Raw genomic sequence first — 288358 nt, 5'->3', positions numbered from 1 at the left:
AGCATCGAGGGGAGCACATCTCCCAATGGGTGAAACTCTGGGAATTGCATGTGCCTTGGAGGACAAATAGCTAGATGTACAGAACCATACCATTTTAAGGCATGTGATAAGTAATTTGTTCAAATGTCAGAAACTTGGAATGAATAAACTTGAAGATTGGCAGAGAACAAAGGAAAATATTTATGAATTAATCTCTCAGGGTGAGCCCAGAGCATGAAAATATTTGTGTCCTTTGTAAAGGACATCTGCTTCAGTGACATAGTACCATTCTAAAAAATTATATGAACAAGATGATGCATTTTATGGCTATCACTTGAGATTTTCCCAGCCACTATGTTTAGGACATAAGCATCTGTGGCTATCGTGGTAGGAATAAAAGTTATATATGAGCTAAACAATGTAGCCTTCCTTTACCACGTCAGATTTGCTACCACCATTGCTGGGTGCCCAGTCTAGCCACAACAGAGGCCAGGCTGTGTCCCATTTCTTCCTATCCTGTATAGTACCATCCCTGGGGGACCCACCCATAGTAGGTTGATTATATTGAATTCCTTCCATCACAGAGAGGGCAGATATTTATTCTCAATAGAATAAACGTTTATTTTAAATATTGATTTGTCCTTTTTGTAATACCTCTGTCAGCACTCTGTTATCAGTGGACTTACTCCATGCTTATTTCTTGTCACAGTATTCACAAAATATTTCTTTGCACAAAGAAAAGTTTCACATTGTCCCAGAATTCACTAATCTTACCGTCTGTCTGTCCTTTTGCTCAAAAGCTGCTGACCTCATAGATTCTTGGGAAGATCTATTAAAGATTCCCTATGACACCTGTTAAGAGATAAACCCTTGGCATCAGTAGGGTGCTGTCTTGTGCATTGATACTGTAATGACCCTGACTGATCAGGATGTTATGTGTATTGACTTTCTAATGACCCTTACTGATTGAGAAGAGAGGACAATTAAGCTAGAGCAACATATCAATTAGAAAACCAACTACTTGTCCACAAAGACATTGATAAATAGACATGTGAAAGGCAAGGACATAAAAACCTAGCTGTGCTGAAAAGGTTCACCTATACTGAAATTATAGGTGGTCCCAATAACATGCCTCTGAAGAATGGTATAAAGGTGCCAAATTTAATCCAGTTTGAGATGCTTATGGATTCCATGCCCATGGTCCTAAGCCTTCTCCAGGTTTTGGTGAGAGGGTTGGGGACTTTAACTCTGAGAAGCAGCCATCCCCTCCCTGCAGACTGAAGGAACTTTGCTACTAGGAACTTTCCAGGCTGGGCCCTCACTAGTTTTGTGTGCTAGTCACCAGGCCTTGCCAAGAGGTCCATAACCTCCCCCTTTTGAATTGCATGCTTATGTTGTAATGTAGACTCCCCCCAGTAAATTCCCACTCTGTGGAAGAGTCATACCTGATAAAACAGGTGCTGTCACACAGGCACATATACTGAATGAATTCCCAATATTATAGTCTTTGTGTAGGTAGACTATCAGGTCTAAAAATATTTTGAAAGGGAAATGGCATCGCTTATTATTAAACCCATTAAGACAAATATTTTTTTTTCTCTGACCCTGCAATTTTCAGCTTTGTTTAGAGGTTGCAATAGCTAAGGTAGAAGCACTTTCACTGGGAGAACAGTACTGGTTTTATTGAATTGGAGATTGAGATTGCTGCGATACTCTCATGCCATTAAACCAAAGGCAGATAAAGAGATAACTCATTAGTGTTGTGGGAAATGACCCTAATTTCCAGAGAGAAACAGGGCTGCTGCTACAGCTTGTCACTAGCTGTGTGGGTGCTCAGAGGCAGTTCAACAGCAGCACAACGGACAGTCTCTCTCTCTTTGAAGGACACACAGAATGGCACTGTGCCCTTGAACACAGTGGTTCAGGTAGCATCCCCTTGATTTCTATTCTTTTTCTTGCTCTTCCATTAATTTTGTAAAATGCTAACTTTTTAAATTCTCTGCTTAAAATACTATTATGGATGGAATGTTTGTGTCCCCACAAAATTCATAATGTTGATAGCCCTAGCCTCCAATATGAATATATTTAGACAGAACCTGTGAGGTGATTGAGGTTAAATGAGGTCATAAAGATGGGGCTGTCATGCAGTAGGTTTGGTTCATGTTGATCCCTTTTTGATCCATTTTCAGTTGTGACAAGTTTTTCTCAGTCTGGATGGAGTTGGGTGCATTTGTGGGGCAGGTTTGTACCCCATATAACATAGGCCCCCTAAGTCTCAGCCATTTGCAAATAAGTGTACAGGGTTCAACTTTTCGTAAATCTAGAAAGTTCTTCAGCTCCAATGAAAATAATTATATTTCAGTGGACCCCTGGGGGACAATATTGTGCTTAACTTAACAATCTGGAAACCTAACCCCAGTTCCAGTACAGCCAGGACTCCTGTCTTGTTTTGATTCGTGAAACCTTGGAAACAACACATATCAAAAATAAGTAATATTTTTAAGTAAATGTAGTATAGTGGTATCCAAAATACTGTGTGAGCTTTTACCTTTTTCCCCCAAAGAATATTTACTAAAATAGTAAAATGCTGACAAAATTTTAAGCCAAAAGCCAGATAAAATCTGTTTGATCTGACATGTGTTTCAAAATGAGTATTGCGAATCTGTGTGTATATGTGTGAAAATAAAGACAAAAATGGAAGAGAGAAATATACAGGTAAACCAGTTATACCTGGCTGCTAGGTTTGTGGGTGGTTTTAATTTTTAGGGTTTTTTCATATTTTATATATACTTGCATTACCTACTTTAATAGTGACTACAAATGTATTTCAGTAGGTTACTTCAAATAAAAACAAGTCATAGCGATAATCCTGTCATTGCCATGGGTCAAAGCTAATATTTTTGTGGAGAATAAATCTTATTTTATTATTAAAGCAAAGCTTAAGTTAGATATTGAATACTTGAAAGAATCTGTAGATGTATACTTCCTAAAATTTTAATTCAAAAATAGTAATCTTTCTGAGAAGTATACATTTTTAAGGATAAAAATCAAGCTTATTTTCCATGAGGAAACAATAAAAGCAAATGTCCCAAATGTGTAACAATAACTGGAAAAGTTAAAAAGGAGAGAACTCCCTCCTGAGTTGTCAGGATCTTGGCAAGCTTGTTCTGTTTTTACAACAAGTTGAAAATCTCAAAGATTTTTCTATGAAGTTCAGTCAGGTTTGGAAAAATGGTTTGTGGTGCTTTAAAGCCAAAATTCTATGAAAATTATTTAATTATCTTTAACCTTTAGTAAGGATTTGAAATGCATATTCAGTGTTTGGGTAATAGAATGAGAAAATAGAATGCACATAATTCCTAAAACCTTATCATAATTCCCCCCTCCTCTTTTTTCTGCTTAGATGTAATAGCTAAATATTGGCAAAATGCATATGAAGATGGATATTTTAGCCAGGACAATTTGAGATTTTTAATAAACAGATGTAATAGTTGTTCTTGGGATACATAGTGTTTCCTGGGGAGAGAGTGAGTAATTTTGTATGCTTGCTCTGCAAGAAAATTCTTCCTTCTCTTCCTTGGCAGAGAGAATATTTTTGTAAACAAAAGCAGTGAACAAGATTTCTTCAAAATGTGAACTGACAATGATTTCATGTGGCTTTAACTTGCTGAAAGCCATCTATGTTTACATTTGGATTTCAGTCATAAAAGATGGTTTTGCCACTGCACAGATATAAAGAGCTTGAACACAGCACAAAATAGGAATCCCATTATTCACTGAAATTTTTATTGTTTTGTTCCTGATCATTCTACCATTTTGCAGGGAGTTTCCACGGATAATCACCAGTTTATGAATGAATTATATAGTTCGGAAGTCAAATTGTAAGCAGATTGTAAGCAGTTTATTCTCAGACTTCAGAAAAGATGAATAAATTTCTGAATCTTCCTTCCCAAGATTATGCAAACAATGGTACTAATCATGCTACTATTTCCACTGCGCTGAAATTTGTAATGTTACATCTACCTCGGAATGCATAAGGGCTGACTTATCCTTGCATTTTAGGATAGACCTCTTTCCTCCACCTTAGAAGCAGGAGGGGTACTTCCACAAGCCCCAGAGAAATAGGGGCCTGGGCAGCCTTAATTCATAGTGTGCCATCAGAGGTGACTTCCGCAGGCTACTATCTCAACTCTTCTTTAGGTTGTTAGGTTTAAGAGCACATGGAAGACGCAGAGTGCTTCAGAGTCCATGGTCCTTGCATCCTATGCAACAATGTTAAAATGTAGGGTTACAGATCTATAACAATATATGTGACTATCTTTATAGTGACATAAAATATATATCAACCACAATAATGCATCATTTAAAAAGATTTTTAAAAAATTTACAGAAGACATTTAAATAAAAATAATTCTTTGAACTTTTTCCTATTAAGAGTTACGATAACTTAATGTGTATGAGCATGGGACTCAGGAATCAGATTGTCTGATCTTGAACTCATGCTCTCTCACCTAGCAGCAGTATAAGCCTGGCAAGTGTATAACCTCTCTTTGCCTCAGTTTTTTTACTTGTAAAAATGGGAATTAATCACACAGTTGTTGTGAGGAATCAAGGAGGAGTGAACTTCAAGCAAGTGAATAATACCTGTCCCATGAGTCCTTACTAACTGTTCTCTCTGAGCCCAGCTCCTCCTCCATTTCATTTATTTTTTCTAGCTCAAACTAGGCAGAAATTAAAACACATCTGTTTCATTCATGGGTTCCATTCCATCTCTTTCTTATGAAAACCCCAGCTGAGGGATCCCTTCTCATTGCTGTTATTACTGGAGTAGTAAAAACCAGAGGTATTTGGGGTCAGATAATTAATTCATAGCACAACACTGATCCACAAAATTACAAGATATTTATTGTCCTTGATCTCAGAGCATTAAATGCCAGTGGGACTCCCCAGTCATTGTGACATTCCAAAACAGCCCACCTAACAACATTTACAAATGCCCCTAGTTCTAAATGTCCACCCAGGTTAAGAACCACAGTAGACATTTAATTCTTACTTTCATAGATAACAGCTAAAGTTTAAGGGGAGGGAGGGAGTGGAAATGGTAGTGGATAAAACAGACAATAGTACAATTAGCAGCTACTGTTTCTACTACTAAGTAGATATTAAAAGGTTTTATCACAAGAAACAAATATTGGTAACAATATGAGGTGATGGGTGTTATCTAGACTTACTGTGGTGGTTATTTCACAACCTATAAAATTATCTAATTGTATACTGATACTAATGTAATGTATATCAATTATATCTCAGTTTAAAAACCCTAGTATATATTGAGTCCTTACTATATGCCAGAATGCATAACAGACCAATAAGGAGAAGGAAAAAACCTGTCTTAAACATAAATAATTAAGTCATGAGAGAGTCAAATAGTAACACAATTTGAATTCATGTTTGTCTTACCCAATAGCTTGTGTTCTTGCTCATCAAACTAGATAGCTGAGTGTTTTGAGTTAATTAAGCTAAGTCAGCTGACCTTCAGACAGCTCCATTAATTTGACCAAAGACCAGATTTTGCACAAAGTTAGCACACTCATCTATACAGCTGTACAGAATACCTTAGCAGAGCTGCTTTTGCTCACCCTGGACACTTGAATTTCATAATTACAGAGTTAAGTATTTAGTTATAGAATTGTTACATAAGAATTACTATGGAGGGCCTCCCTGGTGCTGGGCTGCGAGCTGCCCAAAGCCTCTGCAGCGCCAGTTCCATTCCCAGCCATCGGTGGGGCTCCCACATGGCACCACAGACCTCTCCGGCCGCGCCCACTGCTCCCCTCAGCAGTGTATTTCGTCAGTCTGCCTGTTCTGTTCCCCGCTCTGGCTCCTGTGAATTTTCTCACCCTCCCGCGCCTCTCTGACTATACCCAGTGCTTGTATAAATAAATAAATATATCTTTTTTTAAAAAAAGAATTATTATGGAGCCACAAAAAAATATATAGTTATACTAATGAAATTCATGCTCTAGAAAGTAACAAAGAGTATTAACCAGAAACTTAGGTGCCTTTTAGCCTGTGGCTATGACTTCCATTGTTTCCACTTTTTAAGACAGGAATCCTGCCTCCAGATATGATTTCCTCAGGCATGTCTAGGCATTCCTGGAGACTTGCCTAGATATGCGCAGGAACACCTGCTCTCAAGTCCACTCCATCTCTTTCTTATGAAAACCCCAGCTGAGGGATCCCGCATCATTGCAGTTACTCCTGGAGTCCTCAGTTACCAGGCTGACATGCACACCAAAGAAGCTGTTTGCTAGGAGTCCCAGGCTGCTCATTTTGACAAGCCAGAGCCATTCTGTATTTCCCACAGAAGTGCAAAGGATGCCTTGGTTCCCAACTCTGACCACATTTTTCCAAGTCACGAAGCAATTCTGTTTGAGCCCAGAGTCCACAGGTGTTCTCATGACTCTCCTTTAGTTTGGGGCTCACACATCTTTCTGTTAGTGTTCTGAGTAACCAGGTAGTTTTGTTGTTTCATATTATGTGTCAGCTTGGCTAGGCTGGGGTAACTAGTTGCTAAGTCAAGCACCAGTTTAAATGTTTCTTCAGCTCCTCTGGAATTTACAGCCTGCCAGTCAGCTTTGCAGATTTTGGACTTGTCAGTTCCTACAATCACATGAGTCAGTTCTTTAAAATGAATCTAGCTAGATCTAGATCTAAATGTAGAGAATAAATATAGGATAGCTATATAAAATATGCACATGATAGGTATATAAAACATGCACATGCCTTACAACAGTTCAACTTAAGATTGTTTGAATTTACAATGGTATGAAAGCAGTACACATTCAGTGGAAACTGTGCTTCAGATTTTGAATTTTGATCTTTTTTTCCTGGGCTAGCAATATGAGTTGTAATACTCTCTTGCTATTCTGGGCAGCAGTAGTGATCTATAGCTCTCACTAGACAAGTGATCATGAAGGTGAACTATCCCTACTCTATAGGGTGTAGTATTTAATACATTATATGAGGTAGTCAACACTTTATTATAAAATAGCTTTGTGTTAGACAATTTTACCCAACCGTAGGCTAATCTAAGTGTTGTGACACACTTAAGCTAGGCTAGACTAAGCTCAGGAGTTGAGCTTGTATTAAATGCATTTTCCACTTATTTTCAACATACAATGGGTTTATCCAGTTATGATCCCATCATGCGTTGAGGGAGATGTATTAGGTTGAGGGAGATGTATTAGATGCTTCTGGAATGATGTATTAGGATACCCTGATAGGAAACACGATAATAGGATCATAGGAATATATAAATCTGTAATATATCATATATATATATATATCACATATTCTATTGGTTGTAGTTTTTTGAAGAACTCTAATACATGTATCCTATTCTCTTTCAGACAACCCAACAGTGCTCAACCATAGCAACTCAAATAATTAGATACCCCAAGACATCACCTGCTTGCAAGGTTCGTGAACCAGACATTGATCAATTACCATTTTGAGACATTGATCAATTACCTTTGTAGCACCATTTTATGGAGTATGTAATGACTTAGAAGAGATACAAGTTAGGTTAGCATATCAGTCTCACTTTCTCTCACCTAGGACTCTAAATAAGTGTTGTTAAGGGGATACCTACTGTGCTGTCCTTGGCTTATCTGGTTTTTTCCCCAGCCACTTGGCACTAATATCTGCTGCTTCAAAAAGACTCTTGCCACCACAAATTCTATTACTACTGCTATAATTAGCTAACACTTATTGACCATTTCCTCTTTAACCTAGATGTCATCTGGGATATCCTCACTCTCTGAGATAAAATTAACTTGAGCTTACAATCTATGCTGTATAAAAGTCTAAATTTTTGCATGTTTTTAGATGAGAAGGAAAGTCACACAGCCTCTAGGGTCCTTTTAGCTCTTTTCCATGCTATGTCATCATAGACTTACAACTCAGCTTTTTTTTCTATTTCTTCATAAAAGTACTCAAACTAAATATTTGAGAATATATGGATAATACTGGGAGGGATTATTAGGATTGCTTATGTCTCATCACCCAATACGGTACTACCATTCTGAAAACACCTGTTAGTGCAGCGAATGACACTTGAAATGTTCATTAAAGTTCACTTATCTTGCCTTTCCTTTTGTTACCAAACAATCAGGGCCCACATGTAAGAAGTGTAAAATGCCAATGATATATATCACCACGATTCAGGAAAAGAAAAGACTTTATTGCAGGGCTGGTTAAGTGGAGACAGAAGCACCCAGACTCAGTTCTGTCTCCCCAATGGCCAGGGGAATGAGCTTATATCACATTTTGGGGAGTGGGGTTCAGTGAGCAAAATAATTAAATTTCATTGGTTGGAGAAATGGCTGGGGGCATAGAAATGCAAGTTTGGTAGGAGATCATGGGAGAAGCAATGGGGAGACAGGAATGCAGAGTTGGCAGAAGATTATTGGTGGAGGTAGTCTCTTGTCTGTATATAGGCTGGTGGTCAGATCCTTCTGAGATGCGTGTGTGTGCCTTGTGTACAGGGGTGGACACTGGTTGCTAGGTTTTCTTTATCTGGAGAAGCAGAATTGCTTGGGAGGAACAAGTCAATCCTAGTATAATAACAAAAGAGGTCATAAGTTATCTGATTTAACTTGCCAGGCTGAAAAAAAAACAAGAAATGGTTAGAATTGTTAATAGCTAAGCCATGAGCAGAAAGAATGCAGGGCTAGTTTTCGGTTTTGGCTTTTGGGGACTGGTTTCACTTCTATCCTTATCCTTCCTTCCACTACTTAAGAAGCTCTAACATCTCTTGTCCACACTTAAGAAGTCACTGGAACCAAAAGTGACTAGCAGAAAGTTTAATGAAAAGCCACAGCACATAGGAAAGAAAATGTTTTCTGAATTCCAAAAACTTAGCTTTAATTTCCAAGAGCCAAAATTTACCCTCAAGCAATATATGGGAAGGAGAAGGATGAAAAGGCCATTTCCAGCTACACACGAAGGTAAAAGGTGTCTTAATGGGGGAAATATCTTCAAAGGGCAGAGGAAAGGAAGATAGTGAGTTTATGTTTCTGGACCCATTTGAGATGGGTTCAGGGGATCCAATGCAGGAAAGGTCTTGACCTTCCTTCTCAGAACAAGAGCTGGGAAGACTGCAAGTCTCTTAGAGACTAATGAGGCACCAGCAAAACCTGAAAGAGATGCCCAGGTATCTGGCTCAAGAGTAACCTCATGGACCCACAGGTTAATGTGGGGACAGCAGCAGAAAGTTTTTCTGGCTCATAAGAGGGGAATGTAGCTAGCACCCAGGCCAGAGGATGACATGGAAAGTAGGATTTGTCCCACCTTGTAAGTAGACCCGGAGTGACCCCCATTGAACAGATCATCAGGAGTCATTGGTAGGACAGTCATCATTTCAGTACACACAGCAGGGCATGAATACAGACACTAGTGGGTGGGGTAAGTTGCATCTCGGTGTTACCAGAGACAGATATAAAGTGATTGAGGACCAAGTTCCCTCTTTCCCTGACCCTAATATCAATTCCTTTCCTTCTGGAACTTACCTCACCTCCTGAGCGGAGAAGCAAAGACTTGAGGGGGAATAGGAAATGATTGAAAAGATTGCCATAATCTACAGTTTCAAACTCTTAAGTACCTGAGCTGACCTTGAATCAGAAGGTGACTTTTATACTCTGCAGTGAAAAGGGGGACTTAAAGTTTAATTATAGAAAAATAAGGTACAGGGGAAGGCGAAAGGGGTATTAGCAGAGGTGCTTTGGTGGAAGAACATGTGCACATATGGGAGAGCAAAAAGTAACACCTAAATTAAAAATTCTAGAAAAATGAAGAATGTTCCGACTTTGCATACCTATGCAATATATGGGGAAGGTCTATAAAATTTTCACGCAAACCACCAGTCATTTCTGCTGTTAAAGTGCTGTCTCACCTGTTCAAGTTTCCCAGTGGTCCCTTCACCTAACTTTCTTCTTTCTGTTTTTCTCTACTTACATTCACTTTTCCAACCCTTTTCCACCAAGAGTGACTTGAACTCTTTGCTTCTTTGCAGAGAGGAAGTCAACTCTCCCCATCTCCCACGCTCAGCACACACCAACCAGTTATGTCTTGAGCAACACAAAGCGCCTCTCCATTGAATCTGTTCTTAGAAATCACTTAAGGTTAGGAATGGCATCTTTGTCCTCTTGCAACTATGTTCCATAACAGGCAAGATGCTTCATGTACTTTTACCTCACTATAATAACACAAATGAGAAAAGTGAGAGACTCAGAATGAAAATTGAAGGAGATACGGGTCAGAAATTGTGCACTATTAGCCCCTGACAGTACAGCAGACATTCCTGGTCTTGGCTTATGTACTTGCTTAATGTCCTAGAGAATCCAGTCTTACCTATTCCGTTTCTCCCAATGGCTTGGATTCCTCCCAGTCTGCTTCACCTGATTAAGTAGTTAATGAAACAGCTGATTACTGACTGACTCTGCCGTTTCAACTTGAGAGCTCATTATTTGACGTCTTACTTCGGCAAAGTTCTCAATAATACAATCAGCCTCACTGCCTTTGGGACCTGTGGGAAACTTTAAAGTCCCCTTTGATGAGAATAGTCATTTCCTGCTGTGAATTTCAACTGAAACTCAATCAAGAACATTTCCTGTATATCTCTCTGGAAGGAATAGTTAATGGGTGATGTTGCTGACCTTTTACATTATGCCCCCCCACTCCCCACCCCTCCACATACATGCCACCACCACCACAAAGGTCACCCAAAGCAGTGTTGCTACAATCTTCTTTGGTGAAAATGCTCTCAAAATGGAGTTGATTTATACTAGTTCCCAGCCAGTGTTCTCACAGAACAGAATGAGGGGTTAGGGAGAGGGACAGAGTTGTGTCCGGTAAAACCACACAAATTCTTTATCTTATACTGAGATATATCTGCTATACCTGATGGGTCATAGAAAAGACCCATATATCTGCTAATACCTGATGGGTCATAGAAAAGACTTTAGATATTTTTTCAATTCTAAAAAGACAGAAAAGAGAATGTGTTGCCTTTAACTGTGGCAACCAATTATCATTATGAATTTTATCTATTTTAAGATTATTTCATTCTAAAAAATTAACAATTATTGAGATGTATTGAGAATAATAGCTAGAATAATAACTAACCTGTATGAACTAATAAACTATGCTACAATGACTCACAAAACTGGGAGTCACATAGATACTAAGAAAGGTAAAGAAATGTGTCTTTCTTTGTGACTACCTCAGTATTTGCTATTGCCTGGCTAAGTAAGTTCTCTTATATGAGATGTTTTTAAAAATGTGATCAGTGATAAAATGCTTTAGATCAGTGATCAGTGATAAAATGCTTTAGACTTTGCTGTGTAATATAATGTCTCAGCATGATAGAAATATTCATCTACTCGACCAATATGTCAGAAATATGTCTAATGCAACTGAATTACTGAATTTTTAATTGTATTTCATTTAACTAGTTTTAATTTGTATTTGAATAGGAGATGTGGCTAATGGCTATATTAATTAATTAATTAAAGAGGCATATATTAATTAATTTGTTTGTTTGTTTATTTATACATGCACTGGGTACAGTCAGAAGCACGGGAGGGTGAGAGAATTCACCAAAGCCAGAGCGGGGAGCAGAGCAGGCAGAAGGACCGAAGTACACTGCTGAGGGGAGCAGCGGGCGGCAGGAGAGGTCTGCATGCCATGGTGGCCGGGGAGCAGCCAGGGATCGAACCGGCGCTGCAGAGGCCATGGGCAGCTTTGCAACCACTGCGCCACCGGGGAGACCCTAAACTTGATGAGTTTTAATCTGTCCTGAAACAATTCACATTTTAGTTGGCAGTATAAATGTTGCTCTGAGCGAAGTAAATTACTCTTTAAAAAAAAAAAAGCACAAATATTTTTGTATTTTGCATTTGAGTACATCTCAAAACAAGTGCATTTTTTCTCATTCTTTTGTGTTTTTGGTGAATACTAAGAGAAAACTATAGTTAGTTTTAAAAAGCTTTTTAAAAAGAAAATCCATTAATTTCATTAAATTAAAGATTGCTTTCAATCAATCTTGCTATAGTTAACAAGAAAAACATTGCAGATATGTGTTATTTCACTCCTCAGCATTCACTCACAGTGTCTTGTTAACCTAGGAATTGGTTTGCTTGCTTTTCTGAATAACTGTCAATGCCATCCAAACCCACCCACCCCAATCCCCAATCCCATCACACAAACATGGGGGGACAAAGGGTGTTTGGTTTAGGAACTTTCTCATCATCCAATTAGAACCAGTGAAATGAAATGAGAATTTTGCAGGGAGTGGGGAGAAAGGACACTTGTGTTAACTAGGACTTCTGGGAAGTGAGTTAACATGAGTGTGGACGGTCCAAGAGACCCATCAACAAAAGGTAGAGGGAACCAAGAAATGGAGAAAAACTGAGTCTCATGGTGTTGTTTGAACCCACAACATCCAGTCACAGATGACGCCTGCTCTGGAGATTTAAAAGGTAGTAATATTAAGCTTTAATAAGATATTGTTCACATATCATGCAATTCACCTAATTAAAGTGTACAATTCAGTGGGTTTTAGTCTAGTCACAGAGTTGGGTAGTCATCACCACTATCGATTTTTTTTTTAAGGTTTATTTCTTTTTATACAAGAGCTGGAGTACAGGTCAGAGGCATGGGAGGGTGAGAGGATTCACCAGAGACAGAGCAGGGAGCAGAACAGGCAGACGACAGAAATACACTGCTGAGGGGAGCAGACCTCTTCTGTTGTACCATGTGGGATTCTCGCCAGCCGGCAGGCAGGGATCAAACCTGTGGTGCAGAGGCTGTGGACAGATTCACAGTGCGGTGCTCAACCGCATAATCAATTTTAGAACACCTTCATCACCCCTCCCCCTCGAAAAAACCTATAGCCATTTGCAGTTAGGCTATTACCACCACCCCCAAACCCCCAGGCCTAGATAATCACTAATCTACTTTCTATCACTATGAATTTGCTGGTTTTGGACATTTCATGGAGTCATAAACACCATACAGCCTTTTGTGAATGGCTTCTTTTCACTTAACAATGTTTCCCAGCTTCATCCAGATTGTAGCATATACAGGTATCTCACTCCTTTTATTGCCAAATATGAAAAGTTTTAAAATAAACTTTTCACTTCAGAATAATTTTAGATATACAGAAAAGTTACAAAGATAGTACAGTTACCCTTCACCCTCTTTATCCTAGTGTTGACATAATACATAACCACGGTACATTTTAAGAAATAAAACACTATTAATAAACTATAGACTATTTTTAACAACCTCTCTATTTTTACCCTGTTCCAGGATCCCACCTTCCAGTTAGTGGTCCTGTCTACTTTGTCTCTTCTCTGGTGTCTAACATTTTTTTCTTTTTCCCTCGACCTTCACATTTTTGATGTATATAGGTCAAATATTTTGTGGAATTTCTTTAAATTTGGGTTAGTGCCATGTTTTTATTCATGATCACACTGGGGTTATGTGTCTTGTAAGAGTACACAGAAGTAAGGTGCTGTTTTCTTCACATCATATCGGGGTGATATCCACAAGGTGATGATATTTTTCACCACTTGTTTAAGGAGTTTCCTACCAAGTTTCTTCTCTGTCAAGTTAATGCCGTTCACTTCCCATTCCCTATCTTTTGGAAATGAGTCACTGAATGCAGCCTACACTCAAGGGTAGGTGAATTAAGTTCTACCTTCTAGAGTGGGATATAGCTACATATTTTCTTTCTTTTTAAAGATTTATTTATTTATACAAGAACCAGAATACAGACCAGATGTGCAGGAGGGTGGGAGGATTCACCAGAGACAGAACAGGGAGCAGAACAGGCAGACAGACCGAAAGCACTGCTGAGGGGAGCAGCGGCCATGACAGGAGAGGTCTGCTGTGCCATGTGTGTATCTCCCTGGCTGGGGATCGAACCAGCACTGCAGAGGCTACGGACAGCTTCACAGCGCTGCGCTCAACCACCTGTGCCACCAGGGAGGCCCTAGCTACATATTTTCTTTGACATTCTTATGTAAGGAAGATTTGTCCGTTTTTTTCATTTATTTACTCAGTCATTCATCGTAGCAGTATTAACTTTCCATACATGTTATAATCCAATACTGTCACTATTTGGTTGCACAGATTATTCCAATTTTGTTCATAGGGAGTTCCTTCAAGTAGGCTTCTCTGTCCTTTAATATACCACCTCTTCTCCCTCTTCTTCTCTCTTCTCCTCCTGATTCTCTTCCTTGCCCTTCTTCCTTCTTGGCATTACAAGATACTGCTGATTCATCTTGAGTTTTCTCTTCCCCAACCCTGGAATCAACCATTTCTCCATGAGCAGTTCCCTTATTGGAGAATAATATTTAGAAATGAAATTCTGGGTATGGAGTACACTTATTTCTATTGGGGTGTTACTGTTGCTAAAGCAATATATGTATGTATACTAATTCATGTACGCACATATCCACAATTATTCCTGCATCTTTCTAATTGTGCATGTTTACATCATTAAACAAGAGTTTGTGCTGCTAGATCTGACTTTAATAAAGAACCACAGATCTCAATTCTGCTTGTTTTTATTTATTTGATAGTGTGAAATCTGGATCTCAATTTATTGACTTATTTGTCCATCCTCAGCACATGCATAGTTTCAGAAGTGCTCCTCTCCCACCCCTGTGAAAAATAAACTTCCCTGTGCAGGTATAGTGTTGACATGACTTTTGTTTCTATCCATTCATTACTAGATAAATTCCTGTTGTTGTTGTTTTTTATTGTTTATGTTTGAGCAGGCTGGTCTGATACTTCACTCTCTTATGGTATAACTGTAGCCTTTAAAAATCCTTATTTAAAAAAAAAATCATAAACGCCTTCTGTTCTAGAATGGCACATATTAAAAAAACTAGCAACAATAAATGTTGGCGAGGGTGTGGAGAAAAAGGAACTCTTCTGCACTGTTGGTGGGAGTGCAAACTGGTCCAACCACTGTGGAAAGCTGTGTGGAGATTTCTGGACCTACTAAACATAGAGCTTCCATATGACCCAGCAATTCCACTCCTAGGTATTTACCCAAAGGACACAGAAACATCAATTCCAAAGAACACCTGCACCCCTATGTTTATAGCAGCACTGTTTACAATAGCTAAGCTTTGGAAACAACCCAAATGCCCAAAAATAGATGACTGGATCAAGAAGATGTGGTACATATATACCATGGAATATTACTCAGCATTCAAAAAAAGATAAACACATGCAATTTGCTGCAACATGGATGGCGCTGGAAGGGATCATGCTCAGCGAAATAAGCCAAAAAGAAAAAGAAAAATACTGGATGGTCTCACTCATAGCAGGAATCTAGAAAACTTAAATAAGGGACCAGGAAAATGAATAACTATAAGAAAGTGAAAATCAAAATCAACAAAAAACTATGAACCAGAGACACTTTTAGGGGGGCGGGGGCGGGAGGGAAGGGATTGGGGTCAGAATGGGGGGCTGCAATTGTATGAGGAATATAACAGTAAAATTTATTAAAAAATAAAAAAAAAATTAAAAAAAAAAAAAGGTTTACTAAGAAAAATAAAAAGGTTCTGAACCTTGTAAAAAAAAAATAAAAAAAAATAAACGCCTTCTGTTCTATAGTGGAGTTTTTCGGGGTTTTATTTTTTTTGCAATATACCTTATTCTGACATTTGAAACAAAATATAAAGATCCTAAGTTCATGATTAAATCTTTCCAATCATACTTAAAATTTGAGGAAATGAGAGAGCTAAAGCTCCCTCCATGCAACTTAAAAAAAAACACTCATCTAAAAATAACAAAACAAAATGATGTGCTAAAGTTGTTATTTGATTGCCAGAATAAGTTGATTTTCATATTTCAAATATAAGGAATGTATGGTAATGGTCCATGATATAAATTAGTGTTTATTGACTGAATTGCAGAGGATAGATGGGCCATTATGATATCTGTGGTCATAACTTAAAGCACCTTTATTATTCATAAATACCTTTTCACTTATTAATGCATTTCTTTAGTTCTTAAACCAGCACTTTGAAGACAGAATTGTTATAATTATCCCGAGTTTTCCAAAGAGAACTAAAGCTAACAACTTGATTAATAAATATAGGTAGATTTATTAAATCAGATTATCTAATTCAAATTCTCATATCCTTTATACTAGGTTATTGGTAAGATCACTGTGTTATTGGGGATATTGATATCGTCTACATCACTAGGGCTTTTAGATAGAGGCTCACATCTGCTTCAAGAGAGCCATGGGAAATCCCTGAGTCCTGAGTTAAGAGTGATAGCATGTATCCCTTTTGTTATCACACTCCTATTCATAAATCTATGACATAAAAATAATGCTGTTACAGAGATGAAAAGGAATATAAACATTTAGATTTTTTAAAACTATGCAAATATTTCAATTCCTCCTCCTCTTCCTTTTAGCTAAATATTCTTAAATTGTTAATCTTATGCAAATAAGCACCTCATCTATAAGGGTTGAAATTTTTACATTTGACTTTGGGTTTGTTAGTGTTCATGGCAAACCTGAAGAAAGATACAGGATCTCTGTTAGTTTATTTCACATGGTAGCTGCCTGGTAAATATTTGTTGAATTAACCAATTATTCAAATCACCAAATATTTACTGAACTAAACTCTGTCAAGGTGCCAAGAAGAAAAGGTCTCTGTCCTCCAGCAGCAATGACCTTGCTGTGGAGACCAGGCACAAACACCTGTAACAGTGAGAGTCAACATGTGAATTCAGGATTAATAATGCAAGAGCTAGCATGGGATTAATTGTCGGATAAGTGATGAATAGTATGTAGTGAAAATCTGAACAAAAAGCAGTTATTCAAGCAGAGATGTTTTATAGGGCAGAGAGTTTGAATTCCATCTTAAAGTGTGGGTAAGCTTTGCATAGATGAAAGTATGGGGCAAGGCGATTATAAAAAGGCACGAGAACAGAGAAATGCAAAGATTTCCTGTCTGAGACCCTGTCTTATTTTTTTTCCTATTACGGATAATGTGTGAGGTAGTTGGGATGAAGGTGTTTATGTCAGAGACAGTGGTATTTTAATTATTGACTCTAGCAAAAATGTCTCACGTACACATTAGAACTTTAGAAACAGAAAATTACGTAAGATTCTAAGGTTTTAAAAATCAGATAATCATGTTGTTTTATTTTCCTTAAAGACTTTTAAAACTACTTTCTAAAAAAATCATTTGGAAAAGTAATTATCTTTTCCTAGAGCATAAATTTAAGGGTTAACTACAGATTCTGTGTTTAAGTTAAATTTTAATTATTTAAATATTCAACAGATTCATGTATTCTCCATAAATATGCAAGCCCAAAGTAGTTTCAATATAATGTTTTTTTTTTTCAATCCCAAGTGTTTTTTCTTTTATAAGTCACCTGATTTTTTCATTTTCTGTGGAGGCTTTTTCATTGAGACCATGTGCCACATGGGAGATAGTTATTTTGTTTTTCTTACTAGGTTATTTCTCTTTCATTCATTAGCCACATAATCAGTTATTCCAATAACTTTGATTCCAGTTTGGCTTCTGAAGTCTGCAAAGAATCTTGTTACAGGGCTATTCTGCCCAGAACTTCATCCTAACTTTCCGGCATAAATGCTTATCTATAAATGACAGCAAACTGGTTCTTAGAAGTACATTGCCTGTTTTTAAAATACATGCTTTCTGTCTAAGAACAATACCAGGACAAAAATTTCCATTTGTGAGAGAGTCTAATAAAAGAAAATAAAAAGAAACTTATCTATTATTGGAGGGAAAATTGCCATCTTCTTTCCAAATAGTACTAGAGGCACATGTCAGAGTATACTAAGAATAGAAAAATGTCTCTCTCCCTTTTTTTTCAGTTAATGTGGCTTGTGTGAAGCAGCTGCAAATCTTCATTTTCATGGAAACAATCCCACACCCTTGTTCACCCCAAAGAGTTCTTTGCTTCCAACTAAGAACAGACTTTTTTCCTCTCATCGGGTCATAGAATTTTAAAAGTTAAAGATCATTTTATAAATAAAATGAACAGACCAGGATAATGCAGAAAAATAATGGGAAAATTTACCCACATATCTTATTTCATCTACCCTTTTACTTACCATTTATATTCTAGGAAAATCAAGATTTTCTAAAAGATCTGATGCTTTTAGGGTTCCATATCTTGGCCCAGGCAGTTTCCCTTGCCTGAAATGACCAGCTCCTCCCTCGTCAGGAATAAGACTCAATTTGAAAGTCATCTCATCTAGGAGCCTTTCCCAGTTCTCTGAAGCAAGCACCATCTTCTGACCCCTGTGTTTTCCCAGCGTGTTGGGTTGATATGCTTCTTGTCATGGTCTATTACAATAATCTGTTCCATGTTCAGGTATTCACTGTACCTTGAGTGACTCCATTTCAATTTTTAATTTTCCATTTTCTGGCACAGCACTTGCCACATAAATAGAAAATTAGTGATGATTGAATGATTGGCCAGAACTTGGCCTACATCTCCAATAGCATGATTACATAGTCTCAGATCTGTTTCTTACCTAAATTAAAATCTTTACTTAAATCAATTTGCAGCAACATGGATGGCGCTGGAAGGGATCATGCTCAGCGAAATAAGCCAGAAAGAAAAAGAAAAATACCGGATGGTCTCACTCATAGCAGGAATCTAGAAAACTTAAATAAGGGACCAGGAAAAAGAATAGCTGTAAGAAAGAAAAAATCAAAATCAACAAACAACTATGAACCAGAGACACACTATGGGGGGTGCGGGGAAAGGAGGGGTTGGGGTCAAAATAAGGGGGTTGCAATTGTATGGGGAATATAAAAATAAAATTTAAAAAAATCTTAAATCATAATTCTGAATAATAAACTTTTGGATAATAAACTAAATTAGCATGGTTGCTTGTTTTCAAACTTCTTTGATATGTTTGTTGAATAAATTATTACCTACAATTTATTTTAAATTCAAGGAGTGTATGGTCACTCAGACTTTACCTTAGAAAAAAATTCATCACTGGACTCAGCAAACAAAATTAGGGTTTGATTATTTTGCCTTTTGGTAAAAAATGTCTTTGTCTTTAATTAAGTTTCATAATCCAGCTTTTAGTATTTTTATTTCCATAATCAAGTTTTTGTAATCTCTTATAGTCATGTTTGGCTCTGGGGAGTTTTCATGTACTTTTAAGATCTCTCCATACCCTGCCCAGTATTTTAGAGACTAGGAAGGTTAGAGTTTAAGATATATAGATATAAATATAGGTGTATATCTGTATTTATAGATGTATTAATATATGAAGATGTCTAATTTTTAAAACAATTTTTTAAAAGTCAGCTCTATCCTTATCTTCCAGGCCAGTGGTAAAATGGAAATTATTTGCTCTGGGAACTCTGCCTTACTGATGACTCATTCCTGCTATGACATGAGGCCCCAGCGCAGGGTTCCTGTGTATTCTCTCCATTGCCATCACTGGTTTTGTTTATTTAAATTGACCCAAACTGGTGCAAACATTTCAGCCCCTACAGAAAGACTACTAACCTGTGTGAAAGGAGAGCTCATGAAGAGTCTGGACAAAACTTTTGGACAAAAATCAAAACCTGCGTAAAGCTTGGTATAAGAAAACTCTGTAAGCACACATGGAGCCAAAAATAAATGTTATGTATTGGCAAAGGCTCAGGGCTCAGAAGTTAGTCTTTGAAACTTGTGGTATAAGTTTCAGACCTTCTCTATAAACTGAAAATTTTAATATTTGCAGTTCTTTATAGTACTAAGTAGCTGCTCCCTGGAGAAAAACGCAGAGATTCTGAATGTTATTCTTATCTATTTTTTCCTTCATTAAGCCATCTGGTGTATTTGTTTTTTAGATATACAGAAGTCTTTAAAATTTGCCATATAATTTCCTATAGTGAACTTTACCAAAGGCAAAATCGTATTTCCACACATGTAGTGCTACCTAACATTTTCCCCCTAAAACACAAACTGATTGTAACATTTATATAGACATTACCTGTGAACACCAAAATGATATTCCCTCTTTATTTTTCATAATATTGTGTAGATGTAAATGTGTGTGTTGTATGTGTGTATATATTCATATGTATATATGTAAAAACATGTACAAATAGAGAGAACTCTACTAAAATTGCATTTTAAACAATTTACCAGAAAAATCTCACTAACTACCAAAGGTCTGTGATGAAAGCTATGGAAATAATCATCTAATAATAATAATATATGATGTATTTTCACATTTTGCATCCCCAGTCACACCCGCATATCCCACCGCACCTGAAAACAAAGTAGAAACATAGTAGGAAAAGATAATTACACATGTATTTCCTGATTAGAGCAGGAAGTTGCTGAAAAATCTCCTGAGTCTTTCTTGTGACCAATTAAGGCCAGTTAGGTGGATTCTAGATGTTTATGAACTTATTATAAACTTTGAATTGTTATCTAAACCTTCACACTAAGCAGAATCCCATCCTTCCCAGTTTTAAAGCCCCTGCTAAGATTTGAAGTGATAATGTCTGTACCTTGAATTTAAACAGTGGAACCCACATTACCCTGGCGGAACCTTTAATGAAAACCTTCCCATAGGGCCTCCCCTGGTGGCTCAGCGGTTGCGCGCTGGGCTGCTAGGCTGCCCAGGCAGCCTCTGCAGCGCCGGTTCGTTCCCGCGCTGGCGAGGGGCCCACCAAAAAAAAAAAAAAAAAAAAAACCTTCCCATATATTGCCTCATCTTCTTTTTAAAGATATATTTATTAATTTACACAAGAACAACAAAGGTACCAGATCTCTTTCCAAGGCTTTTGAAATGTAAATTTTAGTTTTCAAATATATTGCTAAGGATACAGCAATTTGAGGAATTGCTTTGACAAATGGAGCACGGATTTACTTACTCTCCAGGACAGAACCCTAGGACAGAGTGAAAACAGCAGCCGCCTTGCTCTGTGTCATCCACATCTGTTCCCCAGCCTTCAGCTGCTCCCCCTCCCTTAACCCGAGCTTCCACAATGTGAGGGAGCAGTTCAGTGTTTTCCAAATTATCTGAATAAGAAGAGGATTTTAATTTTTTTTCTGCCTTTCAAATAAAACAAAATCTTTTTCAAAGTTTCTCTGGTAGCTTTAAATACAATGAAACCTTGTGTCAAACCTTGTCTAGTGTCGGCTATTGCTGGTCAGAGAGGAGATGCACTTTATTTTCCTACATCATTGTTCATTTCTGCACAATATTTGATTTCTCCCCTCAGGTGTAGTCCCCATAAATTCTCCCACCACCATATCACCTGTGACCATCACCACAGTCCCTTGTGCTCTTCCCTCCCTGTTTTGACCCTTCATCCCTCTCCCCTGCTGTATACCTCAGGGAGCAAAGGGTCAGGAATAGGAGATGCACCTTAAATCTAAGTTGGTTCTCATTCAGAGATTTCCATCCCTAAGGTCACTGAAAATGCTTCCATCACCCAACTTGTTAGGACATCTCTACCACAAAATGTTTGACGCCATTTAAGCTGAGTTGGTAAGAATGACTGAAGCCTAGGTAAGTTATGTGAGAAATCAGTCATCCATCTGTAACCCAGTTTTCTGGCGGCGTATTCTTGGGGGCAAAGAAGGGCTTTACAAGACTGAAACCACACTTTGTATTATAGAAGAAAACATTAATAACATCTAATAATTAAATGCATATCCTTCTGCTTTCAGAAATAACTTTCTAATAATCATGGACAATAACTCTGTAATAATCATGCACAATAACAATTAGTCTGTGACAGTAGCTTTTAGGAAGAGTCAGTGGATTACAACTGCTTTTTTTGACTTTTTAAAATTTTTATTGACATAACATTGCATTATAACATTATGCAAGCTTTGAGTATGCTGCTTTATTAGTCAACCTCTGCACATGCTATATTAAGTTCACCACTAAAAGTCCAGTTCTACCCTTCCCCATATGTATGTCTCCTTTTATCCCAGTTTACCCATCCTCTTTCCCTCTTCCCTTCTGATAAACACTAATTTGTCTTATTAGTGTTTGTCTGCAACACTGAAAGTTTATTTTCATTTTATTTATTCATTTGTTTATATACTATATGTGTGAAATCCTTCAATTTTTATCTTTATCCATCAGATTCCTTGTTCCCCAACCAATGAGTTCCCCAAAAATCAACACTCTTTACTCCTTGGTGATTTAAAATGTTAAGTATTAGTTTTGATCTTCTACATGTTATTTGACTCTTGTTAATTGAGGCTAAGTAAAACCACCTTAAAGAGCAGTCCTTTTAATAACTCAAATGTCTTCCTTTCCAGACATGTCTAATAGAATTTTCTGAATTCTGGAGTAGGCAGGGTCTACTTACCAGGAATAGAAGCAGCTGTGGTAACCGAGAATACAGAGCAGGAATCTGAGACTAGAAAAGTCAACCCTCATTGTGTCAAAGTGGGTAGACTTACAAACATTTATAGGCATTCACTGTTTTAGAAGGCAGGAATCAGGAGCAAATTTCAGATATAAATTCAAAAGGAAGTTCTAACAGTAAATAGTCTAAGAAAGAAGAAAGCAGTGTTTAAATCACTATGTCAGGTATACAGGCAGCTATAACGTGAAGTTGCTTAAGTTTTTCTTTTTCAGTTTTATTGAGATGTAATGGACATATACTGTAGCTTTGCATAAGTTTAAGGTGCATGGCATAAAGCTTTGACAGATATGTGTCATTAAATGATTACCACAATTAGTTAATATCCATACCAAAATTTCCCCCCTTTGTTATGGGAACTTTTAGGATCTACTCTCTTAACAACTTTCAAATGTACCATACAACGGCGTTGACTGTGGATGTACTTTGAAATATCATGCTAAGTGAATAAATCAAGCAGAAAAATTATAACTATATCATCTCACTTATATGTGGAGCTAAAAAAAAAAACTCATAGAAAGAAATCAGATTTGTTATTACCAGAACTGGAAGTGGGGTGGGTTGAGAGATTTGAATAAAGGTGGTCACCATGTGTAAACTTCCATTTATAAGATAAATAACTGCTGGGAAACTTGCTTACATTTTATGGTGATTCTCAATTTTGCCCTTTCTTCATGTTTCATTTCACTAGACTTTAAATCAGAGACCAACTTGTGAAATGTATTGGACTCAAATAAGTGCAACAACAACATCCAAGTCACAGAACTAAATAGGAGAGTAAATAAAAACCAATTCAATAAAATCTGTGCCCAGATAGCTGAACCCAAATAGCCCCTGCTCTGCCTAATTGGTTGTGGGTATCCAAAGGAGCTGTTTGTTCTGTCCCACAAGAAGGAAACCAGCATGTCCCTGGCACTGAGGTTACATGAGGCTGAGCACTGGGACAGGAGTAGGAAGGTGGATAAAGAGCAGCTAGGGAGGTGATAGGAAGAGAGCAGGATGAGGAGAAAGGGCTGCAGAGAGAATTACTGATTGGAAAGCAGTGCTGCTGAATAAGATAAAATATTAGGAGTTTGGGTTCAGGGGCCTTGCAAAATGTATAAAAAAGAGAGAGCAACTGAATGAATCAACATAAAGAATAGAATCCTGTAGAATGTGGAAACTAAGACACTGGTACTGGGTTAACACAGCAACACTGGTCTGATCAGGGTAGTAGTGGTTGAGTTCCAATAGTAAGAGTCATAGTTTGGGTGTGTAGTGTTTAATATAAATAGGTTCCAGAGTTGGAGTTTTTAAGAAATTATTAGAGTTCCTTTGGATCCAAAGAAATGAAGATCTATGAACTTTGGTTTTCCATGTTGCACTATTGGAGCACCAAGCCCCAGATCACTTTCTAATTTCTGTTCAGTGTCCTGGCAGTTTCTGATAATAGTCTTCAAAGATTGACGATGCAAAGAATAAAGGTCCACATCTATTAAAGAGATTGCTTTTTTTTTGTAATTTTTTATTTTATTTTAAGATTGATTTATTTATGCATACAAGAGCTGGGGTCAGAGATACGGGGGGTGACAGGCTTCACCAGAGACAGAGTGGGGAACAGAACAGGCAGACTGACTGAAATAACACTGTGGAGGGAGCAGTGGGCAAAACAGGAGAGGTCTGCTGCTGAGCCATGTGGCTTACTCCCCAGCCTGCTGGGGATCGAACTGGTGCTGCAGAGGCTGCGAATTGCTTCCTAGAGCGGTCCTTAACCCCTTGCGCCACCAGGGAGGTCCGAGATTACTATTTAAAGGATTTAGTAAAAGATATCAATGGTTCTCTAATTTTATATGTATTTGAGTCACAGCAATAGGGTGTGGTAGATTTTATTTACAATCCAAACCAGAGATCCTTTTTCAATAGATCAGGGCTAATAACCTAGGAATCTATATCTATAACCAGCATTCTAGACTGTTTTTATCAGGGCCAGAAACTAACACAGGGGCAATGTGGTGAAAGTTAATAAAGGCACCTTCTCTGGATAAACCAATTTTAAAAATTCTTCCTCAAATGAGCACCGCTTAGCCAGCAGGACTGTCAGAATTTCAACCCCAATTCCTGACTACTTGTCTTGGTTAGTCCTGATTCTTTAAACATGGTCCTTGAACCACAATATTAAAAAACCTATTTTAATTCAACGTCTTCTTCCAAGCTGCCCTGATGATAACGTTCTGGTAACTTACTAAAATGAGACATCCCTATATACTCTATACTGATTGAATTAGATTCTTCAAAGACACCAGTTGGGAATTAGTATTTTTTTTAATAATTTTTTTTAATTTTTAAAGATTTATTTTTATTTATTTATTTAAGTTATTTATACAAGCACTGGGTACAGTCAGAAACACGGAAGGGTGAGAGAATTCACCAGAGCCAGAGCAGGGAGCAGAGCAGGCAGAAGGACCGAAGTACACTGCTGAGGGGAGCAGCGGGCGGCAGGAGAGGTCTGCGCGCCATGTGGGACCCTCCTCCGGTGGCTGGGGAGCAGCCGGGGATCAAACCCGCGCTGCAGAGGCTGCGGGCAGCTTCGCAACCCAGGGCTCAACCGCTGTGCCACCGGGGAAGCCCGGGAATTAGTGTTTTTAACAAATGCTTCAGTCTTTCTTATCTTCAGAGAAATTTGAGAAGCACTGACTTAAGGGATGAAAAAACACTGACACAATGTTTGCTCTTGTTCTCTCACCTGGGAAAATCCTGTCACTTCAAATCTCATGCTTCTCAGAAGGGAATAGAAAGTCATAATAGTATGGATAGAAAATATTCAGGGGCCTCTGGTGGCACAAGGGGTTAAGATACAGCACTATGAAGCTATCCGCAGCTACTACAGCACAAGTTCTATTCCTGGCCAGGGAGGTGACCCACATGGTACAGCAGACCTCTCCTGACTTGCCCGCTGCTCCCCTCAGCAGTGTACTTCTGTCGATCTGCCTGTTCTGTTCCTCACTCTGTCTCTGGTGAATCCTCTCACCCCTACACCTCTGGCCCATACCCTAGTTCTTGTATGCATAAATAAATAAATATTTAAAAAAAAAAGAAAATATTCAGGAAGCTTAAGATGTAGAGAAGAACTATAACCTGAAACAAGCTACATGTTTTCAGGAAGAAGTTGGGAATGTTTCCTTGAAGTGTTTGACTTAAACAGCTGTAACTATGGGGTCTGCACCCACAGTGCTTCTTTCTACTCTATTAGACTAGAACTGGATAAGGTGAATTCTACTTTCATATCATCACCCTTTAATATTTTGAGTTCTTTAAGTTGTAAGGCACATATTAAAGGACTTTATTTCCCAATATTTATTTTATAAAACAATATAAATTATCTGTGTAAAAAAGAACAAAAGTTTGCCTGAATGACTATTAGAAGTGGATCTCTGATTTAAGTAATTCTAATTTTTTAAATACCACAGTAGCAGAAGTATGAAAAAAATATGTGCTTTAGGAATCTGTTAATTTTCATATGGTGATCAAATCCCTATCATGTACAACTTTACGGAATAAAATTACTATAATGTATATAGTTTGAATTATAATACTCATCAATACCTTATCCTTCCAAACAAACAAAATTCTCATTATGGTAACCTATGAAAATTAGATTCTATTTGTAAAGGTTTTATGACCAAGAACTAGTTATGACCAAGACTGGGTAGATGATTGCAATATGAGTCAGAGTAACTTCTGCAATGTGGCTGGTATTTGTGACCAACTAGTGTCCTAGATTATTTGATGGTCTAATGACCATTCATAACCAGGCCTGGGGGTTTAGTTGACATCCTCAGGTCTTTTGTTCTTCCAGCAGAGTTAAAATTGATTCCCCATGAATTTAGATGTTCAGATCTATTTCTGAAAGGAGGTACTCATCCTGCAAATATTTGCTAAAAAATGATCGACATGAAAATCCAACATAAAAAGAGCATTCTAAGTCAACAGGTGTACTTTTCAAAAAAGACAGAATTATTTGTGAGCAGCAAATAGCAATCCTGCCAACTATCTGATTAAAAAAACCAAGGTTTGCGTGAATAAAATCTGTTTATAGAATACAAGTGCCATAGAGACTGGAGACATTGGAAAAACCTCAACCATGATTCCAAGGGTGTGGTGCTAAGAAACTCTTGGCCATGATGGTCTGACATAGCTGAAAGAGGAAATGGAATGGGGACTTGCTCCTCTCAAAAATCAACAACAGTTTCATTAACATTTAGATCCATTTCTCTGGGGAATACATTTCAGCCTTTTTTTTCCTTATTCTCAGGTTAAAAAATAAAAGGTATATTCCCTAGAGTTGATTTCTAAGGCATTTATTTGTTTCTACATCAACTCTAGGAAAAAACCCAAATGTGTGTAAACAGACATGTAATGATGTGGTATAGACATACAATGGCATATGTTCAGCCTTAAAAATGAAAACAATCCTACCATTTCTGAAACTATTGATGATATTAAGCTAAGTGAAATAAGTTAATCAGAGAAGGACAAATACTACATGTTCTACTTCTATAGGGTATCCAAAGCTGTTGAGCTATTTTTCAGTGTCTTTTCTTAACATCGTAATCATTGTATTGAGAAGACACTCATATAGTTCAAGAATTGCTTACATTTGATAGCATATTTAAGCCTATGAATTTTAAACATACAAATGTTTATAGTTTTAAGCTATTAATTATAATTTTTTCTGTTATCAATATTAATTTGCAGTTACTTTGGAACATGAGTTAATTTAATTAAAATAAGCCTATAACAAACCTTAAAAATCCTTTCCTATTTTATACATGCAGATTTCTTCTGAATGTAAAGATCTCATCACTAACTTCTAAGTTTTACTCTTTAATATCTTGATTATAGTGATGGAATCCAGATGTGTGCATATGTCCAAACTCATTAGGATGTATACATTAAGTATGTGCATTTTTAATTATAAAATGTGTCTCAATAAAGTTAAAGGAAAAAAAAAAGAATACTGTCTTTCCTGGGTAGCAAAATATGATGACTTCTTTCTGATCTCTGTTGTCAATAAAATCTTGCCTACAGTCTACCCCTAGTGCAAGCAGACATAACATCTAGTCTTCTAGGTGCAAGTCTGTTAACAGTTTGACAGTTTATGATAAATAAGCAGTAAATAATTTAATTTAAACAATTTAATAAATAAACAGTAAATAATTTAATAAATAAGCAGTAATGATAATGTCAGTCTCTCTTTATACTAATGCTTTAATAAGGATCTACCATTCTTTTTTTATGTATCCTTATGTCTGATCATCACAAGCACTGATCCCTGTCCACTTCATAAAAATCAAATATGATTTGAAAGCATCACATATGACTGCAACTAGGACCATAAAACTCATTGTATGAATTATGATACTCATCTGGATATGAGCCAGTGGACCAGCAGATGGGTGTTTGGAAGTAACAGCTCTTACAGTATTTCAGTCTTCTTTTACAAAATGTTGTAATTCATAAATATATATTAGTATATGTTGTTTCATCTCTCTTCCATTTGATTCAAAATCTTAAAAGGATATGGTTATATTCTTTTTCTTCCCTCTAAGTGTCCAAGTTACCTAATAGATTGCCTAGGTGATAGCTGGTACCTGATGAGTATATGCCGAAATAATAAATGTGAGGGTAGAGGTAGATAGGATATTCTTCTTCGGCTGTCAGAGTAGAGAGGAAATAAATTATATATAACAATAAACTATGTGCAAAGTAATGTTTTCTTATTTAATCCTTACTTCAATGCTCAAACTAGTGATGATAATTGCATTTGAAATAACCAAGTTGAAATTCAGAGAGGTTGAGCCTTTTATTCAAGGTTACACAGTTATTTAGGCACCAAGGTCTAGCTAACTTAAATACTTTGTCTTTTCTATATTTCACTGTCATGTTAAGCCCAGCTGAGAGGAGAGCGTTCCATGACAAAATCTCAGAAGGGACTGGAAAATAATTGTGGGATCGTCTCTGGATTAAGCTCAATTAGAAAAGTGAGCAAACTACTAAATACATATTTTTATGAAGCCCTTGTCTAAAGTATCTAGCACAGCCAGAGGCCTGTGAGTGGGCAGGTGAAGAAGTGACAAAAAGATCTCTAGTGCTAGAAACACTGTTTTTGAGAGCAAGAGAGTCCTTTCTAGGGGGCGGTGTGGAATATTACTGATGCCTCAGTGAAAATGTCAGTGGGTCTTTCACTTGGTGAGCTCCTAAATCCCATTTTGATTATTATTTAGCAACTTTGAAAGACTGCCTGAAGAACTTTTGATGATATAATAACCTGAGTAGTTAAAATATTGTAATATTTAAATCTTTTGTAAAACCTATATGAAATTGACTATTATATCTCTATATTATTCCAAAGCATGTCTGCTTAAAATACATTGATTTTAAGACCACTTTTATTCTATTGAGGAACAAGGAACAAAGGGCAGGGTACTGGTTACCTCAACAAGACCATTCATATTCATTCCTTCACTTACTAGTCTTTCCTGTCAGGTGTTGTGCCAGATGTGGGGATGGGAGGCTGAGAACCAGCAGAATTTTAGCTCCTCCCTTCTGTAGCTAATAGTTGAAGTAGTTAAAAAAGATAATCAAACTTTAACTAAAATTCCCTGAATAAAAGTCATAACACAAACTCATAATGAGAACTACTTGATGCCGTTACTGAGAAGGATTATTTCTTACATGAAGAATTAAAGAGAAAAGCAATCGGATATAGTCAGTTCCTTAAGGAGAGGACACATTTCTCTATGCAGGACAAATTGCTTCTGGTTCCCTTGAAAAACAATGAAAGCCAAAAAAGCAGTGGGCAGAAGGGATAGTGAGCATTTATTTGGCTAAACATTTTGTACTTCTTGTTATTTCCAAGAGATAGTAAAATAAGATGTATTAAGTCACATGAATTCAGTGAAATTCTTCAGATAGTTTAAAAATAATTATATAATTAAATACAAGCTAGTTTGGGCTTTGAGTTCTATTTCATAAAGACAAATTATGGTTTAAAGCTGCTCAGACTTCAAGAAGCTCCTACAACTACGTTTTGATTAGTTGAGTGTCAGTGAATCAGAAACATATGGATTTCATTTTCTTTGTAATACATATGAGCTTAAAATTCAAGGGAAACAGTGGTTGTCAAAATATGCTCTGGGAAAAGCTTGGTACAGTTTCTCTCAACCAAATCGGGTGAAATTCTTTTCATTTGTATCCTAAAAGAATTCTAGTATAAACTTGGCACAGTGTTGAATTTTACTTTTCTCTGTTTTAATGTCTCATTTGAGAATATCCCTTATTTTAAACTTAGGCTGTATGGATGACCATTGCATACGAATTTTTACTGGATACATGAAACTAAAAAAAAAAAAAATCTTGTGTTTAAATTTACTAATTTAAGTGGAAGTGAAGTTGACTCTACCTCTTTCCTTCAGGTATAAGAAGTGGTAGAATAAAATTTTATTTCTATAAAATCAACTGTTGTTGATTACTGTTTTCAATTGAAAATCCTTGGAAAGTAGTCTTTTTCACTTTTATCTGTTTGTATGGTGTTTTAAACAGTCCCATATTTCACTGTGAACTAGATTATGCTCAATACCATTGCATCAGGAGAATTTTCAAATCATTATAAGGCTCCACACTCATTAAAAAAAAATCCTCAAAATCCCAAAAACTTGCTCCTTTATTACAAAGCTTAATTTTTATTAAATACCATATCAACTATACCAATCATATCTGATATTATATCAGAACTATATCAACTGTACTTCAGGATTAAGTAAAATTTTATTTACACTTGAAAGGAAAAAATGTTTCTATGTATATATTTTAATCTATCTGTTATTTAACGATTTAATATCTACTATTTTTAGAAACATCTCTTCAGAAATATCTAAAGTCACAATGTTCTTGAAATTATTTTTATAGCTAATTGTGGTCACAGCAGATTAAATATTTTTTTTTATAATCAAACCACTGGTATTATAGCTTTCCCTTTTGCACTCACAAAATCAGGTTTCCCATATTAAGATTCAATTTAAGGAAAATTCTTTAGTTCTTTATATATTTACCTAATGACATTATGTAGTATTAGCCTGACATTTATTGTCAGGATTACATCAAACTCTGGTTAATAGTATAAAGCAAAGAAGTTGTCATTGGTGGATCTGTGAATAAGAAAGCAAATGTCACTTTGCACCACCCCATCCTGACCATCTGCTGGAATGAAGTATTTACAGCATATGGAATAAAACCCACTCAGCCTCTGAGTGTCCCAGCTAGTGGTCATATGAGTCTGTTGTTCACTTAGGTATTTGCCTAAGAGCAAAAGCTTGAACTAAGTTATCACAAGAATTGCCCAACATATCCAACTTGTCAGATGGTTGTTGACACCTACGTCAACACCAGATAGAAAGCAGTGATTGCAGCTCTCTAGCTACACCCCTCCACACACCCCTTCCACACACCCCCTCCACACACCCCCTGATACCTCTAATCACAGGGCTGCCAGTTGAGACAATCTAATAATTTGGCCTTTATTCTTCCCTAAGTTTTGTTGAAAGCAATGTCCTTTGTATAAAACTCTCTTTCAGTTTCACCTAACCATAGAGACAACTTAACCTCTCCAATCCATTACCAAGACATCTTTTTAACTCCTTAGAAGAAAAATTAAGCAGTTGAATAAAACAATGTTAAAAAAAGTTGTGCCTTCTAAAAATGTATCTAGTGTATCTTATATTTTGTATTTGTACTGATTTGTGACACATTTCTTCCAGTTGATAAATGGTTTTGACAAATGCCTAATCATTGTCTTGCTATCTCTCCACCTACATTTCCTTTCGCATCTCCGTTTGAAATCACAAGGTTAAAGGACAAGTTGTCCTAAGCATTGAAATCCTGTATTTGCCTAGTGGTGAAGCATGTTTGAGGCAGGCACTACTCTCTTGCCAACTGCTTCAACCTTGACCCACAGGGCCAGCCACCTTCATTACGGGAGCAGTGATGCACCCGTGGTCTCTCCTGACTTTTACATTCTTTCTTGGAGTCAAGTCATTGAGGTCACTGGGAAAATTCCAGAGAACTTTTCTGTATTTTCATTAAATACAGGCAATGTTATGGGACTTGGTTTGAGAGGCAAAATGATACTTTGAGAAGCAAAATGATAGTGGAGATATTATGACATCTGTTTTTTTTTGTTGTTGTTGTTGTTTTTGCCTCCCTGGCTCTACCACTAACTAGTCTGATGGCTTTTGGGTAAGACATTTAAATGGCCAGGTCTCTATATCCTTTTGTGAAAGATGAAATAGCTGCATTGGGTCATGCCAGAGACCCACTTTAGCTCAGGCTTTCAATGGTTCTATGACAACAACATGGCTGTTACCATGAACAGCAGTACAACGTGGGGTTCTCCACTGTCCTGCAATGCTGTGCTTGCCGCCAGCCTCATTTCTTGAAGGCATTATAGAACCATTGCCTGATCCTAAGACATTATCTAAATCCAAGCTTAGAAATTACCTGGTCACAGAGGCTCATATCTATTAAACTTGTGGGTTTTGACAGTTCACAAATTTCACTTGTTTTATCACCAGTGAAGTTCAGTGGGAGAGCATGGGCCAGAGAAAACTTTGTGTAGAGTTTTTCCTTCTTTAATGATGATGTTTCTATAAAAATGGATTGACTATTCAAGAATGACTTATTAAAGAATAAAAATACTTAAACACCCTGATTCCCAACAACGACATATGTATAAATAAAACAGCCCAGCAGTGTGAATATAGACTGTCAACCAGTACGTATTGTGACAAATGAGCCTGAAATCTGATTTTGTCTAAGCAGCTACAAATGAGAAGCAAATAACAAAGAGAGTCTGAAAACTTTTTTACTGGACCAGCGATCCTGTGCCCCCTCATGCCTAGGACTCTGTTTATTATAAAACTTTGTCAGACAGTGGCGGGAAGCCATGGAAGCTCTCATATCATTAAAAGAAAAAAGTGCAATGAACTGTCTGGCCTGTCTGTGCCTGTTCTGAAAACAGGCACAGAATAGTACCTCCTAGTATAAAATTGATTGGTTTTGTTACTAAAGATGGAGAGGAGAACAAAATACAAAGGTATTCAAAATTGTACCCCTTAGGGGAAAAAGTAACTTAAAACTCACAGATAAATTAACAAGCTTGGCAAACCAGCTACAAAGTCAAAGGCAAATATGCTCAGAGAGAAAACACAATTAGCTCCTCCCAAAATCTGTTTACTAAATGACTCTGCTGGATAGCAAATATCACAGAGGCACAGTAACTTATCCAGGGGTTAGTTTGAATAGGTAGAATGGAAGGCAAAGGAAAGGCATTCCCCCTGAAAATCTCTTACAATGGTAGTATTGGGACAGAAACAGTCACCCATAAGAGACAAACTATCTTCTTATATTCCCACAAGGTCACTTTTTCCTCTAACATTGAAAGAGATCACCACTTTGGTTGGCACTGGATGAGTTAGATGGATTACTTTAGGAGCCATGTTGTACAAATATGTGTATCTTTAAATCACTTGTGGAATGAGAGACACACGGACTCTGAGAGCTGCTAAGGGATAGGTAACAGGCTCACAGCCCCTATCTCATGCTTAATTTGAGCCATAAACACACTGAATAAAAAAGTGGAACTGTACTATTTGAATTCATTTCTCTCTCTCTCTTTCTCTTTCCTCCCTCCTCTGAACAGAGTTGAATATACCTAAATTAAATGAGAGAAACTTTTGCATCCAAGTATTTCAAAATAAAAAGCAATTCCCATTCCTCTTCATATCTATCACATGCCACTTTTGAGTTAAAAAAACAGCTGATACGGACTTACTGACATATATGAGGGAATTCTGCTTGACAGCTTTGCTACGGGAGAAGATACAGGTCAGCTAAAGACAGTTTTGTGAACTAGAAACCAACCAGAGGGGAAAAAAAATACTGAAATTAGTGTTAATATCAGCAATGTGTGCAAGAAAAAAATTGTTCCTGAGTGCAAACCCTTTATTTATTTAAAGAGGACAGTTGGTGATTAAAAAATATGCCTCCTAACCTTGATCAGCTGGTGTTTATAATGCTAATAAACTCCTATAATCCAAACATTTTCTCAATGTTTTCTCATCCTAGTGAGAAAACATTCAGTACCTGAACAGAGAGAATCTGTCTCCCTCTGATCTGCTTCTTCATGTGAAGCTATTATAGCTGCCCCAGCCTTGGGATGGGGAGGGGTGGAAAGAAGAGCAGAAGGAGAAACTGCAGCTGTCCAGGTACTGGTAGGATAAGTTGAAATCAAAAGGGAAGGTGTGGGGCCTAAGTTCAAGCTGAATTTGCCTATCTAGTTACAATAAATTAAAGCTAGTATTTTGACCCTAAGTGCTGTGTCTCTTTCTCAGCGGCTCAGAACTCAGAGGACAGAGATTAATTTTCAAGCCCCAGCACATGATGCATTGTCCAAGAGACCTTGAGAATGCACTAGCAGAACTAACTGAGTAATCAAGTTCATGTCAGGCTATTGAGGCTCTTTGGATTGGCTGCAGCCATTGGTAACTGCAAGTGAATGGCTGACTTTGTGACTGATGTAAAGTCTTCACTCATTAGAAGGAGGGGGAAAGGGTAGATAAATAAAGCAAAAGTGTCATTTGTATAGTGAAGTATGGAAACTAGACTTCATGGTGAATATATTGCGGTAAATACAGCTATTGACTTATCACTCTGTACGCTTGAAACCTATATAATGTTATAAACCAATGTTACTTCAATAAAAAGCTAATAACAATCCACCTCCCCAAACTCACTTTGTCAACCTGCCCCATTTATGCCTGAGAAGTGACTCAACTCTCTCTCATTTCAATTCCATGACCTTTCAATAACTTTGATAATTCAATCAGTTTCATTTCAGTTCTTGCAACCGCAGTCCAGTTTTTTATTTTTGTCAGCTTCATTGAGGTGTAATTGCTAATGAACTACCCTTGTTTAAAGTGTACAATTTGATAAAATCTGACACATATAAACATCTTGAAACTATCACCACCAAAAAGGTAAAAACACATCATCACTCCCAATACCACCCCCTGTTGTCCCTCACTCCTACACCTTCCCTCTCTCCTTCCCTTATACAGCATGCAATTAATTTTTTTGTTCTGGTTTCTTTTACGCTGAGTAAATATTTTGATATTCATCCATGCTGTTGTATCAATAGATCATTTCATTTTCTTGCTGGGTTGTATTCAATTACATGGTTATATCACAATTTGCATATCCATTCACCTGTTGATGGACTTTTGAGCTGTTTGTTTCCAGTTTAGTTTTATTACAAATAGAGCCACTGTGAACATTTATATCAACATTTTTGTATGGACACGTGCTTTTGGTTTTTTTTGAATAAACACCTATGAGTGAAACAACTGGGTCATAATGTGTGTATATAGTTAATGTTTTAAGAAACTGCCTGTTTTTCCAAAGGGGTTGTACAATTCCATCATAAGTAAATGAGGGTTCTAGTTCCTCCAAATCTAGACCAACAAGTAATGTAGTCAGTTTTCTAAATTTTGGTCAGTCTAATAGGAGTATAGAAGTACTTAATTTTGGTTTTAACTTGTATTTTCCTTAATGATTAATGATATTGAGTATCTAGTCGTGCTGAATTTCATGTCTTGAAAAACATTGTGTATAATATTTTGTCTGGGTTATTTTGGGGTGAGATGATAAATCTGATCCCTGTGACTACATCAGAAATCTGAGTCCACTTCATTTTAAAACTTTTTTTCCCCTTTTATTTATTTATTTATTTATTTATTTATTTATTTATTTTTCATACCATCTTTCTTTTTTTTTTTTTTACAATTGCAATCCCCCCATTCTGACCTAGTTCAAAATCAGTTACCTCTCTTGACCCCATACAGCAGAAAGAGACATGAAATGCATCGAACTCTTCACTCTCTGGAGCAGCAGCAGGACAAACAGATGTCTTGTGTCTGTACAATGCAGGGCTGTAGTCCTTATCTCTGATGACCTTGACTGCTGCTCTTGCTCGTTGTCTTGGTGTGAATAGTTGAAGAAAGGTCACTTTGGAGCACCTGCTTAGCCCCTTCTAAGAACTTCCAGCCAGCTGGTGAATTCATATCACATTGCTCTGATGTGGCCACCTTTTTTTTTTTTTTTTTTGTCTTCAACAAACCCATGGTCCTGACAGTGCTCTCCAATTGACCTTATGAGGCCAATTCTCTGGTGAGTGGGTGCAAGTAGGGTCAAGTACTATAGTCCTTTCAAACTAAAAACACAGAAAAGGTTTAGATGTAATTTTGGCTCATGCATAACAGGACAAACCCACACCAACATCCCTCTTCTCTTCTTTTATGCCAGCAACTGGTCTCGTCACCAAATCAGTTGACCACATTTATGTCAAACAGCAAAAGTAATATTAGTCTCTCCTTCCAATCTTTAAAAATGATTTTCTAGGGGCACCTCCATCCTTGGGGTGATGGAGATAACTTCTTTATATGAATATCAGACTCTCCAAAAGTCCACATCCCTCTCCCAGACTTTTTCTCTCTGGCAGAGAGATGCAGGACCTAAATGCTGGTATCTCTGAACTTAGCATGTAAGACTCTCAGCTCCCTTCCCCCTGGGACTCGAACTTTAACTGCAACTCTGAGACAAGAAAAGTCTTATTTAACATCTTTACACTCGCATAGCTGTAGCCCCTGGAAATTTAGACAGATGGATATTTTTTAATAGTAAAAAGTGTTAATGAACTCTGACATGCAAACTGAATTTAACCTAAGCATCCTCAGTTGAAATTGCAGTTGTTGCTGCAATTTCAGAGGCAAGTATCAGATGTCTGAGTAAAATGTGACTTAGTCATATGGCACGTTTTATATATTGGAGAGTTGAAAAATTCTTGCTCTTTGCAGACTATCTGTGGTACAGACATTAGTATCTGAGGTCTGAGGTTGTAGTTCCCACCCAAAGGTACTTCTCCCTTTTTTTTTTTTTTGCTTTGTTGTTTTTTAATGGCTTAAAATAACACAGATTTGTTATCTTACAATTATGTAGACAATTTTTCCTCTCCCTTTGGGGAAGAGAAATCATTTTATAATGGGACTGTGTAAAGAGTCTAGGAAATTATACATTAACTTAAAGAATCTATTAAAATATTTATTTACAAATATAAAATATGGGCCTTTTAAATTTGGGTACATAAATGAACAAATCATAGCTTTGTGGAACAGTTTATTTATTTAGCCCTTGAATCCTCAGTGAGGCTGCTTTTCAGGCTGTGTAAATTTTACTCTGCATAATCCCTGGGGTGCTTTTTACAGTGTAGTTCACATGAATGGCAACTCCTGGGGTTATGCAGGGCACAGCCAGTCAGAACTTATGGGTCTGCAGCATAGTTATAGAATGAATGTCTATATCCTCAGATATTACTGCCAAATATTCAATGTAAATGATGTGAGAGAGCCTATGAAATTCTCTTTCTCTCTCTCTCTCTCTCTCACACACACACACAGAGAGCAACGTTAATGCTGCTTTGATTCAATGCAGTTTTCATTGTCCTCCGATGCTTTTTTTCTAATAGTGGAATGTACTCATTGAATCATATTTTACATCAGTATTCTCTGTGATTCTATATGCGCCTCAAAGTCGAATCACATTGGAACTAGATAAAGGGGCACTGTCAAGTTCAATTTACCCAATATTACCTCCTCAACAGTACTTCAAAGATTTTAGTCACGTAATTCATACAGGAGGATTAGAATATGCACTCAGTTCAAAAAGATTACTTTGCTAGTCTGATGATCATGCACAATCGCATTGCTAATAAACTCCTTTGTATAGTTTCCCACATGAACAAGTGATGTTTCCCATGGGAAATATACTTAGTAATTTCTGAAAGGAATTTGTATTAAATTTTGTATTCTTTTTAAAAGTCAACAAATTAAATAGTACCTAAAAGGGAACACCGTATTAAATATTACAGAAAATTAAATATCGACTAAGCCTGTAGTGAATGGGGTTTAAAAAACTAATTTGAATAGTTGATTTCACTTGACTACATGATTAGATGAATAGACTTTAGATGTTGAAAATTTGTAATCTTGTGACCTAATTCTACCTATATGTGTGCCTGGCTCAGTATTTTTAAATTTTTGTATTTGAGCACTTTCTCAATTCCATGGCCAGCCTGCACCCCACCTTGCTATTGTCTGATGCCAACTAGATTCATATTTTGGTGTTAGCTGTCTAGCCTTGCAGGGAGGCTGAGATCTGCAACATTAAACAGGCAGCCCAGTACATACTCTGAGAGCCATTCTTCAATGCATTTAATCATAAATGAGAATGGATTTTTGTACACATTTTATAAGTATCATATACTTACATAGGCTGGGATATAATTGGGCATTTCAAGTTAAAATGTTGTAATTTCAAGATTTTTCTTTCCTATGTTTTTCCTGCTAATTTTTTTTTCCACTAAGACTCTCTAAACTATAAGAATTCTAGAAAGAATGTAGACACAGGGCCAGCAGAAGTAGCATGACCTGCGCAGTGAAGTCCTTTGGTCAATTAATAGGTCACAGGTCACATTCAGGCATCACTGCTGCTGAGACATGGAAGGTGTCACTGAAGACAGAACCACCATCGAAGGACCACTTAGATCAATCTGGGTAAAAAAGTTCATTTTTAAAAATCTTTGTTCTTTTAATGTTATGTTAAAGATAATGCTACAACCACATGATTTACAGCTATCCATGTGCTAACAATGATTTAAAAAGATGATTTCAGTGATTCAAACTTTAACATTTCAGGACACAGGTAGTCTTTGTCCTGAGGATCCTGAGAATTGCTAAATGGCACAGAGGCAGGAGGCACTTCTGAACAGAGCCCAGGGTTAGCTGAGCGTCTGGGGACTGACTAACCATATATACCTCATTTCTAGTCAACTAGAGAATTTACAAGGACACGAATGATATCTAAGTTTTGACTTGCTGTCATGGCACCTGGGGCAGGAACAGCTCCATCTTGGCCTTGAAATTATTACAACATCTAATAATTAAGAGTTTGAAATTTAAATTGTATTTGGGACCAAATTTGAGAAAGATATGAGTAAACCCTTAGTGACTTAACTTGTTTACAATGTTTTTTTTTACCCATATCTTTTGCAGATACAAAATGTTATCTTCTAGAGAAATTTAAGTATCCTATTTTATAGACATAACCCCCTAAATGCAATTAAGAACTATTTGCTCAAAAGTATACATTTATTAAGTTAGCAACCAGTGTGGTTAATTATACCATTTTACTGCAAAACCGTATTGTTAGAATTGTTGAACAAGGAAAACATTAGACTGAGGTGGTTCCAAATACCCTCGGTTCCTACATAAGCAAACTGAAATCTAAGCCTATAAATGCCTTAAGGTCCTGAAATAAAAAAAAACTAAGGCCAACCAGTTACAATGGCCAACTCGGCTTTAAGCTATAACTGGTCAAACAATTTCCCTTTCTTGTTTTCCTTCTATTTTCTATACAGTAGAAGTTTTTGCCTGGCTCCTCAGGTCAGGGCAATCCTTACCACTTCCAGTTTGACAGTGGCCCATGCCAACAGATTTTTGTTCAAATAAACTCTGAAGTATTTAATATGCTTCAGTTTATCTTTTAACAATATGCAATCATCTTTTTTTATTTTATGATCTTTTCCTCAGAGTTAAATTCCAGAAAAATCAAAATGAAAACCTAAGAAAAACTGGTATCTCCCAGGTTAGTCCAGGATCCTACTCAAGTTTAACCTGGCTGTAAGAGCTGTCTCCAGTTCCATGTAAAAGCACAAAGGGCAAGTTTCCTTTAAAACATCTAGAGAAAATGCATATTTGCTCCACATGGAATTGTCTAATTTGAAAGCCAAGACTAGGAATTAACCATGTAAGAGCCAATAATTTCAACTCTTCTATATAAAATTGAGGAAGAACCCAGGGTGTTCTTCTCTGAGAGTGTAAACCAGCATTGACTTGTAATGTTCCATGGACAAGAATTTTCATCATTAAAAAGACTCTGCCTTTCAGTGTAGGATATACAGGGGCTTGAGGGGGTGGATTGCTTAATTAGCTGAGAGGCAACAATTCATGCCAATCCAACAAATAATATGTGGAAACTTTATTTTTTTAAAGATTTATTTATTTATACAAGAACTGGGGTACAGGTCAGAGGCGCTGTAGGGTGAGAGAATTCACCAGAGAGAGTGGGGAACAGAACAGGCAGACAGACCGAAGACACTGCTGAGGGGAGCAGCGGGTGGCAGGAGAGGTCTGTGCGCCATGTGGGAATCTCCCTGGCCCGCTGGGAATCAAACCTGTGCTGCAGAGGCTGTGGACAGCTTCATAGCACAGCACTCAACCCGCTGCGCCACCGGGGAGACCCAGGAAACTTTATTTTTAAAATAAATTATTTTTTATTAAGTTAGACTGGTTTACAGCACTGTAAGTTTTAGGGTTGTTATTGTTTTTCCCTTTAAGGTGAGAACTTTTAAAATATACTCTTTCAAACACTGTTCCCCTAAAAACTTCGTAACAACATACCAATTCATAAAGCTTCTTAAGGGGTGGATTTTGTGCACCTAAGCCAGACAGTGAAAGACATCAAAATCATGCTGAGCAAGGAACTTAAGTGTCTCTGCCAGAAGTTAATTTACTTTTTATTGTTTGATCTCAAAGAACTTAATTTTTTGATAAAGCTACAAAGAAATCCTGGAAGGTGCTAAACAGGAACATTTTCCGCAGGAGCATTTTGAGACTCAAGTTTCACAACTTGGAATTCACAGTACTATGCAAGAAGTTGTTACTAAGTGGAACTTGGAATTTAGATTTTTTTTTTCCAGACTGGTGCTAGAACTTTGGGATGAATGATTCTACTGTATAGCTAACTTTATGACCATGTGGCATTGAGGGTGTGATCTGAATGGTTTCATTTCAATATCTTAAAATTTTAACTCTACCACCTATCCTTTTACCAGTGTGGCTTCATTCCTTTGGGATTTGGAGGCATCTTGCATCTAACCTTTTTATTGATTTGGAATTAAACCTGATTCTCCAAATTTCTCATCTAGGGATTTTTCACTTCATTTTGATGCTGCTTTTAGCTAACAGCTCTTGAGAACAAGAATGAGATTTATAAGAGAAGCGTAGCATCGAAGGGGCCAGAAAGAGATCTTTGGAAGAAATGAAGAGGAACTGACAGAGATGATTAAGTTCCAATGAGGAGGGCCTCCCCGGTGGCGCAGCAGTTGAGCGCTGGGTTGCGAAGCTGCCCGCAGCCTCTGCAGCGCCGGTTCGATCCCTGGCTGCTCCTCGGCCACCGGAGGAGGATCCCACATGGCGCGCAGACCTCTCCTGCCGCCCGCTGCTCCCCTCAGCAGTGTACTTCGGTCCTTCTGCCTGCTCTGCTCCCTGCTCTGGCTCTGGTGAATTCTCTCACCCTCCTGTACTTCTGGCTGTACCCAGTGCTTGTATAAATAAATAAATAAATCTTTAAAAAAAAAAAAAACTGTATAAAAAAAAGTTCCAATGAGGAGATTGCAAGTAGGACTTCTTTTCAGAAGTAGGTCATCTTGTTTCATTGACTGAGTGTATTACACCATTCTCCTAACATTATCCAATGACATATTTTTACAATTGAAGATAAATGAATTTAATAGGAAAAATTATGGCATCCCCTAGGACATCCAAAACCAAGGCTAAGACAAAAATGTTGACAAGTTAGCAATTTGGTGGCATGAGAAAGCAACTACATTTCTTTGCAACATAATTACACTGTCTCTATCATTTTGTCATAGAAATAAAATTAATAGGAGGACAGTGGCTAGAAATTAAAATCACAGTCGGAGCCTGGAACATGGCAACATAAGCATGGTGGACCGAACATACTAGTGTTTCTGGAACTGAAAAGTGTTCTGGGGCAATGGACTTTTAGTGCTAACATTGGGATAGTACTGGGCTAATCAGGATAGCTAGTATACTTAGGTAAGTGACAATTTAAATAAGTACTGAGCTTTTTTTCCCTCTTCAGTTAAATACCAGAGAAATTTAAATTGCAAGTGAGCTGGTCTTTGAATTCAAAATGTACCTAGTGGAGGAGAATGCTTCTTTGGGAAAATACCACATCATACCATTTTCCAGGAATCCATATTTGGGACACACTTTCTGGATACTTAACCAGAAGCAGGCAAAGATCTGGCTGGCAACATGAATGTACCTTTATTTTCTAGCTTCAGGTCCTAAGTGAATATGGTAAATCCTGAAAGAAAGCAGTGGACAAAGAATGATGAAAAGGAGGCAAGACGTCTTTCTGGAGGTGATTAGATGCATAAAGACAGTGGGGATGTGTGAATCCAAGTCCATGGCATGGCATGGCATCCCCCTAGACATGGTGGTGCACATACCTCACCCCACAGCTACTCCATCTTTCCTACCCCTTTTAGAGCTTTTCCTTTTAGAGCTATAGAAAATAGATACTATATGTCTGTACATTTGCTCCACATGGAATTGTCTAATTTGAAAGTCAAGACTAGGAATTAACCACGTAAGAGCCAATAATTTCAACTCCTATATAAAATTGAGGAAGAACCCAGGGTGTTCTTCTCTGAGAGTGTAAACCAGCATTGACTTGTAATGTTCCATGGACAAGAATTTTCATCATTAAAACAGACTCTGCCTTTCAGTGTAGGATATACGGGGGTTGGGGGTGGGGTGGATTGCTTAATTCGCTGAGCAGCAGCAATTTATGCCAATTTCAATCTTTGAAATTCCACTTCTTTTGAAAAGACATCTCTGACTACCTCTTTCTTTTAGGTTCCCACAAGGCTAGTTTTCTTCTTTCATTTGGTGTTTGCCTCCTGGTTGTATCAGTACTTGATTTGCAATGTCTTATCTCCCCAGCTGGGTTTTGGGGGGTGGGCTGAGGCTGGATTATTCTCTCCTGTTTAAAAAAATTTCTCTAATGTGCTGCACAGTGCCTCCCCCAGAATAGATTTGTTGAATGTCTAAATGAGCACTAGCCAATAAAAAAAAAGATGACCACATTTGCAACTTAAAAATTTCTAGAATCTCATTGAAAAATAGGGATAAAGAGACAGGTGAAATAATTCTGATGATATAGGTCAGCTCAACATATCCCAACCATGATTTTAAAACATAATCAATGTGAAAAAAAAATCATCAAAACATTTTTACATGACTTTAATCATACTAAATCATACTAAATCTCTGAAATTCAGTGTGTAGTTACTCTTTGGCACATCTCAGTTCAGACTAGCCACCAATCAAGAACTGAAAAGCCACTGTGGCTAGAGGCTACCACACTGGACAGCACAAGTCTAAATGATAAGTTGGGAAAAGCTACTGAAGCTACTGATGGATATTAACTTCAGTGGATGGTATTGAAGTAGATGATGACGAGATTTAGTTTGATTCTGTGATGAGAGACCATGGGATTTTCAGAGTATTTTCTGAAATTTTTTTTATTTTCTGCAATAATGATGAGTATAGAGATTAGGAAGGTGGGGTCATAGGAAACATAGGAAATGATTGTTTCTGTGATGATGAATAAATGGAGGAATAGTAGCAGAATCATGGGATGATGGAACATAAGAAAGTAAAGGAGAGAAATAAATAGAGAGTAACTTAAGGTATTTAACTTAGAATCCTAGAAAAATAGTGAAAAGGAAGTTGGAGAGAAACAGCAGTTTAAGAAAGAATGAATATATTTTCAATCATATATTTTGGGATGGTGGCAAGTTTATCTCATGAGAGACACAGTTTGGAGCAAGGATGAAAAAATGAGGCCTGCAAGGTATCCTTTGGGATCAACTCCATTGGTTGAGCTTAGGAATGGATGGCTATAACTAAGATTGTGATCATGGTTAGAGCTAAGAAATGATCCACTAATTTAGTTCAGAGTTCCATGAGAATTTGAGATGGATGAGAATGTAGACAAGTCCATTGGATATGGTTAGGTAGAAATCACCAAAGCAAATTACTAATAGAACATTTGTCAAGATTGAAGGGGAATAAAGAAGGATGTACCTTAGCTGAGCTCTCTTCGAAACCCTTGACTTTCAGTCCTAAGAGGAACAGGTTAAGTGAAGATGTTTGGAGTAAGAAAACCGACTTTTTCAATCAGATACAGTCCCAGCAGGAATCCCAAGAGAAGGAAACAGCCCAGCACAGAGCGGGTGGAGCTCCGGGCAATTCTTGATTGGTGGCCAATGTAAAGAAAACACAGAAACAAGCCAAGTGACAGGATGCAGGAAAATTCATAGGGAGAGCAGTGCAGACCTGAAAACCATTGCAAAACCATTATTTGGTTTTTGCTAAAAGACAAACAGAAAAACATGGACTGAGAAGATAATTTGTCATTATAAAGATTTGTGTTTTTACTCCAACCATTTTTCAGTATTTCATTGCTTACCTTCAGGGATGGGCAAATGTGGAATACATCCAATGGCTAGTTCCCTTAAAATTTTTACACATTTTTGAAAAAGGAGTGGAGAACAGTGACTTGAAAGCCCTTGGAACTCTAGGGACTTAAACTCTGGTCTAATCCTTTTTCTCTTTCAAGCCTGTTCAATTATAACACAAGCATCAATATCTGGTCTCTCACCGTTTGCGGAAAAATCACTGGGGATTTTAGCTTGTCTTTGCTGAAACAGCTTGAGGATAATGGAGTCACAAATTAGAACTAATAAGAACCAATTCACTCCATCTTGATAAAATAAATCCCTTATTCATGGACATGAGATTCACTTTGGGTTATACTTGGCAAGTATAGAAGTACAGGGTGTGGAAAATATTCAGCTACAAAAGTCCCTTGAAATTCCCTGCAATTTCATAAAAGCTTAGGCATTCAGACCTGTACAAACTTTTGGAAGATGTCAACCTAGATTACTTCTTCTGGTGAAAATGACTAACTTGGGTTTTTCTGTTTCATTCCTGCCAAGGACGTTTTGACAGTTTAAAGTGAAAAGTGCAGTACTCCAGACAGGTGGAGATAGAAGAGGTAGGTGAAAGTAGTACTCAACTAGAAAGAGGAGGTTAATTCCATTCTGAGTAACAGGAGCAGACTAGTGTAAATGGAAATGCCAAGGAAGGTGAAATCAGATTTGATCCATTTCAAAGAATATATTTCTAAGAATTCTAATTTCTCTTGTCTCTCATAGCCCATTTTAGAGACTTATAGTGGACCTATACCCTGCACACGCTCATCTTTCTACATCTAAAGATGCTTTATTTTTTTAAAAGACATTTTAAAAGTTGGACAATAACTAAAGATGTGATGTGGGATTCGCAGTAATTTCAGACTAGAAAGAATACATAAGTCAAAGACTGTACACCAAGATATTCATGGGATATTGTGTTTATTCTAAAGGGCTTGCTCATTTTTGTTTAGCTGTGAAAGTGTGTGTTATTCACGCACATGGATACAATGTGTTCTTGTTTCAGGAAGTACCAGATCAGACAGACAGATTTATTCGATAAACTCAAATATTAGTATTTCTGACTAAATTGGCAGTTTCTAAATGTCAAATAGTTTATCCCAAAGTATTGTACTGTAGCCTAATCACAGATAATCCTGGCATGATGCCTACATAAAAGTATGTGGGGGAAATGATCTCTTAGATAGGAAAAAAAAAAAAAGCAATTTTCCATTTTTAAAAATCCAAGTGAAAAATTTTGATTCGGTGCTTCTTCACTCTTAGAAGTTAGACAAAGTCTTTAGTCTCAAGTCTTCATCTCATTGTGCAGTGCCTACTGGTCCTTGTGGGACTGAGTAGATTTGGTGTAATAGTCAACGTATATCATTTCGCTCCATTCCATTAATGATTATTTGCATAGGGGATCTGGCTTATGGTGTAAAAACCAGTTTACAGGGCCTCCCCGGTGGCACAGCGGTTGAGCGCTGGGTTGTGAAGCTGCCCACAGCCTCTGCAGCACCGGTTTGATCCCCGGCTGCTCCCCGGCCACCAGAGGAGGGTCCCACATGGCGCACAGACCTCTCCTGCCGCCCGCTGCTCCCCTCAGCAGTGTACTTCGGTCCTTCTGCCTGCTCTGCTCCCTGCTCTGGCTCTGGTGAATTCTCTCATCCTCCCGTGCTTCTGACTGTACCCAGTGCTTGTATAAATAAATAAAAATAAATCTTAAAAAAAATAAAGGCAACTAATGAGCAAATTTAATAAAAAAATCAGTTTACATTGACAGTCTATTATTTAGGACGTTTTTTGAAACAAATAATATTCTTATATTACAATGTGACTTAAGCTTCTAATACTTTGATGGGGTCCATGGATGCTCTCATGAGGTACAGGAACTTCATAAATAGACATTGAGATTTTGTGCATGTATCATTTTCTGTAGTGAAACCCCACACCTTTAATCAGATTCCCTTGGAATTATGTATCTTAAACTAGAATAATTCTTAGAGCATCACATTAAAAACATGCAATGCATCAATATGAATTAATATGGACCTGGCAGTTTCTCAGAGTTAATAGTATTACTATTAGCTGGATAAATAGATGTTTACAGTATTAAGCAAAATAAGCTAGATCATTCTGTCAAGCAAAAAAAAAAATACACTCATTGTTCAATTCAGGGCATGTGTTTTTGCCTCATTTTGGTTAAAAATGAACAGTTTCACATTGTGACTTGAATCTTATCAAAGACTCAAAGTAAACAATAGCACAGTATGAGAAACTTTGTGTAATATTTGCTCTTGCTTTCTGCAAAACCAGCAAGTGTTAGAGCCCACCCTAAATAGTCAGAAGACCTCGTCACTTTACTGGAGTTTTTCAAAACGGCAATTGCACATTTTTTGTACTTCTATGGTTTTCATTGGTGAAATGATACTATTTGACAAAGCCCAGCCATGTCGGCTTCTATTTATCATTATCATGACTATTTCATAGGCATTATTTTCTCATTTACAAATTCTCACAATGAAAAGTAAACGTGGGGCCAAAGCGCACTAGGAAGAGCGCTGCTTCGAAGAATCTTCAGAAGTACCCCTCTTTGGGTCTTCAAGGGAAAGCAAGGGCCCAGGGGGCGCCCACTGTCTCCCGGTGCAGAATCCAGCTCCCCAGGCGCGCCCTCCGGAGCCGCTCGCACCCCGGCTTCCTCCAGCGCGCACCGGCGGAGCCCCGGCCCAGCACACCCACATGTGCCCGAGCCCCGGGGCGCAGATCGACCTGGCGCAGCGGCCGGACGCCGCCCAGACCTAGCCCGAGCCTGCGCGGCCCGGTCCGGCGGGCGGGGGTCGGGTCGGCCGCGGGGGTTGCGGGGGCGGCCCCGCCTGGCCCCGCCCACCCCCCCCGCCGGGGCTACACAGGGCGCGCACATGCCCTGCCCGCCTTCTGCAGCGCGCCGGCCAGAGGCTCCTCTCCGCGCGATCCAGCGCCGCGGCGGCCGCTCCTCCAGCCTCCCCGAGCCGCGGGACCCGCCACCGCCGGTTCGGCCCCCGCCTCGCGCTGCCCCAGTAAGTTGCCAAGTGTCCGGCCGCGCGGAGAGGCCGCAGGCGAGGGGCGGCCTGGGCGCCGGACTGGAGGGGAAGGGCTGGGGCCGGGGCGCCGAGGGCCGCATCCCGCTGCACGCAGCTGCCCGGGAGGCTGCGCTGCAGAGACCCCAAGGCGGACGGTCCCCAGGCAGCCTGAGGGGACCCCCAGCGCCGCCGCGGGTTCGGGAACCGGGAGACGGCGAGGCGCGGCGACACCGCGGGTCCCTGCAGCCACTCTTGCCCGGAGGGACTCTGGGGACCCCTCTCTGCGAGCGTAGGCCGCCCCTCCCCGACCCTGTTTCTGCCCCCTGATGGGTCCCTGATGTCGCCTTGCGCCCGCTTGGTGTTCTCAGTTCAAATGCCTTGGAACTTGGGGAGCCTCATGACATCCTAGACCTGCTGGAGACCTGGCGGGGCCGGTGGGAGGGCATTGTGTTTGGGGATTTTAAAGTAAATGGGCGCAGTTTTAAACCGGTGTGAGGTGGGCTGAACTCTTCTGCCTGCTTCAAGCCGCCTTCAATCTTGCATTCAGAAATGCCTTCCTGACGCTTGGGGGATCACTAAGCGCATCACCCCAAATACCCCTTCCTCCAGAGAACTTTCCAACTCCCATGTACACGTGTATCCAGTGCAGGGAGTAACGTATTCAGAGATTGCATTTTGAAGATACTGAAAAGAAGCGTCTTAACAAAAGTCATAGGCCTTAAGGCTCCAATAGTAGAAACTGATTTCTGCAAGTTTCAAGATATTTACCCTATTCCAACCTTCAAGTATGTATGCAGAACAGTCTCAGAAGGCGTTTAGGTAACTCATTTAAGACTTATTAAGAAGACTTATCTAGTTTGTGCAAAAGACATCCTTTTCATAAGGGAAACCTTCAGATTGTATTCAAATAGCGCTGTCGGCATCCTGGCGGGGGGTGGCCTGGGGTATGAAATGAGAGGGTGACCTCTCACTTGATACTTTCCTCTTGCCTGAGGCACTCTTGAAAACTATGGCCTCTTTCCCTGCTCAGCATTAATAATTTTCTCCTTAGGAAATTGCAAACATTTGTGTTTGTTGTCTTCTAGGGATGTAAAATACAGTTTCTTACGACTGCTTTTTTCTTATGTAATGTTAAATCCTTTTTCCTTCCAATTGCATAAAATGATTTCTCAGTGCAGAAGAACGGAAACATTATGTTATTTCTTGCTTTACTAAAAATGTTAGTTGGCTACTCTGGATTGAGGAAGGCCATGTTATTTAGGAGGATTTTTTTCAAGTTTCCTCTGTTGGCCTCACTTGCTTTCCACTTGGTTAGGTACCTTGATTAGGGAATGCCATTTACCTTAAGGCATTTTAATCTTTTAGGGTTTGCCCCGGCCTTGGAGACCAGAGTGAAACACTGTTGGAGTTGCAGAGATTCAGTTTGCAGACTACTTGGCCTCTTTAGCTCTCAGGCAAGGACTTCCTGATCCCCAAAGAGCTAATTATTATTACTGAACTTAAAGAGTCAGGAATTTGTAAAGGAAATTAGTAGCAGGACATGGAAGGTAGCTTTTAGAGTTTAGAAAGTCAGAGTACTCTGGAATTTTTCATTTTGATTCCCATGTAGTGGCATTGCACATGTGTCTGGAGAATTTAAAAGTTCATGTTTCTTATTTTCTACCACAAACCCGCTCACCTTTGCAGTGGGAGCGCCTAGTCACCTCTCATTGACTTACCTTTGTTCCCTTCATGCTTCCTTGCTTGTTTGTCATTGTTTCTCTACACTATTTTAGCCAGACCTGGCCCCCTCCTTTGTGCCCACTTCTCTTTTCAGACTTAGTTTTTCAAGTGGTTTTTCCCTCCTACTTTTCCTTTGGTGACTTCTCTGTGTAGCTTAGTTTCTGCTCTGTGTGCTGGATGTTCCATAGATCCATACCCATGTCTTTATATGTATGTGGGTTTTTTTTTAAGTGTTCAGAGCCACCTGCTGGCTTTATTTCTGCCGTTGTGACCAACATTCAGAGCAGAATCTTGAAAGCCCCCTTTTGTTGCTTTTATTACCCCAAAATGGGATATGAACATCTTGCTTTTGCTTTTAAGGACTGGCTTCTTATAGACTACTTACTGGATGCCAAACATTGTTGAGCAAAACCAAAATTTTCAATTAAAAAGATTTCTAAATATTTGCCTATTTTAATAGTGTGCATCATTTGGAATTTTGTCATCTAGTTGATACTGGAAAACTCAAGTAACTGTAAGATTTCAATTATGCGCTAACACTTGTCTAAATGGTTTTGGAAATCTAAGTGCTTAACTTATTTCTAAACCTTTAATCTGAATATCCACAACCATAGAGCTGCAACCTGGATTTTTAAAAGATCTAATGAAGTTGTTCTTTTCATTGTCTTCTATTTTAATAACTTTTCATTCTACTGCCTAACACAATATCTGACACATAACCCATGCCCAGTACATCTTTGTTGGTGCATGAATACCTCTGATTTCAGTAATTTGAGAAAGGATGTTGTGTGTATCTGCAAATGCAGATTTCTTCATCGAAAGTTACTGAGTCCCTACAATGTATGAGGCCCTGGACAACCAAAAGTAATGTGTAGCTCTAATTTGGGAGGGATTCTCTAATTGTTTTTACCTTTGGAAAAGCCACTGTCCCTGGGTTTTAAGAATAGAATTTTGTTTTGTTGTAATTTTGAAAAGAAATTTTGTGAAGAAAATAGAAACATTACTTTAGAACTATCTACACCAGAAAGCAAATGAACACACTCTGTGAAGATGATGCCACTTTTTATTCCATCATCAAAAGCACGTGTTTGGCATTTTTGTTTTACTGGTAATAAAGTAATACATTTTCGTGACTCTTGTTTTGTATCCTCTTACTTGCCTTTCTTGCTGTTGATTTAGAGGTGGTGGTGATGGTTTGAAATGTTGTAGATGAAATTGACAAAACTAAACAAAAAGAACTGGGTATTCATTTCCACTGGGCTCTAGTTGATCAGGACCTAACTGAGTTAGTTAATCAGTATGACTGACTTATTAATTTTTCTTGCCCAACTTAGTAAACATAACTGATATAGATTATTCTGTGGAAGCAGGCAGTATACTGTTATTTTTCATGTGCTTGATGGACTTGTAAATATTTATGAAAATGGCCTGTGCTGCTGCTCATTAAGCTTCTCATTAGTAATTATAGTTAGTATTGATTTAAGACTTCAGTTAATGTGGTTTTTGTTTGAAAGGTTGGATTGACTATGTGGGTGACAACTCTTTGGTTTGTATTTAGACCTCTGCTTTGAATCTTTCTCAAAGAATACTGTGGTTTTGGCCATGATACATTGTTGAAAATTTTGAGACTCTTTACATCCAAGATTGAACCATGTGCCCTATGTGATGACTTAGTGCTACAAATATACTGTATTTAAATGTATGCCTTCTTCAAAATGATGTATAATAATTAAAAAATAAAAATAAGACCCATACCAACACACCAATTCAATACTGCATGTTAGCACCTCTCTTCAGAAGTTAAGAAGTATGAGAATTTAGTGATTAGGCATATGATGAAAGAACATTCCATAGCCTTTTTTACAGGAATTTAAAAAAAATGCTCTAACTCTGTTGTCTTCATTTTTGGAATATTTTGTGAACAATACACAAGAAAGAATTTTTATGTCCCTTGTTGATTCTTGCTAGTTTTTTCCACAGTTATGGGGAAAATTCTTTTCTTTCCTTAACCCACTCTGGCTACATCAAGGCTCCCTAATCTTCTTACAGTCATACCTAATACAACATGGTTTTTGGTTTACAGCATCAAAGCTCACTTCCTTCCAGCAGAAACATAGTGAATAAGGTGGGTAGAGCTTGGTGTCATCAGGGATGCTCAGTGATACTATAATTAACATGCTCTCATTTTGTGCTTCTACTTTTTTGGGTCACATTTGAAAATAAGTAGATCTGTTCCACTTAAAAACCTGATGCTTATTTCTTCACAAAGTCAAGATAAAAAGTAAACCATAAAGTTCACTTTTTATTCCTTTTGCTTCTGTGTAGGCAGGAAGATGTTAGGTGAGTTGGTACCTTGAGCATAACTAGAAGGTTAAACAGTAATTGACAGGGGGTCTTTTCTTCCCTTGGTTCTAGTATCTGTCATCTTGGGAAGTGATGATGATGACAACAGTCACTAGTGGAATTAAAAGTTATTGTTTATTGAACCATCATAGAAAAAAGTCTCTGCTTGTTCAGCCTTGTTTGTTTATTCCCTTAATATGCAGACAGGGTAAATTTTCAAAATGCTATCTAATTTCTACTTTGAACATTTACACAGAATTTCTAGAACTCGAAGTATATTTGAAAGTGTATTTGGTGGCAGGAAATCATCTCTGCTTCACAATGGAAGTGTTTTATTCACATCCTTTGAGTTATATTACCCCCTGCCAGATCTAGAGTCTGTAGAGAATGACTAACTTGGTTCCTGTTCTCTGGGCACTGACCACCCAGTGTGGGAGCTCCTAAGTATACACACAGTGGGAGAATAGTGATAAAGCTGCTGTGGGGGTGAATCGAAGAGCTGGAGGTTATCAGGAAGAGGGATAATGGTTTATTCTAAACTTTTCTTTTTTAAAGTATGCATGTGTTCCTGATATAGACTAAAGGCTTAGTCAGTTTTAGGTATTGTCATGATTAGGGTTACTATTATTATTAAAATCACTACCTTGCCTCCTCCTCCAGTTGCTCCTAATGAAACTTGGCTCACTAGGAATTGAGTTCAGGCTGAGCACTTACTTATTCTCCAAAGATTGCATTTAGGAGGGCAATAACAATGATGATTTGACAAAATTGTCCATTATTATTTCAGGCCTCTAGAAAATTGTGTTTAATGGAAAATTCAAACTATTCTGAAAGATCTTAAAGCACAGATAAAATGCATTAGGAGATTATTTTAGTTATAAAATTAAGAACATGATTAGCTTAACTTACTCACAGACAGTTGAATTGTTACATTAGGCAAGCTTGGTATATTTATGCAAACTTAGTTTAAATCCCATTAAGGGTGTTGTCAATAATGAAAAGATCACAAGAGGCTTTCAACCTTCCTTCCCATTACTGATTCTCCCACAGGCCACTCTGAAGACCGGAAAGCAGTCCCCAGCTAGGCTTAGTGTTGTCTGCAGATGTGGCTTTCAGCTTACTATGAACAAAGGACTAATAAAAAAATGTGATAGTTGAAGAGATGCTTCTCTGTTCCATGTTGGAGGGGAAGGAATTCTTTTGTTAGCAGGACACACGTTCAGTTTAGTGTCCTACTGAATGGCCTAGTAAAACAAAAATAATGTTTTAAAATATATTACATAATCAAAAATTTATCTCTTGTCAGACTTGACTCTTCTATTGTACAAGGAAGGTTTCCAATGCAGACATGGTGGATTTTGTTAGCGTGCAACCGAGAGGTCCCTAGGGATCTACAGACTATTAAGGGGCACGTGCCTTAAAGAAATCTGACCGTGAGTGCACACAAATGCAAAGCTGACTCTTAGAGAGGGTGATACTTAGTACAATTGTTGTGCAGAGAGAAAGAAGAGAAAATATTCTTAATATTTAAAACACCCCAAATTGCCTATCCCTTCTTGGGCAAATGCCCAGCTCAACAGGGTCAGCCTGAAACAGGGCCACTGAGGCCCAAAAATTTGCCACAAGTCTAAGGCACCTTCTAATGGAGAAACACAAAAAAGGAGCAAAAGGATTCAGGCAAGTCTGAGATAAAAGGAACAAAATATAACTAAAAATCAATATTTTTACCATTGTTTCTGCCAAGAAGATCTTTCCCATGTGCCTCTTCCAAGTGTCTCTGCCTGCGTCTGCTCTACATGGCTCCTCCAAGTCTTTTTCCCAGTACACCAGGGCACAAGTCAGGTTACAGAAGCAAGAGGGCTCTTTTTTAGCCCACCACCTCCCTTGTTACATAGCTTCACCTGGTCGCTCAGCTCCACCCAGGGTTCCCAGCAGCTAGTCCAAGGCTGCTGCGTGTGGGTGGTGGTGGGCAACACGGTGCCTCCCCTGCCAATACCGCTGCTTCCCCTGGGATTCAGGTTCATGTGAATACTTTAAATAACACAACTGATAATTATTCCTGAGAGGTGGTGGGGGCTTTGGCCACAGGAAATTAATTTCCATCTTTGGTCTATGGGGCAAATCTTTATTTAATGGAATCCTGGGGTGAGTTCATTACTACTAGGTAAAAATCACAAAATTTTTGTTTAATGAGCCTCAGAAGCTCAGAATCCCATTAGTCATAATATTTTGCTCCCAATACACTGTTGTCACACCATTATTGGTTCATGTATAACCAATAGATATTATTTATTTTGAAGTCTTGGGGTAGACTATGGGTAGATACTCATTGTATTGGTATTTTGAAATGTGTCCCCTAAATAAATTAGTAAATAAAATTTTTACAAATGTCTTTGTGTTTTTCCTTCAAATAGAGAACATCTATATTGAACAATATTTTCCCATTTTTTCCAGAAGGATGGATTCTTTAGATGGTGATATTTTTCTCCCAAAATTCACTCTATACTCACTTCATTATGTTCCTGGTTTCTTCAAACAGGTGCCTGGTGCTCATCCTCCACAAGAGTTTTGTAACTTGCTTAGGTGCTTGCCCTTGTAAAAATCCCAGTGAAAATGAAAACTCCACATGAAAAGATAGCTTGTATCCACCTTTCCTCTGGGAAAAGCCTGTATCCTGAAATTCAAAAAATTTTATCTGCTTTAATGATCATATCACAAACAACACAGTTTTATATTTATGTTTCAATCCAACAGCAAGTTTTAAGAGGTTTCTTTAGTTGTGCTGTAATGTGAGCAATTGTTTGGGAGACATTTTTGTGAAACCTAGAAGGAGCCTGGGGTGAAATCTGACACACTATCTTGAGGGATAATTAACACGCTGGCATGTTGGGGAATTTGCCTTTGTTCCAGGCAACCTGTGCAAAAAATGAAGTCCAATTGGCTTTGATTAACCAAGCAAAGTGAGATTGTTGTTCCAATTGTTGGGTTTGACATTTTCTATTCATCTGGACTTTTGAAAAGGAGTTGACAGAAGAATAACAAACTTCATCCAAGTCCACAGCCTACTGAGAGTTCATTTTGTTCATCACCTTCAAGCACCATGACTCTGCTGAGTTTTTTAAGTGAGTCTCAGTGTGGGGTAAATTTTGAGCCAGCTCTGTGCATGTGAGGGTATACCAAGCAGCGAGGAGGAGCTTCATGGTATTCAGAGTACTTTCCTGCTCAGGCTTCATCTCCTTGGCTTTTTAATCTATGTATGAATTTTTATTTAACATAGCTGGAGAAATTAAAGGTCATTATTTTTAGAAGAAGTAAAGTCAAAGGTCATATTCTTTTTAGTAGACGCACGCTAGTATTTACAACTTGGGGTTCATGCTGTTTAAGCATCTCTGAAATTTGTGCAATTCTTAAAGGATTGAATAAGTGCATCAAGAGGGAAAATAAAGGTATTCAGGTAGTAAAAGAAAAGATTGCAATCACTGCCTTCTAATGAAAATGGCTTCATGACAAGATTCACACCATTTTGTTTAGCTGTATTTGAACTAATGGTACTGACACTGACATTTAGAGGAGTTCCTCCTTAACTCTAATATTCTCTCCATTCTGATTATGTTTATACTTAGAACATATACTTAGAAGGAAGATCTGTACACATGCATACAAAAAGCTCAACAACCAATGATTTTGTGTTACATCTCTTGGAGTTCAGAACTCCCTGATTTATGACCAGTGGACACCTCGGGTTTCAGGATTCCAGGGTGAGAACTTTGCAGTTCTTTGCAGAAGACTTTTCTTCTTCTGGATAGAGTTCTTTGGGTAGGATGGGGCTTCTGGGTCAACCATTTCTTTTTGTCAATGTAAGACTACTGTGACCTCCACCGAGAAGCTGAGAACTGGTTCAGAGGTAGGTGTGGCTGGTAGGTGTGGCTACATGGGTAGGAGGGAGCTATGACAATCCAGTGATGACCATTTTCATCTGTGCCTTGGTGGAGCGATTCCTTGGTCTCAAAGAAACACTTTGGACTTTAGTTGTCTTCAGCATTGCTGTCTTCCCTCCAAGTTCACAGTTTCACAGACTTCTATGTCTACCTATGGACCGGGGAAGGGGGGCGTGGAGAAGATGGGGGGATTGATTCTAAATTTAGCTGAGACCATTTTAATTGGGTGTTTATAAATATATACATAAATAAGGCAAAAGGCCAAAAGAATGAATAAGAATAGTCAGCGCCATCTTACTTAAAATTGTAACATCTTTTGAGTGATATTCGAGATTCAACTTGCCTGGCTCGATTGTCAGTCTGATGTACAGTTTACTAGAACCTTTGGTTCTAGTAAACAAATAAACTAGACAAACAAACTAGACAAATAAACTTGTCATGTTTATTTATTGATGTGCCTAAGGGATAACAGTGAGACAAAGTGAGGAATGTTGAAGTTGATTTCTCGACTGAAGTTCTTATCTTTCACAAAAATTGCTTTTATATGTGGTTAAAACTTGTAATGTTGCAAATGCACTGTGGTTATGCATAGCGGTTGTGTAGGTGGAGTAAGGACTTGTGTGTGCAGAATTCAAGAAAGTAGCACAAAGCACATTTATGTGCCATGGAGAAACAATGGTGGGTGTTGGTAGAATTTGTAGTACTAGAGCCTTGAAAACATCCTGGACACTTGCCTGTTTTAAATTCTCCTAAAATTTAAAAATTTGCCTTTGAAACAAAATGACTTTTTCATTACATGGTAAATACATGCATAAGGCTCAGTCTCTCATTACTTGTAAAAATGGTGAGATGCTGTTGTGATAGTGGGTTTTGTATTCCAAACTCTAAACTTAACAGTACATTGAAAACTGGCTTGTGAGCAATCTCTGAAGCTTTGGAAGTATTCATTTCCAGCCTCCCTGCCAGTGGATAGTTCTGAGTTCCTGGCAATATGTCCAGTCCAGGCACAGTGCTAGACAGACTTGGAAGGAAAATAAGCTTCTGAGAATGACATTTTAGAGTTCTCTTTTTATAGGTTAAGAAGCATCGTAAGAGGTATAACTCTTCCAAAATCAGATAACAAGGGACACAGTGAACACTGGATTTCAAGCATTTTGACTAAGCAAAAGCCTTGATGTATGTCAGACCATTTTACTTTTGTGAAAGCAAATCACAAAGCATATTATAACTACTTATGTGGTTAGCATCTTATAAGTGAGGATTAAAATACAATTTTTATTAAAAGTTTTTAGATTTTTAAATTTCATGGATATTAATAAAGTTGAATAAGAGGTTTTAGCATAGTGATAGTTATAATGTGAACAATTTTTAAGTGGCATACTTTTACAAGAAAAAATGTAAAAATCTCAATCTAGAAATACAAAACCTTTAAACATGGATTGAAACACATCTAAGGCCATTAGGATTTGAATCTAGTCAGTGGTGCCTTTAAGTAAGTTCTATTAATATCTGGACGGCTGTTGTCTCTCTTTAAAAAAAAGCTCTTTAAATTTTTACTTTTTCTGATTATCATAGGTAACAGATGGTTTGCACTTAGTTCAGTGAACCAAACAAAAATAGAGCAGACTTTGCATAAAATTTCTGTTGATAGTGCATTTTAGCTCACTGAAATGGATTATTTGAACTTTTTGAATAATTAATAGCATATTTACATTATTCTGATCATTTCTGCTACACAGTACAAAAGAAATGTAAAGGATAAACAACCTAGCCTTGTTACTTTAAAAGTTATTTTTGTACATTACTGAAGTATTTTTCAATTCTTACTGCATCACAGACGCTAGGTGTATATATTCTAACAGTGATGTGTTGTTCCAGTGACTTTGAAAGCTGAAGCACTATTTTTCTCATGGTACTACTGCAAATAGTAGTAAGTTAATTTTATAAGGGTTTTAAACCTTAAACAAAGCCTGGAGAACCCACATCATTTCTGTAATTCCGATTTTGAAAATAGTACAGTTGTTTCTGTTGACCTTCCCCAGTCTTTCTGTATTTGTTGGTTAATTCATGTGTGGTAGTGAAAGGTGAAGTGTTGTTCCTTAAGGCAGGTAAAATGATAATACTGAAGTGGAGTAGCTTGACTAGTGATGTGTTCAGACACCGGCTATATTAGGTTCCAATACTAATTGAAAGTTTGATTTTCTACTGTTTTAAGAATAGACCTTTACTTCATCACATACAATTTTAATGCATTACATAGTAGACTGGAAGAATCAGTAAAACTGAGCACTAATTTACTGAGCACTAGCTTTGTATAAATCAGAATTCTGGCTATTTCCTAGAATTGGAAGAAAAGCACCCATTTTATTGAACCATGTATAATTTCAGTTGAGTAAGCTAAAAGGGAAAAGAAGAATGCAAGAAATCTTATTCTTGCCCCCTCCCCCGCCCAATAGTATGATGTATGTAGGATACAGTTTTACGGCAAAATCATTTTCCTAGTGTTCAATGGAACATCTGAAATTATTTCCTGAGTTGAATTTTCAGTATTTTTAAAAGCATAGTGCATAGTTTTGCTAGTCTTAATAAGTGAGATTCTAGATTCAGAGCAAACCTAAACATTTCAAGAAGGACCATACCTAAACATTCCTCTTAGTTGTGTGTTATGTACGAGTGAGCCAGAATTTGTCCAAGTGCAGACGTACCTGCAGAAAAGTCAAGATTTCCCAATTGGCACATAAATGGCAACATTTTTATTTTTAAAAACAGCATAATGTTGACAATACAATTGTAGAAAACAATTAGCATTTTCTCCTTAACTTCTTAATACTGAATGTTCTCTAAATCTTTATTTCAGTGCTTAGGAAAAGAGATGCTTAGTGCATCAGAGGATTAAGTTAAGTTCCTATCCTCCTCTAGATGATAAATAAGAAATAGGCTATTCTCATTTATTATGCCCTTGGTTTTCCCACCAAGAGCTTCTTGATGTCCCTTCTGACCACACCAGCTATGATGCCTCTCACTGATATAAGAGATGCTAATATGTAGCTGGGGTGTTCCTGGGGCTGGTGGCAGCTGGTGGCTGTTTAAGATAAGATAATGCAGCTTGCACTCATGTAGAATGTAAACCATCAAAACAAATGAATAAAACAAAACAAAAAACCTTTTAGATACTGAAAACAGATTCAAAGGGGGCAAGAGGTTGGGGAAGGTGGGTGAAATGTGTAAAGGGGTCCATTGCGTAATGTTAGACATAAACTAGACTTTAGGGGGCGATCACACTGTAAGTCTATACAGATGTCAAGTTATAATGCCATACACCTGAGACCTAATGTTACAAACTAATGTAATCTCAAAAACTTAATTTAAGAGATGATAATGCAGCTTATAATTGAGGAAGCACTTACAGCAGCTCCAAGTTTTGTTCTCTCCTTTTTTTTTTAAAGATAGATTTATTTATGCATACAAGAGCTGGGGTACATGCCAGAGGTACAGGGGGGTGAGAGGATTCACCAGAGACAGAGTGGGGAACAGAATAGGTGGATTGACTGAAATACACTGCTGAGTCAGGAGAGGTCTGCTGCGCCATGTGGGCCAGCTCCCTGGCTGGGGATCGAACTTGTGCTGCAGAGGCTGCAGACAGCAGCTTCATAGGTTGCATCTTAACCCCTGTGCCACCAGGGAGGCCCCTCACCTTCTTCCCTCTCTCCTACCCTCCCCCTCCCTCCCCACCCTTCTCTTCCTCAACTTTTTTTCTCCCCACTCCTCCCTCCTCTTCCCCTTTTTCATTTTCCTTCTTATACTTGGACATGTGAGTGGGTAAAGTTATCAATATTAAACCTGGGCCTAGTACTTAACAGAGACCCAGCTTTCAAGGCTGAACTCCTATAGACAGTGCTCCGTGTGTCTGCCTTCTGTTGTCCTCGCCTGTAGGTTATATTTGCTGCTTTGGGTGGGATCAGCCTTGAAGAATGTGGCCACATGCAGATGTGAAAGGCAACACGGAGGCTGCTGGTGTGTGTGTGTGGAAAGCACAGGTCAGCATCTACTCCAGGGCACAAGAACTGCATCCTTGCTTTCCTCTTTTTCTCTTCCTACACTCTCTCTTCCTCAATCCTGACTCCAAATGCTAACTTTAGGATAATTGGCAAACTTTCCAGAGTATAATAAAATCAAACAGTGACTATAGAGAGTGTAATTCTGTAGCTTTTTTTTCCCCTGGAGATTTTTTTTTTAGAAAAAAATCTGCATCCTTTTCTGTTTATAGCATCATGTTAACTTTTCATGAAAGAGTGCTTTGTAGTTGCTCTAAAAAAAGGGCCAATGCTGTATTTTCTCAAGATGGCAACTTATTAGTCATCACTTTCAGTCCCTACTTTTCTGGGTAACTTTTAAATGGAACTAGAAAGGGCTTAGTCCTGTAATACAGTTACTGCTTTTTGAAATCCCATTGCTACCAGTTATTACATTTGTTATTGTAAAAATTATTCACAGGATAGCAATCAGTGAATTAGGTTTGTCTTCAAGTAATTTTGGTCTCTAAAGCATCAATCATTATGTGCATGTAATATTACTACCCTTAAAAATATATTGGCAGAGCATATTCTTGACAAGCTTTTGTAAGGATAATAACCATTTTATAGGGACTTATTACTAAATTACAGCCTTTTTAAACCTTAACAACAGCACTTCCTGTTGAAAACATTTCCCTTTACAACTTAAACTCTCAGAGTCAGCAGTGGGAGCTGGAACCCATATTAGCTTGTTCTTTCTCAGGCCACCTCTTGACAGCCTGTGACACACAGAAACAATGATTTCACAGCATTTCTGTTTTGTTTTTTTTTTTTTAAGCAAATGAAATCTTTGACTCACTAGCTCAAAGATGACTTTTAAACTTTTTTTTTCCTTTCAAAACTTTCAGCAGTAATGGAATTCCTACTAACTACATAGTTATTTTTCTCTACTTAGATACTGACACAAATTTAAAAGGGATATATTCTTTGAGCTTTGGGAACTTACGCTGTGGGTGACATTTATTGGTGGTGTGTACCTGGAGCAGAGTAACAAAATAAGACTTTTTCCTAAGTCCCGGAGACATTAAGTCCAATAATCTATCAAAAATAATACAGCACTCTCTTTTTTTGCCTTTTTTTTTTAAAGATTTATTTATTTATACAAGCACTGGGTACAGTCAGAAGCACGGAAGGGTGAGAGAATTCACCAGAGCCAGAACAGGGAACAGAACAGGCAGACTGACAAAACACACTGCTGTTGGGAGCAGCGGGCAGCAGGAAAGGTCTGTCGTGCCATGTGGGACCCTTGCCTGTGGCCGGAGATCGAACCCACCTCTCAACCTCTGCACCACCAGTGGAGGCCCTCTTTTTTTGCCTTTTTTAGCAATAAAGTTGTCAGCTGTTTCCATGTCACTTTGGGGTTGCATTTTTACTGCTCCGTTTGTGCACATGCTTCATGCACCTTCCACCAAACCTCCCCTGCTACTGCCCCCCACCTCCCCTCCTGCCCCCTGCTCCCTCTGGTAACCATTATATTTTTCACTAATTCTAAGATTTGTTTTTGCTGTGATACAGATGTCAAATTTCCCAGTTTGTGTTTATTGTTTATATTCCCAAGATAAACGAAACATCCAATATCAGTCTTTCATATTCTGACTTAGTTCACTTAACATAATCATCACAGATTCATCCATTTTGTTCCAAAAGGCACTGTTTACCTTTAAAAAAAAAAATAGCTGAGTAGTATTCCATTCAGGGTATATTCCACAATTTCTTGATCTGATTGTCTTTCAGTGGCCACTTAGATTGAATTCATGACTTGGCAACTGTGGATAGTGCTGCTATTAGCATGGAAATATATAAGTCTTTTCATATTCTTTGAGTAAATACCTAGCAGAGATACTGGGATGTCCATCTTTATTTCTCAAAGGAATCGCCGTACTGTTTTCTATCGAGGCTGCACAAAATTGCGTTCCCACTGACAGAGGATGAGTATTTGAGTATTCTCTTTTTCCCACACCCTCACTAACATTTGATGTTTCCATTCTTCTTGATATAAATCATTTTCACAGGGGTGAGGTGATATCTTGTGGGTTTGATTTGCATTTCCCTATAATAAGTGATATTGAACAGTTTTTCATGTGCCTGAATGTTTCTTTAGAAAGGTGTCTATTTAGCTCTGTTGTCTTTTTGGATTGGGTTGTCTGTTTGTTGTTGGATTGTACAAATACTTGGTATATTTTGGAAATTATCCCCTTGTTAACCGTGTGATGTGCAGATACTTTGTCCAGTCTTAGGTTGCCTTGTTGTCTTTGTGATGGTTTCTTTGAGGTACAGAAGCCTTTTAGATAGACGTAGACCCACTAGTTTATTTTTGCTTGCTTCCCTTGCCTTTGGGGTTGAGTCCCCAAATACATCTTTGTGATTAATGTTCTATAGTGTGTCCCTTATAGTGTGTCCCTTATATATTTTTTAAAGTATTTCATGGCTTCACTTCTTACATTCTAACTCTTCCATTCATTTTAAATTAATTTTTGTGTATGGAGTTAAGTGTGGATTTAGTTTCTTTTTCTTTTTCTTCTCTTTTCCTTTTTTTTGCATGAGACTATCCATATTTCCCTACACTGTTTGTTAAAGAGGCTTTCCTTTTACTATTGTATGGTTGTGGCTCCCGTCAAAGATTAACTGTCCATATTGTGTGGGCTTATCTCTGGACTTTCTATTCTATTCCATTGGTCTGTTTTCTGCTTTTGTTCCAATACCATTCTCTTTTAACTACTGCTGCTGTGTAGTGTAGTTTGAAGTTAGGGAGTGTGATACCTCTGTTTTTCTTTATTTCTCTCAGGCTTGTTTGTTTATTCCAACACATTTTGTAATTGTTCTATTTCCTTCAAAAAGTCATTGGTATTTTAATAGCTATTGTGTTGCTTGTGTAAATTGCTTTCAGTAATAGACCATTATAATGATGTTTATTCTTCTAATCCGTGAGCGTTAGAAATCTTTCCATTTCTTTTTTTTTTTTTAAGATTTATTTATTTATTTATACAAGCACTGGGTACAGTCAGAAGCACGGGAGGGTGAGAGAATTCACCAGAGCCAGAGCGGGGAACAGAACAGGCAGACTGATGAAATACACTGCTGAGGGGAGCAGCGGGCGCAGCAGGAGAGGTCTGTCACACCATGTGGGACCCTTGCCAGTGGCCAGGGATCCAACCTGTGCTGCAGAGGCTGTGGGCAGCTTCGCAGCCCAGTGCTCAACTGCTGCGCCACCAGGGGAGGCTCGAAATCTTTCCATTTCTTTGCGTGTTCATTTATTTTCTTTAACAGAGTCTTATAGTTTTCATGGTGTAGGTCCTTCACCTCCTTCATTGAGTTTACTCCCAGGTATTTCTTTCTTTTTAGTGATTGTAAATGGAATTGTTATTTAAGTTTCCCTTTCTTCTGATTAATTGTTTGCATATGGAAATGCAGCTGTTTCTGTATAACACAAAACTTTTTTTCTTCCTCTTTCAACATTTTTAATTATGGTGAAATACACACCACCTAAAATTTACTCTTAAACATTTTAAAGTGTATCCTTAGTGTTAATTTACATTGCTATATAACCAAGCTCTAGAATTTTTCATCCTGTAAAACTTAAAACTCTATACCCATTAAATAGCTCCCCATTTTCTTCTCCTCTCAGCCATTCTATATATAAAATTGACTAATCTAGACACCTAATATAAATGAAACCATAAGTATATTTTGTAACTAGCTTATTTCACTTAACATAATGTCTTCAAGATTCATCCATATTGTAACATGTGCCTTCATTTTTCAAGGCTGAAGTATGTTCAACTGTATGTATGTACTACATTTTCTTTATTCATCTATTGAAAGACACTTTGCCTGCTTCCACCTTTTGGCTTTTGTGGATAATCTTGCTGTGAACATGGGCATGCAAATGAGTCCCAGCTTTCAGTTCTTTTGAATATATACCTAGAAGTAGAATTGCTGGATCATGTGGCAATTTTACTTTAAAGATTTTTAGGAACCACCCTACTGTCTTCCATAGCAGCTTCACCATTTTACATTCCCATTAACATTAATTGAAAAGGTTTCCAATTTCTGTACACCCTCACTAGCACTTATTATATTGTTTTTTTTTTCAGCTAATAGCCATCCTAGTAGGTATTAGAGCATTTTTTTTTCATTAGTAATTTAAACTGAAAAAATTCAAAATCACCTTAAGTAAAAAAATAAAGCTCTGGGCTTATCTCAATGCATAAAAAGCTGTAAATGTCAACGACATTTAATAGTTTTGCTTCTTCCCTGTTCTACCTTTACCGGATCTCATTCATGAGGCTTTCTACACCTCACAGTGTCTCCCACTGATTTGTTCCCAGTTCTCTGAGACCAGGCTTGTAGCATAAATCAATGAAGTAGGTTAATGCAAAATAATAAGAAATGGTGGGGACCTGTGGTGAGCCAGAGAGCAATCTTAAAAGGACTGTGTGCCCAAAACATACACTGGGGCTTGGGAACAGTGAACGATCAAACATTTTAAAGGTACAGCAAAGTCCTTGATTGTGAAAAGAGATGGGGAAATATGTAGGAGGAGTTGATGACTTGCATTTATCTAACTCTGGAATAACATAAAATTTTAATGTTTCCAGATTTTTCTTTTCTCTTAAAATTACTTTAAGTGGAAACAAAACCTAGTCTTAGTAGAATGTCCTTTCCCTGCTTCTGCGATTCCATGTTCATGTCTTAGACTAGTTAGACTATTGTTTCCTTCAGTCAACAATGTCTGCCCACTGCTCCCCTCAGCAGTGTATTTCAGTGCATCTGCCTGTTCTGTTCCCATTTAAAAAAAAAAAAATCATCTCCAAGAACATTCTCCTTTTTTCAAAGTCATAAATCACAACTACCTTAAATCTTGGAAGTATACCATAATGAGGATTAAGGCATTGGAGACCGAATACATTTTACCCAGATCAGAAAGATAAAATCTGTGCATTAGGATCTGAATATTACCTGTATTTAGTATTGTCATTTTTTGGCCAAGGTTAGTAAATGATAGAGCTTTTTTTTTTCTGGTTTTGTAGAAAATTGTTTTATGTGGGTAGATTGTTAAAACAATTATTAAAGGTATTACCTGCGATTCTGAATTAAATATTCCATTTTTCTATACTGGGGAAAAGGCAAATTACAGTTGTTAACAGCAAAATAAACTTGTTGCATCAGGTGAACCTTTAAACTTAAGGAAGGTTTACCAAATCAATATTTATTTGATCTGAATAGTGGTTATGCCATGTTGTAATACCCCTTGACATTTCTCCAAAGTCATCAATATTATGAGGACATACCATGTGGGGGATTTTATTTTCTGGCCACTCTGAACTTACATGACCGGGGTTTTGGGGAAGGTCAAGATGTTGGAGGTTTTTGGCAGCACAAACTTTGGTGTAAATTATCTACTGATGATCTTACTATGAGTTTGTACCTTATGCCAAGAACCATGAAAAGCTGTTTTTCAACCATACAAAAATGAAATTCTATCATTAGATCATAGAATCTGAATTGGCAGATAACCTTAGCTAATACCCGTCTAACTAAACCTGGTTCCTCAAATTTCTGAATTATTCTGAATCACCTGGCCTGTGTTTAATGACAAAAATCTGACACCTTTATTAGCGGGCAGCTTCTTATAGGTAGGACCGTTGTTAGGGAGGTCTGCATTTAATTGGGTCATTATCTTACTTTTTAATATTATATCCTTTATTTGGAGTCATGTAATAGGGTAGAATTGTTACCTTCTTGCACTTTGTCATATATATACTTGAATGTTTTCTCTAAGTCTTTTCCCAAAGGGTGAAAAGGAGCAAAATGTAGAATTAATACATACCAATTTATATTTCTAAAGCTCTTTGCTATTCACCAAACACTTATCTTGTTATTTAATACTTATAGCCGTTCTGTAACTTGTTTCAAAGATAAGACGAGGGAGACTGCAGTGACGCCCGGACATGTGACTGGTAATTATCAGAGATTATTGGCTGGACTTAAATCAGGGTCTGCAACCACATCCTTGTTTATTGTACCTGAATGCTTGCATTCAGGTATTAATGCAGCATTTCATTCAGCAATTAATATTAATTGCTCTTCAAGTGATGACATGGTTTCCATACCCCTTGTCCTATGCTGGTAACTCTTCACTGGACATACTTGGTCTGCATTTAAGAAAAAGATGGTGGCTATAGCCAAGTATCCATTTATTCAGAAAGTATTTGAGTCACTGCTTTGTGTCAGGCTCTCTAGGTATTTGAGCTATCCCAATCAACAAAGCAGTCAAATAAAATCCCTGCCGTCCTGAAACTTACATACTGAATATTCACATTGGGGGCTCAGACTCTGCCCCCAAAACCAACATCAAAGAGGAGTTTCAAAGACGGACCTAAGAATTGGAGTAACAGACTTTGTTAAGGTGAGGATTCTGTGTGAGAACCTAATGTCTCAATGTGTGTCTAATGTCTCTGTTCCTTCATTTTCATTCCTTCAGATTCTTTCTGTGGATTTTTAGCTGAATTATACCAATTTACTTCCAGGCACAAAATGAGACCACAGAAAAACTTTTGATAATAATAGGGAAAGGTCCTTGATACTATCAGAGGCCACTTGAAATGAAATCCAAGCAAAATTAAGACACACAAGATGTTATTTTCAGGGCCAAAGATTTCATTTGTTCTGAAATATGTTTTGAATTCAGAAATATGAGAATTGTGAATATTAGATTTTTGAGAACCAAAAAGATGGATAAGCAGTGAACTGAAATTGCAAAATGAATACATTTTTAGAAAATGTTATATGTTTCAGTAAAAGCAGTAAAAACCTCCACCTTTCAATAGAAGGAAGTGTTATGTTAAGTCATTGGATGTGTTTGTAGCTAGAAGAAATGTAAATTTTTATACCAACATAAGTTATGCTTATCTAGTAATTTTTGGTCTATTGCTTAGTTTTTTTCCTCTATTGCTTGTATTTTAATAACTATTATACTTTCAGTGTTAATTGAATTTGAATGATAAACTATTAGAAATGAGGTTTTAATACTCCAATTTTCCATATAAGTTTTCGGTAACATCTTGATGATGACCTTCAAATTGTCTTTAATCTGTTGTGTGTTAGTGGCTGCAGAGATCCTGAGGACAGTCAGAATTCTGCATCTCTCCATGATTCTAGGAGAAGCATGTGCCATAGAGGAAAGGGCATGGACTTTGGATCTATACAACCTTAGGTTCAAGGTCGGCTTTGTGATTTTGAGCAAGTTACTTAACATTTCCAAGCATTTAGTTTCATCATCTGAAGATGGGACATTTCTTCTGAAATGACTGTGGGGATTAAATAATGTCTGTCAAACTTCCAACATATGACAGAAAAGCAATAAGTGCTCCTAGTTACTATTTATTTTCAAATCCCAAAGCATGTAGTAAAATGACCTTGCTTAAAAGTAAAATCCTCTCTAAATCACTTTTTTCCCCCATATGATGGTTTCAAATATCTCCTTTTGTTCCATTTATATTAGTTTTATTTTATTTTTTATTTTTTTTGCATAATATCCCAAACTGTGGGCCATTGATTCTGAGTTCCACTTGAGTGTGCTATATTGAGCTGGATGATGTAATCATTAGCTAACATTGCCTTTTAACCAAGCTGTGGTGACAAGTTTCTGTCCTTAAGGCATACCCTGGATAGTATTTCATCTCAGTTTAGAATGTGTACTTCATAAGTGGACTATTTATTAGCAGAGAACTTCCTGTGCTTTGCTCTGAGATTGGTATTTAACCCTTTGCTCACTGTTTCTTCAATCAAGCATTCATCATGGGAAAACTGAGCTCTGAAAGAAATGTAAACTTCATGCTTGAGTTCTTAGATGATACAAACCAATCAAATACTTTAGTAGCTCTAATAAAATAGAACCAATAATCAAAAAAAATTCTTTTAAGGGCCTCCCCGGTGGCTCAGGCGGTTGAGTGCAGCGCTGTGAAGCTGTCAGCAGCCTCTGCAGCGCGGGTTCCATCCCAGCCAGTCAGGGAGAAACCCACATGGCGCAGCAGACCTCTCCTGTCTCACTGGCTGCTCCCCTCAGCAGTGTATTTCAGTCAGTCTGCCTGTTCTGTTTCCCACTCTGTCTCTGGTGAATCCTTTCACCTTCCTACACATCTGGCCTGTACCCCGGTTCTTGTATGCATGAATAAATAAATCTTTTTAAAAAATTCTTTTAAGTTAGAAGACTCCACTGCATTGCTTCTAAAAGGTGACTGCCCATATTTTATTATGGAGAGTCAGACAAATTTGATTTTGATATGTACTAGCTAGTACTTTACCTTTCTAAGTTTTGGTTTTCTCATCTATAAACTAAAGATAGGAATATCACCATCCCATAGGACAGTTTGGTAGGTTGGTTGAACTACTACAGTAATACTCTTGATAAATGTTAACTGTCAGTCGTAGCCACAGGAGTTAGTCAGTAGTGATAACAAATTTGTGCACACTTGACGAATCATTCCAGGAACTTAACATAGCTCTTTTTAACTTTTAATTGGTGATTGAATTCTCTTTAAACAATATCGGTGAGAGTTTCTCTCTTATATTCCCTCTGTCATTTTTCCCTCCCAGGATAATTGCAAGTTTTCTCTTTCTGAATCATATTCCTTTCAGCTCCATTCCTTGAAGGTGAGTTAGTACCTAGCAGGATGTGGGGTCACCGAGCACTTTTTTTGCCCTGACCCTGCCCTAAATGTTTGGGGGTTGTTTCTTGTTGTCTTGTTTCCTAGTGTTTGCTTCAGAATCTTCAGGCTATTTCTCTTACATTTCCCCTGCTTCCTCCATCTTGTCCCCCTCATTTACTTAAAGGTCTCATATAAAGAAGACATGTTTCTCCAGGACTTCTGAATAAGGTTCCTGAAACAAAAGTTCACATTTGGCTTGCCAAGTAAATTCTTTCAGATTGTTTAAAATACTGCTTACTGTCTCTTTGCAAAGTGTTCCAGACTGATCAGGAAGAGCATCCTGTTTCTGCTGTGAATATTGGTAATGGATCTGGCATCACTGTCTTCCACTGGAATATTTGATAAATTGAAGCACCTTATTCCTCTACAATGAATTAGGAAGATGATAACTTTTCTGTGGAATGAATTATTAAAGTGATTATCATACTGAAACATTAAAGCTACATTTAGTTTTGAATATTGATTGGTACTGATATTAGAATTAAGGGTATTTTGAGACTTTGATATGTGGAGAGTATATTTTCAATCTTAAAACAGGTTATGTATAACAAATTAATATGTTTTAGGAATGAGTCATCAATGGTAGAAAGTTTCTCATTGTGACATGTGTTCCAAAAGAAAAACAATATTTCAAAGTAGAGTCACATCAAGCTTAAGGATTCATAAGAATGTGTTTTTGGCTATAGTTGTATATACTGCATATGTAGATGTCCATTAATTTTTAAATTAAAAAGTATACTTTTTCAACAGAAGTCATTATTAAAATAAGCTTTAAATTGTTAAAATATATTTTAGAATATTAGTATTTTTTTAATTCAAGGCATTTGTGGTAAGTTCCAAAGGGGTTATATGAAGACACATAGAATACAGTTTCTACCCTCCAAGTTTATCAAATGCATCTGTCAGGGATGGTAATAAGCCAAATACATATGGTCTTGCAGTCCACGACATGTGTGATGAATATCACCTAAAGCAGTATCTATAGGATATTACAGGCTCTTGATAAAGGATGTCTTCCTCTTCAGGGGATGAAGATGTTTCATGGAAAAGGCAGGATTTGCAAAGAACCTAGAGAGAGGAGTAAAAGGTGTCTACATGCAGAAATGAGGTTAAGCAGACAGTCTTTTTTTTTTTTTTTTTTTTAGAGGCATGCTTTATTTGTTTGCTGGTTTGTTTGTTTGTTTTTGTTTATACATGCACTGGGTACAGTCAGAAGCGCGGGAGGGTGAGAGAATTCACCAGAGCCAGAGCGGGGAGCAGAGCAGGCAGAAGGACCGAAGTACACTGCTGAGGGGAGCAGCGGGCGGCAGGAGAGGTCTAAGCAGACAGTCTTAATAGGGAAATAGCGTGAGCAAAGGATTCGAAAAAATATGGGACCTATTGGCAAAATGGCACATGATTCTCTTTGTCCAAAGTAGAATTGGAGGGAAGGGAAAGAAGAAAAAAGAGGAATAGTAATGACTCACAATTATTGAGACCTACTTTGTGCCAGGAACTGTTTTAAGCACTTATATTAACTGATTTAATCCTGAGGAAGCTAAGGCTAGAACTGCAAATTGGATCATAGTTTGTGCTTTGAATGATGGGGTAGGAATTTGTATTTTGGTTGAAAATGAGATGTCTGAATTGCAACAAGGAATAACTGAACTCCTGTAAAGTGAGGACTGGGATGAACTGAAGTTACAGCAAGGAGGATGGTGTTCACAGAAACTTTAAGTTGAGGGAATTGGGCATAATAGAATTCCCTGTGAACTGTTGTGTTAGTGTTTTGATATTTGCAAATTTATAAGTCTTCAAGAAGGTTATAATTTTCAATAGAGTAGCATTAGTTTATCCTATACTCCAGTATTGGAGTATAGGACCACAGAAGTGCTGTATAATTTTTTGAGCATCTTTAAAGTAAATCAGTAGTACTGTTACCTACTTGAAAGTTACTTACATTTTTAACCTTAAGCTAAAATGTATGTTATGGAAATGGCTTTCTCTAAACCTATTGCAGACTTAACATTTTTTATATGTGATTTGATTTTGGAAGAAAACACATAGTATCATGATGATATTTACTCTCACTGGTTTATTGATGTTATTGATTAGGCTAATATATGTAAGATAACTAAATTTTTTCCCTATTTTTTTTATGATAGTCCTTGAGCCTATTTTTTTTTTTAAGATACTGGCCTTCTAGGTAAATAGATTTAAAATACAAACTTAGATATTTTGATAAAGGTTTAAAATATTTGTATTTCAGAAAGTGGAGGGAAACATCATAATATTTTTGTTTGGGTCAATTTATAACTGTGTTATTCCCATGCTCAATAAGCTTGTAAGTGGCCTGTGTTTGTTCTCTGTGATTGCTGCAAAGGGGAGACTGTAGGAGTAGAAGAATTAATATCAGATTAATTTAGGAGAATTATGGTGGTTCCTTCATATTTAATTCTAGGCACACTGTTGCTGTCTTGTTGGTTGGTGTAAACTTCTTGGTTAAGGAATTGGTCTGAGAGAGTTCTTTCTTAGTCACACTGCTACTCTTGAAGACCAAGGTGGGATCCAGACACAGTTGGTGGCCAGAGACCCAGAGAGGGACTCTTCACCAGAAGTGGCCTGGGTTATGGCCTTCACAGCTTTCTGGTAGTAAATCTCTCATTAGTGTTGGGTGTTGGGATATGCTTTGCTATGCAGGAAAACTCAAGGCAAAGCTTAACTCTTTATTTGCATCCATGCCCAGAATGATGCATTGCTAGCGACAGCCTCTTGTAAAAGAAAGAAATCAAACCCAATGTGAAGCAAGTTTCTTCATGTGCTGATTTTCCATTTTGAAGTTTTCTGACAAGCAACATCCTTAGGGAGAGAACATCTAGTGGCAGTGCACAGGAAATTTCTTACTCCATTTATTTTATCCACTTATTTGAATACTATGTACTCTATATCTATTTTTTCAGTTCGCACCTCTGAAATTTTACCATGCATCCTTTTTTTTAAGCTCTTCATGCCTCAGCTCTTGATAATAATGCTGAAAATGAACATGGAGTGGTTATATCCCTTCAAGATCCTGAGTTCAATTTTTTTGGCTCAATATCCAGTAATGAGATTGTTTGATCATGTGGTAGTTATATTTTTAACATTTTGAGGAACTCCATATTGTTTTCCATCATTTTGCATTCCCACCAACATGGCACAGGGGCCCAATTTCTCCACACCCTCTACTGACACTTCATATCTTTTGCTTTTTTTTTTTTTTTTTGGTAATAGCCTTCTTATCGGGTCTGATATGATACTTCACTATGGTTTTGATTTGCATTTCCTTCATGGTAAATGATGTGGAGTATCTTTCCATCTACCTGCTGACGTTATCTACAGTATTTCAAATATTTGAAGTTTTAGGGAGTTTAAATCTGTTGGTTGTCTTCATTAATAAAAAAAATAGTGGTTTTTTAATCACTTTTTTTTTTCAATTGCAAAGTTTAGGAATTTTGGATTGTGAACTCATACTATGTTGAATGTAATCAGTGGAACTCCTGATATCTAAAGCGGGTGACTTTAATCTGGAAAGGATTTGCATTTGTGTATACAAATAAGCAAGGAGACTATTACATGAAACTGCTAGTGACTGGAACACTTTAGCTCCCCTTGTCTCAGCCTAGCACAGTCTTGGTTTCAAATTTCTCATTTTGAGGAGAACCTCAGACTTTGCTCTCACATAGGCATTTATTCCCTTCACATTAACTCACCATCCACTGTACTGCTTTCATATCATGTTTATCTTCTCTCTCTTCCTCTTTGCCTTGAGAAATGTCCTTTATTTTCTGCTGAGCTCTACTATGTTACATTTTCATTCACTGAGGATTTAGTAATAGTTTTGTAGGAAAACTTTCAGGGTATGCAGCCCACTGTAATTCTGCAAACAGAAATCTCATGTATGTGCTTAGAATTAGTGTGTGTGTGTGTGTGTGTGTGTGTATGTGCAAGATTTAGCCTTTGATTTCTCAGGTGGCCTGATATTTAAAATACCATGTTGTAGATTCTTCAAGAGATTCTAATGTCAATATACTGATGTTTGAGCATAAGAAAATTTTATGTTAAAAAAAGAGAATTTTTGTTTCTCCAACACAAATGAAGGATTTTCCCCTCTCCTTTAAATGCCTCTGCTTTTACAATTAGAATAAAGAAGGAAAGATGTTCATACAAAATCTCTCATGGGAGAAGGATAGGATGGGGGTGACAAGGGAAGGGAGGGCCTGTCCCTTTGGTCTCACTGGGCTTCCCCTTAAATGCCTTCAGGATCCAGCTGGAGAACTACTGAGCAGAGGAGCAGCCGGTCACTTAGTTAGCAGTTGGGTCTTCTCTCAGAGTGTTCCTTGCAAGGACCCGTGTTGGTCATAAGTTCTGCCACTCAGTCTGCTTTTATTACTTAGCAATGGGATCAAATGAGTGTGGATGATGAAATTTAATTACAAAGTCCATACTCATTAAAATTTTTAAAAGATGTTTAATTTTGCGGGAGGGTCATCTCAGCTTTCTGTCTGATGTCTGGAAGGATGGGAATCATTGTTTTGTTGTGGCCATTATAAAGGAGCAAATGAAAAGCAGTTTTTCTCTCTGACTGCCTTCATCCCCACTACAGGAATGAGCACAATAATTAGCAGAAGTATTTATGCATTTATCTACATTGTGGTGACTTTCACCTCTAAACTCTATTTTCTTGTTTGTTTGTAGGGAAATGCAAATCCCCACAATATGCCATCAGGACAGCTCTTTGCACACATGATTCCTTTGCCTGCGCTTACTATCTGTGTGTAGTGGTAGCACTTTAACTTTTGCAGTGGAGAAATTACCAAAAATTGATTGGGGCAAGAGTCAAGGGTGATTCAGAGCTAGACTCTATCCCACATCTAGATAGAGTGTTCCTACATGGAACCATTTTCCCACATATTTTTGTTATCAAGGTTATTCTTCAAGGCTACCAGGGTTTTCTTTGACTTTTAAAGTTGAATATTAGCCTTTACTTGGTGTCTTAGATGTGTTAAACTCTTAATTTGCCCCATTAAAAAAGATATTTTAGTGATGAGTGTTGCTCTACTTAAAGAAAAAAGAAGTGTTGAAAGACTTAAACTCAACAAAAAAGCAGAAAAAAAACAAGAAAGTATTGTAATTACTAGTATTTGTTGCACTTCTGTTTGCACTCACATAAAGCTCTCCTAGAGAAAGGATACTACTCAGAGATGGGTTTGAATGTATGAACTGGAGGAGTGGTAATTAGTGAGGTAGGCACAAGTGAAAATCCAGAAGGATGTGTTTGCTGGAGTTTTAATTTGATAATGAGCTGTTTGCCTTCAAATTATCACAGTAGAATGCTGCTTGCTTTCATTAGTGATTGGGTATGTGAGCTCGCGTTCAGAGCACATTAAGCAACTCAATAGTGTTGGAGTTACAGATGATGAAATGTTGTTTTGCTGCTTGCAAACAAGGACATTCTCGCAAGTGGGGTTTGTTGAAACCTTCCTGTGAAAGATTTTTAAGCAAACTTGGTTTTTGTTGACATAAGATAAATGAAATTGGAAGGCTGAGTAATGAGAGATTTTAGAGGCTCAAAGAATTTGCACAAACTATGCTTTTGGGGTAATATTCATAAAATGTTTGTCTCTTGATATAAGGAGATTATTTGCTTATACTGTAGAACATTCCTTAATAACTAGCTGGCCAACTCAGTCTATGTATCTACCCTACATTTTTTAAAAGTAGATTTTTAAATACTCAGAGAAATTAAGGATTTCACTTCATGGGTTGTATGTAACCCTGAAAGTTAATGGATATTGTTTGGAAAGAAGAAAAGACAAATACAATTGAAATCCTAATAGATAATGAAGGCTCAGAGTGAGGGACAAGAAGGGCACATTCTAGAAAGGTTCCTGTGGCTGTCATGGGAATTTATTTGAAGGGCTCAGATTTTTAAAATGGAAGAATAAAGTGCATGGTATGAATTTATGAAACAGAGCACAGAAATGTTTGAGTTCAATCTTCATGAAATATTTAGTCAGGAAGGTGAACAAAAAAAAAAAGGAGACTCTAGTATGGTAGCAATAAATGACCAAGAGAAGGCAGAGCTCCTAAACCCCCCCCCTTTTTTTATTCAAGAAGGGCGGGTCTCTGACTAGAACGATAGAATAAATAACTGAAAATAAACCAAAAACCCAAATTGATGAGAGAGAATGAATCTGCTTTAAACCAGTTCACATTTTTCAGCCTAGGTAGATGACTCCTCTTGGTAGTCTGTAATTCTGAGTGTGGGGGGTTCATCTGTAATCTTGAAGGTACCCTGAAGTGGGAGAAAGGGAGCAGAAGAAAGATGCAGTTATCCTTTTTCAAAATGGAGGCCAGTGGAGATCCTGGAAACCATAGCTAAGGGAGTTGGACGCTGTTCATGAACAAAATTCTAGAATGTGTGGTATGTACTTGGAAAAGAAATGACTGATTCCCAAAGGGAATCTTGAGTTCACAAGGCACAAATTGTCTAACAAACTCCACATCATCTTTTTACATGGTTATTAGACTGGTGGATTTGGGAAGTTTAAACATAATATACTAGCATTTCAGAAAGCATTTAATATCATGTGTTGGGATAAGCTGGAAAGAAGTGTGGATTTCTAAGTGGTTGCATGATGTGCTGGTTTGGAGGGACATTCTTGATGGCATGCCAGTGCCACTCTGTTCCTGGCTCTATTAAGTTTAACAGTTCTTGTCATATACTCAGATTAAGATAGAAGACTTGGTTATATCATTTACAGCAACATAAAGGTAGGTAGAGTACTTAGTGTGCTGATTGATGAACTTGTATTACAATATAATCCCAAATAACATGGCACTTGAAATTCTGAAATATAGGCCTTTGGTGGCTCAAGGGGTTAAGATGCAACCTATGAGGCTGTCTGCACCCACTGTGGCATGAGTTCGATTCCTAGCCAGGGAGATACCCACATGGTGCAGCAGACCTCTCCTGTCTCACCAGCTGCTCCCCTCAGCAGTATGTTTCAGTCATTCTGCCTTTTCTGCTCCCCACTCTGTCTCTGGTGAATCCTCTCACCCTCCTGCACCTCTGGCCTCTACCCTAGTTCTTGTATGCATAAATAAATCTTAAAAAAAAATCTGAAATACACTCTAAAATAATGAAACAATATGGAATATATATCTGTGAAAAAATATGAGGGTTCTAGCTGACTACAAGCCAAGTATGAATCAGTCACTCTCTGAACTGTGCTTACTGCATTCTTATCTACATTCAATCACTCTTGCATTTGGTGTTTCTTGGCATGTAGCTCATCACTCCAATTTCTCCTCTGTCATCACACTCTGTGTCTGTCTTCACTGGGCATTTTTCTTTCCTATTTTTTAAATAGAATATAAAGTTCTTTAATTTTTTAAAAGATTTATATTTTATTTATACAAGTACCAGGGTACAGGCCAGATGTGCGGGAGGGTGAGAGGATTCACCAGAGACAGAGTGGGGAACAGAACAGGCAGACTGATGAAATACACTGCTGAGGGGAGCAGCAGGCAAGACAGGAGAGGTCTGCTGCGCCATGTGGGTAGCTCCCTGGCCGGCTGGGAATCAAACCCACGCTGCAGAGGCTGCGGACAGCTCCACAGCGCTGCGCTCAACCCACTGTGCCAACAGGGAGGCCTCATTTTCCTTTTCTTATAAGGACACTAGTATAGGATTAGGACTCACCCTGATGATCTCACTTTAATTTGATAACACCTGCAAGACTCTTTTTCCAAATAAGGTCACTATATAAAGTAGCAGAGTTTCGGATTTCAACCACAGTATGCAGTTCTCTCCTTAACAAAGAGTAAAATACATTCATACAAGTAGTTGCCCGTAGTTGTAATGAAAAAGTGCTGTGAAAACAAGTAGCAGGGTGACCTAGTTTAGCTTGGGGGAGGGTGTCAAGGATGGTTGGATGCTATCCAAGCAAAGAGAAGACAGAGTAGCTTTTCAGGAAGAAGAAATGACTATGCAGAAAGCCTGGAGATCATAAGAGGATGAAATTCTGAGGAAGGGAAAAGAAATCCAGCAAAGCCAAGGGTGTGCAGAGGAGACAGAAGATGGGCTATGGAGATAGAATGAAGCCAGTTCCAGCAGACTTTTGTGCACTTGTATGTTGAGGTGGTTCCAGATGGCATTAAAAACAAAGCAAAAAGAATTAGTAGACATATACAGAATGGAGGAAGATATAAACAAATTAGACTCTGTACTAGCTTAACCACATCTGGAATGCTTTGTCTTTTGGGGAGTTAGTATTTGTCAAAGTGTCACCCTACTTAGGGATTATTTGAATGAGAATACTTTTCTATGTTTCTTGTTAGGGTAAGATTTGGGGTACAAATCTAGGAGGATGCCATGAAGAAAAGGTCTTGCAATAAGACTCCACAAGGAGAGAACAGGATTCCTTGGAATTCGGTTTCTCCTTGCTCATGAAAGGCAGCCACCCGAATTTTTAAATCTTTGCAGAATTATTTAGATGCATTTGTCTTTCCTGACACTACCATCACTGCAGTAATTATCCTTAACCTTCAGTGCAACTGTGCAACTGTGTCCTTCTCCTACTGTTTTCTCAGCGGCCCTTACTTCACCTCTCTATCAGATTTTCTAAGGATCAGTTGCCAGTTACTTATGTTAAGGTAAATAAATCCTACTTAGAAGTGATAGAATGTAGAGCTGTATATTCTGTTTAACACCAAAAAAGCAATTTCACCTTCACTGTGGAGGAGGGAGCATCGCAGATAGGATAAGCAAAATATTAATCCTACCCATTGGCCTGGACTAGTCTCGTGGGATCACCCTCCACTAGTGTATTTAAAAGGAATTTCAACCTCCACTTGTATCTCTTGAAGGACATCCAATTCATATCGCTCAGCCCATTTGAAATTCCCCTTCCCACTTCGTCTACCAGGTGACTTCTTTAAGCTGCTGGCTTTTCCTGGCCCTATAGTGTATAAATCAACCTGGCTTGTTAGCTTTAATTCTTTGGAATGATTTGGCTGTTGTCATTGTTTTAATGAAAAGAGACACCCAGGAGCTGACAGAAAAGCAAAAAAGAACCTTTCTTCAGTCTCTGCTATAGTAGGAAGGTCTGGGAACCAGAACTTGCCACAGAAAGAGCACGAGGGGTCACGGGAAGCATGCAGGTCAGTCCATCTTGTCACCTGTATGTGGGTGAGAAGACGGATGGCCTAGGGGTAGACACAATGTTCATGTGGAGAACAGCAAACTATAAAGCCAGGAAGGTAGGCAGATGAGAGGGGTGTTTGGAACAATTAGCAGGAGACAAGTTAGACACAAGTGTAAATCAGTAGATTGGAAATACTAAAATTAAACTTGTGTATATGTCATATATCTTTGCTGTTTTTGAGTAGCTGATATAAACATTTCCAAGCATATTTTAAAATTACAGAAATTGAACTCTGTTTGGCCAAAATAGTTCATTTACAGATTTCTGCCTGTTTCCACTCCCAGGCGTCATTTGAAGTAAGAGTTGGGAAATAATAATGCTGGTTTCTTGGATGTAGATGGAATTCAGCATGAAAGATAGGATATCCTCTCTCTGCGGCTTGGTGCTGTATGCTTTGAAGGTCAGCTGATAAAAGTTTTTACAAAGAAGCCAGGAGTGTGAAGATGATGGAGTTTGTTTATCTTCCTTCCTGTTGCATTCTTCTCACTTTAATACTGCCAGTAAACCTTTGCCTTGTTTTATTTAAATAAAAATAAATACTGCCAGCAAACCTTTGTCTCGTTTTATTTAAAACACATTATTTAAATACTTTATTTGTTTCAGAAACTCTCATTGAGCAATGATTACCAAGTAGAATTTTTAAAAGATTATGAGATCATTTGAATTTCAAGTTGTATAATAATTTAAACTATTACTGTTAAAAATTAAAAGTATATATATATATATATATATATATATATATTTCCAGAAGCTTCTGGTTAAGATTTTACAGATCAATATGATTATTTTAAAGCTTGGTTGGTATTCATTAGTTGTTATTAAATATTTATACAAAATTCAAGATCTTTTTCCATGAAAGGAATTTTTTCAAATAGTAAGAAGAAAATTGGGGCCACCCTGGTGGCACAAGGGTTAAGATGCAACCTAGGAAGCTGTTCGCAGCCACTGCAGCACTAGTTAGATTCCCTGCCAGCCAGGGACCAACCCACATGGCGCAGCAGACCTCTCCTGACTCACCTGCTGCTCCCCTCAGCAGTGTACTTCGGTCAATCTGCCTGTTCTGTTCCCCACTCTGACTCCGGTGAATCCTCTCACCTCCCCACACCTCTGGCCTGTGCTCTTGTATGCATAAATAAATAAACCTTAAAAAAAAAGAAAGAAAATTGAAGTTTTAAATAATTGATTTTAAGAAGTGGCTAATTATACAAATTGTCAAAATTTCAAAATGTGTTTTATATATTATGGATATGACTCAATTATTAGAAAAATGGATGAGGAGTTAGATCACTGATGGCTCTTCTGAGGAAGACGTCCCTCATGAGCCCCACCCCAGCCTGAGTCACAAAAGGGCGCCCCCCTTGGGTACCTCATAGTGCTGTGGAAACACTGTGTGAGTCCTTACCCACTGACATACTATGTGGCATCTGCTGGTTAAGCGAGACAAGTGTCTTACCGCTGCCTGTATCTCCCTGCTCCCTAGAATTCTATTTGGACATTTCACCGAGACCATTTTCTTTTTCCTTTTGAAAATTTCTGAGACTTGATCTTTTAGAGAAATTGACAGTTCATACAACAATTGCTAGGTTGACTTTAGTTAATGCAATAATTTAAAAGTTTGGTGAAAAAATAAATTGGATAAATTATAGCTGTGACATATTAATAAGTAGAATATAATGTCAGACTTCAGTTTTAAGGACTTAATCTTTTCAAGTTATTTTAATTTTTTAAATTCTTCATTTGCATAATCTAAACTTAAATTTTAGCGTCTCTAAATGCAGTTTTAATTTCTCTGAGCATCACAATAGAAATGTTTAATTCAGATTTATTTGAAGCCAACATCCAAACTTCTCTCAGCTAATAACAGTGTTTTCACAATCTGCCAAGATGCTAATGATAGAAATCTCTGGTGAAACATTATTTCTGTATTTTAAGAAGTACCAAATCAGATCATTCTTTGCAAAGTTGAAAATACAGTTTCAAAAATGACCATTTTTAAAACAATGATTTTCCAACAAAACCATAAACCAGAAATATGCTTGGTATAATATCCAACCAGAATTCTTGAACTTGGACTAAAAATAAATGTGAATTCTGGTTGAATTCCTTTTCTGCCACAGTTTGATGGAAGGAATTTCTCCTACTAGCATTGAAACAAAAGTGGTGGAATTCTAACCATCAATTAAATTAGGTAGCTGTTTGGGGAGGGTGCAGGGTAGTAAGCTGAGAGGGCCCTTGCATTCTGTTTGGAAAGAACATTTAGAGGAAATCAGAGTGTTCTGAAGTACTTCTTAGTTCTTTGCCTTAAGACAAAAAGCACTTTCTTGTGCTTTAACATTTCTCCTAATCCATGAACATACTTTAACTTGAAATTCAGCTACTAATTCAAAAAAAAGTAAAACAAGCTTCTTGAGCAATGACTATTGGTCAACAGGAATGAATGCATCCATGTCACCTTAGCGTTCTTGAGTCAATTCTACTTTGTGTGGACAGTGGATTAAAATGGAAATTAATGTAATACTATTTGTTTTAAAAATAGCCCTATTTGTTTTTCAGACAGTTTATTGAGCAGGGATGCTGGGTGAATCTCCTTAAGATGAGCAGCTTGTGTACCTGTTATCACAGCAGACAGCCATCATCGAATTCAGGTGCACTTAGGAGAGGATCACTTTTCTAAACAAGATTTGATCAGCAATAGACAAAACTTTAGAGATTTAAGCTTCAGATATCTAGAATATCAAATAATTAAAATATTTTGTTCTGTGGAAGCATTATGCTGAGTATTAATTACTGTCTTCTGATAGTTCAATAAGCTTGACATGGAAATGTTGGCTATATTCTAGAGGACTATATTTTCAAATATTTAAAGTTAAACTATGTTTATTTTCTCATTTTTAGACTGGAAGTGTAAGTTTTTAATGGTAAAAACAAAACCTCCTTGTACAAAGTTACACCAAAGTCATTCTGACATTATCTGTTTGTTCCCTTTTATTGTTTTCTGTAAACTGTATGCTACATATGTTAGAATTTTAGGAGCTTCAGCGAAATAAGCCAAAAAGAAAAAGAAAAATACCGGATGGTCTCACTCATAGCAGGAATCTAGAAAACTTAAATAAGGGACCAGGAAAATGAATAACTATAAGAAAGTGAAAATCAAAATCAACAAAAAACTATGAACCAGAGACACTTTTAGGGGGGCGGGGGCGGGAGGGGAGGGATTGGGGTCAGAATGGGGGGCTGCAATTGTATGGGGAATATAACAATAAAATTTATAAAAAAAAAAAAAAAGAAAAAAAAAAAAAGAATTTTAGGAGCTTTCAAATAGAATAAGAGCTTAATATTCTACCATCCTAACCTACAAACTTGCTGCCCCCATTCCACCCTGTGCTCCTTCTTGACTTGTAGGGTAGAAATCCCATTTCTTTTTCCACCAAAATCTTAAATCTTCAGCCTTGTTGTGGCTCTTAGCCTTCCACAGCTCCACACCGTTAATTATCCATTCTCTCTTCTGTGCTTCGAACCTCTGTCTTTCTCCTGGCGCATTTCCGGAAGTATCTAAACACACGGAGATCCCTCTTTATAAAAATCCTCCCCTTGCCCATGGAACTTGAATGTCATTAGCTCAAAAAAGCCCCTGAACTTGTTGCTTTCATCTCCTAATCTCTCTTTTCTCCACTGGTTGCAGCCTGGCTCACACCAACCCCTGAAACCTCTGATCTTACCAAGATCACCTAAGACTCCCTTGTCACTAAATCCCAGGATCACAATTCCCCCTTGTTAAGGGGTGTCTCACTCGGAGGGCCTCTCCTTCCCTCTTGAAAACTCCACTCCCCCTTTGGGTCCCCACTTTCTCCGAGTTCCTTTCATCACTCTTACCATTGTTCCTTAGCTCCTCTATGGGTTCTTCCTTCAATCCGTGTATGGTGGTGTTTTGTTCTCTTCTCTGCATCATCTCTCCCTGGGTGAAAACACTTAATTATCATCTCTACACCAATAATTCTCCGATTTCCTTCTGTCTTTCTTGTTATTCTAAGCTATGTTGAGACTTCATGGCTGTGCCACATGTACCTTAAAATCAAGATGGTCAAAAAGAAACTCCTTGCCTATTCCTTATTTAAAGCACAGTTATCAATTTGCAGCTGTAGCTCCCAAAATCCAGTCACTGCCTTCTGTACCTTCCCCGCCCCAGAGCAGGTCACACAGCCTCCCACCTAGGTGGTCTCAGTAGCCAGTTTGGCTTTCTCTTTAACTACTGTCTTGATTTTTCCTCACCCCTTCCCTAGAATACAATCAGAAGGATAGTAGTATATCTCACTTAAAGTTCTTCATTGACTGACTCCCCACGGCCCTTACCGCTTCTTGTTCCTCTTCTTGTTCCTTTGCACTTGGCATCCCCTATCACTCCCTCCCAGCTTCCCCTTTACACATTCAGATGGCCCAGTCCAGCTCAGCCCTTAGGTCTCAGATGAGGCATAGCTTTATCCAAAAAAAAAAAAAAAAAAAAAAAACCCTGAGCACCGCAGTGCGTTAGAAGCCCCTTCTGTGGTTCCTCCTTCTTCCCTGTGTCCAAGCATTTGCTTTAGCTTAGGGATGCTGTGTGTGCCACCCGCTCTCATGTAGGCACCAGGAGGGAGGAGTGATTGTTTCAACAACCAGCCTCGTGTTCTGAAGTGTTTGTGGAACTAATAAAGTAGTGGAAGTAATTTTAAGAAATTTGTATTTTTAACAAGAAATAACCCACTAATATTAACGTCTTAAGGCAAAGGTTTTAGGAGACTTCTTTGACTCAGGAAACTGTTAAAAACCTTCCTTTGTATGAGAAAATATTCCCAGTGCTGCTTCTTTAGGTGAGTAATTCTACTATAATCCCATGAGGGAAAAAAGAGTTTTAAACACCCATAGAAAGTACTATTGACAAAAATGAAAAATGATGTAAGAATTATATAGAATAAAATATATTTTAAAAAAGAAAGCAAGTACTAGTGAGCTCTATCTAGCTAATCCTGGACTTTCACTCAATGTAGGATGCTCCTCATTCGTTGGGGAGAAATAATGTTATAGGAACCGTGGATTGTGTGTGTGTCTGGGAAGAAAAGATTTTTGCTGTCTTATACTCTTTCACTTAGAGCATATATTACATAATGTGCGGATATATGTAAAGGGCAGGAGTATTGCAGCCTAACATCTGAGTACTTGCAGAAAAATTATCTAGACAAATTCAAGTTATTCCATCAAGAAATCTTGGAAAGAAGAGGGGTTATCAGGAGACCTACCAGTAATGGCAGGAAGTCGCAGTTTAAATGGTTGAGGCTGGGAGTAGAGCTGGGCAGAACAGGCCCTCCTGGTATTCTCTTGGCCTTCAGACACAGAGACTGCTCAACATAGTTTCAATGAGCAGGAGACCTGTTGAAACCATGAAGGGGGATGTTGTACACTCAACATCAGCAAAGACAACAGGCCTTGGGGAAGAAAAATGACCTTTGCTGCTCTCCAGAGGGCTGCTGTCTGGGTGCTAGCCTATCAGTTTCCCCACGGTGTCCAGCTGGCCCTCAGTCCATGCAGTTTCACCTGAGCACTGAATCATCTGACCAATTCAATCATGTTATTCGGATTTTCAAGAAAATCAAATGAACCTACCAGCATTTGCATATTTAACCCTAAGTTTGGGGCTTGTCTTTGGTACAGTTACCTGTGACTTGGGGGTGGGAGGACCTCGCTGTGGGCAAAACACATTCTCTCCAAGGGTACTGTGGGCAGGTGGACAGTAACTGGACTTTCCAGCCAGGTGACAGGAAAGCCCAGAGCCATGAGTAAAGGCTCTAGAGTCGCACCTGCCAAGTTCATCCCTTGTTCCAGCTGTTCACTGTGATACCGATTAACCTTTCTGTGCCTCACTTTCTTCATCTATACTGTGAGAGTCACAGTAGTCCTGTTCATATGGGAATATTGTGAAGATTCCTGAAAGAACACATTAAAGGGAACAGAACCCAGAGCATGGAAGCACTCACCAAATGTCAGCCATTTTTATTAGTAACACTTGTAGCGTCGTGATGGTGTGAAATTACTTTGCAAAGGGTGTCTCCTGACATTCGAGATGGCACATAGAGAGGGTGACTAGTCCTAGTAGAGCACATTTCTTTCCGTAACTGCTTGGGGAGAGGGAACAGGTGGTACCCGCTGGCATTCAGAGTGATTTATTAGCCAGGGATTGCTAAATACCTAATGGGAATGGATGTCTGCCTGGTGCCATCAAGATCTTTGACCGTGAAAGTGGGTGCTGACTGGGCAGAAACTCTTGTTTACCTTGGTGCCGGGGACTCTGCTTTTCTTTCTTTTTAAACTTCTTTACTTCTTGTCTTTCCCAGCCCTAAAAACAGGACACTTAATTTTTTTTTTATCATTCTGCATATGTATGAGATAGCTAGGTATGTCCTTGTCTTTTGGCTTTTACAACTACTAATAAACTGAATGGATTCACTTGTTTTGAAGCACCAGTGTCCTTACAAACTTTCAGAATTCTGTTAGCTGTTTGTTGGAATCCCTTACGAAAGTTGCTTGTCTCTGCCTGGATTCTGTATCAGAAATTTGGGAATATTACATTTATAGTCTAATGCTTTGATGGTACTGATTTCATATAAAAGGGGGAAATATTATTATTGCTACAATGATTGTGACATTGTAGTGGCCTCAATTATGTCTTTAATTTTTACTTATTTCTACAGTTGCATTGTCACCTGTCTGGAGAAAAGTTGGAAGGAAGATACTGTATAGAAGTACTGATTTGGAAAAAAAGGTAAGTTTTGGACCAAATATATATGAAAAAATATTTTTGCTTTCCAGAAAAATTTAAGATTTTAGATTTGTATGAAGATGTAATTTTTGTTTTATTTTGTTGTTTTTACCTCATCAAGGCTAAATAGTTTCCATTTCTATTTTCTTATTATTCTACATTATACTTTTGATGCATTTATTTATTTATTTATTTAAAGATTTATTTATTTATACATGCACTGGGTACAGTCAGAAGCGCGGGAGGGTGACAGAATTCACCAGAGCCAGAGCAGGGAGCAGAACAGGCAGAAGGACTGAAGTACACTGCTGAGGGGAGCAGCGGGTGGCAGGAGAGGTCTGCGCGCCATGTGGGACCCTCCTCCAGTGGCCGGGGAGCAGCTGGGGATCGAACCGGCGCTGCAGAGGCTGCGGGCAGCTTCGCAACCCAGCGCTCAACCGCTGCGCCACCGGGGAGGCCCCTTGATGTATTTTTTTTAGAAATTGATTTTTCAAAATTAAACAAAAAGTCTGAAATTCTCTGGTTTTATGTTTATGTCTTTTTTTCCTTTTACTAAAATATTGAACCTGTGATATATTTATTTTGAAGTTGTAAAATGTTACTGATGTTGAGTTTCAAGACTGCAAAACCAAAAGATCTCATTCAGAGAGAAAAATACACTGGGATAAATATCCCAGGTCTGTATGGCTTAGTGCCTTTTCCCCATCTGTCCGAAAACAGAAAATATGATAGCTCACAATGAAACCTGCAACTCAGCCGAAGAAGGAAAATTTGGTTATAATTGGAAGGAGCTAATTTATTGAGGATTTGTTGAAAATTTTGCCCACCAGCTTGCCACAGCTACTTTCTCCTGATAATACTTATTTTCAGGGCTTTTGATACTGATATACAGTATTGATTTTGCAATTTCAACCTTTACTTAGGGGAGGAGGGTAAAGATTCATTTCTATGTGGCTAAATGGTCGGTACATTGAAAGGTTGAAGCAAAGTGAAAAATCCAGGGTCGACTTTTGACTGTAATGAATAGATTTGGAAAGATTTCTGTCGTCTGTTGAAAGGAAGTCAGCTGTATGATGGTGTCATATTCACTAGACCTAAAATTCTACACTGTCGAGCATATAGCCTGGATTGAGGAAATTTGAGAAAGAGGTCCATGTTGCTGAGGAAGGGATTTCACTTTTTAGCAAGAATTGATAGGGCCCCAACAAGGTAACTTGAAATTATTATACTTAGGGTTGTGTGTGGGTGGTGACTGAGGAAGATCTGATTGTATCAGCAGCTTGTTGGCTCATTCCAAGACTTTTCTGCAGCAGAGCATATAACAGATCCCTCTCAGGCCTCCCTTGGCTGACTACATTTTCAGATCTAAACTAATCTTGTGTCTAGTTTTCCCCTTCAATAGAAGCCACTCTCTTAGCAATTAGTAAAATACTTGTTTAGTGAGGAAGGATACTGATCTGTTTCTGGTATCAACTGGTATCACCAGAATCATTGGTGACCTCAAGGGAATGTTGGTTGGTGCCTTTATATTTATTCTAAGGTGAAGACATGAGTATGAATGTTGCATGGGCCCTTTCCAAAGTCTGAACCATTGTCTGTTGCTACACATATGTAGGTTTTGTATTAAATCTCAGTCTTTGGTCACAGTAGCAACACTGACAATAGGTATCATGGTATGGATCCATCATCTGCTCATGGGAAAATAAAGTCTGCCCTCCAGACCAATGAAACCAACTTCAGAATCCCTCCCTGCATATTGTTCTAGTCATAGATATTTGTTGGTGCGACAACACACCAGAGCTCAGGCATATTAGATGCAGACCTGAGTTAAAGAATAGTGTGAATGGATTGTTTTTTAACAATCAAACAGCCTTGTAGAAATGAGAATATGGTGACCATTTCGCATAAAGAGGATTTCTTTAAAAAATATTTTAAAGGAAAAATTATAAAACCTTAATAACATATAAACATTAAATTATATCACTCATATTAGACACAAATATCCAACTTGTTTCTCCTGTTGCCACTCTATTTCATATCAGTTTGTCTCCACAAAAATACATTTCACAAAAGCATGGGATTCTTTTTTCTTTATTGACTAAATACTGACAGATGTACCTACTAGGACTTATTGTTTGTTTAATAATCGTTCTTTAAATTGTCCCAGTATGTTTTTACTTCTCTCTGATGCCATTCTGTTTCCACAAAATTGGTTTTATATCATAGCTTTTGCAATCAGTGTTTTATCAGGTGTGCGTTGTTGAGACTATTTGCAGAGGACATTGCGTAACCTGTCTGTTCTGAGAAGTTTCTGACGTATGCTTTTCTGTTAAAGGTAAATGACTGCTGACAAATGGTAGTTTTGTCTTCTTTCCTTAGAGCAGCAAAGAAAAACTGAACATAAAATTCTTTCCATTTTTAGTAGGAAAGAAACAGTAGCAATCAGATTTTATCTGACAAAAGCCATATATTTCTGTAAACAATTCTGCTTCCTAAATAATCTAGAGTGAATTACATTGACCTTTATATAGACAAAAGGCTGGTCACTCTTATATTCATGATGGGTGCAAGTCTCAAAAATGTTTTTGCTATTTTCAAAGAAGGTTTTTGTTGCTTGGCTTGTTTATTCCTGTTCATTTTTATACTGTTTCTCTTTTAATTTCCCACTGTAACTGCAATACCAGAAAAAAAACAATTAAAAAAATAAAAACTCACCCACATTCCTTTCACTTTCTAAAATCTCTTCTTAGTTTTCCTTGCTTCTACACAGCTCCTTTCCCTAAAAATATGCACTAATTGTAGTTTTATGGCTTTTATTCATAAAAATCGAGGTTGATTACTTATTCAAGTATTTTATTTAAATGACAAACAGGTATCTGTAAACAAATTGTTTCCTAAAGTGTAACGCATCCCTTTTTCTTTTCTCTTTTTTTGTTTTTGCGTAGAAGTACTGGGTTATAGGCCAGCGGTGCAGGAGGGTGAGAGGATGAACCAGAGAATCCCATTTCTACCTGATTTTAAGTGATTACTGAAACGGTCTTCATTTCTGAGCATTTTTTTTTTTGAAGATTTATTTTTATTTATTTATACAAGCACTGGGTATAGTCAGAAGCGCGGGAGGGTGAGAAAATTCACCAGAGCCAGAGCCGGGAGCAGAGCAGGCAGAAGGACCGAAGTACACTGCTGAGGGGAGCAGCGGGCGGCAGGAGAGGTCTGCACACCATGTGGGACCCTCCTCTGGTGGCCGGGGAGCAGCCGGGGATCGAACCGGTGCTGCAGAGGCTGCGGGCAGCTTCGCAACCCAGCGCTCAACCGCTGCGCCACCCAGGAGGCCCATTTCTGAGCATTTTTAATGGACAATGATCCTCAGTCTTCCTCTTTGCACATCTTTGCGTAAATGTTACAGGTCAACATTTAGTAAATATCCTCAGTTCCCCTCCTCCCACCTCAGTTGGCCTTTATATCACTTCAGCTTTTTACTTGATTCTTTTTAAACAAAATACTGATCTTCTAGATTGTTTATATGAGAAAGAACTAGCTACTAGTTAGTTTGAACTTGATGCACACTTGATTTACAGACTTTGGAAACCAGAATATTGGCAAAATGGGAGATGCCATCTGCATTTGCAAATTTTTCAAAAAGTGCTTGTGAAATGCCATGCTTGGTGGCCTGGTGGTATGGAAGATAATGATGTAAACCCTGTCAAGGAACTTTTCACTTATTTCATTTTCTTGAGAATTTCTCTGTGTTCTTTGAATTAGCTGCTCTTAATATTGAGGTCTTGCATTTATCCTGATGTGTGAACAATGTTCAGTGAGTTGGCTTATCTGCTAGATTTAGTATGAAACTGGATTAATCATATCCCAGGAATGTCTTTTTCTCATGAGCAACTAGTCACTTAGACTTAGTATAAAAATTTTATCTTACTTCATTTTTTACCTGGAAATATTTTTTAATAATGGTTTACCTTTACAGAGATTGGTGTAGAGAAATGCTCAAGGGTTTGTTTTTGTTTTTTTTTTCTTTTTTCAAATGGACAGCTCTTAGTTTTTCAGAGAAGATACCAAACTGATCATATGAGTTTAGGTTTTTGATAAGGAATGTAGTGAGACTGAAATTGATAGCATTGAACCTAGGTAGATCCTTGGAGGAGAAATGGCAAACATGAATTTAAATTTAAATTTCTACAAGTCAAATACATTTAACTTTATTGACTGATAAGTTGCATATACCATTATATTTCCCATTCCTCAATTATTTCCTACTCTGCTGAACATAAATTACACTTGTTAATAGGAGATAAATTAGAAATTTTAAGAACAACTCATCATCATAGGCATGTATTAGTTTATTTAGAAATTTCAAGTTAATATAAATAAGCATGTGTGTCTTACTATAAATTTATACTTAATACATAGTTAGAAGATTCAAACATGTTTTGTAATGCTTTTTACAAAAGTTTCAAAGGGCTCCTCATTAAAATAAAGCAAGGAAATTAAAACAGACATGCATTATTTATTAAGCTGTGGAAAACATATTGATGGCATTTTTAACCTGCTTTTAGACAGTAGCAGAATTAAGTCTGATGGCTAGAGAGTACTATGCCAATTTGGACCTATTCTTACCACAATCTCAAGAATGTCAGGAGTTGAATGTATGATTGAAAAAGAAAGAGAGAAAGGAAAAGATAAGGCAACTCACATCCCCTTGCTTATAGCAAGTACAAATGATCCATCTCCTGGAATATATTTCCATGAGCACATCTTTAAAAACAGTAGTAACCATAAGCCAGAGACACTGGGGTAAGCGGGGGAGGGTAGGAGGGGTTATGGTCAAAATAAGGGGGGTGGGAATTGTATGGGGACTAACCAAGATGAAAAAGCATACATTGTGCAAAAATGAAAAATGAGGCCAAAAAAATATATAAAATAAAATTTTTAAAAAATTAATTAAAAAAAAAAAACAGTAGCAACCTAAATGGCAAATCTTTTCCTCCCTCTGGGCCCCAATAAACCATTTGTTCAGACCCTGAATAAAAAGGTCCATATGAGTGAACTCCAAGAAATTCACGGCTTGAGGCCCTCTGGGCTACACCTCTAGTAACAAGTAAAACGATACAGGTGCCCTAACTGTGGAGAAGGTGGGCCGATCTTGAGGGCTAATGATTCCACACAAGCTTCTCACCTCCTCCCTTTTCTCCCTCAGGTTTCCCTCTTCAAGATGATTCCCTGCAGAGCAGCTCTGTCTTTTGCCCGATGTCTGATCCGGAGAAAAATTGTCACTCTGGACAGTCTAGAAGATACCAAATTATGCCGTTGCCTGTCCACCATGGACCTCATAGCCCTGGGGGTCGGAAGCACTCTTGGAGCTGGGGTGTACGTGCTTGCTGGGGAAGTTGCCAAAGCCGACTCTGGGCCCAGTATCGTGGTTTCCTTCCTCATCGCCGCCCTTGCTTCGGTGATGGCAGGCCTTTGCTATGCTGAATTCGGGGCCCGAGTCCCCAAGACTGGCTCTGCATATTTGTACACTTATGTTACCGTTGGAGAATTGTGGGCCTTCATCACTGGCTGGAATCTCATTTTATCTTATGTGATAGGTATGTTTTGAAAATCAGTCCAAGCAAATAGAGTATTAGATCTAGCTCTTCTGAGTCAGAGGCCTTAGGATCCCATTGTAGGCTTGCATTAAGTTAGCAACTGTCACCTATGTGTCTCATTTATCTTGTCCCTAAAATATCTCCTTTTAATGGCAAAAACCCAAGGATTCTGCTTCATCTCTGAATACACCTCTTACTGTATTTGAAGACCTGCTTTTTAAATTTGTAGTTTGATAATGCAACTAGAGTTACTTAATTCCGCAGTTAGGGGCTTGAGTTAGGGACTTATATGTAATTATGTAATTATCAGTTCTCTGAACTAACACATGTTTGTTTTAGACTAGAGTAGCAACTGCTATGATGTGAATTTTCCGCCAATGACCTTGTATTGTCTGACTGTTCTTTGTTTTGGAAAGGTACCTCAAGTGTTGCAAGAGCGTGGAGTGGTACCTTTGATGAACTTCTCAACAAACAGATTGGTCAGTTTTTTGGGACATACTTCAAAATGAATTATACTGGTCTTGCAGAATATCCTGACTTTTTCGCTGTGTGCCTTATATTGCTTCTAGCAGGTAAGAAACCCAGCTATACTTCTTCCTATGCTGAGCCAGACCAAACTTGCTGGGAAAATAGGTCACTGTTGAATTGGGGACCTAAGTTCCCAAGACTTGGCACAAATTTGTGCATCTGAGTTACTGTTGGAGAGCTGTGGGCCTGCCGCTGCCTAGAGTCCCACCTTATCATATATAATGAGTATATTTCCAAAATGAATCTAAATTGTGTGGAATGGTAGAAGTCACACTTCTAAATAAAAGGCTTCTTTACTCAGGATGAGAAATATTATTTTATAATACTGATTAGAAGTTTGCAGGAATGACAATGAAGTTTCAGTAAGGAAGCATATATAATTTTGGCCTTATTTCACCTTGTTAGCTATTAGTAAGGGTATTTTCAGGCATGCTATTTCTTGAAGAGATTTTGTCTTTCTTATGCCTTTATATAGTGTGGGCACCTAGTTGAAAAGGAAGCATATCAAACTAAAACAGTGCTGAAAGAGTGCCAAAGACAATTCTTAGCAGTGCAAAGAGGAAAGACAGGTCACTGTGGATTCTCACTCAGGTGATAATGATTATAAGACCACTCAGGCTCAGGGAACAATATCAGTGAGTTTATTTTTAACAAACAGGAGATTAGAGAAGCTAAAGGTTTCCTTTATATCAAGTTAGTTGCCTTACTGTATAATATAACTGCTGGGATTATATAGGTAGAAGAATGAAATTCAACTTCCCTCATGTCTGGAAAATTTTGCTTATTTGATCATGGGTGGTTTGGACATGGGGATGAAAAAAGAAAATATGTGGCATAACACTTCCTCACAGTCATTTCTCCAGTAGTAAAACACTAAGCTGTCTTTGGTCTGTAATTCATATTTTGTATCACATAGATTAAAAATAGAAACATGGCAAATCTAATAATGAAAGCACTGGAAGGCTACTACAGTGAATGTTTTGGTTATAATAATAGGAAAATGTTTTGACAACTAGAAACTAAAAGGAAAAATTTATATAGTAAAACCTTATATATAATCAATACTAAGATTGACAGTAAATGGAAAATTGGAAAAAATGTGCTATGTATGAACAGCAGAGAGCTTATAACATCACTAGCCTTTCAAATCTTATAATTTGAATAAAATAACCAATAGGAAAAATAGGGTGAATATTTTAATAAAGGTCTTGTCTTAAAGTGCATACCCTTAACATACAGTATTACCTTATAGAAAAGTATTATAAAGAAATAATTAGAATGTATACAAAGATAATTATAAAAGGATGATTATGTCGATGCTGCTTTTAGTTGTAAGAAACCGAGAGTGGCCTGATTTTCTATGAATAAAGTTTTAAAATAGAGTATCTCCATATCGTGGAAGAGTCTTTGCTAAGAATGAGGTTATGTATTTGTTGACATGGAAATGTGTGTGTGTGAGTGTGTGTGTGTGTGTGTGTGTGTGTGTGCGCGCGCGCGCACACGTGTGCACAATTCTGGAGGGGAGGTCACAGCTGATCTCACTTCTTTCATACTTATGTATCTCCAAATTACCTACATAGGAAATGGAATGATTTTATAATCAGAATGTTTTTATAATCAGAATGATTTTATAATCAGAATGATTTTATAATCAGAAAGCTATTAAAATGAGAATCAATTTAACAAACTACATTTTGGGCCTGACAGTAGAATTAATGTTGTGTACATATTCAGTAAATATGAGGCAGACATATGATTGAGCTATTACTTTCAAATTTTGCAGCCATTAACCTTGAAATGGCTTGTTGGAACTGTGTTCCATTAAAATTAAGTTACTTTACCTCTGCCTACTGATTGGCTATCATTGCCAGAGTTACTAAATTATTTCTTAGAAACTGGAATCTGACTGTGAGCTCAGTCTGCCTTCTGAGTTGACTGTGTTTAGAAAATATTTCACATTTTGGTCACTGAGTTAGAACTCACAATAGAAAGGGATAAAATGAAAATTAAATACTGGAATGCTAGTGAAGTAATATCCTAAAGCCTATAACTGTGCAATGTCATTGCCTTTCCTAAAGCTTTAGGTAAAATTAAAATACCTTTTTTTTTTCCTTATAGGTCTCTTATCTTTTGGAGTAAAAGAGTCTGCTTGGGTGAATAAAATCTTTACAGCTATTAATATTCTGGTCCTTCTCTTTGTTATGGTTGCTGGATTTGTGAAAGGAAATGTGGCAAACTGGAAGATAAGTGAAGAGTTTCTCAAAAATATTTCAGCAAGTGCCTGGTAAAATACTTGGATTTTTTTCTGCTCTTATTTTGAGGTTGCTTGTTTTTTGCCTTGTGTTACATTTTCTTCTAGAACAATGTTTCTCAGACTTCTAAAACCTTTCCGAGGGCTGTTCTTCTTCCCAAGCTCCCCAAGCACAAATGCACAGGCATGCTCAGCTGTGGGCAACTCTTAGCCATGCAACTGCTGGCTCCCAACTCAGGCTCTGTTCTAGGTTTAGGGAAATTGAAAGAAGAGCGTAACCATTGGCAGAATAGTTTTTTCTCCCAAACTTTTGCCATCTTTAAATAGCAGTGAGTATTTTTAAAACTGCATCCTTTAGTTCTTCCTTTGGAACCATTATTTGGTTTCATTGTATTCTTAAAGTCTTGTAGTAATTTTCAGGTCTTGCTCTATAGAGAATATTATTGGTTGCCTAAAGTAGAATTGTCCATGCATTTCATTTTAAACCTGATTGTCTCAAACATTAAATTAATAATAATTACATGCAAAAGATGTTATCCTAAGATTTCTTTAAGCATCATGTCCCTTTGTGTCTATAAATAAGGTTACAAAAATATCTGTCACATGGAGTGAGGTAGAGCTATGTTTCCCTTTACAGATACTATTTGTAATCATTTTGATGAGGCAAAAAATTCATATTCTCTGGTGTCATCCATTTTTAAACATGTAGTGAGATATTAAACTTCAATAATATTAATCAGGCCTAGAGAATTTACTTCACTTTTTCAAGTGTCTTCATGGTAAATATTTAGAATGTGTAGTCTGCCCAGCTCTGCATGAGAAGGGAAGATTCTCATTTTTGTGTCAGATCATGGCCCATAATTGGAGTCTCTACTGTCAGAGTCCTGACTGAGTCCAGTCAGGGTGGACCTGAGCCTCCTTCTTTTTTTTTTTTTTCCCCTGGAATTCTTTTTTTTTTTTTTAAATAATAAATTTTATTTTTATATTCCCCATACAAATGCAACCCCCCCCATTCTGACCCCAATCCCTCCCCTCCCGCCCCCCACCCCCCAAAAAGTGTCTCTGGTTCATAGTTTTTTGTTGATTTTGATTTTCATTTTCTTATAGTTATTCATTTTCCTGGTCCCTTATTTAAGTTTTCTAGATTCCTGCTATGAGTGAGACCATCCGGTATTTTTCTTTTTCTTTCTGGCTTATTTCGCTGAGCATGATCCCTTCCAGCGCCATCCATGTTGCTGCAAATTGCATGTGTTTATCTTTTTTGAATGCTGAGTAATATTCCATGGTATATATGTAACACATCTTCTTGATCCAGTCATCTATTTTTGGGCATTTGGGCTGTTTCCAAAGCTTAGCTATTGTAAACAGTGCTGCTATAAACATAGGGGTGCAGGTGCTCTTTGGAATTGATGTTTCTGTGTCCTTTGGGTAAATACCTAGGAGTGGAATTGCTGGATCATATGGAAGCTCTATGTTTAGTAGGTCCAGAAATCTCCACACACTGAGCCTCCTTCTTATGCTATTGCTCAGCCTCCAATTGAGTGTTGGTGTCCAGAGAGGCTGCCGTTGTTGGGGACATCACCACAATTAGGGACAACATGAGAGCTGGGTTTACTTTTACTTTCACATATGTCAGCTTCAAAGAGCTGACGAATACAAGTCTTCAGATGCGTTTGAGATAAATCACCAAAAGAAAGAGTTTTTATGAAAATGATTCCACCTCATGCTTGTTCTGTTCCTTAGGGAGCCGCCTTCTGAAAATGGAACCAGTATCTATGGAGCTGGTGGCTTTATGCCTTATGGTCTGGCAGGAACATTGGCTGGGGCTGCAACCTGTTTTTATGCTTTTGTGGGATTTGACTGCATTGCAACAACTGGTAAGAGCAGTCTTGGCTCAATGTGGAAGAAAAAGATATCCCTTGTACCACATGAGCACCATTGGGTAGCAACAGAGGATCAAGAAAAAGAGAATGGGATTTGGGATAATAAAGGCTGGTTCCAGACCCAGCTGTGACAATTGCTTTCTATGATAAAAAAGAAACTTGGTGAAACTTTCAGAGTCTTAGTTTCAATATTGGTAAAATTAGAGAATAGTACCCACCCCTCAGATGTTGGTTATATATGAGTATGTGTAGAAATAATACATATATCTATATATCTATATATTTATGTACATTTTAGACATATATATTTCTCTAAGATGTATAATATGAAAAATATTTTCAAGTTGTTAAATATTTAATAAATATTGGTCATAATTACTATCTTCAACCTTCTATCTGGAAGTACTATCACAATGAGTAACAAATGATGATCAAGCTCTTAAATGCAGCCTTTTTCACAGGACAAAATATACTGTGGTAATTCTTTTTTCTTTATCCTGTACAACAAACCTATATCATTTTCTATGTCCTTCTATTTACATTATTCTATGACTTTATAATTGACTGTGTTTTGGGTGCTTCAAATGCTAGCACTTATTAGAAGGACCTAAAGTATGCTATTTTTTATGAAACTAGAGTTTAATATAAATATGAGTGGATTGGATTCATCTATAAATGGAAGTTTATCTGAAGACTTCATATTTAAGGATATACAGAATGCCATGTAGTCATTTAATCTTTGTGGAGGAAGCATTTTTGCAATGAATTAAGATTGCTATTCTATCCCTAAACACTTAATAGTGCTGGCATAGCATGTATTTTTATATCTGGGGTTGGATTTTTAGGTAACATTAAAGTACCCTTAAGAAGAGAGAAAAATTCTTGTAGAATAGATAGGTCACTTTATGGAAACAGATGAGACAAAAGCAGAGTAGAATTACCATGGAGGAGAAGAAAAATTAATGTTTTACCTATTACTGTTTTATTAAACATGCAAACCTTCTGTTTATCTTTCCTTAGGTGAAGAAGTTCGGAATCCTCAGAAAGCTATTCCTATTGGAATTGTGACCTCTTTACTTGTTTGCTTTATGGCCTATTTTGGGGTCTCTGCTGCTTTGACACTTATGATGCCATACTACCTCCTGGATGAAAAAAGCCCCCTTCCAGTAGCATTTGAGTATGTTGGATGGGGCCCTGCCAAATATGTCGTTGCTGCAGGCTCCCTCTGTGCTTTGTCAACAAGGTATGTTGCATTGCTGCTGGGGCAGGGACTGTGTGGATTACTACCAAGTGTGGGCAGTTTCTAAAGAATTGTTTTTGCATGTTTTTAAAATAATCCTAATTAAGGAAGATATTATGCAAGCACACAGTCTCTGAAAGTTTGCCCAGAATTGCTATATAAAAATCTTAAGTGATAAAATCACTTAAGCATCAGTTTGTCAAGATAATGATGGTATATGCTTCCATAGAAATATATACAGTTTTGGTACACAAATACTACACAACTTCAGGATGCTTACACCAGTGTTTCCTTGCTGCCTGTGCTGTGACTTGCAGTGTTGTGAACAATCCATGACCTTATGTGCAGGCTTGACATTTTCTATAGCCTTTTTTTTTTTAAAGATTAATTTATTTATTTTACACAAGAACCAGGGTACAGCCCAGATGCATGGGAGGGTGAGAGGATTCACCAGTGCCAGGGAACAGAACAGGCAGACTGACGAAATACACTGCTGAGGGGAGCAGCAGGTGAGACAGGAGAGGTCTGCCATGCCATGTGGGACCCTCGCTGGCTGGCCAGGATTGAACTGGTGCTGCAGAGGCTGCAGACAGCTTCACAGCACGGTGCTCAACCACCTGTGCCACCAGGGGTGACCTTCTATAGACTTTTAAAGTAATATCAGGTCTGTAGGAGTGGAAGCTGTATGCTATGGTATTGTTAAACATAATATACCTCTTTCTGTGAAACACTAACTTTTTCTCTAATCACAGGAGAGAGTGAAATTAATCTAAAAATAGAAATTACCATGTTAAAATTAATGGTGGAAAAACATATCTATGTGAAAAAAGAAGGATAATTGAATTTCAAGTGTTCAGATTTTCGTAGTTTCTTGTTTTCTGGATTCTGAGTTACTCATATTTCAAATTAACATTTTTCATTCATAAAGTATTTCATTCTAGTTTTATACTGTGCGATAGAGTACAGCATTCTTACAAAGAGAAATTACTCTTTTTGCCTGATTGCTAATTTTTTTTTAAAGATTTATTTATTCATGCATACAAGAACCATGGTACAGGCCAAATGTGTGGGAGGGTGAGAGGATTCACCAGAGACAGAGCGGGGAACAGAACAGGCAGACTGATGAAATACGCTGCTGAGGGGAGCAGCGGGTGGCAGGAGAGGTCTGCGTGCCATGTGGGGCCCTCGCCGGCAGCCAGGGATCGAACCCGCGCTACAGAGGCTGCGGGCAGCTTCGCAGCCCAGCGCTCAATCTCTGCACCACTGGGGAGGCCCACTAATTTTTTAAATGAAAATAATTTTCCCAAAACTGGAAATTGGAAAAAGAACTTTAACTTGTCAGCCTAGCTTTTCCCCTCTCAAAACCCTTCTTATTTTTCTTCTCAAGACAATATTAAGGAACAGTTAGAAATTACCCCCATTGGATTTTCAGCTATCTGCTGGTGTTAAGGTTTATTCTAAATAATTTCAAATAGTTTAAAAAACCTGGATTGTGAAGATATTGTAACACTGTGACCTTAGAAGAAATGGACAAAGATTCATCTGTGACAAAGCTCAACTCGGCTTCATTAAAAAACAAAGAAGTATAATTTTTTTAAATAAAATATTTTACTTATTTTATCTTAAATTGTTATAGCTCACAACTGAGTCATGTATGGAATGGTGCAGCCAGTAAATACACAAGTAATTCAAAACACCTGAAGTAAAAATTGTTTTCCTGAACTTTCCTGTTACTTACTTTTAATTACAACTCTTTCTGTCTACTAAATTTATCATGAGTTGGTTGATTTTTTCCCTTTCTCTACCTTGATTATCTTATACTGAAAATTATTAAATTGATCCAAGATCAGACTATATGAGAAAAAAATGGTACATTAAATATAAAAATTATATATAATTATCGAGTAAATTGACTGTACTTTGAAATAATACAGTTAATCTCTACTTTAAGTTAATCTATGCCAGCTTGGGGGTTTTATTTTCTGAGTTATTGCCACTAAAATATCTTAATGATATATTTTATTTGGGATTTTGGGAAATGTCTTAATTACTTTTAATTAACTAATAATTGTGGGCATGCACAAACAGTTGTAATATTGCTTTTAGTCTGATAATTTTGCTGGGTAGATATCTGTAACAGGATAATAAGTAGCCCAATGGTAAATATTGGCAAATATTTTAATACCCAATTTAAATTTAAAAAAATAATACAACTTCATAATCACAGCTATGACTCAGTTTTATACAATCATTTCATGTCAATTCTGGAATATAATTTTGCATGAATGTGTTTGCTATACTGCATGTGTTTGCTTTTTATTCAGTCTTCTTGGATCCATTTTTCCAATGCCTCGTGTAATCTATGCTATGGCGGAGGATGGGTTGCTTTTCAAATGTCTAGCTCAAATCAATTCCAAAACGAAGACACCAATAATTGCTACTTTATCATCGGGTGCAGTGGCAGGTGAGAGAGAACTGACTTCTATTAAGCAAAGGGGGATGGTTTTTCATCTAGAATTCTGGGGAAAGAATGACAAGTTTGTTGCTTTCTGATTTGACTTACATAAAGGCTAGTCACTTTTTTTGTGAATGTTTCCTATTTTGAAATATTTTGGCATAGGTTCTGTACATGGTGTGTCCAGTGTTTACCTGTATATACCTGTCTAGACAGTACTTGTAATAACTCACTTGTGAATTATGAATTTTTCTGTTCTAGTCTTCTGGGCTCTATGTTTCCTTTACCCCGAATTCTGTTTGCCATGGCCCGGGATGGCTTACTGTTTAGATTTCTTGCCAGAGTGAGTAAGAGGCAGTCACCAGTTGCTGCCACATTGACTGCAGGGGTCATTTCTGGTAAGCTTTATACACAAAGGTTTTTTCAACAATGGACTTGAACATTTTTATGCGCATGCATGGACTTACAAAGAGGGTCTGCTTGCTGTGCATGTAAGTTAAGAACAAAATCACTGATAAATTAGGGTATAAGCATTGGGATTACATCTGAAAATTGTGGTGGTGGTGGTCTACTGAAATTCATTCTTAACTGACCCTTTGGGGTATTTTTATTATTTTTAACCCTTTGAGCTTCTAACAAAGGTGCAAATGGTTGTAATTGTTCTTCACATATAATAGGTATTTAATGCTTTTCAGATGGATGAACTAGCTCATTGCATTATTGATGCATAAACTGTTAATTAAAGAGTAATTTTTAAAATATTAATTAAAAGTGATTTATCGTCTTCTTTTTTGTCTAAGATTTAAGTTGGATAGTGCTAAAACTATAGGACTTTTGAAAAGCTGAAGTTTGCCCATTCTCAATTAAGTATGAGAAATGTCAAAAGTACTTTATATTTGGCCATTGTAATCACTGATCTCAGGAGGGTGGATATCCCCATCATGGTGGGCCATGATGGTTTCCAAGAGCTGCTAACACCAAGTCTTCAGAAACCCCATTTCTGATAGATGTTTTCTTTTCAATGATTTTGGTATTTAAGTCACTTCAGAAACTCCAGATGCCTGCCTTTTGGCATGCTATGATTTCCATGTAAAATGTGTTTGGCCAGATACTTTTTCCATGTAGCAAATTTCAGAGAGATTCTGCAGATAGAATTGCCTCAAATAAGGTCCTGTTATGGGAAACAAGAGACTCTAGGAAGCTTTACAGATAAAATGATAAATGATATTGGTAGCAGAAATTCAAACCAAAATGGTAATTTTAGTGAGGCCCTGAATCACTGGGATATTAGGTTGGAGAATGCTAATGTGCTATTATGTATAATTTGGGATTTTTCCGAAGTCAGGAAGCATTTGTCTAAAGGTTACATTGGATGGTCTATTTTTATCATTAAACAGTGTATTAGATTAAAGATATTTTTAAAATCTTGACAAGGGATAGTGTATCTTATTTACCCCATAAAAATATTTTCCAGCAAAATCTTGCCTAGTAGTATTCTACATTGTAGTCATAATTTTAAAAAAAATGTATCCTTTCTTGCCTGGTGATGTGAGTTTAGGTGGAACTCCGTTTCTGCCTAGTAGTTACAACCTTGCTACGTAATTTTGTCAGTGAATGAGGCTTATAGTCCTTTAGGTCAAGTCACATGAAATTGCTGAGGTTTTAGTCAACAGTCAAATATTGGCCAATTTATTTAGCTGAACCTAAATAATTCCCTGTCTACTTAAATGAAAGATAAATTAAGCTCAGTAGCAAAAACACCATATAAGTTGGTAGCAAAAATTCAAACCAAAGTGATAATTTTGTTGAGACTCAGACTTTCATTGGTGTGCTACTGTGATAGGAACAACTTTGTCAGAAATTCAAGTTAATGTTACCAATTTTTAATGTTTTAATGAATTAGGAAATTGCTAAGTATAAGTTGTCTCTTCCACTACAGGAAGTATGTTTTGTCTCTTAACATTTTTGGGATTTGACTGCAGGATCATAGATTCATCTCTTAAATCTAATCAATCTTCTAAGAACTTATAGTTTTAATCAGAGTAGAATTTAGCCTCTATCAGAAATTATTTTAGTTTATATATGTCACAATGCTGATGAAAATTCAAATAATATGAAACATCTATAACAAAAGTTCTTTGAATTTTAAAATTCAAAATTTTTAAATTTTTAGAAAAGAGCTAGCCCAGTGCTTCTTAACAATGTTTTTTCTTGGAAAATATCAAAGGAGAGTTTTTTATGTAATATTTTTACTCTCTTGGTCAGGCTAGTATTTTATGTAATCAAAGTAGTTGTGTTTTGTACTATGGGTTTTGGAAGGTTTATTAGGCATTTGTATAACCTAAAATACGTCTTATTAACTGTCTTATTGTGAGAAATATATTTCCTATACCTTATTTGACTTCTCATTGGCACTAGTCAATAAACCAAGCAAAAAAAATTGCCAGCCATTCGTCTCTCACTTGAAGTTGTCAGCCGAGGGAGTTTCTTCATAGCTCTGTTCTTGACTGTTCTTGTCTCTCCCCTCCAGCTGTGATGGCCTTTCTTTTTGACCTTAAGGCTCTCGTGGACATGATGTCCATTGGCACACTGCTGGCCTACTCTCTGGTTGCAGCCTGTGTTCTCATTCTCAGGTGAGTTGTCCTTGTTACCAGATGATTCTGAAGGGTGTCATGTGGACAAAGAACAGGGCTCACCTTCCTTACTTTCAAGGAGCTTGCAGTCTCACTGAGGCAGGAATGGGGCTGTGAAAAGTCAGCAATGTAGACCATGAAGAGCATACTTGATCCCTAGCACAGATTCAAATACACTTGATGATTAGGGACAGGTTGGCCTAGTCTCAGTCTCAGAACAGCAAGTTCTAATAATGTCTAACGACACTTAAAAATACTGTACATAGAAAAGAAATAAAAATACTACAGTTTTTAATCCGAGGCACACACAGACATATGTAAAGGATGTTCATGGAAAAAGCCACTTAAATTAGTGGAAAACTTGAACTAGCCTGAATATCAAATAGGAGAATGGTTAAAATACTTGAGGGAACATTTATTTGGTAACCTCCTAGACAGCGAATAAAATGATTTTTAATTATATGGAGAAATATACCCGCTTCAGGAGGCAAAACTCTATGTAGCATCTGAATTTATATAAATAACAACAGATTTACATGAAAAAGAAATCCATTTTTTCATTTATATATACAGATATTCTTTTATGCCCAGCTGAAATTATACCAAAATGCTAACTGAGTAATACTGGGTAATAGTATTATGGGTGGTTTTGATTTTCTTTTGTATGCTTTTGTGTATATTTTCTTGAGCCTATTTCTCTTTATATGGAAGAAAATATTACTTTTAAATATAAATAATGGTGGCTTAGAGAAAAAGAGACCATACTGGGGAGACTGGACTGATACTGGAAGGTAAAGCAGGCTTATAGCTTGATGCAGGCTGGAGAGGAAAAGGATAAAATCAGAAAGGGAATGGCGTGCATGGGCTTGGGAGGTGGCAACAGGGCTGGCCTGAGCTAGTCTGGGTTAAACTAGAGAACTCAGGAAAGTGGGAGAAATAAAATCAGGGAGGAAGATTGTAATGAGGCCTTGAATGCCCACCAAAAAGACTATTGTTCTGGAGCTGATATTTAACTGGTTTCTATGCTATTTTTGTGCATCACTTTTCCAATGGATGTGGGTACTTTCAGAATGATTATCCTATAATCACAATTGCCTCACTTTAAAATGTAGCTCTCTTCTGCTCCTCATATATGACTAATTAAGTGCCTATCAGAATATTCAGAGTTGTTGCAGACATTTTGTTGAACAGGTTTGTGGACTGACTTGGCCTGCTCTGGGGCTGGTGTCAGGAGACATGTTGATTTACTGCATAATTGTGACTTGTAAGATGCCCACTTAGAGGTTAGGTGCTTATGTCATGCACCAAATATCTATTTAAGAATAACACAGACATTTATTTGGCCATAGGTACCAGCCTGGCTTATCTTATGAGCAGCCCAAGTTTTCTTCTGAGAAAGAAGCTCTGGGATCATGTGCCGGTGCAGCCTCAAAAAGCGAGTCCCAGGTCACAATGCTGCAAGGACAGGGCTTCAGCCTGTGGGCCCTCTTTAGCCACTCCACTCTACCTACAAAACAGTCAGCTTCTCTCGTGAGCTTTCTGGTAGGATTCCTTGGTAAGTCCTCACTGCGTCCATTGGAAAGAGCCAGCAGATGTGTGCAGGTCTGCTGTGAAAAAAGCACTAAAGAGGCTGCCTATCGCCCGAGACTATGTTAACAACTAGCTCAAGTCCTGAAATTCCACTCAACAGTCACTAGTCAATGGGATCATCTTTAAATTAGCAGGATAAATTGATCGTGTCTTGGTAGTTAGAGATGAAAGGAAGACTTCCCTAAGGTGAGATGGTACAGGCACAGAGCTGGTACATTTCATTAGTTTAGGGTGCTTCCTGCATGAAGCTTCAGATCAAGTCCACCAGCTGTGATGGGACTGGGAAGCAATATAGAAAATCCTTATTTGCTCACCCACAGTTAGGTGATCATTCAACAATTATTAAGCAACATCTTTGTGCCAGGAGCTCTACTGAGCACTTAGGAGAACAAGAGAGATGGCTTTGCTGCCTGTGGGCTTTTCAGAACAGGATTATTGGTGACAAGTTAAGGGAAGAGGTTTCTCTGAGAGAAAGGACACCTGATACAGATTTGACAGTCAGAGAAAGGGTGGGTGACGTCACGCTCCAAAATAGAAATGATGCAGCTCGTATATTATGTGTTTACATGAACAATCAGTATTTACAAGAGATAAAAATGGGTAGACTCACTCCCTCCGTTTTGAAAAGGGGAGATAGTCACCCCTGACAGAGTCCCCATCCACTCTTGTGACCTAACCTGAGACTGTAGCAGATGAGGACCTGCCTGGCACATGGGCAGAAAGTGTGACGGTCGTGTCAGGAGGGCTGACTTCTATGCAGGAGGCAGTCCTGATTGAGCAAGCACTGTTTTTTCGGTCAGCGAGAGCTGCCATTTCTTCCCAGGATGAAAATGAATAATCCCTGTATTTAGCAAAGTTGAAATGTAATTTTATGTCTTAACCGAATAGACATGTTTGAGCCGAGGATCCTCAGTGAAGCGTGTGTACTGATTCTCTTTTACATGCTCATTATCTTTGCAGCATTTCTTGTCCTGGGCCTGAGTATTTTGACCACTTACGGGGTGCGTGCGATTGCCAAACTGGAGGCCTGGAGCCTTGCTCTTCTCGTGCTGTTTCTTGTTCTCTGCATTGGTATTGTTCTCATCATTTGGAGACAACCCCAGAACCAGCAAAAAGTAGCTTTTATGGTATGTGTCATAAGGATGAGTCACCCTAAACATTAGGTACATTTTCTCATGAATGTTATGTGTGTGAGTTGTTTCTTTAAAAAAAGAAAGGAATAAAATACTTGTGATCAAGTTAACCATGCACACAGTGCCACAGTCTGAAATGTTCCTTTTTGTCATAAGCATTTTCCCTGCATTGGCTGTCTCACTCTCCTTTTCAAAAGCTTGAATTATGCTCCTGTCAAAGCATTATATAATAGCAAGTCAGTTTCTTGTCAAATAATGTATAGTATCTTAAGGATAACTAGAATATTTTATTTGTAGAAATGCAAGATGATTATTTCCACCAAAAGCCCTTCTACTGCAAATGAAATCATCCTGACCCATTCAAACAAAAAACAGGTTTCAGCTTAAAGAGGGTTTCCAGAGGATCCCTGGGACCATGTGTGTCCAGAGTTCTAGAGGCATGTCCTTGCTGGTGCCCCTCAGCTACACCAGTGAGCCCTAAGCTAAACTAAGCCCAAGGGTTAATTGTATCTTGCTGATGATGTGATGTTAGTGGGCTGGATAAATAGTATAAATTTTGATGCTCCTTTTACTATCATCTAGAGGATTTTATTTGACCTTTTTATAAGAATATAAATTTACTGACACTGTGTGAAAATGTCAAATTCGTTGTCACCATTTGGAGATAATTTGTGGAATATGCTTTCAAAATAGAAGTTTACTTAAGAAAATTTTCCCCCACCTAGGTTCCATTCTTACCATTTTTGCCAGCCTTCAGCATCCTGGTAAACATTTATTTGATGGTCCAGTTGAGTGCAGACACTTGGATCAGATTCAGCATTTGGATGGCGCTTGGTGAGTCTTTTAATGTTCTGGTTTCTGACATGTGGCTCCCTTTTCCTACTTTGTACACTGTGGTAAGAGAAGTGCAGTCTCTCCCCCTTCTTGGCAGTAAAGGCTTTTTTCAGTTTTTTCCTTTCCCAGTTCTTTGAACACCTGAGTACTTTTTTTCCAGGTGTCTTCAGGTACGTTTTCTTATTTGGTTTTTCCACTAACCCTGTAAAGTCCTGTGGACTCTGTTTTCTCCAACTTTTCATGGGTGAAAAAAATGAAACGTCAAAGAGTCAAAGGAATCTAACTTGTAAATGGCAGCCTGAAACCATTTCCTGATTTTCCAGTCATTTTCTGATTCCAAAGCGAGCTATTTCTGAGGTACCTTGAATTTCTGGAGACAATATTGAATGAGTTAATAGTAAGGAATTTCTTTTCTGATATCTGAATTTCTTCACAGTCTTGGGATAGAGTTTACCATTAAATAGCATTAAGCAAGCTTACTGTTTTCTGTATGCTGTGTTGCTTTTCATTGTAATGCCTTCAGTTTCCCATGTGAAAATTGAGGTAGAAATGAAGAGTTGATTAAATTAAATTATAGTCAAAGTAAACTAAAACACTTAAAAAAGTAAAGATAAAGCTAAAACACTGAGCACCAACTGCCTTGGAAAATGTAAGATGAAATGTCTAGGATGAAGCAGTGAAGATTGAGTTAAATCTACTGGTTTTGTTGGCCTGAAGAGTTTAAGAATTTATGCTTTTTGATAGTCCTTGCAGTGGCTTAATAAGAATGAGTCTAACTTACTTGTGTATAAGTAAGCATTTACTTTGACTATAAATTAATTTCAGTTCCAAGCTGCCAAACCACTTGAGTTGATGGGAGATTTAACCTCGGTTTTGCCTGCCGCCATCCACATTAGAATCTTCCCCATATTTCAGGGGAAGGAATCTTTCCCATAAAGTGGGGGAATTGATGTGGGGGGAGGGTGTGCCTTGGGTCAAAGGTTACTAGTCTATACAGGTAGGTTAGGTTGCTCCCTCTTGCTCTGTCACTGTGGCTACTTCTTGCCTGTGGCTCTGTTCCTTCAAGGCCAGGGTCCTGGTAAGAATCACCTGCTACTCCACCATGCCCTCGGCCTTTTTTCTGGGGTCCTGCCACCTCCCAGGTGCTGTCAAGGAGCTGAGTCAAATCCTCAGGGTACAAGGACAGTAGAACTCACTTCCCTACTCTGAAATCAAGAACTTTCTTTCCAGTCAGGTGGAGAGATTCTCTACATTCCTGCCTTTCCTCAAATCCCTGCTTCTTTCCTCAGACATTAGCTCACTGTGGTTTCAGTTTTTGTTCTTAGTAAAAGTTTGACCGGCAAAGCCAGACCTCTGTGTTTGAATCCCCCCTATCATATATTAGCCATATGGCCTAGGCCAAGTGACCTCCCTGTTTTTCTGCCTCAGTTTCTTGATAAGATGGCAGTGATAATAGTACCTATCTGAGGATAGGAAGGGTGAATCTTCAATTCTGAGGACATGAGAGAAAATAAAATTGTTCCTAAAAATTGGACATGCCAAAACACTAATTGGTAGTTTACTTTGCATTATTTAAAAGGGGAAAATTATAATTCATTTCACATCAGCCCAAAGCTTGCAACCAGTTTTCTGAAATAGAACTAAAAGAATAAAATGTCTTTATATAAGCTATAAACTCTCTCATGAGGGTACTTAAAATACTTCCTTCTAGAGAAAGATAAGTACTGGATGTTGTCACACATATGTGGACTATAGAGAAACCAAACAAAGGATCAAACAAAAACAAACTATAAAATCAATATTTGTAAAGTAACTGTAGATCTGAGGCATCCAGGAAAGGAAGGAAAAACTTAGGGAGAGGGGGAGGCATGAGACCAGAATACAAGGGCTCTGGTGGAGAACTAAATGGAGAAATACTGTGTTGTCAAAATAATCATAATGATGTTAAACAATGGTGCTTCATAAGTAAATAAATAACTCCCCACAAGCAAAATAAAATAAAATATGTCCTTCTATCCCCAAGCAGTTGACGTGGCCGTAAATAAACAGCTCCTCTGTACACAGTTATTTTGCCTCTCCTGGTGACAGTAATGTACGTAAATCACACCCATGTCCCCGTTGTTAACCCAGGACAGGCCTTCCAAAATATCTGACCCTGGGCCTCCCCCGTGGCGCAGTGGTTGAGTGCTGGGTTGCGAAGCTGCCCACAGCTCCTGCGGCGCCGGTTCGATCCCTGGCTGCTCCCCGGCCACCGGAGGAGGGTCCCACATGGCGCGCAGACCTCTCCTGCCGCCCGCTGCTCCCCTCAGCAGTGTCCTTCGGTCCTTCTGCCTGCTCTGCTCCCTGCTCTGGCTCTGGTGAATTCTCTCACCCTCCTGCGCTTCTGACTGTACCCAGTGCTTGTATAAACAAAACAAACAAATAAATAAATAAATAAAACATGCCTCTATTAAAAAAAAAAATCTGACCCTGATTTAGATAATCCACCTCTGTAGTTGGGTTGTGATTTGAGACTATAGCCCACATACCCTTTTGTTTAAAGGGCAAACAAACCCTTTTGTTTAAAGTGTAATGTGTTTTGAGAAGGTAAATATTTTTTCTACATCAATATTGTCTGAAAAATACTTATTGAGAGAAGCATGCAGCCTATAAAGGTTGAGTGTGAATAGCGAGGAAGTTCATTCTGCTGGGGAGACATCTCTCACGGAGACCCTCTGTGGAGTCGCCTGTATTGGCATGTCATTCTTCTAAAACCACACAGAAAGAGAAGAGGGAGGAAGCCCTGTGAAGTTCTGTATTACATTTTCCATATTCGGTCATCTTCTGATTCACCTAAAACATTGACTTCTTTTTTCTGCCAAAGGTTTCCTGATTTACTTTACTTACGGCATTAGACACAGCCTGGAGGGCAATCCAAGAGATGAAGACGACGATGAAGATACTTACGCGGACAACATCAATACAGCCACAGAGGAAAAATCTGCCATTCCAGCAGATGACCTTCACCCAAGAAACCTCAGTTTACCATTCATATTCCATGAAAAGACAAGCGAGTGCTAGTGCTTACTGGCCCAGTTCTTCATGAGCACATCCTCCACGGAGCAACCATGACAGGGTGTCGTCATCATGGCTTTCGTGGGTCCGCTGCAGACAGAGTTCACCCTAATTTATACTTCTTCACCTGGACAGCACTGCCTCCGATGGTGAATTATGTGCCTGGAGAAACCTCCTGAGCTCTCTCCTCAGTGAGGGTTATCTCCAAATGAGAGTGTATGTGTATGTGTGTGTGTATGTGTTGGGGAATGTGAATGTTAGAAGTTGTTGGTCGTTTACTCTCATTGCATTACATTTCCCTGGTGTTGTCATTAATTGGTGGCATCTACTGCACAAACTGAAATGGAGGTAATCACTGAAGGGAGAAGTGTTCTGTATGTGCCTGATGCAGCTGGGGATTTAAATACCTGTTGCTTTTCCTTATTAGGGTTCATTAATGTCCATTTAGGGCATATTCAAAATGTAAGTACCCATCATGGTATCATTCACTGGTCAGCAGTAAGAGGAGTGAGTTTAGTACAGATTTATTTTTTCTATGAGGTATGACAGTTTGCTGAAACTTTAACCAATCAATGTGTTTGTGGCTGTGGTGCCATGCAGGGCATGGAAGTGGAGTGACATTCTGCATCACCAGGTACCTGTCCTCCTGGAGAGCGGTGGTCCTTCACCTGCTGTGAATGCTGTACACCCTCAGCTCAATCCAAGGCTTGAGAGAGGTGGTATGAGCTACCTGAGACCCTTTGTGCTGGAAAGTAAAGGTGGTCCCCAGAGTTGGAAAGCATAAGTGAGTGGCAATGATAAGGATATGTTTGAAGATCAGAGTTAGACATATGCTTGGATAAGTAGAACCTCACATCCTTACTCTAAAGTCACTTACGTAAACCAATAGATTCTCTCTTGTTACACAATTGGCAGGCTGACTCAGACTTAACCTCAAATTTAATAACTAATCATAGTTCCATTTTTTTTTTAACTTCATCAGGCACAGAATTCACTCCTTTGTTTCTATTATTGTTTTGTCTTGTCCTAGCTATGAGGGGCTGTGGTAGCAAATGTTGTCTTTACTATATGCAAAAGAGAATAAATGGATACAGATGAGAAAATTCCCCTTTTCTGATTTTAAAGTGCCTATTCAGATATTACCGAGCACTTGGCCCAAGTTGAGGGGTTTAGATCTAATTTGCTTTTGATATTTCTTTTGGAGACATTTAGGGATTTTTAACCCCATTCCATAAATTTAGGAATGTTTTCCCATGTCCCATAAATTGTTCAGCACTTTTTATTTCATTTATTTTTTAAATAATCACACTTAAGCTATTAATACAAGCTCTAGTATTATATAACAGCCCATCAGTGGCTGGGGAATAAAATATTTAGCATAAATTTTTAAATGACCATTTAAAAATTCAAGTTACATATGAACCAAATTGTAATATAAATATAGAAACTTTTACATAAATAAATTTTTATATCTATGATTCTCTAATTAGTATATTTTACTTTATAGGGTTCTCTAATAGTCAACTATCTGCAGTATGTTTTGCGTCTCATGAATTATTTTTCTGACATAATTAAATAGTTCACTAGATGAGGTTAGTGTCTAAACATTTATATATGGGCTACATTCCCAGGATGAGCCTTATCATGCATATTAGTTGACCAGCTTAATCCAAAGGCAAAGAAAACACTAGTTTTCTGAGAACTCTTCCGAGTGATCAATTACTTTATTGATGCCATTAAAAAACAAGTTGCAATAGTTTGGTCTAATGAAAAATTGATTGTAATTAAATATAAAATAAACAGATCAAAGCCAGAGTTTCTGACCTATAGTGCTAGCATCCTGACACCAAGCCCATGACTGACATTCCAGTTCCCAGGGTGCACCTGGTAAAATCTGAATTCAGAATTGCCTTTCAAGCTGCATCATTTATCAGAGAGGATAAGCAAAGGACTATGGTCATAATCATAAGTCCTTGCTGTTGTAACAGTAGGCTGAGAACCTCTTTTTTTCTATAATCAATCTAGAAAAGGCCCTTCACACAGGGAACATGAAGAATTTCATCTGAGAATATTGGAATCTTTTACTGTAACAAAAGCAAGAACTTTGTTTAGAATGTGATAGGCAGCTAAAATTGTCATGCCCATTGTGTTCAATTAGGAGCAGAATTTTAGTTAAAAATTATTTTTCCACATTGAAACACTTTGCAAACACAAATAGCTCTAAAAAGATGCTTTGTTCAGTTGCTGTTTATTTTCCTGTGAAAACTCGCATTTGTACTCGTATGTACATGAGTGTATATATATATCTATAGATAGGTATGTGTGTTTCAGATGTCAGTGTATAAGCCAGTGGGTTTATAATGAGCTTTATATGGGTTAAAACCAACAGACGCAGAGAAAAATTAATGTTTTTTATTGATAGGTATGCTTATACAAAAAATTTAGGTTTTAAACTATTTTGAAATATATAGCAATTTTATATGTACAATATTTTCTATAGATAGATTCTTTAAGAGATATATTTATAATGTTTCTAATATGAAATCACTGAACTTTAGTACATTTGACAGGTGCTTTATAATCTGAAATGGAGTGCGGGTGGGGGATTTTAGGTTATTTCTGTTTACTTGTTTCTGTTGCACCTTTGCTGACATCTTGAAGTATGTGTTTTTTTAGTAAAAATCCATCAACCAGTTCTTACCACCTCTCTATACCTGCATTTTAATGTATAACTTTTGAACAAAATGTTATTTCTTAAGAGTACCAAAATGTTTTATAGATAATGTAATTTGACTAGTAATCAATGACACTCACACTTACATAACGTTCTCTTCAGAAATTAAAAAATCCATATACACATTCTTTTCATTGTGATTAAATAAAAACAGCTTAAATTACTTTTCTTTTTTATATCAGGAAATATACTATTACCATTTTCATTGAGAAACTTCTCATAACAGAACCTTTATTTTATACCCTTAAAAAAAGATTTGTGAGTGACCACATAAATGCCTACCTATCCTACATTTAAGAAGGTAGCTCTGCAAATTCAAGTCATTTATGAGAAAAATTTAGAAATTTTGATACATATACTAAAATACAGATTACCGCTTAATCACATATTCCCCAGAGAGAAACATTAAGAAAACTATCCATAACCTAATTTAGGACATGTAATAAAGAAAAGCTAATGTTGACATATATAAAACTTTACTATTACCAACCATAATTGATAGAAAATACCTGTTTCAGAATTATCTACCTTTCAAAGATAAGCATTCTTTTAATTTTTCTGAGTAAAGATTTCATTTTAATTTTCTTTCTTTAAATATTAGCCAAAAATGTTTTAGGTCCTGGATGTTTACAACTAGTTAAAATATTTTGAATTAGAATCTACATTTGCCAAATTATTTTCAAAATTTGTTTAAGTGCTTCGTGGGGAGAATAAGAAAAAGTAATGGCTCCCCAATACTGATAATGCCAGTGGGGGCAGGTTAATCTTCTTTGCTCTTGTCAGGACATATTTCATGATTACAAATCACACAATAAAGTGCCAGGATTCCATCCTCCCTGTGATGTTCTCCTGATGTGCTTCATCCTCTGCTAGTTAACACCAAAAATGAAATTTCCACAGGACCTCAAGGGACTGCGTTTAGCGTATACATCATGGAATATTAAGAGTCACATGATTATGGTGAATTTTTTGGAGGGCGGGGATTATCTGTTCTTTTTGCTAGTGCCAAAATAGTGCCTTCTCTGTACATTTCTCACACGTGTGCTAAACATGAAGGGAAAAAGTACCAAAGTTCACATAGTAACTAATGCCAGCACAGGCCATTTTTTAGTCATGTAGATGAGAAAATACGACTGTTTGATTTTGTTGTTTAGCTAAGATTTTTTTCCTCTTTGTGCATAGTTTTATTTAAACATTTATCAATGGCTTTTGGTTGCTAGGTTTTGAGAGGCCTCATCTGTTATTGTTGTGGTTGTTGGTTTTTGTAACATTCGTTATTGTTTTGATGTACACAAGTTAGTCTTAGTGATTTCAAATGCATTTTGTTATGGCTCAACCCAATTGGCGGCCCTGCTTGCTGGGAGCACTCTAAGCTCTTAATTCGCTATGGCTGGAGCCACTGTCACCATTTCTGGCCTTAAAGACTGTTATTCACCACTGACAGCTCTGTGGGGTTATAACCAGGACTCCAGGGTGGCTCCAGGGTCAGGCAGCCTGCAAATTGTGAACACCTATAGTTACCCCTGTTAGGTGCGGTCTTAGGATAATGGCATAGGATGCAAAGTGAAAGACTTCATATAAAAGTAAGATAGATTGCGATCCTTGATTTCAGTTGAGTATCCCATGTGTACATCAAGGAAATGATCAAGAACCTCTGTGAGTCATGGAAGGGCTAGCTGCTGCCTGGAACTGGTACCCCAGAGCCTGGCCCACTCACCTGACAGTCTTGGGGTGGAAAGTCCACGGGCTCAGGCTCAGTTGGTAAAGAGCCTGTATTGCCAACAAATTGCCATGCCCATGCCTGGCTGACAGCTCTTCATATCTGGTATCTACTAGGGGTGCCCAGTTGTTTTGCTTCTTTGTTACTTTATTGTATTATCATTGTACTTAATAGAAAGTGTTGATAGGGTCCAAAACCCTATAGAAATTCTGTCTGTCAAAACCAACAAATGCTTTGGATTTGTGCGAATATAAAGATATTTTGTTGGTAGGTAATTTTAAATTTAAATGTTTTTGATGATAATCGGTGTTTCTTTTTACTCATAAAGTTGGATTATTTTTTAGAATTTGTAATAAATAAAAACTATTGCTGCTTTACCACTGTAAAATATGCTTTCTAATGTGACCATGTATTTTTTAAATAAATTTTAAATATGACTTGTAATGTAGTATGCATATGTATTGCACATACCAAAAGCATACATTTCACACTTAACTAATTTAAACCGCCTTTTTATTTGGGAACCTCTAAAGCTCAACAGTGTCTTCATATATTCTCAAAATTCATGGCAAATTCCAAAAATATCAGTTTTTTCAAAAGCATGCCACCCCATCTGGGTCTTATCACTTTAACTGCCATTTAATGGATCAATACCTTTGACCTCAATATGTATGCAGGAAACTCCTCAGTGTTCTCCCAATCAACATAACCATTAATACTTGGTGAGTATTGTATATAACTTACAGAAATTTGTTAGAAGTACAGTGAATAAATATTTACCAGTTCCTCTTCTGACAGAGGAGGAATCAAAGAGCTTTCTGATATGGCTGGAAGTTATTTAAAATTACAGATCTCTTGAGTTACCTCATTTAATTTTGAAGTATCTTTGTGTATATACTTAATTCTTACTGATTCTTGTAAATTGGAGCGAACACTATGTGTTGAATTAAAAAAAAAATTTAGTGTCCACTTAGCAAACATGAAACCAAGCTAAGACAGCAATGTATTTGCCAAGTATAAGTGTAAAACTTAAATATCTGATTGTTGACTTGATTCAGATTGTTAATAAGTTGTGATCCCCCCTCTGCTCTGGAACTACACAGAAAGAAAGTGATCCCCCAGAAGCTGGGTCCAGCCAGGAACCCCTGGAGATAGGAATACCATCTTAGTGTTTGTAGGGCAAGTGAACTAATCAGGTTTTTTGCACCGTTAGCCTCTGTGGCTACCACCTGTGGCCTTGATCATGCTAATACAGGAGGTGCTTGGGAGTGTGGCCTGATTGTGGACACCTGGAGTATGGATGTGGGCATCTGCAAGTGTGCACATCTGAGCCTGGAGGCCAGGGCTGTAAGGTTGGCGTCACTCAGAGATGGAAGAAGATGGCTACCTGAGGAGTGACTACAGAGGGGTGAGTCCACGAGAGAACGCCAGAGAGCCCAGAGAAAAATCATAAAGATTTGTGGGGGGCTAAATTGCCTACCTAGTCTCTACTAGTCTCCCCTCCCATCCATGCCAGTGTTCTTTAAAGAAGGCCACTGTAGGGTAAGGTAAAAGGTATCAGGCTTTTCTACCCTCCCGCCATCAGGATAGATGAGGGAACCCTATGATCCTGAATGCATGCCTGATGGCGGGCACCTGAAGTGGGTCCACCTGCGCTAAGACTGTGCTTTTAAGGGCGGCATCACGGGGACGCCAAGATGAAGCTGAAAGAGAAGCCGAGAGAGAAGCAGAGCCATAGGAAGAAGCAGAGATCACCGGAGAGCCCAGATAGAGTGAGGATTTGCTGGGGACTGGGAGCACTGCCAGCCTCCCGGCTCCCCAGCACCCCTGCCTGCCACATACCCAATGAACCCCAATAAAAGGCCTGCAAAAAACCACCGAGGACTCTGACTCCTCCTTTACCTGATCTGCATGGGATCCTAGAAAACCTGCACTGTGTCCAGTCCTGCCACTACAGCCACAGATAGCTTTCCTTTGTAGTCAAGGGTCAAAATCTGGATTGAGAGATTAGGCTAAGTCCCCTTCCGTCTGGAAAGAATGATTATTTCACCCCACAAAGAATCTCCAAAAATGTCACAAAGACACAAAAATGACCCATTTTATATTATTGCAACTTTTAAGGTAGGTTAAAATATGGGTGAAACTAGAAAGAAACTCAGATCAATATTGATAAACTTCCTTGAACCTTTCTAGTAACAGATTTATAGTCAACTCCAATATTTTTTGGTAGCAGAGATTACCAATGTCGTAAACCGTGGGTAAAGAATCCTTATTACTCTCCACAGGGATAAACAGTTGCAGGGTAAGGAAAAATGTCAGGCTTTTCTGCCCTCCCGCCATCGGGATAGATGATGGATCCCTGCGGTCCTGAATGCATGCCTGATGGCAGGCACCTGGAGTAGGGTGTGGGCAGAGGTAGATGGGATTCACCTGGGCTGAGACTGGGCTTTTAAGGGCGGCATCACGGGGGATGCCAGCAGCAGTAGAAGCCAAAAGAGAAGCCGAGAGAGAAGCAGAGAAGGCTGGAGAGCCCAGATAGAGTGAAGACTTTCTGGGGGCTGGGAGGCCTGCCAGCCTCCTGGCCCCCCAGCACCCCTGCCTGCCATGTACCTGGTAATCCCAGTAAAAAAGCCTGCAAAAACCACTGAGGACTCTGACTCCTTCTTTACCCAGTCTGCTAGATCATAGAAAACATGCACTGTGGTCTTCCTGCCCTTTACAGCAGTCAATGTGAGGAGGAATACAAGACAGAGGCTACTGCCCAGGAGAATTACACAGCTGAGGGTTCCATGGTGGGAAGCAAGCTCACTTCTGGGCTCTGGGTCTATTTATCCATAGTAGTAGCACAGCATTGTCATGACTGAGGTTTTCTGGGGTCCCCGGTGGCTGAATTGCCACATGTCCTGAATCCTCCCACGCCTGCTCACTGATTCATGATACTTCTTCAGCAAGGCCCAAGGGTTTCACTGCCCTAGTAGAAATCAGACTTAAAATGCCCATGTTCTTAAAACCAAAATACTTAAGTGGCACTAAGGTGCAAATAATTGATAGCAGGGCCTTCCCGGTGGCGCAGCAGTTGAGCACTGAGTTGCGAAGCTGCCCGCAGCCTCTGCAGTGCCAGTTCGATTCCCCAGCCGCTGGAGAGGGTCCCACATGGCGCACAGACCTCCTGCTGCCCACTACTCCCTTCAGCAGTGTACTTCGTCAGTCTGCCTGTTCTGTTCCTCACTCTGGCTCTGGTGAATTCTCTCACCCTCATGCACTTCTGACTGTACCCCAGTGCTTGTATAAATAAATAAATCTTTTAAAAAATAATTGATAGCAGATGCTGTTTAATAAGAAGCACTTAGAGGGTGTAAACAAATAGGCATGGGCTGGTTGAAATGGGAGAGGAACAGCATTAAGAAAAAGCCATTTATTCACTTAGAACTGTGTTTCCCATACTCACCTAGGGGCTCTTGCCACTAATGGACAGTAGTACAATCTTATAACATGCTACATCCTGGAGCTAAAAACCTAATTTCTTTACCCCATCTATTTTAACGAGACCAAGGTTCTGGGATCCTTCCTTATACTCTGGTATCTCATAATTAGTGGTTCTGGGAGCATAAAAAAATGTCTGGTATTTCTATTAGAATAAGATTTTCAGTGTTATATTTGAAACTCCTAAAATTATCTTCTGCTAAGAACCTGAAACCATTTTTTTTAAACTTCATCTTAATTGTATTTCTAGTTAATGAAAATTAGTAAGTGCAGCCTACCCCCCACCCCCGGATCACACTTCTCTCACTTTTCTATCTCCTGGTTTTTGCTTCTTCCTTCTGCTACTGCTCTTTCCTCTCCAGCTCTCTATTTGTTCAGCCAGTGCAAGGGACTGCTGTCCTCACTCTGCAGAGAAAGGCACTAATGCTCAGTTGGTTGGTTAAAACAGTGCCCTACCATGTGTGACCGCCCTGGTCAATTTTTAAAAGCTGTTTCTATGTTTTCAGCATCTCACATCAGGAAGCAGCTGATGATTCAGGGGAGGCTTGAGTTCCCTAATTTGTTCCATCCCTGAGACATTCTGTCCTCCATGGAATGGAGAGTCAGTGAGTGAAGTGACAGAGGCAGACAAGCAACAGATAATAAAGAAGTGGGCGATGCAGGTAATATGATCATTTATCTAGAAACCTACGAGAGCTGTTGAAAACTACGTGGACAAATAAGAGGGTCCATTTAGGTGATGAGATATACACTGACCATACAAAAATTAATCATGACTCAGGAAGCCAGACTTCAAGTTGTATTTGGCTTAGAGCCGTAAGATAATATTTACTTTAATTGACCAATATCACAGCAATTATTGGAGAAAAATGGAAAAGTTTAGTGCAAACAGATCCTCATAATAAGATTCTTTTTTACCCTAGAGACCAAGAAAATGGCTTTTTGAGCAAAATACAACTCATAAAACAAAGCTTTAGCAGTTTTATTTTTCAAATTTGGAGTCATCCTGAGATTGCTTCTTTCAAGGACAACAGCCTTGTGATTAAGCAGCTACAGGTCTTGGGAAACCCCTGTGCTTGTTGTAACCCTTGCTTCCATGCTAACAGAGTGTATTTGTTCCCTAGGAGCACAAAATGAAGTAACCACAGACTGGGTGACTTAAACAATAGAAACATATTTTTTCACAGTTCTGAAAGTTCAAAATTCAAGACTGGTTTCTTCCAAAGCCTTTCTTTGGCCATCTTCTCCTTGTGTCTTCATATTTATTGTGTCTGTGTCGAAATTTCCTTTTATTATAAGGGTACCAGTTAGATTAGATTAAGGCCCACCCTCATGACCTCATTTTAATTTATTACCTTTTTTAAGATATCCTGTCTCCAAATATGGTCACACTCTGAAGTACTGAAGGGTAAGATTTCAATATTAAAAATATTGGGAGAGGGCCACAATTTAACCCCTAATAGACCCAGGATAAATTTGGGTGCCTAAATTTAGATAAAGTGTATATGACTACAAACAGGTTTAGGACATTTCCAAAAATATTCTAAGTTTTAGGAATTAATGATAATTCTAACAATAATCCCCAAATTACTTTCCATATAAGTTAACTAGTTTGAAAATATAATGAGGACATATTCATTCACAATAACCAAATAAGCAAGCAAAAATAGGAAATGTCTCTCATATTACAAGCAAATGAGTAACTACATAAGCATGTTTAACTATCTGACTGTGTACACACATGTGTATAAGTACATATATGCATATAAGTACACACACACACACACACACATTTAGGGATCCCAGACTTAGCTAAAGTATATTTGACATAAGGAGGCTTGGAAAAACAGAATGATAAAATTGTTGTCCTAATACCAGAATTAACCAACTAGAAAATATAATGGGGACATAAGGAAGACTTGAACAATTGGTAAGATATATAACATAATATTTCTGGGTAGGAAAACTCAATATTGTTAAATGTGTCCATTCTCCCCCAAATCAAAAATTCAGTGCAATCATAATCAAACACTACAAAATTTTATTGATTCTAAATTTCATCTGGAAGAAAAAATGTACAATAATAATAGAAGAATAATGAGAGGGTATAAGGTCAGGAATGATACGGAGCAGGTTTTCTATGATCCAGCAGACCGGGTAAAGGAGGAATCAGAGTCCTCAGTGGCTTTTGCAGGACTTTTATTTAGATTTACCAGGCATATGGCAGGCAGGGCTGCTGGGCAGCTGGGAGGCCAGCAAATCCTCACTCTATCTGGACTCTCTCTGGCGTTCTCTCTGCTTCTCTTCTCTAGGCTTCTGCTCGTTCTTGGCTTCTGCTGCTGTCCCCCTGACACCACCCTTATAAACTCACTCTCTCAGCCCAGGTGTACCCACTCCAGGTGCCCGCCATCAGGCATGCATTCAGGACCACAGGGTACCCTCAACTATCCTAATGACAGGAGGGCAGAAAAGCCTGATACTTTTTACCTTACCCCGCAGAGGGGCATCCCTTCTCCAAATAACAAAACATGCTATAAACCAGCACCAATTAATGCATTCTATAGGCATATGTAAAAATACCAGCAGAATAAAATAGAACAAAAATAGATTCATGTCTATGTGTCATTTAATGCACAAAAAAAGTCAATTCAGAAAGATGAAAAAAAGAAGAAATTGTTTATCAAATGATAGTGTGACAATGATCATCCAACTGGAAGCAAAATTAGATTTAAAATTTATGATATGTAGGGTATTGTAGATGGGATATGTAGATGGGATTCACCTGGGCTAATACTGGCCTTTTGAGGGCAGCATCACAGGGGCGCCAGCAGAAGCCGAGAAGCAGAAAAGCAGGAGAGCAAAGAAGCTGAGAGAATGCCTGAGAGCACAGAAAGAGTGAAGACTTGCTGGGGGCTGGGAGGCCTGCCAGCCTCCCGGCCCCCCAGCACCCCTGCCTGCCATGTGCTTGGTCAATCTAAATAAAAGTCTGCAAAAAGCCACTGAGGGCTCCAGGACTCTTTCCTCCTTTACCCCATCTGCTTGGGATCATAGAGAACTTGCACTGTGTCCATTCCTGCCTTTACATGATACCAGAACAAATTATAGATTTAAAGGCTAAACATGAACAACACAACACAATTAATAAAAGTTTTAGATGAATATACAAAATAATTTGAGGCAGAGAAATTCTACCTAAGGATATATAAAACCCAGAGTCATGAAGGAAGTTACTGGAAAATGTAATTGCTTAAACAACGGTGTTCTTGAGCCATCAGCAAAAAAAAAATGGGTACAAGGAATTAGAAGAAAATGTCTACAATGTGCAGAACATCCAAGAATTTACTAGTCAGAATATAAGATTCTACTATTGTGTGAAACAAACAATAAAATGTACTAAATTTTTAAATATAAGAAAATACAAATGTCTGATTAAAACATAAGAAACTCATTCCTGATAATAGGAAAAATAAGGGGAATTGCAGGAACACAGGGAGACAGCCTCCCACCCCAGCCCTGCCAGGTTGTAACAATGGAATCATCACATCCAGCATGGTGGGTGCATGCAGAAATGAGTAGTTTCATTCCTATGCTCCTGAAGACTGCAGAATTGGCTCTAAATAGGGACATCTTTGTTGAAAGGCAAATTGGCAATGTTTATAAAAAGTGTTAAATATCTTGGCCTTTGGCCAAATAATTTCACTTCTAGGAACTTATATTGTAGAAATATTTGTGGACATAAAGATATTGGATAAGGATAGTTTTGGCACTATTTTTTAATTAATTTTTTAAAAGAAAGCACAGATGGAGCTACTGAATACAACTCTTCATTAGCCCCAGATCTCTCCACATGTGGGGCCTTTAGGCTTGTGAAGAACTTGCAGACCTGCAGGAAGGAGCTGCTGAAGAGGGTGTCTGGGTCCCCATGGATCTGAGACGCCCAGGGATTTGACCCTTGCCTGCTACTCTGCATTGGCTTTTAAGAATTCACAAAAACTTGGAAAGTCAGACGTTTTCTTCTAAGGGCTGTTTTTATGGCAGCCACTCCTCCCTGGGCAGACTCGCAGCTCCCCAGGTCAGGTTGCCTGGCCAGGCCACAGTGAGGTAAGTCTGCAAGTTCTGTCTTCAGTCTCGGGTATTTAAGGTGGTGTTTGGGCCCTCTCCAGTTTATGGGTCAGGTGGGTGCCTCTGCAGAACTCTCCTTCGTAGTGATTTCAACAGCTTGTTTTAACCAGCAGAGTGAGGGTTATACCTCCCGGACTTTCAGGTTGGCTACAACCTGGATTAAGACTTAGGCTGAGTTTAAGCTCCCGCATCCTCATCTGTAAAACCAGGATGGTGTTAACAATACAGCTGGCCTCTTAGACGTCTCCATAGGAGCAGCAGCAAGAGATGCAATGTATGGTATAACACTGGTTGGAACAATGAGTTCCTGGTAAGTAATTATTACAGTCCAGAAACTGGTGGCAGACAAGTCATGCAGTAAGATACACCTGCCCTCTGATTTATAGCAGAGGGTGGAATTAGGAAGCAGACGCAGATCCCCACTTAGGTTCTACAGTTTGTTGTAAGTGTGGGAGAGAAGTACTCATGGTCGGCAGCGCTTAGCCCAGCCCAGAGAGGGTGAGTCTCCTCCATGAGTTTCACCAGGAGTTGGGCCCTCTAATGGCAGACCAGTCTTCCCACGTGGGACCCCCAGGGCTAAAGTGTCGACTGCAGTGGAGATTCACGTGTGCAGCAAGGCTGAATGCCAAATATAAAACAGTAGCAGCAAGAACAGCTGAAGACAATGATCTAGTAATTGAGAGACCTTCTAATAATGAGCAGAAAAACCACCCGGGCGCCTTTGACAGAGCATCAGTGTTCTACCTGAACGGGCGGAGAGCGTGCTGGTGACAATTGCAATTGTGGTTCAATGTGAACCCATTGGTATCCTCAGGATTATGCAGGGCTTTCTTGAAGTTAATCAATTTGGTAAGACCTCGTTTCGCCCTGACACCTCCTTTTACTCTCCTGGGAAGGCGCAGCGCCAAACTTCTCCGCCAGGGGGCAGGAGAGGTCACATTGCACAGAGAGATTAAAAAAAAAAAAAAAAAAACAACCACACGCAAAAACTTTTCCCCCAAAACTGTGTTCCTTCTCATGAAACCGAATCCTGCAGCTGTGGCGTCCCAGGCGCCCGCCCCGACCTGGAGCGGCTCCCGCCCCCAGGCGGCGCCCCGTGCCCGCGCCTCCCCGGCACCCTGCCCTGGCCCGGAGCTGCCGGCTCGCGCCTCCGCCCGCGCTCCCATCCCTGCGCTCGCTCCTCGCCCCGAAGATGAAGGTTTGGCTGCTTCTGGGTCTTCTGCTGGTGCACGAAGCGCTAGAGGAAGGTGAGTGACTCTGGGGAGGGGCTACTCCGCTTGCCCCTCAGCCTCCTCTGCGCTCCTCTACCTTTTGACCCCCCAGGAGCCACCTCCTGCCCCGTGCACCTGCCCCATCCTAGCAGAGCCCCTGTACCTCCGCTCCTTCTCCCCTGGGAGCCCCCGGGACCGTGGCAGCTACCCCGCTCCAGAAAAACCCTCGTCGGGCAACCCGAGCACCCCCAGGCAGCGCCTGTTCCAGCCCCCACTGTCAACGTGTCGGGGTGGGGTGGCGCCGGGCGGGGCATCACTTCCACCTCGGCGCTGGGGCCGCCCGGGGGATCTTGGCTGCTAAGGGCGGGTGCCACCTCAGCAAGGCAACTGCGTATTCTTTTGCAAAATTCGAATGCTTCTCCCATCTGCCATCCTGCATTTGTTTCCTATACCACCTTGGGCATGAATCCTGCAAGATCTTAGACCAGATATTTCTCCTTACTAATCTCAAAACCCACAATGTTACACTTACCCAAATGGATAGAAAAGGTGAAGAAAATGCTTTGTTGTGTAGTTGCAGCAGCCCTTGGGCGACTGCACGTTTTTGACCCACCCTGGACCCACCCTGTTGGGTCACCCACAGCTGCAGGGCCTGCACCTACGCATGCTCACCTGTATTGCTGGAGGTATGGCTGTAGGTCTATATGTTACTGTTAGTGTTTGTTGTGTTTGGCTGCCTTCTTGCCTTGGTGGTATTTGTGTAGTACATTTTGCATCTGAGTACACCCTAGGATCCTGAAACCTCCTTTGAAATTCCTCAGCTACAGCCACAATTTGTGCTTAGTTCTGGTTTTTACTGTTATGCAACCTCCAGCTGGAGCCAGCTCAGCCTGGCTCACATTTTACCCACTACTCCATCCCAACCAGTTCCTTTCTTTCCTGTGGAACTACAAGCGTTTGCCCAAAAAAAAAAAAAAAAAAACCCCACATTCTAGTTTACAAAGCCCAAGATGGTTTGGAACTTGAAGCTGGGGATGAAGATCCCTCAGCCTGAGTTTGCTGAATAAAATGGAGGCAATGCTGCTTTTCCAGGAGCAACAGCTACTCTGCGCGAGTTCATGTTATAAAATGAGTTAAGTACTCCTGGCAGATCCTGGCTTGTGACCTGCCGAAGTGTTGGAAATGTCTTATTTAGTATAATTATTTGAACAGGGCAGGAAATGGCCAGACAAAATAATTTCAAACAACCCATTCACTAGTCTATATCACTAATCCAAGATGCCTGCCTCCGGGGCTCAGGAGGCTGAAGCCAGCCTCTGCCTCCTGGATTATTCCTGGCCCCCGGTGGCCCATGAGGATGATGACAAACATCTCCCTGAGTCAATGGGTTGCTGTTTGAGTCAAATGTAATTCACACTACCAATAAACATGTGAGCTGATGGGAGAAAGTTTAACACAGACTGAGTACTTTGTAAGAAATGATAGATGAATTTTGGGTGTGATAATAGTACTGTGGTCATAATGTTGCAGAAATAAATTCTAGCCTTTTAGCAGGGCAGGGGAAGAACAAGTGGTACTTCAGGAATGGTGAGATCAGGAGAAGCTTTATTACTCATGCATGAGATCTCAGACCTGGACAGTCTTGTAAGGTCTGAGCATCCACCTAGAGACAATGGGTCTCTTTTACACACAATCATCTTACATTGATAACATTGGTCAGTGATCACAGAAGTTCTGGGAGATCAATCAGCCTGGCCAGTGGTCCAACCAAGTTAGAATGTCACCTCCTTTAGATATGCTTATTAGGGAAGCAAACTTGTTATTTACAATTGCATTGGATTATTTACTGCCCCCGGCCTAAGACCCTTCAGTAGGAAACAAGAAAGATTTATTTGCTTAGCAGTTCCTTTTCAAGAATGGATCCAAACCTACCCTAATTCCTCATTTTATTTTTTAAAGATTTATTTATGCATACAAGAACTGGGGTACAGGCCAGAGATGTGGCAGGTGAGAGGATTCACCAGAGACAAACTGGGGAACAAAACAGGCAGACTGAAATACACTGTTAAGGGGAACAGCGGGCAAATCAGGAGAGGTCTGCTGTGCCATGTGGGTAGCTTGCTGGCCGGGGATCGAACTCGTGCTGCAGTGGATGCTGATAGCTTCATAGGTTGCATCTTAACCACTTGAGCCACCAGGGAGGCCCCCAAATACCTCATTTTAATTTGATCACATTTACAAAGAACCCATTTCCAAATAATGTCACAATCACAAGTACCAGGACTTAGGGCTTCTGTGTATCTTTCGGTGGGAACAATTAAAACATAATACTGGGTAGCAAAATGGAGAGGCCTGAGGAGGGGAGTGAAGATGTGGTTTGGAAAGGAGGGTCTGAGGCCAGCTTGGCACCTTTGGGTGTCTGAAGGAGGAGTGACTGGGGCCAAAGGCATGGGAGCACATCAGCTTTGGGTGTCTCAGTGGTGAATGTGGCTGAACACCGAGGTGGGACAGAAAATGTCAAAGCCTTGTAAGGCCTGGGAAGACTTAGGGCTTTGTTGTAAATGGGAAGAGAGTCCCTGGAGGGGAGCAGAGAGCACACGATCTGTGTTTTTGCAGGTGAGTGGCTGTTTTAATAGTCCAGATGAAACATGGCTTGGCTCAAGGTGCACAGAGGACTAGGCTTCAGTTTATTTTGACAGTACAGCCAAGGAGTTTGCTGCTGGACATGGCTTGGGTGAGAAAGAAAAGAATCAAGTGTGACTCTGAAGTTTTTTTCTTGACCAGCTGGGTGAACCGAGTTTCCTTTTGCTGATAAAGAGATGCTAGGGAAGGAGCCAGTGTGATAGGCGTGGAGCTCAATGTGGACAAGAACGTTTGAGATACTTATGAGCCTTCCCTGGGGCAGTGCTGGGAAGGAAACAAGGTTTAAAGGCAAAAATCAGGGCCTCCCCGGTGGTGCAGCAGTTGAGCGCTGGGTTGCGAAGCTGCCCGCAGCCTCTGCAGCGCTGGTTCGATCCCCGGCTGCTCCCCGGCCACCAGAGGAGGGTCCCACGTGGCGCAGACCTCTCCTGCTGCCTCTGCTCCCCTCAGCAGTGCACTTTGGTCCTTCTGCCTGCTCTGCACCCGGCCCTGACTCTGGTGAATTCTCTCACCCTCCCGCGCTTCTGACTGTACCCAGTGCTTGTATATAAATAAATAAATAAATCTTAAAAAAAAAAAAAAGGCAAAATCAGAACAGGAGCAGGGCAACCCTGAGCATCTAACCCCGCTTTTATCCAGGGGATGGTGGAGGCCACGCAGACTGCCCTTAGTGATTGGGAGCAGTGACAAGGATTAAGTCCTTGGGACTCAGATCAGACAGAAAAAGATGAAGAGCAGCCAAATAGTCTGAGGAGTTTCACTGGCACAGGAGGAAAACCAAGATGGCGATGTGTCCTGGGCCGCAGCCAGCAGTGATTCCAGGCGAGCGTGATCGACCATGTACTATTGGATGACCTAGAAAATGTTTCAAATTAAGATCTTTATCCTGGAATATGAGTACTTAAGAAAATGATAGTTCAAGAAATGGAAGCAGGGTGCTTTGGAGTGAAGTGCCAGAAGGGAGCAGGGCAAGCCAAGGGTCCCCTCTTTCTACCTCTGCCTCTTCCTGGTCATTGCTTTTCTGCCTTAGCTTGTTGGAAAAGTGTAGGTGTTAACTTGTGGGGTGTTTTATGAAGAATGGGAAAATGAGAGGGGGGCTTGTCTCTATAGTGGGGACCCCTGAGCTATTCAAACTTGTAGTGCAGTTGTGTTGATGTGATCCTCACAACAGCCTTTCCCCCTTAACTGCCCACGGGGAGAGAAAAACCAACCAGCTACAGTTCTTAGATGTTAATGACTGCACACAGACCTCTTTGAAACAGCAGTCAGTGATTATTTTTCTCTAAAATAATTGCAGAGAGGTTCACAGTCAGATCACCTGTATTGTAAGGACTCATTGCAACCCTCAGTTAATGCTGAAGAATTAGTCTTTTATGTGGCCCGCTTTTTAACATTTTTTTGTTCATTTTGGAGATAAGTTTTTGACCAGCGGCTTCATGGGGATTCTAATGTATGCCTTGGAAAAGCACCTCCAGGCCTTCCAGGAAAGTGCTGCCTCTCATCCATGGCATCGAGTTTTGTTTGACTTGGAACTCCTTGTGCAGGTTGGGGGTGTAGCAAACAAAGAAACCACTCAGACATGAGGCTGTGGGTGAGATTGGTGCAAATAAAGTAAAACTGCTACAATATCTTTCTCTCCAAGGGACTCAAAAGGCAACAGCATGAGCCAGAGAAAACTCTAGGCCTGGAGTCAAAGGGTCTGGTTTCTTACTACCTTCTTAGTGACCCAGGATGAGTTTACTGATGTCTGTGATCTCAATTGTTTTCATCTGTTAACTGAAATAACAGCTGCTTTGCCTCCACTTAAGTTTATCACGCATCACCTCGAAACAAGATGAGAAGCACAGAACAACATGAAGAATTTAACTAGCACTGACTTATGGCTGGAAGCTTTACTCAGCACCTTAAGCATATTAGGTTATTTCATCTCCACAGCTGTCCATGAGAGAGTCATTATTGCCTTATAATTCTCTACTTACAGATGAGGAAACTGAGACAGAGGGTTATTTCCCATGGTCACACAGCTAGTCAGTGGCAGCCAGGGCCTGATGTCAGTAATATTTGATTGCAAATTTTACCAGCTATTTCTCAATAAAATCTATGTGATAGTCTCAAAAGTGCAATGGTAATAGACTTTCACTTTTATTTATGTACAATATAAATTTTTATGTTTCAGGCCTCTGAAAACAGTTTACACAGCTAGGCTGAAGAGTCATGCATATTCTTTCCAGAAGTTAGATGTGGGATTGGCAGTCATTTGATCCTAAGATTTTCTGAGGGTCTGCGGTACCTGTAGGCTGGCTCATTTAACTTGGCATCACTACCCTCAAACCATGAACTATTTCCTTGGTCAGGCAGCTGGACAAAGTATGTAGTTAGATCTGGGGGTGTGGGAGGAGGTATCTGGTCAAAGGGTCAAATTATTTTGCAAGGATAACAGCACACATTTGGATGTGTAATGACCTTAATCAGTTCATCAAGTGTTCCTGAGTAGCCCAGCCACACAGAATGTGATGGCTTAGAAATCAGTCAAGTTGGTCTAGCTGCTGAAATTCCATAGGATTTCCAGACCCCTGTCGCCATATTGGGGAGCTTGAATTCTTGGTACCTGATAAAGAAAACACACCAGGGCCTCCCTGGTGGTGCAAGGGGTTAAGACACAACCTATCTAGCTATCTGCAGCCACTGCAGCATGAGTTTGATCCCCAGCCTGCCAGGGAGCTACCCACATGTGCAGCAGACCTCTCCTGACTTACCCGCTGCTCCCCTCAGCAGTGTATTTCAGTCAGTCTGTCTGTTCTGTTCCCCGCTCTGTCTCTGGTGAATCCTTTCACTCCCCCCACCCCACACACACACCTCGGGCCTCTATCCCAGTTCTTGTATGCATAAATAAATAAATCTTAAAAAAAAAAACCCATTGGATTAGACATTAATCCAGAGGTCTGTGAATCTCCTAGGTATAGGGTTACAACTGCGTGCAGGACACAAGTGACTTGGACATCATAACGGTGGGCTTTTATTTTCTATATTACGAAAAACACCATGACCTTGTTCTTACAAAGCTGAGGTGTATACTTCACCGTGGACCTGGCTGGATTCGTGTGCTTGTGTAGGTCTGCAGTCTTCCCACTGGTGCTATTGCTTCTCCCTCTGGGAAGTTGAAGTTGTGTGTGTGTACATGTGTGTGCCATGGCCCCCATGTCTCAGAACCCCAGGGGTGAATAAACCAAACTCATGGGGTCAGGGGAACTCTTGACAAACAATCGGATCGGCAGCAGGTGTTGGGGACTTGCGGGGGAGTCTAGAGTTCAGAACATACCTCTGCTCCCAGGAAGGACTAGGACCCAGAGTAGAGGACGGTTGGGTAATAAGAACAGACTTACTTCTCAGGAAATAGGACACGCAGGAAAAAGAGGGGGTCACAGTGGATCTGAAGTCACGGGAAAGACAGCGGGGCACAGGGCGCAAGGTGCGCAGGGCCCATGACAGCAGCGGGCTGAGGAAGAGACGAGGCGCCAGAGTCTGGGCCTGGCTGAAAGCAGAGCAGAGGCGAAAGGGCAACATGCAGAGGATAGTTGAGTCCCATTTGATTGCGTTTTGGGCTATGACCAGACTTTCTCTTGATGGACCACATTTCCTCATTTTATACAAGTGCCCTGTAATTCCCTTGCTTGTTCCAGGTCTGTGTGGTTATCTTTTCAAAATGCAAACAGGGAAATGAGCTCTTGGGTGGGAGTCAGGAGACCTCAGTTCTACTCCCATGTTTGCCGCTAACAGCTTTCTGCAATAATTGAACTTTGGGGAGGGGGTCTCCTTAATTTTTTAATCAGTGACATGAGAACTTTATCTCAATGACCCCAGGATCCTATAAGATTAGATATTTTATAATTAGACATTTGTAATTCCAGGTCACCTTTGAGCTTCTGCAGACAGATGTGCACAGTAGTTCTGCGTGGTCTCCTTCTCATCCCCGCTGGTGGACACAGCCAAGTGGCTACCAGAGCTGGTGCACAGCCAAGATTTCTAGAACTCAGAGGCCCACCAAGGCGGGGGCAGTAGTAGCAAGATCTCTGGGTGCTGGCAATAAGGGAATGTTGTCTGTAGAGAAGGGAGAACAGTAGTAAAACAGATTGAAAGTAGGTCAGCTTGTTATTAGCACCATCTGTCTAATTCCCAGGAATGTTGGTGATAAAATACTCCTCCAATAGCAAAAGTGTCCTGTTAACTAAGTTCTAAGCCATTGCTACATTTACCATTAGGTTATAATGACTTGCCTGTAAGCTCCTACTTGTTCCTTACCCAGCCTTTATCTCCATGGATGCTGTCAGCTACAGACACCAAAGGCGCCACTCTACATGCTAATTTAGGAGAAAGTCTGCAATGGTTTGAAATCTAAATGTGCTTGGAGTGCAATTTTTGTCTCCACTCAAGATTTCATATCCCTGAATTAAAACAGTAGATTTAAAATAAACAAGGAACACTGAGATGGCAAAGACCAGAATCAGACCTCAAATAACTTTGGTCCTACCCTTCTGTGTGACCTGCTGGAGACTGTAAAAGAGTGTGAACGACAAGGAAACGTATTTGTGTTTGGCAAATGAGCATTTTAATTCATACATGAAATGTTTTGTTGAAGTTAATTAGCATCTTTGAGGCTGAATTAATTCCTTTGCAGTTACTCATTGATGTATTTTTTTAAATTTATTTTCTTACATCGTTGTTAACTATTTGATTTTTCCCCTCAAATGTTGTCCATGTAGCTCTCCTGCCACCACAGCTCCCACGACCCATCACCATAGTCCCTTGTTCTCTTCTGTCCCCTATTTCGTCCCTCTCCCTCCTGTCCCCCTGCTCTTTGCCTCAGATCTGTGGTCTGCTTGTGAGTTTTGTCTCTTCCCTAACCCTTTGTTCAGTTTCTCTATAGCCACATGTAAGTGAAACCATCTGATATTTATCTTTTCCTTCTGACTTACTTTGCCTAGCATAATCCCAGCTCCATCCATGTCGCTGCAAATGGCATGAGTTTATCTTTTTTGATTGCTGAGTTACTTGTTATTTTAAAACTAAAAAGTGAACCAGGAAAATCACAAGTCCTTACATACCCATGCTCAGAAGCATGGACTCCTGGGCCACTCAGTGTCCTGGCATGATGATCAGTAGAAGTGTATTTGCTTTTTAAAGATTTATTTATGCATACAAGAACTGGGGTCCAGGGCCTCCCCAGTGGCTCAGCGGGTTGAGCACAGTGTTATGAAGCTGTCCACAGCCTCTGCAATGCAGGTTCGATTCCCAGCCAGCCAGGGAGAACCCCACATGGCACAGCAGACCTCTCCTGTAGCACCCACTTCTCCCCTCAGCAGTGTATTTCGGTTGTCTGCCTGTTCTGCTCCCAGTTCTGTCTCTGGTGAATCCTCTCACCCTCCCATGCCTCTGACTGTACCCCAGTTCTTGTATAAAAATAAATAATTCCTTTAAAAAAGAACTGGGGTACAGGCCAGAGGTGTGGGGGGGTGAGAGGGTTCACCAGTGACAGAGTGGGGAGCAGAACAGGCGGATCAACTGAAATACACTGCTGAGGGGAGCAGTGGGTGAGACAGGCAAGGTCTACTGAGCCATGTGGGTTGCTCACTGTATGGGTTCAAACTCGTGCTGCAGTGGCTGTGGATAGCTTCATAAGTTGTGTCTTAACCCCTTGCGCCACCAAGGAGGCCCTGCTTTTTAAATTTTCTCTGGTTTTGGTTTAAGGGAGAGGGCTGACAGTAACTGCTTATTCTGGCAACTTGATGAGGTTATGATAATCATGATTACTACCAAAAATAATTTTGACAAATGAAAGGGGAGGTATTTAAAAAAATTACCAGTTTTAGGTGTTAAATTATAGGAGTATGTGATTACAATATCCCACTGCTATCTCCTGTCCTCTGCCCTAGTTACTGGCCAACAACCTCCCAAGAACAAACGTCCGAAGGAGCCAGGAGAAAATAGAATCAAGCCTACTAACAAGAAGGTGAAACCCAAAATTCCTAAAATAAAGGACAGGGACTCAGCTGATTCAATACCGAAGACACAGTCCATAATGATGCAAATGACAGATAAAGGTCGGTTCCAGAAACCTGCTGCTACCCTGAACCTCATGGCAGGACAAACACTTGATCTTCGATGCAAAGGGAATCAGGTTAGATGGAGCTACCCTGCCTATCTGGACACCTTTAAGGACTCCCGCCTCAGGTAAGCAATATAGTTTTTACTTCTTTTGGGTCAAGGATTTGGTTTTGTTCTCTCATTAAATATTGCTCCTCTGACATCAATCATTCTTATAGCTCAATGAAAGCTCAGTGAACAAAAGTCATATGTTTTATTTCTTCACCAGCTTAAAAAGTCATTAAAAATCCTATGAACATTGATTAAAAGAGCGAATTTTATAGGCAGTCATGACAAATCATTGAAACTGTGATGAATCAAGATAGACATTTAAGAATTCATATTGTAAAAAATAATAGATCCAATACCCTCTGCAATTTCTAAGTAATCAAAATAAAAAGTGAAATGACAGGAAATTCCTATGAGTAACTTGACCAGAGACCAACATAACTTGTTTTTGAAATTTTCATCTGCTCCTCATTATTTTTAGTTTCCCGAGTATTAGATTTTTATATTCAAAGATATCAGTTAGTATGAAAGTGAAGGATTTCTCATGTTATAAAGAGCACCTTCAGGTACTCTTGTTCAGATCAAGTGGGTAAGATGATGATGATGATGATGATGAAAGCTGAAATGCATGAAAACAAAACATACTTCAAAGAGGGGGGTCTTGGGGTTAAAGGACATAAGTCCTTTGTATTTTGGGCAAATTCCCCTTAACACCAGCTGGTCTCAGTGTCCTATGTAGAATGAACGAGGATTAGACTACAGGATTTCTATGAATCTTTCAAGCTTTCGTCATATGATTTAGGATAGAGAAAGACGGGATATTGTCTATTTGAGACGTCTAGAATGGGAGAAAGAATATGAATCTTGAATACCTCAAATCCTGCCTCTTCATATGTGGGGGCACAAAAGAAATCTCCCCAATCCCTCTGGGTTCTTTAGGCTGATAATCAAGCCATCAGACAGACTGATAAGAGAAAAAGCCAAAAGCCCTTGGTATATATGGGAGAGACCCAATATGACAAACTCCATCATGTGGCTTAATAGTTTAGGCAAGTCAAGAGATGCCAGGGGTCGGGGGTGAAAGAGGGGCAGTGGAGTGGGTAAAATGGAAGATCAGTTAGGGAGGTTATTGAAAAGGCACAGTAGACAAAACTATGCAGATTTAAACTATCTTCGCTAACAAAAAGAGGTAAAGATATTAGGCTTTCTTGGAAAACTTCCTCACAGAGAGATGTGTGTTTACATATAAACACCAAAACCAACCTCTACCCAGGCTAATTCCTATGAAATTAGCCCTTTGCCAAAAGACATATTTTGTGGTGTAAATTTTGCTCCCCTGCACATAACAGATCCATATTTCCACACAAATGCCACTTCCCCTGAGTTCCAGCTCCTCAAGGACCATCATCCACTTCGTTGCTCAGTCAGAAAACCTGGAAGCATCCTACCTCCTCCCTCTTCCTCACTCCCTCACTCCCACATCCAATCAATTGCCAAGTTCAGTCAGTTCAGCCATGAACCTGCCTGCTTTCCATCTCTGATGTGTTGCCCCAGTCACTGTTAGCCCTTATTAATGTTAATCCTGCAGGAAGCAACCCAGGTTTGTCCTCGTCCATCTTCCTCACTGCAGCTGGGGTGATTATGGGAAGTGCAGAGCGGGTCATGTCACTCCCTGCTTAACACTCAGGGTGTTTCCTCTGGACATAAAGTCCAACATCCCAATGTTCACTGAAATAAAATTCTCAGTAATAGACAAAGTGCTTATTAGATAGTCAAAGTCAAGAACGGAGTCTAGGAAGAAGTCTGTGGTTCCACAGGTGGTGCTTTGGGAGACCTGTTCCCCCAAATCACAAGTTTGAGTTTAGTTTACATAGATGGGAATAGTGAGTTATTCACATCAAAAACTAATTGTGTTCTTGGAAGGGGGTGTTTCTGGTTTTTTAATAGGCTTAGGTTTTTCAGTTTCCCACTTTGTCTTGACTTGGAGATGCACTGACGCTGGCTGCACAGATGGGAGGGCCGGGCTGGGAGTGAATCCCTTTCCTGATTGGCACTGTGGGCATGCGAGGCGGGTACCCATTTGTGTATATCTTCTTTCTCTGCCTCTGTGGTCTTTTGTGGGGGTTGAAAGACTGGTTTACACACAGGCAGCAGATTTAAAAAAAAAAACATTTTCTCAATTGTTTAAATGTCTGTATAACTTTGAGGTTACATTTTTACTTCTCCATATATACAAACTTTACTTACCTCCCACCAAACGTCCCTACTAATATCTGTCCCATTCTTTTCTCTGTCTCCTCCCTCCCAGCGTTCCCTCTCATAACTCGTATATTTTTCACTAAGTCTAAGATTTGCTTTATTTTTGCTCTTCTTTCCCAGTATACATTTTTTTATAATTTACTTTCAACAGATGAGTGAAAACATCTATCACTATTTTACTTAGCATAATCACTTTAAGGTCCATCCATTTTGTACCAAAAGGCACTATTTCATTTTTGTTGGGTTTTTTTTTATGATTTATTTATTTATGCATATAAGAATGGGGGTACAGGTCAGAGGTGTGGGGGGTGAGAGGATTCACCAGAGACAGAGCAGGGAGCAGAACAGGCAGATTGACCAAAATACACTGCTGAGGGGAGCGGCGGGCGAGTCAGGAGAGGACTGCTGCGCCATGTGGTTAGCTCCCTGGCTGGGAATCGAACTCGTGCTGCAGAGTCTGTGTTTAGCTTCATAGGTTGTGTCTTAACCCCTTGTGCCACCAGGGAGACCCCACTATTTCATTTTTGAGTAGTAGTCCATTGAGTATATATTTCAGTTTCTTAATCTTGTCATTGGACACTTAGGTTGATTCTAGGACTTGGCAATCGTGGACAGTGCTGCTGTGAACTGAGGTCTTTTCGTGTTAGTGTTTTCATATTCTCTGGGTAAATATCTAATAGAGCAATTGCTGGATCATATGGGATTTTCATTTTTACTTTTAAAGGTTTCTTCATACTGTCTTCCACAGAGGCTGTGCCAAATTGTATTTCCCTCAGCAGAGGATAAGTGTTCCTTTTTCTCCACATCCTCACTGACTTTTGTTGTCTCCATTCTTTTAGATATAAATCATCCTTACTGGGGTGAGGCGCTGTCTTGTGATTTTGATTTGCATTTCTGTGTAGTAAGCGATGCTGAATATTTTTTCATGTGCCTGACTGTCTCCTTTAGAAAAATGTCTAAGTCTTTTGCCTTTTTGGATTGGGTTGTCTGTTGTTGGATGCCATGTTGTGTAAATACTATATATATTTTGGAAATTAACCTCTTCTCAGACATATGATGTGCAAATATCTTCTCCCAGTCTGTGGGTTGCCTTTCTTGTTTTTGTGAGATTCTTTTGAGGCAAAAATCTTATTACTTTGATATAGTCCCAATTGTTTATTTTTGCTTTTCTTTCCCTTCCCATTGGGGTTGCATCCTGAAATATATTCAATATCTTTACAGTTGATTTTCTGTAGTGTACCCCTTGTGCTTTCTTTTAAGTACTTTATGGCCTCAGTTCTTACATCCAATTCTTTATTTGAACTAATTTTTGTGTCTGGAGTTAAGTAAGGATTTAATTTCAGTTTTTTGCTTGAGACTATCCATGTTTCCCAACACCATTTTTTTTTTAATTAGGATTTTTTTAATATTTGCATAGAAGAACTGGGGTGTAGGCCACAAGTATGGGGGGTGAGAGGATTCATGAGAGACAGAGTGGGGAGCAGAACAGAGAGATTAACTGAAATACACTGCTAAGGGAAGCAGCAGGTGAGAGAGGAGAGGTCTTCTGCGCCATGTGGGTCAGCTCCCTGGCTGGGGATCGAACTCAGGTCATAATCATGATAGAGCTGAGACTTAACCTCTAGGCCACCAGGGAGGCTCAACCAATACCGTTAAAGAGGTGTCCCTTCCTCCATTTTATGGACATGGCTCCTTTGTCAGAGAGTAACTGTCCATACATGTATGGCTTAATTTCTGGGCTTCCTGTTCTATTCCATTGATCTTGGTTATATTTTTGTCTCAATACCACATTTTTGGGTCTTTCTTTTTAAAAATGTTTTCATAAGCATGCATCATTCATTCATCAAAAAATTGTTTTCTTTATAAAAACACAAGCTGTAACTATCCTTTTTCTTCTGTTGTTATCAACACAATTAAATTCACCTCAATATTTTATTGTATTTTGTCTAAATTACTGCTACTGCTGCTTGACATCTTTGTGTACAGTCTGAACTGTACACAGTGCTCAGATATTAAGCACCTATAGGTTATGAAGGTTGTTCCAGATCCTCAACCATCTGTTCAGATTGACCTTTGTCCATGACCCTTTATTTTCTTATGTTGTTCATTTTTATACAGTATTTGATTTCTCCCCTCAAGTGTAGTACCCATAGTTCTCTCACCACCATAACCCCATGGCCACACCATAGTCCCCCATGCTCTTAGCTCCCATTTTGACTCCATCTTCCGTTGTGTCTTCCTTGCCCCTTTCTTGCCCTCCTCTCTCTTAACCTCAGAGCCCTCGGGATATTTGTTGATTTCTAGTAGTTTTTGAAAGTGTTTTGCATTGAATTGTCTGCAATACTGCTTTGATCATTATTGCTGTGTAGTTTAGTTGGAAGTCAGGGCATGTGATACCTCTGTTTTCTTTCCTCTCAGGATTGCTTTGGCTATGCAGAACCTTTTGTAATGCCATACAAATTTTATAATTTTTTTTCCTATTTTCTCAAAGAAAGTCATTGGGATTTGGATAGTGATTGTATTGAATCTGTAAATTGCTTTATGTAATATGACCATTTTAATGATGTTTAATCTTCTAATCCATGAATACAGGTTATCTTTCCATTTCTTCATGTCTTTTATTTCCTTTAGCAGAATTGTATAGTTTTTACCATATTTGTTAAATTTAACCCCAGATATTTCATTCCTTTTGGTATGCTTGTAAATGAGATTTTTTTTTAAAAAAAATTCTCTTCTAATTTATTGTTTGCATATATGCAACTGATTTTTGTGTATTTGTATCTTGCCATTTTATTCATGTTATCTTTAAATACTGATAGTATTGGGATGCCTCCCTGGTGGGTTAGGGGTAAACTTTCAATGCTATTATCACTGTGGCCCGAGATCAATCCCTAGCCAGGGAGTTAACCCACATGGCACAGCAGACCTCTCCTATCTCACCTGCTGCTCCCCTCAGCAGTGTATTTCAGTAGCTCTGCCTGTTCTGTTCCCCACTCTGTCTCTGGTGAATCCTCTCACCCTCCCCCCATCTCTGGTCTACACCACAGTTCTTCTGTGCATAAACACACATTTTTTAGAATAGTGATAGTATCCCTTCTTTTCCAATTTGGATTCCCTTTATATCTTTTTTTCTTGTCCAGTTGCAGTGGCTAGGACTTCTATCACTTGTTGGACGTCCTTGTCCCTGATCTTAGTGAAAATGCTTTCAGTTTTTCCCCATTGAGTATAATGTTGGCTATGGGTTTGTTGGTATATGGTTTTTATTATGTTTAGATAAGTCCTGTTTCTTCCTATTTTATTGGGACTTATCAATGGACGTTGAATCTTGTCTAGTACTTTTCTGTGTATTAAAATGATCATGTGATTTTTTTCCTTTTGTTGATCTGGTGAAACACATTGATTTGCAGATGTTGAACTAGGCTTGCATCCATGGGATGAATCCTATTTGACCATGGTGGATGATTTTCTTAATATATTGCTGTATTTGGTTTTGCTAAGATTTTGTTGAGGATTTTTGCATCAATGTTCAAGGATATTAGCCTATAGTTTTCTTTTTCTGTGCTGTTCTTGCTTGGTTTGGGGATTAGAGTAATGTTGACCTTATAAAATGTGTTAGGAAGACTTCTACCCTGAATGAGTAGTGGCGAGTGAGAAAATGAGACAATTTTCCCATTTCAACTCCACACTGGAAATTGTGTTTGTGTGTGTGTGTGTGTGTTCGTTCCTCACTTGGGACAAATCTAGAAAAATTTACTACCATGTACCTTTAACCTTTTAAATTACTTAATTTACGGGGCTCCCCTGGTGGTGCAGCGGTTGAATTCCTCTGCAGCGCCGGTTCGATCCCCGGCCACCAGTGAGGGTCCCACATGGCATGACAGACCTTTCCTGTCTTGCCCGCTGCTCCCCTCAGAAGTGTATTTTGTCAGTCTGCCTGTTCTGTTCCCTGCTCTGGCTCTGGTGAATTCTCTCACCCTCCCGTGCTTCTGACTGTACCCAGTGCTTATATGTATGTATGTATGTATGTATGTATGTATGTATGTATGTATAAATAAATAAATATTACTTAATTTACCCAAACCAGCAACTTTTTACTACACTTTCTTAAAAACTAGAATTTATCTAATTTAAATTATTCTAAACTCTTTGACTTTGTTAAAAAAACAAAATTCATCTGAATAAACTTAGCAATCTAATTGATTTATTAACTGATTCATGAATTAGGCAGTACCCCATATAGCAAATAGAAAGGCTCTGCTTGGAGGTGTATAAAATGGAAAGATTTTATATTCAGAAAGAGGGTGAGACAGAGTATTTAGCAAAAGAAAAGATTTCACAGTGGGGGTTTAGAGAGGCGTCATATCAGGCAGATAATCTTGCAAGTGCAGGACACTTTGCGCTAATTTTTTTCAAATTTTTGTTTTGGGAGAGGCTGAAACTATGATTAGCTTAGTTTAGGTATTAAGTCTACCTGGGTCTGGCATAAACTATCCATTTTTTATCCCTTGTTTCTTTTTAAAAACAATTTAGCAAAGCATCCTATACCTAGGTGACTTGGCCCTTGAAGATTTAGTATTTTCTAGGTGTATTTTCAAAGTCACATTAGCCACAATATGTTTGAAAATATCTTAGAAGCTCAAACTGAAGTGAATGTGTCTGAATTGAAGAGAAATATCCAGAAGCTCAAAAAACCAATTTTTAATGTTTAGTATTAAATAATATTCTTTCAAAATACAGTGAGGGCTTTATAAGAAAGTAAAGACAGATGTAGCCTTCTCCAAAAAAAAAAATGCCAAAAATGTGAAAAACATCTAGTCATAACTCTGTATCAAACATCAGCAAAATCATGCTTTGACACTAAAGACTCTACAAATCGACTCTTGACATTTTTCCCAGACCATGGTTGGATAGAGGAGGATTATTCGCCCTGTGTTTTCTTCCCCTGGAATGAGTTCTTTCCAACATTCTGTCAGCTTTGGGGTTAGAAACTCCCTAGGTGTGCTTTCAACAAAACCTTTCATTTTAGCTAATTTTGGTAGCTTTTTGGACTAAGTTCACATGTTAAAACTTTTGTCTAAATTTCATCTTCTGACCAGAAGAGGGAGCAGTATGCACAGAGAGGACAGGGTAAAACAGTTGGATTTGAATCCTGCCTTTACCACTCACCAGCAAAGTGGTCTTCAATGAGCAATTTCCTTTGAACCCAGTTTCTCCCCTGAAATATGGTGATAAGTGCTGCCTAGACCATGGTGAGTGTTTAATAAATGATAGTTGTCATTAAGAAACACATTTCTCAAACATTATAATCCACGTGGTTCGGGGGACAATTCTGATCCCAACTCGTGAAAGTCAGGGAATCATGCAAAACCAATTTGGCTTCTAACATAGAGACTCCAAGGACATTTGTGCACCTGTCTCCCAGCAGCATGCGCAGCTTCATTTAATTGGTCAATTATCTGTAATCCAGGGTCTGTCCACTTCCCCCATGAACACATAAACCCCTTGAAGGTAAATATCACGTCTGCTTGGCTCATCATCAGTTTCCTAGCATCTGGAACACATGCCAGTGACACATACCAGAATTCAGGAAATATTTTTGGTTTCCTCAGGAGTTTAATGGTCATACCAGAATTCAGTTCCTAGTCATGTGTTCATTCATTTGACATCTAAAGATCGTGTATCAGAAGGAGGGTAACAACAATGCCAGACTTTTTTTGTGTGCGCTGAGATTGCTATGCTGCCTGAATCCGTCTCCATTATTTTAGAGTCTGTTGTGTTGCTTAACTGCATGGCCCTACCCTCCCTCTTCACCCACCCTGTTCTGATGAGAGTGTGGAGGAAGTATGGAGAAATTTCAGTTTTAGATGATTACATGTGAAGATCTGAACAACCTAGCAGGCAGTTGGAGAGTTCCCTCTAGAGCTCAGAAGAAACGTTTAATTCTAATATATGGTAAACTGAGGGCACTTGGCAGCATGTAGAGAAAAGAGAAGGTGGCACAGAATCAACATTTTGTGCCATGTTGATGTTTCTAAAAAGCATGTTAATGTCTCATAAGTGTGTCTTCTTTTCCGTCACACTGTCAGGGTGCAAGGGAAATTCTCCCACCCCTCTTGGTTCTTCTTGGAGAACCCAATGGGATACTTCTTGGGTATTAAAAAAAAAAAAAGAGAGAGATGTGCTCTTGCCATTTGTGACAACATGGACAGAAGTGGAGAGGATCAAGCTAAGTGAAATGGAACAGTGTTTGAGCATTCCCAGACCTAAAAAGTCACCTAACAAGTCACACCAAACAGGAATGTTCTACTTTCAGTTGGTGGGGAGACCTGTGGTGAAGGAAAGTTCTCACCTCTTGACTAAGACCGAAGCTCCCTCTGTGTCCTGAACCTATTCCATACATGCTCTCCTGGGAACCCTTAAACAGTCGCCCTCTTGTCCTGAGGCTTCAACCTCCCTTACTCCACAGGATCCTTTCTGAGAGTCTTCTCCATATTAAGAGCTGCCTCTTGGCCCCTGGAACCATCCATCGTCCATCTTTCTTCCTCTCCTTACCTTCAGAGCCAGAACCTTTGGAGGAGTCTCTCTCTCCACTCCTTATCCCCAAATTTCCTCTCCCAATCACTCTTCAACTTCCCCACCTACCTCTTCCCTATTACTCCACATGCATTTTATCACCAAGGTCAACAGTGTTACCAAATCCATTGTTCACTTTTCTATCCACGCCCCCCCCCCCCCCCCCGCTGTGATTGCCCCACTAGCTCCATTCAGCAAATGGAAGTACTTTTGTCTTCCACAATGATAGTCTGTTTTCCCTTCCCTCCCTGCCTGCCTGCCTGCCTTTTCTTTCCTTCTATTTAATATGGATGTAGCACATTATGTAGGTTTCAGGTGTAGAGTCTTAATTCAGCACCTGGATGAACTACATTGTTTGCCACCAGACCTCTGGTTTCTGTCCATCACCATACAGCTGGCCCTTTTACCAAACTTACCAGACTCTTCAGCCCCTAGTGGTTCTGGTAACCACTATTTTGTTCTTTTAGTCCAAAGTTTGTTTTTGTTTTATTTATTTCATTTGCTTGGATTTTTGTTTAATGTAGCCTACAGGAGAGAAATCATACAATGTTTGTTTTTCTACATCTGACTTATTTCACTATGCCTAATACCTTCCAGTTCCATCCTTAGAATTATAAATGGGAGGATGTCATCTCTTCCTATAGCTGAGTTGTCTTCCTTTGTGTATAACACATCTTGCTTATCTGCTCATCTGATGAGCATTTAGTTTGTTTCCAATTCTAGACATTGTGAATAATGCCTCAGTAAATGATGGTGCATCTTTGCATTCAAATTGGTGTTTTTCGTATTCTTTGGATCAATACCTAGAAGTGCAATAGCTAGAGCATATATTTCTAGCCTTAATTTTTTGAGGAATTGCCATACTGTTTTCCATAACGATTGGGCCAGTTTGCATCCCCATCAACTGTGTACTCTGGAGTTCCGCTTCCTCCACACCTTTGCCAACACTAGTTTCTTTGTGACTACAGCCATTCTCCTGAGTTTCGGTGACACCTCATTATTGTTTCAATATGCATTTCCCTTGCAATAAGATTAACATCTTGTGCTTGTTAGTTGTCAGCTTTCTTACTACTTCACTGCCACCCCCCCTTGTGTTTTCCTTTTCCAGGTTTTCATTCCCTGGCTATATTAAATGTTGATTCTGTGCCACCTTCTCTTTTCTCTACATGCTGCCAAGTGCCCTCAGTTTACCATATATTTGAATTAAATGTTTCTTCTGAGCTCTAGAGAGAACTCTCCAACTGCCTGCTAGGTTGTTCAGATCTTCACATGTAATCATCTAAAACTGAAATTTCTCCATACTTCCTCCACACTCTCATCTTCCTGTGTCCTTCAGTTCCCTGAATGACACATATTCCATCCAGTCACCCTTGACCTGGAATATGGCTGTCTTTATCGCTTCCACATCCAATCGACTGTCATGTCGTAATGATGCTACTACAATTTTTTTCTTGATTCTTCCCACTTCTTTCCACCACAACAGCAATGGCCTTAGTCTCTTACACGGACCACAGCAATAGTCCCAAAAGTGACCTTTCACAGCCAGGCTTACACCTGACTTGCCAACTTAAGATAAATTTTTGGGTTTCCCCCTTGTTTAAAATGGGTGGTGTTGTCTGTGCCATTGTTGCAAGCGCACCCTGCTGCTCCTGTGAGATAAACAGAAATGGCAAATGACCATCATGACCCCCAGGGTTTCACTTTAGCTCCTCTTTTTAACAAATGAGGAAACAGACTCAGAAGTAGACAGCTAGTCCAGAGTGACACACTGGTGAGCGGCAGTGTGAGTCTTAAAGCTTGGCCTCCTGTTCCCAGGCCAGAGCTGCTGGCCTGCTCATGTGCCGAGGTGTGGAGAGTGGAACATATACATGGAATAAGACTCTTGGCTTAATGCAGGCTGTAGCTTCAGGGACAAAAGATTTGTTGTCATTGTCTTTCTTCTTTTTAGTTCCAAGGGTGCTAGATTAATCTTATTTCTAAAGTAAAGATTCAAGACAGAAATAACGAGAGAGAAGCTTTTGCAGAGAAGTGCATCGATTTCTTGTGGGGATAGTTTTGAATTAAAAGTGGTTGAAATTGCAGTGATTTAGGACAGCTCTTTGGACATCAGAACATTAGACCATTATACCGGGCTATTGAGAAAGGGGAGATCTGTTTGAAGACAAGATCCCTCGTGCCTTGACCACCCCGAGATGGGTTCTTCTGTGACTCTTACCTCCTTCCCACCAGTAAGCCCAGGTGACGAGAAAGTCCACTAGATGGCAGGTTTTAGCTGTGTTACAGTGGCTTCCTTTCATGGAAGAAACATTTCAAATGAGGACTGACTGGGTAAAATAATTACGCAATGGTTCTTTCATGTATCGAGGCTAGTCAGCTGGATCACATTTTCAAGTTATATTTGAAACAATTCAATTCCCCAACAAATTTAAAAAAAGGGTGTGTATTTGTGTACCCACATCATAAATTCATTGATAGGTCTGAATCCTGCTGTCTTTTCCTCTGGGCACTTTGAACAGCTAAGTTCTGTATTTTCAGATGCTAAAATGGACCCAAATTTTAATTCTGGAATCAGTCCATTCCATATCGCATAAGGCTCCACTGTTCCAAGATCAGGAACAGCAGAGATATTTTTTCTGACAGTCGTTGTTGGCATTTATCGAATGCTCTATTTCTTGACTCTGCCTGCCCCATCCTCTTCTGGACTCCCCCCCACACACCCTTTATACCCTTCTCTCTACTCTCCTCTTCCTTAATGTCCTTCCAATAGTTTTCTTTAGCATCTGCTACATTCAATGGTCTGAGTTTCCAGAAGATTAAAAATTCCTACATGTGCAGATGTCATGTCTATCTTGCTCACCATCATATCCCTAGTATCTGGCTGTGTGAGTGCCTTGTTAGCAGAAGTGCAGGATCAGGTAGAAGAAAACTCAATATGTGAAGACTGACAGTTAACCAGGCAAAGGAAGTGATAGGAGGACAATATAAGAAAATTCTAGGAGGGAACAGCATGAGGAACTGCCTAGGGCTGAGAAAGAAAACACCTGGAACATTGAAAGTGTGTGGGGAAGTGGTGGGGGATCACTTGAGGCAAGGGATAGAGGAAGAAGGAGACTAAAGAGAGACAATCTTGGAAGGTAAATGGGAGTGAGACATGGAGGATTTGTTAGCCACGTTGAAAAATTTAGAATGAAACCTAAGGGCAATTATGTGTTGGTACTTAAAGCCTTTATAAATGGATGTACAGAGAAAGTGCACAGAGATAGATACCACAGTGTGAGAGTTATTATTCCTCACTGTCTTCAGGAGAAAATAATTTCAATTCCCAGCCTCAGGTACAACCATCTCCCTCCATGTCGCTTGTTCCCATTTTCCTCAGAGTGGTGTCTGTAGACATATTCCTGGACCTGATGTTGCTTTGTGAGACTTTTTAAAATTTGGCTTTTATTTTGTTAACAATACAAATAATTGACATAAGAATATTCTGGACCAACTGATCTGCCTCTGCTGGGTGACCAACCTGCTCTATTTCCATCTTTTCATAACACATTTCCAGAGTTTAGAGCAGGTGAATTGCTGGTACAATGCTGAGCCACAAAGGAAAAGAAATTTAGAATAGGTGACCTGGAAAATGGCTTAAATATAAATCAACACTGGATAAGGACAGGGAGCCACTGAAGATTTAAGGGAAGTTTTTAGTGACCTCACAGCAGTAAAAACAAGCTGGGCTGATGGGGAAATGAACCCCCACACTTACAAAATCAGGCTCTAGGCATTGTCTTTCAGGATGTGTCTGTGGTGTCTGGCTGGTGGGATGTTCGCTTTTTTTCTGTCAAGAACTATACTTTGGGAGGAGCAGGTGGGGCAAGGGAGTCACTTTGATGCTTCCTCTGAAAACAATAACTGGAGTCTAGAGAGAAGGGAGGGCATCTGGGTTTTCTTTGAGCTGCTGTTGGCAGCAGCTTACCCCACCCACACACAACACAAAGGAGGGCGGGCCCAGGAAGCGGCTGGCTCCTGTGCTAACCCTGCCTTCCAGGCCCCCAGGGAGAATAGTTGGGGGACATTTTAAAAGAAAAAAAGAAATATGTTAAGAAGTGCTTGTCAGCAGAAGAATCCCACTGTTGCAGACTTCAGTAAATAGTGTCATCATTCTTTCTGGTGTTGTGCAGAGAAAGATGTCTTTTTCTTCATTTTATATTGTCAAATATACAGAACAAAAAATGTACCTTTTCAACATATATAGTTCAGTGGCACTAAGGGCATTTACATTGTTATGCAGGTGTCTTTTTAATGCGAACTCATTTTCCTTGAAAACTTGTTGAGCTTATTTTCTGATTAGAACAAATGAAGCTGATGAGGTCCCCCAGAAATCTTGGCCCCCAACTTGTGCCAGCCTGCATGCACATTTGGGTCCAATTTGCAGTGGGAAATGGAAAGCATATGCTAAAGTCAAATGGATACTTACCTTCCAGTGGATTTCTACCCCAGAAAACAATCAAATTAAAAATAAATAAGCATCCAGCTCTAAAGATAGAGATCTCTTACCAGACTCCAAGGCACCATTGCCAGAGCCTCCAACCTTGCCCCAGGGATGTGTTGGTGGGGGCGGAAGGATACCAGACTTCTCTGGGTGTACTAGATGTTCTGACAGTGCTCAGGTTGCAGAAAAACAGGGCCCTGTTCTGTTCAGGACATGGGTGGGGGAGAGCAATAATAGAACTGGTCTCATTGTGTTGTCAGGATGGAATGAGGTCATGCAAGAAAAGTGCTTGGCACACAGAGCAAGCCATCCCCGTACAGATGAGTTATTTTTACTCATAGTGCCATACCCAAAGGAGGTAAATCATAAGAAAGCAGCTAGTTTTTCAGGAATGCTGTTGTTTAAAATGTCTCACACATATGTCTCAATTTTGGACAAGCTCTGGATATCCAGAATGCTGTGGGTGCTGATGCTCAGACCCAGGACTGGGTTAGGCCAAGCTCCAGCTCGCCCCAGTCAGCTAGTCATTCAGGTGGAGAAATGGGTTGAAGCACATTATCTGTATGGGGGAAATGTTTTCTATTAACTCTTAACCTAAAAGAATGGTTCATTAGCAAAACATTTCATTTCTTGAACTTTCTGCTAAGTTCAGATTTTTGATGATCCCAGAGAAGTCAAGTTAATGCATCAAACCAAAGACACTGTAGGACTATCACAAAACCATTTTATATGTTGTGTTTTGTTTATTTTAGCAAAGAATCTGTTTTTTTAAGTTTAGGTTTGGAGACTTAAAAGAATGGACATAAATCACATGGCACAATTCACTATCTGTATAGTGGAGACAAAAGAATAACTATGTTCCTTTAGAAGGAAATAAAATTGAGGGCCTCCCTGGTGGCGCAAGGTGTTAAGACGCAACCTATGAAGCTATCCACAACCTCTGCAGCATGAGTTCCATCCCCAGCCAGGGAGCTACCCACATGGCACAGCAGACCTCTCCTGTCTCACCTGCTGCTCCCCTCAGCAGTGTATTTCAGTCAATCTGCCTGTTCTGTTCCCCACTCTGTCTCTGGTGAATCCTCTCACCAGCCCCCCAAACCTCTGGCCTGTATCCCAGTTCTTATATGCATAAAATAAGTTTAAAAAAATTTTTAGAAGGAATTAAAATTGAATCCAGCACCTTCCGCTTCTATCTCAGGGAGATGCAAGCCTCTTCCAGTGACGGCTCTTTCAGTAACTCTTTAGGATGAGCAGCGTTGACTGCTTCTCACAAACATGCCAATCCAGGCTCAGAGGGTAGGTAAAGCACTGAGCAGGAGGCTCTGAAGTTCAGCCTCCTGCCTCCAAAGCCCATATTTTCTCCAGTGTACAGCACAAGCCTGTAGGTCTAGGCATTTCTAATCTGGAGGTGCTCCCTGGAACATTGCTCAAGCTTCCTGCCTTATGAGACTGTAACTGGAGGCAACTTTAGTCACCATACCCCACGCAGGTGGCTCTGCTGAAGAAAATAACCTAAGGCAAGGCCACCATCCACCCATGCTTCATTCCCCAGGAGCCTTCAGTTTGTTGACCTTCCCTACCATCTTCCTGGCCTTCTCCTCAGTGGTTACTCCATTCTTTCAAATACCTGTCTGGCCTCTGCCCCATAAGCAGCCTCCTGCTTCACACTTACTGAACTTCTCTCAGTGCCTCCTCCATTGCGAGGCCTCAGCAGCATGGAGACCTAGTCCTGCCAGGCTTGGTGGCATCACTCTACACTTTCTCTAGACCTTGGCATCTGCTGTCACTTCTACATCTACAGTCCTCCATCTGAGTTCTTTTCCCTCAGCAGGTCAATTTCTGTTTTCTGCAAAAGGAAATCGACCTCTTCCAACTATCTCCATCACGTTGTGGCCAAGGTTCTCAGAAAAGCGAGCTGTGCCTCTGCTTTCTTCCTTCATTCTCTCCCTAACGTGCTTTCCCCGTGGCCTCTGAATTGCAAGGTCTCTCACTAAGGAAGGCCTCTTCAATGCCGAATTGATTGTGCCTGAACTATTTGCAGAATTTAGCACAAGACCTTCTACTTTCACCCTCTCTGATCTTTTCTCTTCTACTTCTCTGGCCACCCCTGAGTCCTCACACTCACTCCTCCCTAGCTGCTGTCTTTCATCCCAGCCTCTGACCTTTGCCTCTGGGCTCAAGACTTCCCAGTTGGTGTGTTTGGCCCACACCAGTTGGTGTGAGGGCGCTCCCTCCTGAGCAACAGGTGGGAGATTTATTCACTCACTTGGCAGCTCCCTCTGGAAGCCGTAGTGGTACCTTCATTTCCCATCTCATGGAACTTCATCCTCTGCACTCTCCTTCAAGATCAGCTCTTCTTATTTTGTCTCTGTCAATATTAATAGCCCTACAACCTACCGACTCTGTATTTGTACCTGAAACCTGAGATTTATTCAAGATGGCTTCATTCTCAGGTCTATATCCCATCTGTCACAAATAGGCCTGTCCCTGAGGCCTCAGGAATGCTTGTGACTCCTGTGGTGCCTCCATCCCTGCTGCCTGCACTTTGGGCTCTTGAGGTCTTCCTGCCTCTTATTGGACTCTAAGCTGTACTTTTAGCAGAATGATCTTTCTAATACAAAATTAATAATTTATCTTAAGTGCTTAAAACTCTTCACTGCTGGGCCTCGCTGGTGGCGCAGGTGGTTGAGCACCACACTGTGAAGCTGTCCACAGCCTCTGCAGTGCGGGTTCGATCCCAGCTAGCCGGCGAGAATCCCACATGGCACAGCAGACCTCTCCTGTCTCTCCCGCTGCTCCCCTCAGCAGTGTGTTTCATCAGTGTGCCTGTTCTGTTCCCCACTCTGTCTCTGGTGAATCCTCTCACCCTCCTGCACATCTGGCCTGTACCCTAGTTCTTGTATAAATAAATAAATCTTTAAAAAAAAAAACAAACAAACTCTTCACTGCCTTCCTATTTCTACAGATAAAAAGCTAACCTCTTCAACTGTATATCCCAGAACCCCTCCATTTTTTGTGGGACTCTGTTAGTGCCTTTAGGTATTTGTTTGCCTTGTTCAGCCTGGAATACTTCCTTTTCCTCTTGTTGGTCTGGCATGTTTCTCTTCATCCTTCAAGGGCCAGCTCTGACATCTCAGGGGACCCATTCTTCACCTCCAGAGGTGGTTAAAGGCTTCTCTCTCCGGTCTACCCCTGGACTTTGTGCACATTTCATGCCTTCATGCATCTGTGAACTTCACCTAGGGACTAATTCTTTCATCTGCCATCCTAGGATCTGCTCAGGAAGAATCTATTGACTCAAATTTGCCTTAAATTTGCACAGTTAATAGTAGGAAGGCTTCCTATTATGGTGACTGCTCAATGAATACAGTGTGGGCAACAAAAGGAGAGGGAGGTAAGGCCAGCTTTGGGGTAAAAAAGTCAGAGCTTGGCAGGAGGGAGAAGCTGGATAGTGCAGACTCCACAGAGAATCTGTGCAGAAAGTGACTGAGTGGGCTTGAACCCCAAGGTAGGGCTTGGTACAATCTTGGAGGCAGCTGGAGTCAGGATCAGGGGAATGAGGGATGTAGAAGACCCTGGGTACAATTTCATTGTTCTGTGTATGTATTTCTCCAGTTTTCCCAGCACCATTTATTGAAGTAATGATCCTTTTCCCACCAACATTCTTGGCTTCCTTGATAGTACATGATCATGTATACTGTAATTAAATTTTGGGCTCTCTATTCTGTTCTATTAGTTAATGTGTCTAGTTTGGTACCAATATCATATTGTTATTGCTATGATGGCTTTGTAATATAGTTTGATATCCAGAAGCATGATACCTCTGGATTTATTCTTTCAAACAAAATAATCAAACTATTTTTGATGATAATTTTAGAAACTGTTGCAAAGTGGAATAATTTTACAATATAATGTTGTGATTGCATGCATTTTAAATGATCTTGCTTAAAAAAATATGTATACATGTAGGTGAGGTTTGGAAATGGTGGGCAAAAGTAAAAATGGGCATGATAACACAAAATTATTTTTTGCCTGATATTTAAATATACAAAATGAAAATAAAACCATTTTGAAAAGTTATGTCAGAAGGGGAAACAAGAAAAGAGGAATAAATGATAAGATAAAACAGGAAATTTTATGCCCACTTGTATATAATATTGCATATTATAAAAAACAGTAAAACTAAGATGTCACATCTTAGCCTACAGTTTTGGGCTCTGCTCCCTTAAGAGAAAAACCCACCCGCACAGCTGGCTGCAGGTGGGCTGGTGAGAAGTCTCTGCCCTTGAGACTCTGCCCAGAACCTCTGCCATCTCACTTTCTATATTCCTAACCTGTTCACTTTTCCCTAGGTCTCAGGATCCTGCCATCTCCTCTTGCTTAGTGGTTCCCTGCTTAGACCCTCTATTCAGATTGCTATTTTTTGGACTTGATCCTAACTTTACTCTTGGACTTTGCCTTTCAGATCACATCTTACTGTGTGAAGCTTGACCTCCACCCTATCTCTTAGCACCCAGGTTTGATCTGGTGACTCATTGCCCCACAGAGGTCATGCAGTGTAGACTCACTCTTATCTTTATGAACTTGACTTAGTAGCTGGGACAAGACAGAGGCATGGGACTCTGTATACCAACCAAAACCCAGATAAGAGAATGTACCCTCAGACATTATTTACATAGGTGGCTAATGGAATAGTGAAAGATGTGGCATCAGCTGTAGACACCCTGGGGGACAAGGCAAGGGACAGCAGCTATCTATATAGAAACCAGACAGGTGACCTCAGTGATAGTGTCATGGCTTGAGATTAATCGATGTTTAACTGAGCAGAGTGCATTCCAGATAGTTAATGTTAAGTTTAATATTTTTTAAAAAAGATTATTTATACAAGCACCGGGTACAGTCAGAAGTGCGGGAGGGTAAGAGAATTCACCAGAGTCAGAGTGGAGAGCAGAGCAGGCAGACTGACAAGGGGAGCAGCGGGCGGCAGGAGAGGTCTGCGCACCATGTGGTACACTCGCTCGGTGGCCGGGTATCGAACCGGCGCTGCAGAGGCTGCGGGCAGCTTCGCAACCCAGGGCTCAACCGCTGCGCCACTGGGGAGGCCCAAGTTTAATTTATTTTTAAGACAGTTCACCAAGTCAAAAATGTATATGCAAAATAAAAAAAAATACTAAACCAAAAACCCAACCAGAAGTGGTTCCAGCCACAAGCAGCTTACAGGCTAGTGGAATAATGATACCAGATAGAATTACAGAGCCACAGTGGATAGCTTGAGGTCAAGTGTGAGGGGTAGGAGCTGACAGGAGAGAAGGCAGCTGTCAGCATAGGCTAGAGAGGTAGAGTGATTCATTGAGGGACTGGTTTTCTAGTTGCAGGGAATTGGGCCTTGGAAATAAGAGATGTAAGAGGTGTGGAAAGAACCAAGGAGAGGAGCATAGCCCTTCTTAAGAGGTCTCTATTCTCAGTAGTCAGCTGAGGCCACAACTGATCTAGCCTAGACTCTGTATTTTAAAAATGACCCCATCACTGTTAAAGGGTTTTTACAAGTTTGCACATTTTTTCATAAAAGCAAACTGAACTTAAACTTAATTCCCTATACACTCTGGTCTCTACACCAAGAAAACAGGTTGGTTTTTTTTGTTTTAAAAAAAAGAGATTTATTAATTTATGCATAGAAGAACTGGGATGTAGGTCAGAGGTAGGAGGGCATGAGAGGATTCACCAGAGACAGAGCAGGGAACAGAACAGGCAGACTGACTGAAATACACTGCTGAGGGGAGCAGTAGAGCGAGACAGGAAAGGTCTGCTGCACCATGTGGGTCATCTCCCTGGCCAGGGATCGAACTCAGGCCACAGCAATGATAATGCTGAGACTTAACCCCTAGGCCACCAGGGTGGCCCCCAGTTTCTTTAGGTTTCATAAGATTTACTGTCCAAACAGCATTAGTATGAGTAAATATTGAAAATATTGGCAAGATGAAAGATCTGGTGCATCTATCTCTTGCTGTGGATTCATTGTGCCAGGTGCAAATAGGTTCTGACTCCTTGGCCTCTGAATTCACTATTATAGCTTGGCCACAATACATTCGCTGTGGCTGTACAGTAACCCACAGCTTGTTTTCCTAGCAAGGGTGGTGGAGGCTTGCTCCATTGTCTTCTATCTGTCTTCCTCCAGGACATTTTCTTCCCTAGAAACATGACTATGAGCATCCAGCAAAGCAGAGTTGGGGGAACTCTTTCTCATGTTACCACAGAGAAGTGCTGATGGGCTCATGCTACATGGTAGTATAGAATTGCCAGAAATATAATAACATGAGCTGTTAACATACATAACCGCTGTACATCAGCATCATGTGGTTGCCAAGTTTGAAAGATGACCTCATTACTCTGATGTGACAACAGTGATTGACTTAGTTCTATGAGTTTCTCAGTGGTGTGTGCATGTCTACTAAGCTATCTTTAACTGTCATCCATAAACTTCCTCTCAGTCACTCACTTGGTCAGGATTTGGTGTCTTTGGAATCATGGATACAGCCTTCCTTTCCAAGGCTCAGTGGGAAGCATGCCAGGCTCTCTTTCCCAGGGCTCCCCAGGGAGTCCATTCCCAGCTCTGACTCTGGCTGTATGACCTTGAGTGAGTCACTTGATCTCTGTAAAATGAGGGATCCAATCAAATGATCTCTAACTTCTTCCTAGTTCCAAAATGATTCGTTGCACTTTTCTTAATTCACTTTAGATGATATGGGGAACCTTAAATACCTGCAAAGATGCCTTCTTTGCTGTGTACACTGGGAGTTGCTCATATATTTTTTTAAAGATTTATTTATGCATACAACAGCTGGGGCACAGGCCAGAGATGTGGGGGGTGAGAGGATTCACCAGAGACAGAGTGGGGAGCAGAACAGGCAGATTGAATTAAAGACACTGCTGAGGGGAGCAGCAGTCGAGGCAGGAGAGGTGTGCTGCGCCATGTGGGTTGCTCCCAGCCAGGGATTGAACTGGTGCTGCAAAGGCTACGGATTGCTTCACAGTGCAGTGCTTAACCCCTTGCACCACCAGGGAGGCCCCAGCTGCTCATATTTTAAAGCTGGGGATAAAAATAAAATGGATGTTAGGATAGTATATCTGACAGTTTTGCAGAACATATTTAGGGAATGGAGGAAACTTTTTTCCTAGAAGGCTCGGTTTGTCAGCTCTTTGAATTTAAGGAATAGAAGGGATGGAGGGTCAGTGTTGACAGTGAGATTCAGCCCAGGTGACAGGTAGAGTTGCAGCTCTCTTGGAAGAGATTGGAGAGTCAGGAGCCAGGGGAGAGGAGAGACTGAATAAGACTCAGGGAGGAGCTTGGGAAGTCAAGGTTAAGTTCCAGGGAGGCCACTTGGCCAAGGGGAAGAGGGCAATTTTGAGAACAAAGTCAAGTTGCAATCTTAATTATTTCTTACACTCTAACAATGTTTTCATTAATTAGAGCAAAATAATATGTTCAATTTTTTTGGCCTGCAAAAATTCCTGCTGGTCCTGCCTTTTGGAAGTTCACATGCTAAAAGACAAAGTGATAAAAAATTTACCTTGAGATTTTTAAAATAGAAGTGACCTATCTGTGAACATACATTTGTAGAGCATCTGTTTGGTAGTTTTATAATTGGATTAACATTTTGCTTTTATTATAGTTCTTTTTACTACAAAATAACGCATGCTCGTCTACTTTAGAAAGTTGAAACTTCTACATAAGAAAAGGTATTGGAACAGTCCCAAGTGTACCATCAACTCTATCATGTAGAATCTTCCAATCTCATTTCTATATGTAAAAAATTGTATCAAAATATACAAACTCATTTACAATTAATTTTTTCCATCAATATTTCTGTTATGACTATAATACCAAGTTGTGTTTAACTAAATGTCTATTGTTAGAATCTTTGATTAGTTCCCATTTTTTTACTCTAGTCTCTGCTGCAGTAACATTTAGTAGCAAGGATTTGTTCCTCTTAGTGGAATCACTGGACCAGGGGTTATGCACATTTTAAGGCCATAGGTAGGTAGATAGATAGATGTAGATGTTTCAGGTTGATTTCTAATTTTGAATTATAGTCTTGGAACTTGGAAGTTCCTCAGTTCATAGGTTTGGTTTGCCACTGGTTCCCATTCATATTTCATTGTGTTCTTTTTTTAAAAAAATCATAATCTGTGGTGTTTTGATACCCAGCTGTCTGTCTGCTGGGCTTGTACTCTGTTGAAAGTTTCCATTCCTCTCATAGCACCGAGGGTTTATTTTTTGACACATTCTTAAAAGGAGGTCTAGAGTCAATACAGGTGTCGTACTTGAATGACTGACCAACCCCGTGAGTCTTTATCTCCCTTGATGCTTGGGCACAGCTCCTTGCATTTGGTGAAAGCTGTATATTTAATTTTTTAAGTGAATGTTGGCTAAGAGGGCTACTTGCTTGAATCTTTCTTTTCCTTGTTCCTTGCATTTCTGTTTGATGCCAATGGAAACAACCCAGTCTATAAGGCAGGGTATCTGGGTTCATATAGTTGTATAGCCGTGAAAGTTATTGAAGCTGAATTTCGAATTTTCCTTTGGCTTCAATGCTTACTTGGGAAAGACCCTATCCTCTCTGGTGTCTGTATACTTACGACATGGGAACAACTATAGCATCTACCTCAAAGAGATTTAGGAGGATGAAATCAGCCAAAATGTGTAAAGGACTTAAAACACTGCTTGAAACAGATTAAGCTCTAGTTTATTATAACTACTTCTAACATTACTATTTCATGGGATTGAGAAAAGTAACCTGTATTTTTCAGCTATATAGTAGATGCTTATTAACTCGTCTTATTTTCTTCAATTACTTACTAAGAGATTTATTGCCCATTTAAAACTTTAAAATGAGCACTATGAATCATATTGAGATAATTTAATCAGCTCTTCCCTGTTTTACTTGGGGTGTGGTATTTGTCTGTATTTAATAGGATTTGCAGACTAGTTGAGGCACCACCCCCAGTGAAAATACCTTTGGTTCACTTTTGAGCCATGTGGCCCTGCTCTTTTCATTTGTAAACATTTGCAAACCAAGTCTGTTGTAGATGACATTAGATTAGAAGCTCTACTGCTCAGAGTGGGAAGACTTGGACAAGGTACTTCTCTCAGTTTCGGTGTCCTCATTAATAAAAGGGGGAGAAATTATACTTCCATGCTAGTGTGGTGGCGAGAACTAAAGAGGACCATCGTAACATCTGAAATGTACTGAGTACTTTGTGCCAGGCGCTATTCTAGGACTTGCACTTATTTGAAGAACAGAGTGTAATGGCCGGTGCTCTGTAAGCTCTAGTTACTATTGTTACTACAATGAAGTGGTAGGTATAGCCAGACTGTGAAGGTATGACCTCTAGCTAAGGAGTCTGAAAGTCATGGTAGAGGTCAGATTTGATTCCTTCAGTGTGGCTCCAAAGCGCATGCTCCGACACCTCACGAATGCTGCCTGCCACCGGGTCCTCAGCCCACTTGTGTTCCAGTCAAATGTCTCATCATTATGTCCCCTTCTTTGTGTGTTGAAATCTTTCTCCTCTTCCAAAGGACTCTCAGCCCTGAAGCTTGTGAGCCAGAAACCCTTTAGAAACAAACCACTGTGTGTCTCCTTCGCACCCTGAACCTCCCACTTAATTTGCATTCATTAAATTTTTATGGGACCTAAGACTCATCTTGTAGCCCAGGGCTCACCCCGCCTGTTGCTGGTGGCGTCTGGGGTAGGGCCTAGAGCATGGACACCTGGTTACTGCCCGAGGTGAGATGTGCAGTGCTCCCTAACTTTGGGAGTTGTCAGCCCCCCTCCTCTGTGCCATCCCCTAACAGGAACCCTCCATGAGAAGGAAGACTGGGCCTGATGCAGAAAACTGTGTTGGAAAAGGCAGTGGAAACCTACTGGAAAACACATACCCCTAAATATTTTTCAGTTTCTTCATAGAGCTTTTAATTTTTATCTTTTGTTTTTATATTTTATTAAGGTAACATTGATTTATAGCACTGTTTTTAGGGGTGTGGGTTCTATAAATGTATGTTAGCACAACACCAGAGCCCCCAAAATCTTCCACCATCGTCAACTGATCCTGCACCATCTCAGCCCCACTTGCCATCCTGCCCCACCTCACCTCCCCCTGGGAACCTCAGTTCTGTTGTCAGATTTCAAGGGCTTTGGGTTATTTTTGTTCCTTTGATTTGTTTTGTTTTATATACCACACGAGTAGAATAATCTGGTATTTTTCTTTCTCCTTCTGACTTATTTTCTTGCATAATCCTCTCCTGTCCCATCTTGTCACAAATGACAAGTTCACCTTTTTTTTTTTTTTCAGCTGAGTAGTATCCATTGTGTAGCTGTAACACATCTTCCAAATCCACTCATTATCTTTGGGCACTAAGATTTTTCTTATAATCTATGGTAGATAGTGCTGCCATGAATATAGGAATGCATATATCCTTTCCAATTAGTATTTTTGCATACTTTGGATAAATACCTAGGAGTAGGATTGCTGGATCATGTGATAGATCTCTTTTCAATTTTTTTTTTAAAGATTTATTTATTTATTTATACAAGCACTGGGTACAGTCAGAAGCGCGGGAGGGTGAGAGAATTCACCAGAGCCAAAGCAGGGAGCAGAACAGGCAGAAGGACCAATGTACACTGCTGAGGGGAGAAGCGGGCGGCAGGAGAGGTCTGCGCGCCATGTGGGACCCTCCTCTGGTGGCCGGGGAGCAGCTGGGGATCAAACCGGTGCTGCAGAGGCCGCGGGCAGCTTCGCAACCCAGCGCTCAACCGCTGCGCCACCGGGGAGGCCCACTTTTCAATCTTTTGAGAAACCTCCATACTCCTTTCAATAGGGCCTGGACCAGTCTACATTCTCAGAGTGGAGGAGGGCCCACTTTTCTCCATGTCCTCACCAGCACTTGTTCTTTCTGATCTTATAAGGGCTATGATTATAGGACAGGACAAACCTAAATTTTGAACAAACACTCTTTGCAGCCTGGACTTTTCTGTGACTAAGCCCACTGAGAATTCTGAAATTGCTGTTTTAGACAACAGACACCTGAGGTGAGCTGATGGCCTCTTTTATTACATGTTCATAGCTGTCTCCACTTAATGCAAATCCTCAGTTATTCCTTTTCTTTCTGAACTTTGTGGCAGCAGCTCTTTTTTGCTCCACTCAAGCTTCACATCCTTTGCTGCTTCTATTCCCAGGCATTTTGTCAAGTGGTTACAAGAGAAGGAAAGGGTCCTGGTGAAGCATCTCCAGACAGGTCTCTGCAGGGCTCCTTGAATTCTTGTCTCCATTCCAAAGTGAAGAATCTGCAGCCCCTCCCACAGCCCCACTGAAGCCTGAGGTCATATTCCAACCAGCTGGGTAACCTGCTGCCCTGACTATGCAAGACCATTAGTAGAAATGGACATTTTTAATCCAGGCATTTAAACTGTAATCCTGCTAAATCATTAGTTTCCTGTTTTACATTATTTGCTTGTGAGAGGGGGTGGAAAATCCAGAAATGTTTTCCAGCACATTTCCTTCCTTCCACCCCCAATCCTGCTAAAGATATAGCATGCAAATTTCCCGGTGGTGGCAGGGTTATTCCCAAGTGCTGAATTTCTCTGTGCCTGACTGGTAGGAATGGAATCTTGCACTTTCCATTGCTACAGTGCAAGTAAATGCTGGGTCCAGAGAAGGTTCTCAGTACATTTATCACTTATTGAGACCCCAGGTCCTGAGTTCTACAGGGAGGTGGCTGGATATTATGGTCATGTAGTGAGCCCTCCACCTCCATTTTCTCTCCAATTTTCTGTTTTGTTTGCTGAAATCCAAGGTCCTCGTCACAACTGAAAATTTTCTTTTGATGGTTGTGAAAGACTTATATTCTGCCAAAGGAAGTGTGTGTGGGGGGCTTGAGGAGGGGTAGGTGGGTCATGAATCTTACAGGCATCTGATGCTTTTGCGCCACAAGGCCTCAAATCTTTTTCCTTTATTCATCCCTTTCCTGCTTCTTCGCGCATCTACCTCTTCCTTCTGGCTCCCAAGTTTTGTTCTAGATCTGGTCTTTAATCTTCTCTTCTGTGCTTTTTGCTATTCATTCCTTTGGCTTCTAATTCCCTCAAATACAAATCTAGTGCTGTTTTATTTCTTCTGTACTATGTGTTTCCAGTTGCTCATAGGACATCTATAAATGACCCACATTTGATCCCAAATAGTGAATTATTTTGCTTACACCATCTCTTTTCTCAATCAACCCATTTCAGTCAGTTAAAACCCCATTCTTTCCAGCTCACAGAAATACCGATTGAATGGCCATTATTGATGTGTCTTTCATTGCTTATGCTCAGTCTGTCAATAATTTTCCTCAAGAAAACATTCCTTGAATTTGCCTTCATCTCATTGCCAGCGTCCAGTCCTGTTCAGCAGGGAGCAGCGGCTCAGTCTCTCCTGCTCCTGCTCTGGCTCAGGTGGGCTCATCACGTCCTACCTCTCAAACTCAGGGTGGTCCCTGCTGCTTGGTGAGTGCCATAGGTCTCCCTCTCACTGTTTCCTACCAGGCGCCGCTTGACTCCCACCCCGCTGCCTTTGTCTCCTGCAGTTGATGGATTAAATCCCTGGACCATTGAGCCTTCCGCCCACTGGCCCCAGCATTGATGGAATAGACCAAGTCCCCGCCAACCCCGTGGGGTTGATGCTTCCTGAGCAGGAGCGTGCACTGCCTTTCAGCCCCCTTGAGTCCCTGTCTCCACCCTCACCTTTCAAAGTCCAGCTTTTGTCACCTCCCCCTCAAAGCTGTCTCCAACCTCTTCAACCTACAATGCTAAATCCTTCTTCAGAATTCCTGTTTTTATGAGGACTCTTATGTTTACTCTGATCTTTACAAGTAGATTTAACTCCTTAAGCAGATTGTAATATCTTTGAGGTCCACTGTATTTTATTTGTTGTGCTATTCCCAATGCTGGGTGTGTATTACTCGTTGTAGTAGTGTTCACAGTCACTGTGACTCATCTTTTATTACATGTGATTAAGAGATAATTAGGATAATGCAATGCCCCAGGCATGGCATGAAATTCTCATCTAATGAGTGGCTATTCGGTACCTACTTGTCTTAAGGAAGACTTGCTCAGCTGTGCACCAGCTGTGGGTCTCGGGGATAATCACTTCTGTCCAAGACTTTATTTTTTAAATATTTTGTTTTATATAATTCTTACATCATTTTTCATTTTTTTCACAATGTATGCATTTTCATTTTGTTTATATTCCCCATACAATTGCACTCCCCCTTATTTTGACCCTAATCCTTCCTCTCCCCGCCTCCCACCCTGGTAGTGTGTCTCTAGTTTATAGTTGCTTGTTGATTTTGATCTTTACTTTGTATTAATTAGTTTTTTTCCTGGTCCCTGATTTAGGTTTTCTAAATTCCTGCTATGAGTGAGACCATCCGGTGTTTTTTTCTTTTTCTCACTTATTTCGCTGAGCATGATCCTTCTAGCTCCATCCATGTTGCTGCAAACTGCATGTGTTTATCTTTTTTGAATGCTGAGTAATATTCCATGGTGTATATGTACCACATCTTCTTGATCCATTCATCTATTTTTGGGCATTTGGGCTGTTTCCAAAGCTTAGCTATTGTAAACAGTGCTGCTATAAACATAGGGGTGCAGGTGTTCTTTGGAATTGATGTTTCTGTGTCCTTTGGGTAAATACCTAGGAGTGGAATTGCTGGATCATATGGAAGCTCTATCTTTAGCAGGCTGAGGAATCTCCACGCAGCTCTCCATAGTGGTTGGGCCAGTTTGCACTCCCACCAGCAGTGCAGGAGAGTTTCTTTATCTGCAATGCTGGGGGCTGGATGCCTGGTTTTGAGGCTCTTTCTAGTTTCAACAGTGTGGTGGAAAGTGCTTTCAATCCACATATTGGGAGAGAATCCTTACTATGAACTCTGCACAGATTTCTTGTTTAGGGAGTATAAGACAAATATGGCACAGTTCCTGCCCTCAAAGTTTTGACTATCATAAAATAACAGGAAGTTGGGGGAATCTGAGGGTTAGAGAACAAGGGAGTCAATTACATCACTAGGAGAAAGTGGGGGAGATTCCTGAGAGTTGATTCTAATTAGAAGCTTCCTGAAGGAGGAGAGATTTCCGTTGTTTAAAGGAGGCAGTTGATAGAGTGGGTGGACAGAGGCACCTCTTGGCAGGGCCGGTTGTCTAAGCAGCTCTTGAGGGCTGTGCCGGACAGGCTGTTTGGAGCCAACCAGCCAGACACTTTGCTGTGTGCTGGCCCCTCTGGTGTTTCTAGCACCCACAACAGCAGGACCTTCTCTACATCAGAAAAGTGTGCAAGCTCAGAGCTGAAACACTGAGATAACAAAGATGCATTCTCAGGTTAAAACCATTTATTTTGGAATCTGCACAGGGTGAGCCTCCTCAGCCACAGGGAAGCCTCTGACCCAAGCGTGATACATCTGGATTCCTATTGCAGTGGAACACAGTTACCATATGGGGCTAATACTAGTATTTAATAACAGATTTGTTTAAACTCATGAGATTAAAAAAAGAAAAACACCAAGAAAGTAAAAGTAGAAATCACTGGTACGGTCAGAGAAGCATGAATGCTCAACCCTTTCTTAGGTGTGAGCTGTGTACCTGGGGCTCAGCCTCTTAGCAATCAATGCATCCTTCCTCCACCGCCAAGCAACATTTTAAATTTAATAATGTAGAATCTTAAAGATTCCAAGCTCACATTCAGAGGCTTGTCCTTATTGGTCAGAGTTTGCACACTGGGTAACGCTGTATGCTTTCATTCACATCGACTGTGCTGATGTACAGATTTTACTTAAGGAAACCCTAGTGCTGAGGTTGAAGAGAATTTCCTCTCTCTGGAAAACATAATTGTCATTTATTATTTCCTTTTAGGAAAGGCTTTTCTTCCTGCTCCCCCTCCCCGCACACTTTCATTAGTTTGTGCCACATGAGAGAGGGTACTCTCAAGTGACCAGGGGGTTATATCTGAGAAGAATAGGGCAGACAATAATGGCTGTAAGGCCTCTGGCCCAGGAGACTGACTCTGCGCTCACTTCTTTCCCTGACAGTGTGAAGCAGCACGCACGCTACAGCCAGCTCACCCTGGTCAACTCCACGGCGGCCGACACTGGCGAATTCAGCTGCTGGGCACAGCTCTGTGACGGCTACATCTGCAGGAGGGATGAGGCCAGACAGGGCTCCACCTACATCTTGTTTACAGGTAAAATGCTTAGTGCAGTAGTGTCATCTGCAGGAAGTCTGTACTTAGCTCAGATTAAAGGTTTCCACCGACTGCTGAGTATCAAATAATTGTACTCACTGTTTAGCTCTCCCTCTCTCTGGGCTTAATGTGTTACATCAATTATGGTCCTAGTACAACTCCCAGCTACTCTTCAGGGTAAGTGCAAATGGATTTTCTTTTTTTCCAAGGGAAAAGTTGAGTTTGGAGAGATTTGATAAGATCCTAAGTTTATACTGCAAATAAGAGACTTGACTGGGATTTGAACCTGGACTTGTTTGCTTCTGGAGCCTGTACCTGAACGTCCAATATGCTAGCCTTTAGACATGTCAGACTCTTTAGGATTAAAATTTTAAAAACCGTTCCTCAGTGATACTGCCCATTTTCAAGTGCTCCTGCGGCCAGTGCAGATGGAGGCATGCCCACCACGGCAGAATGCTCTGCTGGGGACTTAGTCATCATACACAGAACCCATGCTGCTCTCCTTTTTGGAAGCTCCATAGTCATAGGGAGGCTCACTAAATGACACTCTCCATATGTTATGAGTACTGTGAGCTGAAATTTTTGAGGCAGATGCCTAAGTGATGTGCCTGACAAGTTGCAGGTCGCTTCCCCCCTGCAGGACTAGATGTGTTTGTCAGGTGCAACTTGTTCTTGGAGAAACAGGCATTGCAGAGTACTTTCCCAGGCTCCTCCACCTCAGAGCTCTCTAAAGTTGGGAGGATAATATTCTCCTACAAGGTTCAAAGGTCAGAAACAGCTTTCAAGAATCTTACCAATGCTGCCTCTGGCACAGCACAATTCAGGTGAAGCTAGAGTGCCTTAGTGTCGGGCAGGGGCGTTCTTGACTTATGTCTGTTCTTGATCCATTTCTCCTCAGACCTACAGTAACTTAGGTCTGTGATCCAGATGTTCTTAGGTCCTGGCCATTAATGAATCCTTAGCAAAATCTCATCTATCTGCCCCTTTCTGCCCAAAGAGTTCCTGTTTGACAAGCAGATGCATCAGCAGAGCATGCTGTAGTTCTGGAAGCAGATGCATGTCATGTCATAAGTACAAACTACCTTTTAAATGTCTGCATGAGAAGTAATGGTGTTGCTGTGAGATCAGACAGGGTAGGTAACTCGGTGTCCCATAACTTGTAGTGGCCAAGTGGTGAGTCAAACCGTTACTCTGAACCGGGATCCTGTGTTCTTACTGTCCTCATGCATTCATAGGACAAGGTAATGGATAGATTGGACAGTCGGGTAAATACTAGCTACATAGTCAACTTTTTCGGAAGCGTTAACTGTTGTTCATTGGTAACGCCACTGATTCTAGTTTTGGAATGTGGTATACACATGGTCCGGTGCCCCTAGGCTCCCCTCACACTTGGAGCAACAGTGGCCATGGCAGCTAATCAAGTCTAGTAAGAGTCTGTTACTCTGGACAAGGACTGATGGCAAAGAATCTTCATTCTCCAATTTGAAACATAGCAAGATTAGCACTGGTGTATCTTTCCAAGTATTTGTTTTTCAACTGACACATTGATCACAATGTCCTACCAGGGTTATGGCTTCTAATTAATGAAAGCCTTCTTGTGACTCAAAGGCAGACTAAAAAAAAATTCAGCTTTCAATATCCCTGGATCAAAAAAGGAATAGGACCTAATATGTTTTCTTATCTCTCAGCACCGTGAGTCCAGTTGGACTTCGGCATAGGGTTTAGTAGTTTGTCTTTTCAGGTATGAGTGGGTTTGGGAACCAAGATGGGGTGTTAAAGAAGCTGAGCCCCCACAGCTAGCTCGGTCTGTGGTGGGGCGGTCTCTGGAGCACATGCTCCCCCACCACCCTCACGGAGGAGGCTGGCGCCCGTGATGTCTGTCTGCTTTTAGGGGTTGGCTGAGAACACTATGGAGCTTCTTTTTGACTGTTAATTTGTATAGTTTATCTTTAATATTTATTCAGAAGGCGCTCAGACAAGGTTTGTTCTAGCTTTTTTAAAAAAAATCTCTCAATATATGGAACTTGCACATTCTTTTCAGCTCTTGTAATCAAACACTAGAATTAGGGAAAGGCCAGAAATTTCTATATTAACTGTCATTTTTGACAGTTAATTATTACAAAAACAGCATAGAGGAAAGACTTCCTTTGTTACTGAATGCCATCACATCAATTCCTAGGTATAAATAAAGGAAGCAAGTTCTCCCAAGCCCAGGGAAGTACTGAACAGTCAGTACTCACCAACATTAACCACAGATGCCCTTTTCCTAAAGTTGTGTTGGAGTAGGACATACACAAAGAAAAAGAAACCATAGATAGCTCAGTAAATTATCCTCAAGTGCACATACACATGTAACCACCACCCAGGTCAAGGAGAAGGTTCCCGCAAGAGGCCCCTTTATGTTGTAAACTGCAGGAAATTAATACTTTACTAACTATGGAGTTTGTTATAATTTGTATTTCAGTTTGCAGCCTATTAACTTTAATGTTTTGTAAACCTACATTTCCATGTGTTTAGTTTCTTAAAGTAGTATTTGGCATCCACAGGAATAGATAAAAACATTTGCAGGGAGCCCATGCCATCTGCAACTTGTAAAGTAAATGTCACACATTTTTTAGTAAATGGAATCTACTGATTACAGATAAACATTTTTTGTTTGTTCAAGAAATTGGTGGTCACTTCTTTAAAAGCATGTGTTGTAAGAAGTCCTACCACACTTCGATGTTCTGAAATGGAGACTGGACACTTATTCCACAGGCTTGGCCCACTGGTTCAGATTCCTCCACAAAACCTTAAGATTTAGAAGGCAATTTTGGTTGTAAGTTCCATAAATGTTTTTGTTAAAAAGTTACCTCCAGATTTTTCTCTTTACAAATGGGGCTGTTGAAGCACAGTAAGCCTCAGTGGTGTATCTACCCCAGGGCCCTATTAACTTACTCTGTGTGAAGCCTGGGGTGTCAGGTACAACACTGACGAAGGAGCCCCCAGCCTGAGCCTGAAAGTCAATTTATCATGAAGTGGCACAAATAACCTGACACGGACAGACTTGCTGATCTACGACCTGCTCTTCCTTGATCTCGGAGCCAGGGACAAACCTCCGCATGAGTGAGTGTGGCACTCGCTGCCAAAAACTCTTGGTCTATGAAGACAGTCGATGTATCCACGGATTTTGTCCCCAACTTAGCACATAAGACAGTGGCATAAAGAAGGTTAGTGAAGGAGAAAGTCAAGAACAGATTTGTTTCAGGAATGTTGCAGGAAAAAAACCATAGGGAAGTTTAACAAATGCTGGGGTGTGATTAATTTCGAAGACTTCTCTTAGCAGTTACTATAATATCCCTGTGCAGGATGATCTAGAAAACAAAGCACTAAATGTGCTATGCCAAAAAACAAAACCAAAAAACCCAGTTAGAGTTCTTTGTCCTGAGGGAAGTGTGGGCAAACCCATCCTCATTTCTGCAAGAGGAAAATGCCATCATCTTGAGCTTCAAGAATAGAATAGTTTCAGAGGAAATAGAGTAAGATTCAGACAGAAGGTCTCCTGCTCAGATCCTGAGCCTGGCAGTTCCTCATCTGTCCCTACTTGACCTTGGCAGGAGTGTGGCCCCCTGGGCTCAATGAGGAAGGGTGAAGCCACCAGCACCCACAGTGGGCTGGCCTCACAGACACTGCTGTGTTGGCAGATGTCTCTGCACAGAAGTTACTGAGCATAAACTATGGTGCTAATTTCTCTACATGGACACAGCAGATATTCACAGGTTTAAAAGTTGCTCTTAAAGAATGCAGTCTCCTTCCTCAAGTGGGGTAATCCCTGGGCCCCTGACTTGGTCTAAAGAAATACCTGCTTTGTTTTCCTTAAGGAAATGTGGAGTAAAATCCTTTTAAAAGAGGAAAAGCATTTAGAAACAGCTCTATTCTGTTCAGAGAGACTCAGTATTGTGAGTATATTGTTGGTTCCCTTTTCTTTGAGCCCTGACTGAGTCCTTAAAGTCCTCTTACCTTGTGTCTTTCCCTTTGCAGAGAAAGGAGAACTCTTTGTACCTTCTCCCAGTTACTTTGAAGTTGTCTACTTGAACCCAGACAGGCAGGCTGTGGTTCCTTGTAGAGTCACTGTCCTGTCAGCCAAAGTCACACTCCACAGGGAGTTCCCAGCCAAGGAAATCCCAGCCAATGGAACAGACATTGTTTATGACATGAAGAGAGGCTTTGTATACCTGCAACCTCATTCTGACCAACAGGGGGTGGTCTACTGCAAAGCGGAAGCTGAGGGCAAATCTCAGATTTCCATCAAGTACCATCTGCTCTATGTGGAAGGTAAGCCTGTTCCCTACCAGGCCTCAGACTGCAGTTAAGCCAGTTCAGGTACTGCTCTCCACTATTTAAGATGGAAATTAGGAAGCAAAGATTGCAGTTCTTACAGGACTGTCATTTCTAGAATGTTCTACTTCCTCACTTGTGATCCAAATCCTTCCACCTGTTACTTGAGCAATTCTCTAATTTCCCCAAACACTTAGCAGATTTTGGCTACAACAAAATCTCCTCAGAGGACCGTCCACTCCCACCCTCTGCTCTCCTAAGACTTGTGGCTCGAGGCTAGACCAGCTTAGTAACCACTTTCTAGTCACTCACCTCATTGATGGTCTTGTCACTCCATTCTCAGGATGATATCAGACTCACCTTGGAACCCACTGACCTGTTTCACTGACTGCCTTATCCATTCTGCCTCACACACCCCTTCCCTCAGTCAACCTGTCAACAGTACAACCCACTAACCTGGGAGCCACCAAGTCAGATCCCCAATCACAGTCTCGTACTTGAGACTGAGTGTCCAGGGTCCCTGACCCCTTCTCCACACTGATCCTCACCTCTACTTTCTACTCTCCACATTCCTGGTGGCCATTTCCTCCCCCCACCCCCACCTCTCCTTAGCATGCTTCCATCTGGCTTTCTCCCCTGCAGCCACCTAACAGCTTGGCTAGGGTCTCCAACACTATGAAATACAGCACACAGAGCTTGTCTTCATCCAGCTATATTGTGCCTCAGCTATATTCCACTCCCTTTAATTGCCTCTCACTAATACGTCTGAGATGAGTAAATGTGTCTCAGCTGCACCCACCAACTTGTAACAAATGCCTGTGCTTAGATGTGTCGCAGCTCCCCTGAGCATGGTTCTTCAGCTGTCCCTGCCTCAGCAGGGTTCTCCAGTTACCTGCGGGGAAGACCCAAGCCTGGAAATCAACTTGATGTTCCTGCCTCCATCTTTTTGACTTTTTCCATTAAATTGCTTCCAAATTCTCTCCATCCTCACTGCAAAGCCTTCAAGTTATCATTATCTCTTCCTTGGACTGATGTGGATTCCTTTCCAGTTGGCCTCCCCCTAAGTCCAACTTGTCTTTTTCCACTTCCCACACTGTAGCTCATTATGATTTGAGTTACAATCCTTCAGTGATTTTCCTAGAAACAAGGTCAAAAGCTTTCATGTGACCTGAAAAGTCTCACATGCCCTGCCCCTGCTCTCCTTCCCCTCTGCAGCCTGCCCTGGCCTCCCTCCACCTCCCCCTGGGGACTCTGCTCACTGCCATTCCCACCCCAGAGATAGCTCCCTCCATGCCTAGTAAGCTCACTCTTCAGATTTTAGTTTACACACTGCTTCCTCAAAGCAACCTTTCCTGTCTCTTAACTTCCGGAGCACTCTGGGCTTCTCCTTATAGCTCTAAACACAACTCAAGTCTAAAATTAACCATAGAATGACTGGCTTAGTGTCTGCCTCCTCCACTAGCAGAGGCTCCATGGGCTCAGCGACTGGGCTCGGTCTGGTTTGCTGCTATAGTTGCGGCCCCTCGCACATCACCTTGCTCAAGTTTGCCAAAAATTACTTGCGGGCGCTGACCACATTGAAATTTACTTCTGAAATGCTATGAAATAAAGACTCTGCAAACATCTTTCTAATCAGTATTTAGACTTCCCCTGGGGAGAGACAGTCCCAACCTACCTGCTCATCTCCACCCTCTCTCTAGCTGCCTTCTCCATGTTCCATTGCTATTCCCCAATACCACCTCCTGCCTCAGCTTTTTTATTTCCTTCACGGGGCACCCTGGTAGAATTTTTATCCTCTTCCCCCAATTCTATGCCTAGTTGCTGGCATTCTACCTGATCTAGACCACCAAGAAAGAGAGGAGAGGCTTCAAAGAAAACCCAGAAGGGTGGACAGAGTAGGTCAGGCACTAACGGGGAAGCTGGAAGACCAGCACATCTGCTACATGGCTGTCCAAGTAACAGAACAGCGCTGTAGGCTTTCGTCATGCGATACTCATGATGTCACCTCACTTTTCCTCTGCTCACTTCCAGTTCCCAGTGGCCCTCCATCCACAACCATCCTGGCATCCTCCAACAAAGTGAAAGGTGGGGGTGACATCCGTGTCCTCTGCACTGTCCTGGGGGAACCAGATGTGGAGGTGGAGTTCAGGTGGATCTACCCAGGGCAAAAGGTAAGCACTGCCCACCTAACAGCCAGCCGTTTCAATTCAGTTTTGTGATACAGACCATCACTTAAGTGCAAGAAAGGCGTGGCCTATGGTAGGGAGCCAGACCTTGCTTGTCTTTTTTAAAGATATCACAGGACACTTACAAATGACTTAAAAAAAGACAGGAAAAATAACGGTTCCATTACGCTCTTCATATGTGATTTTTCTTAATCATCAAATAAGGAGAGGGCCAAAAAGGGGAGTCAGGAGGCGTCCCTCTTCCTCAACCTCCCAATCTTAATTCTGGAGCAGTTGGAGGTCAGTTTCCAGTGGCCTTCCTCCTGGGTCCTTCACTTCCCTTCCATACAAGCTGTGCCCTCCACAGCTCCACACAGACACCTGGTGGCTCAGCCCTGTCAAAAAAGGTGCTGTGAGGCCAGAGATCATTTTGAAATAGACTTTCCATAAAAGCAGCTGTGGCATATCGAGCCTCTATTCATGTCCTGCTCACTAAAATAAACAGCTTTGCTACTAACATGGAATAATCCCTTTGTTGCCAGAGAGATTTGAGACGTACTCAGCAGCCAATACACTTCTGGCTTAAAGGTTGTGCTTAATGGAAAATAGCTCTCCCTAGAGAAAGGTAATTTCCAGCATCCTAGTTCTAGGTACTTGTTTTTTCAAAAGTGTTGTCACACGTAGCAGACAATGATCTTCTTTAGAATTTTTATGTTGCTGATATTTTATGAGCAGAAAGGACATAATTTAGTAATTCTATAAATATTACAATAATGCAGAACTAGTCCAGAAAAACAGAGCTTGATAAAACACCTTAAGTGACGCTCTCACTTTCTATAAATAGGGCAGTACGTCATCTAGAGCATCATATAATCCATCTTTGGTACAACTTTTCTTTCACTGGAGACCCGTGGCATGTTGACTAATCTGCCCCAATCTGAACAAGCTCTTATTCATTTACACAGGGAGCACTTCAGGCTCCTTTTTGTCATAAAGGCTGTTATTAAGAGGTACTTAGTGAGGGGTGAAAATCTATGTCTAATACAAGTTCTACATCTTGGAATTCCAAAAGTATTGATTTTATACTAAATAGAAACAACAAAAGGGCATAAAGAGAGCCAAACAGCTTAATGAAATCTAAAACACAGCTTGGGAAAACAGCAGCCTAAAATATCACACAGGGTAAAAGTTCCCATGAGCTAGGCCTAGCAAACAGACTTCTAGAAGGCTGTGTTTTGCACTCTGAAAGAAATACCACTGATGTCTTATTTGGTTCCCCTACATTCCTGTTATAAGTGAAACCATCCTATATTTTTCTTTTTCTTTCTGGCTTATTTCACTGAGCATAAGTCCTTCTAGCACCATCCAAATAAGACATGAGTGTTAAAAAAATAATAACAGTACAAAACACAACAAAGCAAAAACAGACAATTATAAACCAGAGACATCCTGCAGGGGAGGAGGCGGGAGAGGGATCAGAGGGAGGGAGGGAGGAGCACAGGGGGCTGAGGTGATGGCGCACGGGTGCACTGGGGAAGGAAACTCTATGGGAACTACACCTGAGGGGTGGGGGAAGCAAATATTGTTTAAAAAATTCAAAAAATAATAAATGTTAAAAATAAAAAAAAAAACACTCACCATTGCTGGGTAAATGGGAGCTGTTGACAGCAGCTGGTCATCTCCAATTCAGTCTGTGTGGGTGTCCCTCAACAGGAGGAAAGGCCCGTGACAATTCAAGACACCTGGAGGCTGATCCACAGAGGGCTCGGGCACACCACGAGAATCTCGCAGAGTGTCATCACCATTGAAGATGCCGAGACCATTGATGCAGGATATTACATTTGCACGGCTCAGAATCCCCAAGGACAGACTACGGTAGCTACCACTGTTGACTTTTCCTGACTTGGAAAATGAAGTATAATGAACTGATGGAAAGCCCATTAGTGTAAACATCCAACTTTGGGGTTCTTTTGACTAGGGCTTTGCCAGAGGCTGATCTGAAGGGCCAAACCCCAACCCCTGCCTTTGGAGTCAGACCCAGACACCCAACTAAAGGAAGTCATCCAGTCTAATAATAGAAGTGTTGACTCTTCTACCAAAGCATGTATTTTTGTTGCTTACCTACACATATGTGCGTCTAGTTTTTAAACTAAAAGCATATATGCCAACAATGCTAATCATTTCCAATAAAGGTGCAAGTTTTTGTAAAATATTAAATGGGCTAAGTTCTCTCTCTCGACTCAGCTGGATATACACCCAGGACTTCTTGCCAGCAATGTCTGTGTCAATACTTAATATCCTGTTTGATAGAACCGCAATGAGATGAGAATCTAAAATAGCAGTAACAGAGCTCAACTACTTATCCATGATCAGCAACTCAAGGCTTGAAAGCTTAGGCCTATCATTTTTGTCCTCAGTAGCAATCCTTAAATTGCAATTTTAAAGCTAATGTGATTTAAAAATCTAGTGATACAAAAAAAACTTTAAAAAAACTTTTTAAAACAAAGCTGCTACTCTCAGAAGTACTAAATTCTAGAATAGTCTATTCAGTAAGGACCAAAGCATGTGTCAAGTTTAACTTGCAATATAAAATAGATGCAAAGAAGATTCAACTTTGCTTAGACTTTTATACCATTGTCAAATTAGACCATGGCAGTTCTAGTTTTCTTACATAGCATGCAGAAAGTGAAAACCAGTCAAAATTTCTCAAGTACACAACATAGTTTTGAATTTAGAAATGAAAAACTTACCTCTATGTCTAGCTCCATGAGCCAAATCTCAGCCCATGACCGAGTTTGTGGCTACGTTGGAAATTTCTGAAAAGAAAAAAGTAACTTACCAGAAGACATTATGTCAACGCCTGTGCTGTAAGAAAGGCTATATACTGGACAAAACTTTGGAGGGAGAAGAATGCTAGAGATTACAATACTTATATTGAATATTCCAGCATTATTTATTTGATCAAAGTAAATAAAATACACATTTAATCACTACAAACTGAGCACAACTACAGCTGTTTACACATTCATATTTTTATGAAGTGCCAACATTTTGCATCCTACATGAAACATTTGGTTTGGAAAAAAAAAAATCAAAGATCTGTTTTGTTTCCTATCTTCTCTCTTATTTAAATTTTGTAAGATTGATTTCCCCAGACACCTAAATGGCATGGAGGACAGCAGGGAACAGCACAAGATTTACATGCATAAGGGATGAATGGCTAACCCAACTTAGGCTGATGACACTGAGAGTTACTTGGAAGGATGAGGAGGTGGCAGTGAACCTACATTTCCATTTATCAGAAGCAAACAAGGCTGGCTGTATCTGAAACAAACTATTGAAGGTTAAAGAATTCGCCAATAAACATGCATCATGAATATTAACTTGCACTGAGTGTACATGTAAATGATGGCCCAATATCCCCCTTCAGTATCTTACTATAGGGGGGTTATTTGTAGAGTCATCAAATGCCAGCAACGCAGGTTAGTAAATACTGACATCACAAAGTTGACACATGCAAGGAGAGAGAGACAAAGCCACAGAGTTCTTCCTTCCACCTCCCCCAAAGTATTAGAATTGGGAGAGGTACTAAATTTTTAAAAAAGATAATGCAGCTTGGAGGAGAGCTGTACAAGGTACATTTTCTACTTTGTTGCCAAGCCTTCAGCTACCTTCCCAAGGGCAGAATTCTTCAAGGGATATGTGGAAACTTAGTTATCTCACCAGACTCTTTTTCTATTAAATACTGCATCACTGGTTTAATCAAGGTGCTCCTATTCATCAATAAGCACTGAATCTCATCTCAGTTCTGTTAACCAATGACTTTCTCGTTCTTCATCCTCTCCAGGGTTTTTCCAAGCTTTGTACCATCAGATCCAGGCATTAGTTGATTTAGAAAGTGGTTTCAGCACCTTGAAGATGAGCTGGTTCTGGAAAAGCTTAGTTTTTATCCTCGTCCCAGAGAAATATAAGTATAGGAGGTAGAAGGTTTGCTTTTGTGGCTCTCGAGAGGAAGAGGGAGAGAAGATGAGGATAATGGGAGAGAAGACAGTTCAAACTCATGAAGACAACTGAGATCAAGGTGAAAAATAAGGCAGGAAAAAACCCCACTGTTACTGCCCTTTTTCTTTATACAGATTTGTAGAAAAATTTGGGTTCTATACTTGCTCATTGCCTGAGAAGATGGATCTTAGTATAATATTAGGTTTACGTGGACAAGTTAAAAATCTAAAAGAAAAAAAAAATGGAGCTACTTTCAACTGACAAGGCTAAACACAAACACTGCCAGGAAGTTACTCCAAAGGATACGGGGAATGTCCAGATGTGGACACGTCAAAGCTCTTCTGGTCATTCCCTCCCCTCCCAGGTCAGAGGGCTGAGCGGAGTTGGTGGTAAGGAATCATAATTAAAGCAACTATTGCTCTTCTATGGCTTTTGCTGAACTGCATACACTGACTATTATTTGATTAGTATATATCCAGATATAATCAGCTTTCCACTCTTACTATACAGCAAAGGAGGCAGCAGCAGACACAGGACACTGTTACATCCCTTTCATTCACACATCCCCAGCCAGACCAAAATAAAAATCACAAGAAGGTGTCTGTGGTCAAGAACATTATAAAGGTTATAAATCTTTATCTTAATAGGCCCCTGAGAGTTTTTCCCCTTATGCTTAGGTGAAAAAGGCAATGAACAAGAAGCTCTCGTTCCTTAAGTGCTTTGTGCAACAGCGTCCATGGAGATCAAATTCCGAGATCTTTTTGGGGAGGAGTCTCTTGGACCAAGTCAAAAGTCTCCCTCCAGAGTTCCAGTCTTACAAGGAGCCCATTCTGGGGGTGGTGACTTTCCAGTTCTATTGTTGTGACTACACGTCAGCTAATATAGCTCTTGCTCCGGTGCAGGTCAGCCCTGCGGACCTGTAAAAAGGCTTTCAGACAGTCTCCCAGCTTGGGAAAAGGTCATCTGGGTGAAATGCTGGGGCTGGGGAAGGAGCCAGAATTCCTTGGTGACTGGAAGGGGATGGCGGAGGACGTGGGGGACCTCTTGGGGCTGCACAAGTCCCCGTTGTGCAGCTTCCACAGCAGCTCCTCATTCTCCATGGAGAGTCGCTTGTTGACTTTCGACTCCTTCTCCAAGGACTCCTGCAGAACAGCCTGCTCGGTGGAGAGTTGCCTTAAAGAGGAGAAAGAGTCAAGTACCATGCGGATCTTAAGTTAAATAACAGGAAAGAAGTTTATCATTTTAAAGCATTGAGTCCAACAAAAACTATCCTTTTGGACTAAAAGGGAGTCCTGCACTGCACTACCTGGCACGGGTACTGGCTGGAAGTGGGAGCTTGAACCAAAAGAAAAGCTCACTTTGGGGGGCAATTTCATAGCAGGCTGGGTGACACTGCCACACACACTCAGCATGGCTATGACTGTCTTATGTTCGGGGCTGTTTCCTATGTGGTCCTGTGATGTTCTTTCTCTGAATGTATTCTAAGTGTCAGTAAGCCAGGGGGCCCAGGTGGGTCGGGGGAGGCTTGCCTGCTTAGGCTGATGTGGTGACAGCATAAAGCCCTACAGTCATGGTTTTTTGGATAGTAATTACAGTAATTTTTGGATAGTACCCTATAGCCAGCCCCGCCAAATGTGTTTCCAGGAGATATGTGAGTCAAGAGTGGCAAGAAAGTAATGTTCAGTGTTGGAAGAAGTCAGCAACTCCAGGAAAATGAGGGCTATTTAGGTTTTACCTTGAAATTGCCATGTGCTTGTCCATCCGAGCCTTTAATTCCTCATTCTCCTGTTGGAATCGCTTCAATTTGTCAACCAATGCTGTGTTGTTATCCACCTTGGCATAAACAAGAATGCCAACATTTATACATTAAACAAACAAAACCTTTCATTTCTTAAGGCATGGCAGGCACATTCCAGACAAAAGCACACTTTGGAGAGATTTAAGAAAAGTCTAGGGGGCCTCCCTGGTGGTGCAAGGGGGTAAGCACCACAATATGAAGCAATCTGCAGCCTCTGCAGCATGAGTTCGATCCCCGACCAGCCAGGGATCAACCCACATGGCGCAGCAGACCTCTCCTGTCCCGCCCACTGCTCCCCTCAGCAGTGTATTTCAGTCAGTCTGCCTGTTTTGCTCCCCATTCTGTCTCTGGTGAATCCTCTCACCCACCCACATCTCTGGCCTGTACCCCAGCTCTTGTATGCATAAATAAATAAATCTTAAAAAAAAAAAGGAAAGTCTAACAGAATGTTGAAATCGCTACACCCTGATATGTTGCAAATATAACCTGACATGACAGAAGGGAACACAGATTTCCTCATCATCATCATTGGTGCTGACACATGTGACTGAACTAGGGTAGGTATTATTTTTTCAAATGTATGCCCAGGGGCAAGGAGGGGTGAGGGGTGAAAACGAGGAGGGAGAGCACGATGGACTGTGGTGGGAGACTCTGGGTGCTGTGGTGGTGGGAGAGCTGTGGTCACCACACGTGAGGGGAGAAATCCCATACTATAAAAAAATATTTACAAGGATGTGTAAGATGATAGTTCTTCATTAAAAAATAAGTAAAAATGTATGCCAGTCACCTGGAGACTGGCACACCCATGGGGGTAACTGATTTGTTACAAGTCATACCAGCTAAAGAATTTTGCTGGCATTAGTGCCCTGCCCTGGGCAGCCCTGTAGGGCAGTGCTGCTTTCAGCTTCGAGGCAGTAAAACCAAACAGCAGTTAGACCTCCTGTGCTTATCCAGAGCATTACAGCTTCTTATGGAATATTTTGGAAGAAAAAAATTTCCCACATTTGATGAAAACTCATACGCCAGCAGTTCACAGTTCCTGTCAATATTTAATGTGGCCTTAAAGGCAGTGCCCTAGTTACTCTAGCATTTACCTCTGACCGATCACAGAAAGCAGCACTTCACAGAGATCTGAGAGCAACAACTGAGGGGAAGCAGGGCTACAGAAACCCTCTCGCTTCAGCTGGAGATACCTGTTTTTCTGCTAGCCTGGCCCAGGCTAAACTTCTAAGGAAAACACATTGACCAAGTGAGATATCGAAGAATAAAATCCTAGAAGACATTTAATCACTTAACATGAAGAATTGATTACATCCCATCTTACTTTCTAAAAGTAAGATTTTATGACTTACTTAGGAGGCAACATCATAACTGTCAGAATGAATTTTAAGACCTCGTCATTGTAGCCATCAACTAATCTGCTGTGATTATAGCTTTTAGTTTGGAGTCCTATTGTTCTTAACATATCCTGATAACCAAAAATATGCAGGACAAGGTAAGCAAGTGAAGTAACTTTCCCTAAAATGAGACTAGAATGTAAAGAAAAAGGGGAGGGGTACAGAGGGAGGTCCTTGGAATTTCTAGTAATCACAAAGGAATTCAAGATAAAATACAGAGTGGGAAAAATCTAGAATCAGGGAGTGGGTAGTGATCTTAAAACATTTTCTTGCTCAATTTGTGGAAGAGAAAACTAGCTTAGTGTTGCCATAGAGCTGATTACTGGCAAAAACTTTCATATTAAGAAAGCCTCCTTGCTTTTTTAAGTGTCTTATTTTCTGCAAAGGCCAGGAGCTGACAAACCCACCTATTAGTGAGTTTACCTATTATCATAACAAATCATTTGCATATATGAGGCAATGCTAATATACTATTTCTTAGGCATGGCAAGAAACAGGAATATCTATGGATTAACAAAAATTAAAGTGTTTTTTTAATTTTATATATATTTCACATCATTCTTCCTTTTTGTACATGCATGCTTTCTCTTCCCAGGTGTTGTCCCCATAAAATTCCCATTACCCATTCACCCGTGCACCATCACCATAGTCCCTTGTGCTCTACCCTCCCCAGTTTTGATCCATCTCCCTCTGCCCCTCCCCTGCAGATTGTCTCTGATTTACAATGAGATACCACCTTACACTAGTGAGAATGGCACATATCAAAAAAACAAACAAACCAAAAAAAACAACAACAACAGGCAACAACAAATGTTGACAAGGATGTGGAGAAAAAGGAACTCTCCTACACTGCTAGTGGGAATGAAAACTGGTCCAACCACTATGGAAAGCTGTGTGGTGGTTCCTCAAACTACTAAAAATGAAGCTGCCATATAATCCAGCAATTCCACTCCTAGAATCTACCCAAAGGACACAAAAACATTAATTCGAAAGAATGCCTGCATTCCTATGTTTATTGCAGCACTTTTTACAATAGGTAAGCTATGGAAACAACCCAAATGCCCAAAAATAGATGACTGGACCAAGAAGATGTAGTCTATACATATACAATGGAACGGTACTCAGCAGTAAAAAAAAAGGATAAACTCATGCCATTCGCAGCAACATGGATGGAGCTGGAAGGGGTTATGCTCAGTGAAATAAGCCAGAAGGATAAAGAAAAATATCAGATGGTTTCACTTATAGGAGGAATGTAGGGAAAAAATAATTACAAAATTATAATAAAAAATTAACAGGCAACTATAAATCAAAAAGTGCTTTTCAACAGAGCTGTTGTATTTTATTGTTTTATCGCAGTCTGCAAGTAATTTTATTTTTGTGTAGAAGAACTGGGGTGTAGGTCAGAGGTGTGGGGGGTGAGAGGATTCACCAGAGAGAGTGGGGAGCAGAACAGGCAGAGGTACTGAAATACACTGCTGAGGGGAGCAGCAGGTCAGACAGGAGAGGTCTGCTGCACCACAGGCGGGTTAGCTCCCTGGCTGGGGATCAAACTCAGGCTATGGTGGTGACAGCTCTGATTTAACACCTAGGCCACCAAGGAGGCCCCCTATAACAGTATGTTTTTACCACTCATGATTTTTTGAAGTTTTGATGCATGAATGGCAGATGGAGCAAAAGATCCTCAACAGGACTACTTGAGTCATGTTGCCTACCCAGACAGGATCGTGAGACCTGATACAATGGATGACCTTTGACAGGAACTAGTATATATACTAGGTTTGGCCAATTAACAAACCATGAGATTCTCCCTTCCCTTAAAAAACAACATGTTTCGTGACTTTTTTTTTAAAGATTTATTATTTGTTTATGCAAGCATTGGGTACAGTCAGAAGCGCAGGAGGGTGAGAGAATTCACCAGAGCGGGGAACAGAACAGGCACACTGATGAAGTACACTGCTGAGGGGAGCAGTGGGCGGCAGGAGAGGTCTGCGCGCCATGTGGGACCCTTGCCCAGCAGCTTCGCAACCCAGCACTCAACCACTGTGCTTCTGGGGAGGCCCTGTTTCCTGATAATTTTAAGTGCCCATATATCAACATGGGGGCTCAGTCCCATATCCCCCTCAGTAGAGGGGTAATAATCACTACAATAACAATGAACCAGACCAAACTGAACACCACAGCCCAAACAAACAAAAAAGCAAATGGTGACCTCCAGCTCCCTACTGTGGAGGGCTGGTTTGGGTTTGACTGAGGGGTTACTCAATGACGAGTCATCAGAATTGAAGGGAGAGGGGCTGCAGTGCCCGGCAGCTGGCGCAGATGAGCAAAGTACAACACAGGCTGCGGTCACTTAGGTGCCTCGCCAAACCCTGCCCTCTTGGTTTGACTCCTTGTCGTTGGCAGCTGTGTGGCCGGGCTGGGACAAGATTCACTGAATGTGCAGCCCAAATGCGTGGTTCTGGGTAGACTAGTTATACACCAGCACAGGTTGTTGGCCCCAGAGGCTGCAAACTAAACTTTACCCATATTTTTCATTGTATTATTTGTTCAACTGGAGTAATTTTTATAAGGCATGATTCTTTTATCCCATTCTCATTCACCACGAGCAAGATGAAGAATTTGGATCTTGAGACTGAACTGCTCCAATGAGATTAATTTACATATTCAACTGTTTGAGCAAAAGAAACCCACTAAGAGTTAGTGGTATTTTAAATACTGATGTGATGCATTATATTAAACTTTACGCAGGCAAAGAGTAACACATCACTGAAATGAGGCCCAATTTGTTTGTTGCAGTTTTCCCAAGGCCCAAATGCTGCTTGGAAAGCTTCATGAGACAAATGCTCTAGAAGGCAGCAATGAATAAGCCTTGAGCATAGAAAAGAAAATGTAGCAGTTAAAACAAGAAGCAGTTAAAATAACTAACTCCACAGTTCTAGCTCCTATTTCACATCCCACTAGGTAACGATCTGAAAGAAACATACCACTTTCTCCATTTTCATCAGCTTGATGTCCTGCTGATGCAGTTTTTCATTCTTGATCTCTAGCACAGCTTTCAGGCTTTCTAATTCTTGCTCCAGATACATGATCTGAGGATTTTTCTGTAAAAGACACAGCAGGATAGTGCTCTAACTGATCATTTCACACACTCATAATTCAAATTCTTAATATAAAGGATCTCTGGTTATATCTAGAAATTAGACAAGCAGCAAGTGACATTTACCTTCTTATAGTAGTTTTAATGACAGGTGAAAAGCAAAGGCTCTCTTTAATCTCAAAATGATTGTAAGAATGAAATAAAACATTTCACATTTGAAAGTATGTATGTGAATTATTTACCGGTAACAATATGGAAAAAGTATTGATAGTCTCAACTATCTTAATGGAAATAAGAGAAAAAAACACATTGCTTAGATTTCAAAAAGAACTCTGTAGAGATTAGGTGATTACACATCCTTTACCGGTGCTTGGAGGGAGAAAAGGCAACAACAGTTAATTCTAACCAAAGTCAGTAACTAATCGGGAGTGGAAATGTAGTACATTTAGAGGGTTTTCTGGAAAACAATGGAAATGACAATCATGTCCTGAGCCTTTATATTTCTATCAAGGTGGAACTATATAGGGCTGGCCATATTTCCAGGGTAGGCATGGCACGCCACCATTTATTTTTTATTTTTTTAACATAATTTTTATTTTTTTAAAAAAAAATACATATTTTTACATCATTAATTTTTGTACAAGTTTGAGTTCTCCTCTCAGGTCTATCACCACCAAGACATCCAGGAACTGTCACCACAGTCTCTTGTGCTCTTCCCTCCCCTGTTTTGATCTCTCTCCCCCAACGCTACCATTTTATTTGGTGACATTCTGACACCTACATAGAACATGCACTGCTGAAATTCTATCCAAAATAAGCACTGCATAAAGAGAGATATTCTCAGAGTCTCGATGACCCCCAACTCCTGGTTTTATTTATAGAAATTCAATGAAGCCATGCAAAATGTATGATACAAATGAACAGCACAAGGCTACTGATCAGATGTTCGATCCAATGAGGGCATTTCTTAGATAAGAATCAAAGGTACAGATCATCAATACGATCCTCCTGGGCAATGGTTAGTGTTCTGGACCAACCCATAGAGACAATGAGGGAAAGTGGCCCAGGGAGGTTAATTAATCAAACCCCTCATTTCACAGAAAGAGACAATGGATTCCACTGCTTAAGTGACCTGTCCAAAGAATGCTCTAGAACTCCAAAGTACCAGGGCAGGGATCAAAACCCAGCTCTTCCAAAAATTTCATTAGTTTCATATATTATTTTTTCACATTTTTTTTTTACCCTGAAGATAATAATATCCCAGTTTTGTTAAAAGAAACAGCATAAGTTACTCTGTTAATTTAAAAAAATCAGAATTTATAGCCCTGTTCCCAGTGTACCTTTTTCCGGTAACCCTGCTGCCTGTCCCTTCTCTGTCACTCTGTGAGTATGTGCTCTTGTTTCTACCCCTTCTGCATGCTCACAGGGGGAAGGCATTACACATGCCTGCTTTCCTCAATCTCTTTTTCCATTTTTCAAAGCTGCTACAGTACCAGAAAGCTGTTTAAAATCTATTCCCCCAGGGCCTCCTTGGTGGCACAAGGGGTTAAGACACAGGCTAAAGACACAACCTATGAAGCTGTCCATAACCTCTGCAGCATGAGTTCGATCCCTGGCCGGCCAGGAGCAACCCACGTGGCACAGCAGACCTCTCCTGTCTTGCCCGCTGCTCCCCTCAGCAGTGTACTTTCGTCAATCTGCATGTCCTGTTCCCCACTCTGTCTCTGGTGAATCTTTTCACCCCCACACCTCTGGCCTGTACCCCAGCTCTTGTATGCATAAATAAATAAATCCTAAAAAAGTAAGTCAAATTATTAAAATAAATAAATAAAATCAAATCAAATCTATTCTCCCAAATATCAGCAAAGTTTACACCCTGACCAGTGTATGGGTGATTTTTAAGTCTAAATTTTCTTTTTAAATCACTAACATTTTCCAAAAGGGATCACTAAGACCCACACAAGTACTTCAAGAGAGGACAACAGATTTTAAGTGACAAAATGGCTTTGCTTCTTCTGTAGTCTCAGGTCACGATATATGGAACAAACATGGGAATACTAAAGATCGAAGCAACAGCAAAAGCACATGCTTACACATATACACAGAGTAGGGAAGTAAGGATGTAAGTTGCAAGAGCAAATTAAGCTTACAAGAGGAATTTGTATTTTGCAAAAGTGAACATTTTCTACATAATAAAATGATTTCAGCCACAAAAGGAAATGAAGGACCTACATAGTACAGTATGCATGGACCTTGAGAACATGAGCTAAGTCAAAGAAGTTATATACAAAAGGTCACATGCAGCATGACTCCATTTTTAAGAAGTATGCAGAAGAGGCAAATCCATAGGGACAGAAAATACACTGGTAGTTCCCTGAGGCTGAGGAGTTTAGAGGGAAATGGAGAAAGGCTGACTGTTAATATGTACAGGGGCTCTTAGGGGGGGAGGTAGTAAAAATGTTCTGGAATTAGATACCAGAAAGCTTTATAAATATTCTTAAAACTGCTGAATTGTATTCATTTCAAGGGGTGTAAAGTATATTTGATTACAGCTGTTAATTAAACAGACCAAAAAGAAAAGTCTTTACATAAAACCTTTTCCCTAACCAACAGATTATCTGTCTTCCTGTATGTTTTAGCTCAAACCAATATGCAATATGTTGGGATTCATCTGTTTATTAGATTTTTGAATTAAAAAAATGACACCGTAAATAAAGAAGCCTCTTACAGTTTTAAAATGATGCTGCAAGATATGAAAAGGATTCCAAACACATACTATCTCTCTAGCTGTTAAATGCTTAGCAGAGGGCAAAAGGCAGCTGGGCAGGAAAAACCTCCAGTAGTAACAGAAGGGCACAACTTACTAAATTTGCCTTCTCTTTTGATATTCTTTTTTGTTCTTCTGCTTTCAACTTTTCATTTAAAGCATCATTTTCACTCTTCAGATCATTGATTTGTTTCTAAAACACAAGCAATGAAACACGGAACTTAAGTTAACAAGCAGACACCAGAATGCAGAAAATGTACAGACATACCAAAACCCACACATATCTCAAGAATGAATGATTTTTTTATTTTTTTATTTTTTTGCTACTGAGGTTTACCTACCTCGAGTGACTCCTGCTTCTCATAAAGTAAATCCTCAAGTGATTTTTTTTCCATTTCATGGCTTTTCTTGATTTCTGGAAAGAAGTAATATTTGTTAGGCAATCACAACCTATGAGATCACTGTCTTCTATAGTTGTCAAATCACACCCAGGTAAGAGTTGCTCATAAAGCAACAGGACTATTGTCTGTGTATGAGGCTTTTATGTACATTAAGCAGTCTGCTGTCAAATGAGCCCTGCAGGAGCACAGACATTCCATCTAATGTCTGACAGCAGAGGCCCACAGAACACAGGAAGCCCAGGGAACACACACAAGAGTCTTGGGGGAGGGTTCAAACACTGGCTTTTAGACTCCTGGTCCAGAACTTCTGTGCTCTTTGCCATTTGTTCTTCATGACCCAAACAGACGTCTAAAATTAAACTCATTTCCAGCAGGAAGGAAAAAATAAAGTCTACTGTGGGCCAGCTACTTTTACATGTTCTCATCTTTGACTTCACACAACGGCTCTCTTTTTCTGATGAGAAAGGCCAAAGGCCACGCACCCGTTCTTACCACGTGTCCACTCGTGTCTCTGTAGGGTGAAACGAGTGTAACGATTTCAGCTACATGGCCAATTATGTTCTGAAAGACATGGCTTGTTCTTTCCCATCTACTACAACCCTTCCAATCATGATGAAATAATTTAAAAAGACTCTATTCAGCAAATGCAGCTATATTTCGCAGCAGTGCTGGTGAGTGAGAGTGCCCAGCATGGATCCCCGGGAATGGCCAAGGATATAAACCGAGGCCTTCAGCTTCCTAAAACTGAAAGTGGTGAAGCACAACCACTGCTGAAAACAACATTAAGTTCTTCAAAAGTGCTAGTTCCTAAAATGCTGGCATTTATATCACACTATTATTTGTATCCTTGAGGATGCAGACATCCTAACATTGTCCTTAGCAAGCAATGAACAATGAAAAAAATAAAACACTCCAAACTGGACACCACAGGTGTTCTCTGGAGGGCATTCTCTGTTCTGTGAATCAGTTCTGTTTTCCAACATATCATGCTGTTCCATTAAATGTTCTGCAATTTAAATAGAAGAGAAAGCATTCTTGCCTGCAAGCGTGGCTTCATAGGCCTCCTTTAGCAATTCCACTTTCTCCGAGTGGCTAGCTTCAATTTCCAACTTTGAGGTTTCATGGGCAGCATTTAAGTTGTCAAACTGTAAGAGGGAAATCCAAAACAGTAGTTCACCATTAAAATCAAAGGTCATAAGTTGAAAAATAAGGCGCAACATGAGATGACTTTACACATAAGCTTGCATTCCAGCACAAGAGTTGCTTGACACATGTAAAGAGCAGCAGGACTTGGAGTTTTACACTTCCAGCTCCCCACGTAGGAACACAGACACACAAGCTCTCCACGGCTCACTGAAGGAAAACTTTCAAGGTGAAGACACATTTCTCAGCAACAGGATCAGGTAAGCTACTCCCATCATGCGGGCCTCTACTGCCTCAGTCTCCAGCCTGTGCCTGACACAGAACAGGCACTCTGGAAACACTGGCTAAGTGAAAAATTGACTTTAAAAGGGAGTAAGGAAATTAAAGGTTGGTTTATGACATACCATTAGGTGAAAACAGTTACTAAACAAGTACCATTTTAAAAAAGAAGAAATGCAAGACAGGAGATTAGCTGTACAACCCATGTTCACAAAGAGATTATTTCCAGGTAGTAGGGTTGAGGGTTATTTTAGTTTATCTTTTTCCTTCTGTTTGTTCACTCAACATTAAGTACATGGCACTGATCATTAGAGGAAAATGTAAGTCAAAATCCTTTTCACCAATTTCAATTAAAAAAAGTTAATCATCAAACAATTAGAATTCAAATAACTAGGCATTGTCCAAGAATATGTTCAGGTCCAAAGGCACCGACCTGTTCCTGCAGTTGAGTTTTATACTTCTCTGCCTCTTCAATGTAGATGTTCTGAAACTTCTCACATTCCCCAGTATAAAATTCTTTAAGCCGATTCTCTAGTTCTGTTAGATCAGTCTGGTGTTGCTGGTTTAGCTTCTGGACAAATCCTTCGTAAGCTGTTTGCAACTCATTTCTGGCCTTTTCCAATTTCTCACAGGTGGCTGAAGCGGTGACTGAAGTGAAAAAGGAAAGGAACAATGACATTTAACTTAGTCAATGTCCTGAATTTGTAATATCCACACACACTTGGGATGTCTCTGGAAGCAGAGAGAGAGAGAGAGCACAGTCTCAGTTCTGTAGGGACCAGGCTTTCAAATGCCATAGTATGAAGTGAAAAATAAAAAGGACAAAAGGCAATGATCTCTGGCAGAAAAAAACAACAAAAAGAAACAAGCCAACAGCTATGGAGCAAGCAGTGAGGGGGTACTGAAGAGCCTGATTCCCAAGTAAAGATGAGCCTTTTCTGTGGTGACCTAGGAGTGAGGGAGCATAAGGTTGAGAAGGCTCTGACTGGCTGAGGCATCTCTAAAGACAGCCAATCACTGTGGGAGAAGTGAAGACACAGAAGGATCTGGGAAGATCAGGGACAAAAAATTAGTAGATTTTAAGCTTGTCCTTAACTTGAGATGATTTCTTTTGAAAAATCAGCAATGAAAGTCAAAATATTAGAATTCATAGAGCACCAATCACCAGTGCATAAAAGAGAAAACTTTAGGGAAAACATCTTAAAAGCTACCAACGTGAACATATTGAAAGGTAAAATAACATGCTTTCAAAATGCAAAATAATGTGATAAACTCAGTTTAAAATCTGAGCATCCTACCTCTTCACCACTACCACCAAAAAGAGAATCACCTAAAATACACTGCAGAACTGGCACACAAATGCATCCATGCACACACTACAGGGAGTCCTGGAACGTCACGATCACTTCTCAGGAAGCTGTGAGCTCTTCCACCCTCTTCACTGATGTTAAAACACAGGTGAATGGAGACCTACTGCACACCCACCAGGACACATGTTCTCCATACTCTAGAACGCTATGTACTAATATAAAATGGGTATTGGTAAAGTTAATCTTTACTTCATTTCAGAATATTAAATTTCAGGCATTGTGGGAGGAAATAAAAGATTGTTTTAGGGCAGAGAAACTAATTAGGGCACCTAACTAATGTGGAATTGGCTGGGTTCTGGGATGAATTCCCGGCGCTGCTTGGACTTGTGTTCTTGGGAATATGCCATGTGGAGTAGAACTACCAAAGTGACCTTTAACGGTATCCTCTCAGAGGTAAGATGGACCATATGGAAAATGACAAGGACAGTGACTGCTAAAACAAAACTCTGAAAATTCAAATAAACATTTATCAGAGGGGAAAGGAATTAATGTTAAAAACAAAATTGCTGGGGCCTCCCCTGGTGGCTCAGGCAGTTGAGCGCAGCTCTATGAAGCTGTCCTCAGCCTCTGCAGTGCCAGTTGGATCCGGCTGGCCGGCGAGGGTCCCACATGGCACGGTAGACCTCTCCTGTCTCGCCCACTGCTCCTCTCAGCAATGTATTTCGTCAGTCTACCTGTTCTGTTCCCCACTCTGTCTCTGGTGAATCCTCTCACCCACCCATGCATCTGGCCTGTACCCCGGGTTCTTGTATAAATAAATAAATAAATCTTTAAAAAACACACACAAAAAAAACCAAAAAAACAAAATTGCTACTTGATGACTGGTGCACAGAGGGGCTCTGTACACATCACCTCACCGAATTCTCCCACAAGTCCTGGAGAACCATACTGCTAAATCAGGAAACCAGAAGAAGGGCGAATAGGTGGCCTGTGGCACAGAGCTAGAAGTGTGATTCTGATTCTGAGCCCCATGCCTGTGTTATTTCAACCCCAGTCAATTGACTATTGCACCAGGAACTGGTGAGAAAACCACCTCAATCGTTAATTTGAATATATAAATATGGCGCATCAAACTATAAAAAAGGATAATGAACATCCTCTCACATTAGCCACCAGACAGGGCTTTTACTGTTAAGGGGAAAAAAAATTTAAGTAGTGTTCAATTGTGTTGGCAACTGTGACTGAAGAGGTGAAGAGAGGACAGATGAGAGGGAAAGGGAAAAAAATGGGTCAGATGGGGGAGCAGGAGGTTTACTGCTGTTTATTACCACAGGCCGAGAGCAGGCCCAGCCCCAGACAGTGACATCAGCCTGCAGCTGCGCAAAGACCTTTGCTCTGTTTATTGCTGCTTGTGCTGTGTGGACAGCAGCTGGGCTGAAACCTTCGCTCACACATATGGCTTTAGTTTTAAATAACTGGCCTGGGCTCCCCAGGAAACATTTCTTTGGCATCAAGACTCAGACCATGTTTTTACAGGACACACATGTGTATGTATCATGAGCTCCCAGAGTGCTCCTGGGGGCTGGACACACTGCTGGGGGCGGGGGGCTGGGACGGGGAGAACATCAGCCCAGGGTTTTAGTTGTGGATGTCCCTGTAATATTACAGGGTAGGAGAGGTCTCTAATACCACCTGCACTTGCTCTTACTCCTGTTCTCAGTCCTGTCTCTTCTGTGCATTTTCTCCACAATTCCACTCACTTTCAGTCCATTACTCAAACACCTACTAAAGTCAAAAGCAAACATAAAATCTAACAGAATTTGGGCAACATGAGCAAGCAGTTTTCCCAGTGTTAGGTGAAACTCTTTCTGGGAGTTACTGCATGAATAGAAAATCCACATGGATTTTTGAAAGCATATCTGTGACTGAGAGCACCAAAAGATCACTGATGGGTTCTTTCTTTTGTGTACATACTGATAAACTACAAAATAGGTCCCTAACAATCTACTTTAAAATGAGAAATAGTCTTCAGAATTAACAATGAAGGAAAGAAACACAAAACAACTTTTACAAGATTAGCGCCAAAACAAAGAAGTGGACATTTTTACTGAGATGAACCAGGGCTGAGAAGACTTCTAGACCAGCAATGTAACAGCCACTGCCTGACAGTTTAAAACATGAACAAGTAAGTAAGGGAAAAATATTTAGAAGTGGGGAAATGCTTGAAATTTTCCCTTTCCAAATAATTATTTGGATGACATCTAGAAAAGGCCCATGTGACAGCCAAATATAATCTCTGAAAAATGGAAACTGGATTTATCCCAGATGCTCCAGCAGGTGCAGAAAGGGAGCCATTACCCAATTAGCCCATGTGGGCATTCATCAAAGGGGGAGGTCGGATTTTGAGCATTTCCATTTTGCAGAGACCGATTCCCCCTTGATGACTGATACATGCACTGTTCACAGGGAAAAGCATACAACCATGACCCTAAATTATCAACATTCTTTTGAAATATTACAGAGCTTTCTTCATTTTTATATGTGAGTGCCATGCTTTACCAGGAGGCACCCCCCAAAATATCTCAATTCTAGGAATATAAGTCTTAACAGAAGGGAGGCAAAAAACTTAGGCTTAAGTCTCAGTTATACCATTTACTGGCTGTGTGACTTGAGCACAGCATTTTAGTCTTCTAAGTCTGTATTTCCTCATTGCAGGATGGGGATAAGGTTAGTGCCTTCCTTATGGGAGATCATACATGAAGCTCCTGGCCCAGTTCCTGGCCAGAGTAAGCAAGCACAATACTCATAGCTGCTGTTAGGATTAGCCTTTAACAGTCCACTGACTCAAAATCTGCTTGAAGACTCCTCAAAGACAGCCTTGGGCTCTATGACGGAGTGTAGTAACGAAAAATAAGCATTGCATGTTCAGTATTCAGACAACACGCACACGTGGCAGGGTGTTACAGTGGAGAAGACATCAGCCTCAAATTTTCACCTTCTCACCTTTTTTGACATTTTCCTGATTTAGGTGACTATCAAGAAGGGATTAGTTTAATTATGTTAAATCTATATAATGGAATACTTTCCGAAGAAAGTAAAAATACTTTACAGCTGGTAGAAAAGACTGGAGAAGTTCTTTACGTACTGATCTTTAAGAAATGTTAAGTGGAGGGCCTGCCCTGGTGGCGCAGCGGTTGAGCGCTGGGTTGCGAAGCTGCCCGCAGCCTCTGCAGCGCCTGTTTGATCCCCGGCCACCTGGAAAAGCCAGGTATCAAGATCCAAAAGAGTCAGGAATAATCTTTGGCCTTCCCCTTAATTGCCTAAAAAAATTCAGGAACAATACCTGTTCCATGAAGGGAGTTACCATCGTTGATAACTAGCATATGAGTTAGCTGTGGAGGCAGGAAGGAACCTAGCGATATTTGACTTAAAATTCCTATGTCCCATGGCTTCTGAAGGACCCAGCAAACATTTGGTTACCAAACACTTGCCTTATCTCATGTTCCTGTGAGTTTTCTTCCTTTCGCCCTTTCCTCATGAGCTAAAGATGTCATATAAACCCCAACTGCCTATTGGGAAGCCCCCCTGTAAATGAAATTTTTCTCCTGTTAACCTGTCTTTTTTTAAAAAAAGATTTATTTATGCATACAGGAACTGCTGTAGAGGCCAGAGGTGTGGGGGGTGAGAGGATTCACCAGAGACCGAGTGGAGAATAGAACAGGCAGACTGACTGAAATACACTGTTGAGGAGAGCAGCAGGCGAAACAGGAGAGGTCTGCTGTGCCATGTGGGTAGGTCCCTGGCCGGCTGGGGATCGAACTCATGCTGGAGACTGTGGACAGCTTCACAGTGTTGTGCTTAACCCCTAGAGCCACCAGGGAGGCCCACCTGTTAATCCGTCTTGTGTCATTTTATTAGACCAGCCGAAGAAATTATAGCGTGGAGTAAAATTTTACCTCCCCAACAGTTTCTCTCTAAAAGTGGAGCCTAATTTACTTAAAATTGGAGATGATAAAAAACTGAATAAATGAACATTTTTCTAAAAGTAAATTGCTATGTTGTGGAGAGGAAGTAGCTGACAGAAGAACAACAAAAGCACAGGGACCCTATGATCAGACAATAGCTATTTCTAATTTTCTGCCTATCAGTTTCCTGATAAACAGGTAGGAATAAACATCACCTGAGCTGTTCATCTTATAGTTGATAAGGATAATGTGAAACAGTAAGAGTATTCTATTTCATAGAGCAAATCTTCATAGACTTTGGAATGATGATCTACACATATGCGACTCAGGCCTGCTTCTCAAAAGTACTACCCTTTGAAATTTCACATGACCAAGAAATTTGGCAAACAGGTGTAGACAAAGGTTTTTCCTACAAATGGATTTCTGATTGTTCTTGAGCATTAGAATCAACATGAACAGGTTTCAAAGCCTTCCATTAATCTAACTTATTAGGAACTAACTTTTACAAAATGCCAATATTATCAAATCAATTCTCCCATAAATATCATCTTACTTCTCAAACTCAGATCATACTTTCCAAAGTGCTATTACATTTATGATTCCATCTACTGTAGTACTGAGTTAATAGTCATATAGATATGAGGGGACTAGGGTGACAGAATTGGACCTAGAACACCCTCTTAGCCTCTTTCTATAGCACAGAACACAGAACCTGATCTACGCCATTTCTTCAACTTGAGATATGAAAGAGATAAGCTAATTCGTATATAGAAGAAATACCTCAGGGTATTAGGGCTCAATTCGCAAAACTCGGCTGAGAAAGACTGAAATAAGGCATATAAAAGATGATCTCTTTCCCCCTCTACACTGAGTAGTCCTGACAATATCTTCTTTGCAAATGATCTTTGTCCGTAGGTGCTAGCTGGGCCTGCATGGAGCCTCAGGTTCTCCCTGCCAAGACAAGTCTGAAAAGACTTGACTGGTTTTCCACTTAGTCACCAGCCAACAACATGCTGCAAAACAGATGCTCTCCTAATCACAACAGCAAACACTCATCTACCAATGGAAACATTCAAGAGTGAAAGCGGATCAGAGCTGCAAGCCTGGCTGAATAACGGATAGTGCTCTAAGTTTCAGGCCTGGGGAAAATGAGTTAAGACTTTTAAAAAAATCATGTCTCAATCAAAGAATAAATGCAGTGTTAAAAAAAAAATGGTGATTGAGAGTCAAGTACTGACTGCTTTTCCTCCCTGATGATTCATTTTTAGGACGCAAGGGTCAGAAGGACAGGTGAAAGTTGATGGCGTGCATAATATTTGGAAGCCTGTATATAAGAATGGACTCAATTCAGTTGGAGCTCTTTGGTATTATTTGCTTTCTTATTGTGCTTACTGATTCATATATGTTATTTTTACAGAAAAGAAACAATAATTGGGACTGCGAGATTGGTGTCAACCTGTAGTCTAGGCAGACAACTGAACAGAATCACCCAGAGGGTGGTTAAAAAGAGGATTTCTGGACTCCAACCCATGTCACCCAAGTCAAAATTAATGGGCATGAAAATGAGGAATCTACATTTCAACCAGGTCAATTTTTTTTTTTTACACAAGGGAGTTTGAGAACCACTAGTTAATATCACTTATCTAGTGACAAGCAACATTAGATAAACTGAGTTTATCAAAACTGGAGTTAGAACAAAGACACCAACTCAATGCACTTTCAAAACAGATACTCTTGGTAAAACTGTGCATCTGTACAGATGACAGAATATGGTCTTTACCTGTACAGTCAGCCAAAGTCTAAATTTAGGATAGATGGATATGGACAGGAAAATACTATCTCCATCTTTAACCAACTCAACAAGTGAAGAGCTCTGTTTTGGTATATGGTCACTTTTTTTTCCTTTCATTAAAACCCACTCCAAAAACCACTTGTGGAATTCTGCAATGCCAAAGTGACTTAACTGTGCAGAGTTTTAAAAATACTTTAAATACAGCCTTGTTAAATGACACTGTAGACAAAACTGGAACAGGAAAAGAATTAACACATTCCATAAGGTGTGAGGTAGCCTGAAGTTCATAGATACCAGTTAAGTGTTGATTAGACAATTTGTATACTGCCCTTGGCGGAGACAAGTCATTATTCCCTAGGAAATTGCGAGACATATTCTAATATAACAATACTTCTTGGACTCTTGACTTGAATGAAGCATTCTAAAAGTAGATACCAATGGAAGCTAGTGTTGTTTCAAATTATTTTCCAACCTTTCAAAGATTTTCATCAAACATTCCCTTCTGGAGTTAGGAGTTTGATAGTTTAGCCATTCTAGATTCTTTCCAAGAGCTTTGCTTGCTAGCTGTTTACCCTTAAGGAAGTTACTTAAATGTTAAACCTTTATAAAATGCAAACCAGTCAAATTTGAGCTGATTGTTATGGAAAAAAAGAGTAGATACTCAACATATGCTCACGGCCACACCCATCTCACAATTCTCACATAAGCATGACATGGAAAAATCAACTAGCTTTCTATATAATTATTATGGGAATTCCAGTAATTTAATTTCAGTGAATTGAAGGTTAAAATCCTGTGAAATGCCAATAATCAAAACAAAAATTATACAAAGATGTAGGTAAGCTGTTAATTCTGATGGCTAACAAATATATAATGTTGAAATACAAAATATCTTTTTCTTTATATACTTATATAAAAAAGTGATTTCAATGATTATGATTAATTTAAAAAATAGGAACCCCAGAAGATAATTACAGCCCTCTGTTACACCCGTTTTGGTCCACCAACTGTAAAAGATCAAAATAAGACATTTCTTCCCTACCTCAAAGACCAAACATTTGCTGTGAGTAAAATCATTAAAATTGAACTGCAATCTATTTCAAGGTTTGACACTTCCAGAAATGATCTACTGATAAAATGGACATGTCAGGCAACAGAAAATGTTTCTAAGATAACTAGTTCACCTTACTTTCTTATTATTTTTTCCTAAATTGACTATTTTATGACAGTTTATATAAAAACATTTGTGCACAATAGCTGAGTATTAATATAAAGATAAAACTAACTCTCCTTAACTACTGTCCTTGATTCACTCACTGAAATACTAAATGTTAGGCGTACGTAAGAGATTAGCTGTTGGATTACAAAGATAAAGATACTGGCATTGGCCTTGCCTTGAGGAACTCCAAGGTTTGTACTGAGAAGAGGTATATAAACAAATAATTGCAATGAAGTACCTTGGTATAGTCAAGATGCAACTAACTTGCTTGAAAGATTTGGGTGAAACTCAAACCAAGATAAAATATTTTAGCCATTTCTTAAAAAATGAGTAAATGAGAACAAGTTTGAGAGGCAAAAAACAAAAACGATAGTAAGAGGCATAAAATAGAAAAAGCAGCATATCAGGAAGAAAGGATAACATGTGCACAACAGGAATAAATGAGATAAGAATGAGCCGGTGGTTGGGATGGGGGGTGGGGGGAGCAGATGTGAAGACAAGTAAAGAGCACCCAGGACATTCAACCGGAAGGTTATGGTGACTTATCCTATGTTTGGGCATAGGAATCATTTGTTTGTATAAAAATGTCTAATGAAGGACACATAAGATCTGGTATAAACATAATCTGCTAGCCTGTGGAGAGAACAGAAGCAGGCCTGGAGGCAAAGTGACTTGTCGGGCAAACAGGGGCATATAGTCCAAGTGAGAAATTATGGGGCTTAAATGAGAACAGCAGCAGTTAAAATGCTGGCAAGGGACAGATCTGGTATTTAGAAAGCAGACTGGTTTGCATGTGGAGGATGGAAGAAAAGCACATGACTCCAGTTGTTAGTTTGGGTGGTGAGTGAATAGTAATGCCACAACAGGGGCTGATGGGTAGACTATGAGGAATAGATTTGAATGAGGAGACTGCAGTCTTCAGGGGCTGGAGGGTCAGGAAGCCTTGATTACAATGGACTAGCTCGCCTAAAGATAGCTCTTCACCAGGAAGAAATACATCTGCAGCTTGGAAAGGACAGGACTAGAAACATACACCTGTGAGTTTAAACCATGGGAATGGATGAAAACAACTGACAATAAAAACCTTGCCATATGACAACATTATTTTAGGAGTAAATGAACTTAGGCTACACCCACTTGATAAACTTGCAAGTCATTAAATAGTACCACAATGAAGACTATAGATAATATGGATATTTTCTTAATGTAAATTAAAAAGATAAGAGTACACATAAGCATGACATGGAAAATCTCAAAAACATGAAGAAGCCAGACACACACACACACACAGTTTCCATGCACATGAAAATCTAGAATAGACATAGAATAAAATAGAATAGCTTATGGTGATAAAAATCAGATCAGATCAATGTTGCTTCTAGAGGAAAGAGGCATGAAGGAATTTTCCTAGATAGAATTTTTCTATGCAGATGCACTTGTCAAAACTGATGGACCCAAAGCATTTCACTGTATGTAAATGACACCTTACAGAGTACAATGTTGTATATATTTATGTAAACAAAGACAAGGGGATATGGAAAAGTTAGTTATGTCAGGGCAGTGGAGCTATGGGTTATTTACCTGTCACTTCAGAATTTTCATACGTAAGTCTTTAAAAAAAAAAAGAAAGGGAACTTTAAAACCTCAAATGCCCATACTTAGCCAGCCACTATGAAAATGAAAGCACATTTTTCCCATAAGAAACAGGAAAAAATTGCTGCAATTGGGGTTTATACTCGGAAGACAACAGGAATGGCCAAACTCAACACAAGAATGAAAGCACCGAGGAATGTAAGATGCTGGGGGAGCCCACGGCATTGTTCTGAGTAGACCAAGGAGGGGTTTCCAAAGTGTGGTCACAATAGCACGTGGCAAGTCATTCCACAAAGGGGGTGTCCTCAGGCAGCAGAAACTTTCACTGGAGGGAAACTGGGCTGACTTGACAGCAGATGACACTTGCTAGAGTATGAATGGAAGGGACAACGAGAGGCAGTTAGATTTGGAAGGTCAGGAGCATAGGCTCTATTTGGGTGTTAGTGTTCCTGATGTGATGAGTTGTCCTTTATTCTTTGCTGTTCTTAGTAGTTTGGAAGCCTTGCCTCAATCTTCAGAGGTGGCAGAGAAACATTGCTCACTGGAAGAGTGACAACAACAATCCCCCATTATCTAGGGAAATTTGTGAACCCTTTAATGGTGGTGGTGTGGCACCTCAATTCTCTTGAGTTGCCTGTGATGAACAAGGCACAGACCAGTTGCTTCATACATATCACCATTTTGTTCAAGCTCCACAGTCGTCCAGCAGAACGCGAAATAACTTCCCACCACCAGTGGGGAAACTGCACTCAAAGTAGTCAGAAGTTACCTAGGAGGGAATGGCCAAACACCTAGACTATGGACGCCATACCCCAAGACTTCTATGTATTAGGAAGGGATAGATCATGTCTTACATTTGAGTCTGAAGAGGAAAAAACATCCTGTCCCGAGGGAGTTCTAATACTATTGAATCCAATTATTATTCCTTTCTTTGGTTTTGCTTATGTCCTCACAAAACAGCAAATGCTGCTGATTGCTACACAACTTAAACAGCATATATCTTAATAGCTATTATTTAATATCAGTTAACAGTTCTAGATGCTTTAAGATGCATTACTTCATAAGATCCTTACAGCCACCCTTTTTTTAATTGTCTTTTTTTTTTCTTTTTTTTCTTTTTCTTTTTCTTTTTATATTCCCCATACATTTGCACCCCCTTATTTTGGCCCCAATCTCTCCTTTCCCCACCTCCCCTCATAGTGTGTCTCTGGTTTATAGTTGCTTGTTGATTTTGATTTTTACTTTGTATTAATTAGTCTTTTTCCTGGTCCCTTATTTAGGTTTTCTAGATTCCTGCTATGAGTGAGACCATCCGGCATTTTTTTTTTTTTCCTTTCTGGCTTATTTCGCTGAGCATGATCCCTTCCAGCTCCATCCATGTTGCTGCAAATTGCATGAGTTTATCTTTTTGGATCGCTGAGTAATATTCCTGAGTAAAATTCCTGAGTAATATTCCTGAGTAATATTCCTCAGTAAAATCGCTGAGTTTATCTTTTTGGATCGCTGTGTATATGTACCACATCTTCTTGATCCAGTCATCTATTTTTGGGCATTTGGGCTGTTTCCAAAGCTTAGCTATTGTAAACAGTGCTGCTATAAACATAGGGGTGCAGATGCTCTTTGGAATTAATGTTTCTGTGTCCTTTGGGTAAATACCTAGGAATGGAATTGCTGGATCATATGGAAGCTCCATCTTTAGCAGGTTGAGGAATCTCCACACAGCTTTCCATAGTGGTTGGACCAGTTTGCACTCCCACCAACAGTGCAGGAGAGTTCCTTTTCCTCCACATCCTCGCCAACATTTGTTGCTGCTAGTTTTTTTAATATATGCCATTCTCACTACAGAAGCAATTATGACTTGAAGCAATTATGACTGCCATTTTACAGAGAACAAAACTGGGACAAAAGAAATATGACTTGCCTTTGGTTGCCCAGCTACCATAAACTTGAACCTAGATAGTATGACAACACAGTCTAACTACTTGCACTGCTCCTCAAATTTATACAACTGAATTTTAAACTTTGTTGTGTACAAACTAATTAACACCCCGCCCCTGCCCTCTCCCCCCACTACAAATTGGCAGAACCGAGAACATTCTTTCCGCACTATTTCATCAGAGTAACAGAATAACTACTTTTCTTCTTTCTCCTCACAAAACAAAACCTTCCCTAAATGCTTTTTGTTGCTACTCAAGCAGTCTGCTTAATCAAAAGCAGCACATTCCCTACCAGTCCAGCCTTGGGAGAGCAATCAATATAAATGAGTCAACTCTTGAGTCAACCCTTGTGCCTCCTGCCACTGCCACAGTGGCAGTAAAAGCACACTCCTTATCACAGATGGAAAGCTGAGAGTGGGTACAAAGTGTTGCAGCAATTTCCTGTCAGGCTATGTGACTAACAGGAGGTGCTGCATACCTGGGTCCCAATTTAAATTGCTTAATTGTGCTATCAACTAACAGGTAACAAGAGGATCCCCCATTCAAGCAGAGTGAATGAGGGCAGTGTTTGGTTGGTGTTTCTGCCTTGTTTTAGGATGAGGCTGAAATGTGAACCACCAACTAGGCTCATCTCTACCTCCACGGAGCTATAATAACTCCAAAACACACAACAAAGGTCTCTTTCCTACCTTCTAACTCTAGATTCATGACCTTATTTAAGGCTCAGACAAAAGCAAATTAAGTTGGTCATTTGGCTAATCAAAAGGAAAGTAGTCTAGTTAAGTAACCAGCCAGTGTCAAAAGTCTCAAAGAGGTGGGCTGTTGATTTTTCTTTGGACAACACCAGAGTTTAAGCATCGTCAGTTAAGTAGGCTTTATGTGAATACCCTTAAGTTTCCCCACTCAGGACAAAGATCTCAGTGTGCTTCCTTGAAACTCTTTCCTTAGATTCTTAAGTCTTTCCGTGCTGAACTTCCATGTCTTAAATTTACATTTCCAGAAAGAGCTCATCATTTTCACATCATAAAATAAGCTCCGGAGAAAATTATACTTCTGCTAGATATTGAGAATGGCTAGCCACGAGTTCACCCATCAGGAAGTGAACAGAGAGGAGATGGAAGCAGTGATGAAGTCTTGACCCTACTTTTACTGCTCTGTACTGGGGAAAAAACTCAAGAACACTCAAGCCCAGTAAATAGTATCGATGTTTAAACTCTAGTCCTGTCCAAAGAAAAATGGGCAGCTCCTCCTAGAACTAGATCAACACATCTTTCATGCGCGGCTATTGCCACGGCATAATTTGTACACCTACCTACCCACACTTTTTTTTTTTTTATAAATTTTATTGTTATATTCCCCATACAATTGCAGCCCCCCCATTCTGACCCCAGTCCCTCCCCTCCCGCCCCCGCCCCCCTAAAAGCGTCTCTGGTTCATAGTTTTTTGTTGATTTTGATTTTCACTTTCTTATATTCATTTTCCTGGTCCCTTATTTAAGTTTTCTAGATTCCTGCTATGAGTGAGACCATCCGGTATTTTTCTTTTTCTTTTTGGCTTATTTCGCTGAGCATGATCCCTTCCAGCGCCATCCATGTTGCTGCAAATTGCATGTGTTTATCTTTTTTGAATGCTGAGTAATATTCCATGGTATATATGTACCACATCTTCTTGATCCAGTCATCTATTTTTGGGCATTTGGGTTGTTTCCAAAGCTTAGCTATTGTAAACAGTGCTGCTATAAACATAGGGGTGCAGGTGTTCTTTGGAATTGATGTTTCTGTGTCCTTTGGGTAAATACCTAGGAGTGGAATTGCTGGGTCATATGGAAGCTCTATGTTTAGTAGGTCCAGAAATCTCCACACAGCTTTCCACAGTGGTTGGACCAGTTTGCACTCCCACCAACAGTGCAGAAGAGTTCCTTTTTCTCCACACCCTCGCCAACATTTGTTGTTGCTAGTTTTTTTAATATGTGCCATTCTCACTGGTGTAAGATGGTATCTCATGCCTACCCACACTTTTGATGGAGACTGTCGGCACAGGCTGAGAACTGCAAACAGCAAGGAATTCAGCCTTCAATAAACCATCCAAGACCTGCCTGACTCTCCAGGGCTGAGGTGCAGAAAGGGGGAACCCCAAGGCAGTCAATTCAACCCAACATGGCGGCTGAAGACAGAAAAGGCAGCATTGCCTTCTCTTTCACAGACCCTGAGGGCATTTTCCAGGAGAGACAAGAACTAAAACAGAATCCTGCCTGACACTGGCAGCATCATGTGCTGACTGCCACAGAGGACTATAGATATCAGAGGTGCCTGGCTTCCTAGGGTGCTGGGTCCTAATTCACCAACAGCCCCACCCAAATTCTATGATTGGCATAGAAAGTGCCTTCTTCAGACAGGCTACCCCTCCACATGGCATCCTTTTAACTACACTCTCCATTCATAACCCACCCTGCGGAAGTATAATTACTGTTATCTGAGAGGAAATTTTCCAACCATTCTTTAACATAAAAAATGGTTAAAAAAATATTTAACAGGAATGCACACAGTACGAAAATCATTCTGTCCTCTTAAGAGAAATGTTTCAGTCATCAGAAGCTCTGCTAGGCTTACTCAGATCAATGCCAGGAATTCAGTGAACTTGGGGTCGAGCTGCCAAGATTCAAAAGAAATGTTGATATAGTAAGTGTTTTCACAGACACCAGTGTGGGACAGCTAACAAATGCCAGCGTGCAACTCCGGTCATAACGCAGATAGGAAAACCAAATTTTCCAGTTTACCCCCTGCACCATAAAATCTAAGAACAACAGAGAAAAACAACAACAAAATTCTTACCTAGCTCTCCCCGGAGGTTAACAAGTTCTTGAGATAGGGTTTTGTGTTGTTTCAGTGCTTCCTCCTGCTGCGGAAAACACACATCAAGTTACTAAATGTTTTCAAGAGGGTCCCATTCATTAAGGCTTACATTTGTTATCACTAGGAAAATGAGACCAGAATCGAGAAGCCAAGATATGAATCATTTAGGCTAACAGTGTGTTTCATTAAAAAACACAGATGTCCCTCAGTTGTTCAGGAAATTCACGTTTCAAAATCGGTATTTTCTCAGGTCCTCGTGAAACTTTTATTTGAGGCACTGAATGGCCTATTTAAAAACATTTACTTTGAGCCATGCTTCACTGCTGTTCCATAGAACCTTTCAGCCAACGCATACTGTACTTAAGACGTAATGCACTCTCCTCCTCCAAGGGCAATAAAGGGCCAATCAGTGGAAGATAAATATTTAATGTTCTAAACACATGCACTTATATGCACTTTGTCCTATATTTGCAATTAAAAAAAGTTTTGTTTGAAGGCCAATACTTCTAAAAAGAAGACAAAAAGTTGGTTGTAAAGTTACGGCAAAAATTTAATCCTTTAAAGACAAAATTAAGCTAATTTTATTCAATTACACATTACTTTCTACAGATTATTATAGTTTGGATCAACTATAATTCTAAGTAGATTTTAAAGAAATAAATCAAAGGAAATCAGGCAGCTGTTTCAGCATGAAAAAGCAGTTCTCATTCTTGCAATAAAGTACAATTTCCAAGTTACCAGCAACTCATTAGCAAGCACACGTACACACATACTCATACAAATACAGTAATTAGATATGGTTTTGTAAGAGGTACAGTCAGCACCACAGGGGTGTAACTACGGAAAAGGCAGAACTCAAAGCTCTCTGAGTATACCCAGCCTAGGCTCACCCAAGGAGGAGCTCCCGCCGCATCTTGATCACAGTATTGCAGAGATCATGAGACCTGGCCTTTGCAGGCAAGAGTTGCTTGTCATTCAAAGCATTTTCCCCTAATTCCAGACAACCTCTGCCTTAGTCTCTGCATTCTTCCAGAAAAGCACTATAAACAAATACTAATTACCCTCGTTGCTGCACATGGAGAATAGAGGCACATTTTGCTGCCAGAGCAGCCCATTTTCCAGCTTCTGTCTCCAACTCCCTCCACCCACCACACTGCCCAAGAAGTGCACAGGTGGCCACGCCACCCACCAGTCTGGTCTGTCTACATTCAAAGCTTGACCAGGAGGCGCGCCTTTGGTCCTCGGTTAGCCTTACTTCACGTCCTGCAGGTTACCGTATGCCTCAGACGCCTCTCTCCTCACAGAAGCTGATGCTGCAGCTTCTGCCTTTGGCACAAGCAGCCTGTGATTACTTAAAGCCACAGCCCTTCATTTATGAAAAACGAGAGCCAGACATTAGACTGATCGATTGCCACTTACTTAAATATCAGCTGGTACAGTGGAAAGAAAAACTGACCTTTGGCTACGTGGATAATGGAGTTATTTTTAGATTTGTGAGCCTTTTTAGTCCCCTCTCTAATTGAGGTCATTAGATTATTACACTTACTAATAGAAAAAGGAAACTGTTCTCCAAAACCTGGATTCTAAGGGAGCTTACGAACCAGGAGAAGAACAAAGAAAGTGCCCGTTGTGACTTAGTGACTTAAAATTGAAATGACTTAAAATGAATGCTCTCTCCACAAAATTAAATTTGAGTGCTTAGAACATGGTCCATGCTGCGTTGAGAACTAGAGGGCACATACATTCTATAACTTTTACTTGGTGCTTTGTAGTTGTCTGTCACTGAAGACTAAGGAAGTTACCAACATACCGGTGTCTTAAAGATAGTTAACAATGTCCAGAATTTAAAAAGCGTTTCTCGTTGTGTATATTTTGGGCTTAATGCTTGATTTTTAAAGTATTAAGTTGTTCTGAAGCCACAGATCAGAGAGTTAGGGCTTTAACAATGAACAAGCAAATTGGTTCTTATGTAAAAAACAAAGTTTGAGGAAAATCAATCTGGCCAAAACCAGAAATCAAATAAAAACATACACTATACATTTCTCTTAACACTATAACTTTAAGCCTTAATTTCATTTACTTAGTGATCTAGTTTAAGTAACAATCAGCAAATTTTTTAACTGGATGTCAGGAAAACCAGGAGACAGCTTGACTAGATACTCAGCAGCAATGCTGTAACACATTCAGTGCACTTGCTTAAAATTCATTTTTTTTCCACTAGTAAGCAGTTCAATGGTTAATAGAAAAATCAGCAAGAAAGTTTACTCTTCTTCAAATTTATGGAAGCTAAAAGGACAACTGATTAACCTGCTATACAATTTTGAGAAAACTGTTATGTTCTATCATAATATATATATATATATATATACACACACACACACATACATATATATTAGCAAATATAAATATTAGCAAAAGTCAGATGTGAGAAATATATATGATCATATACATATATATTTCTCACATCCGATTTTTTGATAATATATATTTGCTAAATATTTTCAATTAGAAAAAATGAGATGTGAGAAATATATGTATGATATACATATGATCATATACATATATATATTTCTCACATCTGATTTTTTTTCTAATTGAAAATATTTGGAGGCAAAAATTTTGGTATCCATATGAACACATCCCTCAACTCCACTGCACTTAACTTTCCTGCTCTCAATGTCCAGAAGTCATCTATATCTTCCAACATCTGCCAGTACCAGGAATAGAAAGAGGGAAATCCGGAAGTCATCTTTGACTTTTCTTTACCTAAATGGGCTATGTATGCCAAGTCAGTTCTTGCTTCCTAATATTTCTTGCATCTGTCATCCTTTTTCTACTAGTGACAGCTCCAGCCTAGTCCTAATCCTCACCAGCCATTCTTGCACTATTGAAGCATCCTCCACACTCCCTTGAAGAAGGCTGCTAGATTATTATCCCATATTCTCTTTACCTAATGAATGCCCTTGATCAAAAAGAGCCTCCTGTTTAGTACTTACAAAAATAAATTTCACCCTAGCTTCATGAACCTAATCATCCAGTTACCATTTAGACTTCCATCTCCTCTTCTGTCCAAGTCACTCTCTCACCATGCCTGTCTCACCCTCCACAGTCTGGAATGCCTAGTCTTTACCTGAACCATTTTAAAACCCTTCAGGGAATACTGAATGATAGTCATATTCACTGTTCTCTTCCACCAAAGCCTAGATAGGACTTGACCCTTCTGATTCAGTGTGCAAGTCATTGCTCAGTACCAATTAACCAAGCACCATTCCAGATACTGTGAAAAATATGAAAGGAATTTAAGACATGGTCTCTGCCTTAAAGAAGGCTGGGACTAAGCAGAACTAAAATGCCCTCCCCCCAATTCTCTGGTTATCTCCCAAGGAAGATGCCTCACCTGAGGAGGAAGCACACAGGATAATAAGACCATGGGCTTTAACTACAACCCAGCATGCAATGCTGACCACAGTCTCCCATATCATAATAGACACATATGAAGTAGCTGACTCTCCCTGGCTGCCTGCTCTTAAGGTGCTTACCCTTCACCTATAGATGATGAAATGCATTTTGTCAATTAGATACTGATAGCCTGTTTCTTTTTATTCAGTTAATCCTATGTCAGTGTTTTCATCTTAGATGACAAACACCTAACCCAGACAATAAGCTTATATGATTGTATTTGTAACATGCAGAAGTTCACACAAAATAAAGAGTAGTGAAAATCTGGATAGAAAAATGCCTCCATACTCATGCATTAAATATATGAAGTACTCCAAGAAAAAAAAATAGATTCACCATAATTTAATTAGGAGTCCCTGAGACACAGGCACTTAGTCTCTGGCTGTCATCCCATCAGTGAGTATGAATTAGCTAACAGTGCAGAGCATCAATAAGATGGGGGGTTCTACAGAAAAGTCCTATCAGTTGGCTCACTGTACATGATATCTGACCTCCTCCCCATGTACACAATGATAATATCCACTTTTTCTGTTGTGAGACATTTTTACTTTCAGTAAACTGCTGATATCATTCAAAATTTGCCTATGTTCTGGTGTTACTTTAGATTAGAATCCACTTTCAAAAACAGATTTGGAGAGACACTGAATAATTAGTCAGGAATTTTGGATGGGGAGTGACCTTGGTCCTATTTAGTCGTACCAGGAAGCATCATAGAACCTTTTATAAAGAAATCAACACTGTCCTCTACTTGGCTGTCTGTATAGAGTACTTACGCATACAACAATGCAAAGATAAGTAAAATAATTAAAACTAACAATAGTGTGTTCCGGGAAAAACAAATTATAGTATTGCTTTCCATATTTCTGAGATATTTGTTAGAACTGAGCTACACAATGGTTTATGTCTGCCAAAAAAGTGGGAAAGCTATAGTAATGAAATCAGTTTATGCAAAAGAACAAGTGATGGTTCAAGGATTCTCTATAATCAACTATCTTCATTCATAATCTAGTGTTCCAAACTGTTTAGGAACAGTTAGCAGTAACAAGATGTATCTCTATATACAGATCAAACTATATCCACTTGTCACTACTGTAATGGGGAAGAGAGAACCAAGAGTTAAGAAAACTTTGCATTAAAGAAAAACTTTTTCCCCAGTTCTGGCTCTCCTTTCCAACTGTTTTATAACAGTGCCATGTACACATTAAACAATCAGTAAATATTTGCTAACTGATTAGAACTTGCTAGAAAAGAGCAAAAGATATTTATGTAAAGACTTTAGATTTTTAATCTTACATCTGAGGTTTCTTCCTTTCCTTATTCATTTGTTCCTGTGTGTCTATTATGTGTGTAAGGCATGGCCACAGCAGCGACAGTCGTCTCTTAAGAAAGAACTAGAAGCAAATTCTGCTCTCACTGATAACACAAAGTGGAGAATGACAGAGAATTTTAAGTACTTCTAGAATGCAGAGGGTAGACAGAACACAGAGCTAGAGGGACCAGGAAAGCCTTTAAAAAGGGGAGGACGGGTGAGCTCTGCTCTAAGAAATTAAGTGAAGTCATAATTGCACAGGAACCAGGATCTAAATTAGGTGTTTGAATTTACTATACAGCAAAAGTATCCATAAAACTCATTATGAGTTTGTCCTGTTGGGAAAAGATATCTTTCAGTACGTCCAGCTCAGTGATGCTTTTTCTCTTTCTCCAACTGAACATTTGATAAAATATTTGGATAGTATATAAGAGTCAGGGCATATGGAAAGGAAGTATCTTCAAATATTAGATTACATGTTATGTGGAAGGTGCCTGCCATACATAAGAGGTATTCAGGGACTGAGGATATACCTAAAGGAAGAGCAGATTGATATCCACTCCTGGGCCTTTGCTCACTGATGGGCAGGAGGGCAGGGCTACCTGATAGACTTAATTTGCATTTTTTAAACTTTGATTATGTTTATAATGAATCCATGGAAATTAAGTGAAATGATGCTACCTTAAGAAAGGTACGGGGGGAAGGATGGTAGTCTAGCAATGGTACTTCTAAAAGGATGAAAAAGTACGGGCAGAAATAGGGGGGGTGAGTTCTAGAGTCTGAGATCTGGGTTCAAGTACTAGCCAGACTTCTCTCACCAGCTCTCTGGTGATAAACAGGCATGTTACTCAGGAGCTCCTTGTCTCAACATTTTTATTAGTATATATTCCAACTTGTGTTTTTAGATAGAATTCAGTCAGATAAATAAGAGTATGTTGAACATTAGGAAATATTCAACAAAGGTTAAATCCTCTTACTTCTCTATTTTCCCAGCTATATAGCTGGAACATACAGGCAGTGATCAGTTTCAAAAGATCAGCTGGTGCCAAATAATCATAGTTTTATACTCCAAGTTATAAATCAGTTATCCAAAAGAAATATGATGTGAGCTATTTTAATGTTTGTAATTTTAATTTCCCAGTAGACACATTAAAATGTTTTTAAAGATTTCAGTAATATATTTTATTTAATCCAATATAACCAAAATATTATTTCAAAACAGTCAACAGAAAATTATTGAGATATTTTACATTCTTTTGTATGCCTTTGAAATCCATGTGTATGTATTATAATTACAATTAATTGCATATCTTGATTCAGACTGACTACATCTCAAGTACTTAATAACTTCCTGAAGCAGAGTGGCTAACATATTGGACAGATCTGATGAGCTGCTATCATTCAAAATTTGCCTCTGTTCTGGTGCTACTTTAAATTAGATTCCACTTTCAAAAACAGATTTGGAGAGACACTGAATAATTAATTAGTCAGGAATTGTGGATGGGGAGTGACCTTGTTCCTATTTAGTTGTACCAGGAAGCACCACAGAACCTTTTATAAAGAAATCAACACTGTCCTTTACTTGGCATCTGTATAGGGTACTATACAACGATTGACAAGGGATAATCGCGGAAGGTTTTAATCATTAGAATGTAAAGATGAGTCTGTTAGCAGTGCTTGGGGTAGATTATAAGGAGGAAAGGGTGCAAGCTGAAAGACTGCTGAAGAAGTATAGTCTAGTGGACAGCTATCCATACTATGAGTAAGGATGAACCAGTAAGAATGAGTAAGAGGGATAAAGGGCAGAGACACTGTGGAAAGAGTTCACAGGACATGATGACTGATTTTATGTGGGTGATAAAGGACAGAAAGAGTTGAATGTGGGATTGTTAAGCTTGATATAGTAAAACAAGATAACCTCTTTATCCCTAATCTGCTTCTGCCCTACATTTGATAGGATATAGTTTTCAATTTAGCTTGATTATATAAACCAAATCTTGAATTCCTTCTTTACATATAAAAAGGGGAGAAATACTGTATAGTATTGTAATTTTAAAAAACTAAACATCTCTATCTCCTTCTTAAAAACATACGTGTATGCACACATATATAAACACATACATATATATTACATATATATCTATTTGGACAAGGCTGCAAAATGTTCATCAACTATTAATCTGTACTATCTACCAGTTTGGCAGCCCATCAAAGGCACAGACCAAGTGACATTCACCTGTCTCCCTGCCCTAGATGCATACACAGCAGCATCTTAGGAAATGAATATAGTCTTGTTGAATTGACTTAAGCTACAAACAAGCAAACCAAACCGTTTTCTTCTTGAGATGCCTTGTATTTTTAAAGCTGTGGTTAAAAAGTATGTAAAGAGCTCAGATTATAGTCTCATCCCAGAGTTTCCCCTTAAGAGAATAAGTTTTTGTTGCTATGCAAGTAGCATATGTTCATAAAAACTTGGTTTTCTCAATGAATTTTAACTAGTTCCTGAACTGACATCCTTGGAAAGTATTGGGGGTGGCTTAGTAAGCAAAGACAATCTGTTTTGTTCTTGTTGTACCACAAAGTATTTTAGGAATGGATGGAAATCCTGAAGAGTCCTCAGATCTACCCTAAATTACTTTCACTGTTGTCTGACCCATAAATGATCAACCTCATCTTTGAGAGCATTAAACTAAGTGTGCTGTGGAAAGTGACATATAGTTAGGCAAAAAGTTAAGTGAAAAAAATCAGTGCTAATATAGTCTGGAAATAAACAAAAGTCGTTTCAAGGCAATTATCTTCTGTTGGTCTAAGAGACTCTAGAGGGGAAACTGAGGTAAACGAAATGTTTCCATCCTGCTTCCTGAAGGAAAAAGATAAATATCAGACGGTCTCAATTACATGTAGAATATAGGGAAACCAAACAAAAGGTCAAGAAAAAGTTAAAACCAGCAAGCTGACCATAGAACTGAGGCATACAGCAAAGGAGTAGCGGTCAAAACAGGGGAGGGAAGAGCACAAGAGACTGTGGTGATGTTTCACGGGTGATATGGTGCTAAAATAACTGTGGACACTACAATGATGTAAGAAAAAGTTTCTATTGTGTATTTCCAGAGATTCACTCAGATATCACATACTTAGCTAAATTAGATCCAATCTTACGAACTTGCAAATAATCCCAAGACAAAAGCATGAGCACCGTCCCCACCTGCCCTCTGCTTCTCCCACCCCCGACTCACCCACTGCAGTGAGGACACATCCTTACCTCACACAGCAAGTGCTGAATCACAACTGTTAATGCTTCAAACTTGGTATTACCACAGGAGAGAAGCTGCTTGAGCTGCAGGATAATTCCACTCTGGTTTTCACATTTTGTTTTATACTGGGCCAATTCGAGTGTTTTTTCAGAGGACAGAGCACCTGGAGACGTCTGTGTCTGGATACATAAACTTCTGGGAGTCTTTTGTCTGCCCTTTTCAACTACAAAAGAAAAGACAGGTACTTAAATATGTGGCTTTAATTTTATAATCACCACTACATGAGTTCAAAAACAACTAGGTAAGCCACAAAAATGCATTAAAGTTACGTTTATATAAGGAAAGAGTATGAATGACAACAGGAGTTAGTCAAATACTGGGTTGTCAGGAAAAGTCATCATGCATTTTTGCATAGAAAATAGAAAAAAATACATCATGACTTTTCTGACAACCCAGTACCTAGACATTTGGAATTTAAAAACCAGACAATAACCACTTTAATTCTGACTTTAAAACATTTATGTGGAGCAGAGAATCATGCACAGGAAACAAATTTAGCAATTCAAAAACACGAAAATTGTGTGCAAAATAATATTGATTTCATAGTTCTAATCTTCTAGGTGAACTGGCACAGAAACCAATAACAAGTCTCCCAACTCTATATTCTGATCATGCTCACTGAAAGAAAAATGACTGAGCAAATGATTGGAACTTAAATGTCTTTCCCTCCTCCCAAAACATTTTCTACAAACTCCCTGTCCTTCCCCTGCTAATGCTGATAAATTCAAAGATTTCCACTGCAGACAAATTATTTCCTAACCTCTACTAAATTGTCATATACATTGAAAATCTATGTCCACTTTTCCTTTCAAGTTCACTACTAAGAGTACTCTGCTCCTGACTATACAATTACATTTTTTTTTCTTAAAAATTTATTTATTTATACAAGAACCGGGGTACAGGTCAGAGGCACGGGAGCGTGAGAGGATTCACCAGAGACAGAGCGGGGAATGAACAGTCAGACTGTCGAAATACACTGCTGAGGGGAGCAGCAGGAGAGACAGGAGAGGTCTGCTGCACCATGCGGGATTCTCGCCTGCGGGCCGGGATTGAACCTACACTACACAGGCTGCAGACAGCTTCACAGTGCAGCGCTCAACCACCTGCGCCACCAGCGAGGCCCTACATTTTGTTTCATACACTGGCTTCATTATTTACCCTTTCCAAGTAGTAATAATGGCTTAATTTTTTTTTTCTTAAAGCACATGCTACTACTCCAAATTGATCTAAGAATCCATGCTAAGTCATTATTCACTTTCTATGCCGTGTTGCACTGGGAATTACTCTGTTTAAAATGAAAAACTGGTCCATTTTGGAAGCATTCCAAATATCTCAGTGACTTTAAATACCAAACTGAATTGGAAAAACAGGAAACAAGCTGCTTAGCTTCTTAAAATAAGAGGCCAAATAATCAAAACAAATCTAAATCTGAAAAGACACAAGAAACAAAACACTAAGTGTTTCCTTACTCTCACAGGCACTCCTATGGCATCCGCATACTGTGGTAACAAACAAATCTGAGATGATTTTTGTAAACAGTAATTATTTTCTCTAATTTTTCAGAGGGAGGAAAACTACAGTGATTTCTTGAAGGAAAATAAACAAAGAAGGCTCAGTATTCATGTTCCAAGAACCAATGGCAAAATTACACTCAATATATTACAAGTTAACAGCAGGAGAGAGACCCTTGTTTTCTATGGTTGTTCTCCAGATTAAACAACTCCGCTCACTTCTAAAATACCTACTGTGTTTCATCCTTTAAAAAGGGAAAAGTATGAAATATTTTTATTAGTAATCATTAAAATAGTTATTTGTCAGTAACTGCCACTTTCACAGCAGATGGGGAACATAACCAAGACTCACATTAACATCTGAGAGAACTTCAGTCTTTATATTAATAAAAAGTAATCTAAATATCTTATAATTTATCAAAATGAGAGTAGTATTTCTTTAGTTTGTCACTTCCTAAAATGTTCTTATAATAATTATTGTGTTATACTGTTCACAGAATAGTCTCACATTCCCTCTCTTTTGATCCTCCCAGTAACCCTCAGTAGGGAAGGTGAGGCTCAAGGATATGAAGGGACTTGTCCAAGTGGACACAGCTTCTGTGGGATGGATTCAATGGCAGAGGTTAGGCTCCTGCCGCCAAGGCTCTGCTGTTCCTACCCATTCTGCAAAGTGGAGATGGAGTGGAGACATATTACACAACCAAGAAACTTATATGCAATACTCTTCACAAAATGTTATTTTAATACATTCAAGCCCATTATTTGCCAACTCTTCATTTCAATAGATTACATATAAACATCTACATTTTATACAGAATTTTATGTAATTTTATAGAGTCAAAAAAACCCATTTGAAGCTTTGACCACCTACTGTAATATTTTGATAGCAACTCATCCTCCTAAGTGATACCATTGCTAGAAGTTCCATCAGTACTTACTGAAATATTCATTTGTTTATTGATAACACTCTTTTGAATCTATCACTTCTTGACTCCTTAACAATGTTAATTCCCTTTGTAGAATTTCTATGGTAATTAACTTCATTATTTAGTACAATATTGGAATTTTGAAATGGTCAGGTTATAACTATTCATAAGATTTGAGAGGTGATTTCCATATTAACATTCTTGGGGGACACTTTCTTTAGGATTCTTAGTCTTTCTGATAAATGTCAGTATTTACTGGCCTAACAAGTTATTTCATAAGGAAATATATTGAATTAGATATAAATCAAACTATTAAGAATTATTTTACACACTTCGGTTTCGAATGTAGATACTCCTTTTATAGCAACAAATTTCATATTTTCCTTCAAATTATCTCTTACATCAAAGTCAGGCAATAGTGGTATATTTATGTTTGGCTCCTTTGTAAACTAAATTCTTTTACTATATTATCAAGGTTTTTGGTTTTACTTTACAACTCTACTGAAAGTATTTGCTAGTTATATTGTTTGGTCACATTCATATACATGTTATATGCCTTCCTTTATATTTATATGTTTTTCTCATTAAATGATTAACTCCATTTCTAACATTATTTTAAAGATAGGGAGACATAGCCTTACCCTTGTGGTTTAAGGCTAAACCTTAAACCAAAAGTTTCTCAATGGACATAAAATAGCACATTTATGCATACTGTGAGGTATTTTTTAAGTGTGCAAATTTAGGAGCTGTACATGATGACTTCTTATTAGGTCTATGAAATCATTAAGATCATTTACTGTCTTTTATTTTAATTCAGTAACTTTTGTTAAAAGTGCTTATTATGCCATATCAGCTTCAAATTCCTGTCACGCACTCCTAATTTGTTTCAGGATGTCAGTGCAGCAGTGTTAGCTATTCCCTAGTTGTTTCTGAGCATCTTGATGGCATAGGTCCACAAGTGAGATTGGCATCTGTACATATCCTTTATTAATTCTGGTTGCTTTACTTTGGGTAACAAAATGGCATTTTTGTGCTAATAAGAATACAATTCTCCACATTCCAGAATTGTTAAATGTGTTACTGTATATATTCATTGGAAGTTTAGAAAATTCTCTAGGTCCTAACATGATAAAAAGAATGCTGTTGAGATCACTCCAGACTGTAAACTACTTTTTGCTAAGGAACACCATGGAAAACATCAGCTGTCCAAGTTTGGTTGCATTTCAATCACACAAGTCTCCTTGTTCTTAGCTGCTTTTTTGTTTATATTATCTGGTTGCTGTTTATCTTTAGTGGCAGTTGAGTGTGTTAGGGTGTTAATTCCATCTAACTAGATAAGTAGGCAAGGGCACATTGACCGCCTTAGTAAAACCCAAGCAGTCCCTGGATCTGTTACTTTTCCTCCCAGGTTTCCTTACGAGTTGGTAAAACAATCTCTAAGTGGGGGAACCCACCTATTTGTATCAACTCCCAAGTGTCCATTCATGAAAGCCCAAATAGTGCATCCAGAAGACAAACACAGCTCTGCCTCAGGTAGTACCAGAAATTATCTGTACATCAGGATGCCGTTCTCAAAGCCATCCTCCAAGAAGCTCATGGCTGGTAAGCAAGACTTTATCCTTTTATGAAAACTACACATGAAATGACATATATAAAAGTGTTTTCATTATAAACTTGTTTGGAAAGATTGAAAAAATAAAGGACAGCACCCTAAGGTCCAAAAGAAGTAAACTGCTTAAATAAATCCATTGTACGTTTATATGTAGAATACCACAGCTGTCATACAGGAGTAGGAGGCTCTTTGTGCTGAAAGAGAAAAGCTCCATAAAGAGCAATGTAGCTAATGTGACCCCGATGTGTAAAGATGTAGGGAATGTAAGAGCTGTTTTTTTGCTTATAAAGGCATAACAAAAATGGACAATGATGTAAAATAGAAATAAATTACATTAAAAAATAAAGGCATAACAAAATGATCACAGAATACATATAAAAAGACTAACAATGTTTACCTTTTCAGAGAAGGACATAGGAACCAGATAGATGAAAGGTATTCTAATGCATTCTTTGTAATTCTTTAACCATAGGGTAAATGTATTCTCTATTTGAAAATATGCAAGTAGTACTATTTTTTTTAACAGATGGTTAAAATGAATTCTGAGTACCTAAAACATTAACACTTTGTCATCAAGAAAACATGTTTAATTCATGTTGTTTCCTTGGGGGAATCTAACCAGGATTTTGAATGACACAAGTTTTGTGGTATGTGAATACTCAGACTATGTTTATATTTAAGGAGGAAATACAACATTGACATACATGTCTTTGAGAATTTCACGTAAGAATAAATAGGCAAGTGACTGCCTTCTGCATAGAGCTGGAAAAACAAGCTGTGACCTCAATCTTCCCCTTCATATACGGTGCTCCCTAAGGACAAAATAATACCACATGGTAACTGATGCCCCAGCTTGAGCATTGACCACCCCCCACACACCCTAGCTCATGGTGCAACTGAAGATCAGAAATGATGCAAAATCTCCAATGATGCCAAAAGCCCTAATGCTCATAAAGAGGGTGTTTCCTAATACTAAAATGCCGCAGTTTCCCTTAAATCCTACAGGAGTCATTATTTATAGGAAATGAACAACACATAACCCAAACTATGCCCCTACATTCTGTTTAACATGTTACCATTTTTGACAATGTAACTATATTTAAAAGTATAGTCATTATATCTATAAACAGACATGTTCTGATTTCAAAGAATCAATTTAATCAGAAACCTTAAAAAATGTGTTAACTTCATAGATTCAGGAGTCATTCAACAAGATAACTATCACTATTGTCATGGTTGATTCAACCTTACTGGAATTCATTCTAATGAAACTGAAACTTCCACCAGGATTTAAAAAAAAAAAAAAAAAAGACCTAAATCAAAGACATGTGTTCATTTGTAAAACAGTTGGATAAGATTGTTTGCTAATCTCAGTTCATTCTACTGAGAAATATGAATTTAATAAGGAAAACTAGCCTAATCAAGTACAAAAGAAAATGACTGGTCAAAGAGGAAGTGTCCTGCTTTTCAGGTTCAAATCACTCAGGCATCCAGACCCTCAAACCAAGGCTAAGAACAATTTCTGAGAGAAAGCCTTAACTATTAAGGCCTGAGCCAAAGACCACCACATATTAGCTGCTGAAGACACATCTATCCTCAGGCCAAACAAGCCATTAACTAAATCTGTTGCCTTTCCAAACATTAAAATCGAGTTAGAAATAAGACCTATCAGCAGAGTGTGCTTTGGCATCCATGAAAAACAAAACTAAACACAGAATTCAGTAATGTTGCCTAGCTTTTTATACACTCAATGCACATACTCACTCACCAAGTGTTTATTAAAAATCTACCATGATGGCTTTGCTGTAGGGAGGGGGACAGCTCCTAGTGCCTTGGGGAGAGTGAGGTAGGCAGCACATAGAAAAAAGATAGGTGCACAGAGGTCCATGAGACACCAAGGATTCCTGGTGAGTCATGTCTTCCCAGTATCTTAACCTCTTGCTGTTCTCAAAACAGCCACCTATTTGTATGGTATGTGCTTTTGACTAGATCATGTATTAACTGGTTGTATGTTAATAAAAGGTCGGTAATGAACTAAGGGCTGGTAGGTGCTCTCAATCTGCCATCGGCCTGGACAGACAACTGATCCACTTCTTTCTGCCTTATTCTGAACCTACATTGCTAAAAACCTTATTAGGGATAAAATGCAATGGTAATGTGTATTCTTGTAAGAGGGAGTATTTGGTTATGAATGATGGTCATTCAAATGACGAATGTTCATTAAGTGTCTACTGATGCCTTCCTCACAAATGGCCTCTGAGCTTAAGGAACTTTAATGCAACAGAGACACCCACAATGGCCATAGGATTTCATGGTCATAAAATGGAATTACATCTACAGTGGGGTGGGAATACAGGTAGAGAAACCCCAGCTCTGGGGCAGTCCAAGAAAGGGGTTCAAGAGGCTGAATTTGCATGGACATTTGCACATTTGGCAGACAGCTGAGCAGAAGTGAGCAAATACAAAGGTGTAGAAGTACGGGAGCCCCTGGATGGCCCGTTCTGACAAAGAAATAATAATAATAAACAGGAGCTAGAACATGTATGTCATATGAGGTTTAGCTCAGAGGGGGCCAAGGAGGCTGAGCAGGGCTGTGGAGGGATGCGGAAGAACACCTGAGCGGGTAACAGGGAGGTCAGCAGGGAGGCTCAATGACAGTGAGAACAGGCAGGAAAGATGAATGTGTTTATGAGGCAGAACAGGAAGAATTAATGATTAGTTGGATCAAGGGGATCCAGGATGAGTCACAGGTCTCCAGCTAAGCAACAATACAAAGAGCAGTAGGTTAGCATGTGAGGGTGAGGACAAGAGTTTGGTGCGGGACCTGGTGGGGAAGGTGTTATGACACCTTCTTACACTTTGCTCACCATTCTTCAGAGTCTATTCTAATACTCAACTGTTCCATTAACACTTTCTAAATTTAATCATCTGTTATGTAGTTTTCTTTAGAAACAATCAGCTCTTTATCTCCCAGTGTCCTGAACACTGTCTCTAACACATGAGTTTTAACAAACATTTCTAGCTGTAGTAATTTAAAAGCAAATCTCTGGTAATCTGACCAATTAAGATATTTTCAAAATTTTCATGTCATCAATTATTAGTTTTAATTTGTATAAAGTTTTTTGGTATTCTTTCACTATTTTTTTACTCTAAAAGACTTACTAGTAATAATAATTTAAGCTCTACAGAACATATCTTTCTATTGCTAGGGAGGTTATGGCATTTGTTTAATATGGAACATTTCAAGCTCACAAAACAGAATGTTTAGACTTTTAAAATTACCTCAGACAATTTTTGAGGTCTGGGGGATTTTAAGATATCTAGGCATTTTAAATTTTACATTATTCTATTGTTAATTTTTTTTTGCTATAGTTTGTACTGTATGTAAAAATGTTTTAAGATTTTGTAATTTAACATTAAGGATAGAAGGCACATACGTATTTAAAAACTCCTACTTCATGGCGTCCCCTGGTGGTGCAGGCAGTTGAGCGCCGCACTGTGAAGCTGTCTGCAGCCTCTGCAGCGCCAGTTTGATCCTGGCCAGCCCGTGAGGGTCCCACATGGCGCGGCAGACCTCTCCTGTCTTGCCTGCTGCTCCCCTCAGCAGTGTATTTTGTCAGTCTGCTTGTTCTGTTCCCTGCTCTGTCTCCAGTGAATCCTCTCACCCTCCCGCGCATCTGGACTATAGCCTGGTTCTTGTATAAATAAATAAATCTTTAAAAAAATAAAATAAAATAAAAACTCCTACTTCAGGATTACATGTTTACAAAATTATTTCCGAAATATCAAAATTTAACAAATATTTTCCATGTAGCTGGCCAGAAAAAAAAAGATTTCTAAAGTTTCTAAAATGAACTACTTAGCTATAAAGAATAGTAGGAAATTCACTATATTCAGAAGTACTTTAAAGAAGCTACTAATTGCATCCCTTGATTAGTTTTCTAAATAATTAAAAAATCCAAAGTTTATGAATTTGTTTCAAGACTAGAGATTATACCATAAAAATTGAACACACCAAAAAGATTTATAAGTATTACAATTCTATATAGGAAAAATATGCATTCTTAGCTTAACTTATTAAATTGAATTTTACTTTTTATTAGGTTAGGAAACAAGTATCTATTGTTATCCTTGTTCACACTGCCCAAGCACAAAATGAATAGGTCTTTTCTCAGAGCACAGCAAACCAAGTTCCCACTGATGTCAGCAAGGGGCCATCTCACTAGACAGCAGTCGCTAGTACTGGCTTTTCCTCCTTGGTTATTAAACACTGGCCTTCATGTGGACCTTCTTTTAGTCTTTGTCTTGCTGATCATTTCGACTTACCAATTTTACTAGTTCAGCATCACAAAGCCTGTTTGATTTCAGTGATGACAATATGCACCAACAAGGTGTCCTTTTTAATTCAACACATGAAAGGACACAGCACAAGGAATAGGATATGATTCAAAACATGCACAAAGTCTGCAAGGCCCTCCTCCTACCAGCTCTACCTCCAGTACATTTACTACTTGCGATTTTTTTTTCTTAAAGATTTATTTATTTATGCATACAAGAGCTGGGGCACAGGCCAGAGATGAGGGGGGTTAAGAAGATTCATCAGAGACAGAGCGGGAAACAGAACAGGCAGACTGACTGAAATACACTGCTGAGGGGAGCAGTGGGTGAGACAGGAGAGGTCTGCTTCACCATGTGGGCTTCTCCCTGGCTGGCAGGGGATCGAACTCGTGCTGCAGAGGCTTCAGATTGCTCCACAGTGCGGTGCTTAACCCCTTGCGCCACCAGGGAGGCCCTACTTGAGAATTTTAAATGCTATCTCTTCTGTCTCTTTACATTGAGCTAGCCAGCTGAGAGGATATCTCCACTGCTGTGCAACTGAGGTCAGGCCCTGGGGGCCATTGCTCCACCGGCACAAGTGGTATCCCTATCCATCACAGATGTGTTGCTATCACATGATCTTTGTCAAACAAGGTCCCACTCCTCTCCGTTGCAAAGCAGCATGGCTAAATCAAGGCAAGAGCCAACACAAGACTGAATCCCCCCAAAACACCAAAGGGTCAAAAAATCCTACTGTATAGTCCAAACAATAAACTATCTTATAGTAGAAGCAAAGCTAAAATAGTCACTGAAAACCTTCAACATTAAGAATTTCTATGACACCAATAATAAAAAAAGGAGAACATCATTTTTCAAAATGCTAACCAGTAAAGGGAAAGCGATTTTGGAGAGAAGTGTCTAGAACCAGAGAACCTCAGAAAAAGGGCAAGTTTCTCACCCCCCAAAAAAGCTCTGTCAGTTATATTTTTCCCCAAAGCTAAATACTTGCTGATGTTTATAAAAAAAAGGATGTTCAGGTGCTAAAATAACCCAAAGATTACCTATTACAAATACAGAAAAATGTTTAATATTGATACACTGAAAACCACACTTGTCTTTTACCCAAGAAAATAAGCAGTGTAAACTATAGATCTGAGGCATACAGCAGGGGAGGGAGAGGAATCAAAACAGGAATGGAAACGAGCACAAGGGACCATGGTGATGGCTCACAGGTGATGTGCTGGTGGGATATTTACCGGGACTACATCAGAGGGGAGAAATCAAATACTGTACAAAAATGAATGACAATGTAGGAAAATTAAGAAATTAATGAGAAAAAAATGAAAAGCAATGTACACATACTATTAATATTGTTTTAGCTCTAAAACATGCCACAGAGCTAAGAAAAAGTACCATAATCTATATTATTTCATTTATAGTGATTCTCTACTATCCAAATGCATTCACAGTTTTTCCATGTATCTACATGTTTTTTATGGAAGTTTTCCTAAATGGCTTCATTGACTTCTACATTTTGTACGATGAGAAATGCAAGAGATATGGAAGTCTGTTCAACAAATGCATAAATTCTTTAATAATAATTTTTTAATCTTTTGTTAATACATTATAAATACATAAAAGTCACACTTCAATTTTACCTTTTTTCTCAATGTATTATTTTATGCAACCAAAAAGCAACTTTAGAGATCTAAATCAAATATTAACCTATACATTCAAACAAAAGATCTTGAAAGTGCTTAATTGAAATAATTGCAAAATAGATGCTCATTACCTAAAACACTCACATCACAACAATATAAACAAGGTTTGTTGCAAGATTCAACTTGTTAATTTTATTTGTGAATAAAATAATCTTATTTGTAAATAGCCACTGTCACCTTTTGAGAAATAACTCTTTTGCCTTCTCTGTGGCAGTGAAATAAGCCTCTACCCACCCACCCCCACCCCCAAATACCTGAATGAAGCAGAGAGACTGGAGAAGTCAAACACTCAATTTCCCATCCTCCTTTGCAGGCAGAGAGAGCCATGTGACTGAGGTCTAGTAATGAGATGTAAACTTCAGTGATTTGGCACCACCTCTTTCCTATTACTTTTTTTTCCTGCCTGGAGCAGCCATTGTGAGATCATGAGGCAACAGTCAAGAGGAAAGGGCTGAGAAATTAGCAGATGTTGATCCTGACACACTTGCTAAGCCACTGAATGACATCAGAACTTCTCAGGTGAGACAGATAAGCTACTGTTAGTTAACCTGGCTGTTATTTGCAGTTAAAAGCACTCTACTTCACAGCTCAAAAATGAATACCAAACACAACAACACAATTTGACTATTCCACCTTGTTCTCATTAAACATCCAGTCAAAATTGTCCTCTTTGTGCTGATTTAAGTAAATGAAAATATTTTTTCTATTAATACTTCTACTGCCCTCCCACCCAACCCCCCAACAACTTGCCAGAGTAATTACTTTTAATCTAACTTAGCAAAAAAAAAAAAAAATCTATTTCTTAGTGTAATGAATTTCCTTCACTTGAATCCAATTAACTCTGTGGTTCAAATTGATAATTTTTATAACTAATATAATAAAAAGTCTCCCCCCCCCAAATAAAAGCCTAGGGCCAGTTTCACTAATGAGTTCTATCAAACCTTCAAAAGTGAACGAAAACCTATCCTATCAAACTCTTTCAACAATTTAAGAAAGAGAAAATGGTTCCAAACACATTTTATAAGGTCAACATTACTGATACCAAAAGCAGATAAACACACACACACAAACTACAAATATGCAAAAATCCTCAACAAAATCTTAGCAAACAAAATTCAAAATACATTAAAAGGGTCATACTTCAAGACTAAGTGGTATTCATTCCAGAGATACAAGGATGATTCACCATCCAAATATGGATTAATATAATTCACCACATCAACAAAAGGAATAATTAACATCATATGACCATATCAATAGATGCAGAGGAAGCATTTGATAAGCTTCAACATTAATTTATCATTAAAAGCCTTCAAAAGATGGGGATAGATGGAATTTACCTCAACATTATAAAGACCATAGATGATAAACCCACAGCTAACATCATACTCAATGGTGAAAAATTGAAAGTTTTCCTTCTAAGATCAGGTAGATGATAAGGAAGTCAACTTTTACCAATATTAGCCAACATAATTTTGGAAGTCATAGCTAGAGGTTAGGCAGGAAAAAAGAGACAAAAGGAATCAAAATTGGAAAAGAAGAGGGAAAACTATCGCCATTTGCAGAAGACATGATAACATACATAGAAAACCCTAAAGACTCCACTAAAAAAACTAATTTTAAAAAACAGTGATTCAGAAAAGCGGCATATTACAAAATCAATTTAGAAAAATCATTTGCCATTCTATGCAAACAATGGGCTAGAGAGAGAAGTCAAGAAAAAAAAATTCTATCTACAACTGCATCAGAAAGAATGAAATACCTAGGAGTACACTTAAGAAAGGTGGTTAAGGACCTATACAATGAAAACTATAAGACATTTTTAAAAGAAATAGGGCACAACACAAAGAAATGGAATGATAATCTCTTCTCATTGACTGGAAGAACTGAACATTGTTAAAATGGGCCCTTTTCCCAAAATAATATACGGATTCACTGCAATTCCTATCAAGGTTCCAATGGCACTCTTCTAAGTTACAGAACAAACATTACCAAAATTTACATGGAATCACAAAAGTTTCTGCATAGCCAAAGCAGTCCTGATAAAGGAAAAGGAAAAATGGTGGCATCACAGCCCCAGACTTCAAACTATACTACAAAGCTGCAGTAATCAAAATAATATGGTACAGAAATTTAAAAAAGACACACAGACCAATGAAATAGAATTGAGATCCCAGAAATACACTTAGTGGACAGTAAATACATGACACAGGAGCCAAAAGCATACACTGGATAAAGGAAAATCTCATCAATAAACAGTTCTGGGAAAACTGGACCACTACAAGCAAAATGAAACTAGGTCATTCTCACATCATACACAAAAAGTAACTAAAATGGATTAAAATGGACTTGGATGTAAGACCTAAAACCAAAAGGTATATAGAAGAAAACATAAGCAAAATATTGGTTTCCATGATGCCTTTGGAGAGAGCAAGGGAAACACCCTACTGTCACACATCTGACAAGGGGCTAATAGCCAAGATCTATAAAGAATCACACAACTCAACAAGAAATCAACCCAATCAAAAAAGGGGCAGCAGAGCTAAATAGGCACTTTCAATGAAGACATACAGATGGACAAGAAGCAAATGAAAGTATGTGCATCATTACTTATTAGAAAAATGCAAATCAAAACCACAAAGAGATATCACTTCACACCTGTGAGAAAGGCCTATATCAAAAAACCCAGAAACAAGTTTTGGCAAGGATGTGGAGAAAAAAGGAATCCTCATACAGTGCTAGTGGGAATGCAAACTGGTGCGTCCCCTTGGAAAACAGTGGTGAGATTTCTCAAAATATTAATAGATCTACCATAAGATCCAGCAATTCTACTCTGAGGTATGCAAAAACACTAATTTGAAGTGATATATGCATTCCTGAAGCACTATTTACAATAGCCAAGTTATGGGAACAATCTAAGTGCCCAAGGACAGATGAGTGGATTAAGAAGATATGATATATATACACACAGTGGAATACTCAGCTATTAAGGAAAAAAAAAAAAGGCGAACTCACCATTTGCAACAACATGAATGGACAGTAAATAGATTTTAAAAAGATGGAACTGGAGGGGATGATGCTAAGTGAAATATGTTAGAAGGAGAAAGAAATATCAGATAACGTCACTTATAGAGAAACAAAATAGAGGGTCACACAAAACCAAAGCAATAATAAAACCTAGAACTCTGTAGAATTGTAGCTACCACTAGGTGAAGGGAGGATGGAGAACAAGGTATGCAGGGAGCCCAGTGGACTATGGTGGAGGACAATGGGTGCCTTGGAGTTGGGTGTAGTGACAGATCTGAAAGGGTATGATCCTATACTTCTGAGACATACACAGTGTTGTAAACCAATATTACCTCAATTTAAAAAAATATGGGGGGGGGCGGGGGCCTCAGTGGGTTAAGAGCAGTGCTGTGAAGCTGTCCACAGTCTCTGCAGCACAGGTTCGATCCTGGCCAGCCAGGGAGATTCCCACATAGCGTGGTAGACCTCTCCTGCCTCGCCTGCTGCACCCCTCAGCAGTGTATTTCTGTCCATCTGCCTGTTCTGCTCCCTGCTCTGTCTCTGGTGAATTCTTTCACCCTCCTGCACCTCTGACCTGTACCCCAGCTTTTATATAAAAAATCTTAAAAAAAAATACAGGTAGCTCCAGCTTCATAGAAAAACATACTGAAAACGGGCAAAAAGGAATATTTCTACCTACAAGATTTTTTTCCTTCCACTGACTCATAATATTGGAACAAATATGTTAAGGCAAAATTCTGAAATAGTCTGAGCTGAATACTTTGGCAAGTCTGTGAAGTCACTTCTTAGAAGATGTGAGCACTTCCCCGATTTTCATCCATGTCTAACATCCTGCAGCATCACTCAAAACTCTGGCAAATTCGCTCATTTTCTCTCCTCACTGTTATTTACAGAAGGAATTATATCCTGGATTGACAACATGCAGTGCCAGTGGGTGCCATGCCAAAGTGCACAGTACCATATGTCAGGATGGGTGGAGGAGGAGGCTGGGCCCCTATACTTGGCAGTCATACTGCCCCATGCTTCAATATATCAAAATACTTTCATTCCCTTGAAGGAATCATCCTCTGTCTGACCACCGGGTTTTTGCATGCTATTTTCTCTTCTAGGAACACTTTTTCTTCTTGGCTCATTCATATGTCTTCAGGCCCAAGCTTAGTGGCACTTCTGAAAGACGTGGATAAAGTCAGCCCCACCTGCTAAGAGCTGCCCCAGGTGCCTAGTCCATGCCCACCCGTGATTACATGATGTTGTAGGTGTGCTTCCCTCTGTCATACTGTGGGCTGTGTCAAGGCAAGGGCCATAGGTGCTTTAGTCCTGGCTATATTTTCGGCACCTAGCATTGTGTTGGGTATTTTAGTGCATGCTTAAGAAATACTTATTTATGAAATGCATGAAGTAATCTTGCAATGTGAAAGACAGTTTGGAAGCAGGGGAAAAGCTGGTAGTAGAGACCTCCTTCAAATTATGCAAAGTATTGACAGGTATAAAACTCTCAATACTTGATTATATTTAGCTTAAAAGAAGAGCAATTTTATTTTTTATAATAAATTTTATTTTTATATTCCCCATACAATTTCAACCCCCCCATTTTGACCCCAATCCCTCCCCTCCCTCCACCCACCCCCCCAAAAGTGTCTCTGGTTCATAGATTTTTGTTGATTTTGATTTTCACTTTCTTATAGTTATTCATTTTCCTGGTCCCTTATTTAAGTTTTCTAGATTCCTGCTACGAGTGAGACCATCCGGTATTTTTCTTTTTCTTTCTGGCTTATTTCGCTGAGCATGATCCCTTCCAGCGCCATCCATGTTGCTGCAAATTGCATGTGTTTATCTTTTTTGAATGCTGAGTAATATTCCATGGTATATATGTACCACATCTTCTTGATCCAGTCATCTATTTTTGGGCATTTGGGCTGTTTCCAAAGTTTAGCTATTGTAAATAGTGCTGCTATAAACATAGGGGTGCAGGTGTTCAAGAAGAGCAATTTTAAAAGCTTCAACTTAATAAAGCCTGAACTAGAGTAGTGGCAGAGGGTAAAAAAAAAAAAAATAGACACTTCAATGGACATAGTCTTATTCTCACAGTAAAATAGTTGTAGATAAATGAGGAAAGAACAATGCTTCAAAGGTGACTGAGATTTGATGGCAGGATAAGGGAAAAACCGTAAGCATCATAAAAAAATATAAAACGAGTATTAACTGAGTTTGGATGGCAAGGAGAGATTTAGATAGGATGTATTTTTATGTATCAGTAATACATCCAGGCAGTAATACATACATACACTGAAATCTGTAGTCTTAAAATTTACAGATTTTGAGGTTCGATTATCTCTTGATTCCTTTCTTTGAAGTCCTGTATTGTTACGTGAACAAGGTCGTCCAGCAGAGCCAATGCTCCTGCCCCAGGCTCTCGGACTCCAAGTCAACACCACTGCCACCAAGGCAACCAACACCAACAACACAAGCTACTGCTTACAGTTCACATGGAGAAGAATCAATGCAATGACTTCAACATCCATCTTATTCGAACATTTCTCAGATCTTAAAGTTATGCAATATGGATAAGATCACAGGAGAGTCTTCCTAGGGGGTAAGTAGAATTATATTCTTTGGTAAATTAAAAAATATTTCCTATATACAACAAAACACTTTTCTCAATAGATTTAATAGAATTATAGCCAATTTACAGTCAGGAAAATCTGCAAATCACAGATTTGTAAACAAAGGTCTCAGATTTAGTCCCATCTCTGCCATTGACTGACTGTGTGTCCTTGGGGAAATTCTCTTTTCCGGACTAACAACTTACTAGTATAAAATAAGGTAGACAAGATCATTTTTAAGCATATGCTAGCTCAAATAATAACTGTGGTCAAACAAATATTTCATAAAATTTATATAAATTCAGAAAATAAAATGCACCTAAAATACCACTATCAGTCAAATTCTGGTAATAAAAGCCTTGTCTTTTGTTTAAGCTGCCCTAGAAAACTATCTGTTTTTTAAATACTACAAACAATCAAAAAGATTCACTAGTAGAGGACTGGTTAAATAAATTGATTCACCAAATGAGGGGATATTATATGATTGTCAAAAATGATGGCGCTAGACATGAGTTAACATGGAAAATCCACGACATATTAACTTTAAAAAGCAGGGAATCAAAGGATATGTGTAGCATACTTCCATGTATATATAACAAAAGAGGGTACAGAAGATCTGCACAGCCTCACATTTGATAAGAAAATTACTGCCAGGATAGACAAGCCTCAGTGGAAAGGGCAGGGGCTGGGGAAGAAACGGGCTTACTGGGAATTGTAAAACCTTCTATACTGATTGCTTTTCTTTTTAACTTGGAGCATGGAGTGCATTATTTTTAAAAAGTTAAAATTAAAAAGCTATTTAGAGCTATTTTGAATCACACAAATTGTGGCTAATATAGGGCACCGTTTTTTTACCTTTTTATTTTGTAATGTTGAAAAAATTACAGTGGCATTTAGGCTGGGCAATGAAGAACCACTGTGCACCTCCTAATTTACCTCATTTACCTTCAGTCATCAGCTCAGATAAGATGGAAAGGCTGGCAGACTCGAGTGACAGGTCAAGGGGAGTTATGAAACATGAGGGAGAGGTGCTGGAAAAAGTAAGAATTAACCCACAGAGAAGGGAGAGGCCTCAGGGGAAACGACAAACAATCCTTTGACAACACTAGGGAGAGAGATGAGTCAAGTGAAAAACAAAGACTCATCAGGCCGACATGCATATAAACAAGAAAAAAAATCTGCTACTTCCATACTCAGACAATTCTACCACAGTAACACAAGCCAGCCAAAACCCAAACATAACAGCACCCTAGTTTTTCTAGAAAAAAAGTGGCTTAATTTACCATCGTTGCAATTATCACATAGAACAAGTAGTAGCAATGTAAGGCAACCAGATCCCCTAAAAGTAAACACGCAGGTTAATGTATGCCGAAAATACACAGTTAACTTACTCCCATCTTGGGCACAGAAAATAAAAAGCAGATACAAGAATTAACAGCAGACACAGTCATTTGTGATTGCAAGCATTGTCAGTACGAATCTTGGAAAACTTAATCTGTGGTGCACTTATTACTTTGCCACAACCATTATAATGCTTTATTTCAGAAATGCTTGGAATAAGGGAATTTTTGAGTATATTAAACTAACCTACCATCACCTCAGTGAGAAACCACATAATAAACTAAGAAACCCTCACATTTCACCTTCTTAAAGGCAAAGAAATATTCTTCTTAATCTGCCTGTATCCTCTTTCCAAAATCAGTTGAGTTAAAATGCAATTTAAGGGTATTGACTTTCATGGATTTGGCTGGTGTTAGAAGAGCTAGCACCCAGGCAACAATACTGGATTCTATAAACAAACCGAGCACACATCTGCTTGCAAACAGTGACTGTACCATACAGCCCTGTTGAAACACAGGAGAAACAGCTTCACAAATTTAGCCAATTCTCTCACTAGACAGTCCCCTCTGCCCATTATCTCTCTCCTTAGACGTTTTCTGACAAACATCTGCCAGTTACTCAAGATGTCCCCCAGCAACACTAAACAGAGATCTATGCAAGACAAACCTGTATGGAAGATAACAGCGCTTTTCCTAAACCCTGATGGAAGCCGGAGGTTCCGAAGCAATCCTTTGGCAGTCAGTCGGACGTGAATGGTAGACAAGGAAAATTTGGGAGACAACAACATGTCTTCAGAGCAGGTGGAAAGATTTCACAGAAGAAAACAGCTTCCATGGACTATCTATCACATACTGTCTTTTTAAACTCAGCACTCTTGGAGGCCAAGAAATACAGCGAGGGGAAAACACGCCTACAGAGCAAGTGCCATTCCACCACACACGCACAAAAGAAAAACCCAGAGTGCTGGAGTGCCTCTGGCTTCCGTTTTCACTCCCAGATGTTGCCAAAACAATGCTCTTCCTCCGAATGAAATCTCCGCTTAGCAGCTCCAGCAGTAAGCAGCCTCTGAATTACATCACACTGTACATGCTTATGGGTTGTTATGGTTTTCATCAGAGATGGCAAAGGGGAGGAGAATGTGGGTGGTCTTAGGAGCTTTGTAACAACCAATGTCACACATTCTGTAACTACTTGGGTAATCATTATGGGAAAAATTAATTACTTCAAGTGCCTAATGTTTATTTGGTAATTAGAAAAAATTAAAAGAGTTCATTAAAATAATCCATGACCTGATTTTTAAATGTTTACTTACATTTGCACGAATAGCATTGAGCATTTTGTTCCCCAGATAATTTATGTGTAAACCTAGATATAAACCTGCTATCTTGGATAAACTTTAAAAAATACTATAAAATATAAAAGGAATAAAAATGAGTCAGGCAGTATTCGAAGGATGATGACACGCTTGACCAATTACATTTATACAAAATCAGGCAGTCTCTTAAAAGTGATGCTTTAAAATTAGGAACATGGGGTGAGGTGTGATTATGTGTATCTTTTATCTTATTAAATTTCATTTTAGTAAAGTCATTTGTAAAAGTACTGTAAAATAGGATGACAACTCCCCCACCCAAAAAAAAGTTTAAAGGTAAAATATGGATGAGAAAAATCACTGACAATATGCTCATTAAAGTAAAACTAATATTAGACCAGAAATAGCATAAACTTTTCACATTTTTAATCTTAAAAATATAAGAAACTACATGCAAAAAATGATCTGTTTCCAAGACTTCCTAAAAGAAAAACTCAGCAACTTTTTTGGAAATAGAGTATATAGGGCAGAAGAGGGAAGGATATAGGCAGGAAAGGAAATTTTGAATAATTCCTTCTTCCTCTTGACTCAGTCTCCAATCTGTCATTTCAGAAGTTGTCAACAAGAGAGACAAATCCAATAACCTGTCAAGAGTTAATTCTGGGAAAGAGACAACTAGTTCATTCACAGACAATGGAGTTAGTACCCATTGTACCCATGGCAACTGAAACACAAATAACCAAGGAAATAAAAATTTAAGAAAAATGATATTTAGGTATTTCCTTTTCACTGTGATTTCAAAACACGTTTTAGAATATGCACATTAATAAGCCATAACCACCTCTCCTCCCTGCCTCTTCAGAAATTCTTAAAAGCAAGGTAACAATCCGGATTAAGATCATAAAAAACAAAGTTAAATATCCATAGTAAAAATAGACATAACACCATCCCATACAGGAGTGTTTGTTTTGTTTCAGTTTTTGTGTAAGTAACATCCAAACTCCAAATTATCCTGGTTAAGAGGGAAATCTAGTGTATAATACCCAGAAGAAATTAGCAATATGCTACTAATTCATCACAGGCAACAAAAATTTTACTGCAACTACACTAAGCTATACCACATATATAAGAAAATATTGCTAATGATCTTTTTAAACAGAAGAACAAGAGAACCGCAAGAATAAAGTCAGTCAGAAGAAAAGTCAAAAGTCAGAAGTAGCAGTTCCTGTTTATACAGTAAAATACACAGAAAAGTAAGTGTGCTAGGTTAAGACTAACAGCTCAAGCTGGCTTGCTATTTTTCCCCAAACATCGTCTGCCCCCTGGTGGCACCTAGCACAACTCTAGTGCTTTGGTGTCCCCAGCAAATTTAATATGTGGCAGAACCAAGGTAATAATAGTATGTGGTATGCATGACATCTTTATAAACAGTAGCCAAGTTTTATTTAGAGTCAATGTTGGATAGAATCTCACTGCATCATAATCCTTAAATAAATTATGCCAGCTAGACCCCATGAGGATGGTTCTTGACCATCAGTGTTTTTTTTCCTGCTTGCTCTAAGGATTTAAAATAACTCAACTTCCTGAAAAAGAATTCTAAGTCACTGGAATGAATTGTCAACATCACCACCTTAGTAGAAGAAGCAAATGTCATTTAAGAGCTTTTGATAAAACAATTCTGTTACAATTCAAAATTATTCCCAAAACTTTCCCATGTTCCCAAATGATAAATTTGACTTGGAGAAGCTTATGAGCCATCACAAGTTCAAGACACAAAGAGAATGTGGCAAGATTAAGACCTAAACCAATATTCAAAAGTTCATAGTCAACTCATGAGATAATGGAACTATTTTTAAAGTAACTGGTTAGAGGGTAAACCAGTAAAACTTTCACTGACATCAGTCAACAATTTAAAAAATAGTACCCAATGTTGACCACAGTATGGTGAAGTCAACCCTCTTTTATGTTGACAGTCATGGTATAAATGAAGCTTTTGGAGAATAATTTGTTATTTAAGTGAAGTGATACATTATGAATGTTTTGAATAATTTGCACTATTATTAGGAATCTATCATGAGAAATTTTCCCAAACTTTTAAAGTGTAGTTATAAAGATGCTTGTCATAGAATGATTTGTGAATGTGACACAGAAGAAACCCAAATATTCAAGGAGGAGCTAAATGTTGCTGCATATCCTCAGTGAAAGTCATTAAAATGATTATTATATGTTAAGTGGCAAAACAGTTACCTAAATTTTATTTAGAATACATTTTAAAAAACTATAAGGGGTAATTTCTAAACCTCTACATACTAAACATTTTAAAATTGAATAAACTACAATAATGAAGTATTTTACTAAAACAAAAAACATCAGTCCACTTAATCTTCATTAAGGTTAATCTTCATCACTGTTGCTTAAGAAAAACAATCTCAAAGCTATAGCATGGACTTTTTTTTTTTTTTTTTTTTTTTGGTGGGACCCTCACTGGCGGCTGGGGAACGAACTATCGCTGCAGAGGCTGCCGGCAGCCTTGCAGCCCAGCACTCAACCGCTAGGCCACCAGGGGAGGCCCTATAGCATGGACTTTTAAACTTTAGTGCTCAGAGGAAATGTTTATATGTGGAGGCAATGTCTTCCTGGATCATTTAGAAGATGATCATTTGCAAGCAAAATATGAGCAAATTAAGATTATTTTCCATCATAGACTATTCTAGCCAGGAGAAACCTTAGAGATCATTTCAGCTGCACAGAAGATGAAAATCAACCTCAACTATATTACACCAAATCTTTGGGCATTTGGATACCACATCTTAGCATCAAAACTGCTCCTCCGGGCCTCCCTGGTGGCGCAGGGGTTAAGACGCAACCTATGAAGCAATCCGCAGCCACTGCAGCATGAGTTCGATTCCCGGCCGGCCAGGGAGAAACCCACATGGCGGGACAGACCTCTCCTGTCTCCCCACTGCTCCCCTCAGCAGTGTATTTCAGTCCATCTGCCTGTTCTGTTTCCCACTCTGTCTCTGGTGAATCCTCTCACCCCTGCATCTCTGGCCTGTACCCCAATTCTTGTATAAATATAAATAAATCTTTAAAAAAAAAAAAAAAAACTGCTCCTCCAAAAGCCAATACACTGTGACTTTTCCTTCGCCAGCTCATCTTAACCAGATTAGCCTCAGCTCAGGATAATTACTAACCATCAACTAGAAAATTTTTCAAAGTCATGTTTATGATCTTTGAAAAACATCAAACTAGACTAAATTGCAATTTGCATGCATCTTTTTCCCACTGCGATTCTTAGAGCACTGATTATGAAGGGTTACTTGGAAACAGGCATTCTTGAATCCTGTTGTCTACCCTATTTTCTACCCATGATTAAAGGCTTTGTAAACAAAACCACAACATGATGAATATTTTCCATTTCTTTTGCCACTTAACCAAGAATTGGTATCATTCTGAAAACCTTTAGTTGCGAGAGGAACTTTGTTACCACTTTGTTGCCACTTTGCAGCAGGAAGGTGATGAGGGACACAACAGTTGTGGAGCAAGTTTGCAAGGCAAGACTTTGCTACTTGAGCAGAAGTACTTGTGCCACTTATTAAAAGCATTCAGGCAAGTAAAAGCTGATAAATGCAACAATGGTATGAGGAATAAGGTCCAGAGGGTGGGATAGGAATGGGTGACAAAGTTTTATGAGGGTCAGGAAAGTGGACATCATGACTATTCATCAAGAGATATTTGCATCATCAAAGTTTGATGTTATCACAGGCAGAGTTATCCCGAGACCGCCATGGAGATAGTCATGTAATCAGATCAACAGTGGCTTAGGCGTCCCTGGGCCTGCCTCGTGATACGGGCTATACTCTGAAGGTAGTCAAGGAATGTTCTATTGTGATTTGCAGATAGCAAATAGGTTACAGTTGCCTATGAGTGGCCAGCTCATAGGGCCCACATGCCCCCCCTTTCTATTACATGGGTGATGGGCATGGGGGGAAAATGAAGAGTGGTCTGGTAGATCAGCATGGCTTGTGGGCATTGACATGGTTGGATGTAGAGGCAGCACTGTCAGCCTAGGCAGACAAGAAAAAAAAAAATAAGAGGCATAAAAATATTTGAACATAACTTTGTAAAGAAAAACCTGTCCACCATATATGTGGGTGAGCAAGTTTGGCAAATGCAAGAAGATCATCAATGGATTGTAGGAAAACTTGAATTTTATGGAGCTGATTTAGTAACTTGGCTTGAAGGTCATGAACAGAGCCCTCCAAAGGAGAATCAAAAAGGCTTGTAAAAAATTATGTTGTTGGGCCTCCCTGGTGGCGCAGCGGTTGAGCGCTGGGTTGCGAAGCTGCCCGCAGCCTCTGCAGCGCCGTTTCGATCCCCATCCGCGGGTGAAGGTCCTACATGGCGGGTAGACCTCTCCTGACGCCAGCTGCTCCCCTCAGCAGTGTATTTTGTCAGTCTGCCTGTTCTGTTCCCAGCTCTGGCTCTGGTGAATTCTCCCGCATTGCTGACTGTACCCAGTGCTTGTATAAATAAATAAATCTTTAAAAAAAAATTATGTTGTTGGAGGGCCCAGGAGTAGGGAGATAAGATTGTTGGCAGTAATATTAGTTACACATAAGCGACCAAAACCTATATTACACTGAAGGAGAGAGAGCGTCCACAAGGCTTGCTGTTGCCTCGTCGAGTTCCCGCCACAAAACAGCAACAAATTTCCTGCCACAACAATCTCTAAGATTAAAACAGTTATATTAGATTCATTTAGTCAGCCCTTTTCCCATGACCATTAGGAATGGCAGCCAGCAAAACATAGAAAAAACACAAACCAGTAATTGCCAAGAGAACTGCAAAATTTATATTTTTAAAAACTACAAAATATCATTCAAAAAAATGAAAGACAACATAACGAAAAGGAAAGATATCTCACATTCATGGATCAGAGTGTACTGTAAAGATGGCAATACTCTACATTTCATATATAGGTTCTGAGCAGTCTCTATCAAAATCCCAGCTGACTTTTTTAGAAATTGGCAAACTGACCTGAAACCTCTTTTATCACCTAAAATAGCCAAAACTGTCATGAAAAAGATGTTAAAGGGATCAAAACTTACAACACAGTAATCAAGATGTTGTAGTATTGGCAAAGTAGATATGCAGATACATGGAATTGACTTGAAAGTCCAGAAATAAAACTTATGGTTAATAAAGGTTAACCACAGGTAAACTATGGTTAATAAAGTTACCATGATATTGCATTGAGGGCAGGAACAGTGTTTTCAATGACTGGTGCTGAGACAACTGGAAATCTAACATGCAAAATATGAAGCTTGACCTCCTACATCACACACAAAAACTAACTCAAAATGGATCAAGAAAGTATAAATTTCTTTTTTTTAAAGAAAGTATAAAATTCTTCAAAGAAAACACAGGCATCATTCTTTATGACCTTTTATCAAGCAATTTTTTATATATAATGACAAAATCATAAACAATAAAAAAGTGAACTTCATCAAAGTTAAAAATGTATGTATTTCAAAGGGCACTCTCAAGAAAGTAAAAAGATAAATCACAGAATGGGAAATATATTTGCAAATCATATACTTTATAATACACTAGAATAATAACATAATAGTATTCAGAATTATGATAGCACAATACAGTAGTATTCAGAATATATACAGGCATACTAGTGAAAAGACACACAAAAATAATTTTTCCATCCATATTTAATATGGTCAATCACTTACCTGAATTTAAAGCTGTAAATAGATTTTTTCTTGAAGGACCTAAAACATAAAAGAAGTATTTGTAAAATATATGTATGCTTTATTTGAAATAACACACAAAAATAAGTCATTTAAAAAGAACTGTTTCATTTCCAAAACCAATCTTTTAACTTCTAAATCTTAGGTTTGGGATGAGAAATACTGAGATACAATACCTTTATTAAGTATATTTTAATAAAATTGTATTCCAAAAACATTAAAATGATAGCTTAAGAGTGAGGTAAATTCATCTTCACAAATTAAATATCAATTTAACAGAACAAACTACAATAGATTTTCAGACAAGAACTGCTGAAATTAAAATTTTAATAATACTGAATGCACACATAATACTACCCCAGTGTTGACTTGATGAAAGACAGTCCCGTGTGTGATTTCTCAAACTGCCAAGAGTTAAATCTAGTTCACTTGCTGTTCAGCTATGAAGGAAAATATAATAAAGCTTGTTCTCCAAACTGTACTATTTAAAATACAACTAGGAAGAATTCACTCACAGATACATAAATACCAAATCATCAAGGATAGTACAATTTTGTCAAACCAGGAAATAACAGGTACAGAGCTACAAAGTTAATTCACCAGAAGAAAACTACAATTGTTTCTACTTGACATGAGATAGTCATTTCTAGGGCACAATCATCTGCAAATTACTAGTTGTAACAGCTGCCGCACTCTCTATGGAATTTGGTAGATCACCTCCTAAAATATGTGGCTGTTCTAAGTGGAAAGCCTGGATTCCCACTCAAGTAAAACTTTTGTGATACAAAAGCTTACAAAGTCAGTAGCGAGTGGTTTTAGAACACTGCAATTTCCTGCTCTAAAGTTATCAGTGAAATCATGAAGTTCTAATTCTCCAGAAGTTATTTTAGTATCAAAGTCTGACAGTTTCTTTTCAGTTAATGGTGTGTATATGCATTATGGGGTTTATCATCATCAACAAAAAGCAGAGATTCACACACTGATGTCATCCCAGCAAGAGAATATTTGATCTTTCAGTAACTGAAGACCTTGGACAGATGCGAAGCCACTGGCACAATGAAAAATCTGTGTGCCAATATTTATCACAATTTTCTCTAATTCAGTGGAAAGGAAAAAGCGTTGATAAACATTCACTAGGCAAACAACCTCAGATTACCAGAATAATCTCATACTCACAAACACACTCTGAGGTGGCTGCAGTGCAACAGAGACACTGTCACTGCTGGGAGAGACTGACCTCTTTCTGGAAAGTTATTTAGTGACATATTAGCAATTTTAAAGAAGATTCATACATTTAAAACCAGTGATTCCTCTTTCAGGGATATCCATGGAATTAGAATCTGAGGTAATGAACAAAGTTCACATTCAGAGATATTCATCTGAGGATAATGTATAATGTATAATGTAAAAGTCAGAAAGTGCCTAGGGAGGGACCAGGGCATTGGAAAGTAGTGGACGACTGCACAGCCATTTTAAAAAAAGAGGATGATTTCATCATTAATAAACACATTGTATATACTATACACCAAGTTTTCTTGAAAGAAAAACAAAACCATTATCTGTGGAGAAGGAAAAAATAGAGGAAATGGAACAGTCATTAGTGGTTAAATGGGATGAAGGAAGACTGTTTCTGTGTGTCTCAGATTCTGTTATAAATATGGGTCATTCGGAATTATTTTTCACTTGAGCAATTCACTAACCTAATTCTTTTCACTAGCCTAAAGGCAACGTTTAAGATGCTTCAGATCCATTGTGATACAGCAGTGTAAAGATTTCATGTCCAACGTACACCATACACTTTCTGTAAACCTGAAAGTTATTCTTCCTAACCACAGCAATTACAAACTGGATTACTACAAAGATGAAGAGATAAATAATAGAAGAAAGAACATAGTTTGGACCAAGGTAGGAAGTAAACTAAACATTTCTAGCTCATTGCTTTAGATCACTACCTTAGAGTAACATAACTCTAACGTGACTTATTTTCATCTTAGACCCTTGTTCTATCCACCGATTTATCTGTAGTAGGTCATAACTGAAACACCTCCTGACTCAGAACAAGAATGACTCTCTTGGTGGAAGAGTGTATTATATGTCTTTATTCAACATATGTTTTAAATATAATTGTTAAATATATCATAATTCTAACTGTCCAATTTTAATTTCCTACGGCCAAGGACCTGTCTCCTCTTTTCTATCCACAATGAGGACCATACCTTTTGGGGGAGTCTTGAGTAAGTGTGCTTGAGCTCTGTGTACCAAAGGTTTCAAATACAAGGATCCTGAAGAACCATTTTGAAATGCTGGTTTTGGAGGTTTTTCCTCATACTTGATGACAGCGGCATTGCCAGCTGTAATAAAACAGAAAAGCACGTTTTACTTCACAGATCAATAAGTAGCATTTTCCACAACTTACTCTTCCTTCTTGAATCATCAAGTCTCACTAAGCATCTACATTGGCCCAGGCATTACTGTGTGCTGCAAATACAAAGATGGATAGTAGGTAGTTCCCGTCCTCAAGGATACAATGTAAACACTCTAACCAGAATGACCATACATCTGAGGACAGATTTTATCCCAGATAAAAGTTGAGCCATAAATTATATGGTCTTGCACGCTATGTGACAAGTATACCCAAGGGCAACTATGAGGCATTTCTGTCTCCATGAGGATAAGTCAGAGTCCAGGGCAGCCAGTTGCAAAATAAGGCAGAAAGAAAAAGAAAAATACCAGATGGTCTCACTCATAACAAGAATCTAGAAAACCTAAATATGGGCCAGAAAAAAGAATAACTGTAAGAAAGAAAAAAATCAAAATCAACAAACAACTATGAACCAGAGACACTCTTTGTTGGGGGGGGGGTATTGGGGGTCAAAATCGGGGTTGCAATTGTATGGGGAATATAAAAATTAAAAAAAAATAGCCACAAAGATGAGATCTGGATCTAATCCTCCTCTGCTATAGAGTTAGACCTGTATCATCTGCCTTGGAATAAAGGTGCTTCAGTCCTAAAGCTAAAATATGGAAATGAATCCCACTTAAGAAAAATGTTTACATAGATTATTATGTAAACCTTTATTTTTAATAAGCAGGCAAATCTCTCCAGATCCCTCCCCAAAAAATAGTCCTAGGTATTTAAAGAACTGCTTAAGAAAGATTGATTGCGGGAATTTTGATTCTAACCAAATTTGCTTGGACTGTAACCTAATTCTGAGTTTAGTAGAATTAACTAGGCAAAGGGACTCCCACAGAAGACAACTTACAGCATTTCCCAGGGGAAAATGCCAGGGTAATAGTGAGAGGGAAGAATTAAATGACCAAATATAATACTTTAGGTATACTATGTCAATGAGTTCTAGAAAGGGCATCTTCTGCTTTGCTACAGTCTCCGACTTTATTTCTCTTTCTTCACTGGGATTGGAAAGACAATCCTAGCATATCATATGACAAAGACACTTCAGAATAAACAAAGAGCTTTACAAAATAACAGTGATAATTTATAACTTGCTAATCTTCTAGCAGAACCAAAATCTGAAACCATAGAGAAACAATTATGGCAAAGACTTGAGTAGCTATCTTGCTTATTCTTATTTTTAGTGTTTGCCCAAAAATGACTAAAGTCTTTGGCATCAAAAAACAAAGTATCTTTCAGTTGCATAAGACAACTGTATCTGACCACTTTTATATAGCTTCTTCCTGAACTTCCTCTTCCCAGTGATGGCTACCCACTGGAATAAAAAGGAACCAGAACCTTTATAGTATACATACAATTTTTACTTGTACTTAGGGCAGGAAAAGGGTAGAGGGGAAAGAGAGCAGAGTTCATTGCCAGCTCTCTGAATTCCAAATGAGAACACATTTTCACATTGTACTTTTGCTGAGGATGTACTTGATCTACCACGAGGTCTTATGAAAGAGTTTCCTTCAGCTATGGTGTGGCAAAGTGGACTTTGTGGCTACTTCAGGAATCATCACCATTATCATCATTTATGGCACTGTTTGGCACAGCGGAATCTACCTTTTAAAATCTTCTAAATGGCAAGAACACTAGAGGAAAGATTTGAAAACTATACTGACATTTAAAGATAAAAACATTTTTCAAAGTTTCAAATTTTATTAAGTGCTATTTTTTTAAAGTAGCAGCAATTTATTAAGGAAAAAAATTAGAATGTCCTTAAAAAATGATTCTATATCCACATATTTCCTTTTAGTTCTCCATAACAGAATCATCATTGAAAAAGTACACTGTCCAGAAGGAACAGTACACTGTTCTACAAGGAATTTTAGTTTTTTTAATTTTATATATTTTTTACATCATTTTTCATTTTTGCACAATAACTGTTTTGTTCTACCAAAGATTATCATGTTTCACAACACTCAGGAGTGTAAACACAGCACTTTGTCCTTTTCTCTCTATATCCATGGAGAAAAAAATCCAAACAAAAATACTTGGAAAATGTTTTCTGGTTCTCCCTTGCCATGAAAGGTAACCCTTTTTGTCGATCTCCTCTCGCTAGCCATACAAAGCACTGGCATGTTTGTGTTACCATACACCCAACTGGGCCAGAGGGAAAGCTAGAGCTTCATTCACTGACTGGCTCCCAACCCTTCCCCCAGCACAGACTGGCCTTATTGTTTGTTTCTTAAACAATATTTGACACCCAATTCTAAGCACCCAGCTCTATTCTAATCTAACTCATAATCATAAATTTCTTTATTGCTTGGGGGAAATAAAATTTGCTACCCCAAAATATGTCTTTTGATATCAGGATTATTTTGAATTGATTATTTTTAAGAAACAGCAGACAGAAGTACTTCTTTACCTTCTCCTAATTGCCTAAAAGAACTTAAAACAGGAGGGGGTTGTTTCAAAAAGGGAGGTATCATCAGAGATAACTACAAAAATGTAACTAGGTATGACAGGCTGGAGGGAATTAGCCAGTCTTGTTGGTTCAACTTCTTCTCATAGCCCTTTTCTCTCCATGTAGCATGAAAAACATTTGTTTACCAAACATTTGTGTGTCCCAACTTTCTGTAAATTGTCTTCCCCACTCCTTTGAAGTCCCAGCCACCGCCCCTTCTTCCTAGTTCAGAATGGCCTATAAATACAATTGCATGACTCTCAGGGAGCTTTTTTAATTTGTGGAGTCCCCATAGACACACTTAAATTTGTCTTTTTCCTGTCAACTGCTCTTATACCAACGTAATTACTAGACCAGGCAAAAGCACTTTGAAGGCTAGGAGGAAACTTTCCTCCCCAACATTACCAACCTACATCAACTCTCATTTTAGAAAAGTGTGAAATGGCTACCTTATTAGCAAGTACATAGTAGATTTGAAGACAGCTAGAAATTTTCCATTTGGTTAAACCATCCCAATTCCTACAACAGTGCCTGTAGATGTAACATTCAGACCCTGAAAAAACACTCTTGATGGACATCAAGTTTCTCTAGATGGAGCCATCTGTTACTTCTTCCTGTGCCCAGAGGACATTTTCAGTATTACGTCAAATCAACAGAGCCTCCCCTCCTACTGACAAGTTTCTGACAATTTCCTACCCTTCTTTCCAATTGTCTCCTTCTCCAGAATCTAGAAGACTGGATTTTCTCAGCATTGACAGAGAGCTAATAGAAATGACAACACTGGAGAGACCATTACTGAAAACCTCAACATAATCTTTTAAAAGATGGACAGGGGGATTACTTCACAGCCTGGAAGTAAGAGAAGCAAAATTTCATGGAGTATACTTTTAGATGCTCATATAAAATGGGTATTGAATTTTACTTAGCCTTTCAGTTTTTACTAAGTAAAAATCCAAGAAAGGAAGTAAATGTTGTTATTAGAGTCTTAGCCCTATATAATAGTACTCTGCACTTCGATCTTATTCTGAAAACATTTAAAAATTACATTCAAAACAAATAAGCCATCTATTCAGATTTTGAAAAATTAGATTATAGACCGAATAAAAAATTCCATGATCCCAAATTCGTGCTTTTTCATTTCTAAGTTATAAACACAAAGACCTTCAGTTACCAAAGAACTCAGTAAAAAGACCTCCCACTAAAGCAAGACACATTTCTCATGAGGCACAATACTCCAGTCCCTTGGCTCTGTCACACACAGATGTTGTTGTCCTGGAAACAAACTGTCTCGTGGCCTGTCTTCAGGCTCAACAGAACACTGATCCAGTCCCAGATCAACTCTGTAACATGTAAAGGTCAGAATCCATATTTGGGGGTAATATTTCTTGAGTCCAACCAACCCAGCTACACACACACACATTTTCATTTATACATGATTAATTACATGACTATATTTTTATGTGCTATGATTATCTATTGCACATATTTCCCACCTTCACTTGCTTCTTCACTTTACTAATGGTGGGGAAAACCTCACCACTTGTACGTCATTTTCTTGATTTTCTAAACCTATTCTAAGCTGATCTACTGCTTTCTAGGAAGCCCCAACTTGAAGGATATATGTCACTGTGAAGCATGAGGCTCTCTAAGTATTTCTCCTGCCCTCTATTTCAGTTCCTAAGATGAAAGCAGGTCAGGTAACCTACCCTGATAACTAGATTTTCCCTCACCCAGAGATATTTTAACCAAACTCTCCAGTGGCAAAAGTTCCCATATAATAAAAGAAAGATCACAGTTTTCAGTAATAGAATGGAATCAATGATAACAGAGTTCTGCTGCTGACTTGGCTGTGCTGAAACTTTACTTGTCCCTCTGTGTATGACAAGTGGATATGAATGTCAGCTATGGGAACAGAGGCTGCCGAAGGGCCCGTTGTAAAGAGGACTGTGCTCAGCCCCACTGAGGCATCTTCAGAACTCTCCTGCACACAGTGTTATCTGGGGCCAGGACCACTCAGTGATGGCTGGTCTGTAGGCCCAATATATGAAATGCCACATGTAGTTGCAAGTTATCAGCCATCTCTAATATACAGTTTTTAAATTGTTCTTATTTTGTTATCATTTCAATTATGCCAGAATAATTCTCTGAAATCCTATTTTCATTTCCCTATGGTCAAAATCTGGTTCAAGTAAAAGGGAGAGGGAAGGAGAGAGGAAGAACAAGGGAGAGAGGAAGACAGAACTATGTGCTACAGAGTCTAAAGAGAAAATGAAGAGCTATTCTCAGAGAAGACCAAGCAAAGGTTTTCCTGTGAGAGAACTTCTCATTGTTCCAGAATTTTATTTGCAAACTAACTTTTCACACAGCATCCTCGCCATCTAGTTAACATTAGTTTTGTTCTGCTTATTAAATTACGTATGTACACAGAGCCAACATTCTGTTCATTTCTTGAATTTGGGTGGATTTACTCAGCACTCCCTACTGTGCCAGATCATCTGCCTACCTGGCCTGAAATCAAATCACTATGGAAGTCTAAGCTTTCAAATTCCAAAAACAAAATTGCTTAACTTTGTAATAACAAGAATATCTCCTATATACCCTAGGAAAACACTCAAAGAATAAAATAGCAATCTGCATTTTTTTTAACTAAGGAGGCCACTCAGATGTGTGTAAGTACCAAGCACATTTTATAATATAGGGTTGGGGTATGTATATTACTTTTCCTGCCTCCCCCCATCCTGGCCACTGTATACATCGCCAGTCAAACACAGGATGCTGTGAAGCTGAAATCTTCCTGAAAAATCTTTCAACACTATTCCAGGTGATTCTTACCAAGTGACTAGTTTTGGCAGGTGAGACAGTACCTACTTGTCATCTTACAATAAAGAGAACTAACTCTTCATAAAATTAAATAAGACTAATCTTTCCATCAACATAATCACTTAAACAACTCAAAACACCACCTTGTTTTATTTTTTTCACTACAAGTGATCAGAGAACATTTTTTTGCTGCAAGGATTCTGAAAATATCTAGTATGCCCCTCCCATACATCAGGTGAGAATTCTCAGGCTAAGACAGCAAAAGGCTGTCCAACTTTTCATGAGTTAGTGGAAAACTGGCTGAATCCAAGTTGAATGTCCTTTTCTATCATGCCATGTCAGCCAAGGCTCAACACTAAGGTGAAGGGAACGAAAGCTCCATTTCTTTAGTTAGACTCCTGCTGTTCTCCTATTTCCAAGAGAGTGAAAATAGCTTTGGTATGCATCTCTTATATTTCCCCTCACCATCTGTCTCTCAAAAATAAACATGTTTTCATGGCCAAATTGGAAGGAGAAGGAAGCCCCGGGACTTCCTTTTTGCTTATATGCCAAAATTATACGCTCTGTCAAGACTTCCTATATACTTGCACAATGGTCCTTAAACCTTCAACTCTATTTGAAATCTAAAAATGTAATTTATTTTTATCCAATCTTCAATACTGGACTTTAGCTGAATCTTGGAAGAACTCATAAGCTCTAGCCTCTATAAATGAGCACATTTGATATAGAAACTACTATGCAGTATTTCATGCTAATTTGCAAAAGAAAATCAATATCATAACTTTAATCTACTATGCATAAAAGAAGACACAACAAGAACCTTCTAGAGATTTATTGTCTTGTACACGATCCAGTCATTGTAAAAATTGGTATTGTTATTTCTATAGGATCCCGAAGCATCAAAAAATCAGAAGCTAATTTTACAACAGCAGTATGTGATTTCACAGGTTCTTAAATGATGCCGGTAATAGTATCACATCACAAAGAAATGAGCAGACAAATCAAGAAAATATTCCTTAAAAGGGTTCAAATGTTTCACCCAATGTGAACTAAAATACTGACTGAAAGATTATTTCCTACCATAAACCATCATTATCAGAAATGGTAAAATGTCATCTTACAATGATTTTTCATGTTTTAAGGTAATCTTGTGAAAGCACACATCTTTAATAATTTTGGGATATAATATAATTTAATGAGCAAAATAATAAAAAGTACTTCTTTAATTGTAATTCTAGTATTTTTCTATACTCTTACAATTATAAGCTACATTTACAAAAACTACTAGTTATTTAATCAAAAATATGATCAAATAATCTTTCTTAATAATTTCATGTCAAGAACATCACAATGCTATTGAATTATATTTAGCAAGAGTTCCCAAACACACAGAAAAATAAAATTGATTCTACACAGAATCATTCACAACTTAAATACAAATATGCCCCAGAATACAATTAACAAATTGCAAGTTACAAATATAGCAATCAAGAGATGCCAAATCAATTTATTGAGGAAATTTAGGCATGCTTACAAAGAAAAGAATCAAACCAGAAATCGTCAACCTACTTCTTTTCCCAGTAAACGTGGCTAACAAAGGAATTATACAAAGGCTGTAGGATCCCAGGACCAGCAATGTCAACAAGGTAGCATCGTAGTGTCTCTCTGAACCACTCGGTGGGGTGAGTGTAGAATTGATAAATATTTTTGAAGAAATATCCGTTTCTGTACAACTGCGAAATCCTCCTGGTACAGTCATTTAAAAGGATCAAAGCAAGCTTAAGCAGGAAAAACTGCAGCCATGTTCATTCTCACATCCCTCATGCTTGCTCTTAGTGAATGAGAATGGAGGAAAAAAAATCTGTAAGCTCCAAGGCACTACACAAAACAGATTAACCCAGCTAGCAAATCAAACTAAGAAAGAGACTCACTGATTTGAATGCTTAATCAGCAACAGGGACACATCACCACTAGACAGGCTCTGTGGGTATACGGTAAACCCCTTTGTTGAAAGACAAAAAGGAACGGACAAAAGCATTTTACAACCTCCTTAGGAGTGTCAGACACTACTGAAACCGTGGCCAAGTCAACATGGCTGTCAATGGAAAATGCTAGCTAAGCAGCACTACAGAAGGTGTCAGCTCCTAGTGTCACAAATCCCTTTACTACACAGTCCTCCCAGAGCACATGAGAGAATCTGTTTGGCAGTTTGTTTTTAAAAGTCACCTTATAAACAGGAAGTAGAGAGTGATATGACCATAAAGTAATGCACGTGTGAATCACCTATTCAAATTGTCAGAGAATTGTCTGTTATATGCAAGCCCTTCTGAGCTCACACCACAACTCACAATTCAAACAGTAGAGAAAACCCTGTTAATTTTAAACATAGTCCAGTACTCCTAAAGTTCTGCTCTTTAACTACTTACTACCATGAGACCAGCTACAGCTAAGTGACCTCGCAAAAATGAACTCATTAATTCAGTCATTCATTCAATGCCTCCACAAGCACATTCTCAATTCTGTCACATGCTGGCTGAGTGCCCAAGGACTCAGTGACAACCTCTCTGAGCCTCAGTTACCTCATACATAAAGTCAGAATAACAGCAGATGTAACTTGAGGGCTGGGAAGGGGGAAAGTATGGTACCGCCAACAGAGCTCCACACCCAGAAGGCTCCTTGATTCTTTACCAGAGAGAAAGAAATCCCTCCTCCCACACTTTTTTCAGCTTGTTTTATCTGGCATTCCAGTTATCCACATTAATAGCTTCTTTCTCCTCAACTACCTTCTAATAAGGACCATTTCTTTTGCATCCTGTGTCCCTCACACACCCATGGGGATGCCTGTACACCGCAGGTGCACCAAGGTGGTTCAAATTAATTCACTGGTTTGTGAGGAAATTTAGAAAGGAAATTTAGAAAGGAGCAAACACATACTAAGACCAACTACATCTAGCAAAGGAAAAGGAAGACTCAGTTAATTTCTCCCATTTTATATACAGTCAACAAAATTCCTATTAACTGAAAGCTTTAAAAAAAAAATTTTTGAGTTTTGGGCCTCCCTGGTGGCACAAGGGGTTAAGACACAACCTATGAAGCTGTCCACAGCCACTGCAGCACAAGTTCGATCCCCTGGCCGGCCTGGGAGCAACCCACATGGTGCAGCAGACCCCTCCTGACTCTCCCGCTGTTCCCCTCAGCAGTGTATTTCAGTCAATCTGCCTGTTCTGTAGGCAGACTCTGTCTCTAGTGAATCCTCCCATCCCCTATACCTCTGGCCTATACCCCAGTTCTTGTATGCATAAATAAATCTTTAAAAAAAATTTTTCCTGAGTTTAAATTACCTTGAATTAGGCTTAATAGTCATATTACACCAAATTTAGCATTCAAAGTATAGAATTACAAAATACCCATCTACAAATTAGTCTTTTACAAAGTACACAGAATTGTTTTTTTCCCCCTGATTTGCAGATGGGTTCCAGTAGCCCCTCACTTGCAATTCTGTCCTTAAACTGACCAAAAAACACCAACCAAATGTGCTTCAAGTAAAGCACTTCAGAAACGTTCATGGAAAAGGATACCAGGCACCTTTAACACAGACCTTTTCCAGTGTTTCAGAGTACACTCCTCAAATAAGAATGTTATTGAAATCGTGTTTTTCCCTGGGGACTACACCTGAGGGGGGTGGAAGCAAATATTGTTTAAAAATGAACAAAAGGGCCTCCCCGGTGGCGCAGCGGTTGAACGCTGGGTTGCAAAGCTGCCCGCAGCCTCTGCAGCACTGGTTCGATCCCCGGCTGCTCCCCGGCCACCAGAGGAGGGTCCCACATGGCGCGCAGACCTCTCCTGCCGCCCGCTGCTCCCCTCAGCAGTGTGCTTAGGTCCTTCTGCCTGCTCTGCTCCCCACTCTGGCTCTGGTGAATTCTCTCACCCCCCCGCGCTTCTGACTGTACCCAGCGCTTGTATAAACAAACAAACAAATAAATAAATCTTTAATAAAAAAAAATAAATAAAAATGAACAATGATGTAAAAATATTTTTAAAAATTAATTTAAAAAAAAAAAGTATTTTTCCTGCCCAACTTTCGGAACAATTCCATATATATTCTTATTATCCCTTATATCTCTGATTCAAAAATTCTGATGTATTTGTAGAGCAGTAGTTTCTTCTTATAACTAAGGTTTCAACAAACCCCAAAGTCTGATGTGAGACCGACTTACAATTATTGCTGTAAATACTCAAATCGCTGTGGGTGCTGGTGAGGGAGGTGGTGCTTCCAGCCCTCCGAAGAGCAGAACTTTTCAAAGCCGCTTTGGACTTAGGAAGTGGTCTAGGCAAATTCACCCAAGATGGCTGTGCCGTTTTCGAGGATGAGGGTTTTCCTTGGGATTTAAAAAAAGAAATTTCCTCTGCTATTCATTTCAAAAGCTTTAGGGTTATAAACAAATCCCTGCACCAACAACCATGTCAAAATACAAAATGAATATTCGCAATCATGTAACTTCAGATGGAACATAAAATCTTCATATGAATCATTTTTATTTTTGATAATTTACAGGCATAAGCGCAGAGATAATGGTGAAGCAATCAAGCTATAGAAGAGGGGCTCTAATCCTATAACCTGAAGTAATTAACTCATATCTTCCCTAACACAGAGACAGGTCAGGAGAGCTAGTAGAATAGAAGCTTTTGGCAAAGTTGAAATCAAAGAATAAACAAACTGTTGTGACCTCCTCCCATACTGTTGAAAGTAAAGTAGTTCATTTGCACCTTAGGCTACCACATAAAATAGTGAAAATTTATGAACAACTAAAACAGGAGGAAAAAAATTCAAATTGATGAGAAAAACTTCATTTAAAAAATGCCTACTGCCTAACACCAGGTGGAGCTATGTTATTAGTATTGTTTTCAACTTGCTCCTGCTTGCCAAGTCTATGGTCTTCACTTAAAACTTCACTTTCTTGCAGTAAATATTTCCACTTGTCGAATTCTCAGGCATCTTTGAAACCACACAATACTGATACCCACACCTATACCCAAATATGGGCATTTCTCAAATTCAATCCTTTACTCACAAATTCCTTCATAGCCACCTTTCTTGCAGAGTCTACTTTGCTTTAACCAATGCTCTTATATGGATGAATCCCAAATTCTCACCTACAGCCCTATCCTCCTTCTGAATCCAAATGCCACTAAGGTTTTGAATCCCTATTGTTTACATTCTTTGTTGATAAATTCTTTGTTGGAATTTATAATGAGACTCAACTTCAGGCACACACAAAAAGGATAATAAAGGGTTTATTTACTAAAAGGGGAAATGAAGAAAGGAATAACTCAGAGAGAAAGAACAAGAGATAAATTGGTGAAAGCGTCCTACCAGTTCCACTGAGGTGGAACCCCAATAGCATGCTGAAAGCCAACAGAAAAACAAGGACTCCCAAGGCCCACGTGTCTGGTTATATACCCCCTCAGTTCTCAGCAATCCTCCCCTTCGGTGGTGATGACATTATGGGATTTGTAGTCCTTGGTGTCCTGGACCTCTTTGGTCTAGGGTGGGGGTCTATAAAACCTATTTATGAAGTTTGTTCAAGACATCCTTTCTTTGTCCCAGAGATTTCACTTAAAAAATCTCATCTTAACCACAATAAAAGGAGTTTAAGCTCTTTGGGGCTGACATTTAAGGTCCCCAACATTAAAGTTCTATCTCCAGCATTACCCTGTGTATTATTCTTTTTTTCATCAATTTGTACTTTGCTCCAATCAATTGAGTTTTCTAACACCAGATGCACTATTCCAATTCACTAGACACATTTTTTTTCTCCAGAGATCTTCTTTTTCAAATGCTACAAATTCTTATTTACCCCTTATATTGTGTCTAAATAAGTGTATCAGACTGCTAAAGTCTTCTCCCTCCATCATTTCCGACTCCATGTAGATCCTGAACATGAAAACTAAGGTCATGACCCAACCTAAAATATAAGTCCTCATTATCTACAGGGTGTTATTTTTAATCATCTTAATATTTCATTTTGAAGGCAATTACCAACCTCCCTCCTATAGTTTTCCATACCTATATTCCTCTACACATTCATACACACACACACACACAAATTTATTTCTATTTCTCCAGGCCACATTATTCCTCTGCTAAGGCCCAGCTTTATGAATGAAATGGCCCCTCTCTCACCCACAGAATATAAAGTCAGTTGTTGATTCTCTTTTAAATCCTTGCCACTCATTTGCATCTCCACCTCAGATCTACTGAGTCAGTCTACATTTTAACAAGATCCTTGGTTGATTCACATGCACACACCCTCCTACTAGAGCATGTTTCAATAGGTTTCTTGGACTAGTCTCTAAGGTCCCTGACAAGAGAACGAGGACCTGCCTTAATTCTCTCATAGAACTTAGGAAACTGTCTAGTGTGGAGATTTAATAATTGTTTGCTGGATGAGTTCATTTTTCTTTTAAGGAGAAGGGGTGGGTGTGGAGTATAGGGAGAGACTGGTGAAACGGTACCCACTTTCAGCTAGAAGATGAATAAGGTCTGAGAAACTAAAGTATAACATAGTGACTAGGGTTGAAAACACTATTGGATCAATGAAATTTGCTGAGAGTAGAGAGTAAATGCTTTCACACATACACACACACAAAATATGGGACATGATAGAGGTGAAGTGACAAATGAGAAATTTTTCACCATGTATATATTACATCACATATCACAATGTACTCTATCTTACAATTTTACTTGTCGATTATATCTCAGTAAATCTGGAAATACAGACATGATGATGACATAAATAAAGCTATTAAAACTTTAAGAGCCCAAAGTAAACAATACATTTTGTTTACGTCTCATCATCTATAATGTACACTTAACCACCATTTACAAGCTTATTTGTCTTTTGTTAAGCTAGATAAAGGGAGATATCTTTCTTTACATGCCTTATAATAAATAGCAAATGATATTCAGACATTTCATTTTAATTACATTTTTAATTACATTTACCCACCAGTTTTATTTACTTTTGGAGGAACACAGTTTTAGGAGGTAAATTTACCAAAGTGCTGTCCCTTCGTCAGCAGCAGCAACACTGTGATGCGTCATCAGAAACCATGGACAAGGCTGAGCTAGTAACAGGACTATCTCTGTGCCGCAGCCACAGCACAGTCAAGGGTCAGCAAGTTTGAAAACTTAACTAACTCTTCAGGAAGGGATGCTTCACAGCACTGTTTCTGAAAGCACTGCAGGTTTACAGACATTTCTCAGTGGGCTTCAGAATTACTACAGACCTGTGTCTCTGGTTCTAATACTCAGCCTGGCATCAAGACCCCAAGACTAACTGCCACTCCCCTTTCTTTATCCCATTTTCACAAATCTCACTGTCATTTCCAAGCAGTCCCACCCCCAATACCTAATGGTAACTTTCAGTTAAAGCCAAAATCTTTCCAATTGCACCAGAATTCTTGATCAATGAGCATTGAGGACACTGAACACACCCACTTCTAAAGATTAGCTCCTTTGAAGATGAGAATAATCCTAAGAGGGTATTACTATTTCCATCCCCAGTTTATAGAGGAGAAAACCACTGAAGTGGTTAAATGGCTTTAGTTTATGCAGCCATCACTAGTGACAATGAGACCTAGAATCCAGGCAGCTCACCAACAGCCTAAGTTTCCTCTACTGTCCAATGGAGCAGAAGCATCCAGGTCAAGAGAAGAAGGGGCAAGCTTAAGACAACTGCTTTCCTCCTATTGTGAGGAGGGTGATCCTTTAGTGCAATGCTCGCAAATCTGCAGACATCTTGCAGGCATCGCTGTTTCACTACAAGTCTCAAGGCTAAACCTCATAGCATCTGGATTTCATACAGGGAAGCAGTAAAACTTGTATATTATAAGCAATACTAAAAGACAAGGAAATATTGGGTTGACAGGCTGAGTAAACTGAATACCAAATGCTTAAAAATAAAATCAATACAGGTCTTTTCTGACTTACAGGTCTGAAAAGTAATATTTACCTGTTCATCTCACATAGTATAACTTACCATTGACCTGAACCATAAAGACGTTTTAAGATCTATCTGCGGAGGTACTGGCCTCAGTGGTTTATTTTAAGGTCATACATTTAACATAAACTTACATATAAACAATAAATTTGTTTTGGTGCTATATTTATAACCATCTTTTGTCTAGGAAAAATCTGGAGTAATATGCACATTATCTTAGAGGGTAACTCAAAGTTAGTGGATTTGAAGCTACCTTCATCAAACAAACCATTTACTAGAATATCCATCTTGGGAACTACAATAAAATGTACTGCATTCAACAAAGAAAAATTCAATAAGGAATATCTAGCAAAACTGAAACTCTAAACGAAAGATAATTATAAGTAAAAAAGGGGATGTTATTATTATTTTATTATCTTAGTTTATGTTTATCTATACATTGAAAATTCCAGGATACACTAAAAATTCATGGGGCTGTTCTGCAATAGAGGGACATGGAGGAAAAGAGAAGGCCAGGAGTGGGAAATTCTTCCTTTTTCCTTTATATACTTACACGTTATTGCACGTGAATTTTTCTTTTACAAGGAACATTTTTACAAAAACTAATAAATATTAAAGACAGTGGTGCCAGATATTTAACCAGACAAAAGATATATAAGATAAAACAAAAACTAGATCAACAATCAGATTCTCAATCTTTTATTCCTGGACAACTATAAACATCAGCTATTCCCTAATCGAAAGAAAGAAAAAAAAAAGAAAGGAAATGAAAGAAAGAATGTAATAGCTTTTAAACAGCAAAGGAAACAGTCACTCTACTACTGAAAATTTTTCATGATATTATTATGGTATGTTTTCCTAGGACCATATATTAAAACCAAAGAATGAACACCTGACTGGCAGCCCTTTGTTCTGACACCTTTATTAAATGATTCATTCTCCATGAGAAAGCTGTAGGGCCCTTCAGGTATGTATCATAATCTCTCAGCTCCAATTTGGATTTCTCCATTATTCAAGGAAAGGCCTGGGAAAGAAGGTGGGTCCCACAATGCTCACAAAACACCTTCAAAGTAATGAGAGTGGTTTTGCAAACCACAGAAACATCTACCAGTAAAAGCAGTTTCTCATTCCTGAACTCTCAACAATGAATTCAGCTTTAATCTATTTTCTGCAAGATTATTCAGCATTGAAAATTTGACTTGCTGTTCTTTATAATAAAAATGTATGTGTTTTGAGGTGATATTTTTATTAGTTGACCCTATTTTGTTACTTCATTAGAAGACACAATCATCTAAAGAAAAATCTGGACAATGGATTCATATGAGGGGCTGTTACATGAGCATTTACTTACACAGAAAGGTTAACTACAAGTCGTCATGAATGTAAATGTATAAGGTGGAAGAAACATCAGACATCTTGCTACAAATATTTTCAGTAAAAATTATAAACTCTTAGAGAATATATTGTATCTCACAATATTTTGTTCTGTGATTTTTATAACTTGGCAGCATGGGTGTATTAGGAGAAAAAGAGAAAATGAGTATAGAGGGGTGGGAATTAATAGCTGGCATTAATTTGCTGTTAAAGATGGCATTAAATGTCAGGATAAAAACTTCAGACCTTAACTGTGAGGTGGACACTGTAAGGAGGGAAGATGGAAGAAGAAGGGTACGTTTGTAGCAAAACTTGATGGTGTGGTAGCACCATGCAGGGTCCAATGAAGGGAAGAGCTTGAAATCAGGGGAACAAGGTAGGAGGATGGTGTGCCTGCCAGGGCTAAAGGCAGAGAGAATTTTAACTAGATGATGAAAAGATTACTGAGGTCAGCTTGTAATGTAAAAATTATATGTTAATATATACATTTATTTGAAAATAAGTTACAAAATAAAATTAATGAGGCATATAAATGGCAGAGCCACTAACTACTAGAGCTGGGAAAAGAATGTGAAATAGACATAAATTACCTATTGGGTTGTGGGAAGTCATGACACATTTTTTGCTTGAAAAACAGAAAAAATATGTTGTGACTTTTCTGATAACCCAATAAAAAAAGAGAAATTATGTTGATAGTTATAGCTTGGGTTCTTTTAACACAACTATATAGTGGAGGTGACCTTTGGACTGATGATCTATAGTAACTAGGAATTATTATAAAATTAAATCTACTTAAAAGAACAAAAAAGTAACGATAAGATATGGGGCAATAAACTATGCAACTTGAAACTTCCTGGAGGGTCACTCTCAACCCTTCAGGTACAAATTCTCTCAACAACACTGTTTAGCATCTAAAAATTTCATTTTATAGGCTGAGTGTTACAGACTAAAATATTTAAATAAACCTGGGTAGGCTACTTACAAAATAAATTTTCAACAATCAACAGCTTTCCAAAGTACCAGGAAAAATATTTAAGAGTCTCTATTTTAGCAACAAAAGGCAGTTGCACACATATTCTATTTCTATGAATAAATTTATGGAAAAGGCACTCACATTATGGGGAAAGTTACAAAAATAAGGGGCAAAAAATATTTGAGTACGGCCTCCCTAGTGGCGCAGGGGGTTAAGACACAACCTATGACACTGTCTGCAGCCTCTGAAGCACAAGTTCAATCACCTGGCCGGCCAGGGAGCTACCCACATGGTGCGGCAGACCTCTCCTGTCTCGCCCACTGCTCCCCTCAGCAGTGTATTTCAGTCAGTCTGCCTGTTTTGTTCCTCACTCTGGTGAATCCTCTTACCCCCTCCCCAATACCTTCTTGTATGCATAAATAAATCTTTAAAAAAAATTTAAGTGAACAATTATGTTTTTCTTTCCTGAATTAATATATCAACTGACTACTATTCCAATCTAAATCCATATGTGCCTTTCTTAAAGGGGGAATTAGAGAATTTAAAATTTAGTGAAAAGGAAAGGGAGATGAGCCTCTTAGATACATGTATCTTAGAGGATTTGTTTTATCTCTCTGGACTTTTTCTCCTCTGAAATGAACAAACAGACCACCACACAGAGTAAGATGATCTCTGATCTCTTATGTGCACTTCAGTTTAAGTATATATGCTACATAGGAGTAAGTACTCATTTTTCCCAGTTTCAACTCCTGTTGCGTATCCATTGTTTTAAGTTATAAATGTTCCCAATATTTGGTTTAAAAAAAATCAAGTTAATCTGGAACAGTTAAAAATAACTCAACATTCTAGAATATAAAAATGAGAAGAACTACAAATCAACAATGAAAATAATTAATCTGGTTGAAAATGGGCGAAGGACTTGAATAGACATGTCACCAAAGATACACAAGTAGTGCAACAAGAACATGAAAGAAGGGCCTCCCTGGTGGCACAGGCAGTTGAGCGCAGCGCTGTGAAGCTGTCCGCACCCCCTGCACTGCCGGTTCGATCCCCGCTGGCCGTGGAGATGCACACAAGGCGCAGTAGACCCTCTCTCCTGTCTCGCCCGCTGCTCCCCTCAGCAGTGTATTTCGTCAGTCTGCCTGTTCTGTTCCCCACTCTGTCTGGTGAATTACCCCCCTACATATCTGGCCTATACCCCGGTTCTTGTATAAATAAAATAAATCTTAAGAAAAAAAAAAGAACATGAAAGGACGTTCGGCATCACTAGGCATTAGGCATTAGAGTAGTCCAAATCAAAGCCACAATAAGAAACCACTTCACACCTGTAAGGATGGCCATTATAAATACATACATAGGCATACATAAATGTAACAGTAGTAGGGGCTAAATAATAAAAATTAAAACTCAAAACAAATTAACAAGTGCTAGCAAGGAACCTGTGCATTACTGATGGAAAAGTGCAATGATACGGCAATTCCTCAAAAAATTAAAGAGAGAACTACCATGTGATCCAGGATTTCCTCTTTGAGTAGATAACCAAAAGAAAAGAGAGCAGGATCTCTAAGATATATATACACTCAACCATGTTCATCACAACCCAAGTGTCAACTGACAGATGTTAGATAAGTAAAATGAGGCATATATTGAATTGTTGTAAAATCATGATGCATTTTCATGACTTTTCTGACAACCCAATACATTCACTGAAACATTTTTGGGTTTATAAAGCCAATTTTGATATGTTAGAACATGGATGAACCTTGAAGACAACATAAGTGAAACGAGCCAGTCACAAAAGGACACATGCTGTGTGGCATCTGGAGTAGTCAAGTTCATAGAGACAGAAGGTGGAATGGTGGTTGTGGTGGCCTGAGGGAAGAGGAGAATGGGGGATTAAATGTTTAATGGATACAGAGTTTCATTTAGGGAAGCTTAAAAAGTTCTAGAGATGGACGATGACTGCAGTGGTCCAAGAATCCTACGCAGGTGTATCTCTTAAAAATAGTTAAAATGGTAAATTTTATGTAACACATGTTTTACCACAAAAATGTTTCAAAATTTAATTAAAAAGGGAAATGTGCTGCTAATGATTATAGGATATAAAATAATAAAAGTTATGGGCATAAAAAGGTTATCAGCATTAATAGACTGGTGTACAAAAATCTCAAAAATATAAAAATTCAGAGAGGATAAAGAAGGTATTTCAAATCAGTTAAGTCACATTTATTTGTGGTATTAAGATACTAGAATTAAAAAAAATTAAAGTTTGAAAGTGGTAAGGTGTAGTAGTTAAAAGTCAAAACCTAGAGCCAGAATGCCTAGGTTTAAAGTCAGCCCCATTAAGCACTGGCTGTAAGCAGGTTACTTAAGCTCACTGTGCCTTTAATTTTCCTGTGAGAATGGGGGCGATAATAGTGGTACTTACCTCATAGATTCTTGTTAGAGTTAACTAAGCTTATGTTATTTTATGCTTATAATGATACCTGGCACATAACAGTGCCATCTGAATTTAACTACTAAGTTCTCATAGAGTACGTGAAAAAAACAAAACAATTAAACCTGTATTAAAAAGTAAAGGATTGGGCCTCCCCTGGTGGTGCAGCGGTTGAGCGCTGGGCTGCGAAGCTGCCCACAGCCTCTGCAGCGCAGGTTCAATCCCCGGCTGCCGGCGAGGGTCCCACATGGCGTGCAGACATCTCCTGCTGCACCCGCTGCTCCCCTCAGCAGTGTACTTCGATCCTTCTGCCTGTTCTGTTCCCCACTCTGGCTCTGGTGAATTCTCTCACCCTCCTGTGTTTCTGACCGTACCCAGTGCTTGTATAAATAAATAAAACTTTTTTGAAAAAAACAAACAAAATAAAATAAAATAAAATAAAAAGTAAAGGATTTATAACAAAACCACAAAATACAGATAATATGAACTGACCTCTTTTAGTAAGGAAGGTCTTAATAAGCTCAAAAACACATGAAAGTTAAAGGAAAAGACATATTTGACAATATAGAAATGTAAAAAATTTAAATCGCTCTACACAAAATAAAAAGGCATTGAATAGTAAAACACAGGACAATGGACAATATCAAACCAACAATGAAGACTCATATGCCCCAAAATACAAGTGAGCAAAAAGTTCTAACAAGAGAGTAATTAAAAAGAATCATTACATTTTCTTTTAATTTAATCTTATTGTGACTAACACATTTCCTGACTCCCCATTAATTTAATCTTATTGTGACTAACACATTTCCTGACTCCCCAACTGTCATTCTTAATCCCCATTTCCATCACTCACACCCTACAGAAAGGCTTAAAGCAAATTGTTTCAGGCCCAACCTTTCTTGAAGTTAGGAGTGACTTTGTGGTCCTGTCGGTGCCAACAAGACTGAAAGATAAGAGTGCTGGGGGGGTTGGTGCTGAGGAGGGGCTTGCCTCCATGATAAATGCAGACAGGCATGTCAGGAGAGCCCCGACTCTGGGCCACCATCCTTTGATTCCAGCCTTCAGACACAGCGGCAGCAGGACGTGTTCTTGGAACTTTCAGCGACCATATTTTAACTGTTGCCTCAGCCTGAGGCTGAACAGGCTGAGGCAGGAGAAGAGGATTGATAAAAATATGACATTATTGAACAACCAAAACTGGAAGTGCCTACCTCTCGACTTCCTATCATACACACAACCTCCTGGTTGTATGGGGCTTCTATTACTGTAGTAAATTGTGATCCTACCTATTCCCTCATCAGCAGCATTTGACAAAGATGGAAGTCATTTCCTCTTTGTCCTTGAAAAGCTTTCCTTATGTTGCTTCCAGAACACCACTCTGAATGACTTCCCTCCTACCTTCCTGACTGTTCCTCCCTGATGTCCTTTGCGTTTCTGCTTTAAAGCTTAGGAGTATCCCAGAAATAATTTGAAGTTCTCCAGGGAGAACAGTCAGGAGCCCCAGCACAGCCCCTGACCTGTTCTCCCTCTGTACTTTTTTGGTGATCTCATCTAATCTAGCAGCTGTAAGTATCACCTAAGTGTTAATAAATCCCAAATTTACATCCCTACACCAAATTTCTCCTATACAGTCAGGACTTACACAGTCAACTTTACACTCTACATCTTCACAGATATCTATTATTCATCTCTACTTAATAGCTTTAAACCGTGTTCCTAATATCCACATACCAAAACCTACGTTTGTTTCCTTCATCCCTTTGTGTTATTGGCAAAATCATTCTTTCATGATTCACGCAACATGTTCTAAGTCATCTCTGGTTCCTCTCTCTTTTGCACTCACTGTTCTCTCTAAGCGAATTCTTTTGGCTTTACCTTCAAACACATATCTAGAACCTGATCAATCCTCCACCCCATGCCACTGCAAACCTGTTCAACGAAGCACAATCTTCTGCTAGGACTACAGCAATCAGTATCTCTTCACTGATCTCCCTGATCATGCCCTCACCTCCGTCAATGAATTCTCTACACAGACATCAGAGTGAACCCGCTAAAATTAATTCATTTTGGTTAAAATTACTTTGGTTCTGGGCCTCCCTGGTGGTGCAGGCGGTTGAGCACAACTCTGTGAAGCTGTCTGCAGCCTCTGCAGTGCTGGTTCGATCCCCACCTGCGGTGGAGATGCCCACATGGCACAACAGACCTCTCCTGTCTCACCCGCTGCTCCCCTCAGCAGTGTATTTCAGTCAGTCTGCCTGTTCTGCTCCCCACTCTGTCTCTGGTGAATCCTCTCACCCTCCCATGCATCTGGCCTGTACCCCAGTTCTTGTGTAAATAAATCTTAAAATAAATATATAAATAAAATGACTGGTTCTAAGTCCTTATGATCTTCCTAAGATTGTACATGAGCTCCTCTCCACTACCTCTCAACCTCAACTCTGTTTCTCTTTTCCTTATTTCATATCTTGCTATTCCTAGAACACATTAGTCAAGCTCCACCTCAGGGTTTTCCCCCTTCCTGTTCACTCCAGCAGGTCACATCCAGACAGTCACATGGATAACTCCCTTGGCCCTTCACTCAAAAGCCACCTTTCCCAGGCCACACTCACCAAAAATCAATCAATCTCTCACACACAAAAACATACATATATATCTCTGCTGTAGTAATTTTTTTCTCTCACTTTGGTACTTTATATTACCAAACATTGTATATACTATATTTGCTTATGGATTAGCCTGTCTCTTCCATCAGAATGAATATAACTTCAAGGAGGGCATGTTTTAATCCTGTTTTCATTTCTGTACCTCAGCACTCTTGATCACTGAGTCTACATTTATTCAATAAATTCTTGTGCACCAAAGTCAATACACCAATTAAAATAATATACATTTTTGCACTTTTCTAAACAGCAAATATTTGGCAAGAGTGTTAGAAATGTCAAATTCCTGGCAAGGGTGTTGGGAAACTACTCATATACTCAGAGTAGGAGCACAGACTTGTATGCTATTTCTGAAGGACAACTTGGCAATGTGTATTAAAAGTCTTAAATATGCTCACACCCTCTGAGAGTCCACCTAAATGAATGTATCCAAGGTATTTGTTCTGCCAGCATATGTACTTATTTACAAAGTTCCTCAGTGTAAAATTGCTCAATATATTGAAAAAATAAAAGCCTGATGATCAAAGAAATCTGAAGAAATAAATCTCAGCATATTCAGATGATTACATATTACTCAGTCATTTAAAGTCACAGCATTAAAGAATATTTATGTTTTAAAGATCTATGAAAATAGGTACCATGCCCTTTATTTTTTAAATTCAATCTTTTTTTTGCATATAAAAACTGGAGTGTAGACTGGAGGTATAGAGGTGGGGGGGGGGCGGTGAGAGGATTCAGCAGCGACAGAATGGGGAGCAGAACAAGGGAATCTACTGAAATACACTGCTGAGAGGAGCAGCAGGGGAGACAGGAAAGGTCTGCTGTGCCATGTGGGTTTCTCTCTGGCCGGCTGGGAATCGAACTCATGCTGCAGAGGCTACGGACCCCTTCAGAGTGCGGCGCCCAACCCCTTGCACCACCAGCGAGGCCCAATATGCCACATTCTTGACTGAGCCAAGACAATGTATTTACCAGTAGGGTACAAGAAACTGTCATCTGTATAACCATCACCATTTGCTTCAATTCACAGTAAACTCAAAAGAGCAGCTTATGGCAGTACATGTGAGTCACAACAACAATATAGCATGTCTTAAGAGGGTGGTAATTTGACAGAGAAACAAGAACCCACAAAGCAATGTTCTCATGATGATGGAACTGCAGAGAGCACAGTGTTCACAGTAGCACTGTCAGTACCTGCCTCTGCAAGTATGTGTACAAGATGTCTGCTGCTTCAGGTTCAAAAACAACAAAATACTTCTTCAGCCATAGGCCTGGGAACGCGTGTCCTGCAACTAAGGTTATAATAAACCAGAGACCAAAGACTTAGAGGGATTGCATTCTTTCACCAACTACCAGACACAAAAGATGAACAAGGGTCTTCACATGGTTACCAGCAAGTTTATGACCTGGCATGCCAGTGGGAATCCTAATAAGGGAGGGAGACACACATTAAGTCTCCAGTTCATTAGAAGCCAAGTCATGGGCAGAGGTTAAGAAAGTCAGTGGGACCCACAAGTTTATTTCCTTTTCTAAGATTACATAGTAAATCAATAAAATTTGCACAAACACACTTAAATCAACGAACCTCATAAAAGTAGCTGGAAAATATGAATGAGGAAGCTGTCCAATCCATTATCCACAGCTACTATCATGAATCTTGACCCTTAAACGCCTCTTTAATCTCCAACTGTATGTTTATTTCCATGTCTGCATTGCCTTTTTTATTTCAAAGACCAATTTGCATGTACACCGGACACATTCTGGTGCATCCATCACCTCGTTGTCCTGCTTATCCCTGTCACTCCTGTCTTTATCAGCTCTTTCCTCTTAGGCTTTCTTACCCTGTAAACATTTTCACTATTTTAAACTTCAAACATGTACACACCTTCTGGAGGTGTTTTAATCTCTTCAAATTCAACATCCCCAAACTAATCTCATCATTCTCCTCCTGAAAATCAACTCTTGCTAGGCTATTCGCTATTTTGCTTCATGGCCTCATCATCCATCCACCCAAACAAGAAATCTGAGGAGACACTTGGCACTTAGTCACCACCAATGCTGCTTACCAGACCCTCTTCCTCCAAAACACTTAATATTTTCACTCTACTTTCTATCCCCAAATAATTGCATGACTCTCACAAACTTATGCCTAAAATGTTAGAACTGATCTGCCTCGACTTTCCTCAACACCCATCTGTCACTGTACAATCTGATCAGGGCACATGGACCCCAGTCTTATTGTTCCCCAAACATACCATATCCTTTTGTAACTCAGCATTTGTACCCTTGGGGATGCCTAGAGAACCACTAAGGTCACTTCACATGTCACTGCTCATCTCTCCCCAGAGGTTGGTTAGTGGTGTTCCCTTTACTGTGGACACAGTGCTTCATACAAGTCTCCTTTTGAATCAAGCCAGATGATATTTTTAAACACCTGTTGTGTAATAGGTACACCCTGATGAGCACTGGAAGATACAAAAATAACCAAAGTCTGGACTATACCCATATGGATCTCAGTTTAGTAAGTGATAGAGAAGTCAGGCAAGAATCACAGTGCAACATAATAAATGAAAAATATCACACAAGCCTGGGAAATTCAGGCGGATTTAGGGAATGAGGACTTTGCATTCAAATGATTTCCTTAAACACCCTCTTTTCACTTCACCCTCCAACAAGTGAGGTTATTAAAGGGCATGCTACTTAATCATGTTTGTATTCACAGAATCTAATATAGACTGCCCGGCACACGCAGACACTCAAAACACATCTTGAATGCATAGATAACAGACTCCATGGTGACAAATCAAGCATAGTTTATGAGTCATTCCATAAAGCAATCTCCTCCACAATGACTTGCCAAGTGAGAAGACCTGTTAGTAATGCCTGCAAAGTGATCAATAACTCACAATGATGGTGTTCGAGGAGGTATTTGTCTCCTAAGTGCCTTGATTGGTTCCATCTACTCCCACCATGCTCTCTCCTAGACCCTGTGCACACTGCACAGCTCGTTCTTGGCCAAGCACTCCACTACCTACAATACTGCCTCATCTTGGGATCTTTGCATTTGCTGCTCCCTTGCCTGGAAAGTCCTCACATCTGATATCCAAATGTGTCTCTCCTTCTCCTCCAAGTATTGGCTCAACTTTCAGGGATTAACTAAATATCACCTTCTTGGTGAGGTCTATTCTTGTTCACTCCCAGTGCAGGAATGTAGACCTTTGAATTGGGTTTTTCCCCCCCTCAGTACTTACCATTATTTTACATACTAAACATTTTGTTTACTCAATTTTCTGATTCATCATACTAGAATTTAAGCTCAAGAGGGCAAGAATTTGTTTTTTTTGTGTACCATTCCATTCCTAGCAGAAGAAGGTACTCAACAGATTGGAGTGAAATGACTGAATCTGCTGCCTGGATGTCCAGGGTAGAGGTTAAGAGCAAAGGCTCCAGTGACATACTGCCTGTCCTGTTTCTTATGTCCCCCAACTAACTGTTAATTTGGGCAAATTATGCTTTCAAAACCTTAGATTCTCTGTCTGTAGATTGGGGATACTCAGAGCATCTATTCTTGATAAAGTGTGAGGCGAGATATTATGCACCAGGCGAGTTTAGAATAGACACATCATTAGCACTCAAAATATGTAGCACTCAAAACCAAGTTATTTTTATGAAAAGAAACCTGGAAATACATTATTTGACATATTTTAGTTACATAAATATATAGAAACATCTACGTACAACTCATTCAAGTTAAGCTTTAGAAAAAAATCACTTCTAGTTTTAAAGGTAATAACTTTAATAATAAACTTCTAGTTTTTAGAAGGTAATAACTTCTAGTTTTTAACAATTAGCTTAGTGATGCAAGCATGTGAATAAACTTGTCATCATTTTGCTAAGTCTCTCAGACTTTCAACCAGAAAAAGACAAAATGATGTGAAATTGAAATGGTATTACATTCCCTTTAATACTAAATAAACAAGAAATCAGTGTGTAAGAAACAACGAAGAAGGAAAACTTAGCAAGAAAGAAGAGATTCCCCTAACAATAGGCAAGTAATTCCAACTTTGGGATGCACTTCTGGTTTGAGAGGAAGTACACTGTATTAAGCCACAATAAATTGAATTAAAACAAAGGCTTACCCCTTTGCTATTTCTCAATGTCTAAAAGGAAGTCACCTCTTTCTCTAGAAAAAAGCTAAAGACATGTCTTTCATAGGCCTTGCTTTGGATTCTGGAATAATCAGACTAGTCCTTGAACATTCCATTCCCCAAAGTCCTCTGGAAGCACACAGAGCCTTTTCCACACCCTTCACACATCCCTCTGTGGTGCTAAATCAACCTGTCTTTGCCCTCCCCAGAAAGGCTAATGGGTCCACAGGGCAGGGAGTGTGTTCTAAGCGCCTATAACCCTGCCTGGTTCAGGCTGGTCACTGGCAGTGCAATTTCATATTCACATGAAGGAACACACACATTTATCATCTAAAACCTTGTACAGATTTTGCTATTGCCTCTGAAAGATGCTGGCAGAAGTATCTCTAAAGATGCCTGAATGGGTCAGGAAGTATTTACTGGGCAATTTTATTTATCCTGCATATTAATTTGCAATAACCATGCAAAATCATTTACACCATACTCAAATGACATGGATTTTAAGCCATAAGCCTGAAAAGGGAACAGCCGTGAGCTCTAAACCGTTCAGCAAAACACAAGAAATTAAATTTTTCAAAATTTATGGTGACTCTAATAGTGTATCTTTAGTAATGTTAAAGATCAGAGCATTCATTCCAGAGCCCCACTGCTTGACCTGAGCCCCATCTCTGCCACACTTTAGCTGCACAACCTTGACAAATTATATAACTTCTCTGTGACGGTTTCCTCAGCTGTAAAATAGGAATGTCTCACGAATCTATTGGTGAGGATTAAGTGAATTGACATGTGAAATGACTGGAGTCTAGAGCTTGGTAAACATCTAGTAAGTGTAAGCTACTATCATTAGCATTAGAATTATTATTAGTTTTCCTATTTCATTTAATTGAGTGGATTAACACACACACATACTCCAAGGAAGTCATGATACTGTGAATCTGGTTTATTATAATCACTTATAACCTGGTTTCATACAACTTTTCAGATTTTGATGAAGTAAAATGAAAATAGTTCCATTGGATTTCTCATACCTTAAAGTTTCAAGAAAATGGCTGTTTTAACTCCAGGTCTGGTTTTCTACTTAATTCTCTGAAAGGATTTATTGAAAACCCCAAGGCAGCTAGAATATTCCTGCTGCTTACCTTTCAGTAGGGTAACTTTGTTTGCCTGCAGAGGATATCCATTTGGTTTCAATTTTCTGATACACAATCACTTCATTGTACAATAAATGGCAACATGCTCTCAAAGATCTAAAGGCATATTGTTTTTGCTACTTGATTTTCTGTTCTACTTTTAATTCTCTGATGATTAAATTTCCTGGCCTCCATACAAACATGTCTCAATTTATTGTGAGCATCCAAACAAGTTAGTTGCTATTATTTTTTTTAAACATAATATAGCACAATCAAGTCAGTCTTCCAACCACTAAAATATAAGCTCAAATACAAATCCATAATATCCCTGGTTACAAAAATTTTTTCCATTTACATGTGGAAAATCACCACATGAAATATAATTTAGTTTTTTACTTAGATTGAAATCTCTAAATACATAATTTAGTGTTCAAGCTGTTTTGTACAGATTAATAAAAAGCTTGATAACTTTTATTAACTTTTCATTAAATAGACCTCTTCACTCTTTAAGGCTTAACATTATGTAACATAAAGTAAAGGGACATAAACTGTTTCACTCTGTTGGAACTGATCATGCAAAAAAAAATAATCCCATCTTTTCAAATACATCCTGGTGGGAAGAGCACAAGGTACTATGGTGATGGTGCACGGGTGACTTGGTGGTGGGAATTTCATGGGGACTACACCTGAGAGGAGAAAACACTTTGTGTAAAAATGAAGGATATAAAAAATATATAAAATAAAAATTCATCCTGGGAAACAGCATAATTTCTTAAAAGTATGTGCACTTCAAGGTTCTCTGGGGTGTAAGCATTTTGTGGTCTAGAGAATCATATGAAGGTGACACTATTCAGAAAATCAGGTGAGCTCCCTAGAAAGATAAAGACTGTAAAAACTAATGAAACCCTCACACTTCACCAAAGCCCAAGGTGAGTAAACATTTGCTCAGAAAGTTCAATGGTGCCAGAGCAGTTCTAGAACACAGAGTTACTAAGTACAGACCAAGTTGCCAGTGACCACAGCTCTACATGACCCCAAGACGCAGGTGCGTCTTCCATCCAATAGGAAGGGCTCACACTATCATCTGGTAAATACCATGCACCCAATCTGGCAGAAAGAACAGCAAGAATCAAAGTTTTGATCTAACTCATGCCTCAGCTCCCCGATTATGGCACTGTTTTTCCTCTACATGATGAACACTTCAAACTGATGGGGTCCTCTTTCCCACTCAGCTTCTCTGGAGATGGGAATGGACATGTGCTGCCAATCTGTCTTCCTCCATCCATCCCTCTTCATAGAACTGCTCCTCAGAACCTCAAGACCTTGAAGTTGGGCCTGCATCTAAATAAACAACTCTTAAAATACCCCTTGAGCTGTAAGTTTCTCACAAAGGAGACTTCAGAAGAGGACTGAAAAATAAAACCCCAAACAACTAACGTGTAGAGAAATAAAAGAGATCCTCTGGGAATTGGTCAGTTTTGTTAATTTTTATAAAATGTTCCCACATGTGTGGACAAAACTGTAGAGGCACTTCTTCAGATCATTCAATAGCTGTCATTATTTTTATAAGGGAACTTCTAAATCTATCTGACATGCCTTAATTTGCTCAAGGTTATACCTGTTTGAGTTCAGATAAACCCAAATAAAACATTATTTCTGGGTGGAAAAAAATATCTACCTAATATGAGATATATATATATATATATATATATGTTAAATGAGATGTGTGAAAATAAATTTCAAGTTGCCCAATACAAAAAAATAAAATAAGTGGCGTTCCCCACAGAGTGCTCTTCATCAGCTGCAATGGTTAGCAGGCTCTTTGAGTTCCTATGATGAAATATATTGGCTTTTCCATTTTGTGTTCTTATTTGTAACAAAGAAAACTGTACATCTGCCAAATTCACTAAGATACTTAATAGCTACTCTTGAAGCTCTAGAACTTTATAAACCTAACATGAATTTAAAACAACAATTTCTAAAATACAAAGCAACATAAATAGAAGTTCACATCAGAAAAGTTTAATCAACCTCATGTCCCTGAAAATTTATAATACATCTCTCAGTAAAATTCAAGGAAAAAACTAATCTCTTCACATGTGGTCAGAACATATTATGAGTCTAGTATATAACACATCATTAAGCACTTAACCATTTGTAAAAAATTTGAAGATGAAATGACTCATATATAAAAGGTACACAATTGTCCATATACACATCCTTCTGATATACTTACAAGTTGGTTTATGCGTGCATATTTTCCCCCAACTAACCTTTACATTGGTCAAACATAAAGGCTGTGTCTTCGACTTCTTTTTCTACCTTCCCTGTTCAAGATGCTAGTCAAGGTTAATGAAAAGCTAAATGGTTTAGTGACAGAATGTGTTAGTTTAGTTCTATATGCAAAAACTTACTGTTTTTTTTGACATTCCTAATTATTATGTATGAATAATTCAAAAACTGCTGTAAGGAACAGCTGAATTATTTTATTCTTACCAGATGTGGACACACGTCTGATTCTCTGAGGAGACAAGGCTCCATCAGAACTGAGAGTTCGACTGCCGCTATTTCGCCTCAAACAGGAAACAGAAGGCCCCACTTTGGCTTTTGGACCCGTTGTTTTTCTCAAACTGGAGGAATCAGGCTTGGATATACTCCTACCCAAGGTGGCTGAAGTTTTTGAACCAGAACCCTGTGAAAAAATAGTTAAGATTTTACTCCAGCTGTCATATTCCCCACACCCTCCCCTGAAGTGTTGTTATCTGTGGGAAAGAATGAACTATGTCAGAGGGCTGAGGGCACAGTGTGGTGATGGGTGTGATCCTACGCCTCTGAATCACATACAGTGTTGTAAACCAATGTTGCTTCAATTTAAAAAAAAAAGCTTTTAATTAAAAAATAATTTAAAAATAACAGAATTTTACTGCAGACCATACCTTCCACAATATTTTCCTGAAGTGTTACCCATGTGAAAGAAGCAATTTCTAAGTGGAAATATGCCTGATGGATATTTGATTTTCATTTTTACTATGAAGAAATTGAAACTCATGAAATGCCTCTTGCTCCTACCAATGAAACTGTTCCCAAGATGACCAGCACCACTGATCAGATTCAAGGCACAGCCCGTGTGCTCTCCCTATAGGCCCTTCTCTATGGCATCCAAGGAGAATAACCATATTTGGTTTCTCTGTCAGAGCTCTTTCCTGGCCTTCCTTCTTCCTACCTGATTATTCCTTGTCTGGATCCTGGTCTTCCCTACCTTCATATGCTAGTTATTGTGAGCTTCCTAAACTGGATCCTCTTCCTCATCTTCTATTTTATAGCTCCCTAGATGATCATATCCGCTGTTTCAGCCACCCCCTACACACTGTGATCAGCATATGGCTCTTATACCATGAAAAATATCATAGGTATCAACTCATGATTTCTCAAAATAAACTTCTGATGTTGATACTTTCACAGAAGAGCACAAAGCAGTATCTGAAATTAAACAAATTCTACCCGCCCACCTCAAAACTCATCTCTTCCCATATTTACCACAACACACCCTGTGTTGTCCAACTTAAACAACCAAAGTTATTTCTAGATGCCTCCTTTCTTACCAACTAAACCCCTCGTGATTTCATTCTCTTGCCTCTTTATCTGCAGTAACACAGGGCTGCATCATTTCTTGCCAGAATTACTGAAATCATATCCTCTGGACTGAAACCTGTCCTTTCTGGTTTCACCAGTCTCTCCAATTAATCTTCCAACTCACTGCTAAGGCAAGTTAAAAATGGGTTAGGCTGCTTCCCTCTGCCTGCCATATAAAGTCAACTCTTCTTTGTAAAGTTAAAAATGAGTTAGGCTGCTTCCCTCTGTCTGTCATATAAAGTGAGGCACAACAAGTCATCTTGGAAGACACCCCTTGCTAACCTATTCAGCTTATTCCTCACTGCTTTTGGTCCCACATCCTGGCTCACCTCACACACAGCACCTGGGATCTCTTAAATAATATCTTCTCATGTTTTTTCATCTTTGTATATATTATTTCCTCTACCCAGAATACCCTTTCAGTGCATACTTGTCCTGTAATTTCCAGATAGTGACTAATATCTCCTCTTATCACTATCATTCCATTCTGCCTCCTATAGCACAAGTCTAAAAATACTCCCTGTGTGCTGCCAAAGTAGTATTTAGAAACTCCCCCACTTTCGCTTAACTTCTGATAGTACCACTACACTAGACACCAGGTCTGACCAGCGGCTGTGTATTTCTTCTCTATATCCCAACAACCACTGTCATATATAGCAGATAGTGAGTACCCAAGAAACACTTAGGAAATGAGAGTGTGGGCCTTACTCAAAGCACAAATTCCAACACTGTAAGCTATAAGTTGTATTCTTCCTTTATATCAAGAAGAATTGAGCTTCATAGAAACCAAATGACTTACCCTAGGAAACTCAGTGAATGATGGAGCTATACTCTGAAACCACTTCTAGCTTCAAAATTCAACCTCTTACCTTCTAAGCTGCATATTCCTCAAAAATCATTCTCTGTTCAGTAAGTCATATATGGACAATTTCAAATAGAGATATGTGAAGCCCCATACCGATGGCAGTCATATTCAACACTAGGTGAATTCAACATGAGCTCAATAGGGCAATATCTCCGGAGAACAACATAGAATTGGCTAAGGAAAGTAGGTGATTGTACATGAACTAAAAAAAAAAAAAATCTTTTAAAAAGTAAACCAAATTTTTAATCAACTTTCAATAGTGAATCAGGCCTCAGCAAATCAGATTCACTCTACCTTTCAGAGTCCACATTCCACAAAATGTTGAAACCCTGTGGTATAGCAGAAAAGGGACAGAATTCAAGTTGAGGGACTTGAATTTGAATCTGAAATTTACTATTTACCAGCTATGTGAGTTTTAAGTAAACTTCCAGAAGCTTTAAGATGTGGTTAACAACTGCCCTGTTGTTACTGGGAGGAGTAAGTGAGAATATATGGAAAGCACCTGACCATCACTGAGAAAATGAGGATAAATTCTATGTAAGACATCTGAGCAAGTATTTAGTAGAGAACGGGCATCAAATACCATTTCTTTTGCTTTTAGATAATTCACAACTCCCTTTATGTAACATACTTTCACCAATATATAACCTGTGATGGATTGCTACAAACCACCTATATCAAACTAAAGTTAAATTCCTTCCTCCAACTAAGAACCTTCCTGAAGTTTCAGATAAACCCAGACCAAACATCTGTGAGGTTGTAGGCAAACTAACTCAATGCCTACTTTAGCCCAAGACCAACAGAACACATTGAAAATTAATATCCCTCCAGGACTATCTCCTCATAAATCCGGGACAGATTTATAACCTTTGGGTATAGCTGAAGTGGCCAACAAACACTGGAGTTAGAGTAAAACAAATATTCACTCATTTAGCTCCCTACAAGCACAAAGCCCATGGCCTGGGATGATCTGCTCAGCCCCTTACCCGTCATACATGTAAATGTGTCAGATGTGAATAGTGATACTAAGAACTAATGATGCTTACAACACCAACATGGAAAAATGAGTTTATACAGTTGATAAAGGGACCAGGGCCAAAAATACAGGAATTCTAACTTCAAAATTCCTAAGGTGAAAAAAGTGTTTCTTTCTCCAAGATGTATTGGAATCCATTTCAATCTGATGATTCCATATTCTTACTTCAGAATCATATGAACCTAAAACATGCACTTTCTCTCTGCACACAGGAAATATAAAGCTGACTTAGTCAACGTACACATCACACAAACTTTTACTTTCAAAATTATACAACAAATTCTATTTGAGGAAAATGCTCTTTAAAGAAACTTTTTGCTAGTTTTTCTAGTAATTGGAGACCAACACACAATAACTCCCAAGAATCAATGAAGACTAGTTTTTTTAAAAATATCTATAAAACATCAAACTAAGAATGCTGATTAGAATTATCAGAGGTTACAGTATTTTTTAGCAAAATAATTACAAATGATATAAAATGAGTTCCCTTAAGTTTTGACCAAAAAAACGCTTTATAAAAAAACTTAAAGCAGTTAATTTCTGAAATATTGGGCAGTCTCATTAGTTTGGCTAATGTGGTGAGGTCTTCCTTATAGACTGATCATAAAAACCAAAACATCTCTAAACAGATCTAGTGCAAGAATATCATCGATTCCTTAAGCATTCCCTAGGCAGTCTAATAAGTCAGAACAGCATTTAGCACTTGACTCCACTTCTGTGTTTCATTCCTTTCACACATGAGCCTTCCACACAGATGTCTCACATCTGCCTTCACATCTGCTCACTCCTGGCCCAGAGGACCCTTTCATGTGCCCAAGAAAAACCCATGTGGGGCTCAAAATACATGCGAGTCCCCACGGCCAAAAACATAGCCAAGGACAAGTACATACGGCTCCACGGTCGCTTGCCAAATGTTTTTAAAACTCAGAAAACTAGCTTCCTCATGCTATTACCAAAACTAGCTTCCTCATGCTAATTTTTGAAGTAAAGGTAATTCCCTCATATAACCCCACCCCCCAATATCTGACAGATGATATAGAAAACAGACAGCTTTTCCACCATACATAAGTAAAACAAGTTTTGTTTATTTTATGTCCAGGAATATATCAGGGTTGCAAGAGACCTCTGACATTTATTAGTACAATCATTTCATCTTTGGGTTTCAAAGATGACTTGCCCTAAGTCACATTAGCTGATCAGGGACAGAATCCAGAAAACTGCTGTCAACAGGAGAAGGCGCCACTTTCCAGAGCTACTTTCTCCAGAACAGACAAGAGTTATTTTTATGTTGACTTGTTTACGAGCACCCCCTGGTCATTTCTAATTTTGTGCTCCAACACATTTTAAAGTTTCTATTTTTTTCCAGAACTATAAAATATAATCAGTTACATAATTCTAAATAACTACATTAAATATTAAAGTATCTTATCCTTTTTGCATACTGTTAAAAGAAGTAATATTCAATACAATATACTGAACTTGAGGATGTTTTCTTATACTGAAGGTTCCTATATTGTAACCAATTAACACTCTAAATGTACTGACTGACGACAAAGAATTACTGAATTGTATATGACCTGGATGGCATGTTACCTACCACCTGAAAGTAAAAGTGCACTTCTAGCTCTGCAATAGTATACAGACAATTTATGGATAATCAATTACTAGTATTGTTTCCTTCTCAGTTTCCTTCACCATCCCCTGAAGAGGTGAAAATTTCACTTACCGAAAACACAGAACCATACTCAAAGGTCTCATTCAAAATTTCCTTTTTAAGTTCTTGTTTTTCCACAGGTGTCCCATTTTCTTTTTCACCCTTCTTTTCAGGGCTAATCCCATCGATGTTGGAAACATATGTCATTTTCAGACACTCTGTGCTTTCCATCTTAACAGGGAGTATGCCTTTGATCTGGAAAAACGTAGCCACAGACCCAGTCTCACATGCCGAATTAGAAGAACTTGCTCTGTCAACATTTTCCTGATTTGATTTCATGGCAGATGTTGTTCTTGGAACCTTGTGTGAAGCATTTTTAGAATGAGTTGTAACATGTACAGCCTGGCTAGTAATGAGTTTATTAAATTGTTGCTTGTGTGTCTTGTTAATTAAGATTTCTGCTTTTGTGTCTGCATGCAAGTCAGATCTTGGTGGTTTGCTCAAAACTGTCAACTGTCTTGAGGACACTGGTGAGGATGATGAGGCCCTGGTTAACTGGGGTCTAGTTATGACCTTTGATAAAGCAGGGTCTTTGGGCTGCAATATTGGTCTAGATATAACTTTTGCTTTGACATTTTTGAAGTTTGGTCTTGGGTAGCTTATAATTTCAGTTTTTCTAACTTTACTGCCTACAGGGGTATTTGTTTTGGTTGCTGATTTTCCTAGACTAGGTTTAGTTACATTTAGAGAGGTCTTCTTCAGGCTTGGTAAATTTCTGAGATCTCGACTGTTCCTGTCTAACTTATTACATTTCTCTGGTGCTGCAATAGGTGATATAGAAAAGGTGGTATGTATGGGTTCTAGAATTGGCGTTGACATGCAAACTGTGTTATTTGTGTTAATAACCATATCATTTGTATCCCAAGTCATTTCAAATGATGAAGCCATTTTTTGTCTTGGTGGGCTACTTATGATCAGTTCCATGGTACGATTTTGGGTTCCCAAAATCTTTTCATTGGAGGCAATATGTGCGTCTTCAGCCACAGTGACTTTATGCTCTGGGTCCAGCACTTGGGCATCACTTTTATCAAAAGTTGGCACCAGCAGAGGGCATTCATCATCGATAATACAATTGGACACTGTTTCTCTTAGATTTTGGCCCATTTCCTTTTGCCCATATGAGCTGGGTGAATGTGTCTCACTATTTGGTTCATCTTCAGATAAACAAAAGAACTCTTGTAATACAGACCCACTGGGAACCTCCATGCCATCAGAAACTGGTGTTAGACTTTGTATCTCTTGTTCTTCAACTAGTCTTTGCTGTGACCCGTCTGTGAATTCACTGGTAACCTTTCCTGAAGAATATTGACACTGACTTCCAATATCTGGAACAACAACATCAGTTTGCATCACCACATCAGAAAATGCTGTGTAAGTTGTGTCTTGGGCCGCTGATGCTGTGGTTTGAGGGTTTTCAAAGCTGCCTCCGTCACTACTCATTTCTCTCACATGCATCTTATCAAAATGGGAAGTTGTACAAGTGGAACAGGATAAAGATGCTTTCCCACTTGTCACATCAGTTGGCTGTAGACTTCCAGAGGTGTGCAAAGAAGAACTCTTTCCACCATCATGACATGTGATAAAGGTGCAGTTTACTTTATCCACTCTCATATCAAAGGTCTGGTTTAGCTCCAAGGCAGTCGGGTAGTCTGTACAGTTGAAGTCATTGTTAGGTTTCCACATAAAAGGCATAGATGTCTCAACACTCTGGTCCTGAAATATTTCTAGGGAATCAGAGTTGCCACACAGGTACTTGGGATCCTTAGTATTTACACCATGTGCAAAAGAACAATGTTCAGAATCCTTCGGGCTGTCTAACACCTCCTTACCAGTGAAATCACTTGAAGATTTTTGGTGACTAAGTGCCTCAACACACTGAGGTTTTAAAGAAATATTTTGACCAATGTCCACGGCAGAGTTGCTTTCATAATCAACCACCATGTCATCTGTGTTTTCAGAATTCCAATTCATAGTATTGATGGAAGACTTTTGTGGTGATTTCTGGTTGTATGCATATGTGTTCCCATTTTTATCACTGATAAACAAGGATTGCAGTTCTTCTGTCTTGTCATGTGAATTGTCATCATTCATCCTGAACATTAACTTTAAACCTCTGCCATTTTATTTCTTCTTTAAATCCTTTCAAATGAGAAGGAAAATCTATCTCCTAAATTTTTCAGCATAGTTGAAATTTTCTTAGTTGAAGGTGCTTTGTCATTGAAATGATTTGTTGTTTTCTGGAAGACATAAAATGTTTTACTCAAATAAATATTAGGAAATTAATAAGTCACCCCTGATTAATTTTAACCACTTTAATATTTAGAACCTACACTTATGGATGAGGGTAATTAAGATATCACTAATGTATCATCCCTTTTCAAAGATATTTTTGCATTTGAGAGAATGGGACAGAATAGAAAAGAGACACTGCTAAAATTGCTCCTACAGGGGCCTCCCTGGTGGCACAAAGGGTTTAGACACAGCACTGTGAAGCTATCTGCAGCATGAGTTCAATCCCTGGCCAGGGAAAATAAAATAAAATTGCTCCAACAAATGACTTCACTTCTGAGATATCGCCTCCCTTCTAGTGATTTTTTTTTTGAAAGATTTATTTATGCATATAAGAACTAGGGTACAGGCCAGAGGTGCAAGGGCGGGTTGGGGGTGAGTTGAGAGGATTCACCAGAGACAGAGTGGGGAGCTTAACAGGCAAACTGACTGAAATACATTGCTGAGGGGAGCAGTGGGCGAGACAGAGAGGTCTGCTACGCCATGTGGGTAGCTCCCTGGCTGGCTGGGGATCGAACTTTTGCTGCAAAGGCTGCGGATTGCTTCATAGTGTGGTGCTTAACCCCTTGCACCAGCAGGGAGGCCCAAAAGTTCATTCTTCATAGTTAAAGTAGTACTCTATTGGTAGTTCTTTTCAAATGTATGACAAAACAACTATACTCTTCAGTATTTACCCAAAAAAAATGAAAATAAATGTCCAAACAAAAATGTATACACAAATGTACATCATTTTTATTGCTTCTTGGCCTTTTGGCTAAGCTCAAGTGTAGTACAAATGTACATCACTTTAATAGAAGCATTCTGCACAAGGGCATATTCTTCACCAATACCAGGAATGGAGCATTGATACCTGAAACAGCATGGATACAATGTTACAACTTAACAATATGACACAAAGTGAAAGAAGCCTATCAAAGGATTAAATAATAAGACACTGTTTACATGAAAAGTCCAGAATAGGCAAATACATAGATAGAAAGTAGATTAGTGGTTCTCCAGGGCTGAAAAAGTGTGAAAGGGAATAGAATGAAGAGTGACTGCCAATTGGGATGGGATTTCTTTTGAGGGTAATCAAAACTATTGTAAGGATTATGGTGATGGTTGGTTACACAATGCTGTAAATACACTAAAAACTACTGTACTATAGTTAAAAATCATTAAAAATAACCCATGCAAGCATTTAAATCCATGGACTTTTGCAAATAGCTAAAATATTACACTTTTGGTCAAACTGAAATGCTTAAGAAAACCCAAAACATTCAAGTCAGGACTGCTAATAGATCACACAGTCATACATACTTACATTCACTTTAACCAACAATCTAATGTCTGGCATTTAATGTTAATCAGGTGCCATGGTTCTGTTTTGAAGAAATGGAATATGCATTTTTTTAAAAAAATTGCCACAATAACAAATTTCTGAATTAAGAGACTATCTCAGTTTTCTATTTTGCCATCTTTTCTCTGAATTCAAACTTTGGTGACCTGTACAGAATCAAGAGAAAAAGAGTGATGGAAAAACTGAAAGGATCAGTATCTTCCCCAGCAGTGTTCAGTGTGTGCATCCTGAAACCAGTTCTCACCGTGGGAAAGAAAGGCACAGTGTTTACCTCAACAGCCCACATGCACACAGGCATACGGGCACGTACTCTCAAAGAGATTCCGAATCCTAAAATATGAACGGTGATTTATACACCAATAGAAAATATAAATTAGTAACTTTTCCCCAACAAGGCCCTTTAGTTAATGAAGGAATCACTGAAATAATAGTTGTTGTTTTGGACAGTATTTTAACAAAAGTTTTTTTGAAACACAAATTTATATTTTTAATTCTTGGTAGAAAACATGTTCAAGCGAACTGTTTAAATCAAGGGATATATTTACTCATATTTTTAGATCTCTGTATATAGCAGATAATTTCAAAAGGCATTAAATATGCTAGACCCTTCTGCTTCCATGAAGGCATTATTCATTTAAGAGGCTGTGGCGTAAGCAAATGGGAGCACAAGAAATCAGAAGCATTCACATAGATCACAGACGTGATTTGTCTGTATGAACAGTCATTAGATTTACTTCATGGAACTTTTACTACCCGAGTTCCCTCTTTCAAAACACATAAAAGATGAGTTTTAAAACCCTGATTAAAAACCTAACAAAGTGAATGCTTCCATTGTCAAAGCATTTTATTTTTAAAATAAATGCATAGTAGAACAAATTATATCACTACTACAATGTTTCTAGTTTTCCTCCTTTATGAATAATACTACACAGGTCTCTTTTCAATCTTTGATGACCTACTTATTTTCTTTGAAAAACTTCCTGGAAATAAAAATCATTACTGTCAAGGGATATGATTTTTAAGACTCCTTTTAAGATTTAATAATTTGGCAGACTTTATAAAGGGTAGGGTTCTTTTTAATATATCTACTAATAATTATATGTTATAGATATGTGGCCTGAATTTTGCTTTCAAAGCTTAAGTCTCCCATTATGCGAAAGTTCATGTCACCATTGTCTTTCAAGCTTTTTTCCCATGTCATTGTAATGCAAAAACATTTCTAATGGCTATAAAATTCTACTACAGTCTAAATATTTCGAATTTACACATCGGTAGCTTACAAACAGTGATAGGGAAATAAAGAACATATTACAAGCAGTAATAGGAAAATAAAGAACATATCAACTGTTCAACTTTCAAATGCCTATTAAATATACTTGAGTGTATAATTGTAGAAAATTCCAAATTGATGAACAAAGCTTTCCCCAAAATTGCAACATATATTCAGAAGATATATTTAAGGAGAGTTCCTATAATAAATACATTTCCTGAAGTATTTTCTACTTTTGTAGATATGAGCAAAGAATTATTGTATCGGGATTTGAATATCAAAAGGAATTTGAGGGGCCTCACAGGTGGCGCAGTGGTTGAGCGCTGGGTTGCGAAGCTGCCCGCAGCCTCTGCAGCACCGGTTTGATCCCGGGCAGCTCCCCGGCCACCGGAGGAGGGTCCCACATGGCGCGCAGACCTCTCCTGCCGCCCGCTGCTCCCCTCAGCAGTGTACTTCGGTCCTTCTGCCTGCTCTGCTCCCCGCTCTGGCTCGGTGGGTTCTCTCACCCTCTTGTGCTTCTGACTGTACCCAGTGCTTGCATAAATAAATAAAAAATAAAAATAAATCTTTAAAAAAAAAAAAAGGAATTTGAATTTAAATTGATCAGTTACTGGATTAATTGGAAGATCAAGTTCAATCACCAAAGACAAATATAGCTTCAAGTTACTATCCTGAAGATAAAATCATGAACAAGAAAGGGTTGTCTGGGCCTCCCGGGTGGTGCAGCGGTTGAGCACTGGGTTGCGAAGCTGCCCGCAGCTTCTGCAGTGCCGGTTCGATCCCTGGACACCGGGCGAGGGTCTCAGTGCTTGTATAAACAAATAAATAAATCTTAAAAAAGAAAAAAAAAAAAAAGAAAGGGTTGACCAATCTTCCCTCAGGAGTTGTGCCGAAGTTAAAGTTAGCTCTCTTGTCTTCACGGACAATTTCATTCCTCTCCTGCTTTCAAAATAGTACTGAAATTTTCCACCATGTGCTAGACTTATATTTGACTTAGTCTCACCTGAACCAGGAAGCAATGACTCTTTCTGTTTCTATAACTGCAATAAAGTTTCCGGTAGTTTCAAAGTAACTATCTTGGAAATGATATACACTAAAACAAAAGCAAACAGTTAATAAGTAAAATTAGAACGAGAAAAGGTTGGAACGAATCATTCTCAACCAAAGGGTTAATCTCTGTTGTCTTTCAGTAGCATGATTAAACAGAACAAAGCAGAATGATCAAGTTTCCTTTTTAAGAGAGTCATTTGAGAAAAGAGAGATCTTTTACAGAGAATATTTTGTTTGAGAAAGAACAAATTCCCTACTTATTCAGATTTGGGAATATGATAGGGCAGCTCCTCTTGAATGAAAAAATTTACCAAAATATGTGTTTTTATGATGATTTTCAAGGTTAAAAACTGATAAATATGACTAAAAGAAATGCCCAAGTAAAAGAACTATTAGCACAAGATTTGAGCTGTTTCAACTCCTGTGGAAAAAGCAAAATTACTTTCTAAATTACAGCTTAAAAATGACTCTTTATTCTCCAAAGATAAAAACTCTGAGATGCAAAATTAAGCTGAATCAGTTTTCATAATTAAAATCATTATAATATAATTGAACCAATTAGCTTTATCATATTAACACTGGCAAACATTTTAGAAATCCAATTCCGATGACTTCATTTTACAAATGAGGAAACCATCTCGAAGAAATAAATTGCACGACTTGGCTAAACAGTTGTCAGTGGAAGATTACTGTTAGGTTATACAATAGTTGTGTGCCTCCCTTATTAACTGAACTACATCAGCAGAGGCTTATGCATCAGTAGGTACCTTCCGCATCTTCCTATTACCTGCCGTGACTAGACCAATAATTTGAACTTAATACAGACTTTCCCACACCATATGACAATTTTGAAATAAAGAATTGTTTCCACAATTTAAGTGCCCAATTAAACTGAAGATGTGGCACATAATGAAGATAATGAAGATGTGGCACATATACACACAATGGAACACTATTAAGCTTTAGCTTAAAAAGGATGAGGTATTGCCATTTGTGACAAGACAGATGGAATAGAAGAGTCTGCTAGGTGAAACAAATTAGAAGGGAAAAGACAAATACTGGATGATTTCATCACATGTTTTATGAATATAAAACAAAGGAACAAACCATACCCTACTAAAACAAACCCTTTAATTTGACTGCAGAACTGAGGCTACCCGAGGTGGAGGGCGGTAGAGAAAGCTCAATGGATTATGGTGGAGGATTATTGGTGCTTTGATGGGGAACATGGTATGATAACATGTTTTTGAAGAGGTGTAACCCTATACTTTTAAAACATACAGTGTTGTAAACTAATGCTGCCTCAATAAAAATATAAATTTTTTAAAATGTAAAATCAAAAATTTGTTTCCACAAGTCACGTGAAATTAGCTTCATTTTTTATAGTCACAGAAAACTTCAATTTTATTCTTTATATAAAAATATGGCAAACCGGGCCTCCCCTGGTGGCGCAGCGGTTGAGCGCTGGGCTGCGAAGCTGCCTGCAGCCTCTGTAGCGCGGGTTTGATCCCCAGCTACCGGCGAGGGTCCGCTCCCCTCAGCAGTGTATTTCGTCGGTCTGCCTGTTCTGTTCCCCGCTCTGGCTCTGGTGAATTCTCTCACCCTCCCGTGCTTCTGACTGTACCCAGTGCTTGTATAAATAAATAAATATTTTTTAAAAAATGGCAAACCAATCTAAGATTTGAATATAAATACAATTTATTTATAGCTTTCAAATCAGTCATCTCAGTCTTCACAACAATCTTGTCACAAATCACAACAGTGGTTCAGTTTTCAAACCCAAAATATAACCTGATCTTCACCTTACTTTTAAACAAAAAGATATAGGAACAATAGCTAAGCTACAGCTCTTCTTTTATTCTGAATTTAAAAATAAGCAATTAAGCAAAAAACAGCGTATTATCAATATATTTATTAGTTTTTGCCTCCTGTCAAGACCAGGAAGTTTTTGCCTCCTGTCAAGACCAAAAAGATTTGGGAATAGGATAGCCAAATCATAACACTATTGTTCACAATGGAGGCTTAAATTCTTAAATTAGCTGTTGGAACCTCCCTTTTGACAACGCCAATAGCCTCTGTAAGCACAAAGCTTAGCAAAGCACATCTCACCCCAGCAGCCAAGAACTTGCATAACGAGTAGTCAATTTCCTAAGCGCATGATGATTTCCAATGAAGCCATTAAGCAGGAAAAGCTAGAGTTCTTTTAATGGATTTCAAAATGAAGGCTATGGACATACCATGAATACTTTAAACAATTTATTTTGAGGGTACAAATTTTTTTTCTTTTTTTTTAATTTTTATTTATTTATTTTATTTATTTATACAAGCACTGGGTACAGTCAGAAGCACGGGAGGGTGAGGGAATTCACCAGAGCCAGAGCGGGGAGTAGAGCAGGCAGAAGGGCCAAAGTACACTGCTGAGGGGAGCAGCGGGCGGCAGGAGAGGTCTGTGCGCCATGTGGGACCCTCCTCCGGTGGCCGGGAGCAGCCGGGGATCGAACTGGCACTGCAGAGGCTGCGGGCAGCTTCGCAACCCAGCGCTCAACCGCTGCGCCACTGGGGAGGCCCCACGAGGGTACAAATTTTAAATCATCTTCATCTTCCTAAATCTTTGTGTTTCTCAGACTTTAATGTACATAAAAATCTATTGAGCCGCTCATGGAGAAAACGCAGATTGACTCAGCAGGTCTGTGGTGGGCCTAAGAACCTGCATTTCTATTCATTTTCCTGGCAGTTCTAATGTTTTTGGCCCATAGAGCCCCCTTCAAGAGCAAGGATGCAGCAGAGAACTTTGAAGAAAAGCACACCTATGTGTCAACCAAAGCAATAAAGTAAAATGGACTGCCAGAGCCAGTGACCTTCATATCTAAGCTGTAAAATTTGTTACTCTAACTTTGGTGGGGTTTTTCCCCCCCTTTTCTAAATTTTCTTACATTGTTGTTCACTTTTGTACAGTATTTGATTTCTCCCCCCTGGTGTAGTGCGGGTAAATATCCCACCAGCACATCACCTGCGATCCATCACCATGGTCCCTTGTGCTCTTCCCATGCCAGTTTTGATCCCTTTTTTTCCCCCTCCCCTGCTTTAAGCCTGAGATCTACAGTTGCCTACAGAGACTTTCCTTACTTTGAACCATGAATTTATGCTTCTGCATTATCCTCTCAGATAACTAGTACTCCCTCTAGGGACCAAGTTTACAATTACGGTGAATGCTGCTTCTAAAACCTCCTTGACTTTGTCCCTTCCAAGTAGAGGGCTTTCAATGAGTTCTATCCTTGTTCTGTCCCTTCACTCTCTCCACTCAGGAAAAATAAAATGACTTGGTGGATTCTGCAAATTTTGATAGAATCACCTGGTCAAGGAGTAGGGTGAGGTGAGGGCAGCATCTGCCACAAATGGGGAGGGGGGTGGGCAGTTAAGTCAGTAAGGCTGATGCTGCATTGTTGTTGTTTTTATTTTGATTATTTTGTTATCATGGAGTTTTTGAACTCTTTTTAAAAAAAATATTAATCTGGACCACCAAGTTTTTTGGGTACCCCTTAAATTCTAGAGTTGAGGTGAGTGCTTCATTACTTCACCCTAATTCTAGCCCCACTACCCATGTTCCCCCAGGAAACATGGAAAGAGATGGGAAGGGTGGCATTTCTACACTGCAGGGGCTGGGTGGGTAAGTGTGCTCCTCAAACACAGTTCTGTCCCTCAAACTAGCTTTCATCTGCATGACTCCACCCCCCTTAACAATTCTACAATTGTAGAACCAGCAATTAAAATTCATCTACAACCTTACCTATACTAATTGACCTACACCTTCTCTTTTGACCTACACTTTCTCAGATGGTGCATAACTAGAGAGGGAAAGGATAATATTCCAGAGTTGCTAAAGAGACAACAGGTCCAAAATACAGTCACTTATGCTAAATCCCATGTCAGCAAACCAAGATTTAACATACAACCTTAGAAAGGTAACCTTTTTTAGGGCAAGCAGGAGTTTCTGGGTCAGCACTCCTGAGGCAATCTGCCTGACAGACCCCTCCCATGCCCCACAGGATGGTGTCTTTGCCTGAAACAATTCCGTCTTATCTTGCCTGATTCCTGTCTACAAAAGCCTCCCATTTTGTATAGCGATTCAGAGCTCCAGTCTACTTGCTCCATGTGATGCTGGTCAATTCATTAATCATTCAAACAAGCCAATTAGATTTGGGACTTTTTGGGTTAAATTTTGTTTAAAGAGTTAATGATGAATCTTAATATGTGCAGGCCCCAGTACTGGAGGCCAGAGCCCTGGTGAGGCTTACGGGCATTTCCTATAGCAGCTGGAGCATGGGGTGTCCAAGGCATGACTCAGAAAAGGCTGGAGAAATTATAACAACCCAAGAAAGCACATGGGACTTTGGGTGGTGGTTTTTCACAAATCATGGCAAGAGAAAGTCTGTATTTTAACTACCAGCTCAGCCACCCTCAAGAGCAGTCCTGAAAAGGTGCTACTTTGGGGGCCCGCTGAAAACTGTAAAAATGCTACACTCGGTAACATACTATGGAAAATAAACAAGGAGTCAAATTTGGAGGAGTAACACGTGGGGTAAATGGGTCTTCTGTCATGGCCACAGTGGTTGTGTCTTTGGTTTGTGGCACAGGCCAAATGTTATACACACTGGTGGTTTGCAGCATGCACCCTGCAATCCAGCTCACTCTTGCACTTGGGATGTTGGCTTTAAATAACACATACTATCCAAGAAGCTTTAAGCCTAAGACTGTACATTCTTTTGACCCAAGCAGGAAACTTTAGCTCATGGTGACTGATGACTCCATAGATAAGTGGTCATTTCCACAGAAGCGGTGTTGCACAAGTCTGTAACGTCAAGAATAGGCTTGGACTGCACAGCTAATTCCAAGCCACTTAGGTCTTGGCACCAGGACAAGCTCGTAGCAGGCAGACGCCTGGTGAAGGCAACATAGCTCAACCTTAAACTACCCCTGGCAGGTGTATGTGGGCATCAGAGGTCTCATCTGACACCAGCAAGAGAGCAGGGATGGGGTAGGCAGGCACCAATGAGGCCCACATGCAATCGCTGGAAAGAGTCTGTGCAGGTCCTTCAGACACTGGTGGTCAAATAATATTTATTGTTTTAAAATGTCAAAGCAGAAGATTTGTAAATGCTGGCATCATTCTAGCTTTAAATTGTTCATAATAGATCTGGTAGGCAATGCTAGGGGAGTTGCCCCAAATTCTATTCGGTATTGGAGCACAGAGAGGAAAAGGTGGGTGAGGCAAGGAAATCCATGTGGCTTTTCTAAAGGTTCAAGAGTCACAACATGCCCCGTCATGCACACCAATACAAAAAAAGTGTTTTCAATTAACACCCAATTGGATAATTAAACCGTATCCATCCCCAAGAGGGGAGGATATAAACCTAACCCCAGGAGGCAGGCTTCTCAGACTTAATTCCAGAGCAAGAGGCAGTAGAAGCAGCTCTTCCGCTGCAAAACTGAAAATGCTTCGTCAGAGTAGAAGGTGTGTCATTAGCCAGGGGCCGCCTGGTGTAGCACAATGGTCTTCAGGAACACTAAAAACTGTTCGTGAACCATATTCTCAAAATATTTATTTTATCTGCTCTACTATTTGAGGCCTAGGGGATTGTCTTGTTTTCAAACGTGGTGATTTGTGCTCACTGTGTTTTCTCCACACACTGCATTGCTCAAGTCACACAGCCTCTGAGGCGCTGCAGTAACCACACCTTCCCGAACAGAAGTGCAGGCTAGGACTGCTGAAAGAATCACAACTCTACCTGGGTTTCAGGAACAATTTAGCCTGACATGATCTAAGTACGATGCTGGCTAGCATAATTACTGGACTGTAATTCTGGCCTTTTTTTAACTCAGTCTCCAGAATGTCAGCTCCAGAGGGCAGGCTTTTCTGTTGTCTGTTTTATTAATCAAAATATCCCCATAACTCAGAGGAGTATAGATCTTCCTAATACGTCCTAATAAACCCAACATATGTTGAAAATATTCTAAATTTTAAAATGTATTTAATAAACCTAAACTACTGAACAAATGGCTCAGTCTGACCTACATGCTGAGAATCTACATGCTTGGGATATTGATCTTAGCCCATACTTGGGCATAGTCATCCTACTCAAAGCCTGTTTTATAATGAAGTACTAAATACGTCAGACACAGATGTAGACATGATAGGATGTGCGAACACAAAACACAACATCCCCCAAATGCTAGCAACACTCCCAATACCTGGTGGTGTATCATGGTTTACTCTTGTGAGCACATGGTTGATCATGAGCTGCAGCTTAATGCATCACAAGTTCACCTGGCTGAGGGTCAAAATTCAAAGTACAGTTTCCATTGAATCCAATTTGCACTTTTAACTCTTTTGGATTTTGGACTTTATTGGACTTTCACTTGCAAGCTGAACTTGTATGTGACTCTATAAAATATTTGTTTTTTTTTTCCCAAAAACATGACAGTGGTAGAGGTTTTAGATTCATATTTAGGCATCACCATATGCTATTGGTACTTTAACTGTGTCTTGAATCTCACTGCACACCTCTAAAAAGCTATGTGGGAAAAAATAATAAATAAAAAGCTATGTGGGACAACATAGCTGCACAGCATTTGAGACTGGAAAGATAAATGTAAATTTAAGCCTCAAGCACAGATTGACTTTGGAGTTGATTTAATTAATGCATCAGTCAGTCTTCAAAAATCTCTACTGCCCATCGAAGGTGCTAAAAAATTACCCAGAGGAGCATTGGTTTCACTGGAGCAACCTCGTGAAGGTCTGAGCAAGGCACTGGTTACCCTTCAGCTACAATGCAGGTACAGTGCATTAAGGGAACAAGAAGTAAGGGTGTTGGAGGTAAATGTTTCTTCCCCAAGTCTGAAGTTTCCTTTGAGATGGGAGTTCAATCAGTTTCAATTAGAAAATCATACCCAAACAATATCTAATAACAATGTTTCTCCTTCATATAGGATAACATTCCTGTGCTGTTTCCTTCCTTTTTCTAACAGGTCTTCACATGTTCATCTAGTCCGTTGTTGGAAAATTATTTCTATAAATAGTTAACTACATGGTGCTGTAAGTTTCATGTCTGTCTGGTGCACTTAGCCAACCCAGCACAAAAGGAGCCACAGACAATGCGTAATGTGAATGAGCATGGTCAAGTCCCAAGCAAGCAATTTACAAAATCAATCGGCTGGGCAAATTTGGCCCTCAAGCCAAATATGCTGACCCCTGAACCAGTCTATTTTCTAATGCATCTAGAAGACTAGCTATCATCTCTCTCTACTGTCAATAAAAACAAATGATGTATTCCTTTTGATTTTTTGTCTTAACTGGAGGTTAGCTAGCATGAAGCTAGTACAAGGACACTATGGTCTCAGTTCCTTGGATACAGTCAATTAATATTTACCCTCATAAAAACAACCACTCTCAAAATCAGGAACCACAGGGTCCCAAAAGACCTGGTGACAAACAAAAAATACCACAAAAAATGTGTTTTTTGAAATTAAAAAAGGTTTTCACAAAACTTCTCCATCAATTTTCAGGTATTATCATCACATGATGAAGTTGTTATATATTATAAATTGAGATTTTTATGCTAACACTAGTTTACTTTTGTGAAAAATAAAAAGCTCAGCTGTGAGTTTGTACTTAATTTTAAGAAGAGTTGACAGTCGGTGACTTATTGAATTTCAGTCATCAAGTTCAAGTTTAGTATAGATGTCAAAGATCATAAAACTGAAAGCAGGGCCTCCCCTGGTGGCGGTTGAGTGCAGCGCTGTGAAGCTGTCCACAGCCTCTGCAGCGCGGGTTCCATCCCAGCCGGCCATGGAGATAACCACATGGCGGGGAAGACCTCTCTTGTCTCGCCTGCTGCTCCCCTCAGCAGTGTATTTCAGTCAGTCTGCCTGGTCTGCTCCACGCTCTGTGTCTGGTTAATCCTCTCACCCTCCCGCACATCTGGCCTGTACCCCGTTCTTGTATGCATAAATAAATAAATCTAAAAAAAAAAAAAGTAAAAGCACATTCTATTAGCAAAAACAAATCTTATCAGTATTGGTGCAATTTTAAGGAGAAGCCCAAAAACTTGATAACTAACTTGTAATAAGATGTCCAGAGATTAGCACATGTAAGTACACAAGTACCCATCATCCTTAATTAGACACTGAAGAAATGGAAAATGTATCAATCCCACCCATCCTATCCTCCAAGTGCTTTTCATGAATATAATCTGCATATATAAACCACATACAGTTGTACTGGGATATGAAGTACTGTTATCCTCTTTTACACATGAGGAAACTGAGCACACAGCTAAATAATTTGTGATAGTTGCATAGCTAGGTGGTGGCAAAGTTATGCATTCTGGTTTTATGCCTATCTTTCAATTAGTATCTGCTAAATAATCCCAACAAAGACTAGACATCAGAATGACTGACTTTATTAATATCAAAAGGCTGGATAACAATAAAGAATTTATCTTCAGGGCCTCCCCTGGTGGTGCAGCGGTTGAGTGCTGGGCTGCGAAGCTGTCCACAGCTTCTGCAACGCCGGTTCAATCCCCGGCCTCCAGGTGAGGGTCCCGCAAGGCACGCGCAGACCTCTCCTGCCACCCGCTGCTCCCCTCAGCAGTGTATTTCATCAGTCTGTCTGTTCTGTTCCCCGCTCTGGCTCTGGTGAATTCTTTCACCCTCCCACACTTCTGACTGTGCCCAGTGCTTGTATAAATAAATGAATAAATCCTTAAAAAAAAAAAAAAAAAAGAATGTTCTTCAAACGTCTAAGAGACAAATATTTTCCAAGTGGAATTCCAGTCCTACCAAACCATGAATCAAATGTGTGTACATAAGGGCATTTTTAGGCAGATAAAGCCTCAAACTTCCTCCTCTGACATGCTTCTTCAGCAATCTACTAGAGAATGAACATCACCAATATAAGGAAGCAAACCAAGTAGGAGTGTCATCAAAGCAACAGGGCATCTAGAAAGAGAGAGGAAAAGGAAATGCCCTGGAAAACTTAGGGTGACCACTGTGTTCTCCACTTGGTTAACAAGTGGCCCATATGGCAGCAGAGACAGGTCCAATAGCAATTGTCCAGGGAAAACACAGACCTAATAAATATTGGAAAATACTAACCAACTGAAAAATTGACATGAGAGAAATCTGAGCATGCTTTTGGAGGATGCCAGGTATTTCTGCCAGGCATTCAAAGAAAAAAAAAAGTAAATGGAATAAAACAAATTGTTGCACAAGAAAGGAGACAGCACGCTAATACACCACTGGGGTCACCAGAGGTAATATTTACATGGTCCTAGTAACACAAACACTGACCATGGATCTGGGAGGTAACAAAGTGTCAAAAATCCTTATCTATAATGGTAAGCTAATGTTTAAAGAGATGTCAAAAAACAAATAAATGCATGCTATTTAAGTAACAAGAAGAAACAGTGGACATGAAAGTGGTAACCTCTGAGAATGAAGAGAGTGGACTGTTCTTTCATGTAACCCCTTCAGCACTAAGTCTCCTTCAACTCCCAGCCTAGGATAAAAACCAAAGAATCACATAAAACGAGTATTTTGAGCCATCACCACCTATCCTGTTTTCTTACTCCCTAAGAATTATCTTGCCAAGAAAGCCTCCTCTCTTCGTCCCTTTATAAACCTTAATCAGTTTAGCTCTTCTCTGTCCGAGTCTTGGGAAAAGCTGACTACAAACAGGGTCTATGAAGAAACTGGTAAACTTGAGCTGCAAGTGACCTTTTTCTGAAACTAAAACAAGTGACCTATACAGCTACTCCTCTATACTCTTAAGCCTGACTGGCTATTAAACCTGCTGATTTTAAGCCATAGGGGGATACATACCATCTGGGGGATACATATGAACCATCGAGGCCAATTGTCAAATTCTGCTCTACTAATTTAGCAAAGTTAAGACGCTGTCTTGTAAAACATATCCTAATATCAGAGACATTAAAATGAAAACATGTGTCTTAAAAATGATGAAATACAGTAATTTATTAAAATAAAACTCAACACTTCAAAGTCCACGACTTGCTGGATTAGAAGACAGCTCAGAGATGATCTATGGAATCTTAATTCTAAACTGACATTTAAATCCTCTTAGACTGAAATCAATCAAAGCTCTTTCCACTCCAGGGAAAGTATCAAAGTTCTAGGCAGTTCCTATTTCCCCTGTCTAGACACTTATTGTCCTAAGTTATAAAGCAAACTATACTATTTGGCATTCAAAGCCTAGCCCACAGATGGAAAAACTCAAGTAAGTGGCAAAAGACAAGACAAAAGTTCATCTCCTGAAGAAATCTCATGCAGAAACACCATTGGCTGGGTGGTGTTTCAGAAGCTCTTAATTAGATCTGCCACACTCAAGTCATATGTTACTCTACTCTGAAAAGAACAAGAACAGTTAGGTGTTTACCTGGAAAACTGTTTTCACATATTTCAGAATCTTGAACTATTAAACAAGTTGAAACAGGAAAGGCGAGAGAGAGAGAGAGACACCCACCCACCCAGCTGTCAGGGATCCAGGCTCTACCTTTTGTATGTCTCTGGCATGCATGATCTAACATATGGTCCAAAACAGCATTGCAGGCCTCCCCTGGTGGCGCAGGTGGTTGAGCGACATGCTGTGAAGCTGTCCGCAGCCTCTGCAGTGCTGGTTCGATCCCGGCCGGCCGGCAAGGGTCCCACATGGCGCAGCAGACCTCTCCTGACTCACCTGCTGCTCCCCTCAGCAGTGTATTTCAGTTGATCTGCCTGTTCTGTTCCCCGCTCTGTTTCTGGTGAATCCTCTCACCCTCCCGTGTATCTGGCCTGTACCCTGGTTCTTAAATAAATAAATAAATAAATCTTGAAAAAAAAAATCAAAACAGCACTGCGTTTCACTAAACAGTATAGAAAAGTGAAGACGCAGCAACTATGAAAGCTACTTCCAACTAACACCACACTTATGTTAGTGGCCACAGCTTAATCACATGGTCACATCTGCCTCCAAGAAGGGTAAGGAAGGAGGGACACCAACACAGACTCCTGCACCAAAGTAAAAATTCTATTACCATAACAAAGTCCCCCTTTGGTGATGGTGATGATAGTGCAAAATAATCATGTTATGTGATTCTTTGGTTTTTATCACTTTACCCATCCACTCTCAAAAATACATAAGGTTTGTATTTAAAATATTCTTAAGACTCTAAAATTTCACTAATTAGAATAGTTTATGGGAATAATCAAGTATTCCTAGTACCCTAAAAGCGTCCCACTTCTTCCAAAGTCCCCCTGTGTTATGGTAATAGAATTTTTACCTCGGTGCAGTAGCCTGTGTAAATGGACAGTTAGGGAGCAACAGTTGCCTCTGCCCCACAGATGCCACCCCCAACTGCCCAAGCACTAATAAGAGAATAGGTTTGTGCTTACACCTCCACAGTTTATTTACGTTTGAACAGAGCTTTCCTAGAAACCAGGATGCCTTAAACTCAAGATCCATTCTGATGGTATCTTGCTAGATTGAGGGAAGATCTTTGACAGAGATGGTAGACATCACAATATGACTACTACGATGGTGAGTCTAGACACTAAGGAAAGGTCATGGGTCACCTTGAACCATTCTAACAGAAAAAATAGTTTCTTCTTATAAAAATGGTCCATCAATCTTAATTCCAGACTGGCTTTGATTTTCAATATACAAACCTCTTGGAATGATTCACTTCTTAAGTGTGATTAATGGAAATTGTGCTTTTGGATCTTGGGCTAAAATTTGCATTCAATCAAAAATAGTGGACTGGTAAAAGTGTATACTACTAGGGATACTATTTGAAACATGTATTTCTTGACTACCATGTGCTGGGCACAGTTAGGATCTGGGGCTGCTGTAGACTGCTTTAGGAGCAGGAAGTGACTTAAGTAGGAAGTGAATTGTAAGACGGGAAATACCTAACTAAGAAAAGATCAATACACAAGGGGAGCAATGAACAGACCACAACATATCTTCTCCCTAGAGAAGATATAGGGAGACTATCTAGTATAAGTGGAAAGAGGCAATACAGCCAGAAGGCAAACCACTGGCTCTGAAGTGTGAAAGGACTTGGAATGACTGGAAATAGTAAGAGGCGCTAAGTGGCCTCTGGTAGGGAGAAGGGCAGTAAGCTCATGAGTTGGGATTCTATTCTGGGCACATTGCTTGTCTGCCAAAGCTGCTGAAGATGGATAGTAACACTCTGGTTTGGCTCAAGTGTGGGAGATGTCCTAGACAGGAAAGACTGACAGCTCGAATTTGTTGGGATGGATCTGAACTAACACATGGCTGTTGAGAGCAAAAAGAGCTGAAAAGCCAAATGAAGCTTAAAAGGCTCACTGACTGTTATCTACTCTGAGCAGTGGAGAGCTTGGAATACAGTAAGTGCCCTACGCATGCCTTTTGTATTTAGCAATGCCTGAATGTACTATTTTAATGAAATTAATAATTTAGGAGGAAGCTTTCCCATAGTATTAGAAAAAAGCATAATCATATACTAGATGGGTACAAAAAGGATCTAAGCTTCTTGTATAAATTATGTTTCTTGTATAAATTCTCTATTTTTCTTTAAATAAACTAATCTGTTTAGGAGACTAATTCTGAATAAACTAGGTGCTTTTTTTTATTCATTCCAAACAACAAAGGAGAGAGTCAAAGAACAAAAGATGAAATCTAGGTTAACATGAATAATTTATTAAGCATAGAGACAGATACTACTTAGTTTTATCATCCAAGGAAAATAAGTACACTTCTTTCTGTAACACACAAACTGCAAATCTCTAAAAGTGAAAGTATTACTTAATGAAGAACATTATCAGAGAAAGCGTTCTTCATACTATGGTTTTAAAACAAAACCATCTCACAAAAACAACACCACTTTACCCAGCCACTCTCAAAACTACATAAGGTTTGTATTTAAAAATATCCTTAAGACTCTAAAATTTCACTAATTAGAATATTTGATAGGAATAACCAAATATTTCTGACTCTCCTAAAAGCTTCCCACTTCCAAAATAACCCCAGTCAGTTACAATCGGCAGGTAACAGAAAAGATGACAAACCAAAGTATTTAAAATGGATACAAACCACAATAGAAAAATAAGGGGCACATCCAAGGAAAATAACCACCCTTAAACTAAAAAGGTTAAACAAATAATATTGGCTCAAGTGCCATTGGTAAATAAAGGTTTTATTTTCAGTCTATGTTGCAATTTCAATGCATACTGGCATCAGAATTCTGATGTGGTTAGTAACAGTACAATCTTTCTCAGACAATTCACACTATGCAGTTAAAAATCACTGTGGCAGGGACAGAGTAAAGCCCTTGCTGATTACCAGCAGGTCACCACGACTGAAGGACAATTCCTACTCAAGTCTGCTGAGGCTCAATAGAGTTAACTGACCTACTGAGGTTGGAGAATTCTGTTTCCTGGGCTTTATTCAAAAATTACACCTTTATTCCAAGATTTTCTGGCTTAAGTATTTCTTAAAACCTCAAAACCAGCATGTGGAAGACTAGAAGACCCCACACATCCACAAACTTAAAACTGCATTCCTGAAAGCTTAGTCAGTAATTTTACCTAGGAAAACATTGCCAACATTTTCCTTTTATTAGAAAAAATGATGTTTGAGGACATCCTATATTCTTTAAACATATTAAACAGCATAAATAACAAAGATGTATTCTTCCAATCCTCATGTCTTGCTGCTAAAATACTGTGAAGACCAACTGCCAGGTTAAACATAAACATGCTCAGAGCATCTAAAACCATAAATATTCAAGTAGCTCTAGTTTTCTTCCACCCCTCCTTCCTACTCTGCCTCAATCGCTGTGTCTGTCTCTCTCTTTCTCTCTCTCTCAGAGCTGTATCCAGAAGCACAATGCAAAGTTGACCAAACAACCAAGGACCTAGACACTTCAGATTTAAACTAAAGTATATATGGAATAATGCCCTACCGTACATACTGCATGCTATTTTACAGGTATAGTCATAAAATAACTACAGTTAATTATAACAATATATAAAACTTTAACATGTTGCCCAATTAGATTTTTATTTTGATAACTTAAACCCAAATCACAGCACATTTGACTCTATTACTCTCCAAAAATAAGAGTGTATTCACATCTGTTCATAATAATCTTTCCATTTTCACAAATTCTAGTAGAGGTACAGTAATATGATAAATATAATAGGAGGTAAGGAGATAAATAGGGAAGATGTTAAAAAGAAGCTACCTTATCTTTTTTTAAATATCACATCTAAAACTAAACCAACTCTAGTGTTTTTAACACTCCAAATCAACCCTATCAAGGTAACTTACCTATATTTCTCATAATGTGATTATCAATAGCTGTAAAAATAAGTAAAAGATGTCTTACTCAAGTTATTTGTTCCCAGAAATATCACTTTTGATTGCACCTAAGAGACTGTGCTTTCATACCACCACGCAGAACTACAAGGAGACTAAAGGAAATCCAACCACCAAGCCATACAATGAATTCTCTTAGGAGACCACAGTTATTCAAAGACCAGCTCAGTCTTGCAGCAGTAATATGGCTGAGTGTAATGGGTTTTTTTCCCCCCAAACTAAAGAATTTTCCTTGGACTCTGCCAACAAAACATCACAGACTTCTCTGAGGTTTATAGGCAGAAAACTCATACACAGATGTTTCTTGGTTATACTATAGATCACTTACAGTAAAACTCAAAACCAAAATGAAGAGTTCTGTAAAGTAAGCAACTCACTGGTCAATTCAGATCATCTCTTAAAACAAAAGGGACCATTGCTTGTCAGATTAAATCAGCATTCACTGCTGCTGGGTGACTGCTTCTGGCTTTGAAAAAAATACAGAGTATTCTAGTGACTTGGGTAATGAAAAAGAAAAGATTTAAGGAAATACGTTAAGTAGGCATCTACATCAGATTAGGAACATAAATTTAGATTTAAGTTCTAAATGTACCTACAATTTTACATCACATTTCCTATATTAATTTCTACTAGCAAATTATTTGGAGTTTTGTATTCTTTAAACTTAGGAACTTTCAGGTACTCAGAAATCCTTAACTAATAAATAATATGTGTAAAACAAAGTTCTAGCAAAATTAGGTGCCATATCATTAATGTTGGATCTTCCCCACTCCCTTAAGTGGGGAAGGTCAGTAGAAGGGCTCTTTCACATTATTAATTTGCATCATACATTTCCACTATTAAACATTTATAATTACTCTTGGAATCCTACACAAAAACCAAAATATTAAAGATATATTTATGCCCAAAGGAATAAACACATTCTTTATGGTTGTACCTTTTGATCAACATTTCTTTAAATAGACATTGAAACTATAAGATTTGGAAATCATTTACTTAGAATCATGGGTCAACAGATCTGCTCTTTGAAACATGAATGACTAGTATTATCTAAGGTGTTACTTTACAAAATAGTCCACATAGTCTCTAAATAAATGTCTCTCAAATTCCGACAACAATTTGTCTGATTCGGGCACCTGAAATACAGGCCACGATGTCTTGCAGGCAGACCATCCACATATGAAGCCAAACAACAAATGAACTTCTCTTGAAATAAAACACTTCTTAACAAAGATAATTTTACTATTCTCCTACAAAAAGGGCCCATTCATGGAAGAGGGGCTGAGCAATACAGATGACTGATTCCTACTCCAGTGCTTAGAAGACGCAAATTCATTTAAGCTACCCTACTCATATATATTCCATATATGAGAAAACTGAAGTCTAGAGAAAAAAATATAATTTCTAGTAGTGCCTTTATTGTAACTCTGGGAGTAACCATTTTTACCATATCTTGTGAAAACCCCCAGGGACACCGTGTACATTGCATGCTGCTCCCTACAATCAGCAATGCAACAGCTCTGATGACGTCCAAGTCCACAAATTATTTAGAGACAGAACCAGGATTGGAAACTCATCTGGCCCCTTCTGGTTCACCACCATCTTGTCTCATAAAAGTATGTGGGGGAAAGGGAAGCAAACTTCAAGAGTTTAAAAAAAAAAAAAAAAAACTTCCCTCCTCTTTAACGCTACACATTTAGCCCCTGCAGGTGAAATGGCACGAGCACTATAGACTAATCCTGCACGCAGAACATCAAACACAAAAACAGCAGAACAGCAAAAATGAAAAGTCTGCAGAAATTATAAGCAAACCTACATAACAAAACAACTTTAAAAAAAAAAAGTCCCACTCCAGTGTAATGTGCTAAATAGTCTGTGTCCCAAGGCTACAGGTGAAACAGGAGTAAATATTTCACTTGTATTATATAAATCTGAATCCCCATTGTTCTCAACACCCCAGTTACTACACCACAAAGGAAATAAAGGGAGTGATAATTACCACTGTCACACACATCTGCCAAAACAGAATTATCTGCTCCATTTGTACTGATGTCATACCAAGGAAGCACTTTTGGCTACACTTGCTGATGCCAATTAAGATAAGAAACCAGTACATTCAGTACTCCACCGGGTCTCCAAACAGATTAAAATTTGTTTTAATTTTAATCTCTCTACAAAGAGAAACTAGGCCCATAAATAAACACCAGATGTTCAACCTTTTTTGTAAGCTAGTATCACTCAATGTTAAAGATCTAGACATTCAGTAAAACATTTCCGACCATTACTGAGTAACTAACCAGAGTAGTTCTTCCTATTTCTAAAACTGTATAGTCATCTGTGATCCATCAACAAGAAACAAAGGAATAAAAGGGGACATATAATGGACACAGGTCTTTGAAAGTAGTGACTGTACTATAAGATTAATGCATTAAAAAATCAAAAATAGGGCCTTCCTGGTGGTGCAGGGGTTATGACACAACCTATGAAGCAACCACAGCCACTGAGTTCGATTCCCGGCCAGTCAGGGAGAAACCCACATGGAGTGTCAGACCTCTCCTGTTTTGCCCACTGCTCCCCTCAGCAGTGTACTTCAGTCAGTCTGCCTGTTCTATTCCCCACTCTGTCTCTAGTGAATCCTCTCACCCTCCCGTGCATCCCTGGCCTGTACCCCAATTCTTGTATAAAAATAAATAAATCTTTTAAAAAAATGAAAAATAGATTAAACCTCAAAAAATATGTTCATAATAATGAAAAACTACCTACAGGGGACTTAATTGCCTTCCTGTTTCCTAAGCACATGCAATAAAGGTTCACATACAACTTTACTCTACTTTCACTGAATTGACTTGAAATGCTAACTTGAGAAAATATTATTTCTCCTTATTCCCTGATTCATCAGTGTGGATCCACAAGTATACAGTATAAAATATAGAAACAGAGTAGGAATCAGGCCCTGAAGGCAAAAATAATAATAATAAATTATATCATTGGAAATTAAGACCTGTGAACTAAACTTTCGAGACATTTTGTGGTGCCTCAGATGACCAAGTCTGCAGAGTCACTTACAGTCAGAGTCACAGCGCACAAACTGGGGATGCTGTGGGTCTGCTGGAAAGAGGCAGAAGATCCAGTGTCTACGTCACAGCCTTCACACATAGGGCAAACTTAGGAAATCTCACTTTGATGTAGCACCAAAACCCAGCAAGATCTTCCCAGGATAACTCCCTCATGCCTCCCTCAGTCATTTGTTTGTGTCAGTTAGCATCCACACATGAATCAACAGCTAATGTTTCTGAGGTAGAAACAGCACGAAGCGCACAATGAAGAAGTGGAACTCAGACGCACACCCACTCATTGCAAAGCCCACGCTCTTCCTTGCTGTGCAGCCCCTGTGCATACACACTTGCTCCTTCACCTCTATTCACCTCATTATACCACCTTTAGCTATCCCGCTGGCAAGGGCAGTCTTTTGCTTGTAAGCAAGTCACCTTACAAAGGTCATTTGGAAATGTACTTAACTCAAAACTTATTTCCCAGGGCAATGCAATTGATGATTAGATTCCCAAGCTGGCTCCCTAGCTGAAGCCCATTTAATCCATAATATCAGTACTATTAGTTCAGAATGCTCTACCTAACATCTAATGTATATATAATGATCAAGAAGCTAAACACAAGTTAGTTCCAGCAGGGGAAAAGATGCATCCCAAAACAGAATAGAGAGTCAAAGAAAATACTTTTCCTATTTGATACTGGCTACCACCAACTTCAGTAGCAGCCATCAGCAGTAGAGGTTGGGGTAGAGGTTGGGAGCAGAAACATCAGAAGTTTTCTCCCTTTCCAAAACAAATAGAAAGGAAAGGAGCTTGATTCTCCCTCCTGCCTTCTCCTCTTCCCTTAAAAAAAAAAAAAAAATCAAAGGGATAAAGGCCTCAGTCCTCCCTCATTCCACTTGGACAGGTGAAGTAGCCTACCTGGTATATGGGAACCAGCTTGAAAAACCAAGAGCAAATTTCTACTTCAAAAAAATGAAACCTGTAAATTTTTTCAACATCTTCAATCAAAACAAAGAAAACCTTATGGATAAAAGAACTGAAGGAAACACCTGAAACCATAAAATATATAGAAGAAAATATAGGTAAAGCACTACATGACATACATCTCACTAACATCTTTAAAGACTCATCCCCCAAAGCAAACAAAGTGAAGGAAAAGAAAAAAAGCTGGGATTACATCAAACTAAAAAGCTTCTGTACAGCAGAGGAGACAATAATCAAAACAAAGAGATACCCAGCTGATAGGGGAAAAAAATCTTTGCACTCCATACAACTGACAAGGGACTGATCACAAAGATCTACAAACAACTCATACGATACAACACAAAGTAGACAATTCAGTCAAAAAATGGACAGACAGGAAAGCTAAAAGACACTTCTCCAAGAGGAAATGCAAATGGCCAAGAGGTATGTGAAAAAATGTCCGACATCCCTTATCATCAGGGAAATACAAACCAAAACTACACTGAGATACCACTTTACACCAGTGAAAATGGCACATGTTAAAAAAAAAAAACCTAGCAACAACAAATGTTGTGAGGATGTGGAGAAAAAGGAACTCTCCTGCACTGCTGGTGAGAAAGCAAATTGATCCAACCACTCTGGAAGGCCGTGTGGAGGTTCCTCAAACTACTAAAAATGGAGCTACCCAGCAATTCCACTCCTAGGTATCTACCCAAAAGACACAAAAACATTAATGCAAAAGGATACCTGCACTCCTATATTTATTGCAGCACTATTTACAATAGGTAAGATATGGAAACAACCCAAGCGCCCAAAAATAGATGATGGGATCAAGAAAATATGGTGTATATATACACAATGGAATATTACTCAGCAACCAAAAAAAATAAACTAATGCCATTTGCAGCTACATGGATGGAGCTGTAAGGGATTATGCTCAGTGAAATAAGACAGAAGGAAAAAGAAAAATATCGGCTGGTTTCATTTATAGGCGGAATATAGGAGAATGAAATAAGGGATCAGGAAAAAAGTAATTATAATACACAAATTAACAGGCAACTATAAATGATAGATTCTGCAGGGGAGGGGGAGGGAGGGATCAAAACAGAGGAGGGAAAAGCACAAGGGAATATGGTGATGGGAATTTTACGGGGACAACACCTGAGAAAGCATACATTGTATGCTTTCATACAAAAATGCTTTACATACAAAAATGCTTTACATACAAAAATAAAGTATGGTGTAGGGCCTCCCTGGTGGTGCAGGCTGTTGAGCGCTGCACTGTGAAGCTGTCTGCAGCCTCTGCAGTGCAGGTTCCATCCTGGCGGGCTGGTGAGAATCCCACATGGCGTGGCAGAGCTCTCCTGTCTCACCCACTGTTCCCTTCAGCAGTGTATTTCGTCAGTCTGCCTGTTCTGTTCCCTGCTCTGTCTCTGGTGAATCCTCTCACCCTCCTGCGCATCTGGCCTATACCCCGGTTCTTGTACAAATAAATAAATCTTGAAAAAAAAAGCATGATGTAAAATAGTAAAAATAAGGAAACAAAGAAAACCTTCCTCCCCACTTTCAATGTGACCTTCTTGAGAAGATTCTTCTTGAGAAATACATACCAACACATACACATATATATATATATATGTACAAGATAACCAATACATAAAACTATGAAATGAAGAAAAGGAATGCCAAAGACAACACTGCATGAACAAAGGACTTGAATAGGTATTTCTCCAAGGAATATGAGAATAACTAATAAGCACATGAGAAAAAAGTTCAATATCATTCGTCTTTGGGAAAATGTGAATCAAAACCATGAGATACCACTGCAGCCCCCTTACCGTGACCATTATCAAAATGTTGACAAGAATGGGACTGGAAAATAGTATATATAGCGTTGTGGAAAATAATTTGGTGGTTCCTGCAAATTTAAATATAGAATGACCATATGATCTAGCATTCCACTCCTAGGTACATACCAAAAGGATCCAAATCAGGGGCTCAACAGATATTTATGCACACATGTTCACAGCAGCACTGTTCATAGCAAACATAAATAGAGTGGAATATTATTCATCCTTAAGAGGGAATACATGTTACAACTCTGACCATAAATCAGATTTTCTCAGCTATCCATTAATCACTCTCAAGTGATGGAGCAAACTTAAGAAGTGATAAATATGTAAAACACATACACATAAATAGATACATATTATACTCCCTGTGCCCCTCTTCTTTTAACACCTAATTATGACTGCCATTTTGGAAAGCAATTTCAAAACTTTTAAGAACAGATCTTACGTATTCTTACTTTAAATAGAAAACCTGAGTATGGACTCAGTTGACAGCAATCCAATTTCTGAGAAGTAGCCATTCTCACCGAGGTGGGCTCCAGAACATGAACTATAGAGGACTATCC

The 288358-nt window shown here is 39.1% G+C and overlaps 3 protein-coding genes across 8 annotated transcripts; 2 read left to right on the top strand and 1 right to left on the bottom strand.

The window, feature by feature from the left end:
* Positions 1–89031: 89031 nt before the first annotated feature.
* Positions 89032–107017, top strand: SLC7A2 (solute carrier family 7 member 2; the record flags this gene model as incomplete). 2 transcript variants are annotated; one of them, XM_084231604.1, is made up of 11 exons in its annotated part: positions 89032–89410; positions 89827–89982; positions 92057–92222; positions 93933–94066; positions 95093–95315; positions 97637–97776; positions 100298–100400; positions 101750–101955; positions 102951–103117; positions 103849–103957; positions 106821–107017. In XM_084231604.1, the coding sequence occupies 11 exons, from the start codon at positions 89035–89037 to the stop codon at positions 107015–107017; spliced, it is 1977 nt and encodes a 658-aa protein (XP_084087730.1). The 2 variants fall into 2 exon arrangements, with proteins under 2 accessions (XP_084087730.1, XP_084087729.1); XM_084231603.1 differs by lacking the exon at positions 97637–97776 and adding an exon at positions 98029–98165 and having other exon boundaries at positions 89035–89410.
* Positions 107018–120262: 13245 nt separating this feature from the next.
* PDGFRL (platelet derived growth factor receptor like) lies at positions 120263–166031 on the top strand (the record flags this gene model as incomplete). Its single annotated transcript, XM_084231146.1, has 6 exons — positions 120263–120317; positions 128852–129149; positions 157496–157647; positions 161668–161961; positions 163996–164135; positions 165843–166031. 6 exons carry the CDS (start codon positions 120263–120265, stop codon positions 166029–166031), a joined length of 1128 nt encoding a protein of 375 aa, XP_084087272.1.
* A 3059-nt stretch (positions 166032–169090) lies between these two features.
* Positions 169091–263659, bottom strand: MTUS1 (microtubule associated scaffold protein 1; the record flags this gene model as incomplete). 5 transcript variants are annotated; one of them, XM_084232170.1, is made up of 14 exons in its annotated part: positions 169091–169304; positions 169867–169964; positions 174311–174427; positions 177288–177383; positions 177532–177605; positions 178631–178736; positions 179447–179661; positions 193661–193727; positions 201712–201926; positions 225881–225919; positions 228115–228249; positions 237798–237959; positions 256808–257003; positions 261572–263650. In XM_084232170.1, the coding sequence occupies 14 exons, from the start codon at positions 263648–263650 to the stop codon at positions 169091–169093; spliced, it is 3813 nt and encodes a 1270-aa protein (XP_084088296.1). The 5 variants fall into 5 exon arrangements, with proteins under 5 accessions (XP_084088296.1, XP_084088297.1, XP_084088298.1 ...); XM_084232171.1 differs by lacking the exon at positions 237798–237959 and having other exon boundaries at positions 261572–263659; XM_084232172.1 differs by lacking the exons at positions 237798–237959; positions 256808–257003; positions 261572–263650 and adding an exon at positions 235150–235339.
* Between the last annotated feature and the right edge of the window lie 24699 nt (positions 263660–288358).

Source organism: Talpa europaea (assembly GCF_964194135.1).
Source record: "Talpa europaea genome assembly, chromosome: 4".
In the NCBI taxonomy this organism is placed as follows: Eukaryota; Metazoa; Chordata; class Mammalia; order Eulipotyphla; family Talpidae; genus Talpa; species Talpa europaea.
Note: the sequence above shows the minus strand (reverse complement) of the source record. Positions and strands in the feature narration are given on the sequence as shown.